Source organism: Vidua macroura, chromosome 10 (assembly GCF_024509145.1).
Source record: "Vidua macroura isolate BioBank_ID:100142 chromosome 10, ASM2450914v1, whole genome shotgun sequence".
In the NCBI taxonomy this organism is placed as follows: domain Eukaryota; kingdom Metazoa; phylum Chordata; class Aves; order Passeriformes; family Viduidae; genus Vidua; species Vidua macroura.
The window spans coordinates 15,194,926-15,483,283 of record NC_071580.1 but is presented as its reverse complement, the minus strand read 5'-3'; the positions used below and the strand labels follow the sequence as shown (position 1 = coordinate 15,483,283).

The 288,358-nt window shown below is 38.0% G+C and overlaps 4 protein-coding genes and 3 long non-coding RNA genes across 21 annotated transcripts in view; 4 read left to right on the top strand and 3 right to left on the bottom strand.

Annotated features, from left to right (window-relative positions):
• DNER (delta/notch like EGF repeat containing) overlaps positions 1 to 106,708 on the bottom strand; it is a 114,165-nt gene extending 7,457 nt beyond the window's left edge. Inside the window, exons 1-11 of the mRNA XM_053986760.1 lie at positions 106,363 to 106,708; positions 59,976 to 60,272; positions 49,228 to 49,322; positions 46,664 to 46,830; positions 32,716 to 32,861; positions 26,930 to 27,083; positions 24,149 to 24,262; positions 15,452 to 15,676; positions 7,952 to 8,074; positions 5,632 to 5,745; positions 4,448 to 4,579 (exon numbers count right to left, since the gene is read on the bottom strand). Of these exons, the coding sequence (XP_053842735.1) occupies positions 4,448 to 4,579; positions 5,632 to 5,745; positions 7,952 to 8,074; positions 15,452 to 15,676; positions 24,149 to 24,262; positions 26,930 to 27,083; positions 32,716 to 32,861; positions 46,664 to 46,830; positions 49,228 to 49,322; positions 59,976 to 60,272; positions 106,363 to 106,605 (1,810 nt within the window). The 5' untranslated portion in view covers positions 106,606 to 106,708. The remainder of the gene's footprint in view (positions 1 to 4,447; positions 4,580 to 5,631; positions 5,746 to 7,951; positions 8,075 to 15,451; positions 15,677 to 24,148; positions 24,263 to 26,929; positions 27,084 to 32,715; positions 32,862 to 46,663; positions 46,831 to 49,227; positions 49,323 to 59,975; positions 60,273 to 106,362) is intronic.
• A 15,715-nt stretch (positions 106,709 to 122,423) lies between these two features.
• TRIP12 (thyroid hormone receptor interactor 12) lies at positions 122,424 to 202,506 on the bottom strand. 14 transcript variants are annotated; one of them, XM_053986516.1, is made up of 43 exons: positions 193,255 to 193,473; positions 174,951 to 175,097; positions 166,427 to 166,552; positions 164,800 to 165,461; positions 164,662 to 164,721; positions 155,779 to 155,884; positions 154,356 to 154,492; positions 153,358 to 153,441; positions 151,919 to 152,014; positions 150,795 to 150,943; positions 150,447 to 150,482; positions 150,267 to 150,362; positions 149,759 to 149,851; positions 149,458 to 149,619; positions 147,813 to 147,881; positions 147,534 to 147,699; positions 146,721 to 146,838; positions 146,424 to 146,580; positions 145,963 to 146,116; positions 145,200 to 145,428; positions 144,371 to 144,489; positions 143,562 to 143,769; positions 142,486 to 142,586; positions 142,191 to 142,365; positions 141,673 to 141,814; positions 140,642 to 140,833; positions 139,829 to 139,980; positions 137,862 to 138,034; positions 137,350 to 137,423; positions 137,037 to 137,236; positions 136,107 to 136,234; positions 135,664 to 135,815; positions 135,069 to 135,211; positions 133,704 to 133,860; positions 132,654 to 132,752; positions 132,008 to 132,122; positions 131,544 to 131,698; positions 130,803 to 130,967; positions 129,462 to 129,626; positions 126,037 to 126,150; positions 125,168 to 125,262; positions 124,858 to 124,961; positions 122,424 to 123,812 (listed from the first exon to the last, which is right to left on the bottom strand). In XM_053986516.1, exons 2-43 carry the CDS (start codon positions 175,046 to 175,048, stop codon positions 123,616 to 123,618), a joined length of 6,123 nt encoding a protein of 2,040 aa, XP_053842491.1. In that variant the 5' UTR covers positions 175,049 to 175,097; positions 193,255 to 193,473; the 3' UTR covers positions 122,424 to 123,615. The 14 variants fall into 14 exon arrangements, with proteins under 14 accessions (XP_053842491.1, XP_053842487.1, XP_053842485.1 ...); XM_053986512.1 differs by lacking the exon at positions 193,255 to 193,473 and adding exons at positions 183,608 to 183,740; positions 186,638 to 186,792 and having other exon boundaries at positions 164,662 to 165,461; XM_053986510.1 differs by lacking the exon at positions 193,255 to 193,473 and adding an exon at positions 202,423 to 202,506 and having other exon boundaries at positions 164,662 to 165,461.
• A 120-nt stretch (positions 202,507 to 202,626) lies between these two features.
• LOC128812240 (uncharacterized) lies at positions 202,627 to 213,557 on the top strand. The gene is made up of 5 exons (XR_008438660.1): positions 202,627 to 202,820; positions 204,497 to 204,545; positions 209,346 to 209,417; positions 211,662 to 211,709; positions 212,948 to 213,557. It is a non-coding gene; the product is annotated as an uncharacterized LOC128812240 (long non-coding RNA).
• Positions 213,558 to 219,686: 6,129 nt separating this feature from the next.
• Positions 219,687 to 228,201, top strand: FBXO36 (F-box protein 36). Its single transcript, XM_053986533.1, has 3 exons — positions 219,687 to 219,788; positions 223,222 to 223,377; positions 227,483 to 228,201. Exons 1-3 carry the CDS (start codon positions 219,687 to 219,689, stop codon positions 227,654 to 227,656), a joined length of 432 nt encoding a protein of 143 aa, XP_053842508.1. The 3' UTR covers positions 227,657 to 228,201.
• Positions 228,202 to 228,531: 330 nt separating this feature from the next.
• Positions 228,532 to 242,942, bottom strand: SLC16A14 (solute carrier family 16 member 14). Of its 2 annotated transcripts, none has more exons than XM_053986717.1 (6): positions 242,619 to 242,942; positions 238,247 to 238,477; positions 237,695 to 237,993; positions 236,763 to 236,906; positions 232,180 to 233,172; positions 228,532 to 230,636 (listed from the first exon to the last, which is right to left on the bottom strand). In XM_053986717.1, exons 3-6 carry the CDS (start codon positions 237,954 to 237,956, stop codon positions 230,488 to 230,490), a joined length of 1,548 nt encoding a protein of 515 aa, XP_053842692.1. In that variant the 5' UTR covers positions 237,957 to 237,993; positions 238,247 to 238,477; positions 242,619 to 242,942; the 3' UTR covers positions 228,532 to 230,487. The 2 variants fall into 2 exon arrangements, with proteins under 2 accessions (XP_053842692.1, XP_053842693.1); XM_053986718.1 differs by having other exon boundaries at positions 238,247 to 238,473.
• Positions 234,238 to 239,366, top strand: LOC128812367 (uncharacterized). Its single transcript, XR_008438694.1, has 3 exons — positions 234,238 to 234,599; positions 235,938 to 236,088; positions 239,285 to 239,366. It is a non-coding gene; the product is annotated as an uncharacterized LOC128812367 (long non-coding RNA).
• A 33,881-nt stretch (positions 242,943 to 276,823) lies between the features above and the next one.
• On the top strand, positions 276,824 to 283,163 carry LOC128812132 (uncharacterized). The gene is made up of 4 exons (XR_008438609.1): positions 276,824 to 276,996; positions 277,836 to 277,901; positions 278,653 to 278,798; positions 282,952 to 283,163. It is a non-coding gene; the product is annotated as an uncharacterized LOC128812132 (long non-coding RNA).
• The last annotated feature ends 5,195 nt before the right edge of the window (positions 283,164 to 288,358 follow it).

The window sequence follows — 288,358 nt, the reverse complement described above, 5'->3', positions numbered from 1 at the left end:
GGTTCATTTCTGGCAGCCTATGGTCTCATATTATTTCAAAACAGGAACAGAATTGAATCATCCTGACTACAGAAATGTAGCACTCTGCAAAAGTTATTTCTAGTAGGTGCCTGTTCCTTTTTCAAATGTACTTCTGCTTTGCACTGATTTAGAATCTCCCTTTACTCAAGCATAAACAATCTGGGAACAGGGCTTCCAAGCATATGCTTTGGGAGGTTAAGATATTCTCAGAAGCCACCTCTCAAGGATGCTGATGATGGCAGATAATTCAAGCACCTGAGTTGAAATCTCCAGTTTAGCAGCAGAGAATAAAATCTCGATCTACGGTAGAAATGCAGGCATTTTACAAGGACAGGAAAAACAACAAATCCATTTTAAGGGCAGGTGGTGAGAAAGCCCAAAGCTGTAACATGTGGGATTCAGCTGGGCAGAGTTTGGAGAAATGGCTGCTCTTTGTCACAAGAGTGAAAGTTGTCCTGGAGCACCTCCCAGCTTGGGGGTACTCAGACTTTGTACACAAATGTGAGCTGAGTTTAAGGACTGGCTGTTTGTTTCTCTTATCTTCTTCAGAGGTCAGTAAAGTTTTGATCAGCCTGAATCATTCAGTGATTTAATGTTTCTAAGGCACTGTTACTGCAGTTTGCCCAGTCAGGATATGAGTGGGAGAATACAGCTGTGCTCTGTGAAGTTTGGGATGGGCTTCTATTTCTGTTCTGCAGCACATTTGTCACACGCAGTGGTTTCTGTCAGGCTGTCAGACTAGGCTGAATTCAGATCTAATGTGTGCAGATATATGGCAAGACACTTCTGATTTAGATTCCATGTCTTCCATCTCTGGATGAAAAGATGAGAAATTTTTTTTCCCTTTTTCCTCACCGTATCAAAATATAAAGATTAACATCTTATATTCCAGAGATTAGAAATAGCATATGACAGCTTGAAATCACAGTATTTTCAGTTGTTATATTAAAGTTTATAAAATTAATTAAGAATAAGATTTCAATGCACACCACAGTCTGTACTAGAAATTCTTCATAATTTTAGTTTTCAAGTAACCACATGGTTTGGCATACCTCAGTAACTACTATTAATAATTACAAAAGTGGCAAAGGTAATGATATTAACAAATAGCCATCAGGCATTAGAGGATTCATATGAGAAATTTGTAAGCATTTTTACAGTGAATGCTCCATTAATTTTTTTAGGCAAATGCATTTCATTTTGAAAGGAAGAATATCCTCTTTATAATTAAGACAAATTTAGTCCTATTTCATTGGAATTAATAATACTGGTAAGGATCATAAGATGATATTAAAAAATATCACAATTCATCCAGGAAACATACATCTTGTCTAGTCTGTTATATATACAGCACTTGGAAATTAAAAAGAACAGTCTGACAAGAAGATAACCCTGAAATCCTGTTAAGGTAGTCACTTCAAGCAGCTAAACCAGCTGGTGAAAAGTGGGGAACTATAAATAGGGTGGTTCTACAAAAAAGATTAAGTACCAATAGCCTCCTTCATGGCCAGTAACAGAAAATCACCAAGGATAAAATGTGATCTATTTAGTCAAATGTCACCCAAACACCAGTTTCTTAATAAGCCTGGCTTTGTGTCTTTTTCTAGCATTCAGAGGGATGGTCCAATACAAAGTCAGTATTCAGTGTTTAAATTAAATTTCCATCACTTTATTACCATTATGTACAAACTGCTGAAAGAATATAATAAATACGGCAAAGAGAACTGGAAAGATGAACAGAAGCACCTTTACTAATAGACTGAAACTTTAGAGCTCAAAGAAATCCACTGCACCATTGTCTCAACTCCAGTGAGTTCAGAAGTGCTGCACCTGTTTATAAAAGAGCTGGATATGGACTATCTAGATATGATTAGAATTAAGTTCCCATCAGCTTATTAATTCAAAGCTCAGGGAAAGATAGTGAGTACAAAGATCTTCACATGGCTACACGGACCTGTAGAAGAAAAATCTGCAGATCAAAATACTTCTAAATTCTTTCTTAAAAGTGATTTCTTCAAAACTCAATCCCTCTTTGTTTGCATAATCCTTTACATACATGTTAAAATCCAAGTTCTTTAGGAAAGCTTCCCCAGCTTAGCACATAAGGCACTGCACTGGTTAGAGAGACTGCATGTCCATGGTTATCTGTTTTGGGGTAGCCTTATTTCTTATGGTGTCCCATAACAACACACACTCTTTGATGCTGCAGCAAAGTGACTTAAATAGCAAGGGAACATCAGATATTTGCAGAAATTAAGCTTACTGAAAAAAAAAGACTGGTAACTCTCAAATTTTAAACATATTTGTTCTTTAAAATGTATTTTTTGTGGCTGTAAGAAGATTTTTTTCCTGTTTTCATTCACAACCAGTCCAAACCAGAATTTTTTACACTGTATTTTTATATCTCCTCTATTATTGTTATTATTTTATGCATGCATTCTATTAGCTATGTGTTGGGTAAAAAACTCAGTAATTTCAACCTCTTCAGTTGAAAACAATTGCCATGAACAAGGCAAGGTTGAATATTTCTGGTGAAGAGTCAGCCTTGCAGTGTTACTAATGCCAGTTAACATTCAAGTAATTTCCTGCTTTCTGTCATAGCAGTCAAGATAAAAGAACTTGCATCCCCTCTAATAGGGGAAAGAAGAAATAAGTGAGTAGCTGGACAGTAGGAGAGGCTCCTTCCACCCTCTCTTCTGCTTCTCTCCTTTTCCCATATGTTTACATGCACTTCACTGTGTATCTGTGGTGCAAACAGCCAAACTCTGAGTGACTACAGCATGACAGCCAGAGCACTCCAGAACATGCACCACTGAATTCCTGTAGCACATCTGCAGCTCAGAAAGCATGCAAGCCTTTGTATCCCTTTGTCATTCCATAACATAACAGAAATATAATTGTTACTTCATCAAGGGACTCCAGGAAATGCATTGCCAGGATGATTGTTGCTTTCTCCAAGAAATAAACCCATCTGTCTGTCAGCCAACTACTTATTAGTGAAGGCAGGCAGAATTATACTGCCTTGCTGATCAACTCGGACATGCATGTTGCAGGTGTCACCAACATCAGCCTTGTCAGGAAAAGTTCATCTGAGCATATTTTAGCATAAGCAATATGGCACACAGACAGCACACAGTGTTGTGCTCCCAATGTCTGCTGGCTCTGAACCACCCAGGGAAGTGTGTGAGCCATTCCAAGAGATAACAAAAAAGGCAGGGCTGTCACCATCTCTGAGCTAGCTGGTAATGGTCTTCTGCAGTCTTTGCTTACACCAGAAAGCTCTGAAACCAGATGTACTGGATTAAAGTAAGGACTAACATCAAAAACATCAAGAGTAGAATCAATTTGAAAAAAAAGCAGTTGATATGTTTAAGTAAAGTTTTAGTAAAAGAGAGTAAAAAATAGAAGGTTCACATGTTTCTTGTGTAAATGAGATACAGAAAACATTTGTTAATCCATCCTTTGTTTTTGTTTCATTAATCTATCACCTATCTCTGCAATCTTAACTGTGCTAACAAACCTGTGTGTGTATCTGTATAATGACTCCAAGGGATCTGTGACCACAGTACCCGAGCATTCAAGCAGTTAAATACACAGCTGAATTCTCTAGCAAAGACAACATCTCTAGCTCAAGAACAAAACATCAGGGAAATACAAAGCAGGTATGTGAGCAGTAGAACTAATGAAGCCTCATTTCCATTTTAACTCTTCCACAGTTGGGCTTCATACTTTCTGCCTCTCCTGGACTCTCCACTGTTTCATAAGGAAGCCCTTACAGTGAAGCTTCTCTCTAAAATGAGAAACAAGATCACACAGAAGCTGTTCCTCCCAGTGGAACCACTCTTAAGTCTTACTTAATACTTTGGAAATATTTGGTCTTGGAGCCCTTCTTCTTTGTAACAAATTTGGTGGAAATTAGTCTAAGATTGGAAAAGTTATTCCTGAAAAAGTTGTTAAATGCCTGCAGACACAAATTGCAGCACAATTACACAGAACCAGTTTCCTTAGGTAAGCAAGTTCCAAGTTGTTTTGCTGAAACATCACTAGAGCTGCAGGTGCTCAGAAGTCAATACAAGCCTCTTAGGACCGCGCTTATACTGCTATGGAACACACTTGACCCAAAGTGTGCAGGGAGGCTATGAAGCATGAGCACAATTAAAATGCAAACTATGTGCCCAGCTCTGAGACCACATCCCTGACAATCTAGTCTGACATATCTCAAAGTAGAGTGCCCAGAAACAGAAGTTTTTAACTTTCACGACCACTTTTGAAACACTGTGGCCAAAAATAAAATGAATTTACCATGATTTTGTTCATTTGCATATGACTCAGAGTATTTGTGCAGATAGGTATTTAGAGATAAAGAAAAAATTCCTTTAATATAACTTACAACTTTTAGAAATGTTTAGAGAACTACAAAACTTACGTATTTCACAGTTTGCACCAACCCATCCATGAGGACAATGGCAGGTGTAACCACCAGGTTGATCTATGCAAGTTCCAGCATGGTGACATGGGTTGCTGTCACAGTCATTTAAATCAATTTCACATTCTTCACCTTACATAGGAAAAAAAACCAAAACAAAAACAAGATTATGTATCACAAGTGCCTGATGTAGCAAGTACATCCTCAGTCATTTAACTTCCCTCTTGCTGCAAAACACATTATAGTGCAATACATTTTATTCTCAGAACATCAAAAGTATTCCAAGAAGGAAGTATTATCCTTCTTCAACCAGGTGAAAATAAAGCCTGAGGACTAAGGGACTTGACTAACCTCACACAGACTCTGTCTCATTTCTCTAAAAGTAATTTCCATCCCAAGAAAATGTGGTATAACAGATAATCATGGATATTCTGATATACTATACATTAACGTAGATAATCGGTTCCTGAGAAACTGACACGGTACAATGGAAAGCTAATTCTTTTCCAAAGAATGTCCTTTAATTAGAAGACAACAAAAAGCACAAATTTGATCTATAAACCAGCTGTGAATGGGTTTACCTATTACTCTCACATTGGATATTACCTTACATGACCAACAGAACATCAAATTGTAAATTATCTTGACATCAGATATTTGGATTATGCCAATCACATCGGTCTAAGTACAAGGCCAAAAGATTAAATTAATTTCTTACCAGTACTCTGAAAGTGTAAATTGATTCATAACAAGTACTTTAGGGCTTTTAGCAATTGCATATTAAGATAATGGAATAAGCTGTTTCTTGAGCACACAGTAACTAAGGTCACTGTTAAAACATTTTTCAGTTTCAGCAGTGTCCAATTAGTATATTGGGTTACCTGGAAATCTTCAAAATACTAGTTTTAAAATGCAGTCTAGTCTCAAGTAGCAAGGTCATAAGCCATGCTAAATAGCAGTTAGCTTTGTGAAGTCACTTTAGTAACAGGCTTTTTTTGCTACAAAGTTCAAAGCAGATGTAAGTAATATCAAAAGTTTTTCATTCTCACTAGCCTGCTCAGAATACAGCAAAGCCCAAATTAATTTCTTCCTTGAAGAGACACAGTCTTACTTGGTATTTGTCTTCCTCTAGACACAGTGAACAATGACAACGAGATGTTCTGTGAAATGCACAAATCACTTGCCTGCATATCCAGGTGCACAAATGCATGTAGCATTTAGACCTTCACTGTCACAAGTGCCGCCGTTCTGGCAGTTGATGTTAACACAAGGATCTTTGTATAATTCACAGTGCCTTCCTGGAAAGGAAAAACCAGTAATTGCCATTGATATGACTGATACTGGCAGCATGGAATCAGTACATGTGATAACTTGACTTCACCTGGATGAGTGTGCAGACTCCAAACCTGTCCTTCTGGGCTAATGATGTCATAACACTAAAGCCATGTGGTTTACGCTGGCTAAACTTTTTACATACGTGCCTCCTCAGGCTGTGGGCTAGGAGAAGCAGGGCAATTTCTGCTTAGAAGAACTATTGGATGTCCATGAAAAATCACATAATGAAGCATAAACAGATCAGTTATCTAAAATTCTTCAGTAATATGTCAACAATAATTTTCTTGACTAAGAATTTTATGTAATAACTTATTTAATAACATACATAAGCATTCTAATGCCTCTCATTACCTGTTGCTGGAAATGAAGATTATTACTAATGTAATAAAAAAAAATTTATTCAAATATATAGTTAAAAATATATAACTGGATGGCTCTACTTCATGCCACTACCTTCACTCTTTCACGCCCAGTGTAGGCCTTGTGAATCCAGCAGGTTTGCCTTGCAGAAGACAGTGCATGCTGCACCTGGCATATAAAACATGTAACACAGCATATTCCCACCTAGGGACTGGGAGAGAGACTCTAATGCCACTGCTACACATGTTATTTTCTTGGGGTCTACTGTGCAGATAAAACTTCTTTTTTAATATAAATTTTATATTTATGCACACACACACACTCACTACAGACCTGCAAAATCATTTTGCTGACATTTGCAGTGTTAGCAGCAAGGAGTCAGAGCACTCTACTTGAGCATCCTGTGAGTGAGAAGCAGCTGAGGCAGCAGCCCACAGGTACCTGCTGGCACAAGCTCCAGCCCTGAGAACTCTTGTCCATCTGCCAGCCCAGAGGTGTGGAGGCACAAGGGGCTCTGCAGATGGGCAGGTCTGGGGTGGTAGTGCCAAGACTGAGGCATCTGATGGCCCACATGGAGCTGGGTACCTCGGGTCTATTCATTGGTGCCACTGAACTCCTCAAGTACTGCAATGATGGGAGCTCAGTGATCAGCAAAAGCTGCTTCCAGGACCAGGTGCCCTGCTTTCCTTTACAGCACGAGGTGCTGTGCACACAGTGCTTCCAGCTCCACCAACAGGCCGGGTGAGAAGATGAACATTATGGTGAACATTTTGGTTAAGTGCTGCTTAAACTGTCAAGAAAAGCTGAGGGTCATTTCCTCACCAGGCCTCTAAAATGATGAATTCTGTATCTATAGTCAAAAAGCAGTGCAATCACCAGTGTGAAACACATTTTTAGCCTCAAGCAGCTGTTAAGTGAGCGTTACTTTATCAGCACAGATAAGGATTGATACGCTTATTGAGAAAATGCTGGAGCAATGTTCCCTAAAACATAGTCATTCTGTGTAGAATATTTATTTATTTATAATCCTAATGGCACATAAAATTACATTCAAAGTCTTCTCACGATTCAACACAGAATACACTAAAAAAGTATCACTTTAGCCTTCCCCACAAGGACTTGTCACAGACCACTGATATGTGTTAATTTGTTTACAGCTGAAATCTGCTGTGAGAGAAAAGATTTTGTATAGCCAAACAAACACTATTCTCATCTATTTTATAAATTACTTTAAAAATGCCAAAGAGTGATTCCATTTGAACGCAGATCTAAGAATAGCTGCAGTTAACATGGAAAAGCAGTCACAGACCTACTACTCTCTCTGGGCTTTACAGTCTTCTAAATGAACAATCAAGATAAAACTTTTATTTCTACTCCTTTGTGCTAATCTATTTCAAATACTAATCTTTTATTATTATATTTTTAGCTCAGTTCACTGGAGAAAATAAAAAATAATTTGAAAGCTCTCTGTGTAAAGGCTCCAAAAACAACTGATGAAAAAGTCTATTTAACAGTTATGGATTTTTTAAAATCTCATCACTTTCTAACGTATCATAAAAACAGAAAAAAACACACCTGAGATTAACAGAGAAAATCCATTTGTGCCCAGACCAGGATATGTATTATTCACAGAGGAGCTAAATCTTAACTATTAATTTGAACAAAGATTAAGGGATCAGGATCAATACTGAAGTTTGTCTCTGTTAATTTTATGTGAGGGATATATTTCTGCTCAGGACTCGGTATCTCTCTTTTTGTAACAGAACCTACCATTAAAAATGCAGAGAACAATTGCAAACCCCAGCCTACCTTCATATTCAGCGAGGCACACACACTCGTAGCTGTTGACGAGGTCTCTGCAGGTGGCTCCGTTCTGGCAGGGTGCAGAGAGGCATTCATTATATTCCTCCTCACAGTAAAGGCCGTGGTAACCTAAATCACATGAAGAGGAAACACAAATAGTTATAACAATTAGGCAACTCTAGACCATGGGCAGATGCTTGCTAATTTAAATATACTGTGCAAACTGATATATGTTAAGACATTAATTTTAAAGGTATCTGTTCCCCAGGTGAAAATTACTAAGAAAATATTGGAAGCACAGTATTCTGAGAGAATTCCCAGCTCCTCAATAAACCACAATGAGGTGTAAGGATGAAGGCTGGTGGCAGAGGCCAGAAGCAGCAATGTGAATAGCCACACTCTGTTAAATAAATACAGGAATATCGACTATCTCCCAGCTCCTTTGGATCCTTGCATCAAAGCCACTGTTCATCAAAGAAGTGATAATTGTATAACAGTAGTTAGAATGATTACATGTTTTTTAGCATTAATGCTGTACAATGTCAAAGCACTGTAGAAGCATTAAGGTACTTTAATCTTTACAGTATTTCCAAGCCATAGGCAGGTATTATGGGCTGATTAGGTAAACATAGAAAGCAGAAGCAGAGAAAAGCTACACCGCCTGTTAACAGCCACTGAGCCTTTTGTATTATGAGATAAGAAAGAAGGAGTTAATCCACTTGAAAACAGCACCTTTTTCATTACTTAGTGTGCCACACAATCATTAGTCCTATCAGTAGTTGAAATTACAGATTGAGTGTTGTCTATGATATAATACTATGCACTGGAACAGTGTTCATGTGCTTATAAAAGCTTGATTTCCTCATTACATTAAAAAAAAATTAGATGAATGAATGTACAATGAATAAATATGCAATGGACATGAATACAGGTACCAGGAAAAAGGCCTAAAATACAAAGTGTAGATTCTGCAGTGTGATTTTAATTCTTAAAGTAATCTCTAGTAGCAAAACTCACAGATATGAAAGAAGGGTACCTTTCATGAACAAAGAACCAAAGACAGGGGCACAGTCTCAGTTTAATAAGTCGCAATCAATCTATATTCAGTATCCTGTTCTAAATATTCCCCAAAACTCTCATAGAATAATAGAAAATAGGACAAATGCTGCCTTCAGACAACATTTGCATTCACCCTCTCCTTCCCTATTATGGATAATTCAAAACAAAATTTTTTGAAGATACAACTGTTAGTACTACTCAAGATATATAGACAATACCATGCATTATGATTCTCAGAAAAATTGTCCTTTCATAGGAAATAGTTGGACTAGTAAGGTATTAAGAAACATTTCAGAACCATTTTCTCCAAAGCTGTCAGCCAGGCAATAGAGAATTAATTATGCTAAATGTTATGGGTTTTCTTGCTAGCCTACAATGAAGTTTATCTAGCTTAAGAGTATATGAAATATCCTTATGTAGTGAGATCTGCAGCCAACATAAAAACCACCAAAATCAGATGGGAGAATCAGAACGAAAAACAGATGGGAATTCCCAGTGTTTAACACCGATGTAATTAGATATTCTCAGGAAAAATATTTTCCACTTCTCACCTTTCCAAGAGAACGAAGGGGATTTGTGACTAAATAGCTGTCTGGTTTCCAAAATCAATATGAACTATGGTATCACCTCCTCAGGCCTGCAGCCAGCCATGCACACAGCCAGAGAAAGATGTTTTCTCTCTCCACGAGAGGGCAGGTCTCACCCACACACAATTTCACCCTCACCGCCCTCACCCTGGGGCCAGCCGCTTCCTTCTGCTGGAACTGCTGGGATGGAGAACGCTCCGCTGTGGGACCACCTGAGGGAAAGGCATGCTTCTCCTCAGGGAGACAAGAGGTACCTTGTCATTCTTAATGAGCACTTCTCCTTGTATTACTGCTTTTAAATTATACTGATATATAAACCCTGTAGTACACTGAATTCACAGATATATCTTCAAAAACACGACATAAATAATTTTTACATTTGTTGAAGAATTTAGATTGAAACAGGAGCATTTTTCATAAATAACTTCAGAGTAATGGATTCTAGTGTAGTTGCTTCCTCTCCTAGTAGTGTTACAATTCTGCTGCTTTTATGTTCTCAGCCAATGCCAAATGCAGCTCTTTGCATCTTTTGTGCCATGTAATGTTTCTGTGGATTAACAACACTTCTCCAGTTACTGTGTCCTGAACAGGATTAAAAAAAAAAAAAAAAAAAAAAAAAAAAAAACAAAAAAAAACCACAAGAGGCACTGCAGCTTCAAAAAAGGGCAACTTTTCCAGGCCACATGAAATTGGGAAAAGTCTCTAGTAATAAAATCTTCCTGAAATCAAGCAGCACCTGAAAATGAAAGTTCAATTCTGATGTGCTCTCTTCAGAGGCTGAGGAACGGACAGGGAACCTAAAAAATTCCTAAAATAGAGATGTCCCTATGTAACCCCTTTTCCCTCTCTGTGACCATCCCACTGCTACAGCCCACTGCCACTGGTCTTTACAAAAGCAGAAACAGATCTGCTGCCATTCTCTTCATCCCCAAATTCTTTTTCCTCTTTCTTAAGCAACTGGAAGGGTGCCTTAAAGAGAGCAGGTTATTTTCCCGACAGAAATAAAATCTCATAACTAACTTATCATAAAAATAGCAGAAAAAACTACACCTGAGAAGAACAGAGAAAATCCATTTGTGCCCAAGCATGGCCTTCAGTTACATGCTGAACTGCACTGTCTTTGCACATGGCTGTTAGAAACTGCAGAAGGAGAAAATAGGAAAGGGAGCGCACAATCTGTGTCACACGGGCTGATGAGGAGAACACATGGGGTTTGTCAAAGCCTTCAGGAGCAAAAGATACAGCAGAGTAATCTGTCAAGAATATCTGCACTATCAGGTTAACAAAAGAAAGAGGCAAAAGCTTACTCTCCTTTTAGAAATCAATAAAGAAAAAAGCTGAAATCTTTTTAGCCTTTTTAGACACTAACCCCTCAATAGTGACTCCCTGGGCTTATCCATATTTAACATTTCACCCAATCAAGGCAGCAGAACATAAATCCCAACTTTATGGGAAGGCCTAATGGGGTACAATGCAAACCAGCTCTATATTGCAGGGAACAGCATCAGTTCATACATATGGCTGCTCACTGACAGAGAGTTGCATGCTATATAGCCAGGAAATAAATGTGTTCAGTTAAAGTCTGAGCTTATACAGCAATTAAATAAGAGAAAGAGAGAAGAATGCTCCAGATGGCAGGAAGGTAGGAAGCCATGTTCACCAGCCATGGTCAGATTGCTGTAAGGAAGGTTGTCGTAATGTAGAAGTGGAAGAAACAGAAACAATGATAAGCTCACAGACAGTCAGGAACTGGAATTAACCTGAAATCACTTCTTCCAGAGCTCACATATCCTGCCTCAGTTACAAAATGTGAGAAGGGAAAAGAGAGAAAAAAGAAAAATTGCAACTGCTGCAGACAAATGCTGCACTGGCCTCTGCAAAGGCACTGAAATAAACTTATGCTCCTAGAATTATCTATTAAGCTGCATGAGCAGTAAAATCAAGGGAACATACTCCATGGTACTACTTCTAAAGTTGCAGCCACTTTTTATACCCTGTGGCACTTTTTCTGAAACTCTTCTTTTTTTTTTTCCCCCAAATGTTCTATATATGCCATCATATATATTTATATAGAGGGCAGGTGTTAATGTCTGTACATGTGCTGTGCAGTTTCAAAATCTATGTCTTTAAAAAACCCAAATCCAAAACTTTGCTGCTATATTAAGCCATGCAATTTCTAGCTACATTTCTCCACTTTGGACCAGAAAAAACTAAAAATACTATATTAAATATTTGCATTTGAAATTTATAATGGTAGCTGTATTAAAACAATTGCATATAGAGTAAAAAGGTTTATCAGGAAGAAGAAGCTGGTTTGGGACCCAAGGACTAAATAAACATTCTATACACAGACACAAAGGGGTCCCACTAGTTTCACCAACCAGACTTTAGATGAGAAAGCCAGCAAATGAACACAATAACTTTTATTATAATTAGTTCTTTAATATGAGGTAAGAAGTAAAACATGACACAAACTCTGAATCTAATGTCCAAACATTAAGTATTTCTTTGTTACCTGTAAAGGCCAAGGTGATAAGTGTTAATAATTAGGGTGTGTAAGCATGTAAATAAAGACTTAAGGTAAGGTTTCATATGCAATTGAAAAATCACACACAGAGTACAAAGTAGGTATGGTTGCATAGGCTTGGGAGTTCCACAGAGCCCCTCAGCAGACATTTGAAGTATGTTCAACTTGGAAATAACCTGCACACTTTTCCTTCCACTCTGAAAAAAGGAAATATTAGACTGCTTTCCAAGTTAGCTTATGCAATTAGCTTTCCTCTACAAGCTATTAGATGAAAGCCCACAATGAAAGTCAACACACACAAAAAAAAGTTAGTAGCAAATGTCTGGTTGTTCATGTTCTGCAAATTGTGCAGCTATGCAAGTATAATCACTATCATTTATCATTCTTCAAATCTGTACATTGGCCAGAGAAACAAGGAAGCCAAACTGCCTACCAAGCAAGGAGACTTGCACAGACCTTGGACTAATTGGAACAATTTTAAATTCCTCTCTTGTTTAATTTTTGAGGCAGAAGCAACACAGATGAAAATCCAAAATCCAACTAACACTGTAAAACAGTGCTTAAAGGAAGGACAGAATTCAGGTCATACATATAAGCAAAACTCTTAGGCACTTTGTTTCTGTATTAGAAAATTATATCCTCTGTCAAATACTTAAAAAAGACTATAGCATCCTAGAGCTGAACACAAAATTTAAGTGACAGATTCCCAACTTCATTAAACTGTTTTTCAGATATGTCAGATAATCAATATAGAAGAGAATTCTAAAGTGTCATTTAACAATCTTTCCATTAAAATACCTAAAAAAAAAAATAATGTGTAGGAATTCAGGGATATGTCTGAAAGCCTCCTGTACAAAGAAGCAATGGTCTAGGAGCAGGCATACTGATGCTGAGAGCCTGCAAGTCAGAAAGCCTCAAGGTCACAAGGCAGAGACCATTTCTTTCCTGGTAATATCTTTATTATTAACCCTTGATAATGCTTCTAAACTGTACACTAATTTTATTCACTTTACAAGTAATGTAACAGATACTGTCAAGGTCTGTTCAGGCAAAAAACTAAATAGAATCCAGCTTCTTAATATCCCAGAGACATAACTACATTACTCACCCCCTATAGCAAACTGCTTTTCGACAGATATACCAAAAATGTGTTAGGCTATGATTTATACTCATTACTTTAGTTTGGGGTTTTTTAGGAATTGCAACATAGGAATCCTCAAGTTTAATTGCTCTGACCTGCCTTACACTCAATATTTACCCAAACCAAGGGCAAAGTGTATGTCACAGTGCCTCCTACATGCTGATCTACACAGAAGTTGACTGTCATTTATCTATAATCCTTTTAACTCATGGGGAAAATATCTGAAAATAATTGATTCAAATTCTGCTGCTATGACTTAATAAAAGCCCATAATGGTACACTCATAACAATGAAAAGGCATAAAAGGAGGAAACATTCTGTCTACCCCTATCTTGATGCCACTTAGGTGCAGTTCTTAAATGACCTGAAATAAGTTACCCAAGTTTTTAAACTATTGACAGATTAATAACAAGCTCACTTTATTTGGCTTCTAGTTCCACCTCTATGTGAAGCAAGTAATGTTATTTGTAAAAGTAAAGTTTACAGCAGCCTACAAAATGTTTGGAAAAAATAAATAGGTTTTTTTAATGTCATATATGGAGCAACACAAAAGAATTTAACTAAATAAATGCCACATTTAGTCCTGGATGCAACCTCTAAGGCTTCTCAACTCTAACTTTTAAAAGCATAAATATTGTTCAAATAAAAACAAGTTTCCACAACATGAGAGGTCTAAGACTACTTTTAAGTCCTGAGAGAGACAGAATAATTTTAAAAAAACCAAATATGGAATTCTAATCAGGTTTAGGTGATAAAGTTCTGAAAAAAGCTTTTATTCGACCAGGAATATTTGACTAGCTTTTCTTTGTTTGAACTACAGGCAAAAACATGCTGAAGATGATTAAAACTTCCCTGAGTTTCTTGGAAAGATAAATGTCTAGTTTTTCCTACTATTAATGACAAGTGCTGTCAACAAATGCATTATAAGGTAACATTAGTGTGGTATTGTCTGCATTTCACTTTCATATTTTTCTCCTTTATAAAAGAGTATGCAATTTAACTATAAATCTGTCAACTCCAACAACAAATTTCCATAGCTTCTGGTAATTTGCGAGTACCCCCCAAAAAATTTCTGATGGCCCCTTTTATGTCTCTAAACAGCAGATAAATTCTGACACCACCTAAAAATGCTGAATAAGTCTATTTCATTACAAAATCCCCATATTCACAAATATGCACAAATAGATTGGTGGGATACATGCACATCCTGAAAAGGGAGATGGAAGAGATGAAGAATTATGACTGGTTTCTCACAAAACAAGGAAAAGCAGCAGAGAGAAGGTATTCCTCTGAAATGAGTGTAGAACAATGTGAATGCCACAGCAGAGCTACTAACTATCAAATGCCTCTCCTTAGTTTACTCCTTGTACACTGGAAATTTGTTTTGTCCTTAATTTCTTCAGTTTTCAAGTTTATAGCTTCAAAGGAACAGACAAAAAAAAAGGTGCCATTCAAGTGAAAATAAAGATTGGTGCTCACTCTGTAAGTGCTTAAGAAGTGGTGGATGTGTAGCACTGATTATCAGACATTTTAACTGTGACTTCACCTACTAATTATCATTGCTAAAATGGAAAAAGGGAGCTATAAGTACCCCAATAGCCTGTTATATTGGTGCAAGGATAAAAAAAATCTGGAGCTAAATCAGCTGCTACACAGATCCCATGAATGTCAGGCTGTGCTGTCAAACAGTTCCCAGCTGAGTCTCCTCACTCAACTCACCTGAGCAGCCCTGCTGGATCTTCTCTAGAGAGACAATTTATGTAAACATGGATGGCAGAACTAAACCTTTTGGAATAACCAGTATTTTTCCTTCTCTACCTTTGTTCAGCCACCTTGTCTGTTTTTCCCTAATGATCAGTGTCACATTTTCCATTCTCTCTACTAAATTTTGTAATTCCAACAGTGCTGATGTCTTGCCTTAGAAAGATTTATCCTGTAGACTACAGTTTTGTAATACAGCTGTAAAGTTCACTCAAACCATATGGATCTCAGTGGGTATTTCAATGCTCACTCTGCAATTTTTGGTTTTTCTATTGCAATGTGTAGATTCCTACCATTGCTCTAAACAGATAGAACATCTGCTCAATCTGTTTTATAGACTGAGAAAAAAAGGAAGTAATTTTAAGCTATATATGGAACCCACATATAAAAATATTAGAAGATTTACAGAGGATGTAACTGTTGGTACAAACCAGGGATACAGAGGCATCTGTAGCTGGTTCCAACACTGCGACAAATGCCGTGTGCACACGGATTCAGAGCACAGAAATCTATCAGCTGAGCACACGTAGGTCCTGTAAATCCAGGACTACAGCTGCAGGAGAAGGCAAGTCTGTCTGCATAGCAGGTTCCATTGTTCTGGCAGGGAGATGATGCACAAGGGTCTATCTTGTCCTCACAAGTGGTTCCTAAAAAGCCTAAAAGAAATAAAAGGGTTTGATAAGTAAGCATCCTGATATGCATACAATTTTAAGAACTAAAGCACATTAAAAGTAAGCCATTGACAGATCTATATTCCTTTTTTTTTAATTCTATGAATATTATAAAAATACAGACTTCTTACACAATAAACTCTAATTTTGCCTATTAACATTCTCTGAAAAGAGATGCTTCAGCTAATATCATACTATAAATGATTAAGGCAGTGAATTGCAAAAATATTTGCTGAAACTGACGGTGCTTATCTGCTTTCTGAGTGAATCTGGCTTGAAAAGCAGAAGAGATTTTCTAAAGATTAGGATCTGGCTAGACTAGGAAAAAAGAAAAAAATCCCAAACCGACCTATTTTTCCTCTGTTAATGGGTATGTAAAATGTAACAACCTCTTAAACATAACATGGGTTTATTGAGTTTCAATAATTTAAATATCTTTTACAAGAACAAACTTCTCATTAGCAGGAGAGACAATGATTTATTGAAGCAACACCATGCCAAAAACAGACATAAGGAAAAGGATATTCTTCCAAGGGAACTTTTAATCAGATATAGGGAAGAATTATGTTTTAATAAATTACAGTAACTACAGCTTGTACCTATACATACACATACATCATGTATATAGTAACACAATGCATGGTTATTGTATCCTAAAGCAAGTCAGAAAAGCATATTCAAATTCTAGAACCCTTCCAAATAAAAGAACTGTCCTTTCCATTCAGTTATATATATATTTTTTAATAAGTATTTGGTCCTTTTGTACAGACCATCACTTTTCAGGCTTAAAATTCCCTGGAATATCTTACATTGTAAAAAAGCTGTTAATATTACAGTAGAATAATAAACAAAGGTGAGTAACCTACACAGAGCATACTACAGAGATCTACTCACAGAGTTAACAAAACTTACATAAATGGAACTAAGAAAAGATGGGGAGGTCACAATTGCTCTGTGAGTGCCAGAGTTTCTGGATTTTTTTGGTCACAACTGGCAGTAGGATTTTAGGGGCATCTTCAAAACATTAGGTGCTGGACAAATGACTTTCAATGCTGCTTCTCCCTTAGATATCAATAAGTCTTATATCAGAATTACGGAATGAAAAACATGGAAAAAATAATCTAATTTACCGAAAAAAAAAAAAAAAAAAAAAAAAAAAAAATCTAGAAAGATGGAAAGAAAAGACATAACCTACAGATTGGACTTTTAAGGTTTGTCATACAAACTCTGCAACAGACCAGGAGAGAAAATCAGGTCTGGCAGGACACAGATGAAGAACAGGCAAGAGCCTTCTGTCCTCCCCATTTTGCTATCCCATGGCTTCAATTGCTTCATGGGCTTTGTCAGGACCACCTGCTCACCAATGCTGAACACAGAGAGCCTAAAAATACACACTGTGGAATCCTATACTAGAGATCCCTCCTGTAGATGATAACTAACCATCAGAAACTGCAAAGAACAGAAACCCCAAGAGGAAGGATGTAATTCCAGCAACAGTTCACTAGCGAAGTAACAAAGCCTGTATTGTTGTAATAAAATCTTGGTCAGATTTAAAAAAATCTTCAAGGACTTTTAACTATTACCAGGAGGAGGTCAGCCAGTGAGTCCAGTGAAATCTCTCAAGCAACTCTGAAACCAGATTAAAAAGGTTTAAGGAGATCTGAGGTCACACAATGACACTAATACAACCTTTGCAGTAATCTTCCCTCCAAAGAGGAGGTTACTGGCAGATGGCTAATGTTCCAAGTGACAAAGCACTTCAAGAACATATGCAGGTTTAAAATACACCAAAACATGTTGCCCTTGTGCTATCTTTGACTGCACTGTGAAATACGTTTAGGTGATTCTGGAAGTTCAAATCTCAAGCATGAGTCAAATATCTGAAAATACTCAAAGCAGAAAATATGGAAATCTATTATCCTGGCATTTCATTCTGTTTAAATCCATACCAGTCCAATTGTTGGAAGCAAATAATGCAAGTAATAACTACAAAAATCAAATTCAGAGGTGCATTGACTGAAAATAGAATCAAATTCCAGACCAAAAAAAAAAAAAAAATCATCACTGTTTATCAGCAGAAAAGTATCCCCTGAACTGCTCTTCAACCAGCTAACATGGACACAACCCTGCATGTAGGTCATTGCTGGCATAAAAGGGACATGACTGAAATGCAAAGTCTAGTGGTAATTTGAAAGAACTGAATACAAAATTTACCAAGGAATAACACAGAAGGTAAAGGGGAAAGGCAGTAATAGAAGATATTTATACTGGTAAAACCCACAGTACAATGTCTGTGCTTACATGGATAGTAATTTGGCTAGCTGTCAAGAAGTATAATAGTCTTCAGTTAGGTGATATGCTTTGTAAATTGCTACAGACCTCCAGGGATGTGATAGAAACTAGATCAGAAATATTATTTCAGAAACAGAAAAGCTACAAATAAAAGCCAAATTTCTCATCACAGTGGGATTTTAATTATTTGGCTACTGAAAGCAAAAGAGCCATGTGCAAGTCAAGGAAGTCAAGCATTTTCTGAAGACACCGCAGAACTGCCTTTTATACAGCTTGTAGAACAACTGACTTGTCTGAATGTTACATTAGACTCAATTCCAAGAATTACAAGTATGTGAAAAATTAGGTCTGTGAATTGTGAGGGCTCAGGATTACAAAACTTTTAACTTTGAAATGCAGGGATAAGCACTAAAAGAAATACAAGCAATTTATTATTTTCCCTATAGAAATTTGTCATGTGAGGAAATAAATGGTATTTCATCAGAATTCTGTAAAGAGAAAAAAGTTATTAATCAGAAGGATCAAGGGATCATTAAAACACTGTAAGACTTTGATTGAAATTCACTCTAGCTAAGTCTTTCTGGATAAAGATGAATAGAGGCTAAACCCATTCAAGCATTAAGGAGAAGTCTATTAACAATAAGAGCAATTTGGGAAGGTGCCAGGTAAAAACATTAGATTAGTGGAAAGTACCAGAAACTAAACAGCCATAAAAATTTTTAATGAACAACAGAATGTTCTTCAGGTAAATTAAACTCTCTTATGGTAATATAAAAAATTCTGCATTCTGATCACCAGTAACCTTGGGAAATCTTCCATATACAACAGCTGTGTGACCCAGTTTCCTGTGATCACGATTGTAAATGGCTTTATTCTATGTAAACCTGAAGAAGTTAGAATGACATCTGCAAGATGTACTAGAGAAAAAGGCTTTTACATGAACAATGAAGCAGAGAAAATAGTGAAAACCTTGAAACTTAAACTATTCTAAGTCTCGGTAAATAATTTCTGTTCTCCCAATCAATTAAGATTCATGGTGACAATGTGCATTTTCTAGCTGCTATTGCAAATCAACACATATGAATCACAACTTAGCATCTTCTATAGCTGTCAAACTCTATTTTCTAAACCCCAGAAGCCATTATAAGAGCATTCATAAATTTATTGCTTTCTAGTATTTTCAGAAACGCCTGCAGATATTTCAGGACACTTTTGTTCAATGTGTTGCCAGCAGTAGTTACCTGCAGCTACTCAAATCAAACTGTCAAAAGTAAAATCAAATCAATGCAAAATGTGAATTTAATGTAATCTATATATATTCAACTCTTTATCATAGCATTGTTTTCGCTCTTCTTTTATTCTAGAGGATGACTGATATCCATTATTGCTGATGACCATTTTTCAAAAATTTAACAAGCCAAATTAAAATATTTCTGCCCCTTCTGTCCAAGCTGGTGACCTCCACATAAAGCATGTAGGAACAGCCCAAGAAGCCAAGCCAGTTTGATGGGGTTGGCCAGCAGAATGCAAGCTATTTTTATCAAAAATTAATGTTTTCCTGAAACACTGAAGGCAGTTAATCTGTACTTATCATCAGGACATCAAATTTCCATGGAACAGAACTTCAGAAACATCTTGCAACAGAAGTTTATTTCTTTATTATAACTGATATGCACTTTGCTCATTACTGTATGGCTTTGTTCTAAACCATAGTCCACTACTAAATCATTTTAATATTATTATATGAGCAAAATTCACAAAGGCTGAAGTACCTTCAAGTACTTCAAGTACCAAGTCTTTCATTCTATCTAATTTTACAAAATTTCTGTCTGGAAGGAACACATTTCCTCACCACACAATCAGGCAATTTCCATACAGTTGAGGTTTTTTTAATTTTAACTTTCAATAAAGATTTCTGTGAATTTGATAACTACATAAATAAGGATCACTAGCTTCAACATCTCTAAAATTTATATTAATTTATTTAATAATATGTGTTCATTAATTTAATGTAATGACATTTATTTATACCAACCAGGGTTTTTTACAACCAGGGTTTCTAATTATTACTTGTATATTTAGTTCCACTTCAGGGTATTTTGGAAATACACATAACTTCTCAGAAGCTTAAAGAAAATGGAGGAACCAAATTTGTAAATTGATGATCAGTACCCCAAGCAGTTTAAATAAAATCTATTAATGTTACTGTCAATACAATAGTCTGTTATACACTACAATAAGTGGAAGACAATGAGAGGAGATATTTAAGAGTTATCAGGATGGAATGATTCTGAACATAAATTTCAAATTCAGGTTGGCATGTTAACTACGTGTAGTTAACAATATCTAGAAGTTCCTTTGCATGAACATTTGAAAATAATATTTACTAAATGTATATTTATTGACATAAAATTAATAAAACTATCAAAGATCCCTATCTGATTGTAAGCAAATACAAGATCCAAACATTATTCTGAAAGTCAAAATTTTAAACAAGTTCTTTGGTCTTCAGTATTGCTTAAGCTTCTTCACTACAAATTCAAATATAAAATCCAATTTTCTTTTTACAGGAGATTCAACAACTTCATATAAGAGTTTATTTTCTGACTTATTTTGGATATTAAAACCTACAATACATCCCACAGAAAATGGAATCTGTAAGCATAATGAAATTTTCTTTACTAAAGGACTCTCAAGACAGTAAAATTGTCTAAAGAGTCATCATGAATTGCTCACATCTGAGATAAGCTGCTTTTTCAGGGCCTCAGATCTGACCTTCTGTCAGTTATCATGTACTTTTTCATGAACTACAGATCTCGTTTGTAAAAGAAAGGTACAAGCTCAACATCATTCTTCATTGTTTCCATCAATTCCTTTATCTGCCATCTTTTCCTTGTGTGATAGCTGCCACATTTTCTTATCCTTTTCCAAGCCACATTATATCTGCAGACTGTAGTTCCTGCACAAACATAAGCTCCTTGGTTACCTTTCCCCACTGTGCTGAATCAGCACTACAGAAAGAAAAGCCTTTTCTCACAAGCAATTACTATAAAGCAGAGCAGAATAGCAACAGAGCAAGAGACCTCACTTAAATTAGAAAATTGGGGGTTGGCAGGCAAATTTGCAAGTTACTGCATCTGCAATTTTCAATTAACTACTCTGTTGTATTTACAAAAATTACTGAATCTCTTCAGAGATTAAAATCCAAACAGAAGCTCCCAAATTACGCCTCTGTGGAAGGGTAACACCTCAAAACATGTAAGAATGATCAAGGGACAGTCATTAGTAAACTTAGACAATACGTTTTGTTAAATCGACTCTTTCTTTCCTTCTACAAGGTATCTGAATTCTCCAGCTCATTGACATTAGACCTTCCAGAACAAAATGAAGAAGCAACACGAGGGAGTCAGGGAGAAGGTTTGGGATTGCTCTTGAGTTATCACAGGCTGGCACAAGAAGAGTAACCATGAAGATGTCATTTGTTCCTACAAACCTAAGAATGATTTTTGTATGACCAAGGAACTAATATAAAATGACTCTAAGAGAAATAATCCTGGCCAGTCCAGAAAGTAATTTCCAAAACATTCTATCCCCTCCAAAGGCTTTTTCTACACTGGAAACAATGCAGGTCAATTTACAACTCCTGATTTTAACAGGAGTTGTAAGTGTATTTCTGAAAAGCCTTTTTTCTTTTGTTGCCCCAGTGCTTTTGAAAACATTTATACCATGTGAGCATGTCAGACATACAAATGAATAACCAGAGTAACAGCTTTTCCCCCAATTCCATCTTTGCTGTCCTCAGAAATACGGAAATAATGCTGGAGACTAGAAGTGGTAACTGCACAGAAAGTTTCAGAAAGATGACTCAAAAAGCATGTTTGCCTATCAACAAACCACAGGAGCAGAAAGGTTCTTCTTGAAGTCACTAAGAAGCTGGTTTGATTTTTTTCTTTCCTCTAGGAGGTCCAAAAATCACATTGTATCTTTAAGGGAAGTCCAGAAACCATAGAAAACCTCAAGACTCCAAGCAGAAAAGGGGCACAAGCTTGTAACACATAACAAAACAGAAGCACCAACAAAAAGATCAGAATACTGAGAAGATGATACCAATGTGCCCAGAAGGAAAAAGAGCAATGTATACAGCCTAAACACTGTGATAGTACAGTAACAGTGCCAAAATTAAATTTAAAGCAGAGCACAAAACAGAAACAATTGGAAACTTATCAAATACAAATATGGATCAACGGAAAAGAAAGGAGCAGAAGATAAATATTCAGGGAAGAAAGCAGGCAACAAGATTGCGGAATCAAATATCTCAACACAGAGATATCCAAACACGAGCAACCAGAGAAGAGGCACCACCAGTGACTTGGGCATCGTGCCCCAAGGAAGCTGCTGCCGGCGGGAATTCCACAGCAGCGGCACAGCAGGAAGCTCTGTCAGGCTCCTCGGGAAGAGCGCTCTGGAGCGAGGTGGAGGGCAGGCTTCTCTCTCCTGCACCCCGCACGGGGGCGCAGCGCGGGCCCTGCCACGGCCAGCAGCTGCCTCCGCAGGGGCAGCGCCGCTGCTGGCGCCAGGGCCAGGCCGAGCCGGCAGCCGGGCCCGCTGCCCTCACGGCAGCCCCGGCCCGGAGAGCGGCCACAGCCCCGCACAGCGCCCGCGGCACGGCGGCCTCGGCAGGGCACTGAGAGCTGCTGCCGGCAGCGCGGCACGGCCACACAGCCACGGCCACGGCGGCCGGCACCGCCACACAGCCACGGCCACGGCGCCCAGCACCGCCACAGCCACGGCGGCCGGCACCACCACACAGCCACAGCCACGGCGGCCGGCACCGCCACACAGCCACGGCCACAGCCACGGCTGCCGGCACCGCCACACAGCCACGGCCACGGCGCCCGGCACGGCCCTACAGGGCCCTCAGCCCAGCAGAGACCCTGCCCCGTGGGCAGCAGGAGAGAAGCTGAGCTGTGATCAGCATATTCATTAACAGGCCATTAGGAGCGAGCAATTAATAAGCCGCACACGGAAATACATGTGGCAGACATAAACCAACCAAAAATCCCAGTAGCAGCTCTCCCCAGCATTATTGGAAAGATCATTTCCTGCGTTGCTTCCTTAAAGATTCTTGAACAGATTTCTTTGGGAAATCACAAGTAAATTATAGACGAAGTCTAGCATCTCATATTTTTCTCCTGAATTTCACTACTATTTATAAAGGAAACAATTTCCAAAAATTTTTCACATGCAGGATCTGCATGGCTGTCAGTATGTCAGTCTGTATTTCAACACAGCAGTTAAATGTTAAAGCATAGCACTCTAGAAAAGCAAGGAATCAGCCTGAAGAAACTACAAATAATCTTCATTATTAAGCTCATAGGTATTACCAGAGCAGTTACCAAAGACTCGCGCCCTTAGAGCAAGCATTAAAGTACTGGCAGAACAAAACCAACATCCACAGATCAAGGAAGGACAGAAGTATAATTAGTTCAAAGTTCCAATCTTAATTACAAATAATGAATAGGAGGTTTCATAATTGAAAACTTCCACTCATGATAATTTTTTCATGTGCAATTTAGGGATCTGTCGTTGCAGTCAGCACAGTGTTACGAAAGCACGCTCTGGCATTGGGGTGTCCTTGTTTCACATTTACAAGGTTTACCAGTGAGAATCAGTGAGAAGCTTTCATGACAAGAAAGGAATATGTCCAAATGGAAAGGAGAATTAATTAAAAAATTTGGAGGATTGAAATAATTCCTTTAGTTATTACTTTTACACACAGTTTAGCCAACTAGCCCATGTGCAGAAAAGTGCAAATACTGCAAGGGAGACATCTTTTTCTCATAATTTAGTGGACAACATAAAAATCAGATCACACCCTGAGTCTCCTCAAATTCACCTTTATCATCAGTGCTGGAGCCTGATTTCTACTGTAGAATTAAAAAACATTTCTGCACCACATATACACTGAAACACTAAATTCCTACAACACTTCGTATACTGTTGCTGATTATCCCAAGATTCCTCATCTCGTTTTCTGCTTACAATTACAAGCTAAGGCACAATTTAAAAAAATTTAAATACACATATCTACACGTCAATATAACTGAAAATTTAGAGGAAAACCAGCACTTTGTATGAGGTACTAGAAAGGTGTTTGCTGGTTACCTTCTGGGCACTGACAGCTGAATCCATTGAGGTGGGATGAGCAGGTCCCTCCATTCTGGCATGGCTGCTGGATGCAATGATCAATCTCTGACTGGCACAGCTCTCCAGTGTAACCTACAAAACAGCTCACAATATTCAGCAGCTGTAGCAAAAACAAGGGTTTACCACTAAAAATACTGTTTGGCCATCCAAACAATACCATTACTTTTCTTGAATCAAATTAACCAGTATAAGCAACAGAATCCAGGACAGACTCTCATTTCTTACAAAATGAGATTTCTAATTAAAACATATACTTCACAGGAGAAGCATACAAAACCAGCAGAATTCTAGAGACTACATCTGTTGTATCTTACCAACAGCAATATTCTGACATCACAAGTGAATTGGCAATAGATACTGGGTCCTCACTGGTACTCATATAACCAAAAAAATAAAGCCATTTTGGTATGGTTTTCAAATGCAACTTGAATCCCAAGTCAATAATCTTTATCAAGGCTTTAAACAGAACTTAACACTACGAATTATTTGTGCATATGCTGAATGACTGTCATTTGCTCCCACTTCTGGGCTTCAAGAAGAGTGTTTATTTTAAGTGGGAGCTGTGAAGAACTGCTCAGCACAGTTGCAAACTCTTCCAAATAAGCTTCTATAAGTTCACGAGCTACAGATTGTGTGTACTGTACTATTTGACCATAAGTTTGCTTTGTTCCATATGTCTGATGTCTGTAACACATCCTCAAAAAATGAACAAACTTAAAGTACAATCTAAATTATTCTACACTCCATACCTAAATTTCATAACAGATACCACACATTCCCCTTTTCTAATTCTTAATTACTTCTAAGAAAATATCTTGGATGCATGATTGAAGAAAAAACTACTTGCTACACCCAGGGACATCTTATTTTTTTAAAAGAAACCGTACAAAAATTATTAATAACTTCCATAATGAGCATATTTAACCAAATGGCTGGTGTTAAAGGCTAGTAAGCTATGACCAGATAAGCACTGCTATGATCAGAAAGACCCCAAGGTGAGACAGAGGACATACATGGATAGGATTTAGCTGATGCAGGGGAGAAAGGGGAGAAAGAAGGGGACTCCCCCCAAAATTAATCAACTTGGGGGGGGGGGAAACACCCATGGTTTTATTCAATAATTATTTTTAATGCAATCAAAATTGGTATGTTTTTTGTGCACAGTAAGACCCATACCTGTTTAAATTTATGATGTCACCATAAAATAGCTGTCAACACAGATTATTAGAGTTGCTACAGCACTACTACAGAAAAACATCTATATAAGACTTTCTGTGTACCTTCCACTTTTATATGCTATAGAGAGCTAAATTATAAAACTATACTCTGCAATGCAAAACCTGGAAAAAGAAACTGCTGTTTATTGTAAAATTATTCTATTGAATCACCTAAACTGGAGGAAAAAAATGTGGTCTCATGTGGCAGGTCCTCTTGACTGGGTAGAAGCACTTGGAGGGAGAGATCTCAGCTTCACTCTGGAAAGCTAGTGATTTTCTGGAATTCTAACTGGTCTCAAATTCACATAAATTTTACAAGAGCAACAATGAAGTATTATACAAGACTGCATCCACTGACTTCTTTCATCTATAGACTTCACAGCTTTATTAGTTTACACATTCAGTTGATTATTTTTATAGATTGTAACACAGTATTGAATGTGCTTAAGTCATTTAAACATCCTTCCATCTTTGAACTGTTATCAAGTTTGTGAAAGTTCAAAATTATCCTGGAATTCAACATGTATCCAAAAGAATGTGGCATGAAGGCTGAAATGATTATGCTGCTCTGAATCTCGGTACAAGAACTGGTCTTCCTGCAATTGTCATTACAGCTTGCAGGGAAACTCATTGGAGACAATTATCTTCTGACACATTTATAAACATAAATATGTCCTATCTTATTACCACCTCTAGTGCACGTTTTATTCATCTGAAAGAGAATATGATTCAGGAATAGCATCCCAAATATGTTGCAGGGACTAGAAATGCAGAGAACGGGGGGAAAAAGCAGTTTTTTGGTGAGATACACGCTAAGAATCGTTACACCTCTACATTTTGTGCTGATATTTAACTTCGCAACATTTCCTTCTATCAGAATTTGGGAAACATGATCATGTTCACATATAAATGTTTCTGAAACTTGCATATGGAGACATATAGGATAATTAAAGTCTTACCTACAGTTTTCTTTAATATTTTTCATATGGAATTAATATTTTTAGAAATTCAAAGTTAAATTACAACAGATCGTTTTCCAGACTGTTTTTTAGTGTGTGGACACAAATTTTGGTGGATACAATAACTATGGGTAGAAACAAAAACCACTGAACTTAACAATGATTGAAGCATTTGAATGACATTAGACATTTGATATTAAAAAAATTAAGAAGAATTATTAGAAAAATAACAAAAAAGCTAAACCTTAGCTTATGTGTGGTGGTCACAGAACACTTCTGAAAAAAAAAAAAACCTGATGAAGAAAAAGCTGATATAAACTAAATTTTGCTCCTGTATTTTTAGTAGGTGAAGTTCCACTAGTTATGATTAATTCCATCACAGGGTTACAGTTCAGACATGTACTTTCAATGGCATTTTTCACCAGTGAAGAACCTTCCACTGCCCTTATGCTGTTGCATTTTCTGTCTGTTCTGGTATCAGAAGTTGCACAGTTCACTACTCTGCAAAAAGAGATGCACCAAATGTCAAACAAAGCTGCATTATTTAAGAGTTCAAAACCTACCAGGCAGGCAGCTGCAGGTGAAATTGTTCCTGTCATGTTTCTGTGCTACATCAGTGCAGGTTGCATTGTTCTGGCAAGGTTGGCTCTGACAGGCATCAAATTCTTCACACAGGGAACCCTTATATGCATCTTCACACTCACAAAAAAATGTTGCCTAAAAACAAAGAGGATATGTACTTCACAATAAATTTTCAAAGATGATGTTTTCATTTAATATACTTTTAAACAAAGATGGTTTGGTTTTCCTGTTCATACCAACAGTAGTTGCCATAAATACATCAACTGAACAAAGTACAAAGTTATTCCTTGAAATACTAAACCTGCACCAATTCTTCAGCTCAAATTTTTAATGATGTTGGGTCATTTCATCTAGACAAGGAGTCTGGGATCATATCCATAATATCTAAATCATTATACATTTTTCTTCCATTCCAGAAATTAGATTTATAGGCTGAAGTAACTGTCAGAATCAATAATGTGCAGATTTATGGCAACCAAATCCTACTACAGATATGCACTCTTTACATGACAGGCACCCAGAGTGGTACTTCAGCAGTAACACTCCCTTTCAATGCTGTTAAAATATGTCTTCTTCTGAGTGTATTCATTACCTTTTCCAGACTCTGCTGCTTAATAAAAATCAAGACCTCTACACCTCTTAAAGGTTTAAGGTACCTACAGGAGGCATGATATGGCACATTTTTGTTGGTAATAAAATAATTCAAATCAGATTTAAAAACTCTTTATGTGACTAAGATTGTCAAGGAAGTCTCCAAGAAAAGAAGCAAGGAAAGTTCTCTCCTCTGTGGTATGCATTTAGATGACATCTGAATCTTTGTTCATCAAACACTAGATGGCAACATCACTCACTCTCGTCTATTCCAAAGCCAGACCTTTGGTGCTGGAACGCAGCTGTCCCATGCACAAACATTGGAATGCAAAGTGCAGAACCTGCATGGAACTAGAAACAAAGAGATGGAGGCTTCTATTTTTGCTTGGTTTAGCTTCATATGAATAAGTAGTTGTGACCTAAGTAGAAAATAATCGTCTTCACCTAAATAAAAAACTTCACTCAGTAAATTCCAGATTTCACTCTTCCTTACAAATATCACACTGGCAGAGTTGCACAAGAATAAATATGATACATCTTCAAAACTCAAAACCATGACTATGTTATTTATCAGGAATACCAGAAGCTCTTCTTAAGTGTACAGTCTATACATGTTCTGGAATTTACCCCAGCCTCTTCAAAAAACAGCTCTGAGTATCTCACACATCACCAATGACCAATTTCCAAACAAGGCTGTAGTTCAACAGAAAGGAAAGACAGGCAAGAAAGAGAGAGTCAAAGTTACTATACTCACATAACACAGTAACTATCTTTAAAGTTTTATCCAAGAGTTTGATATAGGGATCAATTTACCACAGAGAGTGCTTAACAAAATGGGGTTTGAAAGCTGCAAAATAAAAGCATTTTAACACTTCAATCTGAAATATCTAATGACAGGTAACAGTTCTGAGATTCTGCCAAGTTATTCTGTGGAGAAGATTAGGGTATCATCACTTACCCCAAATGATACTTCATTTTTTTTTTCTGAATAGGTAACATGTACTAGTATATTTGAACAAAAGTGAGTCAAGAAGCAGCTCCACACTGCCAATATGCTAGAGTTAATGTCAGTAAGAACTCCAAAATGATCTACCATCAATCAAGAGCTCATTTGTATATTTTACTTGATTAAGTGCAAATATATAGTATGATTTTGGATGGCAATAAAATACATTTTAAAAATAATTTGCTATTATCCAGCCTGTACCATATTATAAATACAGCTGGAATATAGTACTTTTTTGCTATTCTAGTTAGGAGAGTAGTAAATCTTTTTTTTTTTACAATAGCAAAGAAGTTAAGATGACCAGAACAAAACTAATGTCTACTCTCTCTTACTGAGAAAGACTTTCAGTATTTAGTACAACTCAGTGTGAGTTACTATAATATTTGAGAAAAATGTTGCATGACAATTACATACTTCAGAGCATACTGTACTTAGGAAAATAAGTCCATCTGCAGGACAGCATACCTTCAGGTATACAGGAGGGGTTTTATAATCTGCCTTTTTACAGATTATTATCAAATGGATCTATCCCAAAGCTTCCAGCCCACACAGAAGACATGGAAAGCATTGCTATTCAATTCAATATATTATTTCTCTGTGCAGGCAGAGGCCAGATATTTTTGTGTAAATCTCATGTGTTTTAAATCTAGCAATGAAAATTCATATTTACACAGTCAGCCCATCAATATTTTTTATGGAAGAGCCAAAGTTATGGAACAGAGCGATCTGTGAGAGAAACAACCTCTTATGTCAGCAAAATTGTGGCACTCACAATCAATGGATGGTCCAAGTTCACTTCAAAATCTTACATGAACTCGGAAATTCACACGAGACACATCTTTCCCCTTTGGGTCAACATCAAAACTTTTCTCCTCCATTAACTGCTAACTGTTAACTCATCCTGGTGTAAAGGAGAGTAGATGAATGTGAGAGTGGTATTTACATTGTGATGATGCCAAGACCAGTGCTATACTTCTGACACATTCCTTTCCCTTGTGGACAAGAGGTAAGCATGGCAGCAAAAAAAACAGGTAAAAGCTCATACAAAGGAAGGAAAAGGCATCACTTGAGCTCAGCATCACCTCGCTGCACAGAACTTTGGTCAAAGTGATGAATTTTATCTTCCATTCAAAAGCAACAATAATTGAAAACAAAATTTTGCATTAGAACTTTGCTTTTTATAACCATACTCTATAAAGGCATCTGAGTAGAAATCAAGTTATAGACCAGCAAGGAACTGGCCAAGAATCCCAGGTTAGACCAGAATTCATTTTTTTATAGTTATATGCACTCTATACATAACAGTACCCTCCTGTGCTTATATCACTGCAGATTGTTAACTACATTTAAATTTCCCAATAAGCAGATGCGTTCCTACATTCTTTTACATTCTACTAAATTTGAAATAAAACTATGAAGTACATAAAAGCCCAAAGACAACCATTAATCTTCTTGGCACTGGAAGCAATGACTACAGCCAGCAGAGCTCTGAGCTTGCTCATGGCATTGGGCCTTTTATGCATTCTTCTAAGAAGTTGCTTTGCATCCTGCAAGACTAGATTGTGCAAAACCAACCAGAATGAATTATGGATAAAAACAAACAGCAAATCGCAAAGGGCGCATTTTAAATTTTTGAAAAATTAAAGTTTATGAGAAGTGTGTTGTGGGAAACAGACACAATGGTTGTCATGTCAAGCATGCAATTTTGGCAGCCGCTGGCTCCATCATTAGGGAAATCATCAAGATACTTTAGAGCACATCTCACATAATTTCAATTAAACAATTGCAGAAACATTCTACTTAATGAAATATGTCCCTCTATTTTTATGTTACGTTTGTTTCCTATCTGAAGTTCTCTGATGCACCTAATAGACTAAAGAACAAGAAAAGCTCACAGATTTAGAAACACAGGACAGACAAAAAGACAACATGGCATTTTGATACCCCTGGAGTAGGAAGCTGGATATAAATTAACTTATTTTGGTCACTGTATTTCATGTTCTAGCAAGCTACCCCAGCCCAGCAGGCACCTGACACTGGTTTGATGGCATTTGAGAGGATGACTGGGAGCATTCCTCATTTATTCAAGTTCTAGAAAACTCAGGAGCAGTTTGAGACAGCAAAAATAGAAGCAATTGCATTTCTGAAGTTAAAATTTTATTTGAAGATAGATAAATATGTTCATTGGACATATTAATATATTTACATATTTTTATATATATTTTATATTTAGACATATTGAGAATCCTGCTAATTCTTGATCTCTGACTGCCATTAATTGCTAGATATTCTTCAGAAGTGGATTTTGACATGGTTTGTGTGTCCCACAGCTTCAGCCACAGGGTTTTGGTCAACTACAGCCTAGTGCATGTTATACCAAAAACACTGCCTTAATAAATTTTCCAGCTATTAGGTTCAGAGAAGGAATAGGGGAAAGATATGAACAATCTTAATTTTTTCCATTCACTTGCCAGGGAAAACAGCAGCCTGCATGTGCACAAGGCAAGGCTCTCTCATCACTCACAGTTCTGATTTTAACATACAAAGCCTTCCAATGTCAAGATTACAGGTAGGAACATACAGATACTGGTTTATCTTTTTTTTTTTTTTGAGTTAAATAATTGCTTCTCTTTCTTGCTGTGAAGCTAATCTGTCTGTCTTTTTTAAAGAAAATTTTACTTATCTTATAAGATTAATAACAGGTGGAAAATTATTAGAGGCCATATATGCTTTTCCCTTAATACAGAAAAGGATTAATTCTTCTGCATAGATAGAGGAAACAGCTTATTTTTATTTTGGAACATCACATACAACAAGAGAAAGAAATTAGAGTCATAAAATTGGACAAAACATGAAAATATATGTATTCGGCAATCTATCAAAAGATGTAACTCTCAAATTGACAACTGTTAAGCATAGTAAACTTGAACATATTATTTATGTAAGTCAAATTCAAAATACTGAATTTATAAAATAAAAATGATAAATACAGTAAAGCACAAAAACTAAACTGGACTATGAAATAGAACGCTGTATCTGAATAATTTATTTGGATACCAGCCAGCTAGTATAGTAAAGCAGCATTAATTTCTAAATTCATGTTGCAATAATTATGTTCACACATTACCTCAAGCATTTTACAAATTCATTTTTGAGAAATAAAACAGATAATTATTCCAGATGTTAGTACTGCCACGTATGTATAGATTACTGTGGCAATTTAATTATTGTTGTTACAATTCAAAACACCATTTTCTATCAAACATGCTTACTGAGAATTTAAATCAGAAAATGGTAGCAGATGAACTACAAGTGAATTCACTCAATATGCCAAATTTTTTCTGCTCACAGCAGGCTCACAGCTGTTAATATTTACTCAACAGTTACTACTGCTTTTATCTCCCAAATGAATAATAATGAAACCAAAGATTAACTGTGCATATTTGTGCTGTAAATTACTTTTAATCCATGAAATAAAAAATAATGTGTATAGAAGGTAACAGAGTATACAATATCTAAATCACAAAAGCCCAGTCTGGTTTTGTAAAAGCAGAATACAGGCTGCAAATTAGACAGATTTGGTTTTTATTTTCTTATGTTGCTAGATCACACAAAATCCCCAATGTCCAGTGGAATTGCCATCGTAATCCCTCAATGCAGTGTTATGTAAAGGACAAAGCTGTATAGGAAATTCCAGTCAGGTAATTCCATTGCACTGGTCAGTCTAGTCTGAGTAAGCAATTATTAAGATGTGGAGAGAATAGCACTAGATAAAGCTGACCTAAAACGTATGACAAGGTTGAGAACTTAACAAATCTGAGCACACTGGGCTGGAGATTGGAGATCCCAAGTGCCCACGCTGTGGTCTTACCTTAGAGAAACTTCCTTCTACAGTGACTGTAAGATGCAGTACAAATTCCCTTACATCTGATTTGAACCACTGTTTTTATTGCCAGGGCAGATGTGAATCTTTGCATCTTGTTTCTGTTCTCTTACTTCAAGTGCTTGATTTTCAGGAATAGCAGATATATATTGTTACCTAGTGACACCCGTGAGCTTTTGACACCTGTTACACAGCTGCAAGGTATAAACACCAAGGACAATTTGCCCTGTGTTTCAGTTATCATGGAATTGCCACATTACAGGAATGTCTTGGTAAGTTGACCTTACCTCATCTGGCTTGGTGATGCACTTCCCTTTCCCTGAACATGGGAAGTTGTCTGAATGGCTTCCCACAGGCATGCAGGTACTCACTTTCACCACCACAGTCAAGCGCAGAGCCACAATGCACTTGGTAACTGAATCATTCAAAAAACCTTAAAAAAAAAAAAAAGGAAACTATTCTTGTTATATGACAAAATAGGCTGATACTGTTTATGCTCTGCAGCTAGACAAACAAATAAAACTGATTTGAAATAAACTGCCAACTAAGAACAAAATTGCTCATACTTAATACACACCTCTCTGAATGCAAGGCATGTAAATACAAATTAAAATACAGTTCGGAGACAAACCTCATTGTTTTGAGGTCAAACAGGATGGTCAAACAGATCTACTTCCAGAGCTCAAACCTACATTTTTTAGGTTTCAAAATCAAATGCTTTTACCTGCTACTTTCTGAAAAGTTAAAAAATATATTTCTTTAATTTCTTTAATGACAAGGAACATGCAAATAAAATTTTGTGGAGAAATATGTTTACATGAATTCATAAAAGTTACTTTCAGAGCTAAAAAGCACCTAGATTTCTTACAATGGTAAAAGATGGAGAATCCCTTTGGTTCTTTTTTCTATTAAGTTTACAAGAATATACATACACCCCTTAACAGCATTTCTTTGTGTATTTGCAATACAAGTATTATTGGTTGTCTGGTCTGATGTCTCTATAAGCTAATATGGCAGGTAAAGATGAACTTAACATGGAAATAGGAACACTGGACAAGGAACAGGATGATTCATGAATCTCTGGCTAGCACCTGCAATTGCATGGAAGGAAAAAAATTGTGGTTGGTAGCTATTAAAACACACTGGAGCATAACATCACTATCACACATATTCCTAACAGATTTATCTGAAAAATAAAAGAAGGACAACAGGAAAGTTAAAACAGGGCACACAGTCCATGATATATGGAAAAAAATCAGAGCTCATGTCAAAATACACAGCCCCTGCTCCTGCACTTGTGCTTGAACTGCCTTGTTCCAGCACATTGAATTAGACTCCTGGACCACAGCCCTTCCATGTGTGGCATCAATTAATTGTTTTGTTTGGGGAGAATAAATGTGCACTGACACAAAAACGTGGGTTTGGTATAGTGTACATACTGTATGCAGAATTTATGCATAAAAAGCCACCAAAGATCCTTCCATAGACTGTCAAACCATTGACTTCACTATTCTCCATGTAGGTAGATTCCAAAGGGTCTAAGACTGTAGTACCAGAATGGAATGTTGCAGGCACAGAACCATTCTATGATTCCCCTTTTCTTTAGAAAATATAAAGAGAATTTAATTAAAAATTGATGGGTTTTTTTAAAACAAAAATCCTTAATTTTAAAAAGAACAGCACTAAATAGATGCAGAGTATGACATAGAATATTTTTTCTTAGATTTTCCACTTCAAATTGCAAAATCCATTTACAGCCTAAACCTCTAAGGAGCTTCAAATATGCAGTTCAGCTTCTTGCATTATAGACTGGAGATAGCATAACATTTAGTCAAGAGGAAAAAAAATGTAAAACAAAAATATTTTTAATGAACAGGAACAAACAAAAGTTTCATGAAACAGAACTTCAAGTAAATTCTCTTTCAGAACAGCTGCTAAGCATTACTTACATTTTGCATATGAAAGTGTCAAGCATGACTAATTCTACAAATTCCACATAAAATCACGTGGAAGACTTGCATTCTTTGTTTTTCATTTTTAGATTTCACTTTTTAAAATGCTGCATTCCTTCAGCTATTAGTTGTCTATGATCCCTAAACCCTTTCTTCAAACAGGAAAATCTTATGTCCTACATAGACATCATTGGCTTGACTACAGCCTCTACAAGTTAGCTGAATGTTCTAAAGGATCAGATTAAAAAAAAAAACAAACACATGTATTGGGTATAGTTCCAAATGCCTAATGGTCTGTTTTGGCTAGTGAAGATTATTGTAATCTGATGACCTCTTCAAAGCAAGCCAATTTATTCTGGCCTCAATACATACCCCATTTTTACCCATCTGTTCAAAGATGCAGCCAGAATTTTTTCTTTAACAATTGAATGCGATTGTCACTGGCAGTCATGCAATTATATGTGAATGCTTGGAAGAATGTGGTATTTAGAAAATGTCTTTGGGTTCACATTTCCTTGTCTGAAGCAGATTGTTACATATTCTTCAGGACAGTTCCCTAAAGAAATATTAAATCAACCTTCTTTGTACTTTGAATCTTGTTACTATTTTGGTACCAAAAGCCCTCAGGCAAACCACTGAAAAAATCATTATTCTCTCTGGAATGCCACACATTTTCCTGCAATTTCTAATTATCTCACCTAATTTGTAAATATGAGAAACATAGGTATTTATTTTCACTTTATAGAAATTGCATATAATGTTCTGAGATCTCTAGGTTTTAAGGCTAAAAGAAGCTTGTCTAACCATCTAAATATAACACCCTGCTTAACTCAGGTCATAGCACTTCAATTAATTCTTTCCCCAATTCCCATAACAGCAACCAAACTAGAGTGAGTTTTAAGTTCTATTTTTAACTTCTAGATGGGAGAATAATTTTGGAACCATATTTACAGTTTCTTTCATCTCAGGTCTGGAGAAAAATATTACAGCAGTTGATACCAAAAGGTAATTTTGTTCAGTTCAACCTTGCTGGTTTTCTAAAGCCAGTTAGAACATAATGGCATCAAAGCATTTTTAGTTGCCAAATTCAGGGTTGAGTTATTTACAGTAATATTACGGAAACAATTCTCAAGCCTAATAAATCATAATGTGATGTGAGTAGTCATTTAGATTGCAGAGGAGGCATTTTCAAGCTTTTTGCACACACATTTGATAGTCTGGAAAATGCCTGCACAATTTCCTTGGCAGAAAGCGTGGTAAAATACACTACAGCTCCTTCCACCCTGTCACTTCCACACACATATGTCAAGGAGCACAAGGTATGGGTGCTCCTATTTCACTCACATCAAGAAAGTTAAGAATGAAAAATAAGGGACAAAGTCAAACTAAAAGATGACAGGTGCCATCATTATGTCCAGATGCTTTCAGAAGATCGTATCATGCCATTCAGATTACCAGTACTCAAACATTAATTGAATGTATGCTTTCTAGACTACACAAATTATTTGCTTCCCCCACAAGCCCCATTCCTGAGCAAAACCTTTCTTCTAAGCACAACAGTCTGAGGTCAGCGAACAGATCCACAGTGGGCAGTCAAAATAGGGAAGACTGAAGCTAACACACCACCAAGAAGGTTATCATCTTGCATAGAATGTTAGCAAAAGGCAAAACACTTCACTAGAAATCATTCACTAACTCTTGGTATGCACCCCACATGCTCTGGCACACACCAACGTCTTTTGCATTTGGCTCAAATGTATCTTCTCTGTATTCTACACAGTGAATACATGCATTCCAAAGATATCCACCTCTGGCTGAAACAGTAGATTATCCTTTTAGTTCTAGTTCACAGAAGAGTAGATCTCTGAGTTCACCTAAAGGTTTCTTGGATGAGTGAGAATGACTGCCAAGGCAGGATTGGGCACTCACAACAAAGTAACCGTCCTCAAGTTTTCAACTTATTTTTAGCCTGGTTTCCCAAGGAAATGAGACAGCAGTGGGATGTCTATCAGTTTCCATCTGTTCTCTTTTTCTCTCTCAACACTTTCCCACACCAAAAGCTTTTGGGGTCAGTAGCCAACTTCAACATTTTGCAGAGCAGTGAAGTTCTCAAAGACACTAAATACCTACAGCTCCCTTACACAGCAAGCAGCCCTTGCACCAAGGGCATTGCTAAGTCAAGTTGGCAGGAAAACTAAAAAGGGCCCCAGAATAAGGTGATGTAGATTCTCCATGCCATTCCCCATGTACAGTACAGTCAGCTATTCATTATTTGGAAAATAATATATGGGATATAGTTAAATGGAAGAAAAACAGATCATAACAGTCCTTGAGGATCAGAGCAGCAGTACTTGGTGTGCCTGCACCATATTTTCAGTTCTAGTCATGCAGTAACATAATGAAGCTGTGATACTTCCAGATCAGATTGCAGCTTCTAGAAAAAACACTGCTGTTATCAGAGCATAATGAGCATCCTTTATAAACCTTACTGATCCAGGATAGAAGCTACATAAGTATATCTGATAGTTCATCTACAGATGATGGAAAGTCATAGAATTAACCTAAAGTATAAAAGAATCCAGAGGAATTTCTGTTTGACCACATCTCTCCCACCACAAAAGAAAATGCTACCCAGCAAGCTAAACAAGAGTGGTCAATATGTTGAACCTCTTTTTTTTTTACGGCAATTTAACTTTGCAGACATAAGAATACTTGAAAAAAAGGAAGCCAGGAAAGAAAGAGAACTATATTTTCATTACAGTACCCACCAGAAAAAAAGAAAAAAGAAAAGAAGAATGAATTCTAGTTCTTCCTCCTAAAATGTTTGATATCCAAATTTTATCTAAGGACTATTTCATGTCCATGTATCTTGTGATATAGCTAACATTCAATACCATGAAAATTACTATGAAAACTGAGATCTATACTAATCACCACCATGCTTCAGTGCCTTTTTGGATTTAAGCATGAAGTGGGAAATTTAACTATATGAACCAATTTCCCTCTGTTATGGCACTGTGTATCACAATCTCAAATAGTTTTCCATCTAGCAAATCTAAACAAGCTCAATCCTTCTCTTGTTCATACAAGTCATGTTCAACTAATTTTAGAGACTTAACAAATGAAAAAGCATGACAAGATGTTCTCATGATGCACTCAATTCTGAAAATTTACCTTCACATGTTAAAGTAGTAGAGGCCTGCTTTTGATTTACAAATGGACAAACACTTACCCCCCTTTCCATGACACTAATACTCAGGGTCATTAAGGCCTACCCATCTCCTCAGGACCCTGACACCAATACTGTTCTACAGAATATGAAAAAAATGGTCAGGAATCCTTTCCTAGTTTGCCTCAGGATGATTATCATACATAAGAAAACCACAAGTGAGAAACAGGTAATCAATGCCATTTGTAATCTTTGATGCAGTACATCAGTGCCATCAGCACCGTACAGAACATCTGAGATCACTCTCTAACGATGCTGCTAGGCAACATAGCATCTGGGGATACAAAAATACAGCTGCAATAGCAAAATTGCTATTTTGTCCACAAATAGCACTATTTATAGGTGGCACAACTCTCCCAAATTCTATATAGATCAGCGTGCTTACTGTGCTTTATTCACAGAAGCCTTGGTCAGATACTGCTTTTGAAAGTATATATAGATTCTAATGAGAATCAGTTCAAGAACTGTTTCAAATATTTTATTTTTCACAAGCTTACGTGAAAGAGCAATATAAGGAATTTTTCCTGGGAGGTGACTGAAAACCTTCTCATCACTTTGTCTTCTCCAAATTGCATTCATAGTCACAGTCAGTTTTAGATGGATATGCTTTCTTCCTTTGCTACTAACAATGGAAACAGCCTTGGCTCCTACAATCAAAAATACTTCTCAGGCATAACCACTACAAGGTAAGAGTGCTGCTGTTCAGGTTACATCCTCAGTAACAATCCTACAGTTCTACCAGAGGCAGATTGACAATCATAGTGTTACACTGGTGTAACAGAAAGCAAAATTTGGGTGTCAGAAAATTATTACTAAAACTTTGGGAAGAAACAGCACACAACTTGCCTTTCAAGCTGGAGCTCAGTTTTGCAGGACTGGTAGTAAAAATATATTTATGAACTGAGCGAAACAGTTGAATTCATTTAGCATAGCAAAGTCCCATGTTCCACTACATTTCCTCTATAACAAATGTCAATTTCTGAATTTCACTGTTACTTAAACAATCATCCACCTTAATAACTTGACTGGACCAAGCCCCATGACAGAATTAAGAAACAGTCAGCTTGCAGAAGTACACTTACTCTTACAAAGCCATTTGCATTCAGCTTATTAAGGAGCTGTGGCAGTAGATGTGTGCCCTTCTCCCACAGCTTCAAGGACTCTGCTTATGGTCCAAAGTAATGGTGAAAGCGCAGCAAAGGGCAACAAGACTATTCTTCTGAAAGATTTCCTGCATCACAATTTCCCAATATATCTTTATTTGTCAGCATATAAGCCAAGTTGCCAAGCTGGCACAGAACTATTTTGGGTCCAAATGTAGACCACTAGAACCTCTGATTCCACACTTCTCAAAAGTAGTTAACTGTGGTTGAATACAAGTGGCGCAGCTGGGACTGCACTACGGGGAGCTGCAGAAGATGGGATGGCAAGGTTAGCTAGGATATATCTGTAGTGACTGGTTCAACTGAGAGGCTCTATTAGTGGCTACCCTACTTTTAAATACACATTACAGTATGTTACACTACTAGCTGAAGATCTCAATGCATTTTACAAACATTATTAAAATGTGTCTCACACTGGTACACTGCACAATATACCAGTTATGCACTGGCATCCGTATTCCATGGATCGGGTTAAGCCGTCTGTCCAAGATCTTATCATGCAAACAACAGTGTGATCAACTTAAAATAAATATCTTGATCTTGATTGTGATTTGGTCACAGAAGTCATATTTGAAGGAAGAAGAATCTTGAAATTAAAGAAACAAAAGGTATTTCACCAAACATTACAAATCTGAGTAGATGAACCTCCAAAAGACAGACTAGAAAAGTAATTTCTCATTGTTACTTGCTAGAAATAGCAGAGAATATAAATTAATTTTGAATCATTTACTGAATAAAGATTATTCTAAAGACTAAAAATTAATTAAATGCTGGCTTAAAACATAATACAATCTATGAAAATAGTAACTAGTCTGATGTTTACATCTGCTTGTATGAGGTGAGGTACATGCAACTCCATCATAAAGGACAGGATATTTAGTTTATCATACTTATAAAGAAAAGTATAGGCCTTTCTTACATAGGCCAACAGCATTCTTCAGAATAGTGTGGATTTCAGCTGAATGCTGAAAGGCCATCTTTTAAAAGAAATTATTGAAATTAACACTTCACTACACTTTTCTTGCAGTTCACACTTTGCTGCTGCTGCTCTTGCTTACCAAAAGGCCATTTTCTGCAAGGTTAGCTCTTGCGCCCAGAACCCCAGGGAAATGTTCTGTTGAACACAATGCTCAAATCTGCAGACAATAGGGCCTCTCCAAGCAAATTACACACTCAAAATTGAGAACCCCACTAACTGGAGCAGTTGTCACCAACTCCCCCAGCGAGGCTGCCTTGCACAAAAAGCAGAACAGTCACGCACACGGACAGGGTTCTGCACATCACCACGGCATGTGCAGGGCATGGAGATTTAATTAGGTCCAGAGTGAAAGAGGGTTACGTCAAATGACTGCAGTATGCCATAGACTGGGAGCTCACACAGATGCTCAGCTGAGACATGGCAACTTTTTAAAGCTAGAGTAACTTGATTATGTGGCTTTCAGTGAATTCAAATCACACATCTCCTATTATGAAATAAAAATTGTCCTATTTAATTTTTGGTTAAGTGAAAACAATTTCAAGATACAGTAAACTGCTTTCTTTAGACAGAAATGTGTGCATGTTTCAGAGGCCTGTAACAACAAAAAATACAACATCTCAAAGCCCCAGCTACAATTTGCCTCCTAATCTGAAATCCTATTGCCAGACAAAAAGTTAGAAAAGACCAACTTGTTTCAAAATATCTATCTTATTTTTATTTCACATAGTATTTTTATACTGTTTCATTTTGCCTATTCAATATAGCTGCACAAGTATTGGTGGTGACTACTCCTTAAAGCACGATAAGGTCTTGCAGGGAAACTCATTGAATAATCAAGGAACAACAGAAGAGTAAATAACTACTCAGAGCAGAGTTAGAAAAGAAAATACTTTGTTGCATTTGAAAGGCAGGACAGCATTTTGGATTGGAAAATATTATCCTTCCTGACATAGAACCATATGGCTCCCACATTTATTAAAAAGCAGCAGATATCTTGTGCTTCAAAAGCCAAGCATTAATTTTCCTTTTTAAGCCAAACATCAGAAAGTTTTGTGGAATTCAAGCAAGCTGCCTTAGAGGTGTTGGCATTTGAATGGCATCAGTACTTTTCATCTCACCACAAAGATGCTAGAGCACCTATTTTCAAGTGAGTCTGTACAGCTACCAATTTTATTTAAGGAAATATTTTTTAAATACTTGATAATTATAGTTTAAAGCAGCTAATTATATTGTATTTATCTAAAAGGCTGGGCATCTTGGAGAAAACCAGATGACATGCCAAGCAACATTAACTGACAAGTCTACATCAGTTTCTGTTTGCTGTGATGAAAATAAGCATTATAATTTAAAGGTTGTGCTGGAAGATTTATTTTCTGTTCAGATAAAGATATTAAATCATATTAAATGTTAAACTTTCTACCTTATTATCTGCAAGTTCTTATCTGAGAAATAGCAATTTTGCTTACAAATATCTTCCTTTGAATTTATAAGCAGACAATAAGCTAAAAAGCTAATGTAGCAATATCTCATGAAAGCTGCTTTTTAAGCAGCATCTTTACTTTTAAGCAGCACCATGGAAGTGCTAAATAAAGCACAAAGTCTAAAAGCAAGTAGTTTCAAGCTATCGACAAGCATTTTTTTACAATTATATACAAATTTTCTATCATATTACCCATGGGGAAATTGAGGCAAAATACTAATGCCCAGCTGTTTGTTTTACTATTTTTCTGAAGGAGCTCCCATAATTACTGCTTCAGCTCTGGGCACACTGAGGCAGAAAACAAATTTTTCCAAAATTTTATCATGAAAGCTGATAAGAGGATCTTTTTTCAACAGAAATAATATCCTAACAGCCATGATGAAAACCTCAAAGCATAATTTCATTTTTTAATGTTGTTAGGAGAAAGGAAATAGGTTGCATGCACACAAAGTTGGCAGTGCCAGCTCCACCTTCTACTTTATGTCCAAAACCTCCAAACAAACACTTCTTAAAGCTAAGTAATAATCATATAATATGCAGTTTTGTATTGGTATGAAAAGGAAAATGGCATGAAGCTGTGTCAGGGGAGATTTAGGTCGGATATTAGGAAGAGATTTATTATCCAGAGGGTGTTTGGGCACAGAACAGGCTCCCCAGGGCAGTGGTCACAGCACCAAGGCTGACAGAGTTCAAGAAGTGTTTGGACAACGCTCTCAGGCCCAGGGTGGGATTCTTCAGGTGTCTTGTGCAGGACCAGGAGTTGGATGATCCTGATGGACTGGATGATCCCTTCCAACTCATCATATTCTATGATTCCATGAATTATTACTCCATCTCCAAATTCATTAAAAAGAAGCTATGGCTGTTTTGTGTCCTAGCTGTTAACTGGACTGTTAAATATGATCTGCTATCTGTACAGCCACACAGGTGTATATATACCAGTTTTCCATGCAGACTGGAAATTGTGTGAAATTAGACCTGCCTGACTGCAAGTCTGCCAGCCACAGGTGTACCTTTGGATACACCTGAAGCACAGAATTGTTGCCTTAGTAAACAGGTATATTAATTTAGCAGCAGGGTAAATTAACTGACTCATGCAGAAGCAGATGGTGTACAACCACTGTAAAACTTCTAAAATGTGAGCCTTTAAAAGAAAAGAAATATTTTAATGCTTTTATTCTACATTGGATTTGTTTTTTTCAGTATTTTAACAGCAACCTGTGTTCTCAAAATTAATGTTCAAGTTCTCAGTCAGAACGTGATAGCATGCTTGGGTAACAGAGATGCATGAAACAAATTATAAAGGATTTTTGTGGAAGATGACATACAAGCTGAGAATGTCCTTCAGAGGCCTTTTTTATTTTTTAAAGAAAAATGTTAATGCATCATTTTTCTCAAGACAGCTATTATTTAATCAGTTCTGTAAATCTTCTGCATTTGCAACAATCTAGTATAGAAAAATATATACACGTTCCAAAATCCAGTATATTATTCCCTGAAAGAGAGAACTGCACAATGCTGGGTACTTTAGATTTCCCCCAAAACACATAACAAGCAGTACTTTCAACTCACCCTGGAGAGCATTAGCTGTAACCTATTAGCATTCATGAGAACTTCTGAAAGGCTCCTCCACCAACTGACGGTGCATCAGGGAACTCTTATCTCACTTTTTCAGACTTGTAAAAAGTATTTCATATGATTTCAATTTTTCAAGATATATTGCAATGAAGAATAGGTGTGTGACTCTAACAATGTAAAGTTTTGCAGTTAACTCCTTTTCAAATGTTCTAGTAGCATTACTGCTAGCATGAATATATGAAGATGCAGAAATAAAAAAAATACTGATGAGACATTTTATAAATATCATAAATCATTTAAGTAGGAATCAGTCATTAACTTCAAAGAACATTGGGACAAAGAGCACGAATCTGTAAATCTAATTAATGGAAAGCCTGCCTTATACTTCAATAATGTTTTTAATGTTGAACCCTTAATTTCCATCTCTTATTTAAAGACTCTATTAAATCCCTCCTGTTTCTCTTTTTCACTATCTCTTTGGCCAATCTTGATGCCTACCCACAGCACTCCACAGAACAGATAATAAAAACATTTCCTGTTCAGAAATGCCCTTGATTAAACACCTTTTTTTAAAATCTTGGTTTCTAAAGAAACATTGTTGCTGCAAACTGTGAGCAGAGAGGAACAGCTCACCTGGCTTGTCCTACAGCCCAACCACCTCGTGGCCATGTCTATCTAGCAGTCACCTGGCACTGAAAGCCACCAGCACCTCAGCATGGGCCATGTGCTTCATCCTACTCCTCATCCACACAACTCACTTTCTCACTTCAAAGCCTGAACCATACTGGGGTTTCCTCCCCACTGGCTAATAAATACACTCTCTAATAAAACATAACAAATTGTTTTAGGAGACTGGCACATGCATAGTAGCAAATCTTACAGAGAAACTCTTTAAAAATCCTCTGAGCAAAACATGGAAGGAACGTGTTACAGAATGCCCAGGCCAGTCTTCTGCTGGCCACAGGCAGGTCAATGCTGTCATTAAACCCCATAATCCTGCTGCATAATCCCAGCACCGTCACTCTGTCCCTGCACTGCAAGAGACTGTTTGCAGATGCAGCAGCCATTTCATAAACCCCATTAGAGAACAGAGTGCTCTTTCTGGGTGAGTTGTGCTATGCTCTCCCCTTCATTCTCACACAGTGCAGGTACTGTCTCTGGGGTGAACAGCGCTGTGCTGACAGGGTCTATTTTTAGATCTCAAAAACAGCATTCTTCCCAACCTCTAGACACTGTGCCCCAAACCACATGATCAGCAAATCAGCACATTACTGCTGACTTCTGAGTCTTTTCACTCTTGTATAAACAACTTTAAACTTGTGTCACCACAAGGTAACACAAAACAAATATTATTTCCCTAAATGTTTTATCTTTGACATAAATAACTTATTCAGAAAGAGTTGCAAGAGGCAATTAAAGTATCTTGCTGAGTAACAAAACTTGGAAGGAACAGAGTGAGAAATGACTCAAAAAGGATGTAGCTCAAAAAGACACACACAAAAAAGTCAAATCAAAAAAACCCACTCATATCTTCCTCATTTTTCTTTCACAGTTCTAATCAGAAATTTTTTACAAGATTAAAAAAAAGCCTTTGTACAAAATTCACCAATTAAGAGAAGAAACCTTGAAAATCACACTTGAATAACAGAAAAAGAGTGGGGGAAGGAGGAGGAAATTATATGAAGTAAATGTATCAACTGACGTGGTCCACAGCTTTACTGTGTGACCCTGCTTACAGAAACCTACAGCATCTTGTGGCCTCCTCATATCATTCTAGCTTAAATAACATCATCAAAAGCACTGGCAACATTATTGTTTTTTAATATAAAATCACCCACTTTAACTTACTGTGCCTTAGAATAAGCTTTTCACGTCTATCAAGAAACATGGAAATTTGTCTATAAGAAAAACTTTATTCAAGTGACTTATTGAAAGCTAAATTATTAAAAACTTGCAAGGTACATCAAATTGACAGACCTCTTCCATGCATCTGGATCAAATCTGAAGTAAGGATCAAATTATTTTTCTATAAGCCTTGGCAGAATTATGGATTTCAGCTGAGTGAAGATAAAATTCATTTTCACACCAAATAACTGAGCTACTTTTTAAGTTTTACACCCAAGACCTACACTTCATTGGACAAAAACAGATGATGGGAAGTAAGCAGAATATTTCCATACAACTGAGAAGGAAATTCAGAGGCTCTTTCTTAAACTGAAAAATTCATGCCTTAGTTTCAACAGCTGGATTTTCAGCAGCTGGAAAATTTTACGAAGAATTTCACTATCAGGAAAGTAAAAAGAAAAACCAAAGAAAGTATTGAAAACCACATGGAGGTGAAGCAAGAGGTCTCAGAATACTTGTACTGCATGAAATAAGCCATTTTTGTGAATTCAACCTCCTGTTATATTCATCTAGGAAAAGGTACATTTTCACCTCATGTTACCCAGCACACAGTAAAAAATTCAAAGTAAGAATCCCAGAGACAGAAATTCAGCTATAGAAACGAGTAGGACAAGACAAACTATGAAAGAGTAACACAATACATCTTCTAGTTATCTAAATCAATAACCTATGCTGTATGGCTTGTACAGTCAAGTGGAGCTCTCATAGAGCAACTTGGGCCCTCTGCTCAGGAGATCAGACCAGGCTGTGCCTTCAGGCATTTTCACCACTGCATAAAAGCTACCAATTATCCTGTCTCCAGGATACTTTTATCATACATTAACTACCAAAAAGCCAATGCAAAAATTTATTCCAGAGACATGAGAGAATGCAAAACAAGATTAAAAGGAAAAAAAAAAGCCTAAAACTAAGTATCTTAGAAGGAATAATAATATTAAAAGAAAGTGGAAAATTATTTGAAGGAAATAAACATCACTAAAGGAAACCATTGATGATAAGAATTAAATTATTCTACTAACAGCCTTTGAACAGTATCTTTGGAAAGTGATAACTGAAAACGGAGGGAACAAGGTACTACTTCTGTATTTGGGGATTTTCTGTATTAGCTACACACTTGGAATTTTTCCCAGTGTTTCTATATCAGAATGCTTTTAATTTTACATTTGTTAGCATGGTAGGTTTTCAAATAACAATTGTGGCAACTTATAATTCCTTTAAAAATATACAGCATTTCAAGCAGATAACAATAAGTGCTTTTATTACAATGATTTTGGTTTCATGTCATTGGTATAATAAAACATCTGCCCAGAAATCTCAATTTAATTAAGTCTATTGTGTCTATGCAAAAATGTAGTTTTAAATCTGTTATTTCCCATACCCCTAAAAATAATATATCAGGCTATTTTCATTATACTCCTTCCACAAAGATGCTTAACATTTAATTGCCGAGTGAAACAAATAGTATCTAAGGTTCCATATTCACAGAGACAACACTAGAAGATAAAAAGTAGTGCAATTAAGCACTGTTAAAATATAATAGCAAATCTGATCTTGTAATGTATTTTTTCAATTTTCCTGTCTACAGGTTTAAGCTTCTTCACAAAGCATCCCATGACACAATCCCTGACAAAGAAACATCTCAAGCATTCAATTATATACTGCAGCATTTGCCAAAAGCTTATTAAAACAGAACATATAAAATAACTTGCATCATCTCAAGGCATCACACAAAAATGACCATGTGGATTTTAAAGTGAATGGTGCCAACTCTGTAAGAATTTACAGTAGCTCTTGTCTGGTTTGAATGAACCAATGTCTAAAACATGGTCCCAATTTCCCATTAGGATCTTTCAGCACTTAAAGGAATTAGTCCTTTGTTCCCCTAAATGCTGAGGAAACCATCAGCTGTCACCTAGAGGTGATGGACAGAAAGTCAGCATGTTACTCACCAATAAAGTAGTTGTTTCCCAATGCAAGCATTTCTTCAGAAAGCACAAGTCCACCCAGTGCCTGGAGAAGAGTGACACTTCTGCCATCAATAAGTGAACACTGTTTAAATCCAGTGCTTGTGACCTTCCATAGCAGGATGAGAGAAGCAGTAGCATCTTGCCTTATTCTAAGAAAAGAAATTATGAGAGTATTTACACTGAGGGAAGTCAGTGTAATTAAGAAGCACATCACTGTAGAACTGAACCTTAATAAAGATGAGAAACTTAAATTTAGCAAGTATGGAATTAGGAAAAATCCTGAATGTCTTTAGTATGTCCACAAAACTTAAAAATGCTTCTGTTGTAAGATTTGCATAATAGTTTATGTAATAGCAGATTAAATCATATAGATTCCCAATTTCTGATACTTGAAGGCCACCATCTTAATACCCAAGAAGTGTTTTAGATAAATACCACATAATAGTAAACTATATCCTTATTAAAGGATCCTTATTCAGTCTTTGTATTTATGCCTTTTTGAGTATTATCTCCATCCTACAGTGCTATCATTTCCTGCAGCTAAAGTACATCCAGGCCTGTTGTTTACTGAAGAACATTCAATGTTCGCTCAATACCGAAAGACAGATCCTGGTAGAAATCCTCATTTGTCTGACACACCAGATCGAAGATTCAGGACAGTTTCTTCTTGTAAATGAGTCATGTAATGCTCCCAAGGTCACTGAGCCCATGGTGCCTTCCTGAATATTGACAGATTGGATATAAAGTCTACTACTGCATCCACTCTGTCGTTTCCATTAGGGAGCTACATTACGCCAGCCTTTGTACTCGCAGGGCTCTTTTTTTCCTCTCACCTCCATAATGAAACAATAAAAGTTTGTCATTTTCCTGGTAAGGTCCCAAGAATTTGCATTAATTTCCTATGAAGGAATCCAAAATGAGTTTGAACAATCCTCCAGAAATATAAACACAACTGCATCCAACTGCTAAAACTGATAATTCTCTCCTGCTGAAAACAGACCTCAAAATACCTAGAGATGAAGCTCTGTTCCACAATATCCTATACTGAATTTGTTTCAATCCTGCTAAAAACAAAGGCCTGGTCACTTCTTATTTGACTTCAAAACAAGAAAAGGAAAGTTTTGTAATCATGTATGACAGACGTTGAAAAAATCTTGCAACTAGGTGTCATAAGAAGCAAATTTTTTACAGTATTTGCACCCTCTTTAAGAACAACCCCAATTGCTATTCCAAAAGCTGAATGTCTCACTTTTAGAACAGGATAGCAACTGGTTTTACAGTTTAGGTCTCATATGACAATCAAAACAAAATCAACTTATTAAACTGAAATTATTTTCCTTTCACAGATAGCCATTGAATCAGGTAAGTTACTTGGGCCTTTAAGACAGTAAATGAAATAAAAATCAATCTTGACTCACACTAATCTACTCAGGTATAAGACTCTACTAAATATATACAATGTAAAAATGATCAAAAACTGACTGTGTACTCTTCAACCTCCTTTAAAAGGGGGTTTCTCCATCAAGGCTCTTTAACAGAACTTCAGAATCCACAAATGCCAGCTTTTTCCTGATTCCAAGAAAAGCCACTTGTTTGCTTTCAGATTCCAGGCAGCCAGGGCATCCACACTCCCAGATCTCTTCCTGACTTAGGCTTAAGGCTCATGAATGAGCACAATTCAAAGCCCGTGGGAAGGGCAGGACAGCCCCCACGTTTAACAGTTACTGCTCCAAACTGTCTGCAGCTTGTCTGCTTGCATCACTTTGTTTTTTCCTGTGAGCATGGCCTTTTTTAACAGAAACATGGGATTCTGAAAGATAAGATGACAGTATGAGAAAAGTAGACTATTTAGGGAAAATTTAAGTCTAAAATTGCAGCAAAGCTGTGAGCCAGAGAACTACGTTGGCAGATTTATTTTTTAAATAAACTTTCCAATAAGAAAGTGCCTCATCCCAGCTGACAGAATCAGATCTTTCTAGGAAGTCAGGTTTTGTTAATTAAATGTAACAAAACAAGTATTTTATCCAGAAAGCATGATTTTGAAAAGTGAACAGAATAAATTCAAATTTTTTGAGAAGCGTGTTTTTTAGGACATACACAAAGATTTAACAGCTGATGGTGACACCCAAAGCAATAACCCAGAAATCAAATACAAATGCACAATATACATGCACCCATGCAGTCAACAATAACACTTTCTATCAGCAAGTTCATCTTGAAATTAAAGGGGGAAAAAGTGCTCACTGCACAAAGTCATATCTTCTCCAAACTGACATCTTCAACATATCTGCCCTAATTTCTAACACATTATGATGGCCCAGAGACAGCTTACATGCTTACATCTTCTAAAACATTAAATATGTGGGAGAAATTATGCTAAGAAAAGAGCTATCATGGCTCTGCTACATACTTGACATCTGTCTGAATTCTCTCAATCTTTTAGTCATTTGACAAACTTGCCTATCTGAAAATCTGTTGTCTAAAATATCCAGTCAAATGAAAATAAAAGTGCTTTTGCATTTCATCACATTTAAGACTATTCTCACTTTATTGATGTATTCTGTGGAACTTCAAAGGAGATAAGCCGGCCTCCAGCAGAAGTGTTGGAACTGGCATTTCCACAAGCCACATCTGGGGTTATCTGAAAATAAAAATAACTTTACTTAACAATAAACCATAAAATCTGACCAAAGAAAACAGAAAAGATTTTTTTTTTTTAAAACAAATGACACTAGTAGTCCAGCAGTCTTCTTCTAAAAATCCTCAGGAACATTCACAGAAACCTTTATGCTGCCAACAAAGGTGCTGAAAATTCACATAACCATCTTTTCAGGGTTTTGTTTTAACAAAAAGCTCCTGCAGAAAAGGCATCTTCCTTTAAAAGTGAACATATTTAGAAAAATATGAATAGTTTTCTGGTCCTTTAGAATAATAAACAATGCTCTAACATTTGCTACATCCAAGAAAGAGTGCATCATTAATCTATGCAATACTGAAGGATTTATAGTAACGAATACAGACATTACCTTTCAACTATATTGAAATATAGGGTTTTTTCCAAACAGAGGTCTCCTTTAAAAAACACTCTCCACTTGCCCATTACTATTCTTTCCAAGTAAAAATTGCTTGGACAAACAGCAGTTTCAGATGGAAAAAAAATGATGATCACAGTGAGAGCAAAAGGACGCATTTGCCAAATCCAGCGATGCCTACTAAGCATAAAATCAGTTACTACATTAACTTGATCCAGACACCATACAAGGTGTCATGCAACACAGGAACCACAGAGACTCCTTAATTATTCAGATCTTCAGTAGTAGTAATTTCCTAAAGACAGGCTGAAATTTATTAGTGCTTCCAAGGGTACATTTATTTCAAATAAGTAATACTTTGTGGCATAATTGAGTCTATCACTTGATATCATCAGAAGTTTTAAATAACTTTTCATGTATCTTCATCAACTTGGCTATGAAATACCACACTGGAAAAAAAACAGCAAACCAGTTTAATCTTCAAATTTCTAGGCACTTTGCAATGCTATTCTTTCAGCCACAGAGAATGTTTGCAAAATTTTTATATCAGCCTTAATACTGAAAATACAAAAATGCAACCTGACACACTTCCGTGAATTAATCTTACATCAAAGCCAAAGCCAGAATAAAATCTGTGAATTTAAATACAATTCAAATTCACATTTTAAGTATTACATGAATGTAATGAAACACATGTAAATACATGAACAACAGAAGTCCAGAATATGATGCAATTAATAATTTTTAGGACACTCAGAGTTTATCTTGACTCAGGCAAGACAACTACTCAGTATTCACATTTCCCAAGTGAATAATTTCCCAGTGTCTAGATTATTCAATTCATTGTTGAATTTCCTGAAGTATATAATATGAATACGCATAGTTCATGAAAATAAAACAAGAAGCAATTTTATTGTATTTGTTGAAATGAATTTTGCAAAATGATAATATATCCAGTACAATTTTTAAATCTCAGAAGTCAAAGTGTGCACCTAATGGTCAATGTAGAATGCATCCAAAACTAGTTTGGCTAATACTCTTCCTTTTATATTTGCCAACATTTAAACTTTTTTCTTTGAGAATCTGCATGCCTACTGGAACAAAGGGAAAAAAGAAATAAGTACCTCTATTCTCTCCTATACTACATCTAAAATACACTTGTTTTTATAGTATTTCTACAGCTTTACAGATTCATACATCTATTACCTTAAAAGATAGTGGGGAAATTGTAATTTAAGCATTTAATTTACCTTACTGTTTAATAGTAGAAGATTTAAAGTAAAAGGTATTGATGTCTTTACAACTAGAATAAAAATAAAAGAATCATAGAAGCAAGAGCTGAACGAAGTGGCTACAGAACAAGACCTGAGAGATTCAACCTTCATAAAATGGAAAAAAAACCCAATGAAACAAAAAAATACTTTGGTCTGATGCAAACACATCAGAATTTAGGATTACTCAGCAGGAAAAACACACATAGGAAATATTTCAAAGATAATTAGAAGAGTGAAGGCAAAATGCATGATTTTGACTCTTTTTATTAAGAGATCTGTAATATTTGATGTGTTTCTCTAGGAACTCTATGGCAAATTGGCCTTGACTTCCTGCTCTAAGAATCAGGTAAAATAACCATCTAAACCAGTAGGATGCTAAACCCAGATTTTATGACAACTGAAATTTGAAATTTTTTATATATTAACAACACTGATACTTGGATCAGACAAAAACCATAGGAAGAAGCAGTAACTCTCATATGGAAAAAAATGGTCTCAGCAGTGTCCTATTTCAGCCAAGTTCTGTGGAGACAAAATTGACAGCTTTGACACCTGAATTAAGAAACAAATTGCAGGTTTTTCACAGCTGTGAGAATTTTTTATAAAGATTTTTAAGTGTGTCTCTTTCATGTCTTAACAGAGCATTCTGCAAAACTGTACTACTGAAGAATGAGGGCAAAGACAACCAGTATATTACAACAATAAAGGAAACTTGGAAAATGAAAACAATTCGTAATTTTCACTCTCAAAAACAAACAAACAAAAAAAAGGCTGCTAGAATTGGTAGGAGATATTTAAAACTGAAGTCACTGGGAAATATATTTTAATGATTTTCAGAGGACAAAATAAAGATCATTCCTAGTGTAAAGTAAAAAATACAAATAGAGTAGGTATCTGTCATTTAAAGACAATCAAAAGAAAACATAACATAACTGCAATGACATCCAACACTTCTCCTGAAGCATTTTTTAGTACAGAAACGTCAGAACAGCAAGAGGTTCTTGGGGAAAAGACTTACAAACATTTACACAAATGATGCAGCTACTTTAAAAATAGTCACCAAAGAAAATAAAACCTTCAGGCACCCTCCAGAGTGTAAAGTATATTTATGAGCTGATACAAAGATAAGCTCCTGTGTCAGAGAATACATCCAACACTGTTCTTCAATACCTTATTTAGAGTTTAAAATTATTAAATATCAAATTGTTGACAGTAAATACAGAATTCCTCTTTACATAAATGTTCCATAAGTTTGCATCTAAATTGTGTTATATTTTTCTTAAAAGATAACATAATATACAAAAACTATATTTCCGCTTCAAATGCTTTTAGACTTTACATAGGTAAAAGAGCAGCATCATTGGAGAAAGCAAGAGGGAAATCTTGAGAGCTCTTATTCCTACAATCTCCACCTGGGCCTTAACAAGCCAGCAGTGATTTTGTTAGATTTCCTTACCAGGCCATGGCAGTGGTATAGAAGAGATTGTAAAGAAAATCAAGGCTGGTGCCTAAGAGAGAAACAGACTGTTCTTCCATATTACAACTTTTCTGAAGAAATTAAATAGCATGAGTTAGGCAGATATTCTCCTGCCTAACAAAACCAGAATAATGAGATAGACACTTAATTCAACAAGTGCTGAAATACATACATAAATCCCAAGGCAATATTTTTACATGAGTGAGTGCCTTTATTACTTTCCTAAGTGTACTAGACTTTAATTCAATAAGGCTGAGAAGAGGCGCATACAGACTAAGTCTACATTTATGTAGTCTCTCAGTGCTGAAATTAGTTCTCTGAAGATAGCTATTGTATATGAAATTTCATAGTAGATTTCTTGAAAAGTTGAGCAGACATTTGTAATTCTACAAGGTCTTATCAACACGGGCAGACTAATCCTGACAGTGCAAAATCCAGCCATTCTGCTGCCACGATACAGTGCATTTCTTTTGTATCTCAACCCCAAGTTCATAGAATGGCAGAAGGCTTTTACTTCTTGCAAAATTTCCTCAAATTTAAAAGTGGTTTGTAAGTAGGATGGCCAAATTCATATGCATCTTAGAAACTCCTCACTACCCTTTCAACACGGTATTAATATTTCTGAAAACCAACAGATAGTTCCAATCAGTGGAGGAGGCTGCCCAGGTATCTTGTGGACTTTCCATCCTCTGAGTTATTTAAGTCTCAGCTGAATAAAGTCCTGAGCACCGTGCTCTAGCTGACCCTGCTTGGAGCTAGGGTTTGGACTGGAAAAAGTCCAGAGGTGCCTTGAACCTCACCTACACTGTGATGCTGTCAGTGAAAATTCACCCCATAAGCCAATTGCCTATTAAGTCTTTCCTGTTAATTGCCAGTGACAATTCAGTGACACCACAGCTTTCACTAAACCCCACCCCAGCATACAGTGAAAGTGCTTCTTTTGAAAATATCCCCAAATTTACCACAAATTATTTGTGCATTTGTGTGCACATTCTGGCACACACAGATACCCGTGACTCAGGTACTTTGCTCCTGTTCTGAGAATGTTCTCTCTGGTCAACCTCTTGTTTTTTCATCTCAAAAAGCTGTTTTTACCTCCTAGTGAGGCAACAGACAACTCTGCACAGTCTTGCAGCCAGAGCAAGGTGGGGCAAATTAGTCTGGAATTAAACAGAATATATGAATGCACACATAATTCTTGAACTAAATAAAAAGGATGGATACAAACTCATCCTACAGCAAAGATCAGTGCTTAAAAGTGAAAAAAAAACCCAAAATTTTAAACGTATTTGAAAAGACATTATGATATGGAAGGAGTGAAAAACGAGTTTTTTGAGAAAAGCAAGGCTGTGTTCTGGGGTGGAACCCTATGAAAACTGGCATGGTCATTAAGAAAGAAAACCTTTCAGTTCTTCAGTAGGACAGAAACTGTCATGACAGTTGCAGTATGATGAATGGTCTTGTAAATGCTAGTTCTTTCAGATTTTCTTCCAAGGGATTTCATATTAAATTTCAGTTCAATAAAGCAAGTTTCATAAAATGCAATTTTGGCTTTTCTGAACATATAACTACTTTTCTATCAGAATAGGGCCTGCAGGACCCTGTAAGTGTGGCAAGAGGTATCCTTTATTTTCTAAGAAATATAACATGTTTGGCGGTCTTCCTTATGCAAGGAAAAATAATATATGGAAGAAATAAAACAGGTTATATCCTAATTAGATTCTAACAGGTTAGATCCTAACTATAGACCTTGAACAGCTGTCGGCAAATAAAAAGTGAAAAGAGAAGTAGCAAAATAAAAGACAACAGAATAGAACCATAAAAGAGAGATCTAGTACTGTCTACTTATTGTCAGGATGTCAAGCAACAAAGCAGGATCATTTCTAGCACAGAAATTGAACTCAGAACAAAATTCTAACAGAAAAAAAAGCAGTTCCAGTACCCTTGCCCTATAGCACAGAAAAGCTACTGCTTCTGACAAATCTAGTGTCATTTAGCTTAACCTCCACATCACTGCACTGCACAATTTCAGATGGGACAATGCTTGAAAGAAAACCAGAAGAGAAAGAAAATCAAGGTTTACTTCTAATATATCTCACCAGTGGGAGAGAAAAGCAAAAGTGTTTAGAGTAGGAGTAGTGCCTCTCTGAGGAACACCAGGGGGAGACTGACAGACTGCATCCAAAAACAGCATCAGATGAAGAAGGCTTACCAGTTATCACAGCACTAAAACCTTGTGTAAGGGAGGCTGCACATCCACCCAACAAATTCTGTTGCTGGCAGTCTGTTTCTTTGCTCATCTGACCAAGAGCCACTTTGTAGAGTCAGCAACCACAGTACCAGGAGGATCTAGCACATTCCAGTGCACAGCAATCCTCTAGATAACATTATTAAAACTTTGGTTTTCTGTCACAGACTATCAGTGCCGTCACACCAAGATGCATCAGCAGGCACAGGAGGCTCTCTTACACAATGACAGATTACCTAGATGATCATATTAGCAAGCTGCCTTCTCGTCTCAAGCCATCCACCAATTCACTGTCAGCTTCGTAAAATCTGACATTCAGTCTGTACTGGTTTTGGCTGGGGTGGAGTTAATTTTCTTCACAATTGCTTGCATGGTGCTATGTTTTGGACTTTTGATGAACACAGGGTTGATAACAGGGATATTTTAATTATCACTAAAGTGTTCACACAGCATCAAGGCCTTTTCTCTTTCTTAGAGTGCCCTACCAGCAGGTAGGCTGGGGGTGCTGAGGGAGCACAGTGGGACAGCTGATCCCAGCTGACCAAAGGGATATCCCACACCACAGGAGGCCATGCTCAGCAATAAAACTGGGAGTGGGGGTTGGAAGTTGGCCAGAGCTGCTGTTGCTCAAGACTGGCTGGGCATCAGTTACTTGGTGGTGAGTAACTAGGACTTTTTGCATTACTTGTTTTGTTTGGGTTTTCTATTTCTCCTTTTCAGAATTATTGAACTGCCTTAATCTCCCCATGAGTTTTCCCACTTTTACCCTTCCATTTCTCTCCCCCATCTCACTTGATGGGGCAGTGAGCAAGTGGCTGTGTAGGCTTAGCTGCCGATCCTCTGCTTAGATCACAGCACAGTCATTTAATAAAGATTACTTCCATGAAGAATTAATAGTCATTTATTATTCCAGAGTATGTGGAACTGTTCTGAAAAGAAAGATAAACAGTATGTAAACAAGTTCATTGAGCAAAAATTCCACATAGTCAAATCTTGGCATGCAGTGTATGAGCTCAGGTCACTGGAGGATAAGCTGAGACATAAACTTCATCCTAAGACTGTCAAGTCAGCTATAGATATTTCTACACTGAAATACTGAAAGGCAGTAAACACATCAGGTTTTGGGGCTTTTTTCTCTTTTTCCCCCTCATACTCTCTAGGACTTTAAAACAGGATGATTCCTGAAGGAGTACTTAAATGAATCCAGACACTTTTCAAAAACAGCTCTGGATAACCAGAAATCCTGAGCCCACTCACCAAAATAGCTTCAGAAGAGAAGACCTTCAATATCTTGATGTAATTGTACTCACTAGAATTTCTGTCTTAAAGAGCTTTGATTTTAGGAAGCCTACTATTTATGACTATCTATTAAACATGATTTAGTAATGGAACATAATAAACTGAGTTTTGTATGAACTTCATATAAGTTTTGTTTAAGCATATTGAGCTTTTAGAGACATTTAGGGTTTTATTTAGAAAATAAATATAATGAAGAGTAGCACCCATCCAGAGATGCTTACATCAAGTTGTCTATGAAAAATGATCTTTATATATAAACAAAAAGTCCCGTAAACTAACATTGTAGAGGAGAGAGTTAGTGAAGTCACAGATTTATCCTAGAAGAAAGCTAATATTATTCTACCAAAATCTGTGCTTCCTTTATTCTCCTTATGTGTTTGTAGAGTATCTTTTTCTCAGAGCAAAAGAAAAATTATAGAAATTTCAAAAACAAATCTTACACACAGTTAGAAGATCTGTTCTAAGTCAAACCAAAATTACACACATTCCAGCAATTAAAAGCAATAATAAGAGGGAACGTCAAGAAAATAGGGTAAGAAAAGGACAAGCATATATATTCCAACCTTCACCCATTTCCACATGAAAGTTTTTCCTAAGATGTCATTTTTAAGGATCAAGTTTCTATTCTGTATTTAGCAATATCAAATGGATCTCTCCTCTGCTTTTGTTCAGATTTTGCTCCTCCTTCTGCACCCATACCATACTTTGACCACAAAAATGTACAAACATTTAGCAACACATAAAAGTAGTCAAGACTGAAAGGTTCCTGTTTGAAGAACATACTCAAATAATAATTCTGCCATTGCTGCAGAGCAAGAACACTCTCAGGATTTTACACCTGATTCAGCCACACTCTTAAAGGCTTGCAATTTACTGACTAAGGACACACATAAAACAAATGCTGTCCCCACTGCAAGAGGAATTAGAAGTTTATTGTAGCCTCTAATCATTAGTTCCAAACCCTTGAATCTAAGCACAAAATTGCAATATAAATAGAAGGTTAGACTAGGACTCACATGCTCAGCATTCTAATTCCTGGCTGCGCACCTGGCAAATCACTTCACTGCTCTGTGCTTCAACATCTCAGTCTGTAAAATGGGAATAATACAGCTGATTTCCTTTGAAAAGAATTTCAGGTCTATTATGAAAAGCTGTATATAAGAGTATGGTGCTGATAGTCTTACGGTTGATTTTGTACACTGAAACCTTTATTAAATACATTAATTGAGCAGGATTAATGAGATGGTTTCTTTTTTCCTCCATTACTGGCTAATAAATATCTCTTATACACTTTAACAAAAAAGATGATTGAACTGGGGAAATGTGGATTGTCAGTTGGATCTCTCTTACAAGAGGAACCACTTGCCCCAAGTAGAAAAAGGAATTATCTTTCAATGGATGAGCACAAAGATAAATTCATATAATACTGAAGAAAATCAACTGAGAGAAAAAATTCTTGCTTATGATCTATGGTTTTAGTCCTTAATCTGCACATCAAGAAAAGGTTAATTTCTTATATGAAGACCACTCAGAAATTAAACTGCATCCAAAGACATCTGTATGTTACCTACAGGCACAGACACTACTGAGACAGTTGATTCCAGCAAAGAGTGCTATCCCTGGTGTCCAAGGAATACAGAAATCATGTCCAACTGTAAGCACACATCATGCCTCTCCTAGACAGTTTACTTCTCTCAGGTGTTCATTCTTTGAGATCCCAAAATTTCGCAGAAAAGCTTTCATGGAAACTTCATCCTTGCAAGATAGTGAGAGCTTTCACTTGGAAAGAGTCTGGCAAAATTTCTCTCTGAGACAAAAGGGTCTGAACAACATTAATTCACTTCCAGTATCAGTATGGAATAATTTGGAAAATAGACTGTCTTGGAAGATTTATAAAAAAAAACCAACAACATAATATCATTTCTAAATTTGTTGTCCTCTGAAACTCAAAAATCAAAACAGAACATTTTTTGAAATACAAAACCTACAGCTACTCTTCCTTTTAAGAGAGTGAAGATGGATCAAGTTTTGTGAAGTTCTTACAGCTATGAGGAAAGGTAGTGTTTTTGTTATTAACACATTTGACTTTTGAAACCTCCAGCAAGGAGGCTTTGGAACACAGACCTTCAGGCAAATAACTCTCCTCAGTTAATATAGATCAATGTCTTGAATCAGGAACTGAAATCTCCTTGTTTCAGATAATCATCTCTCTCGCTGTGACTTCCAAAGAACAAGCTAGAAGGTCATTACGGCACATTGGAGAGCTTGTCAAAAATACAAGACTCATCACAGTATATTAAAACATACCAACACAAGCAATTCTCTAATAGGATAGCAAGTATTTTCTATGCTAGTGTTAGTGATGCAATAGCAATTGATGACATATCTGTATTTCTTAGGTAACAGAACACATGCAGAAGGGTGAATTTCAGCTATTGAAACACTCACTTGTGAATTATCTGCTTTACTGAAATTCTTACTGAATCTACCTAAAACACAAACCAGGCAGAAATGTTCCTTATACAACACCAGACCACAAATTGAGGAAGACACACCAGGGAAATCTGGTACAGGGAAGAGCATGCCCTTAATTGATCAGGACATATGGACCACCCATGCAGAGATGAGACTGAATTTAAACTAAGTAATAAGAGCAGATCATTGTTTGTTTCTGCTTCAGTGCTTTCTCCAAACTCCATCCTTGGTGCCCGACATATGTTCTACTGTAAAATAGATATGGGAGATGGAATTCCAGGAACTAAAGCTTTATGCTCCAGACATTGCCCAGCAGCACTCCCACTGAATGGAACACAGCCCAGTAAATACCTATACCTCAGCTAAAATCAGAGCCCTAACACACCAAACATATATTTTACATGGTCTGATTCTACTTACAGAAAATTGGTTAAATGAATTTTACAGTGGAAACATCAACAAATTTGTTTGGGCCAGCAAAGAGTGATGAAAAATACACTTGTTCCATGATTAAACTCCTTCCTGCTCACTTTCTCATTCTGCAGTATATTAAAACACCTCAGGAGAATCAAACTCATTGAAACATTTCAAAAAAAGATACAACTGATATTTTACCTATTTATTCATGAACAAACTGAAATAATAAATATATTACAAGGCCTTTCTCAAAAAGAAAACGATGCCACAAAAATTCTAATTCTTCGCCTACAGAAATTAAAGTAATTTTTCAGCAACTAGTTTCATTATTCCTAGCACTTCATACTAAGCTGATCATTACTTTAACAATAACTTGGTTAAGTTTGACAGGTTTTTTTTAATTTTTGCAGATACTTGAGTCCATGCAAAACATTTAAGCATTACAAATAGGGCAGAGTACAATACAGTGGAAAGCAAAGATCATATTTCTTAAGGATCATACGTTGTGTGCTTTCCAGCTGTAGTTTTACCAGATATTGTTACGTTTTGACAGAGATTTGTTTGTGGGAGTTACAAGAAATGCTTAAAATTTAAACATTTCAAAGTTTCCACCACTGTCATTGCATCCCTAGAGCTGTGCCCTGTGTAATGTATTAACTACCACTTTTAATCCTCAAGTAACTATGTTGTCTTAATAATGCAGAAACATGTTGCAAAATGCAATTATAACAGCAAATACCAAAAAATATATTAAAGGTATTGCTTTAACTTTTAGCATTTCCTAAGTTTATTTGATGTTTGGAGAGATGGTGTCACACAATTGACTGGAAGAATCAATATTATCCCATTTCAAAGAAGTATCTAATATAACACACTAGCCAACTTAAGTCCATTACTCATAACATGGATCAAATGGGGTTTTGTTTTAATTTTATCAGCCTATTAACTCAGGGCAGAGATCATATCTTCAGTCTTCTCATGAGGACATCATGAAACCATGCAGAAATGACAACCTGAAAATAACACTTTACAGGTTTTTTTGTCAGTGAATTTTCACTTTGAATAGTCTCACCTCTATTTCATCCCATTTGAGATCCACAGCTCTCTGTCCTGCCTTTGGCTGCCACGTAGGTAACGTCACAGTGGCTCTGGAGCGGGGCAGAGCGATGTCAGGCTCCAGGGTGGACGAGGCCGGGCTGCTGTGCCGGGGTGAGGTGGCCTCTGTCCCTTGGGAGGCTGCAAGGCTCCGGGGTGAGTGTTCACAGTTTGTTCCCTCAAAGCCTTCACTGCAGAGACAGAGGTAGCCATCCCCGCTGGTGCTGCAGTTACCATGGAGACAGGGGTTGCTGGCACAAGGATCTGAAACAAACTGGAAAAAAAATATCATATAGGTCAATTACTGATTATAAAGGATTTATTTCTGGTTTTAAAAATACCATAAAACAGAATTCTTTCCCCCTACTGTATTCATCTTCTGAACATATCTATGAACCAAACTCATCTTTGGTGTATCTTCAAGGAGGTAAATTCAAAGAATTAAAGAATACAAATTAATCTATATTAACTACTTTCCTCAGACCATTTATGCTAATTCACTGTTGCCACATTCAAGCAAAGAGATAAACAGGAAAAAGGAATGTGACCATCATTCATTATCAGAAATTTTCAAATATAGACTTAAAAGAGTGACCTATTCTGGGAAAACATCAGATATGCTGGAATTTAAGGGAGTAACAGAAATAGGAAAGGGCACAGCACTTGTACAGATCAGCAGGTTACAAAGCATCTGTGTGGTCAGAGTGAAGCACATCACACAATCCTATTTGTGGACACAACTTCCTTTGTAAAAGAACTGGGTCTTTTACCTACACTTCATTTTGTGGACAGCAGTTTCAGAGTCCAATTCATTTGGGAGCTGAAAGCATTCTAACAGGAATTAGAAAGCAGAGGCAAAACTGTGCCTGTTTTTAAAACAGCATTTGTAATAGCATGGACAAGACTAAGCTCAGTGCTGTAGGAAAAATGCTGTCCAAGGCTTGTATGCCTTTAATTTCTATCTTGAATTTACCGAGAGCTATTTTGTAGTTTCTTATGTAATCACTGACTTTCAGGTTAAAGGTCTTCCCTTTTCTCTGTTGAATTTTACATTCATAATGCATTTATAGACATGAAGATATACATCTACAAACTCTTCAAGTTTCATCTCCTGGAAAAATTAGCTGTACTTGCCCTGTTTCCTTAGGAAGGACAAGCCCTTCCCTCCAGACACATGTTTGTTTTTGCACCTGGGACTCCAAAGTTTAGCACTGCCTTTTGCAAAAGCATCAATACTTTTGCTTGTCCTGGAAACAGCTTCCAAGATAATACTGAAGAAATGCTTGCCTTAATGAGAGCTAAATCACACTGCTGGCTCGCTGTCATCGACCAAGACCATCAGGCAGCTCCCTTCACTTGTCTTCACATCAAAGGGAAAACACGTCACTGGAATCAGACATTTCCTCATCTTTAAATGCAAATTTCACCCAAGTGCTCCAGTCCTAAAGGTTACTCCATTCTTTCCTGTTCAATATTCCTTCTCTTCTCTGCATAAGCAATGCTTCGTATTACATTTCTCAGTAAAGCAGCACAGTTATTTATTATTAAATATTTGTTATAATTACCTCAAGAAGTACATAAATCTTAAATATCATTAACAAAAAACAAGTATTGGGTCTACACTGGGAATTTTACCTTCCCAGTAATCCAAAGGTCTGGTGTCAGGGACACCAAATCCTAATATAAAATCTTCTTATATAAAACTATATATAAAACTATATATAAAACTATAAAACTTTATATAAAACTTATATAAAACTATATATAAAACTATAAAATTATTATTGACCTCAGCTGGAATTCTTTCTTTGGCTCAAATTTCTGTATACCCCAGACTCTGTAACATTTTTGGATAGAAAACAGAGGAAAGATTATCAGGGAAGTTAATTTTGGAGACAGTCAATGATGAATGTCAGATTTTGTCCTGACTGATGTAGAAGGCTTAGAGGCCATAGAGGACAGTCCAAAATACATGGTCTATTAATTTATCTCGTGGTTTGGTCACAGTTCAGAGTGTTATTTACTTTGCTTGGGAACACATCTCATACATATAAGATGATACATTAGACATCAGGGTCAAGCTCTGACTCTTCTTCATTTTTGACACTCAACTGTATGGCAAGTTTTTATATATATCCTTGACATATCAAGGAAGTATGGGGTTTTATGTTCAGAAGGCCTTATCTCCTTAAAGTCTCTTTCCCCTGCAAATCAAAAGAATACCTAAGTTCTCTAAGAACAATTTCTACATCTCTTCTCCCCAAAATAATATTTAAGTGACAGAAAAGAACAATTTTCAGGAAGGAACTAGTTCTGTTCTATGGTTTGTCAGTTACATTTTAAGCTTGCTCCACTGCCAAGTGCCAGAGATATTAATAGAAATTTTCTTTTCCTTTAAGAGTACTGAAGATAAAATGTGTTGACATGTGAACAAAGCCCAGTTCAAAAATTGCTTGCAACAGTTTTTTTCATATTCTAGTTTCTTGGACTAGATCTGAGTTTCAAAGAACTGCAGATTCCCTATTGTTGGATAAGCTCTTTACTCATGCTTTCACAATAAATCCAAATTCACAATAACCCTATTTTGTGTTAGTAATTCAACTGTTCTTGTCACATGTAAAATGTTATGGTTAGTATCTGCAAGCCTAGTAACAAGAAAGAAAAAATAATGTTTTCAGTCACAAAGGGAACTTCCCCCATTATTGAATGTAGTCGTTCACTTTACAAGCACAATAATAAAAAGTGTGTGATCCATTCCATTTGATGCAAACTGATTTGAGCTTGTTTGACTGGAAGCAGATGTGTTTAATTAATTATTAAGTCCTGCTCAGTGCTGCCCCTGCCATGCACTGAAGAACACCTTGTGCTTTAGGAACAACCCCTACCCTTTCAGACATAGTGGAAGTGAAAATAATTAAAACGGTTTAGATTAGATGAAGAATAAAAAAAAATAATAGATGTTGAACTTCAGCCACAGAACTTCCTCAAAACTTAGTCTTATGAAGCACTTCACAGGATTTTATAATTTTTCTCATTCCTCAGTTACTAACAATTCAAAAGCTCATTTATCTTCCAATATGCCTATCAAAACAAATAAATTGTGCATAGGTTTTCTGTTGAACTGAAGAGTCCATTTTAATTATCAGATAAAAAGAAATAAGCAAATAAAATTGATTAATTTGTGTTGGTTGTGATGCTTCTGTGGTTTCTCTGGTCCTCACCAAGGTGGCAGCAATGGTTAGCCAAGTGATCTGAGAAACATTTTGACAGCAAACAGCATGGCTACATCAGAATTAAAGCTAGCAAAATTTCAAGGCTTATTCTTCCACCAACTATTGAAGCTGACAAAAAAAAAAATCTTAAACCAAAACAAAAGAAAAAACGAAAACACCTTGGTCTCAGAACTAAGAGCTGAACCCAAGTATACTGCAAGTACACAATTACAAACTCAATTTTTAGCCACTCCTCGTGCAGTTCACTATCTTCAGAGACTTTCACAGAGAAAAGGTAGCAAGTAACACAAATCCATATAGCCCATGAATAAATACTAAATCAGTATGACCACCACTAAAAAATCCAGGGTTGTTTTAGGTATAGAATTTCCATATGCACTATTAAGAAAGCATATTTTGTATTTCGGCCTCTTGTTTTCATGCCCATTTTTTCATTTAATAGTTTGTCTGTTTTTATAATACATCCCTTGACTAAATAGGCACAGCCATCCATTGCAGCTGACAGAGCCAAGCTAAAAAGCATAAAATGTATTTGCATGCAATTACTATTCCATATGCCTGGACAATTGTAATCCCTGAAACATTTTTCCAATAGAATCCTAAGACAGATGCATACCAAGGTGCCCTTCATTTCATAGTTAATTTTCCAAAGGCAGACTGAATATGGTATAACAAACTGGGCTTGTTTAAGAATCACACTCACAAACATGGCTCATTTGCCAGCCAGTCCAATTGTTTCCTAAGGTTTCAATTCAAGATAAAACACTGCAGGATGTAAATCTGCAAGATCTTTCTGCCAGTACTACTTGTGATGACACCAATTTGTCAGTTTATGCTCATTCACCTTCTCTTCAAAGTGGTTCTACTTGTTCCACCTGGAGACAGTCCAGGTAGATCCTCCAAAGACTTTAAAAAATAGAATGGTAAGTCTAAAGCCAAAACTACAGATGAGCTCCTAAACACTGTGCCAAACCTGTGTTCCACCTGCAACTCTCCTCTTAGATGTGTTAGTACAAAACTAACTTTTGGGTCAGTTTTTATTGCTGTTGCCTACAGCCACAGACAATATTACACCAGTTTGCAACTTCAGTAAAATATGTAAAAAAAAAAACCAAACAATAAATCCAGTCCTCAAAAATTCAGCAGATTGTTTAAATTCATTCTACATACTGAATGTTAACCTGTTAACAAAGCCAAGCTGCCACAATCATGTCAAAGGCTGATACTTTGCATATGCATCCAGAAGCACCCTCTACCTCTGAAACAGCCTGTAGATATTAAAAACCAACATAGCCCAAAGTTTTAAACTTTCCCTGAGATAGATGGCTCCCTGAGATAGTTTTTCCAGTTACAGGGTAAATTGCTGTGGTTCTCAAATATGTAGAGTTACTCAAGTGGCTGGGACTTAGGTAGTTTCTTCATGTGTTCTGGTAAAAAGATCTTAGGAGAAATTTAAATCGGTAAAACTGGTTTTGCACCTACATTGCTGAAGAAATTCCCCAATACAAAAGCAAACAACTTCTCTCCCAGATGAGATCATGGAAAGATCCACCATATTTGCACACCAATTTCAATATTTGTATGGTACACTAAAAGTTATCAACTTCTGAATACTTTAGAAAGAAAATAATTAAAACCTGCAGTCTAAGGCATTATCTCCTTTTAATAAAGTAGCATCGAAAAATATTTTTCCTTTAAAGCACATCTGAAATATGATCTATTTTTGCATATGCATCAGTTTATGAAAAAGAGATGGAAACAGATTTAAATCTTTTACACAGCAATGACAATAAAGATTATCTAAAAACATAATCTCTTTGAAAAAAAATTGTTTAATTATGTTCAAACTATTATTAAAATTTATTCTAATTCAATCCTTCACACAGTGAAGCTGTAAATTCCATTCCATCTCACATTAAATATTAGTGCTAAATATGAAATGAAAAGCAAGAAAAAAAAAAGATGAATTTGATTTTTAAAAAAACCCAGACGTTCCAAATAGTATCCAAAGGAAAAGCATTGAGATGAATATATCAAATAAATGCATTTTCTTCCATTTTGAGAAAAGACTGCCTTGAGACTCAGTAGGACTCAAGCAACATATCTGGGATCAATTTCTGGCTCTCCCAGAGATCCTGTGTGAGCAGCCAGACTCCATCTCTGCCTCTTTCCAACTGTAAAATGGGGATTACACTTCCTTTCTCACACTGCCAGTACTGGCTGGTTAGAAAGCAATTTTTTTTCAGGATGGGAACCACAGAGACAGTGGTAATAGGAACTCTCAAGCAGCACTGAAATACAAATAAATACAACCAACAAATACATCCCTGTAGAGCAAGGCTAAATATGTAACCTGCAGCTATTCAGGTTTGTTCCTTAGTCTTTCTTTTTTGCTTCTTTCTGTAACCATTCTGGTTTCTTCTGAACACTTCTTTGCTCCAAGGGACAGAAGTGTTTACAGAATTATTCAGCAAACTTTTAAGGTCAAGAAAAAATCCTAAGTAATATTAACTTTCCTAATTAACCCCTAATAGACAAGAAAACAGTCTTAATAATGCATCGTTAGACACTATTCTTCTTCAAAACTACATTTGCTTCAAAACAGATGCACTGAAGAATAATGCATTCATTTTCCAACTGTGACCGAACACAACAGAAATAAAAGTGGCTGAAACACCCTGATTAGGAGAGTCAGGATGAATGAGAGCTTTTTGTCACATGAGGATGTAAAAATAGAACACGATCAGCACCACGATCACACAGGTACTGTCACCTTAAATGCTCCCAAAAAGCTGCCTGCAATGTCCTTTGTGTGAGAATTTAAGGATGCTCTTCAGAAGTAATTCCTCTGCCACATGCACCAGGACACAGTGACACACTGCCTGACGGGGTGTGGTGGCCACAGTGATCAGAGCCAGTGTGTACAGGAATTGCAATGTCACAGTCTGGCAGAAGGGAGGACATGTCATCATGGTGCTGTTCATACTGTGAGCTGCCCATGGGCAATGAGCTACACCTGCCTGAGACCTGAGTATCAGGGATTTAACAGAATCAACAACAACAAAGTCATAAAAAGTGCTCTACACAGAGGTCCTGGAAGCCAGAGCAATCAGGGCTTTCTTTCCCATCCCTCAAAAAAGTGTAAGCAGTGCAAGACATTTCTCTATTACATAAAACAAGAATTTGGTAGCTACAAGACAAAACTGAGATTAATCAAGATTTAGAAGGCTAAGGTCAAGAACTGTATCATACTGAAAATAGAATATAAGCAACTTCTTTTTAGAAGTAAACACTCTTTTCCTTTAGCAATCCAACCCTATGCCAAACCCATGAGGAAAGCTATCAATAAATCTAATAAAGTGTAACCTTTATCAGATAATTCAGAATATTATTCTTTGAAACATCATTAACAATGAGAACTTTGGATTTCTTCCAAGCTGCAATTCTCATTCCATGAGTTTTGAATATTCAGAGTAATGAAACTGCCAGCAAATGTAATAAATGGATATAAAACTTTTTTTTTTTTTTTTTTACTTCAGTGAAGCAGAAAAAAATTGCCTAAAGAAATTGTCTGTTTAATTGCAAACCAAAGCATGGCTGCCCAAATCTATTTGAAAAACCAGCAAACATAACACAGCAGAATTTGAACAGTGTGATAGATTTTCAAAACAGAGCTCCAGAAATGGCTGATTTACCCTTGTGTAATAAGTTACCAGACACCAGCTGCTTTGCTCTACCTATCCTCAGGCACATTCTTACCTCAAGGTATCCTGAAATAACTGCAAAGTAAATTGAGATCACTTTCCCTTTCCCTCAACAAAAGGAAAATAAAAACTGAAAACTGTCAGATTTCAGCACATACATAAACAATTATTGAGAAGCACCTTACTTTTTTTCTGTTTTTCTGATCAGATTATTTTCAATCCCTTTTTTTTAAATATATATTTGCCTTTCTCCTGCTCTCTCCAGCTCTCTCGTTGTTACAGCAGACAAGGATTCAAAGCCTTCCTTTCTGGATTAGGAACCTGACACTTTTCTGGTCAAAAGTGATTTTTAATTTTAAGACAGGGCTGGAGGCATCTTTATCTCATAACAAAGTACCTGCCCACACATAAAGAGCAATGTCCAAGGAGTTTCAAATCAACATCCACTCCCTCATCCCTGAAGAACTTACCATTTTACAGCAAAAAGTAACTGGATTAAATATTTGGGCTGGAGATAGTAACCCCAGACTTCTCTGCTCCTACTTGCTAAACACCATCACTCACTCATGTTGGCACTCACTGCCATTGTCACCGTCCATCTCTGTGAAAGAATTTTCAACTACAACATTGTATCTCACATTTCATGACAGCCTGGGTGAACTCAGTTACTTCACAGCACTTAGTTAAGGTATGAAAACAGCAGCATATGCTTGAATTTTGAGAATAAGCCAGTCTGCAGACCCATAAAATAGGTCTTTATTTTCAGTGATGAGAGGCAGTGCTTCTTTTAACCTCATCTGAAATAGCAGATTTGCCCAGTCAGTAGAACATCCTTTCTGGGGTTATTTTTTAAAAAACAAATTTATCTTGAGATCCAAAAGATCTTCTAAAATTTTATTCAAATAAAATGGATTTTTTTTCCCATGCCATCCAGTAACAATTGCTCAGGGTTTTGTCTTGCTAGTCTATGCCAGCACAATTCTTTTCATGCTACTTTGATCACTTTATTTTAATTTCAGCTACTCAATCACTCTGAGACCTTCTGGTTATATACACAGACTTTTCTTCAGTGCAGAGGAATGTGCTTCCTGATAGAACAATTCAAGAATCTCTGGGTCTAGGGAAATAAAAATTTGGTGCATAGTCTCCCTCTCTGGGACAGCTGTATGCAATCTGAGATCTCCTGAAGCAAGTTGCAGGGAGCCTGTCATCATAAATAGAGGAATTGCCTCTCAGAGTGTTCACTGTCACATCAGAGATGTCAAAAGGAAACTTGCTTCTTATATGTTCTTACTGGTGTCTCCAAGATGCCATGCATACTCACTGTTCACCATGATGAAAGACACGTGGCAGAAATGGTAAAGTGAGTCAAGGTTCAGCCCAGCAACAAACTCATCATCTATCATTTTAAATCTGCCCTAAAGATCCCAGCTTTTACCAAATGCAATATTAATGAACAGTTCCTGAAAGAAAGGACAGGGCACAAAGAGCTGAAAGGGCACAAATGTAGGGGCCCTGCCCCTATAGGGCATAAATCATTATAGGTCTGCTTCTGTCCAAGTCTCTCTTTCAGTTTGTCTAAACACTGGAATCCATGAAATCAGACACAATGCTGTTCAGCCCATTTTCCTAGCACCGGAGAAAGCAGGGCTGTGACCCAAATAAGCTCTTCTATGAATTTAGATCTGTCATCAAACTACATTGTGTGCACGCTGTCATTTTGCTGTCCACTAGAAACTCGAGAAACAAGAGTGGGTTTTAAACAATGCCATTCTACAACTTCTGTCACTTAAACTTCTCTTCTGATGGTTTACCCTCATGAATTAGTCTGTATCCAGACAAGTTGAAACCTGTGTCACAGATCATTCCCCAAATCCATTATTACTCTTTGAATGACTTCAAATCTACTCTTTTAGCTAGTAATACCAATACTAATTTATCCTTTCATGATTTGATGCTATGAATTAGACTTTTAATTTTCTGATGCAATACTTCATAGAATCTAAAAAATCTTAAGGGTAATAAGTAAATATAGATCTTCTATCTCATTAAAATTTGGTGATTTTATTATGTGCCTTATCTTGTGATATTTAACAAACACATTGCTCTTCTTCAAATCACTTATGGTTTTGAGACTTCTATCACAACTGTGTTTGAGAAAGAGGTGAACAAGCAAAGTCTGAGATATTTAGAAGCTGTTTCATACACCTTGTTTTCATTCAGTATCCCTTTAGGATGTGGAAAGAGAGTACCAGACATGTGGGTATATCTGGGATTTAAATACTGGTATTGCAATATTCTTCAGCTCTTTTCTGCAGCCCTTCCATCACAGTAATCAAAACATTAAAAGCAACTTTTAGACCAATTCTCATTTGTTTTGACACTAGACATCATTTCCTATCTATATGACCCATGACTCTCTGCTCACTCTGTTCAAGGCCCAAATTGTCCTGGCTGGTTTGGACACAGCCCCTCTGAGGTTCTGCATGTCCCCATTCCCCTGAACAATACCTGACAGCAATGACCCACGGGAACTGTGAGGGCAAGGACCTCCAGCTCTGATCACAACCATGCTGGGAAGCTTTGTATGGAACACAAAGGCAACAGCAGCAGAATTGTGTTTCCTGCAGATCACTCCAGCAGCCTTTCATCAGTTAGAGTCCTACATGTATGCTTACATTATTAAAAGTTTTCTGTGTATTTTTTTTCAAGTTTCCATTAACTCCTATAACAAAACATTCATTTCTGGTGGCAAACATCAGGGCTTTTGAAAAGCACTCTCCTGTATCTATTTATGATATAATAGTGTCTGAGATATAATGATATAATAAGAGTGTCTGAGAGCACTCCAAAGACAACGAGAAGTGTTTATTGATATTATTTTCCCCCAGATTATCAGTTTTTTTGGGGCTGAAGCACTTACCTCCTTTTGAAACAGCTACAAGAATTCAAGTGAGTATTTCCTGGCACTGTAAAAGAATTCTAGGTTACTTCTGGGGTTATCACCCAGCATATTGCCTCCACGTCATGCATTAGCGAGGCAGTTGAACACTGTCACTCAGAATGCTTAGCTCTGACACAAGTGTTAGTCACAATATTAAAAATGCCACTTCTTCTGCTGTAACTGTACTGAAAGATGGTGATTCAGGAAACATTTGAAGAAACAGCTAAACACCAAGTCTACAAATAGCAAAACAGTCAAGCACCTTTTGCACAATATCTCTGTCACTGGGGGCCCAACACAGAATTAATTTTGTCCATTCCATGTATTTACCTTACAGAATGAGGTGGCATCTTTCGACAAATGCCAAGCTTTGTATAAATTATTGAAAATTACACACACACATCGTGCATCAGCATTTTGTCCTTGACCTTTAGCAAACATATTTATGCTACAACAAACTTCTTTTAAAAGATAGGAAAAATAGAAACAAAAAAGTAACAATTTTAAACCATTCCTATGGGCATGCCTTGCAGGAAGTTTCTGATAATGGACAAAAAATGGCTCATTAAATCCCTGTTGTACCATATCCTACACATCATCTTCTGTCAGGTTACATGATATTTTAAGGCACTACACCACTGCCTTTCCCTCTGAGGATAGAAAGTGCGATGGAGTAGATTCTTAATGCTGTTATTTGCAGAATGGAAGAACACAACATAACCTCATTGAGGTATAAAGTTTGTCATTAGTCCTTGTTTTTTCACTGTTAGTTGACTCAAAAATTGTTTTATGTAAGTAGTTAAAAGGGTAACAAAAGTATGGAGAACAAGAAGAAAATAAAAAAGTTATATTCTCGTTTGTCTTGCTTCTTTATGGACATGAGACAAACCATGTCTTGATTAGGTATTAAACCTGGCAAACCTCTTCTCATGGACTTACCTTTTGCATTACAAAAATTATTTTTTAATTAAAGACCTAATAAAAATATTTCTCTGAGAAATAAGAGTGGGTTTTCTAAACAAAAAGTTCTTTTATCGAGTAATTTGTTGTTTAATGTAGAAAGGAGCCAACTCTGAAATACATTAGGAAATAAATACTGGCAGAGAGTCTCGAGCAAAAGCAAAAAAAGCTAAGAGAAGTTGACCAGGACAGACATAAACTTATTTTGCCAATACAAGAGAAAGAAGTATTAATTAATCAGAAAGTCTAATCACAGAATTAGCTTGATTTTCTAATATTTTAAGATGATGAATCATGGGTTCAACATTGTTTTCTCAACGAGGTACTAAGTTACAGACAAAATAAAGGGAGAGATATGGCTAGTGCTACAGCGTTTTGCCCCCAAAAATAGATATGCATTGCAAGGACAAAAGAACACAAGTATTTTACACATGAATATGCAAACATTTAAAAAATAAGTCAGCTATACTTGCTAGATTTGCTTTAAGCTGAAATCTTCCCCTACAGATGCATTCTTGAAGCATTCAGCTGCAAAATACTTAGAAAACTAAAGCACTACTTTCTGAAATGATATCCTAAGGAGAAAAAGATGTAAAAAATTAAATTCTGAAGTGTTAAAGACAATAATGTTATTTATGCATATATATCATATATCATATTTCCATTATTGCTTTTATTTACTAAGTAAATATATAGAAGGAATACAACAATCCATCTATTGCAGGGCACAGCAGAAAGAATTTTTAGAATTACTGAGACCTACATTTCGGAACAGAAACATTCGGAAAATAATGTAGTCCTATTTCTCTGTTCTTCAGGAAAAATTGGGCTGCTGATCACCTTTGAAAAAGAAAACATTCTTGTGAAATTCTTCATCACAATACTACTGCTTCTTGATAAAATTTTCTCTAAGTTCTCTGTAAATGCTAAAATATAACAAAATTGAAGTGCCATCACAGGAAATCTACTGCAATCACACCCTCGGAGGCTGGTCTTGATGATCAAACATATGTTGGAACTGAGCTTCTAATGAGCTACAGACATTTATGCATAGTTGCAACCTTTAGTAAAAAGGTATAAGTTGCAAATTCAGAATAAGATTCAGAATTAGAGAATCAATAAATATCCTAGAAAATACCATTACCCGGCCTAACAAGTATTAGGAATTAAGATGACAACAACTCTTGATACATTCTGGGAGCTCTGATGGATATTCACAAAAAGACTGAACTTCTTACAAACTCTGGGTTTCTGTAACATTTTATTTGCTCACTCCAGTTTTACTCTTGTCTCTCTAGGTTCAAATCCTTAAGGACCCTTTCACAGGCACTCCCAACATGTCTTTAATCTCCTGTTTGAAGGACACCACCATCCAAATATCTGTGCACTTGTTTCAGGAGAAACCCTCTCATAGTGGGTCCCTTCCAACTCAGAATAGTCTGTCATGTGTCCTCAAAGGGGATTTCACTGGGGACTACATTAGCTCATCACTTACCTCTGACAGTGAAGTCAACCAACATTCAGACACCGAGATTTCAGACATGCACCCACTTTACTGGGTGGAAAGGAAAGTAAAGGAGTACAGTGGGTGGAAAATCAACAGTAGGTGAACAAAGCCCTTTTCCATTGTGCAAGCTACGCTAGGATACTAGGATTACAAGTCAGTCCAAAAGCTTTCTTACATTTGGGCTTGCAAAATCCACTCTCCTCTCCAAAAATCACAAAAAAAAGCACCCGTCTTTACAACCTTAGAGTCTGCTTTGCTAGTTTACCAAATCCATACAGCTTTCCCTCCCTGTTCAAATGATCTGTTGCTGAATTACAAGCTCACGTGGAAGGATCAATATCGCTTAGCAGTAAACAATTCATTATCCCAAAATTCCTGTGTTTGATTCAAAGAAATCCCAGCCAATTTTTGATAAACCATCTTCATATGCACCCTCTATTAATACCTCCTTGAATTCCACAGCCAAATACACACTGGAAGAAAAAAGGAAAAAAAAAAAAAAAAGAGAGACAGAAGCACAACACATTTGTGGTCAAAAAAGAAAAAAAACCTCTACAATCTGATACATATTAAATCCTCATTGCCACCACTCATGTTGCAGTTGAGAAGGCCATGATACACAGAGTATCATCACACAACTTCAGAAAGCTTCAACCCATACAGAGGAACACCATATCACTTCAGAAGGCTTCAAGAGTCATCCCTGCTTGTTCTTTAGCTCAGCCTTTTATCCCCTCATGTTCATGCAGTGCCCCTGTGTGCCCTCTGCTCCCTTTGGTGGTTGCTCAGTGCCCTGGGCACTCCATGGCTCATTGCTGTCAGTGCTGCTCACTGCTTCTCACAGCTGTGCCCATGGGGATGAGGCTCCCACAGCCCCACTCCCAGTCACCACAAACTGTGCCTACACCTCATGCTCCTAACCCCTCAGAGAAATAAGTCCAGATTTGTGAAACACTACTGAAATTACATTTGAAGCCTAAAGGGTGGAGAGATACTGTACATAAAAAGTGACTTCTATTTTTCTACCAAATCACTGGTTTCCGGTGACAGCAGAAAGAAAGAAGAGTAAATGAAACATTAAATTCCCATTTAAATCAGATAAACAGACAAAAATTTTGCTCATTAGGGCTTTCAGCAAGACTGAATTATATTTCACTATCTGCTTTTGCCATATCAAGTGGAACAAAGGGATAGACCTCTGGAAAGCCTAACACAACACATGTAGTAAAATGGACTGTTTCAGTCCCAGTGTCAACTTCTGCATGAATAATTAGCTGAAAAACATGCATTTAAAACATAGGTATAGACAAAATATAAACAAATTATAAACAAAATTATATCCAAAAGCTCTCCTTTTGCCAGTTGCTTCATTCTATTCATTTTAAGTTCACAAAACATCTTACCAGGAATTAACTATTGCCATGACAATTTTACTGGAATTTAGTGACTAAGTACATTCAGGTTAAATGTCAGTCCAGTTCGGGCAGTTACACTCTAGCCCTCAATAGATTCAGTGAGTAAAGTGAAGTCTGGGATCTACTTGGTCTTGTGAATTAGTATTGAATTTGGAAACAGATTGAAAGGTAAGATCAAAGCATGTGGCTCATGCACAAGCTTTGCGACATTGCTTTGCCAATATACTTCCAGCTTGGTTTGTCACACTTCTGTTACTTTTTTATTATCCATTACTCAAACAGATTGCATACTTGATGAAGACATTCAGGAATCATTTCTTGCACACAAAAATGTCAGGTAAGAATAAAATAATGAGCAATTTCACTTTAATTTATGATCTCAAATAGAACTTGAATCTCAATAAAAAGCAAAGGAACAACCTCAATTATTACTTTCTTGCATTGCGATTTTACTCTTGTGTGGAACACGGTCAATGTTATTTATGTCTGAAATGCAACTAAAAAAAATTGGCTACACTAACTGAACAACCAACCACAGAAACCCTTCCCTCATAAGCCAGTAGATTGGCAGCAAGTAGTGCTGTAGGTGTGCCCGTAACTCCTTGCTGTGGTACCTAGCACATAAAAAATAAAGCCATTTTCCACCACAAACACATAGAGATCTGCCAGATAAATATTTGGAAACTGAAAGGCTGGTATTACAAGCAGATTGAAGTATGGCACCATCCCATCCTAAATTTCTTTAGGGTATGTTCCTTCTGCTCACTCTGATTGCAAAGACAGAAAAATAAAAGCAAAGCAAAGCAATGCTGTTTTTAGATGACAAACCATCTGGTAAAATGCCTACAATAATTACTCTGTTTCCTTTACAATAACTTTCCATATGTTGGTAACTAGTCATATTTTCTTGTCCCACTATATAATCAGCTTGGATCTAAAAATGCACTCTAGAGTCCTGAAATAGGACTTACAGTCACAATTTAGGATATACCTTACTGCAACTGTACTTATTCTTTAAGTAGAAAATTATGCCTGTAATTTAATATGGTTCTTCACCACCAATCCTTATTAGATTTCAAATTGCAATGATCTTGCAAAACAAAGCATTATCATACACTTTTTCGTCTCTCTCTTTTTTTTTTTCAGATAAAAGTTTGCATATCTATTTCACCTATTTACCTGCTCTGCTTATTATAGAAATATTGAAATATTTCCAAAAATAAAACTATCTTTTTATCTCCATCCCAGTAGACACATACTGTATCTTCATCAGCCTGTGGCCAAGATTTACTACACAAGACAAGCAAATGCATTGACCATTTTTTACACTCATCTTATCTAACCCCTTTTCTGCTATCAGAGAATACTTCAACCATTTCTTCTTGTAATTTTGTTTCCCATAAAGAGCTCTTACCAAAAAATGCATGTGACTCCATATTACATGTGACTACCCCACAACTATGCAATTTTTCCTTTGAATTTCCAAAAGATAAAAGGATTAGCTTGTCAGCATTTTCCAACTATATCAAGCTCACCCAGCAAAACGTGTCAGTTCTATGAACAAATTCCACCCAACTAGTGTAAAATATTTTTATATGGAAGGAAAACTGAACTTAAGTTGCTAGTTCAGAACTATAAAAAACAATCAGGCCCTGAGACAGAGCAAGCTACTTAGTGACAAAGCAAGTAGTAAGATACTGAGTGGCATAACAAGACAGCAGAGTTTATATTCTATAAGAAATACTGACACCCTACAACTGAAGCAATGCATGACACCTACATTGTTAATATTCAAGTACTTGCATAGCTAGATGACAGAAATTCTCTGATTTAGCATCAAGCCTTTCTCCATAATTGTCAAAATATGACAAGTTACACCCCACAGCAGCCAGCAGTACAGAAATGACCTAACAATGCAAACAACACCCCTGAGGCTGAGGAAAGAAATACTGGTAAAAATATATCTCACATTCTTTAAATGCTGTCTCCCAAATTTTCTATGAAAAAGTCAAAACACCTGGTAAATCATAGGAGTATAAAACGTATGTTTGCACACTCCTTAATACTACAGATTCTCTGATCTCTGCAGCAAAAAACTGAACCAAACAGGACATCGACCTTAATTTTTCTTACAATCAATATTTACCCACAGGCTAAAAGCCAAGCACCAGATAGTGTGCATTGGCATCATGAAATTGCATTAGGGATGGAAGGGTTGGGAGTAAATAAACTGAAAGACAACAACTAAGGTTGTTGTTAAAAAATATTTGAGAGGAAAGGCAAAATTTGAAAGAAGCCGTTAAAATATAAATTATTTCATAAATACTAAACAGATATGAACAGCCTAGTTAAAACCAAAAATATGTTCCATAGATCACTTAGATCATTGTGTATTACTGTCATTTGCCTTAAAAAATGTGGTTTCAAAGATGCATCAGAAATTTTCCTGGTTTTGCTATTTCTTACAGCAATGATAACTTCCAAAATCATAACACAGTACATAGCAAGCTGGAAGGTAGGGGGTGGTGCTAGAGAAAAATACCCTATGTAAGATTCATGGGGCAGTAGCCCATCTACCTTTATGTAATACAAAATAAAATTTCTTCTCTTTGGCATTCAAAAAAGATCCCTTGATCTTTTTTGATCCATCAACCTGAGATTGTTAGAAATGGGCCACATTTCTGTGATTTAATGTTAGTCCATCCTATAAAGGCTATCGTAGTCTTACCATGGAAATCTGCTTAACTGTTTTAGAAATGTGGCTTTATCTTTATGCAAGAGAAGGGAAAAAAACCCAAAAAATCACACACATGTGAAATATGCTCTCTCTGCTAGTCCAGCAACAAGAGTGATTGAGACTTATCTTCAGGATGAGATATTGCTATCTTACAGCTGACCTTTTACTCATGAGCTCCATCCATTGTTCCCTTTCTTACCTTGTTGCATTCACCCTCCTTTCCCACATTGATAAACTGGGAGAATGTCACATTTCACTGCTGTGCCTGTTGAACCAAGCAGGAATTTACTCCTTTCAGAATCCTCTTAGATCTACAGAACACATTACCATGTGTCTTGGCAATTAGGGAATGTGTGACTCTCAAGCAAAGGTTTCTGAAACTCATTCCTGAGTTTCTTGAGTTTACAAATTTTCATTTCAGACTGTGTCCACTGCAGGTCACACCTTTGGTCCTATTTTAGCCAAAGACAGGAACTCCCCACTCTCCCCACTCCTCTATCACTCAAAGCTAAGTTCTTAAAGTATATCTTTATGGAAATATGTCCCTTTCTGAACTCTTGCTATAACTGCACAAATGCATATCAACAAACTCTGGTTGTGTATAACAATATTTAGGCACAATTTTAATTTGCTTCTTGAAATGTAAAGCTTACATTTATCAATTTTCTTTTCAAGAAAATGCAGCCTAACTTCTCTAAGAATTTTACATAGATTAGATGGAACAATAGTAAATTCCACACCAGTTAAGAGAACTTGACACATAAAGCAAAAAACTAAAAAGTACACCTCTTTGTCTATATCTGTCCCAGAAAGCATTTCAGTTCAAAATACTTTCAAATTTTTATTTTTTTAACTCCGAGTCCTTGAGTCTTGCAAGATACAGAAAATTATGGAAGACTTTTTATATTCACTTCTTTATAAACAGAAGTGGATTTACATTTTCTTTCACTAATTTGAAGATACAGTAACATTTTGAGGATAAGCCAGAAGTCATACACAAATGTTGTAGGTTACAACACATTCTTAAATTACAGGTTAAAAACAAAGTAAAGTAAAGTAATGTAAAATCTTGATAGTGGGCCCTGCATCCAAACTTTACATCCAAAACCTGATATTCAGTGGCACACAAACCCATTGTTTCCTTTGTGGAAATCTTGCACTTTCTTCAGATCAGTTTGTTTTCAGTGAATGAAGACAAACATTTAATTGTGACTTTCACTAACACAAGCACACACATCAGAATTCACCTCTTAATGTTGGTGCATCAGATACTCATAATTACACCAGACTAAGTTTGTGGACCATGTTCAAAATATTTTTTTGTATTCATATAATGCTAAATCATTGTTTAATCCAAGCCTGTTTTGGCCTTTTAGTGCTACCATCAATACTTATTTTACTAATGACCTGCTGAATTTTTTTTGGATCCTCTGCTCTGTGGATCATCATAATTTTGCAATCTCTCAAAGATCAAAGAAAATTCTACAAATTGATGATAGTGTTAATCCACTTACTAGGCAAAATCCCCTTGATTCTACAGAGATCTTTTCATACACTCCAGGATATCCTTGGCTGCTAAATACTACATCTCTAACCAAAAAGAAGATGCTTAAAATGAGGGAGAGAAGGAGAGAACCTTTCCAATATTCAGTCTTTTGCACAGTGATTTTACCTGCAAAAATGTAAAATATTCACTAACACTTGTTCTACCTGGACTCCACAGAAAAACCTGGCATGCACAGGGAGCCTCTGCATTTTAAAGTGTCTGAATTCATGAGCATCACAAAATGTCTTCCACCCAGAAAGGAAAGGCCATAAAGTATAATGTCTTAAATCCTAACCAAGGCTTTGCTAATCGAACTTCTGGATTAAAAGTTTTACCCAATTAGCTCCCTATTAAAAGATATGGTTACTGAATTTTCACATTTCCTTTCCAATTGCTTCCTCTTATCTGATTTCTGTCCTTGGGCCCTTGTGATGACCTATATAAAATGGCAAAGCCTCATTATCAGAATTCTGCAGCACCCAGTACTGAGTGAATTGATGAACTGAAACCACAGCTGGAGCAAGAGACTGTAGATGTAAAGTCAGGCAGGAAGGTGTTCCTTTGAAATAAGACAGAAATGGGCTGTTCTCACCAGGGCTTTGAAAACAGGTAAAAATGTGAAGTTCTATTATATAAAAATAGGATGATTTAGGGGGGGAAAAATCTCGACTTAATACTTTTATCCTCCTGATCTCTTTTTGCCCATCCAGGCAGTCATTCAGGAGCACTGTCCCTCACTGATTTCATGTGCTTACAAAGGAAGAAAAAAACAAATGTAACGTCTGCTGACATTGTGAGTACAGAAGGGGACATTTCATATACCCCATATAAATATTAGTGAGTAAGTCTAGTCATGGAAAAGCCATGGAATTCCTAGAACTCTAGAAAGCACTTATACAGACATCATCCAAAAAATAGCTCATGAGTTATCTTAGATTACCACTTCACCTGATCTCTAATAAGTGGGGCCAGCATTGTTCAGCAGAACAAGCAGAGCACACCACAGAACACTTTGAGTCTCTGAGAGCACATAAAAATTGCTGTGAGCATTCCTTTCTTACTAACTGAAAGCAAAGGGGGAAGACAATAGTTCCGTCATCCCACCTAATTCTCTTGAAATCTGGAGTACTCTTGGGACCTGCATTGTGCATGAACTACTTTCTCAGATGCATCAAACATGCTGATCTTCAAGTGTTTTCAATGCCAAAACCATCCAATCTTGCTGCCTACATTTTCTCTCTATCGTGACTGAACTTCAATATGAGGAGCTCTATTGTCAACCACCCCAAAGATGACTTTCCTCCATGTGTGAAGGAAACTTCTGATGAAACCTCTCCTAACTCTTTCTGTTCTGATTTAAAAATTCTTTTTTTTTTTTAGCTATAAGAGGTTTGTTCATTATGTTTAGAATTGGGTATTGCTGTTTCAAATTTCATGAACTCCCAGTACTGGGAATTCTAATGCATCTCCACGGCTTTGACAGCAGCAAACGATTTGTCAGAATTTTTTAGATTACCTCCAGTATTTAAGTGTCTATGAACATGAGTATCTGTATTTTTACATGAATGTATCTTGGCTACACCTGACAATAAAATCTCCAGTTATATGCACTTCTGTTCAGAAGCCATCACAAAGTTCACCCATGTCAAAACATTTGGGGTTTTCAGTAAATAAAGTAAAATAGCAAGATTTTTGTCATCTAACATTGATTTAGATAGAACTCTTAGACCTGTCTATAATCTATGCTGAAGTGTCATAGCTGGGGTTAAAAGAAAAAAAAAAAATTACTTTAAGGATATTTTAACGTGTTCACTGTTTCAGAGCAGAACAGTACTGACAGCAAGAACATAAAAACATCAAACTTCAGCCAAAACAGGCACAACGTGGATTTTGCTTCATAGCCTTTTGCCATATAATACAAATGTCATCTGCATGTGTTCTGTCATAAGACATTGAAAACCAAGCTCTTGTGCCTCAAAAAGATATCAGATTAATTTAGTCAGCTTTATTTTATATTTTTCCACATACAAGCTGTTTTGCTTATTAAGTGGGACTACAAAAACATAATTCAGTTTAAATTGCATGTGTCATATGGAAGCAAAGGTTTCATAATATGTTCTATAGTTAATTTTGCTATAGAAAATATCAGACAAATTCTTGTAGAGATGGCTGCTGCTTGTAACTGACAGGTATAAAACATTGGGCCAGAAAAATGACCTTTCACAACTTGCATTTTAATACAATAACTTAATTTTTTTCTCTCTGTGACCAAGAAGTAATTTTTCCCTAATAATGTTCTAAGAAGTATGAAAACTCTCAAAAAATTTGGACTACAACAATTTCAAAGTTCCTTTGTACAAAAACAGGCTTAATAAGACAGTGGTCTTTCTGCATCTCACATTGAAATTTATAATTGCCATAAATATTTTGAAAAACCCTACTAGAATCCACTTTGTCAGCATCTTAGATTGGAGCAATTAATCTCAGCTAACTCATTCATTTGATCCAAAAATCTGTTTATTTCTTACTTTTGCTCCAATCACTGCCAAAGCACCCTTCATAACTCTAGTAAGTTAAAATAAATAAAAAGAAAAAAACACATGGGAAAAAGGGTTTTCCTTGTTCCTTCAAACAAGTGCATTTATACACTTTTGAAAGTATTTATAAGGCATAGTACACATATTTTATAAATAAATGTAGTTACAGCTGCAACCCTCCTGCACCTGTATAATCCTCAGAAATATATTCCTTCTGAAAGAAAGATATTTATAAGTATATTTATATGCCAATGCCTCCAAATACATCATCAGACATAAAAGTATAATACTCAAGTGTAATGCAGAAAGAACTTTTTCAGGACTGAAGCATGGACTACCAACTTCACCCTTTTTTATTTTTTTAATTGAAAATGTAATTCCTGGCATTATACCTTTTAGGTATGTGCTCCCATTCCACTGATTTAACTGAAGTACATTTTCCTAACAAGGCTGTTGCATCCTTAGAAGACATTCAAACATATTTTTGTATTTTCAAGACATAAACAACTCATTTCCATCTTGCCTTATAAAATTATATTGAGCACCATGCTGTATCTTACTATAAACAGGAACTACTTATTATAAATACATATAAGAAATGAACATTCCTAAAACTTAATGAGCAAAACTGTGATCTGCATGTTGCGGTTCATTAGGTTCTCATACGAAAAGCAAAAAACACCACAGCTCAAAATTAAAAACTGTGGTTTTATATTAGTTTTTTAGAGCTCCTCATCTTTTAGCTGCAGTGGGAAATGGATATGAGAAGACAGATACTGTAAGTTCAGTTCATTACTATCAGCTCTGCATTATTTCCCAACCTTCCTGATATATGAAGATTGATTGCTACTCTGTGCCTTTAGATGTATGTGGATTGGAATAAACAGTTTATTTTCTTTATCCCATTTCAGAAATTTTAGTATTTTTCTTTATTTTCTCCCATTTCCTTCCATTCATGGCACATTTTGGAGATCTCTTTTCTCAACGTACTCTCACGTAGCACTGGAACAGAAATCATTAGCAATCTTGATTGAACTCTGTCACGGCTCCAAAGCGGCACAGGTATGTTTCACATGGGGAGAGCAGTGCTGCACTTCCCAGAAAAGACCTACATTAGCTCCAGAACAGCGGCCAAAACAAAAATGCCATCATGATCCAAGAATGGGGATCATTTTCACCACAGATGCGTGTAAGCAAGAGGAGATAAAAGCACTCAAGTTAAAAAACCCTCACAAACTACAGCTGACCTCTTCATCAAGCAGCTTATTTTCAGTACCATATGAAAGCTCAGGCTATTTATCGAACTTTTAAGCAAAAACAAAATATAAGATTACCAGTTAACAATACAATCTCTTGGATAAGAACAAAATTATCGTGTTCTGGGAGTTTTTTTATTTTTAAAATCTATCTTATTGCAGTAGAACAAAGTCCGCCTTGTCATATTTCAAGGCTGTGTAATTTAGTTTTTTATGTCATGTCAAGTAAGACTTTAGGTATCTCTCAATTTCCTAAACTCACCAAAGCAGTCACACCTCTACATTTTGTAAAAGCAAAGAAAGAAAAAGTATGGGCATTTTTAAATAAAAGAGGGATTTTAACTGACGTCTTTCATCAAATACTATCATGAGGTTTCACTTGAGGATGCACACTGGAGGAAACAATGATTTGAATATGTAAATAATGGAAGAGGATGCCCATTCACAGCAAAGTGCTCTGCACTTTGTAAAACATGTATTAGTCAAAATTGGATAATAATGCCAGGAATTACATTTATATGAAATCTTCTATAACTAGAAAATTATGTTTATACAGCAACCATGAACTACTGATACAGGGTTAGCAGAATGTAGGCAATTCCCATGGAATTTGGTTACTGAAGTCATACCAAGTTAACTGAAATTGGTTTTGTTAAACTAATACATTCTTTGTGCAGGGACTATTCTATAATAGGTTTTCAAATAGCTATTTCAGCTTAAATTGGGTCTGTGAAGTTGTGCTGTTCTCATTTTATGAGAATTTCATATAATCCTGCTAAAGAGAACTCTTGCTTCAAACTCCTACACTTTCATTGCTGCAGGCAGACATGGAGAGGGTAGATAGGGCAGGAGGATTATTTGACTGGAGACAGGCAGCTTTCCCATTTACTTCCAAAGACAGCTACAAATATTTCTTGTTCATGTCTTATTAATCAAGTCTTTAGCACTACTTTTTCTGCACTGTCATGACAAACCAACCATGGAGCAAACACTGCTAGGTCTCCATGTCCCACCATCCATTTTCTTTTGTGACAAATTGGAAACTCTTTCATATAGGAATCATTTCTTCCCTCTGTGTTATGCAAGTACGGCAGGATTCTCATTCACTGGTAATTGTATAGATACTACAAACATACATGAACTATTATACACAGAATTACAAGAAAATTATGGTCTTGGTTGATTACCACGGCTGCAAGGTCAGAATCTTATATGGGAGGTTATTGCAGGCAGCTCAAATGACCCAAACTTGACAGGCTATGCAAATCCAGCCCTTCCCAAGCTAAATCAATGTGAACAGCTCTCAACAGGATCTTAAGAGCTCTAGAGTGTGTTTTACGCTGTCTGCCTGAAACTATCTGACCCAGGAAGAATACACCTCACTGATCATTGTCATCTGGAAGGGAATCTACATCCAAGGAGAACAGGCTTGTAACTCAGAAGTTCTATCTGAAGGTAGCTTAGGAAAAAACACATTTTTCTTTTCAGCTATCATATCTGAGAATAGCTGCCATGAGAGTGCCTAAATGCAAGAGCTTTGTATGTTACATTACATCCTTAAAGACTGCTAAAAATTTAACTAGCTGGAATCCAAAACATGTGACCCTAAATTGAGAAGCTGTTAAATAAAACATGTAGGAACACACTCAAAGCCTTCATTTGGAATTCTATTGTGGTTATTTTATATTTGGAGCTTGAGTGTCTCAAGAATTACCTCAGGTAACCCATAAAAAAAATCTACCCGTGGGGGGAGGAGTCAGTGGCTCTAGGAGGAAAAATACAACTAAATCCTCTTTTCAAACCTGCAGCCTACATGAAATGTAGAAGTAAACAAGGAGTTTGAGGCACATTTTGTCACAGCCAACAGTTTACCTAATTAAGTTGGGGGTTCATTGTCATTTAGCATTGTTTCACTGCTAAGTGGATATCCAGAATAAACAGCCAGCTGTCAGAACACGACAAAGATTAATATTAATGCAGGTTGGGGAAAAAAAGTCCAAAAGCTTTGCTGTCACATTAAGTTCTTACGTATAAAAACATATTCCTCCTTTTTTTGGGCTGAAAATCCACAAAATAATCCCTCATTTTACTACTTTTTAACTAATATGTGGTAACCACCACACCTCTAGCCACATTAGGCAAGGATGGTGAATTTTGGGGGGTGGGGGGGAGGGGGGTGTTTCCCACTATTAGATCATTCAGTTAATTGATCCTGATATATGAACCCATACACGTAGGAGAAATCAAATCCTGATAGTCCGATAGAAGGGGTAACTGAAGACACACTTTTCCTGATAGAATCTGCATGCTCCACGAGCAAGAACAAAGCAACATTGCATTTAACAGCCTCTGCTCATGAGCTTACCAGCTTCAGAAGCTTCTCATTAACTTTTCTCCTGTGAAAGAACTTCGTTTTTCAGAAAGTACACTGACAAGGTGCTTCTCTATACAATTTTAAAACACAATGTGCATACACCTGGAACAATAAAAATTACTGGTTATGACAGCACATTACAAGATTTTGGAAAACAATTTCTTCTAAAGGTTTTTCTAATAATTTCTGGAAACTTCTTCAGCCCTATCCCATATAATCTTCTACAATATCAATAGTGTGTTGGACTGTTATTGAAACATTCCACATTTTAGACAGGGCAATGCTGATTAGACTAATTTCTTCAATTAAATTTTCACCAGCCCAATATTAGTATATTATTTATAAGCTGTTTGCCGGTTTGCAAGGTTTATCCATTAAACCAAGTAAGTATTTTTATTGACATTTGTTTGAATTGAGGACAACCTTTAATATTCAACCCCACAAAAGGCTGCAGTAAAAGACAGTAACGAAACTGTTTGACTTTAAAAGTTGTTTTAGCAGTTGTGGAACTGTGAGCAAAAAGCAATAATAACAAAATAAAAAATCATTGAGTAAAAAGTGGGGTTACTTTCTTTTTGGAAGAATATGCCTTACAGAATAAAGTTGGAGAAATTTCACTTCATGTCTATTTGTTTTCACTCTCTGTCAAATACAGATCTTCTAACAAACAAAGCAAGTTTGAAGGTAGCTTTTTTGTTTATTAAAATTAGTTTCCCATCCATAAATTTCTCCTAGAAATAAAAAGACTCAACACTAAACATTCTAAAAAACTATAAAAATTGTGTTATATATTTTTCTTACAAATTCTCCAATAGACCTAAAGGTGAATTCTCCCATCAGTGTAAACCCATGCATCATCTATATGGTCAAATCAAAGAACAAGAAATTAATCTAAATTTTTTTATTTGCAAGCTGATGATAAAACTATTTCTCTTTTCACTATATCATACAATTTTGTTTATCTAACTGTTGCTATTTTATGCAAAGCAAATGTTCATTGTTTTCTTAAGAGTATGAAAAAAAGTATGGCATTGAAATTCTCCATATTTCAATGTGAAACAATATTCACATCTAAAAGGCAGTATTTTTATTAGTACAAAGGTTTCGTTCAATAATAAGTTCTCAAGCAGATTATGATGAAAAAGTAAGGATTTTTTTGTTTGGTTGTGGGGACTTTTCTTTTTAGTACAAAATCATTAAGGGCATCCACTTACATTTTACTGAACCAAGTACAGACTAGTCCCGACTGTCAGACCTATGGATCCAATTTCTCCATAATGCCAGACTTCCCCATTTCTATTCAAATTACAAGCCATAATTGAGAATTCATTATGTATTGAATCTTCTGTGCAGGACAATTTACTTTTTAATGAAACCAAAACTAAACAACATAGTAGAAAATGTTCCCTAGTTACAAACATGCCTTCATTAAACCTCCTTTTTTAATTAAAAATATGATGTCTAATGTAAATTGTAAGATCTAAAACCCCAAGTAAATACTTTGATAAAAAGTTATTAATACTACCTCATTAACTTCTGTGCTTGTCAAACATGTCTATTAAAGAATGTTAAAATTTAATCTGATGTCTACCTATTAAAAAGCAGAAAGCAAAGAGAGAAATGAAAGAACAAAATATTATAACTAAAAGCCTGGAGCAATCAAGGCAGTGATAGTGATAGCAAATTTTACCACCTCGAGAACACTGAGATGTGTTATACAAAAAGCAGAGTCAGATACATCTGGGAACAGAAGACAGGAGTAATTAGAGTTATTAGAAATACTATTTCTTTAACGCTAAGCAAGGAATGTTTCTGTATAACATGAAGCAAGATTGAGAAGTATTATCAAAGGGGATAAGCAAACCCATAAATAAACAGACTAATGAGGAATTGCCACCAAACACCATCTTTGATATGGAAGAAAAAAATCTCAAAAATCATTCAAAATAGGCGAAATTAGAAGTGACATTATACTGTGCTACCCCATTGGCACAAAAGAAAAGAGGCATCAAAATAAAAGAACACATTTCAGAATTAGAAAAACCTTGACACTAGGTTTCAAAGTCAGAAAATTTGCTTTCTTGTAATTCAGGAAAAAAGAAATCCTGTTTCTTGTTTTTAGCATAATCCTGTTCCAAATAGATGTAAATCCTTTAGATTTAATTTCTTATTTATAAATCTCTCTCGCATGAAATGCAATGGAATAGGAATGGTGTCACTGCATATGCTACTGGCAATATCAGTTATTATTTTTTTGCCTTCCAATACTCTATAATTTGAAGCACACAAGTCATTAAGCACTGCAGCTTTCAGGCCAAAAACTTTTGCTTACAACTGTCACAAAACTTAAAAGGAGTTCATATTTTTAGAAGTGCCTAGGAATACATGCTTAGTTTATTACATCAAAGGACCAGTTCACTGACATCCTTGCAACTGGACAAGACTAAGCATTCATGAAAGAAGTGCAAGCTAGAAAGCTTATTTATAATGGACGCTGTAATTTGAAATGGTTGATGGTTTTGAAGAGAAGCTATCACTATTCCCTGAAATTGTGCAATCCAGCAAAACAACTCACCCTTACTGGCAGCACAGAATTCAGATAATGTGACAAGGAATATTGTCAAGGAAGCTGGACAGCATTCCAGCCCAAAGCAAAAATCTTGCATTTCATCTGATAAAAGTAAACATGAATATAAAGTCACAAATATTTTTTACTCATTTTGAACACAGATGCAGAGACATGTGCAAGCTATGTTGCAGAAATTAATCAATTATCTGAGTTCTAGCTAACAATGTAATTTCTTAAACTAAAATTTCTTCCTCATCTAACCTGAGTGCTACCATCCACTGCAGTAACACAGTAAGCAAAGCAAGCCTTTTCTCTAAGTGAACTTTCATCCTTCTTTCTCCTTTCTCATTCCCCCTCCCTTTCTTTACAGCAAGAGATCATCATGTAAATAGAAAATTGAAATAAACTATCTCTTCACAGCATCAAACATATGCCAAAAATTTCTACCATTGTTAAAATCAGCAGATTGAAAATTAAATGGTTAAATATTTTAAATCCCAATGATTTACCCATTTGTAACAGGAAAATAATATCTTACTTTCTTCCCTGCATGCAAAATTATCAGAATGACCTACTGTTAATGTTTTTACAATTAGAGATACTTGGCAAAATACACTTGTTTCCTCCTACTCAGAAACAACTTAGAAAACCTCCAGGCCTGACTCTGTATTTCCTAATTTTATAAACCTTTCTCTGTTTAATTTTAACATAAGAGGTGGCAATAAATTTACTTTACTGACTGTGCACATCTCAAACAGCTACAAGATACAAACAAGGAGGTGAGGATTCTGCAGGAGTAAGAAAGAAAGAATGCAGATGGCATTGCAGTGACAATTTGTGCTACAGATGGAAGCATTTCCCAGACTGAAGGCTTTTGTCAGTCACTGAATTGTGCCCCTGAGTGCGGGGTTTTTGTCCCGCAGCTCCCCCAGCACAGCAGCTGAACATCAGCAGGTCAGGGACAGGGACAGCCCTGATGTCACCAAACACCTGGCCCTGCCTGGGCTGGAGGAGAGCTCGGCTGGGAACCCACCTGGGCACCTGCCCTAGGCCCTGGGAATCACATCCCACCCCTGGTGGGGCAGCTAAAGGGCCACAGCTGGGAAGAGCTGGATGCCGAGACCTCGGGCAGGACAGATGCTCCGTGCAGCAGCAAGGGCCACAGCCTGGCTCTGCTTTGAATAAAGGCGTGCCTGCAAAAAGCGACGGCAGCCGTTCAAGATTGGTCTTTAGCAACATTAGAACCTTAGGCTCTAAGAGACAGTCTGTGTGTCTTCTGCAAAACCCTCTGCAGAAAGAATTGTTCCACACTATTAAGTCTTTCAATTCTCTATTATTAGATACTGCTATTTTAAGTTCTTCTCCAGGTCTTACAAGAAAACTGTATAAACTGACTTCACACTGACAGCATTTAATTGCTTTGCATGTGCATTGTTTAATGCATGAATGATTCAAGCAATTAAGAGCCAGAGGTGCTGCTTAGTTTCCATCCTTTTAGAACCCAGGAAATTCTAGTGAAATAAAGCAATGATTCTCAACTGGACTCATGCAGTCTGAAACCATTCAGTGTGCCTTCTGAAAAAAGAAAACATGTAAAACATGTCTATGATCCTAGGGTTTAACAGGTATCACTTTTATACTTTTGGACTATCAATATGGCATTAATTTTCAAGCATATTTTAAAACAGCAAGAACAATTACTTTGTGGATGTCTATAGAACCAGAGCATTTATAAGTAATTCTTTCAAATGATGGATTACAACTGAGAAACTTTATTTCATTCTTTTAAAAATCAACTAAGCATTCAACCATTCAGTTAAGACAGCACCAATAATTTCCCCAAAGAATCTTAGATGAGAATATATAGTGTCCATTTATGTGTCTAGTGAAGAAGCATTTCTCTTGAGAAATCAAATTGGGTTTTTCACTTTTTATCATTATATGGTTCTATTTCCAACAACTAAAAAAATACTTTTACTTTCAGAATTGCACGTACATTCAAAATGCAGTTGAATTTTGAATGATGTAAAACATCATGCTTTTTACAGGAATAAGATAGTTCTGAATTTCTAAGAAACAGAGTTGAATTATGGTTCACGATAAACAGAACAATGCTTATCATTCAGTGCTTTTCACTGTATTGCAACAACAATTTTATTATATAAATTATATATAATATGAAAAATATTAATTTTAGAAGCCAGATAAACAGAAGTACTTGTAACTAATTAGTTACCCAAATTCAGAATGAAACAGGATCTTTTTATGTTAATTCTAAGAAGACAAAGACCTTGAATTAGGACATACTTTAGCACAATCTCATGGACACTTAACGTTACTGAAATTGAGGGTAATTTTGCTATATAAATACCTAAAAGACTCTCAGGGCACCAGCCTCCAAACTGGTATCATTGAACACTTTTACTCGTCTTACCAGCTGGTCTGAACTGACATGAAAGAGGAAACAGGTCCTGTTAAAGGACCTGACAGTGACTGGTGTATAAATCAAAACACATCAATTGCAAAAACTCTAGTTTTCAAAACCCTGATTTTAAAAATGTGCTGAATTGGATTTTTAACTTTGAGATTTCATATCCTTTCTTAAATAAGAGATGACATCCAGATGACATTCTGATAACTATTGGAATATTTTTTTTTACTACAGCTATTACATCAAGTTCAAAACATTTTATTACGAATGCCAACCCATTATGCAAATTTCTTTGTCTAAATAGTTACATCTTTCATATACATATTCAGGTTCCTAAATTTCACATATTTTGTTTAAAAGTTATGAGGCATTTCTCATTGTCAGATGCTGGGATAAACTTCGTGAATCTATACGAGAGCTCCTTTTTTTAGATTAACAATCTGATTTTTTCCTTCAGCAACCCAGACACCTGAATTTAAATTGCAGAGGAATGGACATATGAGCAAGATCTACCTTTTCCACAGACACTGTGTCTCTGATGTATCAACCATGAAGCTGTTAGAGACAACACGCACCAAGCCTGGCTTCTTTCAGATAATGCACACTTATCTGTGAGGATATTCTCCTGGAGAAGGCTCATTCTCTGCATTAGACCAAGTTACAGAAGTCTGTGTTGGCACACGATCCAGAGTGGCAAGGAGAAACAGCCATTATTATTACAAATAATAAATAGAATTTCTTACTTCCAAGAAATGCCATTTATTATTTGTAAATAAATAATTATTTATATATATATTATTTGTAAAAGAAAAAAAATCTTTACTTCAACCAAGTCCAGAAAAGGCAATTGGCTGACGATCAAATATTGATTTGCAATTTGTAGGCAAACAGCTGGGAGAAAGCTGGATGTGCATCAGCATTTATAGAGAGCTGACCTGGCAGCCAAGGAAAAATGAGCAGAAAAAGATTTCTGCATCTGTAGGTTACTGTAATTAGTAAAGAGCATTCTGTGAAACTTCCTAAGACACAAAATCAGAACTGGCTCATTTTGTTCATATAAACAATAGAATTTCATGTGGTCAATTTGATGACTACATTCAGCTTTCAGTTGTTAGCAGATTTTTTAGGGTAGGAAATAAGCAGACTACAGATGGGGAAAACATTGGAGCTGGCTCAGCAGGGTTAATTCTGGCATGATGCTGCATTACCAGTCAGCTGCAGTGCCTCAGCACCACACTCCAGGGACCAGGGTAATTGTGCATGGAGCTGGCAGGGAGTCAGGAGCTTTGTTAGCTCCTGATCAGCATTAACCATTCTAAATAAAGCTCAGCTCTACGCAGACAAATGTAGGTGACTCTGCATGATCCTCATCAGTACCCTGGAGCTTTCTTCCATGTGGAGTATGCTATTTCCCCAATAACAGATAATGGAAAGTGACTACTAGCAGGAGAAAGGTTTTATCCAAAGCTGTTCCACTCCAGTTTCAGCCCTTCTGTACAAAATTCCCAAAAACTTACAAGGAAAGGAGGAAGTTAGAAGAAAGCAGACTTTAGCATTATCTCAGGTGCCCAAACAAAACCTGCAATAAAGTGAAAAATAGAATTTGCATTTGGTGTGCTTATTACTACAGAGTGAAAATGTTTCATCATAACGAGAAGAGTTTTAACCATTACTGAGAATTCCATAAGGTTACAGTCCACACAAAGGACCATTTTCAGGGATTCAGAACCACTCTACAGAAATTAAGACAAACTAAACAAACAATTCACCAGAATAACATCCTATGACAAGGTAAACTGGTAAAAGTAAAAATAAGACGGGGACAAAATGAAGGCCTAAATACAAAGATATACCAAATTAAGACCTTGGCACAACTAAACATAGCATCAAAATCCACCAAATTGCTGGACAATTTACTAAACCACTTCTAGAGTAACTGTGCTAGGGACAATAAGAAAAGTAAATTAATATCAGCAGGTAAAAATCTACAGTACCTTTCAGCTCTGAAGAAGACCTCTATAAACTGTAAAAGGTCACCATATTGTTAAATTGGACAAGAAAGTTCGCCATTTTTGGAATGAAAAATACAGAGTCCATTTTGTAGTCTGAAGGTCTATATTTTTCTTATAAGATTAAGAGATTTCTAAAGTGAAATGTGAGCATATCTTATTCCAACATTATAGACATAAAGAAACTTTTGATGTTGAAGAAAATTGTGAGAAAATTTCTAGGGGCAGATTATAAATCAAGCCTTGCAATACCAAGTTTCCAAATCTTTACATTAAAAAGCAACAATGTAACAGATCAGGCAGGAGACAAGGAAGAACAAGTAGGGTGAGTACAGGATTTTTTTCTTACATCTATTAATTATTTGTAGCCAGAACTATTTTGTCTGAACTGACCTATAATGTGGTCTTGCAGATATTAATCACTATTGCAGTCTATTGATCCAATCCACAATCAGCTGAGTGCAATGGAAACAGTCTCTAATTAGGAATTTAAATATGCCTGCAAAACAGATTCTTCTTTCTTTCTTCATTCATCTCATCTTGAATCATATAAAATATTTTATCTTCACAGAGAATCCAACATAGAACTCACCCTACAGCAATACACAATGAAAACATTAAAAAAAATTTTAAAAAGCACAAAACCCAAGGGCACCTAGAACAAACTGTGCTTACCACATCTATACAGCATAGCAAATGATTCAAGGTTTCAGAGCAAGGCCTCTCAGCAGCACTGCTCTATTCAAGCCATTTCAGAGTACCTGGAGAAATGAGCTTCTTGAAGATTGTCAGCAGCACCACAATCCACTGTGAAAAAATTAAACCACACCATTGGGTATAACTGCTAAGCTGAAATGCATCATTGTAGATAATTATTTTAAATTTTGTTAGAAAGAAGTTATTGTTACACAGCTTCATAATAGATTATTCTAAATCTATTCCAAAACCCATACAAAAATGAAATCTCGGATTTTACTTACACTATCAATCTGCATGAGTAATCAGAAGTGTAGAAAAATAAGAAAGTTGCTATCTGGTCTAGTTAGTTGAAACAAAACAAGAAGATGAATTGCAGCACTAGTAAGAGTTCTTTTGTCATCTGATTTTCCAGATAGCATTTTTAATTTTATAGTAAAATCTTGAAAACAAATTTGTTCAAAATGATGCCTCTGTGCTTCATAGGATTTTCAAGCACAATTCCCATTCTCAGCTAGCTTGGCGGTAGGAGCCACCTACTTGCTACAGAAGCACCTTTCCAGAATAAACAGGCACAGTAAAGCAATTGTGAAATTGTAATTACAACTGGAAAAACTAATTGAAGGACTTAGTCCCTCAGAAATTCACTCTTATCTATAAAACCAAAAATTATCAGCAGTGAAGAATTACAAAGACAGATTCCCAACATATTTTACAAAAGGGAATTTTAGAGAAACTTCTTTTCTAGAAGAATCCTCTCACTCAATCTGGAATAAGAAAACATCCAATCCACTCACACTTCCAAGCTGATGTAGATGACTATGCAATATGACTTCAGCAAAAAGGCACATGACCTCCACATTAGTTATTGGCCAAAGCAGAAATGAGAGCTAAAAAGGCTAAAGGCCTAAATATATTCTGAAATAACAATATTACTTAACAGTCAAAAGTGAAACTCATGGTTAAGATAGTCAAAACCAAGGAAATCTACTAAATTTGTCAAGCATTGAACAAGTTTCACTGAATTTTTCAGAACTAAAATGTAGGCAATATTTCTAGCTGGTAAGTCACTGCTGAGGTTATTGCTGCTGTGCAAAAAATACTTTACCTATAAGTCCATAATTTGCCTAACAAGAGTAAGTGAAAACTAACTGAATTACTCTAGTTAGTTCTCTAGCATTCACTGCAGAAATGCAAATCATATTTGCTACCAAAAAAAAAAAAAAAAAAGGAAAGGAGAATAAATATGATTATTATATTTGGAAATCCATTAGCAATGAAAACTGACTATTTTTTCTCCAAATTATCTACTTCTTGTATATCCCAATTCATACTTTAATGCCAAAAATCAGTTCTTAATATTTCTATTCATGTGAAATCCTATGGCAGATGTCTAACTATGTCTGCTTCTGTATTAAAGAACTATGCTGACCCTAGAAGAAGCAAAATTCAAAAATCCATACAGATGGCTAAAAATAATGTGGTTTGCTGTATCCATATGAACAATGGTATATAACATTATAATAGGACCAGAGAAATTCATAATCTTTTCATACCTGTGAGAGTGCTAAGGATACCTGGAACACTATGCAGCATCATTAATGCATTTATTCAGACCTGGAGTACAGGGAGATGCTAAAGGAAAGGCCAACAGTCAAATTCTCTCATTTATTATGTGAATTCACCTAGCTGAGACACAGAAAATTCAAACCAACTATCCTTTTAGTTATACCTAAAGAACTGTCAGTACTGAAAGGAAAATCCCACAATGCCATTGAAATGCGTGTCAAGCAAGAAAAGAAGCTATCAGACTTTTTCAGCATCTAAATCCTCTTTGTCTAAGAAGAAAATGAAAACTATTTTTGGTAGCTAATTTTATTTATGCAACTCACACTTAAAAGACAACACCAGAAGCTACAGAAATTACATTCCTGCAACTGCAGTGAACAGATGCCTAAGCATCAAACAAACTGGGAATCGAACAGATGTTATTCTGATAAAGGTAGAGGAAAATCAGAAAAACTTACCTAGAGAATATTTCAAATAGATTGCCTTCTAATGGCCGTTTGAAGTATATATTTACTCATCTAGCTAGTATCCTCAAAAGTATTCCACACCCTGTGAAAGTCAAAGGCAAGGGCAGCTTTGTGCTTCAGGAGCAGCACTGCTGTGGGAGTGGATGTCAGAACAGAGCCCAGTTCTCCCTTTCCAAACCAGCCAATGCAGCAATGCAAACCTCCCTTGCTCAGAGCATATTTTGTACATGAAATCAAAGCTTCTATAACTGTCAAACTCCAGAGCACAGACACAAGTGCTTTGTCATTAAGCCTGACTGTATTGATTTCCTCAGTCTACGATGAATATCTATGGCACATATTTTATTGTATTATTTTATTGTATATCTTTTATACAAGCTTAAAAGTCATTCATAAAGTTTAACTTTTGTCCTTTTTTTTCCCCCCAATGCTTCTGCTATTTCATGTCTTAACTAAAGAAATGCAAACACATAATATTGTACTCCACACTCATCTTCATCCCACTTACTCCATGAGGCTTAAAGGGACTATGAATGGCTTATTATTCTACTCATCCATAATTGCAGTAGAATGACTGCAAATTAGTTTCTGCGCTGGAACATCCCTACATACACTTTGGCTCCCTCTGGGTTGACATGATTGTCTTTAGAAAGAAAGCAAATTCTTCTGAAATGAGGGATACAAGTTTCATCAGCTCAGCTTGATCAGCAATCAACCTTACACCTTTACAATTCCCTTGAAAAACAGAAAACCTCATCTCTGTTATTTTAAAAAGACTGAGAAAAATAAACTGTGCAGATCAACAACTGGTATTCAACAGTTTTAGAGTTATCTCCAAAATTAGATTAGGTAATGGCAAGGTTAACATCTAAATCAATACAACATTAAATACTCAGGAACTTTTCTCTCCAGGCACCACAAGTGATAGAAACTTCTAGCTGAACATAGGGGTTATCAGAAAATGACAATTCATTGATTAAAATGAGTTTTGTGCTGGCACCTCTGATCAGAGGAGGCCAAATCACAGCTGTGTTTCTGACAGACACTTTACCTCCCTTCTGGAGCACTAATGTTCTGCTCCAAGATCAGGGAATGCTGCCCCTTGAAGCCCTCAGCTGCAGCCCTACTCTCAAAGTCAGAGAAGAGGATTTCAAAGCCATAAGACTGCCAGGGTAATTTGACGTTCTCAAGACTTCACAGAACTTCAGCTTCACAGAACTGTCCTGCTCACTGCCAAGAAGCCTGGAAGAGCCTCTGCCAGCCAGCAGCTCTCATAGCTCAATAGCTGCTGGCAGAAAAAGCCCCACCTCCAAGTGGAGTGAACTTCCATACCATAGGCAAGGAGCTTAGAAAGTCTGAGAATACAGAATACAGCTGGATGCAAATGTATCTTGGAAAAGAAAAATGTCCTCAGAACTAGAAATCTGAAGTTGGAAGATGCTGCAGTACTCATTACAAAGTGAAAAGCACATGCATCATGCAAAAATAAGTAAGATGCTACATTTGCGTTTGCTGTGTGTCACATACTAAGGTTTGTTAGCACAGCTGTTATTCCAGAGTATCCTTCAACTGATTAGTATGATGATTTACATTAAGTCTCATGCAAACATAAAATATGGTTAAATCACTCACAAGTATGTTATATTAACAGAAAAGCCTCCATGTTCCTAAATCAAAACCAGCAAAGTTTGGACCATACTCTGGTTTGCTACACACTGCTACAGCAGGACTTGATAATCAGAGAGCAAACTAACTGATAGATCTATCCTGCTATTCTTAAGCAGGCCTTTGTGAAAAGGTAGAATCACTGTAACTAATGATCCATCCTTTCTCACTCATCTGCAGAAAAGAAAATGATGAAATTTGATGATTGCAGGGGAAGACGTTCAACTGGGGAGAAAGGTGTTTTGGAATCAAGTGGCACAGCTGACCTTGCTCCTGCATTCTTTCACCTTAGAGAATTTCTTTGGTACATTCCAAGAAAGCAAAGCTCAAATGGTTACTGAAATAACAATGTCTAAACCTACATTTAATGTTTTCATAGACAAAAAAAATTACTATGAGTTTACATCAGCTTTAAGTGATATCACAGTCAAGTCCCAGTCAGCCTTCTAAAGATGTTCCACATTTTTAGAATCCTCTGTACAAGCCAGGTCCCCACACATCCTCAGAAAGATTATCAAGAATTTCTATAACATCAACTCAGTACCTTTCCATTACTTTTAAAAGGCAATAGTTAGACAAATTTTAACATTAGAGTCTATTACAGTCATGTAAATTAAGTCAATTTGTCCTTCCTTCAATTAAACACGTTAATTTCCCAGGGGACTCAACACAATTTTCTTCAGTTGTCACATATGCCATCATCACACAGTACACTGTAGCCTTAAAAATAATTAATCAAGTATCTGCTCTTACAGACCCTGCCCATGTCAGCAAACCTCATGTAACCCAACTCCCTGAAATTCAAAGACATTCTCAAATGAGAAAGTATCTCAGATCCCCACGTACAAGAACACAACCTTGGTGTTCCATAGTCACCATAAATGCCAGAAACCAGACAGCAGAATTAGAAATCTCAACACAAAATGCATTTAGCTCATAAACTGTTATTAGTTTATTTTACATAGCCTTCTTCCTTCTGTTTAACGTTCAGTTTGTCTGAAAACGGTTAAATTTGCCTGAAAATTAGATTACAATAGAAGTACAAGTATCTAGTCAATCGCAAGTTATTAACAGACTGCTAGGTGTGTAAGAAACCTAAAAAATTTGTTTTGGTTAGCCATAAGAGAAATTTGTTCACTAATTTGATTTTGATAAAGGTATTTAACAATTTTCTTAATTTCTTCAGCAGAAGAAAGCATACATCACCTTCAAAGCAAAAATAAAATTTGCATTAATTTTTACAGATTTGCTGAATTGAATGCACAAATCATCAAGGCTGAAGAAGAAACTGAAGAATTGTCATTGGGGTTCTTGATGATAGTTATTGTCCTTATGGACAAACACAACCAATATATATTCCAAAGGGAGATCACAGCAACATACCAAGTCTGGAAAATTACAAAAAATTGTCCATTTATATTCCTTAGCCACATAATTTGATTAATAGCTGATGCCCAAAAGAATTTAAGTATCTCACTGATACTTTTTAAGGGATTGTCCTTAGGGATTTTTAAAGGATTGTCCTTGTCACAAGATTACCTTCAGACTATTCCTGTTTGTCTCTATAAAAGTAAACAAGTAGTCCATCCCACATTATTCAAATCTTTACTCTCTATGCCCAGTTGGTAGTAGATTGGTACTTTCTACTACCAATCTTTCTCAGGGTGCTCTCTATTTCTGCCTTCTCTATCTAGTTAAAAAAGTTACCTCAACGTGATTTCAGGGAACGAAGCACTATTTGTTCATAGAAGGGAACAACATTCTGTTCTCTTGTGACATTATCTGCACATCTTTAAATTGCATGTTGAACACTCAGGCTCAATGAAGATTCTACCACATACACCCACCAAAACTTATGGATATTCCTCCCAAAGAATCAGAGTTTATTTGTTTATTCAGAACAGGCATGGTTGAGTGAAGTTATTCCTCCTCTTGTCCACTTGTCGTCAACAAGCTTCAGCTTTGTTAGATCCAGCACAAAGGACACGATAAGGGCTACCTGGGCTGAAAGAGAGGCTTGTTGGAAAGAAAAGGAACCCTATCTTGTTACTTTCTTTACAGCTATTGTTCCTACAGCTACCACAAAGTCTTCTCAAACTGACAATACAGCTGCTGTTGCAACTAATACGTGAGGTACAACAAAGTTCTCAAAATCATTAACATTCAGTGACCTTATCTCAGTAAAACATCCCTACTTTCACTGTCAATTGGAATTCCGTTCTTACCTTATTCAAGAGCACCTTGTTCACAAACTCCTTTGCTACAGAAGTCTTTGAAATACTGGTCATTGATATATTGCCCTGTTTCCAGTGGGAAAGAACATTATGAAACTAAATTAATCTGTAAACTGCTAGACTGAATATTTGCCAGATATAAAAATAGTCCAAGTGGTTGATTTTTTTTTCTTTAATAAGAAGGCTTTTTTCATTAGAATTTAAATATATCCTGATAGGATCACTGATGTGTAATTCAGAATCTGGCATTTCAATACTATGCTTCCTCATAAAGTACTTCTCACTCAGCAGTCTTAGAGCCTTTATATTTATTCACAAATTAACCTTTTGAAAACCCAGGATTAACTGAATTTACAGAGGAGAAATGGAAGTAAGAAGGTTCTATGAGTTTTTGCCCAGTGTGACTCAGCAAGGCAGTGAGAATTGCAAGCACCAAATCCTGATATCCCCATTCCTAGTCACTATGTATCAATTCCAGACCTTTCTATAGAACTTACAGCTACTTTTTCAGGGTTTACGCCAGAATGTAATACTAAAAATACATTATAACTGTCACAGCCTATATTATTGTAAAGCAAACCAAGGTCATTATTCAAGCAAACTTGAAAAATAATATAGGGCAGTGATATGTATTGCTGAACTCAAACAGGCTCCATATGCAGCATGCAAATCAGCTTTTGAGTGCCTGAGTGCTTCTTTGTAAGAGATTACACTCAGCCAATTGAAAAATTAAAGAGTTTTCTGACCAAGCAAGCACTACTTTCTCAATGTTTATTTTGATGTGCCTTTCTCTTGTTACAAAATTGTTGGAAAATTACAAATTAATCACAGTTTAAAATATTTTTTCTAGTAATAAAATTACAATTTCTGTTTTGTGAATTCATATTGACAAATGAAAACTGTTGCTCCAGAGAATATTTATTTTGGAGTTTACTTTATTCCAGTAACACATACATTGGAAAAACTATACGGAATCAAAATGCTGAATAAATCTACTTTTTTCCTTAAAAACCAACCCAAGACTCTTAATAAACAGTGCTCTACAGTGTCAAATGTATCTAATAAACTGCTTTTACCTTCAGCTTTTGACTTAAATGCCACTAAGAAATTTTAATGCAATTAGCCCTACTTTTAATGCAATCAGCTGAAAATGTGTTTTCAGCTGATGTGGGTGCACTGTAAATTTGGATCCTTTCATTTGGGGATCACCATACCACTAGGCAGGTTGCTAAGCTCAGCTCATCACATCAACCAAAAGTATTAAAAAAATTAATATAATCGAAGCCTTCCCTCTAGTGCAGTTGTCAAGAGAACAGGTAACCTCTCAGCATACATAAAAATGGAATTCAGCATTGCACAAAACCTTTTTTTAGATTAACCAAAAACAACAGGAATATCATTAACTGACTTACTCAGTTCAGAAAGGGCATTGCAAAAAGAAAAATATTCACTATATTCACACAGAGGGAAGAGTGGAATAACTCATTTTTAGAGGGAAAAAATACAACAAGGAAATGCAATTACATTGAAAGACTGAAAATGAAAACTAGCAAAATTATTTTTTTCCACCCAATTAAGCTCTGGGATTAAGTGGAACACAAATGTAACACAAAATATAATGGGGGTTTGATATTTAACAAAAACAGAGTGAGCTGTGAGAGCACCAAAAGCAACTGCAAAACCAAAAACCAACCAACCTATGTTTGTAGTCAAATGGACATTGTTTTCAGCAGACCCATATCTGCCTGTTAAATCAGAATTTTAATTTTAATTAATCATCTTCTAAGATTTCTAGACTCAAGATCCCATGATCAAGCGAGATCCTGCTAAATGCCACTTCTGAAATTACTGACATTACTGCTGAACCAAGGCATTCAACTCCATTTCCACTGGGAACCTGCTCCACTAAAGATGAGTTCCAGAGCTACACAATATACACATGACAACATCAAGTTACATTATTTCAAAGGAAAGTAAAACAATGATGGTTTTTAAGCAGATATGATTGCAAACTGATTCTCTTAGATCAAAGAGCATACACTGCAATAAAATACAACATATGAAAAGATGAAGCATCTTAGCATAGCATATCTTCTACTATTATTCAGTTACTTTACACCTGATCCAGCTTTTTGCAATCTTTAATCATAAAAAATTATTGTATTGAAAGCAACACATGAAACTTTCATTTATATTATGGAATTTTTCAGAACTAAATAGTTTGCACTACATGTAATGAACTGACTAGCCTTTAAAATGAACTATTTTTAACTAATTTAAAGAGAGCCTTTTGAGATATTGGGAAAGACAATACAAAGATTCCAAAGGTCAGTGTGTAGATGATACCTAAACAAAAACCCCTCATATAACTGAGACAGTCTGGGTTATTACATCATTCCAGTTTTATTCTACAGACATTTACAATAAATTTGTTTAGATCCCATGGCAAAAATCACAGCACAATTTTTTATTGACTGCTTAGGAGACTGCTGAGTAGTCTCTTACATATTTTCACATTATATGCTTCAAGGCAAGACGCTAATTTTAAAAGCTTACATTTCTAACTGGAAATACATTTCTACTACACTTAGAGAAACCAGATGTTCTAACAGCTAAAATAAATTGGGTGGAGAAACTAGTTTTCACATTTATTTATTCTGTGCTATTTGAAATGACACATTGCCACACTGGAGAACTTCACCAGCTCCACTGCAACCCTGGAGATCAGAGTTCACGAGGTGCTTGAACAACACTGCACTTGTAGACCACAAGAACTCACTACAAGAACTCACAGAAAACAAATTACACCCATAAGTTCCATGTGACACAAAATTGTAAACTGAAAAAAAAACTCAACAATAACAGTGGAATGTGAATATAGTCATTTGTGACTACAGGAGATGTAAACTAAGTGTCCTGGAATTCATTTTTCAGATATATAACAGTAACGTTGCCATCTTAGGAGTCCTGCCTGCATGGCAGGAAGTTTGTCAGCATGCAGGTACAGTTTAAACTTGGTGCAAAACAGACAGATATAACAACAGGAAAATAATTCAGATTTCCAGCAAAGGAGAGGCAGGAACAGGACAAGACTAATAGGCAAATGCAAAATCTAATGGGAGAAAAAAAGATACAGGGGTGTGTATATACAGAATGGTTTAGACTGGAAGGAACCTGAGGGAGTTCTCTGCTCCAAGCCCTGCTCAGGTCACAGTGCTTGGGGTTTTGGCCACTTAAGCCCAGAATCTCCAAGGATGAAGGTCCTACAACTGCTCTAAAAGCCTATTCCAGTGTTTGATCCAATTATTGCAATAATTTTTTTCCTTAAATTTCTGGGACTTCCCCTACTATAACATGTGTGCCCCCTCTCCTTTCACTGATTACATCTGGGAAAAATCTCACTCCTGTTCTCCATGATCACCCATTAGGCGGTTGAGAAGGGCACTTCAATCCCCCTTTGTTGCCTCCAAGTAAAACTGAGGTCCCACAGCCTCTTTCACACACAATATATTCATCAGTGCAAATATTTAAATGCTGCACCCTATGTGTACTGCAAGAGTGAGCAGAGCTAGTCAGCAGGAAACAACATGGCATCTCAAAACTCAGGCTAAAGGACCTCCAAATAAAAGAAGAAAATTTGAGGGCATCTGCTAACTCTACATGTTACTGTTATTAAAGGTAAAAGAGCAAATACAGTGGTCAAGTCACAAAACATTTGAATCACAATAACCACATAATCTAAGTATATACCCTTCATTAATGAGTACAGAATGGGGAAAATAGCATTTTAAATATATTAGAGAATTCATTACTAATTTAAGGACTAGAGACCATTCAGAAGGGATGTCAGCGCTTAATAGAAAACAGGATCATGTGAGGAATTAATCAGGATACTGACACCAAGGTGATTTAGCAGTTAGATTAAAGGATGTCCTTTTACACAGCACTGTCCAGTGCAACCTGAAATAACCTGGCCAATGAAATTCACACTGCTCACACAAGTATTAGACCAGTGAGCCAAGAAACAACAATCCTTCTTCCTGCAGCAATTTGCTAAGTCTGGATTTCTGCATTCAGCATTAAACACATTACTAGAAATTTATTGAGACAAAAAAAAATCAAAGAAGAAAGAAGCAAAAACCCAACACAAGATAAAAATACAAAAGCAGGGGTCAAAGGACATAAAATCCTGAAATCCCTGCACTAAAGTCTCCAAACATTCAAATACTATGATCAAAGACATGAATAAATTCATCTGGCATTCAAATGTACAAAACAAAAGGGAGGGAATGAAGAAGAACAATCAGGCAGAAATTCAGGAGGGAAATAAAAAATAACTTCAAAAATTCAAAAAATAATTAGAAGAACAAAATTTAAAATGTAATCTATTGTCCAGTTTTTATAGTATCAGTTCCTTCCTTGACTTTTTTAAACTCAGGCTACATCCTTCTAGAATTCCATTTTAAATAAAATGTCCACAATTATGTCTAAAAAATATTTTCTCTTCTAGGTGTGGAAATACAACCAGTAAACACATCAAATCATCCTCAAGACCAAAGAGAACTCTTTGCTACTAAAAGAGTAACTTGAACACTATCTCAAAAATGCACTGCACCAGTGGCTACCACGTCACACTCAGAAGTGGAACAGTCACTCATCACTAATCAGACTGGATAGAAGAGAACTGCTGCAAAGTCAGAGTGCTGCTTCAGTATGCTTGGACACTATTTGTTTTCTACTTTTCATTACTGACAATCTATAAAATAACGAAAAATACATTAAAAAGCAGCAAAGTAAAAAAACAAGAGAAAATTATCAATCAATAGAGAAAGAAAAAAATTCAAATAAAAAAACAAGCAAGACAAGCAACTAAAACAAAGCATGTATGACAGTATTTTAAAATACATTAATAATTTAATATTTCTTAATGTGATAGCCTTTTAATGAAATTAGCACTAGCATGGGATCAAATAAACATCATGCAATTCAATGCAATTAGCTAAGTTCCAATTCTGTATTTTTAAGCAAATTACAAAGTTGATCATGAAGGTTTTTCATTTCCTAACTACTTTATGCCTTATGTCTCTGAAATTATTTCATGAGGTACTAACACAAATTAATTTTTACATAGAACTTTCCAGGTCAAGAAAAACTATTTTATTGGATTCTATATACCATTAAACATAACAGAGTAGTGATTACCTTAGTCATTTAAAAATAAATATTGTTTTTAAAAGTAAAACACAAAAAATTAGGGATTATAAAGTTAATGGAACTTTAGTATCTGTTCATTTCAGTTTATTTCATCAAATTCTTTCAGTGTAAACCTGAGAAATGGCCAATTTCAAAGTCCCACAGAAAAAAAGGCAGTTGAATTCACTATAATTTTTGTACAATTTCCTTGGGAATGTGATTTCTTTGCTCAGACCAAAGTTTAAGATACTTCAACACAGTAATTCTATTTCTCCCTTACAGACTAGAAGTATTGTAAAGAGAAGTGAGAAAAAAATCAGAACCATGAAAAGAAATGGAGGTAAATTAGAGCAATGTCCCACAAAGGGGGAGCAGACAATCCATAACAAAAACAAAAAACAAAAAAAAAAAACAAAAAAAAAAAAAAAAAAAAAAAAAAAACCAAAAAAAAAAGGCTGAAGTTTGCAAAGCAAAGTATATTCAACCCATAAATAATGTGAGATATATACAAATGCATAATTCATGGGATGGATGTACTAGAAGGACCTGTAATTTCTGTTGTTAAATAAATAATGAGTTACTAAAGCAATTATAACATGAAATCATGGAATTGGCTTGCCCCAGTAAAATATATCACTTGGTGATAGGAAAGCTCTGGACCTTTAGAAGTACCTTATGTGCACTTGATGTCAGTTTTATTCTTTTCCCATGCCAGCACCAGCATCCACAGGTGCATCAAAACCAGTTACAGTAAAATCTTCAGGGGTAAAATTGATGTGCAGTCTCCAGGCTTGAGTTTGACTCTCAGCAATCTTTCTGCATTATCAACTTCACCGTGCCCAGCTGACTCACAGGCACATTGAGAACATTTTGTCTTCATTCTAAAATCTTGACACATCTGAGCAGAATCATTGAAATGTTGCCTTCACTACAAGAAGCAACATGAAAGTAATTCTATCTTTTTAGGGAAGCTGGAGTTCCCAAAGAACTCAAAGAACTCCAGCTCCACCATAAATTCCAAAAATCCAAACATACTTTCCGTGATCTGAGTATTTAAAGACAGTAATTCCTATTCTTTCTTCCTTTCCTGGCATTTCCCTCAATGAGTCCAACTGTTCAGTAACAACTGCAGCATTAAGACAAAAACCTGTATCTAGATATATTCCAGTGATACCCTGATTTAGCCAATAGTTTTCTCATAACCTGTAATGGTACATGAAAAAAATACTTACAGTTATTTTTAAATCACTACGGTTATTTGCTGTCACAGAATTAGAAAACATGACCTTTCTTTGTGGAAGTTTAAGCTATTGGGGCATTTGTTAAGCTCTGAGGTATCTGAATGACAGAGCAACAGAAAAAGTAATGCATTTGTACAACATTTATTTATTGCCTATTTTGATAAAATGAGCAAAACCTCAAAGATGGACATACTGTGTCTATTTTACACCTTTAAAAAATCCTGCCTGGTGTCCAGTTAAAGTTACATTTCAAAACCATATTAACTTTCCAGAACTACTTGGTATCCACACTTAAACTGCTGATGTGATAGCTAGAAGTGGCACTCATTTCTGTATCAGTATTCCTTGCAGGGGTCATTGCTCACTGTTTTATAAAGAGAAAGGAAATGTATAACACCATAAGCCTCCTGTTATTAGTTAATAGAATGCATAACTGCTATGAAAACATTGCCTATGTCTTTTATTAGAAAAACAATTAAACCCAGATCCCCAGGCACAACACTTCAGAGGAGGTGTGATGGCAGCAAGTATTACATTTTACTAGGTCTTCAAAAGGGTCATTAATCTTTCAGTCATCGATCTCAGACACTTAAGTCTAACAGCAATGTGCAGAAGCAAACACACAGCGCTCTCTTTCTCTCTTTGTAGAGATAGAAACATAGTAAACTCCTAAGACAAGATCTAATATAGCCAAAGAGAAATCTATTTAATCCGCTTTCATCTCTCCGATTTTACAGAATCTCATTAGTGTAAATATTTTCACTTCCATTGTTACACTGAACCAGCTGAGGCATTTCAAGGGAAGCAGAAAACTCTGCATAGCGCTCCGACTTTACAATGACTCTTACACTCGACTACACATTAAGTCTTCAGTAAACGTATTATCCCTTTCATCTATTCAGCAGTATAGTTCAGACACTACACAACAAAGGAACGAGAAAATAAAGACTAAAAGGCTGACTGAAATTACTTGAAGTCATTTGCTTCTATGTCAAATGCACTTACAAGCAAGAGCACTGACAAAGCAATGGTTGTCCATCAACAGAGCCTTTCGTACACCACTGTCACAGAAAGTACCCCAGCATATACACATGCAGGAAACAAACCTCTGTGTACCTGCACCTGCTTTTCCTTATCTGGAGATAGACAAAACTGAGTGTTTGTGAATTTCTAATCATGATAACAAAGATCCTTAATACTAGAGACAAAAGGAAAAAAAAAAAAAAAAGAAAATACTATTTCATGTTACAGTAATTAAATTCAAATATTATATTACATCAGGTCCCTATATGACCAAGCACATTAGAGAGATATTGCTGACTGCTTCTCTGTATTTTAGATCATTATCCTTACTTTGAGCGTTCCGATCTTTCAGAATTTAAGATCAATTCAAAAGGCACCCGAAACGTGGGAGCGAGCACTCCCAGCCTATGAAAATAACCGCTGGAGACAAGATTTAAGGACTAGCATTCAGTGCAATAGAGCATCCGCTTCCAAGGACCATTCTTTTCACCTTCCAGTAAGTCAGTGTTAAATAACCTGCGAGGTCTGGGCGGCGGTGGGGGCTGAAGTACTGACACTAACCTGGCAGGCACCGCCGAGCTCAGCCCCATCCTCCCTCCCCCGACCGAGCCCGGAGCCCCAAGCCGCTCCGTCTGACGCCCGGGGTCGCGGCTCCCGGCTCGGGAGCCAGCCCGCGGCGCGGCTCGCAGCCCGCAGGGCCGGCAGCCCCTCGGGAAGCCCGGGAAGCGCCGGGGCCACCGCAGCCCCGGCTGCCCGCGGCGGCCGGGAACGGAGCCGGCGGGGGGAGCGGCCGAGCGGGGCGGGGAGGACGCGACACCGCCCGCCAGGGACCGGGACCGGGACCGGCCGGGGCGGCAGGGCCGGCGCAGGGCAGCGGGAAGGGCGGGATGCGGAGCGGGGCAGGGCGGGCAGAGCCGCCCGCGGACGGGGCAGGGGTGAGGTGGGAGCGGGGGGAGAACATTCGCTGTGTCCCCGCAGAGCGCGGGGACACCCAAGGGCAGGGACAGGCACAAGGACGCGCGGCGGGCGGGCGGCGCTGAGGCGCGCCCCTTACCTGGCAAGAGTCGCCGGTGACCCCCGGGGGGCAGGTGCAGCTGTAGCCGACCGGGGGCTGGGGCAGGATCAGCTGGAGGCGGCGGGGCGGCGGCAGCGGCGAGCAGGTGCCGTTGTTGCGGCAGGGCTGGCTGAGGCAGGGGTCCCGGCCGGGGGGCGCGGCGCTGGCCGGCGCGGGAAGGCAGGCGCGGCGCTCGGCCAGGGCGAGCAGCAGCAGCAGCAGGAGCGGGGCGGCTCGGGGCATGGCGACGGGGCGTGCGGGTGCGGGCGCCGCTCCGCTCCTGGCGGCGGCAGGGAGGGAAGGAAGGAGGGATGGAGGGATGGAGGCAGCGGCCGTCCTGCTGCTCCCGGCCCGCGTTCCCCGGGCAACGGGCGGGCGGGGCCGGGCCGGGGCGGAGCCGCTGCCGCGCCGCCGCGTGACCGCCAGGGGGCGCCGCCCGCCCGCAGCGCGCGGGCCCGGCGGGACGGGCTGAGGGGCGGTGAGGGCGCGGCGGGGCCGGGACAGCGGGGCCGGGACCGAGACTGGGCCTGGGTCTGCAGCGACCCGCCGGGCCAGGCTGAGCCCGGGCGGAGCGGCCGGGACTGCGCGCCAGCCCCATCCCCCCCGGGCGGGGCGGCGGCGGCCGGGCTGTGCCGAGCTGCCGGGGCACGGGGAACGGCGCTGCGCCCCGGCCGGATGGCGTCAAACGGGAGCAGCGCGTTCCTGAGCTGCCCGAGCGGCATTCGGGGCTGCCGGGCCTCCCGCCCGCGCGGCCGGTGCGAGGGACGGTGCAGAGGAGCCCGGCGGGACTGAGCGCTGCCCTGCCTTAGGCAGGCAGCCGGGAAGGGACACTCCTGCCTAAGATCAGCTCACCGTTTGCTGCTTGTTTACTGTTTCACAAGTAAAATTCACTGATGATTACTTTAAAGTTCTGTTGAGACCGAAGCAGGGTCAGATGAAAAGCATAAGCTCTAATCCCATCATTTCTCATACTGCAAAGAACTTGTATGTTTTCTCAAGTGAGGTTAGCTACGGCTGATTTTTAAAAATCGATTTTTATTTTACCAGTCTTCTGGGGATTTTTCTACTGCTTCTTACTAGAAGTAAGGTACGAGATCTGTAAATCAGCTAATAGAGAGCAGAAAGATAACCCCTGTTCTTTGGCCTTCTATTCATTTGCTTCTGCAAAAGTGAAGTATTCGAATTTCTCATAACTAATGACTTCTCACATCCGTACCACAGGGTACAGGAGGATTCCTGGCTACAATTTTCATTAAGTTTCACACTTCGTGTATGGCCAAAAGCTCTATCACGATCAGAAATAAGTGGTGACCCTAATTGAACTGAAAATTTGTCAGGGTCTCAAGCAGCTTGACCACGATATTCTGTCCCCACATCCTGTCTCTGCTCCTCCTTATCCCCCCCAGCCCAGTTCCTCAGGAGCTGGCTGTGCTCCTCCATCCCCCCAGCCCAGTTCCTCAGGAGCTGGCTGTGCTCCTCCATCCCCCCAGCCCAATTCCTCAGGAGCTGGCTGTGCTCCTCCATCCCCCCAGCCCAATTCCTCAGGAGCTGGCTGTGCTCCTCCATCCCCCCAGCCCAATTCCTCAGGAGCTGGCTGTGCTCCTCCATCCCCCCAGCCCAATTCCTCAGGAGCTGGCTGTGCTCCTCCATCCCCCCAGCCCAATTCCTCAGGAGCTGGCTGTGCTCCTCCATCCCCCAGCCCCGTTCCCCTCCTCGCAGCGCGTTCGGTGCCGCTCCGGCTCCCTCTGCTGCCTCCGCGCCTGCTGCGGCCCGGGCGCTGCAGTGACCGCTCCGCTCGAACCGACTCCATTTACATTTGACAGGATTTGTTCTTGATAAGTCCACAGAGGCTGCTAGTTGTCTCCCTGTTATCTTCCAAGTGCTCTGAAATAACTTGTATATATACCAGGTTGCTCTGGGATTTGCTGTTAAAGCAGCACGGTTGTAATTCTCTCTGTCCTCCTTCTCAATAAGGTTTGTCCTTTTGCAGTCTCATAGGACTTCACCTTTCTACACAGGCTGTCAAAGATACTTGTTAATAACAAGCTTTGGCCAGTCCTCTAAAAGTTGTACAGAACTGATAATCAAAACCAGACAATGTGAAAAAAATGTTCTCCTCTCGAACCTGACCCATCTTTCTGCTCTAGCTCTGCTCCTGGCTCATGCTAATTGTGTTGAGCCGCTGACTGATGTTCCCTAACAAAGAGGATGGCTGAACAGTTACGTAGTGACCCTGTTTTCCAGTTTTTCCTGTACCCCCAAAGCATTCGATAATTTGGTCTATATCTGAGGGTTTTTAGAGTAAGACATTTTAGATAACCATTGGAAAATATGGTTTCAGGACTGATAGCTACACTAGACAATGAATTCTGTTGGTGGAGTAGCCTGGTATTTGCAAAAAATAACAACTTTAAAAATAAGCTGGTCAACCAATGCAGCCGGCCAAGCAGGACGTAACAGTGCTCTGAGTCAGATTGTGCATACCTTCATCACAGTTTTCTTAGCTATTCACAAATATATAAACAATGTTTACATTATTTTCATATGGAAATATTTAACCTTGCAACAGAAGATATTATGCTTACCTAATTAGTCATTTTTTGAAATGCTATTTCTTTTTATGCATATTAATGTTCCAATGTGCATAGTTTCAATAATTTTATAGTCATGTTTCCATAAACAAATTGCTAATCTTAGTATTCAATAAGGATTCAAACTGTCTCCCTCATTTACACTTGCTAAGATTTGAATTGTATTACCAGCCTAACAGCTTATTAGTGTGGCTTAGATAAGCTACATTGCAGCTTAACTATTTATTTTGATGGAGAAGTACTCATCCTCTAGTGGCTTGAAGGAGATTTTGCAGAGATTTTTTTATCTGTTCTGATTAAATATTTAGTAACAAAAAAAAAAACCCTCTCTTATTTGCTAAAAGAAAGCCTCATGCTTTAAATATCTCCCATGACAACAATGGTCTATTTTCTAAATATTGATTAATTCCTTTAAAACTAATAATTATTTCTTGCATTTTTCTTTACTAGCATAGGAGTTAATTTATGTAAGAAAGTTACTGTGTTGAGCCTTTTCTGAACAGTGTCTGGACTGTGATTCTTTTGTTGTTTGTTTTGGGTCAAGCTGAAATTGACAAACTAACATTTTCATCATGCCTCCCTCAGCTTGTGCCTGCTTTACAGCATCTCAGGAGTTTCAGTCCAATTTGCACAAGGACTGAGAACTTAATGTCACTTGGGAAATTTCAGAAGGGCCCCACTCATGCAACTGAAGTCAAATTTCAAAAAAATGCCCATTATCCTCCCAGTCCCATTCTGAATAGCAGGCAAAATTAAAGCTACATCCCCTTGAAAATAATTGCTGGAATCACAGAAATTATTACTGTTTAACATTGTGTTTCATAACCTTTAAGTGCATTTATTTAAAATGTTTGCTGTGTGTTTTTAACTTTCTTTTTCCAACCACTCAGAGTTTACTTGAATAGAAACTATTCATTTTTATATGACCCACACTTCGACTTTTCAAAATATTGGAGTACAAATTTAAACACATAAGTAGCCCACAGAATTCAGTAATACTCACCTTGGAAGGAACGTGCTTAGGTGTTTCACATTGGAACTTATTTTGTCTCCCCTTCCTGGGTTTGTGAGGGCAGTTTTTAACCACAGGAGAAAGATAGTTTAAGGATCTGAACAGAAACAGAATTTTTAAAAGTACATTATTTACTGCTGTAGTTGGGTGAGCAGGAAATACTGCTTTATTTCTCTGTGCACCTGAATAATTGCTATTTTTCTTCTCTCCTGGCAGACTGGCACACACCTTGCTCCCTGACAATGTGTGGGGATTTATCTGCTTTTCTACCCAGCTCTTGCATTTATATTTATTTTAACTTGTTCCCCTTTATTAAGCTGTTTGAAAATTGCATGTTTTCTTCTTCTTGTTTGCTAACTTTGCAGTAAGAAGCGGTGATAATCCTCCTGATCTGTGTGCCATTGTGTGTGTTGTTATTTAATGTCTGCTGGGCAGGGGAGCTACGGTACAAGTAGGGAGGTGTTGACACAAGGAATGTCAAGAGCTGCCAGCCCAGGTGGAGAAACATTCTTCATTGTGGGAATCATCAATTCTTGGGAGTCATAAATTCTGCTTTAAGACGAAATCCGTAGAGCAGAAGTTAAACTCTTCTATTAGGGAGCACAGAGCCACCGTGCTGTGAAAATTCATGACGTGTGTTTTATCAGTGGCAGGCAGTTGAGGAGTGGCAGCATTTCCCACATCTTCACCTGTCTGCTTGGTTCACAGCAACTTTTATCAGCCTGTGTGGGTTTTATTTATTTTTAGAACAATGAGATAAAATATACACAGTAGAGATATTTCACAAACAGAACAACTCTCGGATATCTAAGAAAGCTCTTTCTCTAAAGGTTAACAGAGATTTTCTCAATGGCTGGTGCACCTTTCACCAAAAAGCTGTACACATCCTTTGAACACAGGCACTCTTCAGCCAAGATGTGTTTTTTATACTCTCATAGTGTTTTTTATCACCATTTTGTGTGACACCACAGCAAATATTACTGTACATCATAAAATGAAAAATTTGTCATATGAAAAAACTGATCTGGACCTGCCTCTAAGCAAACTGCATCGGGTAGAATTCTGCATATTTATACCAGGCTTGAATTCACTTGTTTGAAAAGTCTCTCACAAAACGTATGTTGCAACTAACACAGGTACAGCGTAAGGTCTTTAAATCCTATGATGTAGATACAACAAAGTAATTAAGAATGTATAGGGTTTGCCATTTACAGTCTTCTGCTCCATTCTTAAGCTGTGACATAGACTTTCAAATAATGATCTGATGTAACTACAGCTTCAGTAGAGATAAAGAAGATGATTCATAAGGTATCATTCATACAGACAGTAAATTTTAGTTAAAGAAACAGAGTAAAGTTCAAAGCACAGGATCAGAATTAATTAATGTCAGAATTACCTTAAATCTTCATCCTAGAATTTATAGAGATGTTTCAGTAATTCAAGTGTTGTGTTTAATATGGCAGCAATCAGAAGAAGTATTTGACTGTAAGAACTTCAAGGAAGCAAGATAGCTGAAGAAGAGCTGTATTTATATCCAGCAATTAAATGAATTTTTATTTCTATGAATTTCAAGGTGTGCATGGCAGAGGATGTAAAATCTGTGTTCTGGTTGACTGGAAACCTTACACATTAGAAGCTATAAAAAGGAAAAAGAAAAATAAATGCCAATAGACACTTGACCCTACCTCTTTGTTCCCCCCTCAAAAAAAAAACAAAACCAAAAAAACCCATAAGATAATTTACTGACAGGTTTTAGGGCTTAATGCTTCTTTTGTCATTCTTCCTGAGCAGTAAACAAAAAGGTAATGCTTTAGTTTGGTTGGTAGACACAAAAGAACTGTACCTGAGATTCTCAAGGGGCAGCCAGCAGTAAAAAATACCCCAAATAAAGAACTGTTTTTATTGCATTAATTTCAGCACAAAATTTCCCAGAAAATACAAAATGGAATTTATATGTTGCAATTTTTTCTTTCACGCAATTATTCTTTCAAACCTTTTTCAGGTATTCATTTGAAGTTTTTCAATTTATTATTGCTCCGTAATATCAACCTCACTAGAGGTGAAACTCACAATAAAATATCACTTTTTTGTTACCTGTTCTTTTACATTACTTTATAATTAGTAGACTATGGCTCAGTCTGGGCTTGTCTTTTCAGTTTCATTTTCTCCTTTAGCATTTATTTCAAAAAGAGATCACAGAATCACAATATGGTTTGGGTGGGAAGGGACCTTAAAGATCATTCAGTCCCAACCCCTGCCATGGGCAAGGATACCTTTCACTAGACCAGAGCTCCATCCAGCCTGGCCTTGAACACTTCTGGGGATGGGACAGGCACAGCTTCTCTGCATAACCTGTTTCTATGCCTCCATCACCACCATCACAGAGAAGAATTTCTGCTAGCATCTAATGTAAACCTACTCTCTCTCAGTTTGAATCCATTGCCCCTTGTCCTGTCCGTACATGTCCTTGTCAAAAATCCCTCTTCACCTTTTTCTGGGCTCCCTTCAGGTACTGGAATGCCACAATTAGGTCACACCAAAGCTTTCTCTTCTCAGGCTGAGCAAAGCAATTTCTCTCAGCCTTTCCTTGTAACAGAAGTTGGGGACCTCCTCTGGTCTTGCTCCATCAGGTCCCTGTCCTTCCTGTGCTGGGAGCCCAGAGCTGGATGCAGCGCTCCAGGTGGGTCTCAGCAGAGCAGAGCAGAGGGGCAGAACCCCCTCCCTGCCCTGCTGCCCACGGGGCTCTGGGTGCAGCCCAGGACACGTTTGTCTCTCTGGGCTGTGAGTGCTCATGGCTGGGTCAAGTCCAGCCTCTCACCCACCAGCACCCCCTGAGTCGTCCTCAGCAGGGCTGCTCTCAATCCCTTCATCCCTCAGCCTGGACTGATAGCAGGATTTGCCCTGACCCAGGTGCAGCACCTGGCACTTGCTCTTATTAAGTGGTGTATGCACCTATTTTAATAGATGTGGAGCCACAAAATACCTTGACTCCTTTAAAGGCTGGATGTTCAGGGCCCCAGTTAATTGAGTGCTGATCATGACTCACCACCTCCTCACCCCTCTCTTGAGGTGAGGAAGTGGTTTATCCCCATTTTACAGCTCAAGCTTCAGATCCTAAACAATTTAAAGACTTAACCAACAAGCTGGATTCTTGCCTAACAGCTATAGAGAGGCTGTGGTAAGTACAAAACTCATCCTGAAGCTCTGAACTACTGGTTTACACGATGCTGAACCTTGCTAGAGAAAACAACCAGGCCCTAATTTCTGTAAAAACTAAGAATAAATATTATATGTTTATGGGAAAACAATGAAGCCACTATAACTTCATTGTCACGAAAAAGAGGGCCACTGTGCATGCCATGGTCTTAACATCAACCCAAATTTAGGGAAAAGTAGACTCAACAGATGCAAGGTATCAGTGGTGTTTGCAGAGGCAGTGGATGTGTGCTGGCATTCCACACAGGCCACAGTCAGAGTTAATGACAGCCTGTTAGAAACGCTATCCACTGTTTCTTAAAACCTTTTCAAAACAAAATGGTAATGTTGTAAGACAGTTCTGGGCCATTTTCATGAGGCCTCCCACATAGAGAAACTCTCATTTATTTTATATTCAGACTATAAATATGCATAAATTACAGTATCCAGTCTTTATTTGAAGACATCAAGTGATGAAGACTGAGGTATATTTTTCTCAGGAATCATAATTTTAATCTGAATTATTATAGTTTTCAGTCACTAGATCTAATTTTACTTTTTTTTCCTCACAGATTAAGGAGCTACATGCTCACAGAATAATTAACACAGCACTTTTACTTTGTAGGTGATTCTACATTAAGATTAAGCCATTTTAACATGCTTTTAGATGAGCTGAACGTTTTGTGGTCACTCTTTTATTAAGACTAATGTGCTATAGCTGACATGGACATATCATGGCAGTTTTGAATCTTCACCATTTCTCCCTGTGTGGCCACTGCACATGCAGTTGCTTCTTGCAGTTATCTCCCACTAATAGTTACTGGTTTCTGAGGAAACAGGTTGAATGTTTAGCTTATGTGGGCCTGTAAAGCTTTTATAGGGAATAGGCCAAAAATTACATGGGCTCTTCCTTATACTGTAAAAATCTTCAGAAAGAAATGCCAGAGTGTGGAACACAAAATATAAAGATTCTTAATCTGTGCCTTAGTACTAAAATCATTCAGTCTTTCACATTATCAGACAGAAGGCAATGGAGTATTTTTTAAACATCAAATCAAAAACCTTAGAGAGTGACTTTAATATTCCAACCTGTTTTTTTTTTTCAGGCTGGCAGATACTACATAACACCCTAATGGGTAGAATGACTTCCTTTTTAGTTCTGGGTTAATAAATTGTATATGAATATTTTATGTTTCTGAAATTACTACAAAATTATAGAAGTCTACAATACTAAAACCAATAAATAGCTCACTTTCATTCTATGGCTATACCCCATTTTTGTATTAATACAGCAGTGACAACTATTAATCCCATCCCACTGTCTACTATAAAAACAGAGCAACAGCACATTATTTTTTCTTAATACCTTCTTGCTTAGTTTATAAGTGGCTATAAAGTTGATGCTCTTAAACAGCTTAGCAAGTCAATAATCAAATGCAGAATCATTCATCTACATTCCATATTCAGCTTTACCACTTTTTGGTTTTTTTTTATTTAAAGTGTTTGTGTGTCTGTTAACCTCAAAGCATATGCTCACAGGATTCTCTGCAGCAGAGGTACACAGATTGAAGTCCCTATTTTTGCTTAAGTAATGAGAAATCTAAGTCATAAAAACTTGGTGTGCTATCTCAAAGATACATATCAGGTTCTGTCAACATCTAGCACATCTGGTGTGTGCAAGAGTTACAGGTGAGCTCTATCAGGCAATTCTGCATTGGGTGGAGCTCTAGAAATGAGGCTTTGGCTTTTGGGAGGACAGCTGGTTGGTTTTGCTGAAGACAGTGTCAGGATCATTGTAAAATTGCTCCTTTCCTCAGCAATAATCAATTCTGAAAAAAAAAGTACACGTATAAAAACCGAAGCAACTGAGTTACTGATATTTGCAAGTTTACTGAAGAGCAAGATATTAAGAACTTATTCTTATTACAAAAAAAAAAAAAAAGCATATTGCAGAAATAGTCTGTGCCATCCATTTATCAGCTTCAGCTCCATGCAGAGGTGCTGTAGCTCAGTCTTTCTGGAAAACAGCAAGAAAAGCAGCAGCACGGCACATCCCCACGCTGTGTGCAGCCTGTCAGCAAATGGAGAGTACCTAATCCCTGAGCCTCTGCAGGGGAAACACAGGCACTTAAAGCTCCAACAAATGAAAAACGAGGCAAGCTCTGTGGAAGAGTGCTTAACCTGAACTTTTCAGTAAATTGCATAAATGGCCCTGGCCAAGTAAGAAGATTACATTGAACTGAGATTAATTTTACTATAAAAATTGAATGAGAGGTGCAGATTCATCCTTTGGAAAGCTGATTTGCTGATATGGTGTAATACAAAGAAAATATAGCCTCAATTTCTTAATACCTTCTAAAACCTTATGATGATAGCATGAAGTATAAAAGACATTATTATATATTATTCTAATCTTCACATTAATTCAGGTGTGAAAGAGATGCATTTTCACAAATAGGTAGACCTCCTAAAACAAATAACAGGAAAAGCCATATCATCTTTGATAAGTGCTTATATTGACAACTAACTAACTGGAATTGCCTAATTCCATTTGAGAATTATTTAAACTCTAAAATGATTGTGATTAAATTTAATATTTTAATTTATTTTCTCACATAAGATTAAAAAGTAAATTTCTAGCAGCTGTTAATTTTTTGCTGCCATTTCCAGATTGGGTCACAGTTCTGAAACACTCTTCTCATAAGCATGTTCTACTCGATGCTGTGCATGGAAAGGACAAGAAGACCTCTCCACTTTTTCTTACCATTAAAGCACAGGAGGAGGCAAAGTCAGGCACTAGAGAAAAACAACCCATCATGAAGGGCATAATGAGATAATATCAACCATCACAACAAGCCACAAACATCCACAGCAATTGTAATTTATCATGATAATTTCTGGGACAAATATTATGAAAAAGAAGCTTTTTAAAGACTTTTTAATTGCCTGAGGCAGCCATGAGAATACATTCAAATGCAAGGTAAAGAACAGGAGAGGGAACAACAGTTCCTTCTCGGAGTACTGGAAGACAAGAACTTTATATTTAATGTGGTGGAGGAAAGGGAGCTAAGAAATATACATGGAGAAAAGAGATGATTAACACAGGCAAAGCTGCAGTCTGTGTATCTGTCCCCTGAATGGGAATAAGCATTGTTGTCTTTAGTGCCAAAAAAAAAAAAAATCAAAAAAAGAAAAACAAAAATGCCAGTTACATAATGGATCCAATACAAGCACTGAATTATGTACACGGTTAGGAGAGGACCTGCACAAAGCTTCAGTGCATTCAGATCCACTGTGGATGCAAGAATATGGTTTTGAAGCCAGGGTGACAGGGAGGATGGGTGTATCTAAAAAAAACCGAAAAGTAAATCTCTTGGAAGAATGATTAAAAGCCTTATTTTGTACTTAACAGATATGAAACATCTGGACATCAGTGCTATTACATCAGGATTGCAATTTGGTCAGAAATATTCTGCTTCAGCACAGAAGGATAAAACCTTTAAGTTATTAGTATGAAGGAAGCAGCTGAATGTGTTTTAGTGCAAGACTACTGAAAAATAAACTATGAGAGAAGAAAAAGAGGAAAGCAAGAGTGGGGACAGTAATTGTAACATATAATATATGCAGCAAAAATAACAAGGACATGAGAAGACAAAAGTGACATATAGCTGTACAATATACAGCTGGTATTGCACAGCCTCTGGCCCTGTTCTAACAACACTTCCACAATTCAGGAGCCATAAAGCTTTGACTGCCTACCTAACGCAACTTGTACATCACTTCTGCTCTTACTTTTGGAAGAGGTGTGTAAGAGATCAGTGCTGCTAGGTCAGAGCAGAGGCTGCTGAGCTACAGGGTCACCTTTGGTAGGGCACAAAGCACTGTGTTCTTCCTGTGATGTGCTGTCTGTACAGCTTTAACTCCCATCTCTGCTTTTTCACTGTTGTTCTTCAGACATGTTTTTCTATGAAACTTCATTAACAAAGATTGCTTTGTGGATCCATAAATGCCTCTCACCAAATAGCTGGTACGCAAAATGAAATCTTACTTGATTTGAACTGACTGGTAGGTTCTCGATATATCTGTTTCTGTTTATCCTGTCATAGACAAGCAGGACCTATACCAATTCAAAATCAGGTCTCCTGTTGAATTCTGCCAACAGCTTTCAACAATATCAAATGTTACTGACAGCTGGAATGTACAAGGGTCTCAACACTGGGCATAGGATCCTAAACAGCATCTTACTCTGTTCCTTTGCCCACACATTTCTTAGGATCAAAGCTTAATTAATCTGGTTAATTTTAGTTAATCTGCATAGTGAGCTTTTGGTAGAAAATGTATTTTGCAGGTCTGTATCACTAAACTTTTGCACTAGCAGAGTAAAGCAGAGGTGAGTGATATAACATGGCCATAAATGTCTTGAGCATCTCCATGGATATCGAGAGCACAGCTGGTCACTCACCTATCAGTACTCATTTTTCAAACTCCACATACAGGACAGAAGTAGAACTTTTTCCTATCTTGTCCATTTCACATTCTTATCTTCCCATTTTCAGGATGCTATTTTTTGCTAATACCTGTGAAAAACTGCTCTTTCTAGAAAATCATCTATATGCAATTACAGCATCTCTCCGTAAGTGCTGTCAAATCACGTTAACTACTTACTCCAGAAAAAATTGGAAATGACCAGGTGCTTGCTGGGGCAGAGATGAATATGGAGTCATAACAGTTTCTCATCACAGATAAGTGTTAATTCATTCAATATTAAAAACAGAAGACAAAGCCAGAAAAAGTTTTGATAATTTAAACCATTTTGAAAAGTAGAAGTAATTAAGGCCTGTAATTTTCAGCCAGGAATGCTCTGATGTGGAGATTACCCATAATCTGCAGCTGAAACTAAGACCCTTGTGTTTTCCACTTATTTTATCAGAAAATTTAGAAAACCTCTATGCATATAAATACCTCCCATTGAATTTATTTAAATTGATGGGACTGACATAGCACAAACAGTGCAAGGGTAAGATGCATATCAATTTAGTTTGATGCTGTCATACAGCTCTGACTTTAAATTCTAAAGAGAGCTCATTTTAGAATTGTGGTATGTTTTAGTAAAACAAACACATATCCAGTTGGGTCTTAAAAAACCCACAGGGACTGCAAAAATCTCTCCTCTAGGAATAGGAAGCAAAGGCTATAATCCCTTCCCTTGATTCACCAGCTGTGCTCCCATCACTGCAGCGTGTGATGCTGCTGCCTTCCCTGGCTGCCAGGGCACAAAGCTGACCGGGGCTCAGCCTTCCCAGAAACTGCTCTCTAGCCAGTTTCTCCCTTTCCCTCCCACTTCTGGTCAGCAGAAGCGCCAGTACTGCTGGCCATAGACTTGGATATTACCACTCTTAGAACCCAGTGTTACTAAAGATAGAATAATTTTGCTGCTTGATTAAGTTTTAAAATTACTCTTCCCCTTTCAAATAGCATTTATAGTTTTAGTGCCCCAGAACAAGAGCTGGTCCTTTATCAAGAAATATCAAAACTCTGGGAAACCTTTCTGAATGGTTAGTAACATCAGTACTTCCAGTAAATTAAGCATGCCAAGCTACAAAGTGAAGGCATAAAGATTTTTTTTTTTTTTCTGAGAAGCATAGCACAGACTATGGGAAACATTGTGGGGGCAAAAGTAATCAGCTAGCAATTTTTCACTGTTTAGCCAATGTCTCGATAGTTTTGATACATTGAGGCAATAATCTGTAAAAAGGGCTGGAAGATGAGGCTGGGAAATAAAATGCCACCTCTTAGATTGGCTATTTCTGGATCAGTGCTTGCATCACCCTGCCTGCCAAAGAGACTTCGGCGTGTAAGAAGCCCCAAGAACAGCCGAGCTGCAGTCAGACCAGGCCTATATTTAGCCTAGAACACCTTGGATAGCAGCTAAAGGAAGAGTAAAATATTTGGGAAATAGCTGCTGAGATGGGAAAACTGTAGTACATCTATTTCCAGAGCAAGAACCTGCCTTGGCTTTCAGTGTGGAAGCTTACATTTTTCAAAGGGAAACTCCAACTTCCAGAAGAGGAGGGCAGGGTGGTTGCTATCCCACATTCTCCCCCAGGCTTACCTACTTCTGTCTTTTATGGGGGGTTAGCAATCATAATCCTAAAGTGAGGGGTGGGAGGGGAAACAGGACAGAGGCAGACAACCAAACGCACAGTACAGGTGCTGCTGCTTTACCCCAACATACTGCTTCCAGCTTGAACTGCTCAGTGTTCTCCCTATGGGGAAATATCACAGCACTGGGGAATTCCTCCCCTCTTTGTGAAAGGTGGGTGGGAGAGGAGCTTTCATATCAGCTGTTTAGGGTAGGTTGGGTTTTTGAGTTTGTGCCTTTCTGTAGCATTTTGCTCTCCTCTTTTTTCCTCTTTGAATCAGCTTTCCAGAAGCTGCTGCCAAACTAGATCCAGAGATATCAGGAACTTCAATCTAGTGCCTTGAAAATACTGGATGTGTCTAAACTGTTTTCCCTCCGCTAAGTTCTGCTTACAGCCTGAGATGTCACTAGTCCCCAGATACACACAAAAAACGAAGAGACCCAGGATATGTTCCTCACTCTGCCCCCAAAGCAGCTTCATACCTGATCAGTACAGGCATATTCCAGTACCAGGAGACAAGAACATGGTATTCCTCTAGAGGCATCAGTCAATCCTTCAGCCATTTGCTGTCAGTCACAGGCAGCAGAGGATGGAATGTTCCCCATCTGCTGTACCAACAGGCACCAAGGTTCTGATCAAGCACTGCCTGTGCAGCTTGTGCTGCTGCACTGGGCTGGGGTGACCACTCCTTTTCTTGGGGCAACCACCTACACTCACCTGAGAAAAGCTCCTAAAACACAACATAGTGGGAGAGATATCGTATGCTGGGAACACAGGGTGTGAAGTTCCTGCAGAATCACAGGAAGAGGTCACATAGCACAGATGCTTTCCAGTTCAAGCAATCAAGAGACCAGCAAAAAAAAGTCGGAGAAGGACAGGGCAAGCCCTGAAAAGGCTCACCTATCAGATTATACCTCCCCTTCAAATTTCAGCATTTCCAGAATCCATTTCAGCAAGGCTTTTCATTTTTCTCCATTCTGCCAACAGATTTAGCTATAGCAAAGTTTTGGCTTGGGGGAGGCACATTCATATTGAAACCATGGCATTCTCTCATGTCAGGCAGGCCCTTATTTCCTGCCTCTGCAGGGTACAGGCTGCTCAGAGCATGGAAACTGGCACTATTCATGTGAAGACAGGGGGACCGAGGACCAGAAACTCCACAGATGACAGACCTACCTCCAACAGGGGCCAGAAGAGAGGGCACAAGTGTTACAGGCATCTGGAATTTCACCAGTCCCTGCCCTTAGGCACCCACCTTCTCATCAGAGGAGAGCTCAGTAAGGGAAAGGAGATAGAAGAAAATAAAACACATGGTTGAGGGGAAAGGAGAAAGAATCTGGACAATTCAATTATGCAAGCAGTCTGCATATGGAAATTTGAGTATCTGATTAAGTTTGGCGGTGAGCATGGGGGACTTCACACATGACTGGAATTCATTCTTGTGCACCTTCCTAGAGAACATGAAGAAGCACCATAACTAATTCATGTCAGATGGGATGCTAAAGTGTTCCCCAAACAAGAGATTTTGGTAAAAAGCCAACATCTAACAACACAACAACAAAATATTGCACAAGTTCAGTAGGAGCTATCAGTGCCTGTATGGCCCTTTCATCCATTAATTATTTTTTTGCCGCTCTTGTTAACACAAGACACGAAACTGATCCAAAACAGTAACTGGTGGTGTTACCTAAAAACAGTTGAACTTAGCAAGCTAAAAAAAGCATCCATTTTAAAAGACTTCTGATTGCACCTTTTATTATACCTTATAAAGGTATACAAAGCAGTGCAGTACTACAATTACTACATACGTGGGTTGATTTTAGTAAGCTTTTCCCTTAATCCAAAGTTCCTCTGGAAAAGAAGAAATCCTTAAGATCTTGTACCACCCCTCCACTTATTCTGAACTACTCTTAGATATATATATTTGTTTGCAGAACAGTACTGCAGTCATGCAAAATGTGATTTTTTTAGTTTATTCTTGTGATTTACTATCTTTACCTTTTAAGCCAGACTGCTCTTCTAATATGCTAAAAGCTGCCCTTGGTAGGAAAAAAGAAGTGTCACCCAAAAGGGTTTCATTCACTTTTTCAGGCAAACTAAAACTTTAGTCTGCACTCAAAATGACAGCCAGAACACATCACCACAGGTACTTGTTTTTTCCTTCCTTTTTAAACAGGCACCAACTTATTTTCCCACTGAAACAGTTATACAAACAGTTACACTATCAAATCTCAAAGCTCCTCAAAATTTCCAAGTAATTGAAAGCCAGATTCTAGAGGGAGACAACATAGGTAAAAAAAGTATCAATACACATGATATTTTAATACAAAATATTAGCTTTTTTCTTTTTTTTTTTTACACAAGTCAGTTTTTTTAAAATATAGAACCTTAAAAAAAATGAACAAATTGCTATCCACACGCTATAAACACTTGTTTGTGCTCAGTTTGATCAAGTTATCAGAACAGTTTAAACACCAGTCCATAGTTTAAACACTGCTTTGAAGTTGGATGCAAACTATGCCGCACTGCGCGCTACCATTATTGTATGTACAGGGTGAAGCGCCTTCGGTCGGGTTTAATACGGTAATAAAAACTGTTCAGTTATCAGGTTCTTTGTGCAAGGATTTCACATTCTACTCATGCTCATGACAGGTCTGTATTACATTTCAGTGGCACTGGTCTGAGCAAGCACAGGTAATTCTGTGAATGTTCACCAGAAGAATGTCCATTACATGTTCTGGAAGTACAAGTTCTTCAGCTGGATAAAAGAAAACTTGTTAGTTTAGGGGCCTGATTAGCCAAAATTTAACAATTTCTAAGCACTGAAAGGAATTTTGATTTCTCAAAGTTGAATAAAAGTAATTAACTATCACATTTTCATGAAGATTACCTATGTAGCAGGTACATCTCAGGAATATTTGTAATTGCCCGTTTTTTTTGAACGCATAGAAAGGAAAAAATTTCTCTCAAAGTTGGAGGTCTTAAAAGGTCTTGTTTTAGTAGTAAATCATCCACAAGTTGCAGGTTGTTAGCCAAGTAGATTTAGGATGATTTACTTGCATTACAGTAATTTACACAATTGAGCTTTAGGCATACAGTACAAAACTATGAACAAAAAGGTGAAGCAAACTTTTTTATTTATATTCAGGTAAAAACATTAACCTGATGAAGTAAATTATTGCAGATTTGAGAAATCAGCACATAAAACAGTTGGACAGAGCATTGTTTACAGGTGCTTTATCTGTGTCAAAAGACAAAGGCTGAACTGCTTGTTCCAAGCTAGCACTGGGGGGAAAGAAAAAAAGAAAAAAAAAAAGGAGAAAAAACTACAAAATTAGCCAGGAACTTAGATCAAGAACAGGAAAACTGTTTACTCAAACAGGGAATGAAACGACTAATTTGTCTTTTAAAAAACTTTACATCAATTCGAAATGCTCTGGGCCTTACCACAATACATACTGGCCAGCCCAAGCTGTTGGACTTCAACTACATGAAAGAAATAATTCTTCCTTGCCTCCAGTACGAGGCTTTTGCTGCCTGAATCACTGTGTAAACAGCTCTGGAGCACTCTGGTAACGACTGTCGCCATTATATCCTACCACTACAGTAAAACTATGCTATAAGAAAGGTTCTACCTAGTTACAAAGGCTGAATTATATTGACAATATATATTTGATTTCAGTAAAATTTAAATTATCTTAATCAGAGAAAGAGGCATGGAGCAATTAAATGCCCATGCTAACCAAAACATAACAATTGTTGAATGTTGCACACAAAAAGAACCAAGTGAATTGCACATCAGACAATACATGAGGATGGGTAAAATTAGAGGCAGGTGAGGGTACACAGAACTAGTCTACTAAACTAGATTTGTCAAATACATGGTGTATTTTAATTTCTGTACTTATGTACAAAAGTTGTCTTTGGAGGAAAAACTTCAGACTTAGCTAGATGGATACACACAGCCCAGTATTAAACTGCACAGCGACATTTATTGTTCCAGCCTGGAAAAACATCCCTTTTTAAATTTCACACAGCAAAGCAAGTTAAAAACTTCACTCATCAAATAAATGATAATTTAAACAAGAACTTGCTAAAGAAACCTTGTCACAACAACTTTTAGGGCCTGATCACTTTAAGTCCATAGGGGCTTTTAATGAATATCAACCAAGTGTCTTTGCTTATAATCTGCAAGCCGTTTTTCTACAACAAGAAGGCGTAACACGTTTCCTTGACTCAGGTGATATATTTAGAAAAGAATCATGAGTTTCTCTTTTGCTGTAACAGGCAGACATTGCATTTTTCATTGTGATCAGGAAAGATGGAATGACTGCTGCCCTTCTCTTGCAGCTATCAAGAGTTTTTCACGCATTATCTCAATAGTTGAATAGTCCGGCAATTTGAGATAGTTCACACAAGTCATTACTGAGGGTAAGAAATCATCGGGATTCTCTGTGGACTCAAACGTCTTCCGTACAATCGTCAAGGGAGGATTCAAACTTCGAAAACCTAGTAATGAGAAAAGACACTCAGAATAAGGCTGCTCCTCCTGAACACCCACAGCTGACTGCAGACATGCCCAGTGACAGAAGCACACATCACACAACTGACTTCCTGGACACCTTCAGAAATTCAGAATACGGCTTTATAAAGCTGCACAACAAGCTAAAAATACCTAGAATCCTGCCTGCAGATTCGTCTTACAAGATGAATTTAAAATAAAAGAAAAAGCTGCATAATCTCTTTTTAATTGTCTTCTGTATGTGTAAAAATTCTATTCCAACCAATATTTTTAAGTTTGGCTTCATGCACATTTTTTAACAGGAATCATCTATGACTCTAGTACCTGATTATTCTTACTTCAGCTTACTAACACTCAATTGTGTCTGCATCATGTCTCCACAGAAGAGCTCCCAAAATATACTTAGAAAAAAGAATAATCAAGTCTTTCCCCCAAATCCCAAAGAATGTAAATATTGGAACAGATGCATGAATTCTGTTTTGACCTGCAAAGCACTCAGCTGAGAATACAGTAAAATGTGTATTATACAATAGTCCCTAGCAAAGACAGCAAATTTCTCTGTTTACTGCACTGCCTCTTACCTAAATGCTGAAATTCAAAAGGGGGAGAAATTAAATAAGATTAATAGTATCCTAAGTGTTGTTTCCTTTCTAGAAAGGAGACTATTGTTTTCAGGTTACAGTGCATCATACTGTTGCTATAACTTCATGCACCTCTAGCCAAAAAATATAGTATTAGGAGCTTTCTGTTTTATTTAAAGTTTGAACTCTCTTTTGCCCTGACAGATTTTCTGGCAACAATTTAAACCTGGAAAGTCAACTGTAGGAAGTGTCGTGAGATTAACACAAAGGTTATGAGAATTATACCTGATGTCTGCCCAGCCACTTCTGAAATTAGAAATGAGAAACCTGTATGAACCTCTCAAATACCTAAGTAAAGGAATTTCTTCCTATACTGAAGTAAACATCTTATTCAGAAATACATCAATAACAGTGATTTCATGCACAGCAACATGCAATAAGGAAAACCTACCTCCTACAGGCAGTCTGGGGCTGCCTGTCACAAACTGAAGAAACAGTCTTTGCTGCTCACTATCAAAACTACTGAGAATTTCAAAGAGATACTTCACTGCTCGACTGAGGAGGGAAAAAAACCAAGAGAGTATTATTTTATTTATAGTTAAAATAATTGCGTAAGATTCATATTCAGCACAGTACGAATATTTTCAAATACATATCATATAATTCCTGTAGCTTGAATAACAATGTATGAAGATTATTTCAAGGAAGTATTTTCTACTGTTTTGGTTTTTGTTTGTTTAACAAGACCAACATGGTGTTACCTGTCATGCGTATAACCGTGATCAGGCCTGCAACATTCCATTAAAGTCTTTGCATCCCAAGTGTCTGTCTTGCTGCCACACAAGAGCTGCTCCAACTGTAAAATTAAACAACAAGGAGTAAATGCTCCTCTTTGCCTTGCAAAGCATCAGGAACACAGGAGGTACCACAAAGGCTTGGCTAACACATTGTTCCAAAATGTGCTTTAATGTTTGTCCTGTTTGTCCTTAAAGTCAGAATTTATAAAGGTAAACAAACCTCTCAAAGTACAGTCTTCAAACAGACTCCCTCAAAGAAGAGTAAAACATTATCTCTTCTTGTCCAAAGAACCGTATTTGTGACTCAATTCAGTCCACTTAGAGTGTTGAGAATTTCAGAAGGAAATTGATATGGTGGTGGTGAGAATAAAGCAAGATCAACTATCCTTATTCTTTACACCTTCATCTGAATCTGTTCTTACTGTCTGAAGCTTTGCTAAAGAGCTGACTACTTGTTTTATTGTTCTAGTAGAAGATCCAGGTAGTGTACACAGCTATCTACAGCTATTTAGAGGTACTGCAATACAGGGAAGTAGGGTACCCATACTCCATAGAGAAATTAAGTATGATACATAAATTAAAGCACTTCTCAGAAAAGCTGGATACACACAATTTAAAGAAAATGGAGCTGTTCATAATAAAAGCATTAAATAAGTGACTACTGAACAGAGAAATTTTAAGAGTTAAGTGTGGAATTTCAGGGACACTCAGTTTTACTAACTTGCATCAGAAATGCAATGTCAGACTGTCACAAATGCCCTGCACCCAGGTTAAGACTGCCCACACATGCAGATAAAGGTTATAAAAGCAGCAGCAAAAACACTTTCACCAACCTCCTCAGGATAGAAGTACTGAAGATGACTAAGGGGGAACACTGACTCAAATCCATCTCTGAAGGAGTCGAACTGTCTGGCAACACCTTCATTTAGTGCCCAGAATATAACCAACTGCAGGGAAAGAAAAAAAACAAAAATGAAAAAAGCAATCTGTACAAAGGAAGCATGCAGCGATCACTACTGTACAAAGAAGTACAACTGCAGAAGCTACACTCCAGCAGCCCAGCCATATGCTCACTGGAGTTACCACAGGGTGCACATTGATTCATGGAGCTGCTCTACAGCATTGCCTCATTCTGCCTTAATTCATAATTTACATTACCCTTAACATGAACTTTTGCAGAATTTAAACAACTTATTTGCCTTTGTTTTTAACAAAACAAACAGAACTCAGAATAGCTGGTTAAACAGAAATCTTGAGAAGCCTTACCTAGGTGTTCTCTCTCTACACCTCTTAAAATGCAGCACCTGAAGCAGAAATCCATAGGGCATCATTTGGCAATATTATCTTAATTTCCCCCATGGAAATATATGGGTCCCTATTCTAACATTAAGTTTAAAAAGATAATCTCTAGCCTGTTTGATATATTAAATGGCTTAATATTATAAGAATACATAGAAACAAAAGCAGTAACTTCATTTCAAGTTACTGGAATATGGTTAAGACTCATAATGCAAAAGACAGTAAGACACTAATCTAGGCCTTTTGAGCATAATTTTTCTGTTTTGTTTTGGTTTTATATCTGTAGTTACCCTCTCAACATTAAAGTAACTTCCAAATTGGACAGCACATATTGAAACTACAATCAGTGGCGGGGAGGAAGAGCATATGACACAAACGAGACCAGAGTTCTCTTAAATAAATCTCCTGCAGCCAGTATTTCTCCACTAAATTAAGGTATTTTACATAGCAGATTGCAGGCCAAGTTCAGATTCTTTGTCAGTCAGTGCTATTGCTGCTTATACTTGCCCTGGATATCTTCAACCCTAGCAGGAAACAAGGGCTGGTTGTAAAAGATGTGCTGTCAACACAGAACAACTAGTTTAAAATGTGTTAAAAGCTCTGGCCTGTGGTGCTGATTAAAGTCATCTATGGGTGCATCTGAACAGGAGTAAAAAGTTCATAGATCCTGATGGAGTCCTGAAGCAAGTATGTCACCCTGTCCCAATAACTGAAGAGTTACTGGTTCAGAAAGCTCTCAAGATATAAAAGCTCATTAGGATCTGCTGGTAAGTTTTCCAATAGAAGAGTCAGGCATTGCATTTCATGTGAGATACACTGCACTACTTCCACAAACCAGTTTCAATACTGAACAGGAAGGTAGCAAACCAGCAGACAAAAAACTCTTCTACAACACAGAATAGTCTATGGCTATTCTAACAGCAGAGCTGCTTACCTACAATTGTGATTAGTTTTTATGAAAGCTGAAAGAGCATGTGGCATAATTAAGCTGCACTGCATTCTTGCAGATTCAAAGAGAAGATCAAATTGCTAGACAAAAATCTACACTACTGAAACTTTTTGCTCACAAATTTAGAACAAGCAAGGTGGCCTCTTTATAATACAGGGGAGAAGAAGAATAAAAAAAGAGAATGAAGTCTTTCACTATACTGGTAATTGAAGCAGCTCTATTTTCTGATAAAGGCAGCTCCTGTGGGAACTGCCCTTGGGGGGGAAAACAGGGAGGAGGAGGGAAGAGTGACATGATGGCAGGAGAGGCATGAAAAGCAACACTGGGATATTCCAGCTTTATAAACTATTTTTCATGTTAATCCTCACACAAGATTTTAATGAAAATGACATGTTCAAGAGCAGGGCAGCTGATACACAGGATGCTCTACAGGCCAGCTGATCAATTAAATATATTGTTTCTAAAATGCAATTCATCATACTTGTGATGGAGAGAAACTAATTTTCCCTTTTAAGTATTTTCTATTTCTTTCACATCAAGTCTGTAAAGCTATAAAGACGAAGACAGGAAAAACTACACAGAGATCCTTTAAGAAAATAGAAGTTCCAGAAGTTTTTAGTAGGAGGAAAGAAAGTTTTCTGTTGTAATCTCCTTTTCCTTTACAAAGACAGAAGCCTGCAGCAGGACAACTACAGGATATCTGAGCCATCTGTAAGCCTTTCTCAGTGTATCATATCTGATACAGTTACTTAGGGAAGAAAAAAAAAAAATTACTGCAAACTAGGGAAATCAGACTGGAATGCTTGACTGCAACATTACTCAGTAAATGAAGAATGCAAATTCTGTTTCTAATAAACTGTGCAAGTTTGTATTGCTACTCTGATAGGTCTGCAAAGAGCTGTAAATTCTGTTTAATTCTGTAAGTGATTCTTGACTAGCAGAATTTGCTTTTAACAAACACATGAGAAGTGGATAGGTAACAGTTTGGAACTAGAAGGTAAATAAAAACTGCTCAATATTCACTTGTAAGGATTACAAAACAACTCTGCAAAATTTGTCAGCTGATAGGAATTTACATGACCCTTATTAAATTGTTTCTACCAAAACATCAGATGTGTTTCTTATCAGTGCTTCAAAACTTAACAGTCCTCAGAGTGAAACTGGCAGTACCCTAACCTGTCAGGAAATGCATTATTTAGTAACTGGAATACAGTGATCCTCCTTCTCCCATCCCACTCACAACTTCATGTGATAATATTGCATTCTTCCTGTCTTTCCTCATTTCTTTTCCAGGCTGTTTTTAACCACTTCTCTTTATCACTTCCTTCAACAGAAACAGCTTCCTGCCTTTGTTCAGCAATATCAACCTTTTGTTTTTCTATGTCCCTTTTGCCATAGGAATGGATCAATACACATGTGTACTGTCAATTTATTCTAGCAATATTTTGTTATCTTTTCCTTATTTATTCTTTTTAGCATTTTTTCACATGTGTGTGGGGTTCTTTGGTTGACTGGTTCAGTTCTCCTTGGGATTTTTATTGGTTTGGTTTTGGCTTTTTGGGCAAAAAACTACTAATGCTTTGACTCACAACTGCTGATGTTTTTGTAAGACTGAGCCCAAAAAAATTACACTACTATTACAGCAGTTCAAAGGCCACTGGGATGCTAGATGCTAGATCACTATTGCTAAATGATTTACTACATCACTATTCCTAAAAAATTCATTATCATAACCAATTAAAATGAATCCACTTAAAATACTTCTCCAAAAAGCCAAACTTCTGATGACTTCTTTACATATAAACCAGACTTCTTGTACTACACAATTTTCAAGTCAAGTGCAATTAGATTCTAACAGTTTTACTGTAGTAATAAACTAGTATAGAAGTCATAAGTAGGAAAATTACTGTCATGCCTAGTTTATGAGAATGAACTGAAATATATATGGAAACAGACTACCTGGGAGCAAGGAAAAAAGAGAATTTTAGTCATAGGTTTGCTTTTACATACTCTGAGATACTCCTCTAAATTGTGGATAGTGACTGGTGTATCTTTTCCCCCTTTCTTCAGTTCTATATTGGGAAACCCAGGAAGTGTGAAGTCCAGCCCTAGATCTTCCACTGAGCAGCCATTCATAGTCAGAGCCTCCAATGCATACTGTAGACTTTCTTTGGTCTAAAAAATTGGAAGTGAAAACAAATAAGAACAATTAATTTAAATAAACTTATCCAGAAGTTATGACTTCTAAAGCAGCTTTGACATTTCTGTAATAGCATGACCATTAAAACTGTTGCAGCTCTCCTGGCTTTCCTTCTGGAGCTTTCATACATAACAGTAAACCAAGAGAAAGCAAATAAACAAGCTTAATGGATAAACTGGAAAGATCACAGGAGTGCACTTTTTTCCAGTAGTTTTGGAATTAACATGCCAGAAGACAAACTACCTAGAAAATACTACAGCAAGAAAACAAAATGTGAAATATGCTATGGCTCAGAGCCTGTTTTTTCCATAGAACAGTTAATGGCATTTATATTTGGCATGCATACTGACATTTTTCAGCTTTCATCCACCAGGTTTCAGGTTTTTCAAATTCTTGGGAAATTAAAAGCCATGACCAAGGAGAAAGAGACAGACAATGAGGTAAAAGATAAACAAAGAGATAAACAAACTTGCAATACTTTCACTAGTAACAAACCAGATAGGTGTATTAAGAGTATAAATTAGGTTATTACTTCCTGCCATCTATTAACATTGGATGCTAGAAAAACCATGTGTGCCAAAGACCTTTTACCACTAGTGCCAGAGTGAACTGTGGTATTTTCAGCTTAGAGTAGATATCCTTGAAAAATTAATGTATGTCTGAAAGAAACTGTATGCTCATACATGATGACAGATCACCTCAGTTCTGCATACAGCTCTTCAGTGAAAAAAGAATTCCTACATAAAAGGCACTTCTATGAAATATGAAATTTTGATTAAACCAACCAGTAAAAAAGCCAAACTTTTGACTGTTCAAGAAGCAAGGATAGATTTTTTCCCACCGATATTTAAGTTGGTTAGTCTATTTAAAGTGAATCAAAAGAAAAGTTAGGCAAACATCTGGCAGTTTTAGACTGTTGAATCACAAAGAAGAATGCCATAATGAATTTCTCACGCTAGACTTTACAAAAAGACTGTTTTATAATTATTAGTCATTGATCTAATAACATTAAAACTACTCTGTGTGAGAACAAAGTAATTATCACTATTACAATTAGTTTCAAGCCCTATGATATGTTCTGAATTACTGCTATTTCACAAAATCCAAACGTGTAAAGATGCACTCTTCCATTCTTAGGGTTATTTTCCCACCTGAGTTTTATCCTGTTCAAGTCTTTTCTTTTGTCTTACAATATCTTCAAGGTGATATATTGATTTGGCTACTACTGGATCAATACTGAACAAGTCATGCGATGTCAAGGAAGTTTCCTGTCGTAGCATCCACTTATAAAAAGGAAGTCCAAGAGGAAGGTCCACCTGGGAAGCAAAGCAGCGAACTGTTTAGTACAGAATATACAAAATAGTAAAATATACAAAAGTATATTTTTTACTACTTCATCTCTTCACCATCTACAATACTATCTTCAGAGCTCTGGCACACACCAAAACACCATGTCCTAGTGGTTTTGCCTCAGAAATTTACAGTCAAGAAAACCCAAGTGACTGCCTAGTGCATATATATTAAAGCAATGAGCAACTGGAGTAACAATGAGCTGAAAACATTCTTGAAAGACTGGAAAGAACTTCAACATGTACTACCCTTTTCCCCCCACAAAAGTTCAGCTGCATGCTTGTCCTCCTCCCTGCCCTGCCTCAGACAGCTCTTATTTCTTGAGCTGAAAGTAATACCATTTAACTCTTAATACTTTTATCCCTCAGAACTAGTATACACTAATACACTCATATATAGTGTATATATATAGTATATATATATATATACTATATATATAGTGTATATATTAGTATACACTAATAACTAGTATACTACTAATACACTCAGAAGTAGTATTTTTATGTAACCCCTTCAGAATAGATTTCCTATTTCATTCTCACCAGTCTGAAGTCCATGATTGCCTTGGCCATTAGTTTTCCCAGAAAGCGGAACTTCATTTTAACTTTTGCAATGTGAGCTGGCTTGGCTGTTCTACCAAAAGGAAGTGCAAAAAGGCCTTGAAGGTTATGAATGTACTTGGTACCTTCCTGGCTTCCTGTTGAGGAAGAGAGAAGGAGAAGAGTTCAGTATTTACTCTGCTAGTTTTTTTCAATATGCAAGTGGCATTCAGATAAGGTTAACCTAAGCTTCTTATTAAAATTAAAAAAAAAAAAAACAAAACCAAAAACAACCAAAACAAACACACAAAAAAACCCCAACAAAACCCACAAAGATCCACACTCTATCATCAATCATCAACCACATTATCTGACCACAAACCGAGGTGCTCTTTACATAACTGAAGTCAACTTAGAATCAATTCAATATTAATCAATATTTATAGATTAGGTAGTAGAGCAATTACCTTTTGGATTGGCTAAAGTCACTTCTTCTCCCCTCCAAAGGCCTAAGTCTGCTCTCTGTAGTTCCTGAGATACAAGTGCATAGAACTCTAGTGTAGGGCCTAGGCCTGTGCCAACCTACAGGGGATGGAGGGTGAGAGGAGAGGAGCAGGAATGAGAAAGATAAGTCCATTAGGTCAGTCTGAATATAAAAATCTGTACTTAGTCTGAGAAATACTATACATTATTTGCTATAAAAAAGACTGCATGGCAAAAATCATCTAGGGAACCTAACTACAGGAACATTCACAACATGACAGGCAACCTGGAAAGACCACATACTAGAGGAAGTAACAGTGGAGTGGAAGTATTAACCACCTAATGTTCATATTATAGAGGAAAGACACACAGCTGTTTGCTTAAGAGTTAGAAAAAAATGAGCTCTGTTGACTACAATTGATTATGAATTTAGATCAGAAAGAGCTTCTCCTAGCAATTAAAAATCACAACCAATTATCCTAGATTAGGGATAATTAAAGGATAAAATTCTTTAGCACCAGCAACATGAAAGACAAAGGGTCTGACCAAGCCATTTTAGGAAAGCTGTAGCTATTTTATAATAATCATCAGTAAAAAGGGGTTAAATTAGACTGCAGTGATATTACTTACTTCGTTCTCATACTGGATTTCCAACATGGCTCTTGAACTGCCTAGATCCTGCATCACAGATTCTGCTTGTTTCAAAAGCTCATCTCTGTTCACAGTGCGCTACACAGTAGAGAAGTTTCATGTAGTGAAATTATGGCTTTAAGTTCCAGCTCCCAAGGCAGTTACAACAGGTAAAAATCAGTTATGCACATTTTTCCACCCCACGCCAATAGTTCCACAGTTTGGTTCAACAATCTGTAAGCTTATGCTTTGATAAAGTAATTCTTGCTTCTATATGAGAACTGTTTAGAATCAATGTGTTCAATATAAAATGAAAAAACAGTGCCTTATATTTACATCAGTATAACTAATAGGTACTATTCTTGCCAAGAATATGGCAATAGGACTATGATACAAAGTATTGTCATGTGACATTAAATACCTCAAACTAATATGCAGAGAAGAAAATAAAGATGCTGAAACCCAAACAAAAACCCCAACAGCACTGGGATCCCTACATGTGGGCAGCTATATTCTTTTTGAACTTGATTTTTCCCACAGGTATTCAAGATCATATAGCATATATAGCAGATATTATTTTAAGATAATGTATGTCCAAATTCAAGACAGACATCCAAGACTCCCTCAAATTTAACACAGTCAAAGCTCACTTTTATTATGTTGTGACAGGTGATTTGCCTTCCCCAAATACAAGGACAGTATTTTTGTTTATTAAGGGTCTAAATCTTGTTACTTGAATTCTGCTGAGAATCACGCAAAACAGGGGTCTACAAGCCAGGATGGGGAAATATCACTAATGCTGTCTAAAACTGTTCACTGCTGGAGTTTAGTTTCAGGAATTATGTCAGGGTGCCCCCTCCTGCCCTCATGCGGCCGGCACAGAGAAGACATTCTGCCTTCTGCTGGGGGACTGCAGGAACAAACCCACCTCCCCTTCTCTGTACACCAAAACATCAAGTTCTACAAATGAGCCTTGCTCACAATGATATTCTTAAAGACAATATAAAAATAAATAGATCCTTCATTCCATTTTAAACAAGGTGTACTTACTTTTTTCCTGTCCAGCCGTGGTGCCACTCTGCTATCCTGAGAATCCGACTGATTGATTTCTGGATTAGTATCCAGTAGCCTTTGCATGGCTCGATCACGATCAAAGGCCGTTACATAAAACAGCATTTGGCGTGTATCAAACGGAAAGAAAAACGGGCTGTGAAGAACATTAGATTAGTCAGCTGTGTTCCAAGCGGCATCTCGGACTAGCATTTGGTTTAAAACACAACAGAAATGTTTTATTACACTCTGTGGTGAAAGCAGCCTCCAAAGCACACTTTAGTTTTAGTTAAAATGCTTAGGAGCAGGAGTTTTGAGAAATGCAATATATGAAGGAGAAAAATTCCAGAAACTTTTGACTCCTTTTGAAAAGTAACTCAAAATACTTGAATGCCTTAGCTGTACAAAGTTTACATCAGAAAATAAAATTCCTTGTTCACCACTGTTCTACAATTAGTAAATCCAATAGATCAAAGATTTAAGACCAAGCTCCCATATTTGGCAGCAGAAAGACATGAGAGCCTGCCTAGAGCAGCACCACTGTTCTACCTTCCACCATTTGCAAAAAATATCTTAAATAATCTGTGAAAAATTACCAGAGAATTTATCACTTCCACTATTCTCAAAGGCACGTGTATGTTAACAGTGTGGTGCTCCATTGATATTAAGTGGAAAAGCAGTCTTACTGAACAAATAATGTTAGATGTTTAAGAATATACATTTGTGCTCATCATCTTATCTGGAACATTTATGAAGCAAGTTAGAGATCTTATTTTTTAAATGAAAAGCCAAAGAGTTTCTCTGAGTATGTATTTCCACAGTCATCAACAATATTGCTGCAATTAACACGCTTGAGAAAGCCAAGATTGTCAACTCTAATTTCTCATTCTTTCAAGTGCAAGAACTTTATGGCTTGTACTCTGTATCAAGATACTACAAAGTACTATGTATATAGCTTCATAAAAATTATTTAGATTCTTTTATCAGTATTGTTTATAAACTTATCTTCCTATGTATCATACTGAATGTGCCAAGATAAATACAGTGATAGCATAAGAATGTTATTAAGCAGTTTAACAGGAGAAAAAATATCACCTGAAAAATCAAAATTTCAGTGGAAAACCTTCAGATTGCTCACCAAGTCCTGTAAGAAATGGTCCAAACTCTGCACATATTCTACCTCTCAGAATGTGATTTAAACAATGCAATGTATGTGTAAACATCCATGCCACTATGTAACTTGGCAATACTTTTGTGACTACATTTTGCACTCTCAGGAGTCCTGTAAGGATGATGCACTGTGCTGCCCAGCCAACATTCCTACTTAACTGGAATTAGACACACTACACAGTAAATCACTCATACCATGTTTTTCCAAGTTCTGTCAGCCAAGTCGGGATGTTTCCTGTCATAATGACCAAAGGATCCTGAAGCTGCCTGTTTGCTTTTGCCGTCAGTTTACTGTTGATAAACTCCGAGGTTGGAATTATCTCCTTGCAGACTGCATTCTGTGTTAAATAAAAGCAATGCATTTCTAGTTAGAGAAATGCTGAAAGAAATAGCAAGTCTGTTAAAAAAGATTTATGCTTCTAATTTGCTTATCATAGAAAGTAAAAAAACTTCCACTGCCATTTTGTTAATCCAGAGTCTCAGACATTAAAGGACTGAGTAGATGTTTACTACTATTTGCCTTTTCAGAAATAATGTTGGTCTTCAAAATTAAGGAAGGACAAAGCATGGATATTGTGTTCAACACAGTATAAAGAAAATATGACTCAATATAAGAATTCACAGCCTTCATCTTCTGAGAAGTTAGACAAACATGTGGGGAAGATGGCAGTATTTGCATATTCTGTCTTCTTTGAGGGGCAGTGGAGAGAGGAGAAAGGTTATTTGAAATGTTACATATGGTTCTGACCTAAACCAAGTATCAAAGTGATTTAAAAAGTGCTCTACTCACATCATACAAGTAATACCAGTATCGACTGATAGCGTGTAAAACTCTCAAAAGAAGAATAACATCTAATGAGGGGTCTTCAAATGTTATATTTTCAGGTGGAGTAGATATGAGGTAAATTTCCAGAGGATTTAACACCGAAGGGCATACACCATCTAGCAGGGAAAAGACAACATCTTAGCAAAACAATTCAATTACAAGTTTTCCCAAGATTTAATTATTAGGAGCCTAGGCAGTATTGGTCATGGCATTCACTTAACTACAACAGTTCAGTTAAACAATTCAATAAATATCTTACTTTTAGTTTTAATATACAACTAAAAATATATGCTTACTATTTTTATACTATGCCTGCTTTAAAAGAAATACTGTAGTGGCAGTAAACATTGTTAAAGTTCTGAAAGGACTGAGAGGAAATTTAACATATAGCAAGGCACCACACTCACCATGCCACAATTCATCATGTTTTTTAGAATTTCTAGGGGAGGTTTTTGTGGGAGCAGTTTGTGCTCTTCCTCTTTTACCCCCAACACAGTCCTTATTACCATCTTCATCCTCTCGCACAGGTTTGTACCTAAAAAGCAAACCAAATTTAAAAATATGTTTTGAAATGTTAACTTACAGGCAAACAAAAACACTTTTAAAGGTGTTAGTTCTCAGGTTTCCAGAACTTTATTTGAATGACAGTTAAAAGCAGAAAGACAAGAAAACTGCACTGGGATATGATCCAGCCTCTGAACCAAAGTATTTCACAGGGGAGAAAAAACATGGACCCTTGGGCTCCATGAACTGGAAGGAGAGAAGGTGAATGTATAAACAAAACCCCAAAGTGATTGAGGTTAGAGTTAGGGTTAGGTTAGGTTTTAGCATTTTTTGGTTGCTATTTTATGTGGTTTTATTTCTTTGATTTTTTCTTTAGCATATTTAAATGTTCAAAAGAAAGAGATTGCTGAACATTAAGATGTTCAGCATAGTCATGTGTCAATGCTTCTTGCAAAGTATGGCCACAGAATACATTCACTTTCACAGCAATCAACTGGGAAAATCAGTTTGAAGTCAACCATTAGTTGTATACTGCACATCTCTACTGTTTGTGGTTAGTTATCTAACACTAAGAACGGTTCCTCCCCATCTAGCAGATGTCATTTAAAATTCCCCATTTCTTGTTCACCAGCTTTACTCAGGAGGTCAAAAGAACATCAGGAGCTAGCAGTGAATTCTTCCTAAGTTTTAAATAACTCAAGCACATCAGGAAATTCAAAGCTACACATTTTTCAAAGGGATAAAAAAGAAGACAGACAGGTATATTCCAAATTTCTTATGTATTTATTTAGTAAACTGGAGAAGTTATTCCTGTATTTCTTGAGGCATCTTACCAAATGGTGTGCGTTTTTGTCCAAATCCCAGCTCTTCCCAGTGGGTTGCTTTCATCATCTGTAGACTCCCTCTCTTCCTCAGCTTGTAAGCTGTACTGCCTGACTGCTTGGTACACAGTCATATTGTATGGCAGCAAGTGATCTCCAATGTAAAACTGCAATCTATGTCTCACATTCCCTGAATTTAAGAATTGAGCAGCCTGAATATAAAAAAAAAAAAAAACAACCATACAAGTTAGGAAACTTATGGGATAGCTTTTCTTTAAGGCCCTCTCCACACTACCCTCCCCGTACTTCCAGAAGAAAAGCTTACCAAAGATTCATCTATTTCCTCATCTGACCCATCATCATCACTATCTTCATCATCTTCTCTAACTCTTCCATAACCTGAGGCAAGAGAGAAGACATCCTCATTTGCTTTTTTTCATTAAAAGGTAACAATGCTTTGGTACTCTGTTATAACTCCTAAAACTTTTAAAACAGTTCCAAAATGTATCCGTTAAAAACAGTAAGATTCAGAACTGCTAGAACAAATTTCAGTATCAACACCTGGCATCAAAACTGCCAAGCTACAGCCCGTGTGACAGTAAAGCAGTAATACTCCTGTTAGTATTTTGACTGAACTGTTTACCAAAGGAAACAGTTTGTCCCAGAAAAGGAAGATTCACTACAGCTTTAATCTCCTCCCTTGTGAGCAAGGTATCTTCATAGGTACCCCTCCATTCATCTTCAGCATAGTCCTCATAGGTTTTTACAGACTCTACACTGACAGCAGGAACTATTCCAAAAAAAGAAAATGCAAGTGACTGTGTAATAAATAAATACCTCTAACTACAAGGTATCTTTCAATGGCTTGTACCAAAGCCAGAGGATCAATCTTCACAGGTCCACCTTTCCACTGTTTCACATTAGCACAGTCTGGATGTCTTTGCAGTTGGCATTTTAATTGATGTGTATTGAAGAATTTTAAAGCTTGGGATCCTCTGTTAAGAGAAAAACTCAAAATAATTTGTGAAAAAAGTTGCTACACAAAGAATCTAATAACCATAATCACATTAAAAATGCAGTAAAATAGGCTTATACATGCATTTACAATTTTACTTCTTCAGAATATTATTTGTCACACTATTTCTCTAAAAATAAGCTAATATGGTCTGGATAAAAAGTTTTCTTCTACAAGGGCACCAGAATCCAAGTTGAACAAAATCTGGAAGTTACATGAATTGAGAGAAAGCCCAGCCTGAGGTCTGATTACGATATGGCCTATACTGACCATCTTTGAAATGTGAAGTAGTTCAGTGGTCAGCTGATGGCACAGGAGATTTAGAGCTGTGCTTATGTGCAGTGCAACAAGGACAGAAACGGGCATGGAAAATGCAAGTATTCATTTAAACGGATTTTTTTCAATAAGGACCCAAAGAGAAAACCTGAAAGCTCCTCTGTTTTTTTCTTGCCAAGAACAGTCTTTATATACATTCCACCTCAAACTATCAATACTCAAGCTAGCTGATTTTATACAACAAGCCTCTTATCTTGGGCTGCTTCTATTTCCAGGTGCTAGTAAAAGACTACCAAAACTTAATGCTTCAAAATCCTCATTGACATAATCCACAGTAAAACTTGCAGTCAAACAATGCTACAAGCACTCTGGCTTCTTGTGTTTCATTCTCTATCAAAAAGAATAGCAGGATTTTGCTTCTATGATTAGCAGCTTTTTAATTTTGGTAGTTATCCCAGTTTTTACAAAAATTATATACATAAGGAAGCATTCTGAGATTACAGAGCACATACTATTTGCAAGAGTCAGTACAGAGACACTAATTTCTTCTAATAAGAAGAATACTGCATTAATTCCCACTGATTTTAAGCTGCACAAAATACGAATACTGAATTTTAATGTTAGTTAGATTAATGCTACAGTGTGATGCTCCAATACAACAAATTAAATGGATGTTGTGTCACCATTAATGAAAAAAAAAACCTATCCACACTACCTTACTACCTGAGACACAGAAGACCCTTGGCATTTCTAACTTTAAAGAAGAGTTTTCAAGAATTCATTTTCGATGTTCCTCCTCTCATGCTGAGCTTTTAGCCAGCACCAAAAAATACTTTCAAAACTTATGTGCAACTGTACTGAAACAAATTCACTGTTATATAATAAATAAAAACCTATGTTGATGTACTGAAGTATAGAAAAGAAACTGTAGAAACAGGTCTTTACTCATTCAGATTTGTTACTTAAAACACAACTACCAAGCTGGATTCCAAATTTATTCTGTATCTGTATCTTTATTCTGTATTAAATTTATTCTGTATCAAATTTATTCTGTATCTGTATTCTTTATTCTGTATCAGGGTAGGCCTACAGCTATTTTAAACTCTATTGACAGCCAAGACTTAATCCACTATCATCCTAGAGAACAGGACCTATATGAATAATGAAGTTAAGCACTGTAATACACTCTGCATTTTAATTACTCTGCTAAAAAACATCAGTGTCCAAGCAACAGGTTGTTTCTTTCCAGTGTCTGTTACGTGGGGACAAGGAAGACATTTGGATTTTTAAAGGGTAAATTTAGAGATTGCATTTAAAGTTTATCTATCACCCCAACTTAAGTGAGACAAGTTTCAAGATGTTAAGCAAGCATTTAGTAAAATATTCCATCTTCCATTGACTAAAAAAACCCAACTGTGTCATTGCTTTTGTTTTTAACAGGGTCAGAAGTTTCCATTACCTCCTCTTGCAATTGTACGTCTATTTGTACTTGTACCTGAGCATTAATCCTTACCTGCTCCCTGTTCCATTTCCACTAGGAAAGTCATGCACTTTAACAGGAAACTGTTCCATCTGACTGAGGCAGTTGTTCATTTTATGGACTAATGCCAACAAAGGTGCATTTTCTAATGGCTCTAATCTTCCAAGGGGCTCTTCTCCAGGAAGCTGAAATACAGTCCAGTCTTTAGTTACCTGCTTGAATTAAAACATCCTAAACAATTTATACTGTAAATTAAAAATCCCTGCTCTCACTGAAAATAGCAGCAGTATCAGGATGAGCAAATTACACAAGTTTATGAAAGACCTGTTTCAAAGAACACACTCTTCTCTCCTGGTTTCAACTGAATAGCCCAACAGATTTTAAGCATTCATCCTTAACCATGAAAAACAAGCTTTTTGGAAGTTTTGTTATCTGCTTTCCTCTCTTCCACTTCAAATTTCTTCCTTTAAAAATGGAACACTAGTTTCTTGCAGTATTTAGTCCTAAGTGATACTATTACTATCCAAATTCTTTCCATATCAGCTTCTTAAAAGACAAACAACTTTAAGTTGTTCAAGACTCAGACAATTGGCCATTTTGGCATTTTTTCCACTGCTGTGTGGAACTTTCTGTAATTACAGGTTGCTCAAAAAAGTTCATGACCTACAAAGACACTGAACAATGTGCAAGTTGCAATGTTATACAACTTAGACATAAACAAAACATTCTTTCTGTATTCCACCTTTAAGATAAGGTCAACACAGAACCTCTCTAGTAGTTTTTTGAGAAAGAAAATTTGAGAGAAAGACAACTAAGAATGCCAAAAAAATAAACAAGGAAACTTACTGGAGAAGAAAAAAATACATGAAGAAATCTTTTCAATCTGATATCCCTGCTAACAGCATCTTTTTCACTTTTAGATGTCAAATAGAGCAGCAGTTGTTTAACAAACCCACTATGCTGGATTTCAAATGAGGAGACGTCAGATTCCGAGACAATGCTACGGATTTCTACAAGGCACTCTGTTCCACCATCCACCTGAAAAATATGAAGAGTGTTTTACTATCCACATTACAGGCTTAAGAAATGCTAGCTTTCTTTCTACTGCATAGAACAGTAAAGAGTGGAGGCAAAAAAGGAAAGTCTGGAATGTATAGTAACTCAATACAAGCAGCAACGCAGGGCAAATAATCTGTGGATAAGCATGTCTCTGTTCAAGGGGAGACCTTACTGGCAGCATCTACATTTTCTCTACTTTGAGAGAAATACAAGGTCCCATTTCCATCTTATGCAAGGTAAAGATAAGCTCCAGGCAGGGGTGCTTTCTGTTTGGAAAAAAAAAGCCACTAACAAAACCCTAACAATTCAGACTGCTGTATGTTTTACGTGACATCTGTATGGGAAAGAGGAGGTGGGAAAGGCTCATATTTTAACAACAGCTCAGATCGAAGCACAGAACACAGTTCAGCTCTTGTGCTTGTTTAGAAGTTACATGTTTGGACCACCTATCAAGGACCACAACTGTCTGAAAAGCAAGGCTGAAGTTCTTGACATGCTACCACATTTACCCCAATCTGTATTTCTTCTATCATTTTAACAAAATGCTGCTTCCATCTCCTTCTCCTCCCAGTCTCAAAGTTCTTACTACAAACGGTATTGTTCTTTAAGAATAAAGTTGATCCCTGACACTTAACTGTGGAACTTTTGAATGTGAAATGCTATGCAAATGACACGTTGCTAGGACTGGTCTTTTATCATAAGTAGTGTGTGTCAGAGCGTACACACTCATTCTAAAAAATTACTCCAAGTCATAATGACTCATAAGTCAAAGCAACAAATGACTGCCCCCCACTCTAAGTAAGTTTGCCACTTCTAACCTGGAGGTTGAGTTGTTCAGTTGCAGTGCAAAGTCTCTGTAATACATTTAGTGCAGGATTGCTTCCATCCATGTTTTCAGAACTAAAGTAATGTTCTACAAATTTATGGGCTTGCTCCTTAATCCAGCCCTTAATTTTTTCTCTGTAAAGAAGCACACAAAAGGCATTTAGCCACACTTAGCATCTGCATACATCAATGTTACAAGTAAATACAGCCTGAGTATTATTTTCTCCATGTTAAACAGCAGTCACAGAAAACCCTTTGCTTTTACTCCAACACCATCAAGTACTTTTCTCTACAGATCACTTCTTGCATTGTTTTTCTCAGGTCTCCAATTTTTCCCCACCATGCAACTTTAAACTATTCAGATGTTATTTTCTCTACCTTAATTTCTTGATTCTTTTCCCAGAATTTTTTTAACTGTGGTTTAGTTCCAACTTGTTTGTAGCTGCTACCTAATCACCTGATCATAGTCAACATCATGTTACAAGTACTGTGATTTTTTTTGTGTGTGTACCTGTTATTGGAAATGGTATCCTTGGAAGCAGCCCGTGCAAGACCACTTACTCCTGCTGTTCGTGCTGGTTCAATATTATTACTGTTGGACTGTGTGCTTAATCTTCCCCATGTTTTAGGATTTAAACTTGCCAAGAAAGATGATTTAGGAGACTGCGTAGTTGTAGGGCTTTTAGCTGGAGGAAGTAAAGACAAAGTTTAAGAGAATCGAGAGGTTTATCACAGCTAGCTCTTTCTGCAGTTTATAAGCTTACTTTAAAAGGAGATAAAAATATTATATGTTCAGAATTATTTACCTTGATTGTCTACTTTGTCATCATCTCTTGGAGGGGAGTATTTTGGTCTCCTTGGCCCTCGTTTTGGCAGTCTTTTTCTCTTTAAAACATCACTCAGTCGTCTGTCCAAATTTCAAAATAAAGTTACTTATTTCCACCCACAAATACATACCCCTCCTCATGCACACACCCCTCCTCAGTTTAAGATACATCTGCCAACTGCTTCCTTGAGAATTAAAGAACAGGTTCCATCCCATAAGAAGAATATTCACTAACTCCATCCAGAAAGAAAGGGTTTTGCTGGCTGTTATCTTTCTAGTATGAGCAGTCAAATACAGCCACAAGTGACACTAAACAGAGGTTTCGCATGATTTTCATGCTTTAATTTGTGTAACCATTTGTTCGTCCATTTATTTGAATATATTTAAAATGAAAAAAAAACTCCACAAATATGTACTAAATAAACACCAACCAACATTGGATATTTGACATGCCTCCCCTGCAAAAGCAGAGAAAACACTTCAACAATTTGTGGCATTTCTACTCATCAATCACTACACTTCACCAAGTTCACAGATTTCAATTCTTGTTTAAAGTGACAAATATGTGACCTTTAAAATAAGAGCAAACTAGTAATTTATTCCTACACTGTATTTTAATTCTACAAGTGTTCAAAATCATTGCCTTCCAACAAAACTTAAGGATAATTTATTTATCATTCTCCAGCAGAAAGGAACCATGCCCCATAGCTCTGAAAGAATCACTGTCCTCAACAGTTAGATGAAACTACAAGCTGTTGCTCTTGACAGTCTCCCAAAACAGAAAATTATTTCATATAATTATGATCTATCAGGTCACTGCTTTTTTCCTCTTTTAAACATTTAATATAAAATGAATCAAAACTACCCATTGAAAAATTCAACACCACTCCAATTTAGTTCTTTAAAGGAAAATACAACAGCGAAATGCAGATGATAATGTGGGCAGCCCTTATCACCCTAGACATTTTTGTTTAAAAATACAATAAGAAAAACCCAAAGCCCCACAAGAAACCACCAAAGCCAGAACGCAGATTACTCTTCAGGAAGGGCACTTACCCTTGTGGGCTCAGATCCAAGGAATCCTCCCGGCTGTGCTGCAAGCTGGGAGAGCCCAAATCTGCAGCTGCGTTGCTGGCAGCAGTGGCTGTCCCAGTACTTATGGTTGTAGTGGTTCCCAGCGTCCCCGATCCATTAGTGCATACTTTTGGGGGGCTTGTTAGCAAAGCCTCAGACTCTGCCAAGTTTTTCACTTGGTGCATCACCCCTTTGAGAAAGAAGAGATCTTTGTTTGGTGGGTTGGTCTGGGGTAGGGGGAGAGGAGGGGGTGGTAGAGATGTGGTGGCAGGAGCAAGGGTGTTCGAAAATGTAGAAGTGAGTGTTACCTGAATCTCTGCTTTGACTATGGCAGTATTTGCTCACCCCACCCATCAATACTAAGCTTTAAAAGCAGTTCAATCTTTTTTTCAAAAGGTTAGTCTACATAGTTTAAAAATAAAACATTAGGGCAGTATGAACAGTAGCTAAAGAAACCCCAAGTGCAAAGACTACTACAAAGACTTCCTGCCAAAGATTCATCCATTTTCTCCACTAAAACTTCCCATGTAATTTCAGTGAGCCATCTTCAGCCTAAGTGAGTACACTAGTATCTAGTAAACCTGTACAAGCTTGCTTCAGATTCTGTAAACACAAACTTGTTTCCTCCAGAGTCTGGGCCAGCTCCTCCCTAGTAGTATTAGCGACATCTTGCAGAGGTCTGCATTTATTATTCAAGAACAATATTCAATTTTTACGGCTTGGGGAAAGTGGACACACATTTTTAAAATACTACATTAAGAGGTGAGGAGAAAAAAGGAACCATGATTTACCTTCTCTTCTGAAGTAAACACTAAAAATGTCAGGTAACTTTTGCATTAAAATCTCTGCCATCTGCAGGGCTCCAACTACTATCTTAAGGTCTTGACTCGACAGCATGGAGGCAATATGACTAAAACAGATAATTTATTAGAATTAGCTTTGCGGTTTTTTGGCTGAGTTTTTCTTTTTAAATCAAGTCAGTTCATCTTGCATACACAGCACTGGAGACTGAAAGCAAACACATTTCATAGTGCTTTTATAAAAGCTATCAATAAAAGGACTGAAACAGTTCTCTTCCTACCTGTATCACTTCTACCAAGTTTTAACACGGCATAAAGAAGAGAGTCTTTTATAAACACAGCGTTCTGGAACTCGATACTGTCTCTGCAAAACTATTTGGTTTATTTTCCAGCTGCATCCTCAGATCCCCAACTTTATGTGCAATGTGTAGGAGAGGTTTCATGAATAAAACTTACCAGTTGAATGCTATTAGTGTCTGTTACTGTTCACATTGTATTACCTCAAAAATTATCTTGCCCTCAGAATTTCATAGGCAAGTTTTAGAAATCAAAAAACCAATAAAGGGTAATATTTGACACTCTTAGTACACACAGCCAGAGGCCAACATAAGTTTCTAGTAAGAATGTCTAGCATTGGCAACTACTGCAAAATCTACGATGCAAAAAAAAAATTCCTGCAGAGCTGGCAGCCTCTTTTTGGAAAATAAGTAAGACTTTTAAAGTATCATTTTCTCCTGAAAAAGATTATTCAAAAAAAGTAATCACATGTTTGAGCTGTAAGCTCAAAATTAGTTCCATTTGCAGCAGTTAAAGAACCCACCTTGAAACAGCATGATTTTTCAGCACATCCTTCAGAAGTTCAGCGTCAGCAAAATAAATTATCCTAAGAATTGCTCTAAGGCACTTGTGTCTAACAGCAGGTCCAGCTGAAGAACTATATACTTCATAAAGAACACCAAACAGTGTTTTGATAAAGGATTTTGCCAGTTCTGGGTCCTCTTTCATTAACTGTGCTCGAGCATCATCCTTCTTCAATTCCGAATGTCCACCTGCGAGAAAGTGCACAACGAATCACTGGACAGACCTTGGCATCTCTGCTCTGATTATTACTTTCTGTTGTTAAAACTAATTCAATTCAGCTCTCAAATTGAGAAGATAAAATTCAAGAACCGGAAGTCAAAGTGAGTAAGAAGGTACAAAACCTCCTTTTTCAAGGAGTTTAATCTTTTTTTCTTTGGTTTTCTTATGTATTTCTGTATAACAGTAAGAAGCCCTCACAGAGTCTTCCTTAAATAAAAGAGATGTACGAATAGAACTGTTTCAGAAATCCCAAGCCAGGAACACCTCCAGCTCCCTCCTAGTTCAATACATTTTCAGGTCCCAGGAGGAGTTTACATGTTAAAAAGCACACATGTCAACAGTACGAGTTTTGTTATGAAATTTTCTTCATTCATGTACATCAGAATAGTTTCATGTTCCACAGAAGATGTAAGAAATTTATTAGGTAAGAAATAAATGGCTGCACAACCCAGCATATATTAGCCACAGCTAGAGAGCCCAGGTGTTTCCTGAGCTGTACTTACTAGTGTTTGTACTGGCTAAAGGATTTGGTTTTCGCTGAATGGCACGAGCTGTTCCAGTATCCTCATTTATTTGCTGCATAGAGTTAAAATCAATAGTATAGACACGCCCAAGCGTAGACAGGCTTATCTCATCCTCACCAACCTGATGAGCTGCCTAAAATCAAGGAAGAATTTAAAGTTAAGAAATACCTAATAAACAGAAAACTATATGGAAGGTGAGGAGAGGGGTAACACAGTAGGAAAAACAGTGACAGAAATTCAATAAGAACAGCAAATAAGTGATTTGGTATGGCTGAACACCAAAATAGTACAATATTACAGCAAGATGTTTGAAGAAACTTGTGTTTCTTACTTAGAAAGATCAAGAGTGGTATTTTTAAAGACAGAGAAAGCACTCAATTCCCTATACAACCGCACGCAGATTTGAAAAGCATCACCACACAAATGTGTGGAATTACTACCTCTATTATTCGACTATCAATCCTGTTATATGGATGCCAGAGACCCCTGTCATCTCGCCATTGCCATATTGCACCATCTGTATTTTGTGCATTTCCTTTCTTTAGCATAGTATCAACAGCAAAGATTCCCTCTTTTGGCAGGCAAGGCATCAGTTCACTGTAAAGAACATTAAAACAGTATTTTACTAGACGTATACAATCAAGTCCATCTAAACTGAAAACTGTTTGCCTTATCTTAATGAAGTTAAGGATTTTAACTTAACAACCACACCCAAAACCTAGGACTGCAAGACTTACCATATAAGAGAAGTTAGTTCATAAAGTTCTTGAGGACTTCGTGGAACAAGGTCAATTTGTTCTTGACAACTCCCATTTGAGGCTCCACAAAGGAGGAAGTGAAGTGTTTCTGCAATATCTATAAAAAATTATTATTGATGAGACTGCCTGTATCAGATACGGATTCCATTTTCTGTTGGACACTACACAGAAGAGATAGTTACTGCCCAAAGCAAACAGAGAGTGGACTATAAGAAAAAGTGTTTCTTTGAACACAAAGAAATGTGTTTGTTCTCAGGTCTGGGGTTTGTGGCTTTTTTGGGTTTGTGGTTTTTTCCTTTAAAAGACCACTAGGGAAGAAATACCACTCAATATACAAGACACAGAAGAAAACAGGGAAAGATACAGGGCAGTTGAAGGGGTCAGTCAAAATTTGTGAGATGGAACAAAGAAAACAAGTGACAACGAAGACATCTCTACAACACTTACTTTATTGTTTTTCCCTAGAGAAAGTACTTAAAAGCACATCACATGGGAACAACTAAGAAAATTATTCAGCTTGTCTTGGAATGAGAATAGTTTGTGCAGCCAATACAGACTCAAAATTAAGTGAGCACTGCAATGACAACAGCTAGAACTAGGAAAAAGGATAAGAACTCCTCTGGATAAAAGCTTTCAACAAGTTTAACTCAATTTTTTATCCCAGAGGGAACAAAGTGAGAGAGAAAAATTGAAAGAACAGAATATTTATATAATCAAGTGCATAGAGGTCCATACTGACTGTAAGCATTAACATGAACAGGCCCCCAAGAACATGGAAGAGTAAGAACTCACTTTGCTTCATAAGCTGGACCGCAAGTGTGGGGCAGTTGGAGCACATCAGGGAGAACATGCGCACCACCATGATGAACATTCCTGAGCTCAGGATAGGAGGTGTCACGACCAAGAGCTGCTGGATATTTGTTAACAAGTCCTTGGAAGCAACCTGCTGCAGCAAGTTCTTCAAGGAGGGAACAACAAAATGGGAAACATTAGTCCTTGAAAGGTGAGCCCTCAAGAGAAACAGGGTGGGTGGAGAAGAAAGCAGAAATGCACCCCCATCCACACTCTTACCTCTTCATGCTGGAAGTTGTCCACTAGCCGTGCAAAGCACAGACAAGTGCTTTCAACAGACTTTTTGTCCTGTTATAAGAAAGCTTTGTTAAAATTGAAATATTTTAAGTTGCATTAGAACATGATGTCACTTTGAGCATTCATAAAATTTCTCCAAAAGGCCCAGTCAAATCACATTTTACAGAACATTACAGCTCTGACTTTTAAACTCACTGACAGCCTAAACTGACCTCCTGACACAGCTGTGCTTCCTACATATTCCCTGGGAATGCACCCCCCACTTGCAACATAAATACCTTTAGGGACCTTTAGAGATTAATAAATTGATCTCTAATAGTCTTTCTGGATTCTGCAAGGAAGAAACAATAGGGAAAAGCTGAAGTAACAGGAGTTATAGGTAATAAGTAGGAGTGAAGGCTACTGTTCTACAGACTACATGAAGCCTGATTTTGGTATTATGCAGCACAGACAACACAGCAAATTCAAAGACACAAGTAAAGATTGCCCTAAAAATAGATCTAGTTAAAAGTTCAATGAAATGCTCAAAAAAGATCACCTGAACATAAAACACTAAACTATAAGGATAGCTGAGCACTGGAAGAGGTTAGCCTGAGGGATTAAGTCTCCCTCCTTGGAGATACTTAAAAACAGAAAAAAAGTCATCTGGATATGCTCCTGGGCAATCTGCTCTAGCTCAACTTGCAAGGAACTAGGACTAGGTAACAGAGCTCTCTTCCAACCTCAACTATTCTGTTAAGAGCTAACTCAAGATTCTTTTCCAGAAAATTTCCACTTCAAAATTTCTTACTTTGGTGAGTTGTAGCTTCTCTTCAAAGATCAGGATCAGTACTTGTCCCTACTACTGGTGAGAATGGTGCTTCCTGTTTCTAGAGTACAAGCTAAAGCTGTCATTTGGCTTCTTAGAAGCTGCCTCAAAGATTCAAGCAGTCTTTCAGCAAGATGATGTAGGCAAAATTAAGAACAGCACAAGAATACACAAAACCATTACCTGGAAGCTTCCAATTAGTTGCATTTGTTAACAAATAAAATATTTCTCCTTTTTCATCTTTTTAACAGGGATCTGCCAACCAAGCTGATCACCAAAAATCTCTTTTGGTGCATCAGTTATTTTAAGTGCTCATTTATAAACACAGCAGCACTGCAGGATATGTAGCCCTTAGGAGCCCCTTGATTTCAGATTCATCACTTACAACTATTGTACAAAAGCAGGAACTTTTTAAAAATGCCATAAAGCACAAAAAACCCACAAAAATTGAAACAGAGGGTGTTCTGATTTAAAGTGGAAGAGAACCTTGCAACCCATCTGTTAAGAAAAAATAAAACCACTAATGCTACTGGACTTCCCCTGACTGATGTCCTTGTTCTTATAAGGACTATAAAACCATTACTCATGCTTTGAGTTAAAGTACCTTATTTGTCTTGTTTTATAAAATGTGACATTTACAGAACCACCGAAGATCCGTATGTACATTGGTATATCACAACCTGACAGTACAGAAGCTTGAAGTCAATCATCACCTTGCAAAGGCAAATAATGCACAGCAAAGAACCAGGTATCTGGAGACATCTCTAAACTGCTTTCAAATCAAAATCAAAATGTTCCATTTTTGTAACAACTTCTTACCTGATGGGTTAATCTTTGTGTTAGCAGTGGCAAAGAGTCTGCCACAAAGTGAAACTCATCAGGTGTTATACTCTGGCAGCAGTTGGCAGCAATAGCTAGTGCATTCCTTTGTGCATTTATACTGAAGAATTCCAGATACAGCAAACAGTCTGCCAACCCACCCTATAACAAAACAAACAAAATTTTTCACTCTCAGTACTGCTGAAGTCGAAGAAAGTTGTTTTCTTATTTCATCTTCACAGAAGATCACCAAGATGTAGAGCTGGCAGAGGCAAACCTGCCTTTTTTTGGTTTTACTTACTGCCTGCAGAATGGCTTTACTGTGCCTGCGTGACAACATCTCCAGGGCTGTAAGCGCCTGCTCTGCCACATCAATGCACTGGATAACTTGCAGCTACAAGAAAACAAAAAGCTTGTATATCAACTTCTAAACTGATTTTCAAAAATAATCACCTTGATTAACACTCAGACATACAGCCTCTACTAAGACACATATGCTAATGAAGCCAGTTCTGACCAAGCCTGACAGTTCAGGACAGCCATGGAGCTACTCCAAGGGACAACAGCTCATTTATTTACACATTTTGTATGTTTGCAACACCAATCAAAGAAAAAGTTCTCAGTGAAAGAGAGCGCTTTTCAGTAAGGGTGGGAGCAAAGATTAAGTCTGGCTTTAGAAGCTCCTCATGCACTTTATATTATCTTGTAAACCATGAAAAGAAACCACTATCTTAGTGGCACTTCCTAATGTTAAAACAAACTATATAATCCCCTCATGCTGTTTTATCACTGTTTTAATTTCATTTTACCTTTTCCAAGAAGACGGGAATTGCATCTACCACTACAGCAGATGACCTGGGAAGTGCTTCCATCATGTATGTTAAGGCCCGACATGCATGATTCATCTATTAAATACACAGATATTTGATTTTAAGTTCTGGTAACAATTTAGTATTTCAAAACCTCCTTAAATATTACAAACTACTTACAATGTCAAAGTTGTGCTCCATCTGCAGCAGTGTTATCTGTTTAAAAAAAAGAAAGTATTGTTTGTTTAGAAAAATGTATCTAGATATCATCATAAAAAGGGTACAAATCACTACTGTAGCTTTTGACTCAGGATTTTGAATGTTAGTAAGAATTCCAAAATAATCACTTCCTATTCTTAAGCTATTAAAAAATTAATAGGACTATCAAAATTTAGCAAAACATCCTCTCAAAACCAAGATAGATATGCACACACAAAGGCGACAACATAAACAGTGATGATTTAATATAATCAAAACATTGATTGAAACATTATATCCTCCAACAGAAATCTGAGATTAAATCTTTACCAAAGCTGGTACAACACTCTTGACTGGAAATCCTCCTAATGTTTCTTCATTTCCCATAACCAACAGCTGGCACATCTCAATCACTGCCTGTAGTTGCTGACTTTCATCAGTGGCTTGGAGACCTTGTAAAAGCTGTTGAGCTTTAGAACCTAGATATCCAGAAAAAAAATTTAGGAAAAAAGGTATTAGAAAGTGTTCAAGGGATGTTATGCTATACTTCTGCCAGAGTGGAAGACCAGAGATAGTTTCCTCTGTATTTGTAGTTTCATTTCCTTTCCCTGTCATAAAAAGGGGGAATAGGGAAGGGAGACAAAAATCTCACTCTTGGCTGCCTTTCCAGTGCAGACTGGTCAGCACAGGGAGTCCGCCACACTGCTCAGCACAGCCATCTTGCCAACCTACAGCAGGTGCCAGAACCCAAACCATCCCACCTTTGTGCAGCAAAGGACATTGCAACATCCCCCAGTTAATACAGCACATGGAGCACCCATGAGACCCCATCCTCTTCTTGGCATGCAGTGTAACAGGCTGCCTCTGGCTCTCCTGGGAAGCCAGACTTGGACTGGAAGGTGCACATCTCATCCAGCTGCATAGCGCAGACCTGGTGCAACAAGTCTAAGGACCCACGTTCTCACTGACACCATGTCTGAAGGAAATCCATTCTGTCCGAAACCTAAGACACTTTTGAAACTAAAACCAATGTAACTTAGAACTGACATGTATTAATTGTTTTAAAGCTAGCTTAAGCATTTGTTTAAAGCTAGCAAAAAACCCAAGGGGGTTGGAGAGGTCTTGTGTTAAGCAGCCCATCATGCAAAAGAAAAAGATAAGGAAGGGGTGAAAAGGCAAGAACCCTCCCTTCCCCACCTAGAAGGGAACATTAAGATGCCCCAAAACAGAAAAGCAAAGAAATATGGCTAAGGCAAATTCTTCTTCCTTAAAGGAAGACAAGCAAATTAAAATTGTTGACAAGTGGTCTAGAACTATCATGACATACAAGTCTCCAACGTGTACAATACTATAATAAACTATGACGCTAATACAAATATTAGATTTACTATTGGCTGAATTCTACTAGTCTGGAAGTGGAAAGAATTAAGTCAAATTAGACAAACTTTGCTTACTAGCTCCACTTCCAATTGTCCTGTGGAAGAGCTGCGACATCCGAGGACCAAGAGGGCCAAACAGGTGAGGAGGAAGACCCCTAGCCTCTAATAGAGCTAAAAGCAAACAGAGGATAACAGCCATTGTCAAAGCTTCTACGTATATTTTTAAAAGCTTAAATTCCGTGATGTTATCATTTAAGACTACTAGAATGTTGATACTTTAAGAGTTATTTAGATGATTGCAGCTACCTCGATTTTGAAAAAACACCAAAAAGATGACCTTAAAGGAACAAATAACAAATTTTTGTTTGTGTCCGAGCAATAAGGTCCTTTATGAAGTCACCCGCTGAGTTTGCATAGCTGTGTGTAATCTCTGTTAAACTGTTTTAAGCCTAGAGCCAGAGCAGCAGATACATCAGGCTGTCATTTCAAATCTGAATTCAAACTACACAGGATAGTTAAGCTTATCTTCATATTTTAAGGACCTGCAGGCACTCCTACAGTGAAAAAAATGGCACTTAAAAACAGGTTCAACAGCTTTATTTGCTGATGAGCAAGAGAGGGAACAACTCTGGTAAGTATTAGTGGGTTTCTTTTTTGATTGATTTTTCAACACTTTACAGTACTGTTACTTAAGCTAAACTAAGTGGGTGATTCTGGTTTTTATTGTAGCAACCATGACTATTGCTGATCAATAAAATAGTAATTAATAGTGAAAACCAATTTAGCCCAATATTTATAATGCATACCTATACTTACTGAGAACTATAAGCAAGTGAACTGATACTGACAGCACTCCCACATTAAATATCCAGTTTAACAAAAACCTGTCATTTGCAAGGGAGATCATGATCTCAGGACCCCCTGCAACGTAGCAGCAAAATCATTAGACCAGTTGCAGGACATGCATACTGAGTTTATACCTGTCATACTCTCTGGTTTTGAGAGACCAAGGCTCCTTTAGCCCAAGCACAAAAGCAAGCATTTTAAGAACATTCAGACTTTTTTGGTCAAAGCTTACAGCAACATGGGTATCAATGACAAGCACAAAAAAAAAAAAAAGTTATCCAGAAGCAGGCAGAATATAGTAGGCCTAACCTACTCTCTAAACTTAAAACATGCTTGCAAAGAGTATTTTCATATTTGAGCTTACACACTTCATAGGACTAAGTTCTCAGTTCTCTCCCCCCCCACCTCCTCCTAGAAAATCATCAGTAGTAGGGTATTACATGCCATTAAATGAATAAAGACACTATCCCACCCCCCCTCCAGATATCCTTGCATCTTTTGTGAATTAAGGCTTGTAAATCCCTACTTCAGAATTACTGTGAACAAACACATTCACAGACAATGAAACAAAATACAGCCTTCCCACTTAAACGTCATACAGAATTTGTGTAGGTATGATTATTTATAGGCTAACAACCAAAAAGGTAAATTAGTGAAAACTTTTATACCTTGTAGTCTTCCCATCTCAGAATCATCTGACTCACTTTCTCCAGAAGTTGTCATACCTACAGCTCCAGCAACAGAACTAGAAGCTAAAGGAACAATAAAAGATTAATACAAATTAGTGTCTTTAAAGCCACAAAACTCACATCTAAAAAAGCTCTGCCATCAAAAGCACACTCTGCATTTAGTGCTGCCACCAGCAAACTCCTGTAAAACTTCCAATTTAAAACAGAGGAGTTTAGAGGACTAGTACTTTCCAAAAGCTGAAAAGAATGGCTTTATCAACACAAGATAATGAAAAAAAAAATACAGCTAAGTCCGTAAAATTAAATTTCAGACATATTCCCCTGTATTCTTAATAAATGTATACTTTTCTTAATGGAGTATTATGCTATACTTAGTTTCCATTACTACTTTCTGTACTAATGTAGCCACCTCTAAGCATAGAATGTTTAATATTTTCTATCATTCAGTATAATCACTGCCATAATTCCTTTGAACTCACTAATTAGGACCAAATGACAAAATTATCATCTAACAGAACTGTGCAAATAACAGCATTCAACTGGTCACAAATTTCTCCAGTAACACATGCTTGCAATTTCAACAGAAAATCCGTAGAGTATTTGAGTAGTTTCAACAGAGCTTTTACAGGTAATGCATGCCTTCCGTATTCCGAACAGCTTGATGTCTTTTCAGTTGATGATATTTATGTAGCATCAGCTGAAGTTACTTTTTTTAAAAGTAGCAGAAGCTTAAAAGCTAACATCTGGATTACTGGATATAGTCTGGATACTACAAAAAAGCATAACAAACACGTACCAGATAGCCAAAAAAATCATACGCTAATATAAGTATCCCTCTCACTGAAAAACCATCCAGCATTATTTTACCACCTTAAACAATTTCTCTTCAGAACTTAATCTATTTGACTATTTTTAAATGCAAAGAATTTTATACTAGCAACTATGCCAAAAATTCTTCAGCTGCAGTTCCTTCTTACCTGCAGCTCCCTGGGGAGGCTCATCTGTCCGTGCAGCTGAAGAGTTAACTCCATCCTGGTTGTTGTCAGGATCAGCCATCTTCTCCTGTCGGCGGGCTTCAGCTGCTCCTCTTTTGCCCAGGCCAGAGCCTCGCCGACTAAAGGTTCAAAAAGCAAAGTTTCAGACCTTGTGAACTAAGGTAAGAGATTTATTAATGTAAGTCTACTAAAGACTACATAATGTTTATGTACATAACTGCCACAACACTGCACAAACGAGCAATTTGTGAAAGAATCAATCTTCATAAAATTATCCAACCTTTCTGTACACTCCCTGCCCCACACCATGGCAGTGATTTGTTTACACTAAGGCATTACAGACAAGTCCTTACATTAAACATTTCAAGACCAGGCAGTCTACTAAAATATAACAGCAAAAATGAGCAAGCTTTAAGTGACTGTTAGTTATAAATCATATACACATTTGAGAAAGCTGATGATTGAGTAATCATCTTTAGAGGAAGCTCTGAACTACTGAAAGCAAGAAGAGGACTCTGACGTTCAACTTGGTTTTCAGAGTCAGAACAAGTTTGAAAGGATGAGCCTATTTAGATTTGCAGTTTTAAACACTACAGCCTTCATCACTACAAATACACTTGCCTTCAGAGTAAACAGTCAAATTCAAATACGCACTTGACAATAAAATCAAGATTTCAGAAGTGGTTTTTTAATAGTGTGGAAGAGGGAAAAAAGGATGTGCTAGAAGTACTAAACAGTCTAGGCATAAGAACAAAAATAAAGCTTGTTAAGGCTTCTTATATTTAGTCCCACAATATATGCAACTACAAAAGTTTATTGCATCACAAGATACTAATGTACTCTCCCCTCCCATTTAATCTACCAGCTGTTTAAAATTACTAATTCAGGACTACTTCTCCTCCTACTTCTACTACTAAGAAGTACATTAAGTACTTAGATGCAGTTCAGACGAAACTGCTGACAACCTGAGTCAGCTTAACAGTGCACCCCATTAAAACTGAATCCTGTATGGTACCATGAAGTCTTATTTTTCAAAACAATTATCTCTTTCACTATTCATGACAGGCAATAGTTCAGCACTACTGTCTGTGTTAAGTAAGTAGTTCAGCTGTTTCAGTAGTTCATACTGTCTGTGCTCTTAAAACACCTTTCTAAGGACAGGATTACTTAAGTTTGTGATACTGGCTTTGGTTGTTTCTCTTCCTCCACCTCCACAGCTGAGGGACTTACTGGAAGTCTGATGGTGACAAATTCTATCGCTATCCGTAACACCGGTGTACAGAGTAATCCAGCAGGCCTGAAAAGCTACAGCTACTTTTACAACAGCCAAGGCCAATGCTCATGCATGGAAATGACATGAATACCAACTCACTGTAGTAATCAAGTTTCATTTCTCAAGTCTTACCTGGTGCTAGCACAGGAGCCCGTGGTCTTTTGCCGTGTGCTCCGCCGTAAACTGGGGAGCTCAGCAGGTGGTGATTCACTGCGCTTCTTTGTAGATTTTCTTAGACCTATGCAATATGTAAAGAATTGAGAGTAAATCAGTCTTTAAATACACAACAATTCTACAAAGACATTGAACTTTTGTGTACAGGAAACCTCTGTGTAGAACAGCTTCTACATAACACAGTAAGTCCACATCAATATTAGTCAGCTTATATTGAACTGCTGTATCAGTAGAAGAAAGGTTCAGACATTTACTTTTATTCATTGACTTAAGTAATGCTCAACTCCAAGATTTTAGGCACCTTTTACTAAACTATATACTAAAGTTATCGATCACCTTTCTCATGCTAAACAGGTATCACATGATGGGATACAAGTGTATTATTTCTAAGTTCCAACAATTAAAAGAAGATGTTTTAGTCTTAAACAGAAAAAAGTAGTGGTTTCAATCTCAAATTTTAGTCAGTTCTATTCAAACTAATATGGCTTTAAAATAACTGTCTTCAAGTACTCTCAGTGTTGAGATCTATCCCATATACAGATAGATGTATATATCCCATTTGTGTTCCTATTTCAACTACAGCCCTTCAGCCCCTCTTACTGTCGTAAGGCCATCCTTGATGTAAGTAAGCACATCCTCATGGCTTTGGAAAAGGAGTTCCAGTGTTTAATTTACAAGCAATTTCACTGTTGAAAACTGATCCACTTGGTAACAATTTGCTCTAGGTGACAAAGCCATTGTTCTGGTAACATCCCACCACAGAACCAAGTTAAACACACAAAAGCCCCATACAATATGACATTCTCAGATGAGTCTCAGCAGGCTTAGTATCAGGTTGAAATATCCCATGGCAGCTTTCAAAGCACAAAACTGATAATTTAGGGTAAAAATAAAAAATTTTTATCAGGCCAGTTTGACATTGCAGTGACCCCATCCACACACCTCCACAATAAATAAATATAATAGAAGAGAACATCGTAACATTGAATTCAGACATATTATTACTACAACAGATGTAAACAATTTTGAAAAGTAAGTTAGATCACTGCTCCCTCTTCTGGCAACAAAGCAGAAATAAAACATACTTAAACATGCAATGCATTTGAGTTCAGAAGTTATCAGACTAGCTCCTATTTCCTTAATCCTAAAACATTCCAGGAATGCAGAGTTGTGGTACTGAGGGATGGAATGATAACCATGCAGCCTCTGACTGGATATTTAACAGAAAAGGAAAAGTGTACAAAACTACTACTGATCTGGCCAATAGTGTGTCCCTTCAAGCACCACAGCATATTTGACCCAGAAACACAATGCTGTGTGCATTGTGCACACAGCAGATGAAGGTTAACCTGATATTCATATATTTACCACACACTTGGTTTAAACTCAAGAAATTTGGCAACCTTAAGAAAACAACAATGTTCTGTATTTAAAAGCCACCAAGCACTGAACTGAAGCAGGCCAGCCACTTGAATTTCCACGTGGTCTGCACGTATAGAACACATGTAACGTTTTTTGAATATTCAAAAAGTAGCGGCATTTTTACTACATATGCTTTGAAACCAAAACTGTAAGTTGAAGTTACCACTACACAAGCACTCAAACCTTCCTTACATATAGTACATGTAATACTGGTGGGGAGGAGAATGGGACAGGTGTGACAGGAGAAAACATTTCATAAGGTAGAGATACAAGACAAAACTCATTTGAAATGGTTGCAGCAGGATCCCACGCCATAGCTACACTTCTCAAGTACTCAGAAGTACGACACATCAACATCCTCTCAGAGCTGGTTGTATTTTACACTAGAAAATGCATTCTTCAACTGGCTCTAGGTATAGCACTGTACTACTCCACAGGTAAAATATGTGTTTGCCCCATTGAGTTCAGAGATACACTTTCTCATACAGAACACGTATGGAAAGCTAGGTTACTCAGTACCTGTAACTATGGTGAAATTCTAGGTGAAATGCACTTTTGTTTTACATTAGAAGAATAAAATAATGACCTTGATACAGTGGAGTTCACTGGGGAAAAAAGGCACATTTTCATCCTTTATGTCAGCACACCATTTACTACTTCAAATCTGTGGGTAGTCATTTTCAAGTAGTCAAGCCTAAATTAGGTAACTTCATATTAGCTTAGTAACAGGCTATTGATGAGACACCACACATCCACTCTAAGTGAAGGTTGACTTAGCTTATATCAAAACAGGATTTCTGCTAAGGGGAAGAGTTTCACAAACCAGCAGAGCCAGCTTAACAGCTTACTGTTGTTTAAAAGTATGGCCCATCCATCTCTTGTTTTCCACAAATCAATCCCAAGATCTATAAAGTACACATCTGACACAATTTCTTGTTTTAGTATTCTGCCAGTTTGGTGAGCTGAGCTTGCTTAAGGGTCAAACACCATCAAGCAATACAGCAAAGATGTAATAAAATGGGTTGTCCTTTTCCGTAGTGGCATTAAATTAGCTGAACCATCTCTTTAAGCTGAACTACTTCAGAGAGTTGTAGAGAATGTACAGTTAGCCAGTTACTGCTTGGTGGGTGAGCTGCAGAATACATCACACCTTGAGCATCCAGAAACACCGAGCACATATTCTCACGCTGCTCAAGAATGTTCTACTTTCTATGTTTTCTTTCTATGTTTTTCTTTTCCCAAGTCTCTGCTTTTCTGGCTCTGAGGATCTACCAGGGTACAACTGAGCTTCCACCACCCCCTATTTATTTTAAAGGCTAGAAGAGAAAGTGAAGAAAGTCTCACAGCATGTTCCCTTCCTGCTGTTCAATACCACTCTGCCCTTAAGAAGTCTTCGTGATCAACTTTAAGTCAATCTTACCATCTGCATCTTCCACAAATCCTTCGAGTCTTCCCAATACCATAACTTCAGAACCGCTGATCTCTTCAGACTGAGCCCTCTTCCTTTCACTCACGCTGTCATTAAAATTTGGGATAGCCAGCAAAACCTCCAAACTGAAGGTTAATCCTGTGCCTTTAAGAGTTGCAAGAGGCTGAAAGTGGCAAGTATTCACCAGTAAACAGAGCACAACCAGTGTTCAGGAAAATGAAATTAAAGATGCCCTGTGTATGCCTGATGGAGGAAAGCACCACTCACGCTGTCACAGACAGACACCAAGGGCTCTCAGAGGAATTGGTTTGATGCTCATTTCCAAAAGCTGTTTACTCAGCACTATTTCTGTAATACATAGAGCAATTGTCACAGACTCACAGAAAGGTTGGGGCTGAAGCGACCTTCAGACATCATCCAATCCCACTGCTACAGCGGGTTCACTGGTCATGTCCAGACATGTTTTGAATATCTCCAGAAAAGCAGACTCCATTGTCTCTCTGGGCAGCCTGTTCTACTACTCTGCCACCCTCAAAGAGGTTTTTCCTCTTATTCAGTGGAACTTTCCGTATTCAGCTTGTCCTCTGCTGTTCTTCCTGGTGCTGGGCACCACTAAAAAGAGAGTCTGGCCCCAATTTCTTGACAACCACCCCTAAAGTATTTGCATGCACTAGTAAGTCATCTTTTCTCCAGGCTAAATAGGCACAGGTATCTCAGCCTTTCCTCAAAAGAAATGGTTCAGTCCCATTATTACCTTCATAGCCCTCCACTGGACCTTTGCAGTAGTTCCTTGTCTTCCATGAACTGGGGAGACCAGAACTGGATACACCACTCCAGGTGAGGCCTCACCAAGGCAGAGGAGAGAAGCAGGATCAAGTTCATTGATCTGTTAGAAGTGCTCTTCCTAATGCATCCCAGAATTTTGTTTGCCTTCTTAGCCAAAAGAGCTCACTGCTGGCTCATGCACTACCTGTTCTCCAGCAGGGTGCCCAGGTCCTTCTCCCCAGAGCTGCTTTTCAGGTCAGCTCCTGAAAAGCAGGAGCTGACTCCTGCTCCAGGAGATGTGTGACCCTGCACTTGCCTTTGAACTTTAGGTTCCTCTCCACCCAACTCTGCAGCTTCTCCAGGTTTAGCTGAATGGCAGCACAGCCTCTGGTGTATCAGCCACACCTCTCACTTTTGTAACATCAGACTTGCTGAGGGTGCACTCTGTCCCCTTATCCAGGTCATTGATGAACCGGTAGAACAGGACTGAACCCAATATTGACTCACTGCCAGCTACAGGCCTCCAACTGGACACTGCATTGCTGATCACAACCTCTGAACTCTGCCATTCAGTCAGTTCTCAACCCAGTCCACTGTCATTCACCTCACTCACACTTCCTGAGCTACAAGGATGCTACAGGAGAGAGAGTTGAAAGCTTTGCTGAAGTCAAGACAGACAACATTCACTGTTCTCCCTTCATCTACTCAGTCAGCCATTCCATCACAGCAGACTATCAGTCTAGTTAAGCATTATTTCCCCTCAGTGAATCCATGTTGACTACTGATAACCTTTTACTTCACATGCTTAGAGATGACAATGCAGGATGAGCTCTATCATCATCCTTCCAGGGAGGGAGGTGAGGCTGACCAGACTATAGTTCCCTGGGTCCTCTTCCTTGCCCTTTCTGAAGTGACACTGGCTTTCCTCAGGCATCTCTGCTGTTCTCCATGACCTTTCAAAGATGATGGAGAATGGCTTAGAAGTAACATCTGCCAGCTCCTCCAACATATGTAGGTGCATCCCTAGATGCACCTATAGATTTGTGGGTGACAAGTTTACCTAAAAGATCTCTAATCCAAACCCCTCAAAGAAAATCAGGTTTAAGCATCTTATGTTCAGCAACTGCAAGAACTTCAGAAGTAAACTTCAGAATTAAAGCAGAAACACAGCCTTCCTTATGGCAGACACATATTACTTATGCCCTGACATCATCCTATTTTGCATGCCAAGCACTCATGTTTATGAGTCAGAAGGAAAACACATTCAAACAGGCTAAACCTGAAATAGCACAGCCTAACAAATCAAACTAAAAAAATCTTAACTTCACATTTAAGTGTGTTTACTTGTCAGCATTTTTTAAGGAAGATTTTGTTGTGCAAAAGAAAAGTTCTGAATGCAGCTGTACTGCAATCACTTATTAAGTCTGAATGTATTACCCAAGTCAAAACAAAGTTAGACAAACTTTCAGAGCTCATAACCTAGAAAGCCCTTCATCTGCAGTTCAGAAAGACAATCAGGAGTGATTTACTTGTTAGGACTGGAATTTTAGTCTTCAGATGGGCTCCTGTGTGAGGCTGTTCTTCTCACTAGTTGAGATTGGGTAAAAAAAGCTGTAGCAGGGGAAGGCAAGACAGCCTCCTGTCCTTGTAGTATTCCACTGTTGCCCGCCCTCAGTACCAACCCAGGCATCCCCCAGCTCTTATTAAAGCCCCACACAGCCTGTCACCACAATTAAAGTATCTCCAAGGTAGCCATCTTACTGCCTCAATCCCAAGGCTGTAACTACCATCACCCAAGCCAGCACTGTACCCAGAATCCCAAATAAACTAATTCAGAGCTATTTTCTGACTCTTTTCTCTCTCACCTCTGCCAAATCCCTCAAAGCCAGGAGTTATGTACCATTCACACTCCATCTTTATGTTCATATGGCTTTTCAGTGCATACACCAATGACCTCCCTAACCCCCCAGATTTCCAAGTATTAGGTAGAGACTTCCCAGGCAGGGACAGCTATTTTAAGTCACCCTCGCTCTTAGCACTGTCCCAGCCACTGCTACCAGCATCTTCCTACTTAGGGGCCACAAGACAATACAGGAAGGACAGCAAAGATTTCCCCAGTAATGGAAACATAACTGAGCTTGATTTTATATTGTTACATAATTGGTAACATGACCCAATTTGCAACGTTTAAAAAGCCCCTCCAACAGATATGGCCTGAAAGGGATGTGAAAATAGTCAGGTCACGAGAACAAAATGAGAAAGCTGCTTTCTTCCTCTCTTCCCCCTTTCCCCCATGAAGAAATGTTCAACTACTTAAATGGATGTGAAGAACTTTAGTGTAGCCTGTTTTTATTCCAACATATTCTTCAGTTGTTATTCAGTGATGTCACTGCTCTTTTATGGAGACTGCTGTGTAGAGCTTAACACTCTGAAGTCACCTGGGCTGGATTTAACACCTATTTAGCTATCCAGGAGGAATGGACAAGAAACCTCAGGGTATTCTCCTCATTCTCCTTCAGTATGTGAAAAACTTCTGCAAAGATGGCAACCATGTTTCTCTTCATTCTTCTCTTCAGTAGAGTAAGTCAGATCAGCTGCTCTTATTTTTCATTCAAAGATCACAACCCCTACAACGATTCTTGTACTCCTTGAACTGCATCATCTCCAGAAGGGAACAGCATTGCATTTATATGGACATGACTTACCAGATGGGGCTTTGAGAACCTGGCGTAGTGGAAGGTGGCCCTGCCTGTGGCAGGGGGTTTGGAATTTAAGATCCCTTTCAACCAAACCGTTCTATGATTTCATGTCAGCCTGAATAATCCTCCCTCTCCTCCCACTTATTTTCCTAGAGCTACTTCCACCTATAATTTTCCTGACATTATTGCAAGTTGTTATGTTTGCTTTTTTATCTCTCACTAATTCTATAAGGCCTATTTCAGACTTCTCCTAACATGTTTCATAATGTATACACCTATAAAAGCCTACCAAGTTTAAGCTTTTAGCTTCTACACAGAATTACTAAGACTTCTAAGGATTTGTTCCCAGGTAGAAGGGCGTACACTTCAATTTCATCTAGATCACTCTCTGCCTTCCTGCTTTAGAAAGGGCCACAGTGTTAGTATTTGTATTGAGACACCACTTTCTTCTGCTCCCTTATCCTCTAAGGTTACTCATCTGCTACAGAAAACAAATTTGAACTTACCCATCCTTTCTCAAAAACCTATCCTAGTGGTTTATTTTCTTCATATTTTCATGACACTTCTCAGCATTATGTAAAATGTGTATTTTGTTAAAATACTTCAAATTTTTCAAATAGTTTGAAAGTGTATGTCACACAAGCTTTCTCTTTTTTTAAAAGACTAAGCTAATAGTAATTATTGATTCCAAGATCACTTCAACCTGTTGTCAGAGAGCACTATTTGAAAGGCTGACACTGTTTGAAAATATCATAGTTTAACACTTCTGCTGTAGGTTGTGCTCTTACAGTGATATCTGGTGATCAGTGATATTTACCGGAGTATGTTTTGCTGCAATCTATGGTAAAGAGGCATTAAACATTTTAGACTTCCTAATATCACCTGTTAGTACTTTTCCCCTCCCTCAAATTGAAATGTCATCTACAGAAAATAACTTGGTTCTCCATCACATGAAGAAACATCTCTCACCATGCTTGGTACCCCTTAGCAGTGACATTTTATACACACACACACCACCAACTTGGTTTTATCACATATTGGAGCATCTTCTAGCAAAAAACCTTTAGCGCTTCTACAACCTGAAAGTTAAGTCATAGTTTCTTTCTCAGTTCAGTCTTTGCAGTAACAGTTTAGGCTCACATTCTCAATGCTGTTTTTCAAGGTACTCAAGATATACACACATAGCCCTTTATATTGTGCTATTCCACCCTTCCCCTTCTCACTCCTTCAAGAAGTTTTGTAACTTATCACATGAATTACTCTCTGCTTTCATCTTCTTGTTCACTTGTTGGAGGTAAATTCCTTCTCCTTCCTGTTGCCTTTCTTTGTTGCCTGTAGCCTGACTTATCTCAGAACTTGCTGGTCATTCCCATCGGTCCCTGACTTCTGCTCACTTCCCTCTCCTTCCACTCCATGCAAATTCAGAGTTTTGATTCTGGAATTCATCACCTGGTAGCCCTGAATCACAGAGCAGATAGAAAAAAAGAATTGCTGTAAAGCAAATAACTCCTCTCTCCTTTCCAAATGCCATTCTCCATCTGTTAGGTTAGGTCATTCCAGAATCAATACTCCAGCCATGCCAATTAGCCAAAACATGCCTGTTAAATTTAATTGACCTATGCTGATTAGACAGAAAGACAGCCAGTTGCTTTTGATTATTTCACCTATTTCCAGCATTAGTATTAGCTATGGATTTGTCCCAGTTCGGACAAGCTACTTGTGATCATGCCTAAGTAAAGGAACAACAGTAAGCAAGCTTAGGAATCCAACCTCTTACATCAAGTTTTAGAGAATGCATGCAGTAGATAAATCATTCAGTACACAAAGGCAGTAAAACACATTTAAAAAAAAAATGTTCAAGACAATGGAGCTACAAGCATATCTGCATACTAGCAAGCAGGTGCTCTGCTTGGAAACAGTCTACATTTCCTAGGGACCATGTTCACAAACAGTAGCTGCTATTCAAACTCAGCACCAGAAAGAAGCCATACTTTGTAAGAACAAATTAGAAGACAAAGTGACTAATATCCCCAGACTATGTACACCAAGTTTACAAGACTACAGTTCTTAAATATCAGATTCTCACAACAAGGAAGAATCAGGAAAGTTAAGTCTCAAAGAAGATACCACATATGATCTATTTGTTTTCCAGCATTTATCATTCCCACTTCAGAACAGAAGAGTTAAGAAAACGAGGGGGACTAAAAATCTGACAAAAGGAATATAATCAAGAGTGTTTTATAATATATATGCCCCCATCACAACATCCAATTATTTTGTATTTTATTTTTAAAATAGATGTGTTAAGACACAGAAGCAACTCAAATTTACAGAACACTGACTGAACTTAAATCATCTGCTTTAGCTGTAAATAATTTCAGTCACAGCTTTACTTAACTCAGCAGAACATACTAAAAGTTAATTTTTCTAGGAAGATCACATGCAGCTTGAAAAAACAGAAGTATTTGTTTAGAAGACTTGATTTTAAAACATATGTTTTTATTCTTCCAGAAAAGAACTACTTACTTGCTAGCTTAGCCTGTAGTCCTGAAGGTCCAGGTTTTGATGTCTCTGACTTGGAAGAGCCTGGTAGAGACAGTTTTGTTTTAGGGAGACTGACTTTTGGGCTGAATCGAGCAGCCCAGTCAAACTTTGAAGAGCCACCTGTTTTACTTGGTTCTTTGTCCCTGCTACTCCTTCTTGGACTGGGGCTGGATGCAGAACGGGAACGTCTAGCCTTACTCTGGTCCTTTCCCTGTTTCACTCTGGCACCCTGAGGAACAGTAGAAGAAGCAGAGGCAACAGCAGAAGAGGAGGAGGAGGTGGAAGCTGAAGAAGAAGAATCAGTGATGGTGCTACACCCAGCTTTGGCTGAGGTCACCGATTTTGAAGCCAGCTTGGAGACTTTTGCTGACTTTTCTTCAGTGCCAGTTGATTCAACTGATGACCCACTCTCTATACAAGACAGATTCTCTGTCCTTTTCCTTTTCTGACTTCGGGAGCTACCAGCAGCTCCACCCTTTCTGGTGTGAGCCTTGCTTGTTGATGGCAATTGTGTAGACTTGGGCTGCTCTTGGTCTGAGTGTCTTCTCTTAGATTTAGTATGTGGCTTGTTAGTTTCTGAGGAAGTCTCAGTGTGTTGAAGTGCTTTGGGTTTTTTAGCAGAGCTAGGAGAATTGGTCCTCCTGTAATCTGGACTAGCACTGCGTTTAACTCCTCGAGAATTGTCTTTCTTAGGCACTTGCCCCGTTTTTTGCTTTTCTGAAGTATTGACTCTCTCGGGATCTTCTTGTTGTGGTATTAAAACAGCAGATGAACTACAGCCTCTGTAGAAGTAAGCAGGAACAGCATTAGAGTTGAACTCAAGAAGCCTCACAGTTTGTAAGAATTTTGCATGATAAATGTCATCACAGTTTAATAATAAAGGATACTGCATGTAGGAAACACTGTTCAGTTTACACTGAAGCAAACAAACAAAAACCCCCACATGCTTGGATGCGAATAGTCATATTGCACATATTTGCTAGCATAAAATCTAAGTAGATTGCAAAATAAAAGCACAATACACCACTTTTTTTAAAAAGGAAATTTAACTTGAATATATTTTGCTTTTTTATATATATGTCAAACTGATTAAAACCAAACCAAAAAAAAAAAAAAAAATCAAGCCATGAAGCGATTAACTGAATGTTTGAGAATATACGTTCCACAAGAGAGTAAGGAGTGTTCAGTAATGCATAACTAGTCATAACTGGATTCTAGTTCAAGAAAGGCTCTTAAAGGATAGTTTCTCATCAATCTTTAAATTGATGTAGTGAATCACATACAAAACTGCCAAAACTCTTCTATGTAATAGAAAACTGTTCCAGTGTGTATACAGCAGAAGCATACAAAGAGCAGACAAGCAATACCAAGATTACCCTGAACACAAGCCTACTTTAGATTACTGCACATTTCAATTCATATTGGACACTGCTCTAAACTCCTTGGGCAATCTTCCCCCAGCATGAAGCAGAAGAAGGGGAGAAAGACCTTGCAAGTATTCCAGGACTAGTTATGCAGAAATCATTTCCTCCCCATCACTGATGGAATGCTCTTAGTTGGTGAATTAGAAAAAGAAAAAAACAAACAGAATTGGAAACACTGAAATACATCCAGTGAATGCAATACCTAGATTAGTTAAATATCCATTAGTCATACACTTTATTAGAACTCTGTGTAACTCAATAATTATACAAGTTGTTCAAGTGCAGATAACACTGGTTAACATATGAATATGAAGCACAGTTACCTTTTAGAAAAGTGTCCCTTGGACTGCTCAGAAGTAGTATTAGACTGCACTTTGGGTGTCTTTGAAATAGATTTTCTACTCTCAGGAGGGCTATGTGCCTTATGCTTTGCCTGCCCTAAATGTGACCTGTCAGCAGAAAGTCAAAACAGAAAGCTATCAGGATTCCAAGATACAGATACAGACCTGTAGGTGGAATATTGTTTATTTTTGGAGCATTTACACATATTAATTTACAGCTACCAATTTTTCCATTTCAGCTCCTAATATTAAACCAGCATTTCAAAAGAACCACTCAATGCAGTTACAAATCACTAGCAGTGTAACTGTTTTGCAAAGAACACAATTATTTAGTCATTTTAAATGAATAAAACATCTTCTTACATCTGAGTTTTGCAGATAAGTTCAGATCTTTCTAGTGTGCAAGATTACTGAATTATTCACTTAATCATTAACCTAGCAGAGTAAAGCACAAGAGTAGAGCATCTGTCAAATATCTCGTCTCAAAAATAGATAAATACACATCTACATCCAGATTCCAGGCATTAAGTCTTTACACCGTTATGATTATTTACATCTTTACTCTTCAGTTAGGGGAAAAAAAAAACCAAAAAACAAAATCAAGTGCTCAGAATAGGAATGCAGCCAGTTCCACTTGGTAGGAAAGCTCAACCATACCAGTTATTTTCTGTCTGCAAGATCTACCAGTTCAAAGGATTGAGAGCTGTTTGGTAACATCTGAAGTAAGAGGAATGAAGAAATGCACACCACCAATGAAGGCAGTCAAATGAGACAGGAAACTTGTGATGTCAGAGACCGGAACGAGTTTCACATAGATAAGCTCTAACAGGTCTTCTAAGCAGCTTTCAGCTGCATGAAAAAATGGTTTACTGTATGAGTTCGACTGAAGGACAAAGATAATACTATACCCAATGGATAAAATTTAAGACTTAAGTTACATCTTCATATATTCCACATTTACTTTGAAACCCACTCAGAATTACTATCTGCAAGACTCAAAAGAGAATGTTCATCAACATTTAAAACAGGACAGTATAAATAATTTCTAAGGCAAGAGACATCTCACTTGCACTTCCCTGGATAAAATGCAGTTTTTGACTCAGCTGGCACCAGGAAAACCATACTGCACATATCCTACCTATACAGAAGTCCCAAGAACCACTAACCTTTGAAAAATCTCAAACTAGTCTAGTATTAATGCTGAAAGAAGCAATGTTTCAAAGTTAAAGAACTGCTGATTACATGGTCATATGCTATTAACCCAGGCCTAGACAGCTTTTGAGTTGAGCTCTGCAAACATCCACGAAGGATGGGGAAGAATGTATACTTCCAATATAAGTATCCTGCTCCAACCCATGACCCCAAACAGCACAAAGTTTAGCCCAATAGACTAAGTGGAAGTGGTAAGAGGTCCACAAGCTTTAAAATGAACTTTTTTCAAATGAAATGCCAGAAGTCTAGTAGTAAAGGCAGAGCTAACTATATTACTGACCAGAGAGCTTCCCCATCCTCTTCAAGATTTCAACACAAACTTGAATCTCAGTAGAACACAAGTATCAAGTTTAACCATCTAGATGATAACCAAATGCTAATTCACTTAGAGTCAAAACAGTAAAACTTCAATAATATGACTGTTTTTTCTTGATAATTTTCTTCCTTCTGCTTCTTCTGACTTATCCTCATTCAGGCAGTCACTCAGATGAATGCACACAGCACATATTCAACATTTTCTGTGCCCTAAGAGCGTGATAGTCTGAAAAGATTAAATTAACAGCATCTTCTCCAGACTCCAGTAATTAATTTTTATTTATCATACTATAAGAACTACTGTTTACTATCAAAAGCAAGTGAAATAAAACTGTTAGATCTTGAGGTTACAATAGCAAACTCCATCAAGGTAAACTTGGGAATGTTTCACCTAATCTTGAGTATTTGGATTTTCCTTTTCCCAACAAAAGATTAAGGCGTGACATTTAATTTTCCCCATGAAATGTTTTTATTATGGGAGTAACAGACATTATTACATAATTTGCACTTGGCAGGAATCTCGAGTTTTATGTAAGCTAAACTGATCAGGGTTCATTTATTCTGAAGTACATTTTATGAGATTACTTTCCTGTAAAGATTTTTGCTTTGCTTTAGATTTCACAAAACACAATAACTGAAGAGCTTTTCAACTAAAATACTGCTAAAACAATAGATGCAAAACATGAACTGAAGAGTTTCCACTTGTTTCTGGTTCCTCCTCTATCACATTTAAACCCTTCTGATTCTTACAAGTTTTACAAATATACACTTTCCTACCAATGTCCAATTTGTGTGGACCATTAAAGCTACAGCCATACCCTAGGGATCATGAATACATGCAGAGTATTAGCATTTGCTTTGCTTTCTTTATCCATCAAGCTATCCGTATAAACAGCCTTCTTAGCAGAAAGATTATGTCACAAATGGGGAGTCACAACTGAGATTTTTTTTATTTTATTTTAAAACACCTACTGTGCTCTCACTTCTCACCGTGAGTTTAATCATTCACCTTGCATGAATTACAAAGAGAAAGCCCACAATACAATAGCAACTGTGCATGCAGTAGCATGTCAGTCACCAGGACCATGACATGAACTCTCCTCTCAGGTTTATAGAAACACTGAGAATTTGATTACAGGATTAAGGTAAAAACTTTAACCATACATCAACAAGTAGCATTGTCCTAATTTATATTTAAGTTGTGACAGCTTACTTAAGGTCTCCTTAAAAATGTTAACTCATATACAAGGGTAGTTAGAATAGTCTGTAAAGCTCAGGATAAGCAATGCTTGCAGAGCATTCAAGAGCTATAAAAGATATATGCACAGCTGGAAGGCTGATTTTAAAGGCTGTATGCTACATGTACTTTTGTCTATAATCCAAGGCTTTTCACTTGTAACTTACAAGTTCTTCCATCAATGTATCATTCATTAAGAACCGTCATTCCAGCAAGAAGTGTTTTGAGAGACTAAGTTCCTCATTAATGACAAAGTATCTTGAGCTAAGTATTTATGAGCTTTCATTCATCCATTTCCACTCTCAGGGACACCTCCAGAAAGACTGAGCTCCTGCTGCACCTTCAAGCTGTGTTTTGTAGGGTTTTTTTTGTTTTCTTTCCCTCCCCAGTTTCATAAACAACTCCAATGCTTCATTCAACTGGGCAAAGCTGTCTGCTGATGCAGATTTTAGATCACAGGCAGACGCTCAAGTCTAGAGTAACACAAATATACAGAAGTTGACAAGCTAACCACCATATAGCTTGCTGTGTTATATAAACAATATGGTGGAAAATGCCAGCTCTGAGCAAAGCCATAATGAAGAACCAATTAGAACCTGTTCTCAGAGAGTTACTCTGTGCATATTTAAAAAAACCTTTTGAAGTTAGTGAATAAACAAAGTGTTTAATCTAAGTCATGTCCCTCAGCAGCTGAAAAGTTTTCAGCTGAAAAGCTGAAACTTTTTTTGCTTCCAAACAAAGTCTGCAAAAACTATTCTTTTATTTATGTCAAAAATGAGATTAAGAAAAAGGCAATAGCACAGATGAAAAAAACTGGAAAAACATCTACTTTCTCTCCTCAGAAATACTCCAAATATCATCCCCACCAACTCAAACATCATACTTAGTTTACAGGTCTCATAAGTTCTTACCAGTTAACATATCACAAAGACTGGTCCAAAACCAAATCCTGTTTAGAACAAAAACAATGTAACTGACAAAAGCACTCTTTCTACTTATATCAAAGTCCTACACACAGCCAACAAGGATCTCATTGATCATTAAGCCTTCAATTCCAAATACACAAGAACACATATGTGTTTTATTCCAAAACATTAAACTTTGCTTATGAAGTATCCTACTTTCATATAGAACTACATGTCAAAGTGATATGCTACTTAAATACTACTACTCCTAAAGATTACTTAAGACTAATAATATGCAAAAAGATAACTACCACTATCATTTAATGCCACTAATAAATTTTTTTGCAGCACTGGTAAAGAAAGTTCCAGTACATGGGACCACTTCCATTACTCTATGCCAATACAGTGAAACATTGCTAACAACTGAAAGGAACAATCAACTGCTCCATGTCCAGAAATGATCTTATTGTGTGCCTCACAATACCACTTCCAAATTGCTCCCATTCAAAGTAAATCCTATGGCATCACTGGGAACTAAGCCAGGAGGGCACAATTCTTCAACACACATGGTAACAATGTCAATATACAGTTAAGAAAATGACAAGTAAGTACCTTCCACCCCCTCCCCTCCTACTATATGAAAAGAAAGCTTCATTAACACATCTGCTTCAGTTTACTGCTGCAAAGGGAAACTTTTATCATCATTACTGCTTCCTTAAAAACCTGCAAAGAGTCACTCTTCACTGAGGAGTGCTCCAAGAGACAGTTCAGACAGGGTTCATGCTGTACCATTTTGAAGGTGCAATCATAGCAGTAATTCTAAATTTGGAGGTAAACACTAAATACTTTTCAAAGTGGTAGTAAAACCAGTAAGAACTATAATACCCACAAGAGCTAAAATTCATCCAAACCACAGTTATTGCAACATGACTACTGACAACAGAAAGTGAAGAATCACATTAGTCCAACTTCACTAATGCCAATTTGCTTACATGCATACATGGGGAGGGAATGACAACACCACCAGCTCATATACCCCTTTTCAAATACAGACCCCTTTCTTCTTTTAGAGAAAAGCACACATCACTGTTACAGCACAAATTGCAAATAAACAGCATCTGTATTTCTACCCTTCCATGAGCCTAGTATTATTGCTTGTACCTTTAAACAATGCACCTCAAAATCAAACTCTAAAAGCTCCTATCAAGTTACTATACTGAACATGAATTGCTGGTAAAACTCCAGCAGAAAACCATTACAGGCATCCCCTGTTCATTGTGACTCAAGTATTGACGTTATGGGGACATCAAACAAGCCCAGTCTAGAGAAAAATGGGTTTGCATTGTTTCTTCCAGATTAAGCCAGTCTTTCAATACTCAATGTAATAGGAGAGAGATTCTGCATTTAGAACAGACCAGAGAGAAGTTTGGAATTTCCAAGGTCTTCATACAAGTGAACAGTAGCAGCTCAGCAAGTTAAACTGGCAGAGTTTTAACAAAAGAGTTTTAAGCTGTAGAAGTGTCAAAGATTACAGAAAGACATACATTAGCACTTCAGCTTGGCAGCACTATAATTCTCCTGACTCTCTCTTTTTTAACACCTAAATCAACTAAAGTCTCTTGCATTCACTCCAGCTAGAGCATAAAAGAGATCAAGGCAACTCTAATGCTATTACAAGGCCATCTGGCCATACCACACACTTACCTTGGATTATTAGCCTTCACACCCAAGTCTGAAATTATAAGTGACAAACTGCATAAACTCTCCAAGCTTTTGTCACTTAATCTGTATTTTGGAAATGCACACTCCTCAGCCACAAAAAAGCTTTAAGAAAAAAGCTGTTGCATTTCCAGCATTGAGAAAGCTATTTATACAAAGCAGAAATGCAATCAAGTACACAAGTTCAGACAGTATCGAAACCTGTCCTTGCTCGAAGGGTTATGATTGCATATCTATGACCAAAGCGAAGTAACCTCCAACACTTCAGAAGGTGTGGCCCTTTAGTCTGCTTACAAACTTTGTGGCTAATTTTAGGCATGAAGCAATAATCCTCTACAGTCACATTACTGTCTGATTCCATGTTTTTAATAGGGAAGGGGGGAGTTGGGAGTTTTCAATCTTTGCATATTGGTTTGTTGTTTATTGGGGGAGGGTAAGAAATAGGTGGATCTAATAAAGTGGCTGAATAAAATCTCACACTGTCTGCACAACAACATCAATAAGTAGTATGGATCAACAGAAGAAATTCTATAAAGGGAGACAGTTGCCATTAAGGATCAGTGTCCACCATCTCTGCATTTCAATGATTTCTACTTCAGAGCATACCATATTATAACCACAAGTGACCAACATACACAAACTGCTCTCCTACAACACTACTTTCAGCTCAGTTTCATCCAAAAAGATTCCAGTTCAAGTGCTCCAAGACCATTCCACATTAGCCAAAACACAGCAGGTAAGGATGCCTGACTGGCTTCAAAAGACCATTCTCAGCTCCAACTAAAATACTAACACAGATAAATCTTAAGTTCAGTTATTTGCACAGTGTAAGCATATTACTCAAACTAGTCTTTCCACAGTTTGTTTATTCTATTTTAACCGGTTTTACAGCTGAAACTGAAGAGTTTCATTTTGCTAATGACAAATTCAAGAAGACTGAAAATAAATTGTCTCAGGCATCCCAAAAAACCCCATAATGTAAGAAAAGGTGTATTGTTTTTTGCTCAGTGTTTGTTTGGGCTTTTGCTGGCTCTTTTAATATAGCAGCAAAAGCAGTGTATCACTGAAGTACAGCAAGGCATCACAAGACACATCAAGTTGTGGACTCTAGACCCTCCTGTGTACTGCTCAGCAGCAGAACTGAAACACACTATACCACTGCATGCTAGATACATGGAAGGGTGAGTCCTGGGAGGTTTGTGTCTAAAGGCAGGCACCAGCTAAAAACTTATCTGAGAGCCTGTCATCAACAAATTTTTTAAGGACCTGACAGATCTGTCTTACATTGGTCCTTGTACAATAGCCATTTCTGCCCAGCACCTTATTAAAAATGAGATGCTGGTGACAGTAAAAGATGACAAACTCATTTTAAATTTTATACTAACCACCATGTTTTAACCAGGCCTTTTTATAGGCTTTGCCAGCTCAAAATGCTTGCTCAGAAATGCAAAGGCAGGGGAGGTCCTGTTCTAAAGAGACCCAGATTCAAAGAGGACTGTAAGCTTCTCCCATCCTGCTTACTTTAGCTGGGACCTCTCATTCTGATAAAGGTCTAACACAGTTTAAAAGTGCAATACACTCTTGCTCATGGAAGTCTGGCACAGGTTTGGTGAGGGGTGGAAGAGGTCCAGTCATTTCAGACAAGTGAATCTTCAATCAATGTATGTATGACAGCATAACAGATCACAGTACACCAAAACGATGGATGAGTGACTTCCTTAAAAGAAAACAGTGCTACCCTTAAAATGCTTCAGTTTGTCTGACTCACTCACTGTGGAGCTTCCCCCTGGCATTCTACTGTAAAATCTGAACTACCAGTAGATATCTGAAGAAGAATCCCCCATCTCATCTCCAAATAACTTGCCTCCAATCCATTATTCTAGGGAGAGCTTTATTCACTCCAAGTGAAGTTCCATGTAAAAGGAAAGAGTTAGTAGGGCAATAACATCCACTGAGATGCAGAGACAACACAGAATGGGCAGAAGGAAATGAAGGGCTTACTATGCCTCTGTTAAAAGAGCTATTCTCTGAAACCAATTCTAGCTTACAAAATAATCAGCTACATAAGGTAGCAACTTCCCTTTCCTTATGCCACATTATTTGAGGGGAGAAGCCTTGTGATTATCATCTGCTTTTCCACTTGTACAGTAGACTAGTTTAGAGAAAGTGAAGGCACATTTTTCAGATTGAATTCTTCCCAAAGTTCCTTAGAAGTTGGCCATTCTTCTTCTTCACCCATTCAACAGTTGTTCAACTTGTTCTCAGTTAGACTTGATACTAGTAAGAAATATACGTCATCTTCATTAAACTTTATAGCCCAGTTCCTTCACAGTAAAAAGCTTTTGTGCCCCTGACCTGTAATATTTTAACACTCATCCCAAAAAAAAAAGAAAATCAAGCCCAAGGTACACATATTCAACAACTGCACCAGTAATATATCTGAGGGAGTAAAATAGACAGATCTGCCTCCCATCACACTATAACCTTTCTTCATCAGACTGATCTTTTAACAAAGTTAAAAACACATATCCATACAGGATTCACTCACAGCAGTAACAGTACAGTCATCCATGAAACAGTTTTAAGGATCTTCTTTGTTCTGCACTGCAGAGGCAACCACTTACAGAGCAAATACAATATACAATCTGGTCCACTTGCTCACTGTATCAGGCACATTAAATGATGGCAAAACTTTTTTTTCTTGAATTATTCAACTTCTGCACAGGATTTATATGCAGTGCAAAGGTAACAGAGTACCAGTTAGTCTTGTCAGAGGAATATTTTCCCAGATTCCCAGTAACAGACTCTCCCTGTCATCCCCCTCCGGTATTTTTAATATCAGGGAAGACAGGGAAAGAATTTGTTACTACCTGTGATTTATGCAAAACAGCTTTCCCCCCCCCTATAGCTAGCTCTACTACTGCTATTCTAGCTGAACATGTATGATGGTGAGTTATCCATGGGCTTATCCCATGCAGTAACAGTACATGTAATATTTCAGAGGCAAAAAGATTTTATGGAAGTTTCAGTGCTTGGATTGCAAGGTGGAAAACATTATTCTCTAAATCACATGCATTTCAGTGTTATACATTTGAACACTCAGAGATGGCAGTCATACCTTCCTCCTACTGCGTCGTCTTGTGGCTGGGCCCCGGCAGTGTTCCTCTGTGAACGTCGCAGTGACCCCCCTGGATTGTTATTAGGCCGGTTGGACATTGGCACCTCTCTCCTGAAGGGACATACCCTTTCTAGACACTATCATTCACTGAAAGACAAAGGAGGAAGAGCCATAAGATACATGGCATGAAGACTCACCGCCACACCTCCAGAGACAAATGTAAACTTTTACTGTTTAAGCAAAAACTGAAGACAAAAGCTTTCAAACAATTTTTAGTTCAAAGACACATGGACAAGGTTCTTCTCAAGACATTTAGAACCTTAATACAGAGCAACCAGGTTTTGGTATATATAGCATACAGATGATCTACTGAACTAAATGGCTTTTACAGATCCCTTCCAACCCAAACTACAAACACCTCTATGATTTTGTGATGACACACTTCCTTTCTAGCAGGCTTCTCTAATTATAAGGAGACAGGACAAATGCAATTTAGGAGAATCTGTGTTTACCAACATAAAGGAAAAACTCAGTGCTTGATAGACAGCAACAGCACTCAAGTATTTTAACTTTCACTGTAGGAGATTACAAAGCCCATTTCAGGAATAAGAAGCAGTATTCACAACATAACTACAGTGTTTTCCAAACAGCTTCTTTCTCTAGTCTGATTTATGCAACTTTCATTTGCATAAAGCAAGATATACAGTCATTCAAGAAAAAAAATCTAGCTTTATAATCAGGAAGTTCTGTTCATGAGAGCTAAATTAAAGGGAAAAGGTATTTGAGACAAAAGGATTAATGAGTGCATACAATTGTTTTTTAAAAATTATCTATGATGGCTTTGTATTACTACTTCTGGTATTGCTTTGTGACTGCGAGAGGTCTACATATATTAGTTTGGTAGTTATTTATTAAAGACTACCATAACCCCCAGCCACAGTCCTCTGAAAGAGACATATTTCAAAAATAAGCCTCGGTTAATTCCTCAGTGAAGAGAGGTGACTTCTGTATCCTGTGCTAAATTGGTATTTCCATGTAGAGCATAGCAACAGGACCACAACTAGCAAATCCAGTTTCACTGTTTCTAATTTTGTGGAATCTGGTAAAAAAAAGGTACTTGCAGGTGAAAAAAAGAAGCTGTGAGAAGGAAAGTAACCCAAGTTTAAGAACTCAGTAGTTTATATACTGATTTGGTATACCGATTTGGTATCCAGAGCACAGTAAGTAAGGAGTCTGTCATGAAAAAACTTAAAACACTGTAGCTTCAGATTCAAATGTCTCCAATGAAATAATTTTCAAGATCCAGCATTGTCAGTAAAAACAGTGAACAGGTGATTGTCTATTCTTCTGAAAAGGGCTCATAGAAGTGAACAAAAGTGATAGGAAGGGAAGGGGGGGACAAAGAAAGAATCCTAAATGATGCAGTTTTACTGTAGGCCATAAGAAACCCAGCCTATAAACTCACATTATGCAAGCCATTATGATGCTACAAGGAACACACATATCATCCATACACCTGTGCAGCACAGGAAATTATTGATCAGGATTCTGCTAGCTCAGATTTGGTCTTGTTACACTGCAATAATACAACCTAATATTGAAATGTCACACTTAGCATGCCAGAAATACTTTAAAAATATTTCCAGGAATTGAATAATACAAGTTAGGCAGAAGAGCTGCTCTCCATCCTAATCCCCACATCACAGGAGCCAAAAGCATCTTTTTAAAGTTTTTCATGTTCTTTCTACTAAGAAGTCCAACATAGCAGCAAACAGCAAACATAAAGTAGAATTAATTAATGAATCACTTTTACCTTCATTTATTTTGGTTGGGGTTTATTTTTACCTTATGCTTAGGAATTTGAAAGAATGCAAGTAAACCATAAAATACACAATCCCACAAAATACAGTTGTTTGATGAACCTCTTAGATAGAAGTCCTGATGACTAAGTTGAGAAAGCTATAAACATTGCTACTCAAAAGGCAACCATTCCCTCTTCACAATTGTTTCCTCTTATTCAAACTCCTTAATCAAAGCCAATATTCCCACTAACAGAAAGTTTTAAAGCTTTTCAATAACATGTAACACCATCAATCTACAACTTCTTATACTTTAGAGCACAAAAAGATTTACAACAAAACAGAAAAAGCTTGCAACTCCTGGAAATCATGCCAGCTTGCTGGTGTAGCCAGACCAGTCGAGGAGATCATGAGTTGTAGCATTCTCTTCAGAACACCAATGCAAGAAACATTAGCATTAACCAGGCTGAAAGCTGAGCAAGGGCTCAGCACCTAGGGAGTGCAGCTGAAATCAGTCACAGGCACTGCCAAATGTTTCTGTGCATTCTCTTTTTATTTCCTTGTATTCAAACAACAAATTAAAAAAAAAAAAACAACTCTGCTATCAAAAATGAGGCACATTTTTTGCATTTTCTAAAAGGAGGGAGTAGTGTCCCCTTCTGCACGAAGTTCAGCTGGCACTGAAACAGTACTAATGTCCAACTTCCAGTCATACTACAAAGATGGTTGCCACAGAACTATTGTCTCACCTTGTACTGATTAAAATGTGCATTCCAGCAGGTTTCACTCTGCAAGAAGCAGTGCTCATCTAGACCTCTGCTACGTTAGCCACGCACTTTCCCACCTAGGGCCAGAACACGGGCTTCTCCACACACCACCACAAGAGTCAGCTGAAGAAAACATCACACAGGCAATCCTGGCCCTTCCTAGAGAAACTTTAGTTTAACACTGATCTGCCTGAGTGTGCTGGTTTTGTCTCTGACAAAGCTGAATTTACTCTGAAGCGGCTGGTACATGGCTGCGTTTTGGATTTCTGCTGAACGCAGCATTGATAACAAGAGCACAGTGTTGATAATACACATGTTTTTGTTATTGGTGAAAAGTGCTTAGACAGAACCAAGGCTTTTTCTGCTTTTTGTACTGTCAGTCATACTGGTGAGGAGGCTTGAGGTGCATGGGAGGCTGGGACAAGACCCAGCGAGGTGACCCAAACTGACCAAAGAGATATTCCAGACTACATGACTTCATGCTCAGTATACCAACTGGGATATTGATAGGAGGAGGAAGGGGAGGACATTTAAAGTAATGGTGTGGGTGTGTCCCTCCTGGAGAAAGCTGAACACCTGCCTAACAATGGGAAGCAGTCAATTCTTTGTCTTGCTTTGCTTGTATTCATGGCTTTTGCTTTTCCAATTAGACTGTCTTTACTTCAACCCACAAGTTTTCCAGTTTTAACCCTTCCAGTTCCCTTTCCCATCCCACTGGTAGGGGAGTGAGCAAGCAGCTGCCCAGTGCTTGGTTGCTGGCTAGGATTAAACCATGACACAGGGTTTAGCCAGACATTTTAAGTAGTCTGTGCTTAGATGTTATGTAGCACAATGTGTTGTCATACATACGGTATTTTCAGCTGTGTAGAAGAATGAAATGACAACCGTTTTATCTTGTAAGGCATCTGTCAAGATGATGTCCAGAGTTATCTTCTATATTGATACCTCTCAACTGCATTTCTTACTGTGTACTTGTTGCCGTATGACTCCCAGTTTGCTTTTAAATATAATGCAGCTTCGTGATTCAGCTGTGATCTTTAACATTGAAATGCTAACTTAAGTCTCACTGCAAGCCACACAATACCATGTGCCCAGTTAGTCCAGCCATGAAGAAGACATTTTCACAACTGTGCCTTTCACGTGCTAAAACAAGAGCCCAGAGGTTCCTAAATCTCAGCTGTTCTCATTCATACTTGTCCATCTATCTATGAGCTCACTCCAAGCACTTAGCTGCTTCTTTCCCAATGTCAGACACCTATATTAAAAAAAAAAACACGTGCAACTTGGTAGAGACCAGCCGAATGCATCAGTGCAGTCCTGCCAGATTTTAAGACAGTTTCCTCAACTACACTGATTCTTCCTCACACCCACAATAACAAAATGCTACAACCCTTCATCAGACCTCCATGCTCCCACAACAGACAATGCTATTTTGGAATTTTTAAGCTCAGGTCCCCTTCTAGCATAAAGTTATCAGCACACAAGCTTTTTTAGTTAATGTTTCATAACTCCATATTCCTAGTTATGATGATGCCAAAGCATGGGCCTGCAGAGGCTCTCATCATAAGCAGATTCTTTAGAATGAGGATGAATTCCAAAGGCCAGCATTTCACATAAACCCACAACCAACCTTTTGAAGCCGTGTAACAACACTGCTATCTAGTGCTTATTATGCTGCATAGTATTTTTGAGTTTTAGCAAACACTATTTGATTACTATTTAAAGTCATCTTTGTTATTGTACAGGAAAGCAACTAGAATTAATCTACATTAGTCTGTAGACCTAACATACCCATTGCAAACACTATAGCTAATGTATGGTCAACATACAGCTTGGAGAGATTGTACAGTAACACAAGACAAAAAACACCTGTTACCTTGCAGTGAAACCTTTACCTTTCTTCTTGTGGAAAAGCCAACAGGAGACAACTAACATGCTTCCATGTTTTTAAAGCAAACTGCAAAAACAGAACTACACAATGAGCCTGTATCAGCCTTTGTTTAGCACCCAAATCATTCCCTGAAGGATACTAGGAGCTAATGTAGCTACCCTGACATAGACTACTGAGAGAAAAAGACAATAAATAAACTGAAGAACTCCAACACGCTCTAGGGCCACTATAGGGTAACACAGCAAATCAGTACCAATACCTATAAAAAAATTAACTGAGCTCTTCCACAAGTGCCTTCTTAATCTACTTGCATGAGCTCCTAAACTTGTTTGGGGTGTTTGTTCGGTTTGGATTTGTTCTGTTGTTTTTGGGTGGTGGTTTTCTTTTGGTCTTGGGTTTGAAGTTCCTTGCAAGAATCTAGGTTATCCAAGAGTTTTTTTTCAGACTTTTGCACTCCCCTGAATATTTCAGGATATGCCTAGCACCTCTGCCTATATTGCTCCATTATAATACTTGTTACCTGACTGGAGCTGAACTAAGTACACTGGTCAGCATCCTTCCTCTCTCATAGTTTAGCCCAAAAAAACCTGGTGCCTTACTTAACGCTGCTGCAGCAATCCAGCTCCTCAAAATTGTACAGACTTACTGCCCTGAAGTCAGTATTAGGCAAAAGGGGGGGGGGGAAGAAGGAAAAGACAGGAGGATGTTTATATACCTTGCAAGTTCAGAACATTTTCTTCCAGCAAGTTGCACATCTTGCCAGCCAGAACCCAGAATTCAGTGTACATTTCAGAAAATATTAAACTTCAGATTTGTATTCCTTTACTTCAATGATTCATTCATTTACATGATCAACTGTTTCTCTGATAAATCTTGTCACTTAAGATAGAAACAACACTCTAAATATAAGCATTTAAGAGCTCAGACTTCAATTGTGACTAAACTGAAGAAACTACTGCCTATAGTTTAGTAACTGCTGAATTGTTTCAGATTTACATCATTTTCAACTGATCTCAGCTGCACCTCATTTTTGCTCACTGTTCACAAGATTCTCCTCATCTACCCGCAGACACACACCTCTTTACTTGCCTTACAAGCAAGCACTTGCAAGTACTCAATTACTACTTCTACTTCAATAGCTGACTTAAATTAAGATGACTTTTTAGTCCAGGCAGTTGCTTTAAACTCAGTCTTCTGCAGCTGATTTTGACACAATATTCTCCCTTCCTATACTCTCCAAATTCAAGAGTTATCCACTCATCATTGGTCCTTTTCCACTGAGGTCCTCACCTTAAACAGATTCTAAAGCTCCACACAGGCTGAAGTTTGTATTTTCAGTTCAGCAGCCTCTTATCCCTTCTGGTTGTAGAAGTAGCTCATGGAAGAATTTTCAGGAGTGGATACAATAACAAACTGCAAACTTCCTAGAAAAGTTTTCTGCAACATGTCCTAAACCCTCATCATCCTCCCTTCCTCCAGACAGAAAACTTCTGTACACAAACAAGGGGAAAATACGTTCTCCCAAGAGCTGCAAGGCACTGTCAGGCACAGTCAGGTGTATACATTTCATCTGCATTCATGCAAACCCCAGGTTATTCAGCTGCATGAAACCACTGAACCTTAAGAAAATAACAAAACTTTCAACATAGGAAGACCAAGCTAACAATTTCCTTATCTGTTCCCAATTCTACCTTCTCCCCATGAATAAGCTGTCTTCATGATTCCGATGCCAGAGTGCACTAAGGCTTCCCTGCTGTACTGCATTTAATGATGTAGAACTCACTCATGGTGATTTTATCAGAATAACTTCCTTTGATACAAAAACCACACAAAATCATACTGGATCACATATTAGGCTGAACTGTATTCTTTTTGTATTTTCCTTCTCCAGGGCTAGAGAAGAACTAGAGAACTACACACACTGAACTGCATACGAAGACTCTAGAGCAAATTCAGTACATACATAAAAATCTCCAGGATAAACAAGACTCTACAGCCTAATTGACGTAACATTACCTCACTGCTAAGAAGACAGACAAGCAGGTATCAAGGAAGCTTCTTCTGGAAATAAGCATGTACAGTTGTAGGGAAATAGATTTCTACAACTCTGGCACAGGATTTCTGCAGATTTATATAGCTGCCTCACTTTTGTCACTTCTCTAGGAAGACATTAATAAGGAATCGATGAGAAGACAAGCAGAGTTTAACAGCATTCAGAGGCAAACTCCTCTTCAAACCAGATGCCTTTTTGATGCAGAGTTCAACTAAGTAAAAGAGTTAAGTCAGAATTATTAAAAAAAGCCTTGGCTGGAATGAATCTCTTGAGATGGTATGGTCCAACCATCTGACCAACTAGACAGCTCTCATTCTGAGAGGTGACAATTGCTAACCACGTTGACAAAATACAACGTGAGTCCTGAGCAAGACGTGAATCACAAGAGCTACCCTGAACAAAGGGGAAAAGGAAACAAAAAAAATCACAAATTGAGGTATCAAAGAATCACCATACATAAAAGCATGCAAAGAAGACACTAATAGAATATCAGAAACTTTAAAAATTCATACCATAGATGTCATTTCAAGTAACCTGAGACTTCAGATCTGTGTAAGACATACACATACCCAAGGACACGCTCTCCATCCCTTCCAAGTACAAGTGCTCTGAGAGAAGAGTTAACTACAGCCCAGCTCCTCACTGCCATCACACAGAGCTCAGAAAACCCTCCCTCCCCTTTGGTTCCTCAAAACCACAATCCAGTAACCTGGACTAACACAAAGAAGTAAGAAAAATGGGCATGTAAGCTACAAACCTCAAAGGAGTCCAGTCTCTGAAGATATTATAGATTAGGACCAGCTCATATGCCCATTTTTACTGAATAACTTAGGGCAATATGTAAGCTCTTAGCCATAGAATAATTTTCCAAGTTGCCAACAAAAAAAGAGAAAAACTTCAGTAAAATATTCTTCCTAGATTCATTTACAGTGGAATAATTCTTTTAAATTCAGCTTCCCTGGAATCACTGGAGTGATTTCAACATAAAGAAAAAAACTAAAATAAAATCAGTCAAGGAACAGGAGTTATTCCCTGTTCCACTGACTTTACAACAAACAGCCATCAGAAAATTAAGGCAAACTTCAGGTCTTGCTGCATTAGGAAGTCAGCTTTCCCTTTCCCAGACCTTCAAGAGGTCAGCCCTTGCCTACCCTTCTAGCCAAGGGAGTGGCAAGTGCTGAAGGCCACCTTGACAAAACAGCAAAATGAGTGGCTAAGAGCCTGAGAGGATGTAACCACTACATAGTTTTCCAGACTGCATTTATAAATATGTGTCTAATGACATAGACAACTGTGAAGACAAAGTCTCTGTACGAAAGGGGAAGGAAAAAGAGCAAAAAAGTCTGTATTTGTGATCTCTTACTGCTAACAGTAAGACTCTTACTGCTAAATACTCATTATCTGCAACCAGAAGTTTACAAGTTCCCACAGGCAGTAAGAACACTGAAAACACCTCTGAAAAGATGCATAGCACTACTTGCTAGAGGAATGCCCAGGCTGTCAAGCACTATGTGATCCAAAAGGTCATCCATGCCATGACTCCAAGCAAGCAAGGCAGCTCATTTACCTACTGACTTCTGGCTACTGTCCTCCTGCAAGGACTGGAAGATATGAGAAGTTAAGAAAAGGTTAAGAAAAGATCTAAATACATGTATCACATATTTCAGTGTTGATAAAAACAGTTTTGTGACAATGATTGAGTTGCAGAAGCTGAATAGTCTCCCCTGCTTCAAGCAGCTCAATTGAATTTGAAGTCATGAGTGCAGAGACCTTTCACTGAACCTGGTACAGGAAAAGAAAACTAAAGACTTCTTCAGGGACCTGTAAGAAAAGTAAAAACTTGTTCCATTAAGATTACAGAGAACTGACAACCATCATTCCTTTAGAAATAAAACAATGGATTGGCCTTTATGCCACAGCCTGAACATCAGTAAGTCCTTCTGGGCTGTGGAAAAGTCAAATTGAAATAGCAAATGGGGCACTACTCAAAATTACCGAGAAGTATAGGTACCACTGGCAGTCAACAACACAACCAACTTGTCAGCTGAAGACCCAAGAGAAACCTATGGATGAAGGGGAGGGCCACAAATTAGCTAAAAAAACTTTAAGCACCTGCAGAAGTTAGACAGCAGAACATTCTCACTCACCTGAATAGTTTAAAGGAACAAGAACACTAAAGCTTGTACAGGATACAAGCGCAAGCTCAGGAATATTAGGTCTGGCTGTACAACTGGTGTTCCCAGCTCATGGTACACAGGAATCCTGAGCTTCATTTCATTACTGAAGAAAAAAAAAAATCACTGTATTTGTGCACAGAGAACACAAAATCAGGTCTAATTCTTAACTGAACTCTTGCAAGGTGGTTAAGAGGGCTACCTAACATTAAGACAGTAAACACCTTCACTCCTATAGTCCTTTTTTCCCCCTCTGAAAAAACAGAATCTGCAGTCTGAGGAGAAAAATTAAGGAAGCTGCATGGAACAAATAAAATGGTCTCTTGAGGGCATCCCTCTTCAGTTCTGCCACATCACTGCTTTCTATCTCCTATGTCCATCAAGGACTGAAATATTACAATTTGTGTCAGTCTTTGGACTGCACTTTGGTTCCCAAAACAACATACACATCATCCAAAGGAGAAACTAGGAAAAATAGAAAGCATTTCATGTTTTTTTCTCTTGCTTCTCTGTAGTTTTACATTATGTATTGAAAGTGCTGTCAATAGCTACTATTCCTTTTGGTTTTGAGTGCACGAGTAATAGAGTTAACTATAAAAATAATCTCCTGGAACATTTACTCACTACTTCATTCAAAGAATTTGCCCTTGTAAAAAAATTAAAATATTAAAGTTATTCTTCTCCAAATAAACTAAATTTGATACTTTTCCATGTCACCATTCATAACTTGTCCAAACTAGTTCAGTGTAAGTTTTCCTCTACTGTATGATTTGACTTGAATTTATTAACAAAGGAAGGGAATGCTCTCACTGCGGCAGAGAGCCAAGACTCAAAGCTTCAAGAAAATATTTTCATGTTTACAACACCTGTAGTTTCTCTAAATTAAGTGTTCTGTATTATTTTGGCTTTTTAACCAGCTAAACATTAAGTTCTGTTGCATAATTCCATCAACTCTGCAGCAGTTAATTTTTTTTTTCCTACAGAGATATAAAGATTATCAAAAGTATAAGAATCCAGTCAATCTATATCAAGAAATAGTCTGATCTGGATAGCTGCAAGCTAACCAGAGACAGCTCAGCTTCAGAAGCCGCCCAGAGGTATTTAAGCCATGTCAGTAACACAAAAGATTTGTTAGACCACACAGAGAACAGGCACACACAAACATTGCAAATTTGCTGCAAAGTACTGAATCACATTTCCTATCTTTATTGATAGATCTTTTTTCCTTTTAGCACAGCAATAGGAAACAAAGGAAAAGTGAGGAACAAATATGTCCAAAGTTTTCATCTTTGTACACTTGTGTCACAGAGCAAAGTTCTTCTGCCAAATCAGTCCTACAAGAAGAACTTGACTTCACCTCTACAGGACCTTTAAAACTGTTACATACTGACAAATTCTACAATATGAGAGCCTCAGGATGCAATTCCGCTACCAGGTGTTAACAGAAGCATAGTTTCAACTGTAGTAACAATGAAAATAATAGTTCTTTTCCTTTTTAAAAATCAAACAAAAGCAGCTCTCCCTAACAGAAAAGAACACATCTTCCAACAGCCAAATTCTGACCAAAACCATGCTGTTTGTACATGAAGTGAACTGATATGAATTCTTCGTTTCTTGCAGACTTTTAATTAAAAATCATAAACAACAAGTAAAATCTTACATGATCTTCGATTTCAGACTCTCTAGAAACCCTTATTTAGTTGTCACTATCAGAACAGTGGTTTAAGCTTTCACAGCATAACAAAAAACATTAAAAAACAAAACAAACACAAAACCACATTGTCTGGCAAGAATGAAGACGACTCTACTCAGAAGACAGAATTTACTTGAATGAGGAGCTTTATCTTCTGTGAGACAACACGAATCAAAGCACAGAATCCTTCATGAAGTACAGGTCAGTGACACCACCAGAAAAGAAGGCAAGCTAAAAGCAGGTGGTCAAGCTAAGACCAAGTGGCGAAGTTCAGAAAAGAGGCATTTATTACCAGAGGAAAAGAAAGAAAAAAAATAGCTGAGTGATTTATACAAATTTCAATTTAGCAGCTTATTTCAGTACTTTCTTGCAAGTGAACCAAGAAGTACTCAAAACCATCACCACCAATGCTTAATGCCCAGCTGCCTTTGAGCTGCATAGCTCACATTTACTTACAACACTGAGTCTGAATGCAGAACCTACGACTCAAACACCAAGCCTCTTCCTTATTCTAATGCCATAGACCAGATGGTGCCTTATTTGCAGTTTGCCATTCACCTGCATCTGGCACACACAGCCCTTAAACAAAACCAAGCACAACAGCACAAGACAAATACTGATATAGTGCACGGCCATGTCCTACCTGCAGAGCCTGTTAGACAATACGTGCCCCAAATTGCAGCATGGAAGGTTTTCTGAGACCTGCCAAATTCCTAATCAACTTCTGCCAAGCTGTCTTAAATTACTGAGAGACCTAATGAGCTCAGTTACTAGTAAAACATGGTTTGGTCACACAAAGTTTAAATTAACACAAAATAATCTCTGCAATCTCCTAGACAATTAGAAGGGTACAGGCAAAAACAAAAACAACCCCCTCCCAAAAAAAAACCTAAAAAAATAAAAAAATTTAAAAAAAAAAATTAAAAAAAAAACCCAAAAAACACAACAACAAAAAGCCAAGAACTTTAATCAGCCACTACACTGAAGAAATTCAGAGACTAGATGTCACAGAAATTACTGCTGGAAAAAGAAACACAAAAGCCAGTTGACTTGTAGATGTGGATTAGAAAAGTGCCAGAGATGAGCTCAAGACCACAGGTCTAAGGGTATTATAAAAACAAGGTAAAGAAGTAGAAGACTGGATCTTCATTTTGATAATACCCTGCATCAGCTTTAAACCAGTTTACAAAACTGCTCAGTAATAGCAGCATGCCTTAAAGAGGAAAACTACAAAGCTAAAAACAAAAATTTCAAAAAATAAATTATGCTTCCAAGGCCAGATAGAAGGCACTCATCTGTTTTCTACTCACCTAGAGCGGGTCCTCAGATTTTTGCATCTTCAAAATATAATTTAGACAAGTTTGGGACAAATCAGGAGGATTTCAGGAGTTTTCGTGTTGTTTTTCTAATCACTGATATCTAGCACTGATTCAGACTAATGCCTGTTGAGGCTTCTTTCCCATACTGGCTCCTTGTTCTCCTGAACAGAGACTTCATCCAAATGCTACACAGAAAAGGTAATAGGCCTAATGCATAGCAAGAGCCCTACGCCACATGACACAATCTGGGAAATGGTTTAATTGCAGTCATTGAGGAAGAAATCCAATTAAAACAGGTTAAGTTTCCGGCTTCCTCAGCACTAGATCTGCATATGGATCTTTTGCTATCACAAGAACACTGTAAAAACAAAGAATTAAAACACATTTAAGTTTTCTCAACTGGGCAGTGCTTAAACCAGCAGCATCTTAGAATTATGTGCCAGAGACATATTCTCTCAACCACAAAAAAATTTATACATTTACATTATATCTTAGAGTGATGTAATTAGGAGCAAGCTCCAATACACATACCAAATTACTGACACAGGCACAATTAAAGACATTTACCTGGTATGAAATCATGAACCAAATTGCCTACCAAATATCTGTATAAACAGAAGTTCTGGGTAAAGCTGAGCAAAACGAAGCCACAACCCAAGAAACACCTGTTAAACACTAAGGATTACACTGTCTTTAAACTGATCCTATGAATTGTAAGATCATGACTTTACAGTGCTCAGAGCTATTCTTTCATGCCTAAATACAGGGAACAATATACAGTATAGGTCCCACAATTGTATTTAAGGAAGGTTCAAACTTTTACAGTCATGGAAAAAGTTGTCAGAAGACACAGTTTTATGAATGAATTAAATAACTTTATGGCATGCTTTTTTGACAAGTGTCTACACCACTCTGCACATTTACACCTTCTCAGCACTTCACAAGTAAATCAAGAGAATGTTGTGGGAACAAGGTGCTGTGCTTGATGCTGACTAAATATTAGAGCTCTCTGAAGTGCTTTTTAGCAAGATGCTAGATTTAGTCTTAGTTTTAAGCTAAACAAGAACTCGGCATCACCGAATACACACCAAGAAAGTCTGCTACAAATTCCTCTCCTCCTTCCCTTATGTGCAAGTACCACTAGGACATTTTTCTGCTTTACCTCACCAATGATTTTTACTTCATCTTTCCCAGGCTACCCACACACTTTCCTTGAACAAGAACAACTGTAACTATGCCCATATGTTACAGCTCACAAGACTAACAAGTTAACACTAATGAGGTGTTTTTCCTAGGGTCCTAGCATGGCCAGGTTTGTCAAAGTCTGAATTTCTTGTCAATAGTCAATCACATCAGGGCTGGAAGAAAGGCTCCTTACTTTCTGACAACAAAATGTTCCAATAGGTACTGCCCAAATCTGTTCAAGGCTTTTTGTTACCTTCCAGCTAAACTGCTGCTCTCTGATGAATACAGAACACATAACAGAAGAACACAATCTCTTCACCACCCTGAGACACTCATAAAAGAACAAGCAGAGCTGTTTTCTATAGCTTGATCAAAATGATTATTTAAGAAGATATTACAATAGCTGGTTTGATAAGCCTTTGCTCTTGCAATTTGCTCTGTGACCCAATCAGAATACTCAAAGAGTTGTCTCCTATGCTGGTGACCTTTCATCCAACACTAATGATTAACTATGCTTTATGAGCAAACCTACAACCTACTGCCCTGCAAAACAACACAATACTTTTGGCCTTGTCTAGGACCAAAAAAGAATACGGTGGAGAGGAAAGAGAGGAAAGGAAGACAGTGTTTCTCCTAAGTGCTTTGTGTATACATCAATTTAGATGTATATGATGTAAGCTAAGCAATGCATCCATCTTGCTACACTCCTAAAACACATTTTTGCAAACATGAAAATAATACCATACTGGTAATATGACACTGAACTGGAAGCAAAGTTCACTCAACTCCCATGCAAGATCTCTTGTCTTTCTGGTCTGGGGCTTTTTTTTTTTCTTTTAAGAATACCCATGAGACACTCCAGAACTACTCCACATCATCCTATTTACTCTCATCCTCTTATAAGCCATTTAATAAAATGCACTAGTAAGGAAGACAAAAGGATATTTAACTGGAGAGAGCAGCTTCATCATGGTGCAAGATAAAATAACTCTTTACAACACTTTAGTAAAAAACATACAGGGAATGGAGTGGCTTCAGGGAAAGCTAAAAGAATATGAAGTAGACAGGTTTGTAAAGAAAGACAGAAAATATCTGGAAGTGAGCCAGTTTCTTCCTTCTCCCGTGCACAGAAGAAGAACGAGCCCAGTTTCTTCCCTTCCCTCTGCACAGTATCCTACATACCACAGGTAAAATGTACATATTTCCTAAAGGCTACAGCCTCTCTTCTCTTCAATCTGTTTTGCAAACCAAAGACAGTTGGGAGCATGCACATCCTCATCCCCCATATGATTAATGAGCAAAAAAGCATTCTAGTAATCCCAGTATCTAACACCTCAATTTCCCAATGTCATGTCTTGGAAATACATCTTTTCTCCCATCAACTACTGGGATGAAGTACTAAGGAGAGCACCTCAACCCCTATTAGATACCAAAGATGCCAAATTATTGCACTGACTTTAGGTCTTTATTCTATGCTATTCAAAATTTATCTGTACATTTACTTTATATTTAAAGGCTCCCTTGACAGACCAGTTTTGGGACACAGACATCATGTACTGTTATTTGAAAACAGCCTGATCTGTCCAACACAAACCTTTTCCACATAATCGAAAGCTGATGAAAACACAGCTCTCCAAACATGCAGTTATCTGTGAAAAACTAATTGAAACTATTTCCTATTAAATGTCTATTTTGGTAGAAAGTGGAGGATATAAAGCATCTAACACAGAATTTCCAAAACAGAATCCTATAGTTGTTTTTTTCTTACATCAAGGGCAGAATATGCCACTAACATATTACTAACATGGTACTGTTTATTATATTAAACAGTTGCATGATAAGAGCCTGAAAGTGTCAGAAGTACTTTTTCATTTTCAAGGAAAACATTTCAGATGTGGCATCACAGTCTGTGTTTTATAATGGATACTTTTTAGATTAAAATGACAGCATAAATATTCAGTACATATTCAAGTATGACAGACGTTCTGAGCCAAACACCTACTTGTTTTTTTGGGTTTTTTTGTAACTCCATTAATTCTAAACTTAGTGGTGATTACACTTCCTTATACTCTTCATACAATATTTAACTCACTACTGAAGTTACAGCACAGACTAAGGAAAGAAAACAAACAGGCCAGACTTGAGGGCATTAGAGCTGTGAGTCTGCACTATGCAGCTGCTCAGCTGAGCTCCATTATATCTCTCAAAGAATACCAAGTACTGATGGAAGCTAAAAATCCCAACTGCATTTCTTGAGAGACATCCTAGTAAATATAGTCACCTAGATAAAATAGGAAGGCAAATTAGTTGCTCTAATCCAAAGCTACATGAAAGTCTTGGGTAGTTTCTACCTCTACCATATACATAAACAGAAGGTAGTTTATAACTATTACATGTTTTTATCCAAAGTTACACACACCTCAGAGGGTATGGGGATAGAGTACAATCATAAGCTTCACTATTATGCCAGTGCCAACCATTTTCATGTTAAAATTTAGCACATGAAACTTAGGCAGTTGGTCAAAAATATAAATTGCATCTGTAAAAGTTGACCTAGACAATTTAAAACCTGACATTTTGATCCATCACCAACTGTCACAAGTTAAACTTTTCAAATTCTGATGAGGCAACTTGAAATTACATCAGCTTCTCCTCCACTCTCCTAGCACAAACACTACTCCAGTCTATTCAAGTACAAAGAACAAAACAGTTTAAATGATAGCCAGTCACAAATTTGTATTTTCAAGTTATTCCCACTTCAAAGCTGGACCACCAACCTTCCCAACAATAGAGCAAACACACCCCAGAGTAAATGCATTTCTAGTTTGTTGTCATAACCTGGAACACTATTAAGTAGTAACAAACTACCCTGCTTTTGGATGCATCTAAGCTAAACTTAGACATTTAAATCACTATATTCTGCCATAGGTTGAGCTGCTGCTTCTAGCTGCCACAGGTTGAGCTGCTGCTTCTAACTGCCACAGGTCTGGGCTTGCACTAGTCACATCCTGCATTTGATGTTGTCAACAGAAAGCCCAACTCCTTCTGAAGTAGGCTTTTTAACCAGGTAGATCATATACACAAAGCAAGGATAAGGGTTCACAAGCCCTGACTCAGCTACATCTCACAGGGCTAGGTGAAAATTTGAGGAAATACAGTAGCTTGCATCTCCTCTACTTGTCACACTCAGTAATCTCTGAGCACCATTCCTCAATCCATAGGCACAAAACTCTGAGTTCTTTAATTCCTTGACTCAGTCGTTCAAAGCTTAGGCATGGCAGGTTAACATCTTTAGAATGCCTGGTATATGACAGGTATATGGCAGGTTAACATCTTTAGAATGCCTGAGAACTATCTCTCCTTGTATAGCTGTAACATTTATGACAACAAAGCTAGAATCAGTGGTATGAAAACTGAACACTTGTACATTCTTTTGCACTTCACTTTTTCTCCTCCTTAAATGGGCCTTTAGCTGACAACTAGGTATTTTACACAGAAATCAGGTATTTAAAGTCCTCCAGCCTAAAGTGGTACAAAAAATACAGTAAGGAAGAACTGTCTCTTTGCTTTAAAAAACAAAATTACTATTTAAAGACATACCCTTAGTGCTGACTGTATTTCCAGGAATAGGCCTTCTCCTTTCCTGAGAGACAAAGTCTATTTTTTTCAAATACTTTTCACAGGACAGTCTACCTTCCTTCCATGTGTCAGTAGTGCCATGACATTGTATTTGTTTACCCTATGAACTTATGTAGATAGACATTCTCACTGAACCAAAGTTTCAAAGTTTAGCAAAATGTACTTTCTGATGAGGACTACAGCTTCCACCCAGTGGGCTTCAAAGCTGCATTACAGCAAACACACTCAAGAAAGAATATTCTACCATTCAAACATAGCTGGACTTAAAACATTCACAAAAACTCTGAATGCGCAGTCAAAGGCCCAAGGTTTTGAAAAATAACTGGAAAATAGTGCCTCTGTAAGCTGTGGGTGCTTAAACACTTTTAACACTTGAATGCAGGCAATAATGTTCAACTTGTAATGGCATTAGTTCTTGAAATCATACTTCAGTAATGACAGGACATCAACAGACTCCAGAAGTAAAAGATTTTGGTTTTTGACAGCAGAACTCTGGGCACTTGTTACTGTTTCCTGGCTCACAGAACAGAGGTCATTCACATTTTATTTCTGTTTTGTTAAACCCAAGACTGTTTAAATTGCTGTTAAGTAGCATCCAAACAGATTGCATCATTGCAAAAATTTAACAGAAAGTATTTATAATGATGGAAGACTATTACCCATAGAAGAAAACTATGAACTAAGATGAAAGCTTTTATTACAGCCTTGCTTATTTCCAAATAACTACACAGGTGATATGGTTATCTAAACACAGAGCTGATCCCTTAAAACTCCCCTTTTTCCAAAATGATCAAAATCTGCAAGTCCCCTTTTCTCTCCTCTCCCAAAATAGTAAGGATATATCAAAATATGGAACAGTAAATTATTCTGAAGAGACACTTGCAATGCTATGAAGTACAATATTACCACTCAATATGGAGTTGCTGTACTTCAGTACTGAACCCAAAAAGCATTTTCTGTAAGCCAAACCCTGTCAGCATGTTCCAGTTCCTCCCAGAGTGATGCTGGAGGGGAATGGGAGAGGAGGTGTGGAAGAGGAACCAATGCTTTGGTGTATGCACCATTATCAAGTAACTTAGAATTCTCAGTGCTTTTGCAAAAACAGTGTTTATCTGAAATACTCTACCCTATCACAGTGGGCCTTTGTCAAGAGACATGAATTCCCACTGAAAACCAGAAGGGTGATCTTAAAGTTAACTAATAAAACCTGTATTGCTTAGCCTGGCAACAAGGTTGTAAATACTTTCAGTAAGTGCTAAGATCAAAACATCAACAGAAGAAAATAAAGAGTGGATAGTATTGATACAGTTAGCAGGCAACAGTTAAAGAGAATCTTTCAGGCTGGAAATTAGATGATCCTAAATTTTGAGACATGACATGCTGAAAGAATATCCCAGGAGGACTGAAGAATTAAAAATGCAAGTATGAGGTTTATTACTAAGCCTACTCCCAGAGAGAGTCTTCATTGTCCTTACAGAAAACTAACAAGTTCTGTTGTCCTACTATGCCCACCAGAGAGAGGAGATGCTCATGATGCTCAGGTACAAAATCTCTTTCAAGGCTCAGTTCCTACAAAAAACTAGTACCCTCTTTGGATCTTTTGGCTAAGGAAGTAACTAGAACATCATTCTTGCTATTGTTCTTACTTATCTTGCTATGCATTCTTACACCCCTTTCTCAGAAGGTGTAAGAAGTCAGAGAAGACAGTGCAAAGAAGCCAACACTTCTAATATCTAAAATTTGAGAAGCTTTTACTACTGTCCTTCTTGTCCCATGGTACCTACCACTGAAGCTCTGTTATGACTGAAGAGAGAAAACTTGTCCCCACACCTTCTCCTGGGGAAGAGGAGGGAGGCAGAAGACAGCCCTACATAAAGCAAGTCATTGCAGTAAGCAGCAAGTTCTAGGATTTAAAAATAAAAAACCACAAACCATATACCACACTTTTGGATAGGGTTAGTCTGTGCAGAGGTTGTTTATCCAGCTTGATCCTTCTATTGCTGTGTCACTCTGTGCCCATATGTTCATGTTTGATATCTGCCACATGGGGGGGGGGGGGGGGGGGGGGGAAGGAAGGAGGGGCGGAAACTTGCCAAAGTTAATATATTCCAAAAACCAAACCAGTTATTCCATTTGTGGAAAGAGTTCCATGTCAAACTACCAGACAAAAAACATAAGAGTCCTATGAAAGTGCAACAGAGAAAGTTTTGTAACCGAGTTGCTAACATTCAACTCAACTGATGTTTCAGAGTGGGTTACACAACAGAGAAAGTCAAAATCTAATTGAACGCTGCTGTTAGATCAATTAGCACTATCACCTGCTGTCTGGTTTTGATTTGCCATCTTACTGAGCTGACTTTCCAAGCAGCCTGACATCATCTTGGTGAAGGAAAACAGTATTGCAAATCTGTGAGACTAAGGAAGAAACCATTTCTTAGCTGAAGGGGAACAGCTTTTAAATTAAGACACACTATACAACTTGGTAATGCAGAGCAATCTACATGGCTTACTTCCAATAAAAGTTTTTAAGATGCTCCAACACCACTAAAATAGGATAAAAATTATTTCAATTAAAATTAATTAATTAAAATAATAGTATAGATGAGTCCTAATAGTTTCCAGTAATTGCAAAGTAGATGTGAAACCAACAAACAGATGCCACAAACAGAAGCAACACCAGTTTAGCACAGGCAGACGGCTGAGAACAGGTCGAGGGAGTTGAGTGTTCCTGATAGCACTACAGGTACTACCAACAAGAATCACAGTTTGCATTCAAGTGTGAGATCTCAATCTGATATAAGCCCAAGATTTCATCTGAATAAAATAAATTAATGAAGAAGTTTTGAAAAACAGATGATACAACTGTTTATCCATTGCCTTGTTATTTAATAGGAAACTATTTTATTTAAATTACAATAGTTTTAACAGCTTTTGGCTAAGTCTGTGACAGAGGAAAAGCTTACAGGGAATATACTCCAGGCAACCTCTGGAAGCCATAAAGCATAGCAACAAGTATGGTCACTGCATTGTATTTTGAAAGTGACAGATCGAGATTACTTGGCCTGTCACTTCAGTGGAGTCTCATAGGCAACTTTGTATTTAGTTTAAGTGTATTCCCAAAAATTAACTCATCACTACATTCCTATTTACCCCCAGTTTTTAATTATAAAGTTCTCAGGTTCTAGCTTACTTGAGTTCCTCTCCATAAAGCACAATAAAGTTGGAATTTTCAGTGCACATTCTGTTCCAACTCTGGTTTGAGTTGGATAATACATCAAGAACCTCTAAACTATTAAAAAAAACAACCCCAGTATGTCCATAGTGCTCAAATATGTCAACATTAACAGAAGGCATTAAAGTGGTACCATTCCTTCACATCATAAATTTCACAAAATTCATCTTTCCTCTTCACAGCTAATCTGAAGAGAGCTCACTTTCTACCCACTCAATGAAGCATTTAAATGTGCAGACTGAGGTGTGCAATGGCATTTCCCTTAACATGCTTGTTCCAATTCCAGTTACAAAGTGCTGGTTAAAGTTCTGAGGGGCTGTCAAGAGTCAAGTATCCAGCATGCCTATGTTCATTTGCAAGTCTACAAATATACAGCAGAACTATACCAACTTAAGAGATGCCATAGGAAATACGTGTTTGTCAAATTTCCTCTATCTTACTTTTGGCAAAGGAATGTATCTGTTCTTCTGCCAAGCTTCCTGTAACTGAGTAAGAGAGTGAAACTAACTTCTTTAATCCACAGACTTATAGTATAATTCAAGTCTTAATTTTTATTACCAGTCTTTTATTGTAGACTATTATCTGCTAAATACAACAGGCAGAATATTACCAGAGTAAGATATGGCAGCATCCACTGTCATCATATAAACTTGAAAAACACTGTAGAATAGACTGCAGCAGATCTTTAAAGTACAAGCCGTAACACTTGAAATTATGGCTTGAAGTTTGCTGAAGTTATGCGGCTTCCATCCCTTTCTTTAAATGAGATTTAGCTGAAATTGTGTCATCTCCAGCTGTTTAACTTAAAGATCTCATGTGTACCTACCTGGCTATGTACCTGCTTCTCAGGTGCTGTTCACTCAGGCTTACTGACACAGCTTATGACTGTCTGCTGTCCTTGTTCAGCTGAGCTATTTCTTACCTTCCCCTCACCTCTGTACAATGGGTAAGTTCATCAAGCCATCACACCTGAAACAACTGCAAAGCTCAATATAAGTGAAATTACAGTTTGCAGTCAGTAAGTTGATTATAAATAAAAAGTAGCCCCAAAATAAAGAGGAAGAAAACACTCTCTAAGGAAGACAGAGTTCCAAGTTTAAATTCAGCATACAGTCTATTAATATGCACCCTCAGTTACTTCCTTCATTTGTCCTCTTTAAATGCACAGCCACATCTCACCTGTGATCAGAAGATTCAGTTACACTGCACACACCTTCCAGGACAGGACACTCCCTACACTGAATAAGCAAATTACATAAGGGATTTGACATTAGAAGACACAGAACATTATTAACTTGGATAAGATGCCATCCTCTAGCCCTGTCATTAACCACATCTTACAATATTACCTTGTCCAAAAACACACATCTACCACATATTCCACAAAGGCATATATAATGCAAAGAGAGCTTCTCCTCACTAACTGCAGGAGTTTAAGTAAGCAACTAATCATTATACAAGTATCAAGGACATGTAATTCAAGTCCCTTAATGAGTGGGTGGGATGCAGGTGTGTGTTTTTCCTTTTCTTTAGGGCTGGAGGGAAGGGGGAGGAGGGCAGGCATGGGGGATATCAGAGTCCACCCTGACTAGTGTTACTATGCATTGTTTCCATCTTTCCCTTTTTGGTGCCTCAACTCATTTATGGTGCTCCTGATCCCAAAAACCTCAATGTTTTCAACACAGAAGATACTATACAAAATTGTATTTTTGATTTCCACACTTATTTACCTGTACTTTTGAATCTAAGTGGTCTTGGACTAGAGCAGAGCTACAGAACAGACTTCAAGCATATAAAAGCCCACGTACAGAGAGATCATTTCTCCTACCCAGAGCTGGCAAGACAAACTATCAAGAGCTCAAAGTAAGGCAAGACAGATGTGGAGAAAAATGAGGGAGAACAGAACAGCATACATGCTTTCTAAAAGCAAACATAGCTAAATCTACACCTAGTTACCTTGGGGCATGAGTTTGTCACAGACCTAGTTTTCGTAAGTTTTACTATTAAACGCTACACCTGAAAATCAAGGTAAAAAATTAGTTACTGCTCTGCATTAATAAACATTGGTATTAACCATGCTTCAAACAGCCAACTACAAAACCAAAAAAGGTGCACACTGCCAGTATTATGTCTAATGCCCATCTCAGGGCTTGACAGCCTCCTGAAAGTTTAACGCTTTTGTTCCCAAAAAAAACCCATACATACACAAGAGAACAAAGAACATGCTTGTATTCTTTTATTTCCGGCTTTATAAAAGTCTAGGAACTATGTGCCCTTCTTTACACTATGCTTAGTTATTTGGACTTCATGCAACAGAACACAAGTTGTCAGCAACAAGTTGCTGTGAAAGCAGAACAAATGTGAAATATACCTTGCCTTTCAGAGCCTAAAAAACCCCATCTTATTCAAAAAGGGACCTCAGCTTCCAATTTGAAACACCAAATTGCTCCCTACAACTCAAGGTTCACATTCCAGAAGATGACTCAGACTCTTTCATACCTTTCATGACGATCAGAACTCTGCAGTTAGGCATGTGCACTTTTTGTGGACACTATCAAAACAAATCATACGGAAAACACTTGAGAAAATGAGATTTTCCCCTCCAGTCCATGAGCCAGCATAGTATTACTGCACACTGATAGAATCATTCCAGTTTCTTCTCCGAGCATACCATTGTATGTTTGTAAGGTTTGGCAGTTTTTCTCCTTTCTTATCATGTCAGAAAAGGGACCTCTTTTCATCAGGCTGTAATCAATGAAAAACTATTCAAGGGTATAAGAAGTCAACTGTGAGAAGGGCCAAGTAACTTCCTGAGGTTTCCAAACTTTCCAAATAGGCTTAATGTATGAATCCTTACAAGAGAGACTTTTGACTTTTCTGGAGCAACCGAAGGTAACCATGGCTTGAACATCATTGCTAGTATTTCTCATGCATCTTCAATATTTAAGTCCAATATTAAACCATCATGATTAACTTTTTTGATAATACACCTAAGTTTTCAGTTTCTCCTGTACGAAAACAATATTTCCATTTTTCCTTACAGAGTTGACCATCTACTGCTTTCAGGGCAGTTTGCTGCCATATTTGTACCAAGTACCTTCATGAGTCAACTTTGACTGGCAGCAGTCAGTACCTCGCAAGACAAGCATCATCATAGACAAGGAGAGTAAACTGATTGGTTCTGTGCACTTGAACCCTGGCTGCCAGACAGAATTGAAGGAGAATATGCATATTTACACAGTTGGACTCTACCAACTTGATGGCAGGATTAGGAGAACAATTGCTTCTCAAACTGAACTTCGTACTAAAGCAACCATTGCTGGTATCTGAAAGCAGGCAGGAGAAGCCAGTTGACTTAGCCCTGTCCTCCACAGACATTGTACATTTGATAGGTAGCTAAAATTTCTTTATTTACAGAAGATAACTTTAAAACATGAATTCAGCAACTGTTTTGTTAAAAAAAAAATGATCCTGAGACAAGTGGCTACATACAAGCATTTTTTTCATTATTGCTCACCACTTAGAACTCTGAAAATAGTTTTGCTCCTTGAGAATTGCTTTATTTCATATAAATTGAAAAAAAATACATGAAGGAAAAAAGTTAATATGACTTTGTTTTGCAGTTACCAACCTCATGTCCTAAGTTAAAAACTGAGCTATGGAAACCCTCAGCAAGAAGTTGCTTCACATACTCCCATAAATGTGCTGTGATACTATGTAGTGATTAAAATATTAAGAGCACATTCAAAATATTACTTCTTCAGAAAACTAAGCATACTCACCCAAAGCTAATATGTTACTCTATCAAAAAAAAAAAAAAATCCAATGTGCTACTACCTTCAGAGTCAGTACTGAATGGGGCAGTGACACCTTGATGAAAAGAGCATAACAGAGTCAACAAAGTGCTTTATAGGGAGTGTTACTAATTTGACAGGTGATGAACAGGACACTGATCATCCAACAGGCCAACGGGAGATCCCAGAAAGATTCTGGGTTAAGTTTTTGGCAATGCCACAGTTCACCATGTTGTATTTCAGTATTTGATTATACTTTGTCACAAAAATTTAGCCCGAGTGTGACAAAAGACAGATCCATGATCCAAAGTGTTCCACATGATGCTTACCAACTAGTTTGTTAGAAAATAGCATGGCCTGTAAATACAAGATTAACACAGCTGAGATTCATTTAGCTGCAAATTAGGTACCAACATGTACTTTACTCACTAACTTTCCTAACTTCTTCTTCATCACTTAGAAATGAAAGGAGTTTAGTCAGGTTATGCTTCTGGACTGCTGCAGAGTAACTGGACGTGTCAGTGATGTAAGGATCCACATGGAAATTGATCATGTCTCCACTGATGGCATTAAAGACAAATGCATTTTATTTTTGCTACGCTGCTGCAGAAGGAATAGTGCTATTGTCACCTACAGCTTTAGACTTCAAATTTAGGAATGATTTTATAAGAACAAGTTTTCATTACAGTTTTTTTCTGTAATATTTACACTCTGGATTTGAGGACAGTCAAAGTACAATACAAAAAGGAAAACTAAAAAAAAAAAAAAAAAAAAAACCACAAAAACTTGTGCATGATTCCTGATTAGGAATGACTGCTTTGATTATTCATTTACTGGGAAGATGCAGAATATTTCCCCTAATGGTCACTTTGACCTGAAAAACTTTTGCAAGACATCAAAAGACTCCATTTTCATAAGCTCTTACTCAACAGGTTGGCACTCCTACTGAAGTAGATCTGCTATATTAATAAGCAGTAATGTCACACTGTGGATGACCTACAATCTTTCTACTAACAGCTAAGACATGTTTAGGTTCCTACCTATGCAACCATCTGGAGACTGAAGACTTAAAAGTTGTTAAATCAAGTTTACTAGTCATTTTTCTCAGAAAGAGACCCTAAGAAAGGAAAAAAAAAACCTGGTCACCTGTATTTCTAACACAACAATAAGATACACTAAACAATAAAATTTAAAAACATCTTTGCATTTAAGATCAAAAGAACAGAGCTGCTCACAATCAGCTGCATTTTACAAATAGAGAAACTGTTACAAGTTAAAAACATGTATATTGCCAAAAAACTTTAACCATTATTTTCAGAATTTATTCACCAGACCACTGTTTTTAAATGTCTTAGCTCAAATACAACATATTTTGTTAAAATATCAGCTGCAAAAACTGAAATACTAGTATTTTCGTAATATACATTTAACTCCTATAGATATTTATTAAGTAGACTACCAGAAAATAGAAAGCTACAGTTAACTTTCATCGTGCTTTCATGCCCATTATGTAGATTTTTACATACATAAAATACAACTTGTTTAAAAACTTTTAGCTTAACGAAAATCTTAATAAATCTCAGAAACCTCAGACATCAAATACCAAAAAAATATTTTTTTTTTAATTTAAAATTAAAAAAACCCAAACCAAAACCCCAACCCTGTACAATTAGAACTCTAGTTTTGAGAGTGGAAGAAGGAGAACTGAAAAGAAGAGACTACACCAGAGATAAACAGAAATAATCACAGGAATGCTTGCTAGTTTTTAAAGTCTTACAAAAGTATATCCACAGTGTCAGTTCCCACAAGAAAATCTTGAAAAATTAATTTAAGTGCTCAGAATTCCTCTTCTTTCTCATATGATAGATGTACTTCAAATTTATCAGATGGTAACTATTCAACTACTCTTTATGGCAGCCTTTAAAACACCAGGAAACTCAAAATTCGTAATACATGCAACACGAACTGTGGAAGTTAGTCTAAGTTTTGTATTACAGTGTTAGAAGCTCTGAATCATTATTATTTCTGCTGAACAAGGCAGGAAGAAAAAAAAAAAAAAACCTGATCTGTCTTTTTAGGGGGGAAAAAAGGATTTAAAATAAAAATTATTACTGGATTGCTACACATAATAAAAACTCTCCCAAAACAAACTACACACACTCTGAAAGCGTTCTTAAGTTCCATGCCAGACTTACAGAATAAATTTAGGCCAGTACCAAGCACTCATTTCTTCCCCGTGTGTAAATGCGACACAATCAGGCCTCACATGCAGGCCTCTCTCTCCAACACAGGCAGGACCTTTGTTCGATACGTCGATGTTTTCCCCCCAAAGCCCTTGACATAACTTTCCATTCTTTCCCCTATTATTTTCCGGTTCCCCGTCTAGACTTTGGGACTCCCGAGCCGTGCAAACCCCCGCCTGCCGGAGAGCCCGTGCACTCGGAAGGGGGAAGGGGGAACAATAAAAAAGTTGGACACAGGAAGACAGGCCTGCAGGTCTGGCGAGAGCCCCGGCCTCGGTTCCTTCCCTTCCCCGGATCACCGGGGCAGCGGCCGGGAGCCCCAGCGCCACCAGCCCCCTCCAACTTGTCCCACGACCCAGCCCCCCGGGAAAAGGGAAGGAGGAAGAGCCAGGCAGGAAAGGCAGAACCCAGCGTTTGATCAGCCTCCAAGTACGACGCATTATGCAAGCAAACGCAAAGACCAGGCAACTTGCTTCTTGACTGAAAACAAGAAAAACATCAGCTCGAAAACATTTAGCTGCGAAAATAATCCCTTTCGTGGGCAGCCAGCTTTGTGACTCCGACCCCACGGGCGCCTCCGTTTTCTGCCCACCTTCTTCCTCCCCCCAAAAAAGCTTGTGAAATATGGACGTCGGCCGATTGTTTAGCATTTTTACCGAGCTGGGCAGGAGGGAAAGAAAAAGAAATTGCTGTTTTTTTCCTTTAAGATATTCCCTAGTTTCTTTAGAGGGGGGGAAAAATAAAAGAGGGGGTGGGAAAGAAGGGACCACTAAGGAAAAGGGGGCCAAGCGGAGTGGGGGAGGGAAGACATGGAAGGGCATCGAAATCGGCACGGCAGTGTCAACACTGACACTGCCCTTTTGTATCAGCAGCCACATCGGGCCCGCCAAGGGGCGGCCGCGCTGCCGCCCCCCGCCCCACCAGGCGGCCCGGGAAAGGCCAGGTGGCCCCCGGCACCCCTGCCCGGGGTAGGGGGGGCGAGGGATGCCCCTGCAGTGGGCTCGGGGACCGCCTGGCCATTTTGTCAGCTCCGTTTCCACCCCTTCCCTCCACGGCGAGGGCCCCATTCCACCCCTCCGGGCCGCCCCACACACTCACCAGCGCGGCGTCGCGTCGTTCCCGGCTCCCTTTCGCCCCCCCACCCCCATCTGCAACAATGCTCCGGGATGGCGCCGCTCCCCTCCCCCTGCCCCGGGCCGCCAGGAAGGGCAGCTCGGCTAATGCCAGGATGACACAACAGGCCCGGCCCGGAGTCGCCGAGGGGCCCGGCGAGCGCCCCGTCGCCCCGCGCCCGCCTCCCCGGCGCCCCCCGACCGAGCGGAGGGGCCCCGGGTACCTAGTTTGTCCCGGTGCGGCCTCCGCAGACGCTCCGTGCCTCCCTCCTCCCGGCAGCAGCCGCCTCGCTTCCCTTCAATTATCAGCTGAAGCCGCAGCACCGAGCGACGCCTCGTCCGCCGCCTCCGCCGCCGAACCCCTTCCAGCGGCGCGAGGGGGAGGCCGCGGGACTACTTTCTCCTGGCGCCGGGGCCCCGCCGGGGCCCGCGCGCGCCCCGGGCCGGCGGGCGGCCCCTGCCCCGGCCACCGCCCCCCGCGCAGCCCCCGCCGCGGCCCGGAGCGCGGCCCGCTCGCTGCGCTCGGCGGAGCCGCTGGCGGCGGTCGGTATCCCTCCGCCGGGGTCGTCACCTCGGGTCCGCGGGAATGTCCCCCCTCGGGGCGGCCAGGGGGCGGCCGGGCCGCGGGTCGCTGGTGGTACCGGCGGCGGGGGTCAGACCCTGCCCGGCACCGCGGGGCCGCCGCGGCTGCTCCTTTAAGAGGGGGCCGGGCTAGCGGTGACCCCGCGCGATGTCCGCCCCTTCCTGGTTGCCATGGAGACCGCCCGCCAGCGTCCCAAAATGGCGATGGCGAAGCCGCGCGGGGCCGCCGCTCTCTCCGCCGCCCGGGAAGGAAGGAAGGCAGAGCGGCAGGCTGAGGCGGCAGCGGTTTTAGCGAGGGCTTGTCCTTGGGGAAGGAGCCCCTCCGTGCCGGAGCAGGACGAGGGGCCCCGTTAACGCTGCCAGGAAGCGACCCGGGAGGCGCCACCAGTAAGTGCCGCTGGTCTGGCCTCCTGAGGGCTGGGAACGCCCGGCTGCGTGAGGGCTGGCTACCAAAAAGCGTATTTCCAGGCATGGGCCAAAGTGTGTCTAGACGGGGAGCCTCAGTGGGAGATTCCTTCCACCTGGGCTTTCCCGAGCCTGCGGGATGGGGCTCTCGGTGAGGAGCCACAGGAAAGGAGGAAAGAGAAATGTGCGTTAGAAGCCTTGCGAAGTAGTATATACACATCCTGATTTTGTGCCTTTAAAAGACATAAGTTTACTCTCAGAAATGCCTCACAAATAAATGTGGTGCGACATTTAACGCAAATAAACGACAAATCCTTAAGTATTCCTTCTAAAGATAAATTTAGCTGCACTTTCAGGGTAATCAGACTTAAGGCAGAGGGGTAAGCAATAATCTAACATGTCATTCCAAGAACATGAAATTAACATCTGGGAATAGGAAGGCTGTATATATTTTCCACATTGTACCTGGAGATGTTAGAAGTCCTGCCTTTCACCAGTGTAGATAACTGTTTTTTCAAACAGGAAAATAAGCAATGATAAATATCTTGAGAGTTTTTTGAACTTTTGTTTTAAAATATCCTGCAGAATGTGCGATACTAGTATTTTTCAGAGTAATCTAACAGAATCATCAATGAGAAATGTTGGACAATAAACAAATGAAATTTAACAAATCTGATTGTGAGTTTATAAGATTATGAAATAAAAATACAAATAAAATATAATCTTTGTTTCATTTTGAGACATTTTTTACTTAAGTTTTTATTTGTTAGAGAGAAAACCACAAATGTTTGTCTCAAGCTGGACATAATGATTTAGAAAATGTAAAGTTTCACAAACTTTTCTGAGAAAGTTTTTTAAATGTCTTACCAGAACAAAAAAAAAAAAAAAACAAAAAAAACCCACAATATATTTTTTAACTAGGAGGAAATTTTCAGGTTTTTTTTCATAAAGAAAAGCAAAATAATGAACATAGGTTCTTTCAGAGAAGAACTGCTGCAAAATAACTGGGAAATACATGTTTTTGAGTAGCTGAAGTCTTGTAGTGGTCCTGTCCCACTGACCCCATAGGAATCCTACCAGTGCTCTGCTTATCTGTGGAATGTGACTGAGTGTTGTGGGGTCTTTGCTATTCATTTTTGCACTTGGATAATAAAAATAAGATGATTCTTGTCATTATTCCTGTCTTCAGGTTTTTAGTTCTCATATCTGTTTCCTGTCACACACTTGAGGTATCTATTCTTGGGTTTGTTTTCAGCTGCCCAAATATATCCTGAAAATGAAGCAAAACCAGTTAACATAAACCATGCAAAAAAAGCTTCATAACTGTCAGTGTAAGTAAGTTCAAATTGTTCTGCAAATGCTCATTGTACCAAGCATTACCAGGAAGCTGGTGTCATTGAAAAAATAACTGGTTTGGACTGTTTGAAAAATTCAGCTTTGATTTTATGGCAATAAGATCATTTGAGTATTGTGCAGTGAATGTATGTATTTGAATATATCACTATATTTTCTGAAGTGAATGCATCTGATTCCAGGAAAACTATCCAAATCACTCAGATTTTAATTCCTTACTCTCAAAACACCTTCACATAAGTAGTGTCTCCAGATTTAACTTCTGTACATGTAAAACTGCTGGATGCTTGTTAACCTTTCTACAGGCTATGGAATCTCCTGCAAAGAGACCTGTGTCAAAAATAGCAGTTGAAGGTATGTGCATCACTGATGTTCCAAGTTGTGTCTCATGTAAAATATATTTAGCCATCCTGGGTTAGCATGGAGGAGGCCTCGTTGTTGGCTCATGTTCCCAGTGTGCTATTTTGCAGTTTCCTAATAAATAACAGTCTTTGCCTGAAAGGCCTCACAGTCTGAGCCTCCAATCTAGCACAGGGCTACATGAATGCTGAAACCAGCTACTTTGAATAGCCCTGTTCTTGGAAGTGAGTGGTTTCAGAACTGTCTGTTGTTATTTTCTTTAAAGCAAAAAGAGAGTTTGTGGCTGCATAGTGGATTTGTATGAAAGCTCCCATAATTCTGTCCAGTGTTGCCTTTCTTTGAACAGTCTACTTGGGCTTTACATGAGCAGTAAATTCAGCTCCTCCAGGATGAAGTTATCAATTCACTGGGCATGTCTTCTAAAGCTCCAAGGCTTGTGGACCTGTGGTCATGGCCAGGATTTCCAGGTATCAGCTGACTATAAAGTCAAAGTGTCACAGAACCAGAAATCCTGTACAAATACAGACGATCTTAAGAATGTGTTAGGGCAAAAAACTTAGTTGCATAAATGAGCATTCACAGAATACAATTCACCCAGCTGGACTGTGTGGAAGAAGAGATCTTCTGAGCCATCAGCGAAAATAATTTTTTTCAAGTAGCTATTTTAAGTCAGCAATCATAATTTTACAGATACACAGAAACTATTCCACATATTTCCCCTGTGTGGGCATCTGCCAGTTCCACTGCAGAAATATAAGACTGAAAGAGACAACTTCAGGTCATGCAGTCCCAATGCCTGCTGTTTCATCCAGCTACATAATAGATCTTCATAGCATAAATGGGATTTGATGTGTTTCAAAAAGAAGCTTTTCTTCTTCTGCTACTTCACACAGAACAACTGCTCCAGATCATAATTTCTCTGATGGTTAGAAGTGCAGTTATGCAGATTAATTTACATTTATTTTGTGTAGGTAACAATGCTGTATATATGTGTGTATATATATGAGATATATTGTATATATTTAATGAATACACACTCTGGATAGGGCTTGTTTTGTTTTATCAGTCTCCACTTCTGAAACAGAGACTCTGCTTCTTGGTCACTCTCATTTTCTCATTGCACTAATTCCCATTAATACTTTTGTTCTTAATAATAATAAGCCTGATAAGTACCATTTGCAAAAGCATTGTTACTTCCCCATGTCTTCGAAAAAACCTGGGTGATTTAAATTTTAGGTTTGTATTTAACTTTCTACACCAAAATCACATTAATGACTCTTGATCATCCTTCGATTAGTTATTATTCCAATGTCTTTCTCCTCTGTCAACTTTCAATTTTAACCTTTTGGTTTATGGCCGAAATTATTTCCAGATTAATGACTTTGCCATTTGTACTATTCAAAATTTTTTTTTATTTGTTTCCTTTTTTCCTCTCCAGGGCTGCTCTGAGTTGTTATGAAGGAGAAGTTGGTGTACATGTCAGAATAAACATAATAAATAAAAAATCATTCTTGGCCATAAAATGTGTTCTAGGAATCCCGCTAGTATTCATGGGAATGGTGAATAGTTTTTGTTTTGTTTGAGTGCATGTACTATTACATAGAATGAGAATCTTTTTGTTCAAGACTGACACGAGGGATGGCAACTTGTTTCATGTATACCTTTTACTGTACATGTTTTTCAATCTTGAAATGCCAAATTAATATTTGATATATCCATTAAAATTTGGCAAGGTTTATCACAAAAAACAATAGATGTTATCTGTTTGTACAAGGCAAGTGATAAATCCTATGGCTTCCAACATTAAATGTAAGATGGCTTGAGAGAGCCACCCAAATAACCTTTCAAAATAACATTTCTTATAAATTGTCTAACAGATGATAAGTACAGGTTTTGAGAAGTGCACGAGAGGAATCCAGATGGTGGGGTAGTGTAGGAAAGATCAGTCACTCATTTTGGTCAAACAAGGAATACAGACACACATCCCCCACCCTCAAAAAAAAAAAAGTCTGGTGCTTAATGTGCTTATAGGGCAGGCTGATAACTGGAATGATGAGGCTGGTAACAAAAGAAATGTAATGGGAAAATGATCCGCTCAACATGTAATTAATACTAGCATCTGTCACCATTTAATGAATGCTACACTAATCAGAAGATTTTGTCACGTTAGTAAAACGTTCAGCTACTTACCCACAAAAGCCTGGCTTGGTACATTCATAAGGCTGCCGTGGTTCTGTGCAATATTCCACACATGATCTGCTCGTGTAACAGCCAGGACTCTGTCAAATATGCAACTGCAGAATTGTATGTTTGGCCAGAGATCAGCAACTGGGTTCTCTCAAAGATATACACAGGACATGTAGATGAACAAACAGTGTGAGTAACTGGGCAAACAGTTCTCATGAATGTTCTTGTTCTTTACCCCTCATTGCTCCTATTGTTTAGTGTTCGCCTCTATGTCTTCAATCACTTTCTGATTAAATCAATACATTCTCAGCACAGCACATTATTTTGGATACTGAGTACTATAGTATTTGCTTTAAAAATCCTATAATTATAAAAATACAAGTTTTTTTCTGGCTTTTTTAGTTGTAAGCAAAAATTCTGAACCTATAGCACTTAAATATTTAATAACTTTTTTTAAAAAAATCCTTTTCCAATAAACAACCCAATTCTCTAACTGATCTTTTTAAGTCCTATACTACAAAAACCCAAACAATCAAAAAATCACCACCACCAACATAACCCAAACAAAAATTAAACAAAACAAAACACCCCAACAACTTATAATTTTCAATAACATTTCCATTTTAGGAGACATTAATAAATTTTTTTTTAGTGGTGGACTGGCTGATTTTCAGTTGTGAGAACCTTCATTATTTATTAAACCTCCAAGGATAGCTCCTCCATTTGGAAAAAAGATATTATACAGTTAACTGTTATATCTTGGGCTTGTTTTCAAGTCTTTATGATGACATTTGATATGTAACCTGTTTGATTGACAGCAGATGCCATTCGAAGTGCTTAAGACAGATGGATGGGGGGGAAATTAACAGATGTTCTAATAGTAATTCAGCTGAAATTAATTTCATGTTACACAAAACAATTTTTGGAAAGATAAGTCTTATTTTAAGTAAATATCTGTGGGAGATGAACCTTTTTCAACATTCTACTATTTGATTTGCATTTGAAACCCGAGGGATGCCATATCAGTTACTACCTAGCTGGATTCTATCCAAGTCTCTTCTTTGACTTTTCAAACAGAGATTTGTGTTCTAAGCAAACAAAAAGAGCACAGAAATTTCTCAAGAGGGAGTTAAAAAAAATATATTTTTATTATGAGCTATTTGTATGGAAGACTTCAACTGCATAAAATAGGGACTTCTTGTTGTCATAAAGTAGAAATATTTCAATAATAGTTTGTTGAGACCAGGAGACAGCAGCCATGTTGTCCCACCTCAGGAAATTCTCTGCTATTCTCTGCTGAAAAGGTGTATTTCCAAAAGAATCGAACATTTTCATGGTAATGCTAACACACAGCATTAAGCAGTTATTATCAGGAGAATGTTCATTAAGCCTAACATACATAGAGAAATCGCCTTTGCTTTTTCTGCTGTCTCTAAATCAGACATCAAAGTAAACTGTAGAGCTGCTTGGAGAAAATGGAGACAGTTTCTCTGTGGAAATAATGCTGCACTGGAAAAACATGAATATTGTTGTCAGGTGTCAGTCCAAAGCTAAAATAAGTTAGTTTAGCAGTGTTATGACACGTTATGGTTTGGATGCCTGATGGTATCTCTCACTTCTTCTATGATGTGCCACCTCTGGGTGTGTACAGTTGCTAGATCTTATCCATATGGTTTTGGGGAAGATTTGGGAATTCTTTGGTCATGCTGCAATATTGAAAATGTAATACAGCTCAAGAACTGACATAGGAAAATTTGGGCTTTTAACAACTGAAATGCAATTTGTGATGTGTTGCACTGGCAATGCTGGAATTTCAGGGCTTTCATTATTAGTGAAGCAAGATTTCTCTACAGAAGGCATTACATACAGCAATGTAAGTGGTAGGTTTTTACCTTCCCAGAAGGCTCAGTTCTCTTTTTTGGAGGGTTGTTGTTTTGGATTTTTTTCCTTACAAACATAACCAAATGCTTAACCCTGTGAAACATTCATTTATTGATTTGAAATGAGATATATATCTTATATGGAATGATTATTACTTGTGAAGTTGAGTTCTTAGTGAGCCTATGATAATGCAGTGCTGTTGTGTGGGCTTATAAAATCCTTTTTCAGTAGTGGTTGAGCTGTTATTTGAAGATACATTGGAATATTCTCGTATCAGTTTCAACTGAGGTATGTTAAAGATGATAAAGTAATCTTAGTTAATTTGCTATTAATCTGGTTTTACTGTATCACTGGTAGCCTAGAGATATATTTTTTACTTTTGTCTCAGCTGGGTTTTGTCTACTTATAACTAGTCTTTAATATACTGACAGCAGGATCTCACAGAATTGCAATGTTTAAGCTCCAATTTTAAATATTATGCATGGTTTTAATATTTGTGGCTTTCTTTAAAATTATTGTACTTGATCTAGTCCTGCCTCACAAGGATGATTTTCAGTTCATGAAGGTGTAATAGTTTCTCAAGGTATGCAATCACAACTACTTTCTGCTTAATAATGTAAACATTTCTTGATGTAACCAAGTTATGTTCGCATGTTCCTTATTGCTAGTGCTTGTCCTTTAGATACAAAGAAAGATTTAGTTATATTTATTACTTGCCTTACTTAGGTAGGAAATCCTTATCAATCTTCTTCTGTCTTGGGATACCTCAGGAGTAATTCTGCTTTCATGTTACCCAAGGTAAGTTTGTGTTCTTGCCTGTTTTGTTTTCCTTTTTCCTGCTTCAAGTTAGAAAAACAATTACTGCTTTTTTTGTCGCTTTATTAACCAACAGCTGTTTACATTATTTCATTTTCCATATACACAGTAGCATTCATGATGAACTGTCAGATATGTTTACTTGATGAGGCATACCATATATTTATACTTTTTTCATTTATCAAATATAATTAAATGCACTCAGCAAAGTGTTCAAGGGAAAGAAGAAGGCAAGAAGTGTAGAAGGCAAAGCTAGAAAAGGTTCAGAATTTTTATCTCAATGTGAGATAGGCTATGAAAGGTCTTATCTAAAGATGCACCAGTGGAACCTAGAAATAATTTTTAAACAAAGTTGCTGGTCTAAACTGCTCTGTGGATTTTTATTCTAAAGATTTGCTTGATTTTGATTTGGTATAAACTAAATCAGTTTGTGTTAAACTGAAATAAGCCTAAATAAAACCAAAGTAAAAGTGCCTGCAGCTTTTGGATGGACTTCACAAAATTGGATTAAAATTGTGCATTGGGTACGACCAGTGTAAATGTCATTTGTTGGCTGAAGCCTGAATTACACAAATAACCTGGAGAAGGGTGGGAACTAGAAGAATGAACACTAGTGCACAATAAAATGATAGAAATTTTTTGTTGAAAAACTCAAAATAATACTGTAGAAGGAGAAGTCTAGGAGAGTGTCTGAAGCCAGAGTTCTAAATAACATAATAGGATGATAGTGAACAATAGAGTGAAAGGAATGACAGCAGATGGGGATTGCAAGCAAGAGAAGCTGTGTGGCTGGAAAGCATCAAAAAAGCAAGCAGATACTTGTGACAGAAAATGCAATGTATGTTTTAATGCATGTGCATATCAAATTATCATGACAAATGATAACGATATTTCAGCTTTTGCTAAGTTGGTGCTACATTTGAGTTGTACAGTTCTTTCCTCCTATGCAGTTTATAATGAGACTGAAGCCTAAAGGTAATCAGTGTTAAGTTTCATATAAAATGAGTAATTAAAATTGGACTAGAAAAATCCTAGTGTTTGAAGAAACAGGAAAAAAAATCAACCAGCAGGTAGCACATGCTACCTGTAGTACTGGGCTGATAACTGATGGAGAGAGAGGGCACACTTGTTAACACAGCTTTTTCTAAAAACTGGAGATGTGCGTAGGAGCCAAGTATATGAGAATGCCTGCGCCATGTGATAGATTTCTTTAGTGTTCCTGTCTTCTGATTTGAGGTGGAATTAAAGCTGTAAATAGACAGCAAGGGAACTTTGAAAAACACACTGATAGTGTTAGTCTGTTCTTAAAAAATGTGTTGAGATTTTAGGGACCAGTGCAATAATGTTCCTAAAAATTTAGAGTAGGAGATGTCGGTGCTGCAAGTGAGTTGCCCACGTACGAATACAGGAAAACAGTTTTCAGCAGATATTAGATTAAACTGGTGGCAGATATATGCAAATCAGGAAGATAAGAAGTATCCAAGAAGGGAGCAGTGGGATGATTTAACTAAGACTTCATCTGTAATAAAAAGGATTGCCAGTTATATGTACAGACTCTGCTAAAAGAGGTGCAGATTCCCTAAAAATTCCTTTGCACTGTAACACTGCTGTACTTCAGGACATTTTATACAGATAGCAAAAGTCTGACTGCTCTGTTATGTTGATTGGAGGTTTTTTACTCTAATAAAGAGGAAACAAACTCAAACACACACACAAAAAATAATAATTCAAAGCATTGACTTGATCTGAAATTTTAAGAGGGAGACCTTGAAACTGAATTAAGGAGGACAAAACTAAAGGAAATGGTTTTAAATTAAACCTGTCAGTGTCTTATCCATCTAGAAAGGAATGTTATGTATTGCACTTAGCTTGCATGCCTTGTTCTGTTAAGTAGTGGAATAATCTCTTTGTGGCGGTCTGATCTAGGTCTGCCTGTTTAATCACATTAATAAATGGCAAGAATCATGCTCATAAGTGAAGACTCTGATCCTCTAGAGTAATATTTTATTCCCTCTGATAGTTTTGCTTTCCCTTCAGCACATCTCTTCCCTTCTGCATTGTTTCTCGCTCTTGTATTGTTTCTCTGATCTGTGTGCACAAGTCCGTACAAAGGTGGACCTTAGCTTCCAAAGCACCTATGCTGTAAGCAGCTGTGATAAACAGCTTTACCTACTTTTCTTTTTCTTACTTTCTTCACTCTTTATTTATTTTCTCTCCCACCCACAGGCTCTGGGAAAACCGAGGAAGAAAGATACTAAAATAGGAATAAACCAGGTATGAAACTGAGAGAAAGGGAAGAGTCCATGGCAAGATGACAAATTTTGTGCTCAAATATAAGTACTGCATTCCCCAAAGGAAAAGACAATTATTATTTCCAAGCTTTTTATTATATCTTCCTCCTGTATTTAAAAAAAAACGTTTTTCAGATGCTCTAAGTGGGAGCCTTCGGTAGTCATGCATACACACACGCAAAGCTAATCCCTTGGTTTAAGTGGGTTGATGTTTCCAAGTATGAGTGAAGTGAGGGAAAAATTATCAACTTCATAGTTGCTACATGTGAAATTTTGGAATTGAGACATTTCTCTTCTCTTAATGCACTTGAAATTTTTGTTAAAAGCACCACACAAAAGAGTTTGCCTTGCCACCAGGAAGTTATATTTTCTCCATGTGTCATTATCTCTGAACTCTGCTAAGTCACTGTTATATTTTTGTTTGCTAACTAAAGCAAACTAAAGCTTGTTTTAGCTTTCCTTGCTATTAAAACTTCTTTTTCTCCAAAACCAAAGCAGACATAGGAAAGGGAAGTATGTGGGTTTTCATGATGACTAATGTGGTCCTGAGAAGAGTCTGTACAAACTTTCAAGTACACACTGTTATCCAGAATTTCAACTCAATGATGTGTATGGGTATTTCTTGTAGAACAGTTACTTTAGCACAGCTGGGTATTAGCTTTTACACTTTAGACTCTGTGGCATCCATGAAGTGGACATACCTTAGACTGAGAAATGGACTATGTCTAGTAAATGCCAAATAAACCTACTTGTTCTTCTTGTGAGTGCACATCAGAAAGAAACTTTTATCTTGTAAAGATGTAATCCTATCAGTGTAGAAAAAATAGTAATGTATATAATAATTTCTTATATTATCACAAATGTAAATGTTGAGGTTTTATATCAGTAGTTAAATGAAGCAGGTACCTTGTAAGCCCTACCTTAAATTTGAGAAGAAATTCAATTAATTCCCAAAAGAACAGCAAGCATCACAGACGTAACAGGCAGCAGCTAGTGCCTGTCTGATTTCATATTGTTCATATTGTTGAAATGTGGAATGGCACAAGTGCATCACTTTAGTTTAATTTCAGTTTGTGGACTCTCGCACTATTGCACCCAGATGTGTTTCATTTTCTGTGTTTACTCCTAAAAAGTTGTCCTTCAAAGACTTCTGAGAACCCTAAATAAATTAGGACTTCATTAACTGCAACCTCTGATAGTCCATTTTACTTTCTTTTTCAGGTCAAAGCCTGCCAGTAATTTTGAGCTACATAGCAGCACAGTCCTGAAACTAGTATAGTCCCTTCTTCCAGGCTGCATTTGATAAATGTTCACATTGTTGCATATTAACCAAATCAGAACCCTCAAAATAATCTGCTTTGGCCAGTCATATATTTTCATTACCAAGAGCCTAACTGGTTTTGGAGGCAGGAAGGAAAAAAGGAGACTTAACAGATTCTTCAGTTCCACACGATCTGCATTCTTGCTTTTAAGTTAATCACAATATGCCATTGTAGCCTTGCATGAAACAATTGCCTGTGTGTGTTATCATTCCACAGGAGCTTATCCCACAGGGATCAAAATAGCATTGGCTTGAGCTGGGTCAGTGTCCATGCCTAAGGATGGCCTCACTCCAGCTCTTTGTAAAGTTATGAAGCATTTCATTTTAGTTATTTTGCAAATACCTGTCCATTGACAGTGCTAGCTGCTTTCATAGTTTAGACATGGTTGCCTCTTCTTGGTGAAAATTGAGTAAAATTTTAAGGTACCTGTTTTGCATTTTTTAAAGTGACCTAGAAGCCTCAGCTTCATTCACTTGGAGAATGACCATAGCTTTGTCTAAACCTAAAGATTTCTGTTGTCCAACTCAAAATTTCTTTTATTTCTTATGCAGTCAAAGCTGCAGTGTGGATGTAAATGCAACTGTGTGAAAAACTTCACTATAAAGTAAAAAAAAAACCCTCTACTATGGTATCAGCTTCTCAATTAGATGCAACTATATTAGAGTAGGACTAAAAAAATTATGGTGAGAGGTGCCTTTTCATAAGTAAATATTTTAGAAATATCTAATTTATACCTATCTCCTTAAAGATATTTCAGTAATGCTGATATTTATTCCACTTTTATTTTGTAAAGATTTAAATGAGGGTGAAATGGGCAACTTCTTAAACAAAATACATGGAAGTCAATTGTTTTAAAACCAATAGATTCATTTGAAATTGTAGTAAAAATGCAACAATATTGTGCAAGAGAAAAGAAGATAAAATTATAAGATGAGTGACGGAAGCATTTGAATGCTCTAATTTTGAAATCAAGATTTTATGGTCTTCAATCTACAAAACCCAACCAAAAGCACAGGTGTTTTTTTTTAAAAAAATACGATGGAGAACTAATAAAATATGTGATAAAATTATCTGGGTGAAGGGATTTAAGACTAACTGAGAATGTGACATTTTCTCTGTAGAAGACACAATGGCTCCTTCACTGTACAGTGGAATGAGAACTTGGAGTGTAGTAACAAATCCAAGGCTAAAAACAAAGACTGGGGATTTAGGCCATTCACCTGGGACAAAGGCAAATGTTTGAATCTAGATCTCCTGAATCTCAACAACGTTATTTTCTAGATTCTGTAGTCACCTTCCTTCTCCAATGAATGTTCAACTATTTAAAGGAGAATAATTTAAGGGAAAAGTTAACTTCCATATAGCCTGTAATCAGAGAAACTGTATTTTGAGTTACTAGTTTTAAGCAAAGCAAAAAGCTGAATCTGAAGAAGTTTGAAATCCTAATAATGTGTACTGGGGAAGGAGAAAGTTTCTCATATTTGCCTTTGTACAGGGTTTCACAATTCACGCTGTCTCAGCTTCCCCCAGAGGTTTCTTATTATACAGTATGAGTGTGACATGTGAGACTTGTCTTTACTTCTGTAGCTTCCGAATGAGATTAAAGGAAGAGTGAGACCTACATCCTTAAAAGGTGGCTCACCATACGACCAATTTCAAATATTATTTTCTCATACAATGTAAAGAGTTCTGTGCTTCTGGTAATCTACAGTTCAGATTAATTGTGACAATAGATACTCCCTAAATAGTTTATTTTTTGCTAACTTTCACTTAAATATTAGTTGTTTTCTTTGTTAAAAAAATGCAATGACTTTTTACTTGAAACCTTGTTTGGTTGCTGCTGTTTAGATTTGGATTTGCTCATTCTTTCCTCTTCTCTCTTTTTTAATGAAGAAAATGCCTATGGAATAAGCAGTGTGGTAGTGAATTCCTTTACCACTTGCACCTCCAAATAACACTGAGAATGGAATGCATCCATGGTAACCAGGATGCACTCATAACACTTTCCATTCTTCATCTTTTAATCTATGCAAATAGTATAGTATTATAAAATCTATGCAATATTTTTATTTGAAATAACCACATGCTAACAAATTACCAAGGTAACTGCAATTTGTCCTGGGTATTTGTACATAAAGCAGTTTTTTAATGGAGGGGTGCTATTGAAAGTTTGTTCTACTGTAAATCAAAGAATAATGTTTCAAAAAATCCCAGTGATCCCCATTACTTGAATATTTTACTTTTCCTGTGCCTCTGTGTGTTGGCCTGATCTTTCCATTTTGGCAGAGTTTTATGACAGTGTGTTCCTGCTACAGCGGTTAAGAGGAGGCATTGTTATGGAAGTATGTATTTCTGTAGTTTTTTTTAAATTCCTATAAAAATGCCTTGGAATTTATAAATCAATAACTTGGAATTGTACAACAATACTGCAAGAAAGTACATTTTTATACCCATATTAAAACATCTGCTGTAATGGACAAGTGTATTTAATTTACAGAGTATTGGCTTATATTCCATTTTAAAGTTTGTTAGATTCTGTACAGATAAAAACCTTTTTCAAGAGTCTAAACACACATATGCCCACTCTAGTGTTTGGAATAAATATGTCCTTGGGCACTCACATATATTTAAACTTACATTACAGATAAATTCACTCATATACACAAAATAATAAACAAAAACTATATAGAATATTTACTGTGAAGAGTTTGTCTTGCTTACAGCAGTGCAGATTTTGAGTATTTTCTATCTGTATACACTTTGTTTTGTTGCACTGTATATCCCAGATTGAAAAGTATCAATTAATGTATTTTATTACAGGTCCCAACACATTGTAATCTCTGGTGCAACACAGCTCTGCTTTTTAAAGAATCAGACTTATAAAATTGTGCATAGTTAATTTTCTGTATAGACTTATAGATTTAATCTGTAGAACATTGTTAGGTATGCAAGTTCAAAAGTTTAAAAGCAACAGTTATTACTCAGTTTTGGTAAGTGGTTCTGGGTAGCTATTTTGTTTTTCAGTTACACTTGGCATTTTCATGCTGAGAAATGGGTTTGTTGGTTTGTTTGTTTGTTTGTTTTTTAAAGAAATATCACTTCCAACAGTAACAGGAAAAGGCCAGGAGAAAGCCTATTAACCATGTTTCTTTTCTTCTTTAACAATGGGGTTTTTCTCATATATACTGTATTCTTGTGGACCATGTTGAAGGATATGCAAGATGAGGAACATGTTAGAGATGTCTTTTCTTTCTCTCCTGGTGTATCAGTTTTGTTTTGACCTTATTCTCACCTCATGTTTTCCACAAATAAGAATGGAAGTAGCCTTGTTTGTTGCTTCTCCCTACACTGCTAGCGATAAAAAGAGCTTTAGGAAGTATAGTAGAGCATTCACTGTCCTATTATCCCTGTGCTGGGCTGCAAACATTCGAGTTCTAAAGCTTTCCCAGGTAGTAACATCATCTATGAAATGGGCTTTATAATCCCTTTTGCATTGAATCCTCATTACCACTCGGGTATGAAATGGTGCTATTTTAACATGGTAGTCTGTATTGTGCATGTGCATCACAGAAATGTTAATTCCACTGTATCAAAGGTTTCAATGGTATTATTTATTTCCATATATGTAATTCTAGAATGCAGTTTGGATGAATATGGGCTTTTTTGCCTTCAAAGATGCAACTGTTTCACTGCAAAGGACTAGAGACTGTGTATTGTAAAATGAAATGAACTTATGTAACTGAGTAAGACTTTTTCCTTTTGTTCACACAATAAGGTTGTTTTGTAGAGTACTGCAGATATCTGAGTGTTAATCAAAGCTATTTTATATGTATGCAATCAAATATATGATATGCAATCAAATATATGATTTAGTCATTATGATTACCCCATATAGTGATATATTAGCCACAATAACCATCAAAATGATAATTTTTACCTGGCTATATTTGACATTCAGATAAAGATGTTAAGCATGCATTCAAACTCATTTACTGCTGCTGTATAATCAACAGGATAAAAGAAAAACTTGAAAAATACGGACATAATTGGTGTAGGTCTGCCTTAGCAGATCATCTGGAATCTAAGCTTTAATATGAAAATTAGTGATTAAACTGAATACAACTCATTGGGAGCTACAAATACTTAATTAATTCAACTTTAAAACCTACATTGTAGCAGTGAAATACTGGAGAGATCTAAAGTTAAATTTGATGCTGAGAGATGCATACCATTGTTGTCAGAACTAAGATTTTTTAAAGTAACTCTGTTTTTCAGTCAGTATATGGAAGTATTGACAGTTAACTCAAGGCTTGCTTTTTATTTTCCTTTTTGACATGCCAGTAGAAAAAATAAAGATCTATGGAGTATGGTTTTATATATACACATGTATGTGAATGTGTTTATAAATGTTTACCTCACTAATATTCTCATTTGTCAGTTTTATCACTCATGGCAGGAACCCACCTATAGAAATGACAGTGTAAATTCCTGACTTTTCTCAATTAAATGGAAGGAAATAAACCAGATTAATATCAGTAACACTGAAATAGATGGGGTTTTATAACCTTGTCTGTAACAGCAAGTGAATTTTACTTGTGGCTTGGAGCATGCTCTTTATGAGTAGCTTGTGTGAATGATGATGACTTTCCTCTCGTGTAGGCCCAGCTGTGACAGCAACAAAAAGAAAGTCAATATTAAAAGGCAACACACTGTTCGAGCACATATGTAATGTTTTAAGACAACTCTGGGAAAATTACTGGTAGTTAGGACCACTTATACTCCATCATTTCATAGCTATCTAGTTTACTATTAACGTTAATTTTTTGTCTCAGTTTTATGCTTTGTAATGCAGATTTTCTTTTCATTTTCTGTCTCTGAAAATGTGAGTTGAACGTGTACTTCTGGAGATTTTTTGCTAGAGTTTTCAGACAGTCTTAAGTGCTGAGCTTTGAACTGTCCTATTAGTTTTAATTTTTACAAAATGTTAAAATCCCCGTTTAACTTCTAAGCCACCACTTTTGAACACCTGAGCAGTTGGATGGGTATTTCTACTTAACCACATAATTTAACGCCTGGTACATTGTGATTCAATGAATAAATGAGAAACAAAACCAGAATCTTTATAATCTTCCCTGTTGAAATATCTTGTGTATGAAGTGTGTTTTAATTTCTATGAACAATTTGCATGCAGAGGTTGTTAAAACATTTTACACTTGTTGTTAGGTGCATTATGGGATATTTATTGTCCCTTGAAGCCACTGGTAATGTAATTGTGGTCTGATCTTTTAGGAAAACTTTCTTTTGGGAATGTAGTAATATTTACACAACCCCAACCCTGAATCTGGTAATATATTTTTCTCATGGTACTTGATATTAATTTCATCTGCCTTTTTTCTTTTTTTTACTTTCAGAGTTGTAGGTAATTTTCAGGTGGTGGAAAATTTCCCTTAAGAATGAATTTCATTTAAGACCTAGAGAAATGATAGCATCCCAGGAGGATAATAATAATTACGTATGTTGGGTGGCATATAATGGAATAATCTAGCAATATTGATCTACAATAAATTTCATGAAAGATGGGATTGCTTTGGCTAACATACTTTTTCCTATGAATTAATTAATATAAATTAATGTATGAATAATGGAAAAAAACAAAAAGATGTGACAGTAAACCTAAATATATGATAAAGCCCAGCAACACTGATAGTTTCATTATAAGACAATGACAGAGATTTTAGCAACAAATATAGGCCAGAAAGCAACGTTCTTATGGCTGATAACTCATAATGCTCTGTGCCAGCACATTTGTTTCTATGGCCATGTTGTGAGCCACCAAGATTTGAATTCCAAATCTAATTTGACACAATCAGCTGCTAATACAACAGGTGATTGGGACTATACAAGTGCAAAATTACTTCAGGAGCAGACAGCCAGGAAAAGAAAGGCAGTGGGGACACCATTAAATTAACCTCAGAGATAGACTGGCCACTGAGAACATCTGAAACAATGATGCATTTTCCCAAAGTTCCATGGAACTGTGTGTCTCAGGTAGTTATTGCTCTGCATCTTCTTATAATTTTGGTTCCCAGTAATGGATTAACTTAAGGGGGTGGTCATGTCACAAGATACAGTTGATCATGGTTCACAGAGAAAACAGTCTTCTGAAAATACTAAGCCAAAGACATTTTAATTCAGCAGCTGCTGGGAATAGGTGAGGTGAGCTATGGCCTAGTCTGGAAATGGAGAACTTCATAACTGCACCTGCAGTCTCTTTTGCAGCCTAATATCAGCCTTGGGTTGGTGAGATCTTGTTTTTTTAAAAATAAACTGGTTTTCTATTCTGATTTGGTACAGACATTAAAAAATTGTTTACAGATGTGACTTCATAATTATCCTGGTTTTATTATGAATTTGAAAAGTGTCATTTTGAAATGAAGTTTTGTTTTTCTCATCAACAACTTTAGTAGACATGACCTTACTGAATCATCATCTTATTGAATCATCATCTTATTTGAGTAAGTTCACCAGGAAGGTGCTGGAGTCACTTTCTCTGGAAGTGTTCAAGAGGTGTCTCCAAGTGACACTTGGAGAATGATTTAGGGATGATTATGGTAGTGCTGGGCTGATGGTTGGACTGCATGATCTTGAAGGTCTCATCCAGCCTTGGTGATTCTGTGATTATTTACACCAAGGTGGAGGAGATCTGCTTTCCCAAGAAGTATATGAATTTTGGGAAAGAGGTAGGGGATAGGGGGGAGGCTACAACTATTTATCTCTTTTCAAGAATAAATTGGAGTGTATCTTCACCCAGAGTCTCAGATAAGACAAACACATTCTCTATGCTTTGCTTATTAAAATCTAACACTTCCTACAGCACAATTGAGAGATTCTTAGCCCTGTTGAGTTCATGTGCCCTGCACTTCTATGTTTAGGTTTGTGTTTGTTACATTTGTGTTTCTGACTCCCTGTTACAACTTTTGCAATGGATCAGTTTCAGGTGAACTTGATAGAAATAATAATACCACCTTAGGCTGTTGGGTAGGGCTGCAAGCAAGCCCTGTTAGTGTACCAGGGATGGAAAGGCTGCACATTCTGAGCTCAAGGGGCTGGATATGTATACACAAGCCATGGAAAAAGTTTCAATCAGCACTCACAGTCCATGACAAAACCAATCTTTAATTCCAGTTATTACTGCTTGTTTTGACTAGGAGGGGAATGAATAGTCCTGAACCAACAGAAAATGGACTGCCTGTTGAACTTGGCTCAGGCTCAGACAGTCTTTACATATGCTGGGGTTTTGCAGATGTTCCTAATTGCTCCATTTGTTGAAGCAAAAAAGTTGTACCACATTTTAATTCATGGCAAAATTGTTCATAATTTTTTATAAATTTGACCTTTCAAAGAAGTAGTCTTCTATACTCTTTTTGTTGACCTCTTTTTTTTATTTACCTTATAAAAGTAGATTTGAGATGTGAATATATGCTGGTGAGAAGGATCCTAGCTTTTTGGTTTTTACTCATTGCTTGTAGTGTAAGGTTTTCCTGCAGCATTTGATATTAATTTGATGTCACAATGAAACATCTGTTTTACATTATGTAGGTGCAATGATTTAGATAATTAAATTATTGTTAGCAAGCAGTTTTCTGCTGTTATTCTGTGGTTTTAGTAGGTTACAAATAATTCGGTAGGTTATAAATAAGAGCTGCCTGCCTTTTCCTGGAAAATCTTATTGGCGGTTCAGAGGTTTCTTTTCCTGTAGGAAGTATTGAAAGCCACAGTTGCCATTCTTTTCTAAGATGTAGTAATTTCTTTCTCCTTCTGAAAGTATCTCTAAAATTGGGGGGTTCTCCTCTATTTTTTATTGAACTTGTAATATAAAATAAGGGTGTTTTCTTTTCAGAAAAATGCTAACATAAATAGAAGTATTATAAGTATAAATTGCTATGTTTGTGAGTTGTATTGTCATACTGATATTATTTCTGTCCATAGTTCTTGCTGTTCCACACAATCAGATGTTTTTACACCTCCTCACCTCCTGTTAAGAGCTTTGCTGCTCCTAAGTATTCACACACTATTATTTTTCTATTAATTCTTCACAGATATATATATATACACATATATATATATATATAGACTGGAAGAATATATTCTGGGATAATATTATAGCTATCCATACTGATTTATTTGAGAGTTCAAATAAACACTTCTCACCAGATCCATGGTTTGCTGCTAAATATTTGGTACACTCCTGCCACTAAAATGTTTTCCTGTTATGTTTTGGTATTTCCTGTCATTATCTCCTGATTTTAATTCCTGTGATTTTATCTCTTTTCATGTGATTGGAATTTTAGAGAACTTTTTTTTTTATAAGATGCCCGAACTATTAACATTACCATTTTACTAAATTTATAGGAACTACCATACAGCTATAAACATCCATGTTTGTTTTAAGATGTTTTCTGTTCTTTTTGGGCAGTGAAATAATGTACCATTACATTTCTCTTCATAATTTCATGAAGCCAAGAGGATAGAGTAAGGTTTTGTATTTGGTTTTGCAATGATGGAAAATTAATTGATGGTAGTGTCGAGCAAAAGAAGAGAGGTCTACTTATATTTCTGGATGAGTGGACAATTAGTACAAGTCATCAAATATTCTCCAGCACTTTCAGAATGAAAATGTCATAGAAAATATAAAATTAAATTGATTTTCACAGTTAGTTCATTGTTAACTTCACATACATTAATAAAAAAAATTAAATACTAAATATATTTTAGAATAGCCAAACCAGATCACACTATTATTTCTAGAAATAAATAATTTCTAATAAAGAAAAAGTCAAATATTTGTGTGGTAGCCTGCTTGATCATTCAACATTAAAAAGATGTGCAGTGAAAATATTTATCTTCATCATTCCCAGGATGCGAAGATTTGAAGCATTCTTTCGTATCGGCTTGAATTAGATCAGCCCGACCATTTTTAGTTGACTGTGGAGATCATTTTGTACTTGCATAAGAAATTTGAGGGAAATTACCAACTATATAGAACTGAGATGCTTGGAACACAAAAAAGCAAAGGAGAACTGACAGCAAACTGATTCTGCAGTGTGATACAGCATGGAAAAGAGAGCTGCAGAACACTGGGCCACCTACCCAAAGACATGAAGGAAGATAAGGTGATAGCTTCCTCCGATATGGTTACCTCAGGAATATTTGGGGCAGGGAGAAGAAGAAAAAAAACTTAACAGTAAAATTATGTCATTTTCAAAGCTCTTTCAAATGTATTCACATAATATTGAGTTTTGTAATTAATTTTAAAAAATACTTTGGAAGGAGAACTGCTGCATCAGAGTAGGCCTGTAGTCAGTATAATTTCAACTTCCATGAAAAACAAGGAAAAAAACAATCCTGTACAAATCTGGATGCCTGCATTCATTTTGTTAGAAAACAACATGGAGCTTGAAAATGTACCATTGATTATTCATTAATAGTGTAGCAAATTGAATTCAGGATTCTATTTTGTAGTGAACCAGTAATTTTATTACAGAAATTTGATAAAATAGATAAGTGATCTGAAGAAAACAGTGGTAAACTCAAAAGGCCAGGTTCCAAGTTGGACACAGAAGCAGAAATAATTGGCGGACTGTGGGATGGGCAGTTGCTTACTAGGTAGGAGGCTTACATGAGGACAATTTGGTGTGGTACTGGATCACAAAGGAATGAGTCAAAAAATGCCACATCCCTGTAGAAGGAAACTGCCTACAATTTCATGTTGGTTTAACTGTACCTATATAAGATAAGAAGCAGAGCTACAGGGACTTGTGATGTCAGAGCCATCATTATTTTCCCCAAAGGATATGACTGAAGTACTTTTTTCAGTTGTTTTACAACCTCCCTCTAAGTAAATAGCACAGTCTTTACATAAAAATCTATATGTATGTGGAAAAATGGATCCAAAAATGAATCTGAATATTCATGTTAAATAATATTTTCTCTAGGAAAACATAGGGAAAAAAAGATTACTTTTTGTTGGATTGTTTTTGGTTTTGTTTTTTTTTTTTTTCTTTAAAGATGTACTGGCATAATTTGAGATTACTGGAAGAAATTTCAGGCTTTTACAAATCTGTTGTCTCTTGTATTTGGTTTCATTTTTTTTCCCAGTTCAGATTGCTGTAGTGTTTGGTGCCAGAGTTCTGGAACGTCCTCAATCTGTGCCAAGGTAACTATGACTTCCTGAAACAGCTTCCTGTCCCATTGCTCCTGTACATCATTTCCTTTCTGGAGCTTGAAGATATTGCCAGACTTTCTCAAGTTTCACACAGATTTGAAACAGTAAAAATTTAAAACCCAAAAAATTAAAATTGAAATTGTTATCTTTGCTGAGCAGCCCGCTGTCTTTGATTCATAGTTTAACATAATCATCAATCTGTCTGCTTTACTTAAGACAACAAGTAAATAAGGATTGTCATTTTTTTTTTTGAGACAGTAAATGAATCAAACTGAATGGCTGCAGTAAAAAACAGATCTTAGAAAGGCTGTGTTTATCCTGCAAGTTTTTGTTTTATAATAAACACAGTGATCCAGGTAATTCCATTGCAACCCTTGGCTGGGTGTTGCACACTGCTTCCAGGATTAAGTATTGGAAATGTGAAACCTTTCCTCTGTGTTATGATTTGTATTATTTAGTGTCTAGGAACTTCACCCACAAACTGGGATCCCCTTATACTGAAGTCATCACCAAACAAAAATTCCTTACATTTTATGTCTTTGACAAAAGACATGAGCACAAGAAAAGAGCTTTTTTTCAATATTTTTTTAGACTTTGCAGCAAGGAACAGTTAGAAATACAGGAGGAGAAAGAGGTGACTTTTGCTTTCTTGCTAGGAAGCTCTTCCCAGCCCTCAGGAAATTATGGGAAATAGTATGTACATGTTGAATTTAAAGAGTGAATAACAGAAGTTGCCATTATTGGACAACTGGAGCTGAGGGTGCCGAATGAGGGGTAAGGGATTGGAAAGATAGCCTGGAAGCTGCAGGATAACGTGGGGGCAATCTGTTGGTGCAAAAGAGAGAAGATGTATTGGAAAAGCCTTTGGGAGGTCAACTGTTCCAGATTCCTGGTCTGTGCAGGGTCAGGAAATTGGGAAGGAAAACTAAGAAATTCAGAGCTATCATGTAGGAAGCTTATTTTTCTGGGTCTGAAATCCTCAAAATTGTATTTTCTATCCCTGTCAGAGCCTGACAAAAGGCTGCTGCAATAATTCAGGTAGGAGAGAAAAATATTTTAGCTTATGGAAAATAGGAAGAGAAATGTTTTAAAGAGAAAAATAGCTTTATTCTTATCCCCAAGGGTGCTGTAGAGGCTTAAAATGAAGCCTATCAGTTTCTGGGTGGAGCAATTAATGTGAACATAAGCGACAGTGAGACCTTATGAGGAATTTAAAAACAGGTTTAGTTCTCTTGATTCTGCTGTGACAACTAGATATGCTCTGAAAGACTTCAGAGAGGCAGATTAAACTTGCAGTATGGAGAGTGGGACATGTCTGGTGCAGAGTACATCCCAATCAGAATGAGATTGCTCACAGGATTTGTATTATTTTGAGGCTATGTGGGACAAGATTTCAAGAAAAGTTCTGTGTCAGACTGGCAGTTCCAGAGGACGTGGCTGTGCTGCTGTTCCTGTTGTGTGGCTACCAAAGCATTACAGATGCTTTAGTGAGAGTGAGTGTAAGTGAGCACAAGAAAAAGGGGCCAGGGCAAAGAAAGCACAGGGGGAAATTGAGAGACAGGAAAATAGAGCGTGTCATTAATTTAGAGATGAAGGCAGATGGGAGTAGATAAGCTTGCTAAAGTTCTGGGCTGTATTTCACTTTGAAGATAAATAAATTGGTATTGTGACTGGGGAACAACTGAATGGAGAATAAGGGAGTAAAAATAACTAAAGGAGAGGAAGAGAATGGATTGAAGACAGACCAGGAAATAATTTGTCAGTATATTTGTAATTCATCTGTCATTTGAAGAGTGTGAGTGGAGTAGGATAAGGTATTATGGAAAGCAGCAAACTTTTCATTAGTTTAACACAAAGCCTTGGATATTCTGGAATTTAAAGAAATCCTAGAAAGAATTAAGTTGCATAATAATAAAAATATTATTTTGGCATAATGCAGTAATTTATCAGAACACGTAAAGCCATGCTCCCTTTCTCTCAATTCAGGAGTATATTTAGGGAATTTAAAATTTGCCCACATAATATGAGTTTTTATTTCCAGACCAATTTATGCATTCGCTGGAATGCTGCTCTCTGTGGGAGTGGCATATTTAGATTTCTGAACAGAGGAAATGGAGCAGTCTCTCCACTCAGGACTGGAAAGTGGAGTGTGGGAGCTCTGTGTGTCCATTCCATGCAGTGCATCCTTGTAGCTCTCTGTATTGTTACCCCAAGCGTGGCATTTCTCTGACTGGAGTTCTGAGCATAAATCCTGCTCTCCAGGAGATCCAGACGCTTTCAGTGTGCATTTCAGAGGATTTTAGACAGTTCACTAGGTGCTATTCTTACGTCCTGTAGCAGAAGTCCTAACGCGGACACCACCGTGTGAGCACCGTGCGTGTTTTCCCCACGCTGCTGTTCTGTGCGCTGTCCCGCGCCAGTCCCGCGCGGATCCGTGTCCGATGTTTCGGACCAGCCCTTCCTCAAGTTCCGGGCGCTGCGGGGCGGTTCGGCCGCCAGAGGGCGCTCCGGGGCAGGACCGCTGCCACCGCGCCTGGGGACAGCCACGGGAATGGCTGGGACAACCCAGAGCCGGGAATGGCTGGGACAATTCCCAACTGGGAATGGCTGGGGTAACCCAGAGCCCGGGAATGGCTGGGACAATTCCCAACTGGGAATGGCTGGGGTAACCCAGAGCCCGGGAATGGCTGGGACAACCCAGAGCCGGGAATGGCTGGGACAACCCAGAGCCCGGGAATGGCTGGGACAACCCAGAGCCGGGAATGGCTGGGACAATTCCCAACTGGGAATGGCTGGGACAACCCAGAGCGCGGGAATGGCTGGGACAACCCAGATCCAGGGAATGGCTGGGGTAACCCAGAGCCCGGGAATGGCTGGGACAACCCAGATCCAGGGAATGGCTGGGGTAACCCAGAGCCCGGGAATGGCTGGGGTAACAGAGCCCGGGAATGGCTGGGATAATCCAGAGCCCGGGAATGGCTGGGATAATCCAGAGCCACGGGAATGGCCAGGATAATCAGTTTTACTTTTCTTCCTGTATTTTTTTATGGAGCACTGTGTTTGGAAATAAAAATATGCAATAGTAAAAACCAGCCTATATTGTTTTTAACTTCATGGTGTCCTTATTTCATGGGCAAAGCAGATTGGCGAGAGCAGAGAATAAGCAGAAATGTAAAGATAACTTTTAAAAGGCTCATACATTTTCATTTCAGCATTTATACACATTTTTTCCTTGATAATCTCTGCTTTTGCTCTGCTAGAATGTGCTAGGATGTTGTGTATGCCTGCATAAGAACAACCAGGACCACACGTACTCTGATACAGCTTTGCTGCAGGCAGTGAGTCAAGCAGTTCCAGTTATATCTGAAGTGTGTAACACAAGTTACACCAGGATTTTTGCTTTTCTGTTTCTGCTACCACTTGCACTGGAGTCATTGAGTACAGCTGCACTTAGGCTCCTGCAACTGCACGTGTAGAAAAGTGGAACATTTGTGGGAAAAATTAATGTTTCTGTGCTCTTGTATAATTTACAATGAGTAGATAATATATGACACAGGGTATCTTCCTAAATTTTTTTTGTGATGGTTCTGTCACCTAACAATTTACGTCTTTTTTTTTTTTTCTTCCTTATATTATTTCCACCTGATTCTGTTTATGGAGTCATTCTGAAAGCAGGAATCATCTCCTGAGAAACAGGCTTAATCCTTACAGTACATCTGAAAGTTTTCAAAAATTGCATTTCTGTCCAAACCCCAAGGCCTCTTTTACTTACCTTGAAAAGATTTGTATTTCTGCTGTGATTTCTACATCCTGACAGGTTTTTTGGCATCAGCTTACACAGCTTGGTTGATTTCAGAGCAGCTGTAGGAATTACACACCAGGAAAGTATGCGGCATTACAGCTGATTTTTTTTTTTTTTTTCCTTTTTCCTACAGTGGCAGAAAGGCCTTGGATATTATACCAGAAATAGCTTGTCAGATTTTTCACAGAAAAACATGTGATATCTTGCACTGGAAACCCTGGGCAAAACTTCTGCTCTCCTGTGAGTGTTACCTATCACTGCATCTTTCAAAATGCGTGGGCAGCTTGCACTGCAAGTGACCTTCATTCAAGGCCTCTGTGCTGTCTAAACACATTTTATGGAGTAGAATAATCAGCAGTGAGTAAGCCAAATGATGACTTTAAGCCTCTGCTTTCTCTTACAAGTAGCTATGTGACAGTAATGTGCTCTGGGAAGCTCTTGTGGAGAGCTTGTGTGACACAGCCACACCTGAAATGGAAGAGCCCCCACAGGATGTGGGCTGGGAACCTTCACACACACAAATGTCTGCCACAGCTCCAAAGGAGGTAGAAGCACCGTGCTCAGAACAAGAAACTAACTGAATAAAGGTTCATGTTCCATTGAAGCAATTGTTATAAGGCATAGCTGTTTATTGGGTCAGACACGTGGATTTTTCTTCTTTATTATGGAAAACAGACTTTTTAAGGATTGAGAGGAAAACCAAAATATGTCTCACCGGGAGCAACATGTAAATATTACAATGTTTACTAGGATGGGTATCCTGAAATTGTGTTTTAATAGCATCATTGCAGTTACTGCAATAGAACAGGTTGTGGCTACTTTGTATTTCTTTCTTCTGATTTCTCTGGTTTGTATCTATGCTACAGGTACACCATGGCTTATAGCAGACACTGTGGCATTGTCATTTATAGAGGCTGATTAATACATCATTTACAATTTACTAGATTTAGGACCCAAGTATTAAACCAGTGATTTTAGTGTTTGGATATAATAGTTTCATATTTGAAGAGTGTAAAGAGTTTAAAATTTTTTAACATGCCAAGCACTAAATTTGAATTTTAGAAGTTGATTAAAAACTATGAATACAGGGTTCTTGTATAATTCTGGTTGTTTATAAAACAGTACTTTAATACATAAATATTCACTGATTTTTTTGTTCTAGAACTATATATCAATATGCTGGAAATATAGGGATTTTTTTGTTCTAGAACTATATATCAATATGCTGGAAACATTCAGTGATTGTTGATCTTTAGGTGTAAGAAGTGCTTCCATATATCTTCTTTCCTCTTTGTGATTATTTCTTTTTAGGATGATGACAAATACAGATTTTATTATGTGGATAAAATACTATACTAACTTAATAAATGAACAGAAAGTATATTTTTGGGTAATGTAAGTTTATTCCCAACATATGGCCCTGTAAGAACCTCTAAAGAAAGATCTATTGCAGATATCACAAGTGAACAACGAATTTTTTATTACTGTAATATGCAAATAACATTGCTTTTGACAAAAGACAAAGTGAAGATCTATGTATGAAGGATACATATCATTCAAAAAAAAAAAGGCAAATGAAGGAAATCATCACTACAATATATATTTCACCAATAAAAGATAGCTCAGTTCAAATGAGCCATCAGCAGCATTCCCACCAAGAAGACATTTAACCTGTAACAAAGAACTGATCTGAACATTTACGTGCACATTTGCTCCAATAACAAAAGCTGATTTTAGGAAGTTACTGACTGTGTGTTCACGCCGTGTGTCGCAGTTCAGTGCCACCTCAGTTGTCTTATGTGAATTTTAAAGGCCATACATAACTACCCCATATGATTGCACTGATGTAAATCTTAAAGGGTTTCTTAAGGTTATATTTTTTTTAACTTGGCTCATTTAAGTGATCTTTAAGGAATACTTTAAAGTATGTTCCTGCCAACAGTTGTAGAAGTGCAACACTAAGAAGTTGGTGAATTGCAATATAGAACAATACACATTCAGAACTTTTTGTTACCCAACCTTGCAGCTATAAAGAAGATAAGGATATTGATATTGTTGCATACTGAACTGTTTCCTAATAATTCTTCAATATAATTGAATAGTTTCAATTGCTTTTTAAGGAATTCCAGCAGCACGTAGAAATAGTAAACTAAGAACCTGATTTGTCATGCAAAGAACTGTCATAAAGCTAAGAGGATGAAAACTTATAGTGGTTCTTATTTGACAGGAAAATTAACATCAGACTCACCTCTCAAAGCTGAAAAAAATATGCCCTCAACCACAATACATCACCTTCTGCACTGGTTACCAGACCCTTAATGTTAAGAAAATTTATTTGAATATTTTAAATGCTCTTTAGCTATTCCATGCTCTGCAGTATCTAATTTTCTAGCGAATACATTTCTCAAACATGATGAATCTTAGTCAGTTCATGGTGTACATTACAAGCAGCAACACGACTGTTCATATGTAACAGAGTTTGTGAACAATTAAATTAAATTATAACAAAATTTAGTGTGCTGTAGTAGAGTTCATTCCCATGGAAAGAGGCAGTGGCAATTATTCAATTCGACAATAACTCTAATTAGGTAAAGGGGCAAAAGAACTCAGACTGTTTCTGGAAACATTTTACAGTCACAATGATATTTTCCATATGTTTCCTGTTTCTGCATTTATGGGTTTTTTACTTCAGGTGCATTAAGCGTCACAGCATTTCAAATGCAGCCTCTGTATTGAAGATGGCTACTTTAGATGCGGTTGATACTTTAAAAAAATAAAAATCATTGAAGTAGAATCACAGAACATACTGGGTTGGGAGGGACCTATTGACTCCAAGTGAATAATTTCAGAAATATATGAGAACTTTTCTTCAGATTTGCATCACAGAAATAGTAATTTTAGTGTGCTGAATTAATGGAATTATTATAGTAGCATCTCAACAGTACTTGACTAGCCAGGCAAAAAATACAATCATTTTCTAATACCCAGTAACTAATCTTTTATCAGATTGAATACATAGTAAAAAGGACTTTTATAAATCATTCATGTCTTGACCAAATTCTCCCATAGGACTAGTGTAAATCAGAGTAACTGCACTGCAGTCAGTGGATTTTCACCAATGGTTAATGATGAAATATTAAAAGAGAAGAAAAGGTAAGTGTTCTTAGCATTGTTCTAATATTGAAATACTAGCAATGTGCTTTTAATCACTGTATTTGGTAGTTCTAAAGTAAAATATCTTAACTAATTTTAAAAGCACATTTCCAATAATTTATAAGCCTTATGGAGCACATTTGCTTTTCACTTAAGTGCAGCTAAATGTGGTTGGTTCTATAAGAAAAACATTTTCATACCGTCACACAAGAGAAACACAAAAACAAAAAAGTTCTGTAAAAAACTTCTGGAATCTGTTCTATACTTGTGCTTCTTCTGTAGATTTTTCTCTTGACTGTTTCTTTTGAATACAAGGTTGTATAAGTAAAAAAATTATTCCCACCATGTATAGCAATCCAGCTATGTAAAAAGAAAAATCGTATTTTCGTGTGATGTCATAGATCCAACCTGGAAAATAAGGACAGAATATGTTTGTTACAAAGTTTGCCAAAAAAGTATGTTTCCTGAGAAAATACAAAAAATACTTCACATTTCTTTCACGACATTTCTGTCAAATCCACAGATGCTTTGTGGAAAAACAGTATTTTTTCAAACAAGATATCACAGTTTGATTTTAAAATCAACACCTTAAATCCCAAACCAATTAGTTCCTCCTCCCTATCACTGCCTCTGGAAAATGCCCAGTACTGGGTATTACAAATGCTGTGCCTTGTGCAAGCAAACACATTCCCCATAGCTGTCTCCAAGCCTCACATACCAATAGAAGACTGTTCAAGAGATACAATCTCAATACTGCAATGACTCTCATTCCAGCCTCAATTCCTTTGCAAAAGCATATTAAAGTTACTTCTTCATTAAAGTTACTTATTCATTACTTCAGGAAGGTTTGAGAACCCAAATGAACAAAACTCCCTCACTCCATGCTGGCTGCATTGGGATGTACCCACAAGATCAGAAGCTCTCTTTACATCAGCTACTTGCATCCAATTTGCTTCCTAACCGAAGACCAAATACAGAGACAGGTTTAGCACAGACTGGGAGGTGCTGAGGAAACGTGGCAGAGTAAAACACTGCTGCTTTCAAGGGGCACTGAGTGAGCTTTCTTCTCACTCATGTTGCTCACCCAGTGGTGGGGAGAGAAGGGGCTCTTGCTTTCCTGGGCTGCTCGTGCTGCTGCTGGCTTCCCTTTAGCATGGAGCTGCCCCTGGCTGACTAAGGCCATGACTCCCAAGATTTCTCACAGCTTTCTTCTCAGCAGCACCTCTGTAAAAGAGAGCTGGAGTCTGATATAGTACTGACAATCAGTACCTGTATCTCTTCTGTACTCCCCCACCTCTTTCTATGAGGATATTTATAATGCATGTCTGTTTAAACCAAAGTAACTCTAAGGATAACAGACATACACTTCTCCCTTCTGCTGGGGATGGCAGTAGAGGTTATGAGCACTGTAGTCCCCAAAGTGGGTGCTTCTGGCTGAAGGAAGGCAAAGCAAAGTTAGTTAAATGAACACATCAGTTGGCAGTTTGGAGTGGGGACACCCAAACACACAGCACAGTCCTTGGGGTAATGCTGTGGTACAAACAGCTGCCTACCCTGAGAACTAATTACCATTTCTTCATGCGGGTAAAGGAATGAGGATGTATAGTGCATATAGTATACAAAACATAAAAAAATAGGTTATACCTTTCTCATTAAAAAAAAAAAAAAGTGCATGATAACTATTTTAAGGAAACATACAATTGTAAGGATAGGTTGTAATAGATTTGGGGTTATGTCCAAGAACTGTAATTTGCAATGTGAGGGAAGTGAGCTGGAACCCAGCAGATGTGACCTGTAAATCTGTACACTGTAAAGCTCGATGTTATGTCCATTCTGGAGCAGCTGTGATTTTGTTAACTACACATGCTCATAGCATAAGAAAGTTTAATAATATAGAGAGTCACACAGTCATTACACAAATATCAGTTGGTTAGCAATTTGAACTTTTTACCTGCAAAGGGTGGTCCAAACAAAGCAGATATTCCATTGGCACAAATGATGATGCCATAGGCATTTGCAAGGTGTTTAGTTCCAACTAAATCTTCAGTCACAACGGGCATTAGAGAAAAATAGCCACTAGAAAATCCTATTAGAGCACAAACCACAGCCAGGCCAATGTATGTCTGCATTAGTGGCAAAGTAAGAATGCAGGTGACCAGGGTAAAATTAGCCATGAGGAAGACATTCCATGTGCTGATACACGGGAGATCAGAGATGATTCCAAGGATCACTTTACCAAAAATATGAACAATGGCTATAATGGATGTCAAAGGAAATACATTGTCCTGCCTAGATAAGTTGTACTGCTTGACTATTTCTGGAAGGTGAATAAAGGGAATGACAAAGCTGCTATAGGCAAACAAAGCCCAAATGATAAAGGCCACGAATACTCTATTGGTAAACAGTGATGCAGCTCCAAAGTAGCTGGAGTACCAGAGTGCAAAGCCCTTCCTGACTGTAACTGTCAGCTGGCTCACTGTCTTAAAGAGGCGCAGTCCAGACATGCTCCTTCCACTTCCAGATTTACCTCCAATTTCTATGTGCTGCACACTGCCAAGCACTTCTTCATTTGCTGCCTCTTCTTTTTTCTCTGGCTCTTCACCAAGGACTCCATTAGATTTTATAGTCTCTGTGGAGTGGGACAGAGCTTTTGCCCGATTTTCTTCACTATCATTTCTCACCACATATTTTTCACGGAGGTCTTTGGGAGAGAGTGGTCTCATAAGTGCCCCGCAGACACAAAGGTTCAAGGAGATGGCCCCCTGGATGAACATGGCATTCCTCCACCCAAATTCAGTGCAGAGGTACTTCAGTAAGGCAGTCATTAGGAAAGCTCCAAACCCCGTCCCCGTGGTACTGAGCCCTTGTGCAAGTGCTCTTCTGTTCTGAAAATACTGCCCTACCATGACCACTGCAGGCAAATAAACCATGCCACTTCCAATGCCTATAAAAAAAAATTAAATAAATCTGAACTTGTTGCCAACAATGTAAAAAGCAGTGAAAAAAAGCAGTTTTATTCCTAACTTTCGTGTAAGCATAGTAGTAAAACCAATAATAAATACTCAATTCTGATGTTAGCTTTCATTTCTGTCTTGTAGTGTTTTCCAAAATCTGCAATACTCATTCCAGCAATACTGATATTTATTGCTGAAAAAACTAAACACACCGAATATAAAACCTTTATCTCAGGTCAGCATGACAACACTGGAAAGTTACAAATGTCCCACAACCAATCAGTGACAGTTACTATGGGGACAAACATAGACACAGCCTATTTTGAAATATCTGCAATTATAATACCCACATCTGATGGTATCAGTGACCAGAACTGCTTAGTGAGCACATCTTGTTGCTTTCACCTAACTTCCACAACAATGAAGATTCACACTGAGTCCCTGTCCTTGTTCAGTAACTGGTGGAGCCACAGTGACCATGACGTGTATTTGAGGAGGCAGCACGTGGGGTTAGTGCACTGGTGGGACCTCAGGTGGCTTCCAGGTTGGCTCTCTTTGGGCAGTCCGGGGAGGGCCACACAGTAGCTGCTCAGTCTTACCAGGCAGATCTCTAATTCTACTGAAAACCCCTCGCCTGTAGTTAAAAACCAGGCTGGGTATTCATGGCATATACTTCAAGCAGAAAGCAATGAGTTGTGCAAACACATCATTAGAGGTAACAGTTCACCATTTTTTCTCACAGCAAATTCTTCATATAGGGATTTGGATTGGAACAGGTGTATGCAGGAAATGCTTCCCAACTCAGTGTGATTGTAATTCAGAAGTGTTTTGTGACATAGAAGTTTTCCTAAATAGGTGCTAACATAGCTGCATGCAGCTACAGCATGACCCAGCTGCATCTAGGCCAGAGAAAGCCATGATTCCAGAAAAGCGTGAGAAAAGCCCTTCAACATCACAGCAGTGACCCTGGCCAGAGCTGACTCATTTTGCTTGTTAGAAGTATTTCTTTCTTTCCTAGGCAAATACACAAATGGGCTCTTACTTTTGGGCTTTTATTTTGCACCAGTGTCCCTCTCCACACCCAAGCACAGACTCGGGGAGGCCTCTCTGCCCCCCAGGAGAGCCCCTGCTCCTGGGGCTGCTGCCGGCTGCCGTGAGGAAGCAGCCCCAGGTGCTGCCGAGGGGAGCCCTGAGGGGAGCGGCCCTCGGGAACGTGCTGAGGGTGGCTGCGGAGGGAGAGATGAGGTTGGGATCGGAGAGATGAACTGAAGGCAGCAGCCACGAGCAGGCCCACAGGCACAGCGTGGAGGCCCAGAGGTGGCCAGCAAGAGGTGGCCACCACAAGGGAAAAGCAGCTTTCCAGGAGCAGCCATGAGAACACAGAGACTTCCCTGGGTGGGCCGGGACTCAGGGGATGGTGAGCGAGGGGATGGGAATGAGCGGGCAGGACTGAGGGTCAGTGAGGAGATCGTGAGGCAGGGGACAGTGAGCAGAGGTCTCATGGAGCTGGAAGGAACCTCTCAGGTACCTCTACACTGTTTTTCTGGACAGAATTACTCCTGCAACATCTCACTTCTCCATCTCACATAAAAGTTTGTCTCTGATTTTTTTTTCCCCAAAAATATGGTTTTCACCCCTTTTTTAATTCTCTATTTAAACTCCATCATTTGTTGTTTTGTGTGTGTTCTTTCTGAAAAGCAGCAGGGGCTGAAGGAGAACTGTGTAGATTCCTGCCTGCCTGATTATATTCAATATTTATGAAAACAGAAATTCTGAAAAAGGCAAGATCCTCTCTGTGATCATTGTTCTTTCTGCAGGAATTTACAACATTTCTGAAATCTATGGTATGGTGGTATAAAGCGTCATCAGAGTGATCTTTGCTAAGCTCAGTATCTCTCCATCCAAAAAGCTAGATAAAAGTTTATGTATAGAAATTCTGTAGATTTCTATGAAATTCTATGAAAGGACAGTTTAAGAGAATGCAGAGTACTGAAACTACTACTACTATTGCAAACAGTCCCTTTTTTCCATAATGTTGCTCTCTGGCAAATGTAACATAGACAGTGCTTCATTTGCAAACATAACTGTTATCTGTGAGGTGAGTAACATTTCAAAGCCCCTTGAACTGTTCAGTGTTGCTCAGATAGTAATTAAAGCCCAAATTTTGCATTTCTTACATGGATAACTTTCACCTTTTTGTTTCATATCTATTAACAGTTTCAGAAATGAGCAGCAAACAAAATGGAGTAATGCTTTAAGTACTTAATACTGGGTTCCTCTGCACAACTTACTTAATGTAACTGAACTTCTTCACAAGAAACATTGCTAGAAACTGAGCTAGGCACTAAGGATCTGTTGGTTTTGAAGGAAGATGCCTAAGCTCACATCTTTTTGTATTTTGATTGGGCTGTTGCACGTGTCAAAAAGTTTTCTAGATATATAATTTCATTAAAATGACAAAACATTACTTCAGTCATTTTGATTTTAAAAATAATAGTGATATTAGTTGCTCTAAGTGGTTGTTGATACCATATGAATAACCATTATTAGAAACTGCATATGAAATACAGCCCCATGCATTATCCTAAGTGAGGCTGGGATAGAGTTAATTTGCTTCCTAGCAGCTTCATCTGGTGCTGTGTTTTGGACTTTTGACCCAATCCCTGCTGCTAACACAGGCATGGTTTAGCTGTTGTTGGACAGTGCTTACACAGCATCAAGGCCTTTTCTCTTTCTCACCCACTGTGAATGGCAGAGCACCAGAAGCTGGAAGGGGATGCAGTGGGACAGAGGACCCCAGCTGACTGAAGGGATATCCCATACCACGAGATGTTGTACTCTGCCATAAAACTGGAGGAAGGGAGGAGGAAGGAAGGATGCTTGGAGCTGTGGCAGTGTCTTTCCAGGTAATAGTTACACATGACCAAGCCCTGCTTTACTGGAAACAGCAGAATGCCTGCCTGCCCATGGGAAGTAGTGAATTAATTCCTTATCTTTGTTTTGCTTGTGCATTCAGCTTTTCCTTTATCTACCCAACTCTCTTTATCTTATTTTTACCTTTCTGATTCTCTCCCCATCCCACTGTGGGAGAGTGAGCGAGCAGCTGTGTACAGCTTAGCTGCCTACTACTAGCTGTAACACACTTCACTCTTTAAAATGGGTCTTGAAACAGTGCTGAATTATCATAATCCAGTATTTCATTAATGTGGAGCAACTTCTGGAGAAAACATTTGTTATTCTTTCCTGTGACATGGAGAGGAGTTAGCTAGATATGAAATTCATCTTTTAAGTTTTACTTGTCAGAATTTGAGTTACAGTAACTCCCCTAATCAAAAATGTTCTCTAATGTATTAATTTGGGTGAAACTGATAGAAGTACATGGCAAATTTAAACAACAACAGAAGTCACTGGGCCCAATCCACTGTGTAAATAAGATTCCTAAAAAGGTAACAGGCTGTAAAAAGTGTGAAAGCAAGCTGGAATAACTTTACAGTCTACCTTCCCTATTTACTCACTCAAATAAGCTTCAAAGGAATCAAAAATAATTGAAAGAACCTTCAAACATTAGTGCAGCTCTCACCAGCTGTCACTCCAAAGGTGAGGAAGAGGTAGTGCACATTTGAGGCATAGGCACTCAGTATCCAACCCAGGGCATTCAGTATCCCTCCAATTATGGCTGTCGTGCGGCACCCACACATGCTGATGAATAAACCAATAAAAGGACCTGTTAAAAAACATGAAAGAAATTATAAACTATTTATTTAATTCTTTATGCTCTAATAATTTTTCACCTTAAGTTTCTTAATGATTTAAATAAAATGTTAAAACATTGCAATTCAGTTTATTTTTAATATTACTTCTTAAAATCATGGAAAGATAAATACAACCAACTGATTAAATACTTAGCAAATACCTGCAAGACCTACAATCAAAGCTGCCCCATGAAGAAGGGACAGTTTAAAGAGAGAAATAAGCTGAAACACTTGTTCCCAATGTTGATGCTGAGTGCAAGACTTTTTCAGAAGTAACCAGAAGTCAAGCATTTTATCTTGTTTGCAGTAGAATAATTTAGGCAGATATAAACATAACTTTTTCAGTCTTCATTTAGGGAGTCATATGTCTGTACATATATACACAAACATTTCCTCCAGATACTATTTTATGTTGATCCAACTACAAATAAAAAAATACATTTTCATTCAGCTGCCAAACTGAAATATAAACTGAAACTGTGTGAATTCAACATTTTCTCCTCACAGACAGAGCACGGGGAGGACTCCAAGTTTCACAGATCATGTTTCCTTAATTCTAGTCAGACCTCGAAGTCACAGGCTTCCTTTCCTTCTCATGCAGTCTTCTGGGCTGTCTTCCCTGTTATTCCTTTCTCCATCTACATTGTAAAATTTGTCCTGGTGACTTTAAAAGGTCAGCTTGGGACAACCATAAGAAAATACTTCATGGATGAATGGCAAGAATATATATAGTTTTAAAATATGTGATGCTGGCACATACCTACAATAAGCGTGATTCCCATGCTGAGGGAGCTAACCCATGCTGTTAAGCCACGACTTTGATTAAACTCTTCAAGCCATTCCATGTTGAGTATTCCAAGGGCCATTTGGGAACCCATTATGAGAATGTGCACAAGGAAAGAGGAAAGTACGATCATCCAAGCCCATCCTCCATCGATGTTTGGATTAGGCTTAATTGGCTTATTTCCAACTTTTGAGTCATCTCCAAAATCATATCCAATATCCTCTCGACTAGCATACATTTTCTCCACAGTATTCTGAAGCAAATGCAGTAAACACCTAAAAATACATACAAAATAATCAGATTTTGTGGTTTGGTGATGGTGAATGCCATAAATCACTATCATATTTCACCACCGTAGTTAGTGCAGTTGTGTGAATACTGTGACTTCATTGTTCAAATGTAAAATGCTTAGAAAATTGTCCAATTAATTTATTTCTTTGTGTAACTTGTTACCATGGCTGTCTATGCAGGAGTATTTACAGGCTGACGGTAGGCTGCATTATTTCCATTATTATATATTTTACTTACTTTTAGGTGGCTGAGAGCCCTCACTCTTCATGGGTTGACTGTGGTCACAAAAAAGATTGGTCCCTCTCTGTATATTACTTCTCTGTGTCACCTTCTGCTGTCCCAGTAAGATGATGTGCCTTTGTGTTCAAGCTCATAAAGCTTGGAGTAAAGAAGTGAAGTCCTGAAGCAGCGGGTAGATGAAGTTACCACATCTTTTCAGAGGAAACCAGTTTGGGGATGTATTTCTTCCTTAGCAGTGGAAGAACAAGAATGAAGACAGCAAAAGATAAGGAATTCAGATTCTTAATTTTCAAAATGTTTTGCTTACATAAATCATAACGAGGCAATTGTTACAGCTTCTCTGGAAAGCTTTTTAATAGAGTCAACATGACAACAGTTTGTTATTATGTGTTCAGTTTCCATAGTATTAATCCTTATAATCCTACTAAAAATAAAGAATTCTTCCAAATTAATGTCAATGCCTATCAGAATCAAAGTGAGTGACAGTTACATGCACATAGGATCAGGTCACACTAAATTAATTTGATTACTTTGATTTATTCTATTGTTACTCTAAGTGAAGATTGCAACACAAGGTGAAAATAATTTCAAAACCACTTTTAATTGATTAACAGTCAAGGTGCATAATCCAGTCTTCCCTCCATCTGATTTCTGCTGCAACAGATTCAAATCTTACCCAACTGTGGAGCACCACATAGGTTTCCATGGAGACTAGAAATGCAATGACATGAATTACCAGAGATGGTAATTTTTTGTCTTCTTTTCTTCTCCAGAGAAATAAAAAGAAACATTGGCTTCACGACAGTGCAAAGGGAAAGAAGTTATCAAAAATTGTTTCTAAAAGCTCCTTATATCTCCTGTAAGCTCTCAGAATGTGTGCCTCTGGGCTGGCTCCTCACTGCTGCAAACAGGCAATGAACAGACAAACCCAGATTCTGTACCAACTCAAAATTTGTCTTTAAATACGTGAGTACATTTTGCTTCTCAAGTTACTACCTTTCCAAACTGTTCTACTTTTCTTTTTCTTATTGCTAGATAAACACACAGAGAAGGCCCTGGGGCATTCCACTGTAATCCATAGCTGCAGTCAGAGCTGGCCAGCCCCAGACACCAGTGAACACCTGTTGATACGTGCAGCCCCTCCAACCTGGCTGCCGCCTAAGTTCCCTTTCTGCTCAAGTGCCACCTGACCCTTCCTGGCAGTGCAGGTAACTATGTGTAACTAAGGGCAGCTTGAGTGTGTAGGTTCTTCTGAGAGCACACTGATCTGCCTCATAAGTGAGCTGCAGCTAAAATATGTTGCGCTCCTGGTAGCAAGATTTTCACAGATGGATGTTCTACAGTGACTAAGTTGTCATTAGCCCTAACTTGGCCATGGGAGGTATGGGTGACACAGTGAGGAAGAACAAGAACTGTGCACATTTAACACTTGCTGCATAGACAGATAATCTGGGATCAATTGATGAGTTGCCAGTGGAAATAGATACTGAAATGCCTTCCAGGCTGTTCCTTTCCAAACTGGGAAACAGAGAATGGGGATAGTGCTTAGAGGTGCTTCTAGAGGTCCTGCAGGGTGTTTGAGGAAGGACGAGCAGCAGGGGAACAAGTCAGAGCCATGCAGTGGTACAGACTGGTTTTTCTGACCATAAAAGGACAGCCTGGTCACAATTACTAAATTATATTATTAATTAAATTAAAGAGGACAGCCTTAGTCATAATTATACCTCACCCTTCCTCTGCAAAGATAGATCTTAAATATGACATCTCAAACCTTTCCTAATAATATCCTTGGAGCCAGATCCTCTGTTGCTGTAGGTTACAGGACTACTTACAGAGGATTCAGCCCACTCACAAGGCAGAGAGAGACTAGGTGCAAAAAGGTGATAACCACAGTGAATAATCATGTTAATGGAAAATAATGAGAAGAGGCAGAATGAAGAAAAATCACAAGCTGTTGCACATGCTCTGCATAAGATTAATGAAAATGTATGAGAGATATTACAGTGCATCTCAGATAATGGAATACAAAATTATGTAACTGAAGATTCAGAGTCAAGATTAAATGTAAAGCCTCACCTTTCTCTCTTATACTTTTGACTGGTTTTGTGCACACCTGAATCCTGATACCGGATACAAAAAATTTCTTCTTTGGACAGGAAATAGGCACATCTTTTACATATATTAAATTATTTGAAGAAAAATAATTGATATTGAGCTGCAAAATTATGACACTCCTCTTTGCAGTCTTGCTGACAGAACTGGCTTAGATTGAGTAGATGCAAGTTAATGTCATGCTTGTATCAACCCCCACAAATCTTCAGAGAATGCATATATTTTCCATTTGAACTGAATTCTTGCTTATTATTATTTTTGTGCTATTAACTTTTCACTACGGTGACAAGTTCAGAATAAATACACTCAAAAGCAGAGGAGGTCATCTCCAATAACTGCACAAACTCTCAGTCTCTGGATAAAGCAAGGATTGGATGCCTGGATCCCCCCCCACCCCAGGACAGTCTGATCATCCCATGGCCTGTTGCACCCAGGAGAAAGGCACATACCTGCCTTCAACCTTCTTCCCACACAGCACTGCCAAGAACAGGCTCATGAAAGGCAGAGGAGCCAAACAAACTCTTTGCAATTGTGAAATCCTAGAGAAACTGTAGTGAAAATGACAACAGCTGAAGAAGCCAGCCAGTTTCCCCAACAAGCAAGACAGGGAAGACCCACTCAGAGTAACAGTTTTGGAATACAGATGCTCAAGAAGAATTTCATTTAAAGGCAGGGGAATCTGGATTCTTATTTGGTCACCTGTAAAAGAATGAGATGATTTTTTTTTCCCCAGAAAAGCTTTTTAGACTATATGCACACAAAGTATGCAGAGCTCTTAGAAAAATGGCCCAAGCATTAGTGCCTGCAAAGATGCTGAGCTTTTTTGAAAACCTGACTCATGAGCTATTTTAGGGACAAATGCAGGTGTTGTAATAAGACCAAAGTTAGCAGCAAAACACCCAAGTTCCATGTACCATCAGTGGAGCTATGGCTCTCTAGCTTGTAGTTCAACTAGATCACTGAAAAACATCTGCTCTTGCTATAAAAAGTCCAGATGCTGAATAATTTACATATATTTGGTCAGCTACCTCCAGCATTTGGCTGCCTCAGTGTTAAAAATTATAGAATAAAATTGTACTTTAAAGAAACTTCCAGTGGATAACTCATAAGTGCATTATAAGTAGTAATGAGGTTTACTTTGTAATATTCCCAGTAAATTGCCACATGTAATTATTTGGTTGCTGAAGACATACAGAGGAAACATTGCTAAAAACATGGTTTATTTTGGTTGCCATATGTTTCACCAGTCTGACTTCACCTTGCTAACATGTCGAGCACTTCAGCTGTCAGCAACTTCACAGGGACACCGGCCACCTCTGCCAGTCAGAGCCCCAGTGCATAAAAATGCATGCCCAGAAAGGAACATAAAATCAGGGAAATTAAATGCTTAAAAGGCCAAACTAATTGCCAGGGTCACAAGTTCGCATAAAGTCGGCGGCAGTTCCGTTTCCAGACCGGGGGTGCTGCCCTGCTGCCCCTCCCTGAGGGATGTTTCCCAAGCCCTGTTCAGGCGGCCTCCCCGGAGACCCCTCGGTGCTGCTGTGCCCCGGTGTGACCCACGCGTGGTGCCCCGTCCCCGGGCACAGCAGAATTGGCTTACATAGTGGACAGTTTTCTCCCCTTGGTCCCAAGGGCGTGGGCAGCTTGCATCAGGCGTGCACCTCTATTTTGTACAGGCTTACAGCCTGTTTCGGGAGCAGCCCGAAGGCAGGGGATGTACTTTTTTCTCCCAAGAGAACAGCTTTGGGAGCTTCGCACGCGACACGTTCCCAGCACTCCAGTTCGGTTCACCTATGCGAAGCACAGCTAGGGCGGGGACGGCCGCCACCGCCCGGGCCGCGGGGCTGTCACAGGGACAGCTTAGCAGCGGCGGTCGCGCAGCCCGGGGCCGGGGCGGGGGCGCGGGCTCGGCCCGGGGGCTGCGGCGGGGCCGGGCGGCGGGGGCGGCGTTCTGGAGGCGGCGCGGCCGCGGCACCGCCCGCCCGCCCGCCGAGCACAAAGGATGACCGCGAGTTACCCCGCTGCGGCAGCCGCGCTCCTGGTCCGCCGCACCTCCGAGGGGCCGCCGCCCCCGGCCCCGGGAGCCCCGCGCCAGGACAGCCTGGGACAGCACAGCCCCGCACAGCCCAGTCCCGCACAGCCCAGCCCAGCCCAGCCCAGCGCGCCTCTGCCGCAGGCGGCGTGGCCGCTCCGCGTTCCTCTCCCGCTCCGGTACCGCTGCCGTGCGGTGGCTCCCGGCTCCTCCCGAGGTACTCACCGCGTCGAGCTCCGCCAACGCCGCCGTCCCTGAGCGAGTCCCGAGCACCGAGTCCCGCTGTCAGCCCAACCCGCAGCGCTACTCCGCGCCCCGGGACCCCGGGGACTGCTGCGGGCTCCGGTGTCCACCTGCGCTCGGCTCCGCTCAGCGCCCGCGCCGGCTCAGCCTCGCCCCTGCTCACCACCCTGGGGCTTATTTTCCATAAGAGTGTGGCACCGGTCTGGGGCCTCCTGCTCCCCAGGCAGCTCGTCCTCTGCACCGCCTTGTCTCCATTCTCTGCAATTTCAAATCTCCACGCTCTTTCATTCCTGCGATACCGGCTAATTCTGGTTTGGCGGAGCAGATATGCAATCCTCTCACATGCACACTCTTGTGGCTGAACGAAGTTTATTGCTGTACAGGTTATGGCCGGAAATTTACATCCCAGAGAGCTGGAGGATATGATCCAAAAAAATCAGCCAGTATCGAGATTTTAACGGCCGTTGAATGTGTTTATTTCAGGGTGGCTGGTTGAATTTATGTATCCAAACCACCCTGGCAATGCAGCTTGGGAAGTTTCACTATATGGTACCTTATTTGCACTATAAATAAGTTTCAAAAATATTCCACTCTTGGGAGAAGAGCTGCAAAAATACATTACTTTTTCAGACCAGTATCTGCTCCTCAGTTGGATCTTTCTAAGTAACCTGACTAATGAGGTTTACATTCTGCAATTTGTTGCTCTATTTGCAGTGAATATACCCAGGCTAAGGTGACTATAGGCCACCACACATAGCTTTCATTCTCAGAGATTCTTGATGTCTTAGCAGTGCGCTGAGTAGTAGAAATGAAGGCTGTTCAAGAAGACATAAGAAATATCTTGAGAGAAGACAAAATGAGGAAAGGCCAACAGGAGTGTTTTGTGTTACACATATTGCCTACGTGCAAAACATGGCACAGAATCTGTTAGAGAAAAATAGTCAGAAGAGGGTTAAAAATATTCACTTGAGGCTTTTAAAATATTTTTTCTGCATTTTTGCTTGACTCTTTCCTCCATAAATGCAAGTCTGATCTGTTTTTTTCCATTAAAAATGTGCTGATCCATTATGGATCTAATTTATCAATTATATGGAATATGAAACACTTCTATCTGGGTTGAGTTCAAGTGTGTGGCAGACTATGAACTATTGCTAGGGCTTCAATCTTTACATAAAACATACACTACTTTGCATTGTAGTTTTCAAAAAGAAATCCTTTGCAGAATAAATAACTAGATTAGTGTCAGAGACTTGTGATTAGGTTTATTTATGTCTTGTTCATAAACAAAACTTTATTTCCATTTTTAAAGACTGTGATAGTGCATTGCACATGTGTCATTCTACAGTACACATGTTCCCTGATGATTTCATCTTTTACAACAGTGTATCCCAGAATTTAATTTATAACTCGGTATTAGCTTTTTGACTGGAGTCTAGTTCTTTAAAAGGCTTAATGCTAGAGGCTTGGCACTTGAAATTTGCTGCTTATCAACTAGTGTTATTACTCAAGTTTGAGACACATACTCTTGGATTTATGAATTATCTAACATGCTAACTTCCTTTATTAAGTCTGCCACAGAAACAGATTTGACCCAGCGCCTCCAGTACCTGAGTGCCACCTATGTGCCTAAATCCTTGTGCCAACAGAGATTTGATCTGATAGGGAATTCACTCAGCAGCAGTGTCATACTGCTTCAGCAGTTTTGGTTCATATACCACAGTGGTTCTGGGCTATTGTTTTGGATTTATGTTGTCCCTTGGGAAGATAAGTATGTGAATTGTAACTACTAAACTGTGCAGGTCTAACAGCAAGAGTAGATGTTCAGTAAGGAAAAAAGTCAGTTTTGTAAGAATGGAGAGGACAATCCTATGGTATCAGAAAAAGTCTGCTGTTTTCAGCTAAGAAAAATAAGGTGCCTGATCCAGTAAAATAAGAGGTAAACAAAGTGTGACAGACTCTGGTGCCTTAGAAATCTTAACTGTGTAAAATGCTTGGATGGCAAGCAGAGTAACCCCAACTGAAAAGGAAGGATGTTTTACTAGTCCCTTAAACATAAAGGTAAATAGATGTCATAATATAACTTAGAGGGAAAGAGGAATGGAGGGAGAGAGGGAGGAAGGAAGAAATAGGAAGAACTGATAACTCAATTTCCTTTACTGTCTGGGGGTCACTGGGCAGCATAGTCCTAGAAGTGGTGGTTGGAAGGAATCTCTGGGATCCACCCTGTCCAGCCTTCCACTTGAAGTAGGACTGTGACCTGTGGTATTGCAGGTGAGTCATGGCCTTGCTTTTGCTTAAGCTGCCCTTGAAAGCCTTCAAGGATAGAGACTGGCCAGCCTTTCTGGGCAGTATGTTCCTGTGTAGCACCAGCCATGCACAATCACATGCATCCTGTCACAACTCCAAGGACTCAGCTTGTGACTTTTCCTTCTGGTTTTGCCATTTGCTACTACTGAGAAGAGTCCAGCTCAATAATCTTTGCCACTCCCCTTTGAGTAGTTTCAGGTTGTTGTCAGATATCCCTTTATTTTCCTCTCTGCCAGGCAAACCAAGCCAAATTTATTCTAAATCTCTTCACAAGTTGTATGCTGTAGGCCATTTACCATCTCATCAGCCCTCTGCATGTCCCTCTCCTGTTTCTTTACATCCTTCTTGAACTGGGGAACCCCAAACTGGACACATTATCCCAGGTGTGGACTCACTATCACTAAATAAGGAGGGATAATAATCTCCATTCATCTGCTGTCTGTGCTCCCTTCCTAATGTAGCTCAGACAGTGGTTCACTTTATTCACAACAAAAACACCCTGTTGGCTCATGTTCAGCTTAGTGTCCACTGTGACCCCACATGTTCTTCAGCTGCTGCTCTGGCAGCTTGCACTGGTGCCTGGCACTATTTGACCGCATGTGTTCCCTTTGCACTCCTCGTTACACTTTGTAAGGTTTCTCTTGCCTCCATTTTTAAGTTTCCCAAAGGCCTCTCAACTGGATCTCCACTGTTTGATTTGGAAATCACCCCTTCTAAGTTAGTATTATCTGAAAATCTGCTACAGGTGCATTCTAAATAATTATTCAAGCTAAAATCAATGTAATGAACAATTCTGGCACCAGTATCGACCCCTGAGTGTTCTGCTTGTACTGGTCACCAGCTAAACATCCCATTGATTCCTATTCTTCAAGCCCAGGATTCCGTACAGTTTTAACCCATCTCGCAGTTCATTCATTCAGACCATACTCTTCATCTTCAACCACTTGCTTAATCCCCGTTGCTCAAAAGGGTAGCTGTGCTGTAGATCTCACAGACCATTCAGCCCTCTGGCAATGTGCACTGATAAAGATATAAAGTGCTATTTATCTTCCCAGCACTTTTCCTCTACTATTGCTGTAGTACTGATCACTCCTCCCTAAAGCTCTCATTAAGCTGCCACCCTGCTTCCCATGAAGTCATAGTGCTGTAGTGACTGATGAGGAAGGAAAGGTTTGAAATAGGAGTTTGGTTGCTGCAGCACCAAGATACAGAACAGAAAAAAAATCCTTCTCCCAGTTTTGTTGAACCACTGAACTTTTAACCAGTACAAAGTATCACCAAATGACCTGGCCAATTCTTCATTACACAGGTTACTGTTAAAAGAAAGATAATTTATGGTATTTATAGATTTTTGCCTCCTCTTTCTTCCATGAGCCTCTTTGGGTGACTGAAGAATTCTGTATATTTGTAAGGGCATGTTACATTGGTTCTGGGTAAAACAGCAAAAAGGAAAGAAACTTAATATTATCATTTGGCATAGAGACTGCACAGTAGTACAGCTATCTTACAACACCCTAAAAGCTTTTGCCCTCTATTTTGGTAACTTCAGACTCCCAAACAGAAATAATGCATATTTTCTTCTTTTCCCACTGCCTGTCTGCAGGGAATCCTTAGTATCTTTGGTGGATTCAACCACAAAATAACATTATCAAACAATACTCTGAGCAAGTATGAACATCTTCAGCAATTCCCCTGCCTACTCCCATGATAGCTGCAGAGTCTTACTCAAATGGGAAAGAATGAACTAATTTGCTATCTTCAAGTTCACCCAATACTGAGGATAGGCCATGGGAATGGAATTCAAAAGTAGAGGAAAAAGCAACATTTTTATCATTGCTGGCATGGAGATCGCCTTTTGGAGGATAACTACTTGTCTTTTCTCTCTTCTCTCTCCAAGAGCTGATGAATTACAGCAACTACAGATACAGAAGGTGCTGTTCAACTTCCTTAGATCCTTTAGGAGGACAGTGCAGAATCATAGAATGGTTTGTGTTGCAAGGGACCTTAGGGATCATGTAGTTTCAAACCCCCTCCTGTGGTTAGGAACACCATCCACTAGACCGAGTTGCTCAAAGCCCCATCCAGCCTGGTTATGAGCACTTCCAGTGATGATGCAGCCACAGCCTATCTGGCAACCTCTGTCAGTGCCTCACCACCCTCAGGGAAGAATTTCTTTACACCATTTAATCTAAGGCTACCCTCTTTCAATTAAATTGTGTAAAAAACACTCTGTGTATGCGGTGAGAAATGTGAAAGTTTCCTGGACTGTATTAAAACAACCAAAGAATGTTTCTCAGCAGCTGGGGATGCTGCAGTGGTTAACAGTCCTGCCTCAGAGTGGAGAGGCTATTTTATCAGTGACTTCTCAAGATTCACATTAGAGGTTCTCCCAGCAAAATTGAGTATTGCCTCACATGAGAGGTTCATCCTGCCACAAGAAGCGCAGCAAGAATGAAAGGAGAAAGTGAGCAGGAACAGGATAGTGAGTTGCAGAAGACCTCTAAAGAGCTGGCAGGGTACATTGTATGGGTAGGAGTATGTATGGTGGCTGCTGCTTCTGAACTGAACTGCTGCCACCCACACACTTTTAAGTTCTTCAGTGGCAGCAGCAACAGCAAACCTACATTTCCATGTTATAGAAAAAGATGTCCACAGGACAATGTGTGTTCTGCAACTCATTATAGTTATTTCCCTAATTCAGAAAGTCACAGCACAGGAGGAATGACACTTGCTCACAAAACAAAAGAGGTGATAAAACAGTCCCTTTATGTGGTATTATTTAACTTCAGCTTTCTACGTTAGCAATCAAAGTTGTATATTGAGAAGGAAGATAAACTATTTTATCAGGAAAAATCCTATGAGTCCTAGGTGCAATTGTAACAGTAACATGTTTTTGCACATGGTGATATCTCGCTTGTCTGGTTTAAAACGTGTGAGCTTAAGGGTGTGGTTGCAGCTGGCTGAACATCTGAAGTACCGCGTGAGGACAGAGAACTTGGGGCCTCCAACATGACTCACACTGGCACTGCAGTCACTTCCTCTGGGTCAGACTTGGGCATGTAAGAGATCTCAGAGCATGCAGTGCATGACTTGCTTGTGGGTTGCACCTGTTGCAAATATACCAAATTAACTGCAAATTCCTGTAAGGTCAAATTAGCACTGAACTAGTTAATATAAATTCAATGATTTATTTCAGTGGTACCAAGGCTATGTCTGATTTTATGGCACTCAAATCACAGTATTAATCTGTGTGCAGTAGCTTTCTAAATTTTTGCTCTTGAAATGTTTTACTGCAATGGGTATTAAGTACATGTGTCTAGTGCAAACCAATAAATTTGGGTTTGCTGCAGATTACGCACAAAGTTTAGAATATATACCTAACTTTGTTCTGTAGTTTTCTTCATGCTTATCTTGACAGACATTTTGGTCAAAATAATCTTCCTATCTCTTAAACATTTTAAAAACATAATACAAAGCAGCATTTGTTTTTGTAAACATTGAGTTTTTCTGAGATTAATTTCAACTGTGTGATTTTCCTTTCTGTTTCCATTTTTATTTGCTGTAGCACCACTGCCATAGTATTACATTCTTTATAAACAGTTTGTGAAATATCAAAACTTTTATGAAATCCTAACACAACATTTTAATAACTTGATTTGGGTAAAATCCCAAAGCAACGTATTTTCAGAAAAGGTATTTTTTAAACAGCAGAACAGCAATGGTGTTACAATTCATGAGAACAGAGCAGGGAAACATACACTGAAAGAGTATGAGCAGAAAGAGACACATACACTGTCCTGCACTGAACTGAGAGCTGTAAATGTTTCAGCCAAGTTACAGCAGGTGACTTCCTCAGCTCACAACTAAATTGCAGTGTGCTATTAGTGGCTCATATCTCATAAGGTCATCTGCAGCAGTACCTGAACCAAGGATTTTCACATTGTGTGAAGCTGCCAGGGTGTGCTCAGTGTTCTGCTGCTGTCGTGCTCTCCACAGCTGCACATGCTGTTTTGGAGAGCTGGAGTGTGACTGATCTCCATTAGGCCAAAAAGCCCCAGAGATCCTGCAACAGAGATCTCTGTGACAGCTCAGCCAGAACTGTTTGTACACAAGCTGCCATTATATGTCTAAGATAGAGCCATTCCTTCCTTCTCAGTAAGTGTTCCAGTATCATTTGCTTGTTTCACTGGGTTTTTTTCAATCTCTCCATAGCGCTCATACTGTCAATAACTACAGTTTTTCCCTAAACAGAGATAGAGAAAAGGAATGTATTATTAAACTGCCTCCAGTTCCTTAGAAAACTGAAATAAATATATACAGGACTGCAGAATAGAAATATATTTAATGGGATTTTTTATTTGTGAGCATTTTATAAACTTCAGAATTAAATTCAAAACATTGTATTAAGGCCTGGTTTGTGCTTCCTTGTTATGTTTTTGATGCTTTTGAACCATGAACAGAGGGCTTCCTTTGAAATCTATATAAGCACAAACCGAACAGTTGTTGCCTTGTGCTTAGTTTGTCCATGTCACAGTATATAAAGAAATATTTATAACTTTTCAAGGTCACTTAAACTTCCAGTGCTAGATTATTGCTTTGACAATTGACATATTAACCACTCCCAGCCTTTCTTCTTTACTCTTTCTGCAGTGGGTTTTAAATGAAAGTAGCATTTCAGCTTTTGATTATGTGCCATCCATGGCTGTCCTTTTGGTACTGGGCATCCTGTGCCCACTGTCCAAATGAACTTACAAATGTATCAGAAACTTGTCCTGCTCAGTACTCTGAGCTAAACCAAGTGTCTCGTGTTTCTGTGGGCTGGGGCAGCTCCCACACGTTCTGTGGGCACACAGACACCAGCTCTTGTTTTCTTACCCTACCACAAACTGCAAACCAGCAGGACGACAAGTCCAGAGGACTGAAAGTGACAGATACTTGTGTGGATATCATGGACTGGATCATCAGGTTATTTAGGTGAAATGGAAACATCAGCACTCTGAACAGTTGCTGTCAAATTGTCTCTGGGGAGGTGAGACTTCTCTGAGCTTCTGAGATAGAGGGTGACCTGTTGGGTGGAAGAAATCATGCTCTGATTTCTAAGGAAGCAGTGAAAACGATGCACTACCTGCAGGAATATTCCACATCCAATACAGAATGGAAAGTACAATATAGGTAATTTTGTTTTGTTATCAAATTAGTAACTACTATAATTTCTGTTACTTTTGCTATTTATTTCAGATGTTTTAATAACTATGTTAACATCAATGTCTAAAGAAATCAACCTGGTGTAGTATTGATTCCAGAAAGTAACCTAGCAGCAATGAAATTTTAGATTTCAGGTATTCAGTATTTTAGGAGTTACTTCGTATTTGATAATATTATGAACTAAATTGCTCGGGTTTTTTTCTCCCCAAAACTTGACATCATTGCTTTAAATGGTGCAGAATGAAAGTGTTTGCAGAATCTGCCCAGCAACAAGAGCTGCTCTCTCTCCCTCTAGCGGAGGATAATAAAATAATTATCTTTCCGTTTTTCCATATGTAAGACATCAAATAATGCTGTCAGAACTTGAAAGCTTTTCTGAACAAAAATATACAATAATTTGTATTTAATGTATAACATAAATATTATATGAATAGCATTTTAATATATGTTTTCATGTTAATACTTTTCTGCAAGTGCACAGTTTTTAAAATTATTATATTGATTGTAAAATATTTATGTGTCTAAATATTTAAATATTATCTACACACTTTTTAAAACAACAATAAAGCAGTAAAGATTATAAATAGCTCAATCTCAGAAGTACAATACAGTATGCTTATGTTGAACAGGAGCAGCTTGCTTATTGGTATTTGCCAGATCGATCCTCAGTTTAAAAAACATGTACCTAAATTATAAACTTTTTATTTTAATCCAAAAGTTTTCAGCATTTGTGGTGGTTACCTTAAAAGAAGAAGGAGAGTGCCACATTACTTGGATGTGATGTGTATCTTCTTTTTCATAATTAGATGCTACAATCTACTGCTATGTTTCAGTCTCCTAATAAACAAATTTTTAAAGAACAGCATAAACATCTTCCAAGTATTTAATACTCATTGCAACTACAAACTTCTTATGCAAGTAAAGATTTATAGGACTAAATCCATAATTAGGATGCTAGTAAATACTTCTTATGTATTACTGATTAAATAAGATAAGCCTCTAATTATTCTACTTCTAGTTTCCAAAGTATACCAAGACCATTGTTTCTTGGCTAGATTCCTGTTGCTATTTTCAGGGGAAAGTTTGATTTCTAATTCTGATGCTGAGCTTCTTTTTAGCATATTTTTCTATTTTATGTTTTTGTTATCTCACTTTCTCTATTAGTACTTTTCTTTCCCTTCATTGTTGCCATATAGAACTTCACACAGGTAGGTGGGGGAGCTGTCAGCTCAAGGGAATCTGAAAGACGATGCACATATAGGTGACTTCAGAGTCTTCATCTTTCAGGGAGAGGTGCTTTCCCACCTGCAAGTCACTGTCTGGCACTGTGTGTCACTGGGAGCATTCCAGTTCCATTTCATTTGAGTTTGTATTTGTTGCTCCTACCAAGTCACGAAGGGGTAAAAAGCTACTTGAGAAGAAGTGTTGGATGACAGTTCTGTCTGGTTTGCCACTATCTCACTCAAATATCAGCAGAAAGTAGATCTCATAGAAAAGAGGGAGAGCTTTTATTTTCTTGTATGGGGGAGTGACTCCAAGACTTGTGGTGTAATGAGTCACTCGAGTTGTAACTGCTTGAAGTAGCACAGAGAGAGGGGGATGGAACGGTGTGCAGAGAGATGACACAGGAGAGATGGCAGAGATGTCAATATGGACTCGTATCCATAGCCATAATTCTCCTCCAGCATGAGAGGAGCTACAGGTATGTATGGGACCTCTTGCGCTTTTGTGGCTGCTGCAGCAGCTCTGCACTTCGTTCAGATAGAAATGGGCTGATGAAAATGCATTCCAGAATCTGGAATCTGACAAACTATTACCAGCTCAGTTTGTGTTGTTTTAGGGAGAGTGACCGAGAACAAAAAGCAGAGGAGCAAAGTGTGAAAGGGACATTTGTTCAGTCATTGTTTTATTATCAAATGGAGAAAGAGAAGTAAGAGATTGCTGGACAGGATAACATCGTAGTGTCCTCCCACACGTAGTGTCCTCCCACACAGCAGCCTGTAGATGTGGTTTTCCCAAATGCTTATTGCTTTCCTTTCAGTGTAATAAGAATGCAATAAGCATTGTTATTTGAGGGAGAGCGAGGGTGTGGGCTCGCAGGCGTTCATTCGAGCCAGCTGTTCACTTCGCCCCAGTTTCAAAATGGACTCGAGCTCCAGTGGCTGGTGGTGCCAGTGGCCCAGGCAGGTTTTGGAGGTGCTGGTCCTGCTGTTGCAGGGGCTGCAATACAAAAAAACAAACAAGTAAATGTTCTTTAATACAAATCAGCTGGTCATCTGCAGACTTGCTTTAATAGAGAATGCAAATATTATTTTACTACAATTTTATTATATGTTAAGGAAGGAGATTATTGTTAACCTCTACAAACATAATTTTAGAAGCACTTCTTGTTTGTAATCTGAAATGTTAACGTGCTCCTGACACTGGGATGATGATGATTTCTGACAAACAGGTGCACTGTCTTTTAGGTTAAATATTGCAGACGCTCTTCTCAAGGTTTTATTCAAAAATAGAAAGTTTATTCAGCTTATACTATTACTGTCCTGACTTTTCTGCCACTCTGTATGTTTTGACGTATTAACAGAAATTTAATGTGGCTCTGATGAGGAGCAATAATTAGTTTTAATACGGCTTCCTGCAAGGGGCTGTCCCTAAAAATAATGATGTTCCAGCGCCTCCGGCAGCCCCTTCCCAGCCTTCGCAGCCACGCCGGTGAGGCCGGTGCTCGCCGCGGGGCCGGCGGGGGCGCCATGGCGGGCCCGCCACGCCAGGGGGCGCCGCGGCGCAGCGGCCGCGCCGCCTCAGGAGAGGCTGCTCCGGGAGGCGCCCGGGCCGTGAGGGAGCTGCGGCCGGGCCGTGAGGGAGCTGCGGCCGGGCCGCTCGGCCGCAGTTCGGGCCGGCCAGGAGCAGCAGCTCCGCGGGGTGCGCCAGGTGCTGATGGGATGGGACACCCCGGGCGGGCGTTCCTGGCGGTGCCGGGCGGGAATGACGCCGGGAGCACCAGCGCAGTGGCAGCGGGTCACGCTGGGGTCAGACACCTTATGGGTTCTGAATGTTTAACTATTTGGCAAGTAGACATTGAGGTTTTTTAATATTTATTTTATGTACTTTAACTAAGATCCATCTGAAAATATTGCTACTTCAGATGTAGCAAATTAGATTAAAATATTTTTAAATCTTTTATTAATTTCACGCTATTGCCAATTTATTGAAGTCTTGATGGGCTATTTAAGTAAGCCCACTATAAGGGGGGCTTATTGTTCAACACATAATTTGTCTATATCCTTGAAATTCTATAAAACTCTGCTGCACTAAATAGCAGCTGTTAGTGCTTTCTGAGTATCTTTAATATGCAAGATTCATAGTACTTTGCAAATCATTAAAACATGACATTGTTTCACAAACAATGCCACGTTCGTCACAGAGGAGCCAAGAAACACTGGGAGCAGACTGCTGAGAAGACAGGAAATAATGAGCTCGTCCTCTGACCCCATTTTGATGCCTCTTTGACCCAAAAAGCAAGTAGTGCTTGATAGGCAGGCAAGGCTGATAATCTGGGCCTCTAAGGAGGTTATAAATTGCATGCAGGAAACCTTAGTATCTCTGTTTTCACATCAGGCTCAGAAAGCTATCCATGGTTTTGATACTTATTGAAATACACCTGACATCTGTTAGAAAGGAGGGATCCTAGCTGTCAGCTGCTCTATTCTGAGACTAGAGAATACTGTGCAGCAAGTACATACAAAGTCTGACCTCTGTGTCAAATTACCCTGGTCTTTCTCCCTGCAGTTCTTCTGGAGAGGTGGGGAAGCTTCTGGGTCTCACCGCTGACCTTATCCTCACCTTTTAAGAAAAAATGTTGTGGACGAACTAGGAACACTACTAAATTATGAAGTCTTCATTTTCTGGAGTTACAACAGCCTTACAGACCCAAATCTAATCTTACTCTGCCAATAGCCAACTGCAAACCCCGATTACTTTTTGCAGGGTTAGCATCAAGGCCCTTGGCCTGATTCTGCCAGAGTTCCAGGCAGTTTTAGATAACTGCTCTCACAATATCATTTGTCAGACCAAGGTTTTGGCTTACACAAGATCAGAGGGAAAAACACTTACAAATACATTGCCAAGTCGTGGTTCCAATGGGAGAGCGCAGGGAAATAAAACTGTTACTAAATCTTTCAAATTTTACATTATTTTAAGTAATTTCACCCTCTGTGTTCTTCACAAATTACTAAATTTATAAACAGAAGGAAAAAACGTTGTACCCATTAGTGAAAAATGGTTTTTGAAATACTTTAATTATAGTAAGTAATTAAATAAATTGGAAAGAAGCCTGTATTCTGTAAATGTGTACACTGACCATGAAAAGTGCCAGTGTGTATATAAATTCTCATGAAAGAGAGAGGTTTCAGTATTGCCCATTGCCCAGGACCAAGGTCATACCAAGTTAACACAGGACACTGATCCTGTGGGTTTAGACAAGTATGTGCTGAGGCAGTGGGCAGGACTTTCCACAGCATAGTGCATTTGGGACGTGCAGTAATTTGGGACATCTGGGCCAAAACCATACAGGGCATTTTTCTAGGCCTTTTTTTCATACGTTTAGAGAGTTAGATTTGCATTTAAAGTTGGTACCTATTTCAAGTTTCTTGGGTTTTAATATGTTAGAGGTCTTATGTCCATCTGCTTTGTTCTTTCTCAACTTCTGGCCTCTTTCAGATGTTTCAAATTTGACACCTAAGCATTGAGATGCTAATGACTTCTGATGCGGTGTGTTGTATTGTTAAACGCATCTTGATTTGTGTGTTTCTCATGTAGTTAATAATTTTGCTTACAGGTAGCTGCAGTGGCCTGCAGCTGCTTCCCTGAAATCTGTGGGAGTCTTTTAGCTTTGACGCCAGCATGAGCTGGCTCTAACCTAGAGGCCATGCAGCTGGCTTTTACCATACTTAACTGGGTATGAAATCATTGTATTAGTCAGAACAATGAGGAGGCAGCAGCAAAGCTGAAATTGAAGCTTCAAGGATCTGACTCATTCCGTTTCTGGCGCAAAGAGGTGCAAATTGCACTTCCTACCAAACCCCAATTACAGCACACCCCAAATGGGCTGTGCTGTGAAAAGCCCTGCTCACTGCCTCAGCACAGAGCCATCAACTAATTTGCTGTTGGCAGCTGCTGTTTGTAGGATGTTAGCTGAAAGATATCTGTGTGTTGCTGCAACTCTCCTTACCAGATCTGCAGTCTTAGCTCACTGTCACCCAGAGAGCCTGGCCTGTTGTAATGGTACCCTGAGAATCTTCAGTTGGACAATAACATGACAGAGCAGGGCCCCCATCCTCTCCGCAGTCATAAGCAGCATATTGTCTGCTTGTTTTATTTCCCTCAGAACTAGCAATAGTATAGCTTCTTAGATGTGTTCTATCTATGAGTTCTATGGAACCAGAATAATTTTATTATCCCTAGCTCATAAAATTATATATATAAAAAAAAAAAAAAGCCCAAAGCGTGCAAGCCCACTGTGCTCTTGCTGAAAGCATGTTGCAGCCCCTTTTAAGTCACAATCCCTGTCCAAGAAGTATCAACAAAATGCAGCAGGTTGTAGCTATGTCAGTCTGATTCAGCAGGTACTTGTGCATGGAGGCAGCCACAGGTACACTCAGTATGAAGAACCAGCCAAAGGAAACTCTGCCTGCTGATTTCTGTTGGTTGGAGCAAAGGAGGAGCTTTCAAGGACAAGTCAGGGAAGATGGGAGACATGTTTTTCCCAGTGCCATTATACAAAATGTACTGGTGCAGGTATCCCTGGTTGCTGCTGTTTTCTACCCAGGATACCAGCTTGCAGTAGTTCATAGTTGCATAGTTCATGCCTTAAGAAAAACATCAGAAGACCTTACTTTTTTTCCTATTCTACCTGAGTGGAAGAAGGATTTTTATAATGCTTTCAGAGAGGAATGCTAGAAAACATGTTGAGAACCTAAAGAATATTGACAGTGATAAAATATCATCCCCAATAACAACAACAACAACAAAAAGACAATGATTGTATATGTTCCCTTGTCTGTGAATCAGAGCAGCTAAATTGTGCACCGAATGTCTTCGGCTATTAACAGGTATTCTCTTTACCACAGCTAATTGATTAGGAGAATTACATTCTAAGTAAGGGGAGCTGAGATTTGTTACTTCTTCTGTAAAATTTTAGGCCACAGTAAATCTATGGTTGCTGTGAGTTTATTGTATTTATTACAATATTTATATCTCTTGCTATTACTTTTTGAGTTTTTGATGGCATAAAAAACTCTAAATGCCTCTAGAAGGACTCACATTCTAAGTAGGTAATGACATTGTAGACATTTTGATTTCCAAGTAACTTCTCTATTTTTGCTTCTCTTTAATTTCTCTTGCTTCTTCTTTTACAATGAATAATGTTTTAGCAACACAGAGAAGGAAACATGCAAGAAGTACTCCAGTTTGAACAGAGACAAAATACAAGGTAAGTTAAATTTCTTTGAAGATACAGTCAAGTTGCATTATATTCCTTTAATTATAAGGGGTTGATAGGCATGAGTGTACTGCTGAAATTGATGTTTTATCTGTTTTTAAAACTTGTCTTTTCCAAATAAAAGTCTGAGTATTCCCTACATGAAACTCTTATCAGTAAAGGGATGAATTTGAGACTACAGTTTGTGTTAACACTCAAAGAATAAAACTATACCCAGTAGCTAAACATGAGAAGAGTGGGGATACACCAGATTATTCTTCTCAGTAATAAGAAAAACTATTTATGGAAAGTGTACTTTATATTTAAACTCTGCAAGATATATTTGAATATTATTCTTGATATTATTCAGTGAGTCTGCACCCTAAGATTTGAGTCATATATTGCCTTTAAATATTGCCTCAGTAGGTTCCAACTTGTAAAATTGTCCTACTTCTGAATTATTTTTACTGCATCATTCTCATCCTTTAAGTTCCCCATGTTCCTATACTCTTTTTGTATTGTGAAATTTCTCCAAATGATATTTCTTAAATTTGGGAGTAGATTATTGGTACAAAATCAAAATGCTTTTGAATATGTCCTATTTTCTTAACATTTCACTATAGCGAACAACATTCTTTGTCATGAGTCTGAATAAAACTGCAACAGACTAGAAAGCATTCAGTATCAATTCCCACACTTCCACCTTAAACCAGTCTTGTCCAATTGAACCCAGCAGTACCCTTTGGCTTCAGTGGAAGAGAGCTCATGATTTTAGCTAGAATTACACATAATTTTCTGTCATCATGTGGATATTTTTTTCAGAATAAATTCAGTCAGCTTTCTGGTATTACAGACAGTTTAGAAATACCTTATCTGAACATCAGTCTGACCATGCCTTCCTAGCATCTCACACTGTAATCCACATTTTTCCTTGTTTGAAATCTCTCTCATATCAGGATTACAGTTAGAAGCAGGCCAGAATCAGGCTGCTCATGCAGTGATATTTGGGATGAAATTCAGTTTCCTAAATGGAGGTTTCCAGTGCCTTTTAAAACGCCCTGAGTTACCTAAGACATCCATACGGGGCTGCTGGATGTGATGGGGCTGTAAGAATAAGGAGACACATAATTGAGCACAAAGGGGTTGAAGCGTGTGACACCGTGGAGCTGCCGTGTTTTAGGCTCTGCCAGCAAACAGTGTGGAGTCAGTACTGTCACAGCTCCCACCTGCTGAAGGGGGAGCTGCTTCTCATGTCACACAGCAGCAGCCCTGGCTGCAGGATGGGCCAGCCAGGCTCCTGAGACAGGGACACTTCAGGACACAGCCTAAGCACCTCTGAACACGAGGTCCTGGATGCCAGATGGAACTGCCCCTCTTGAGCAGGGGGAGTTTACTTCTGCTGGGCATGTATTCTTTTTGATTTACATTACCAGGCCACTTCAGCCACGAAATATTTAAGTATTAAAAATAATTTTGTTTCAGCAGAGACAAAATACTGCTTTCAGATTATTAAATATTTCTAGATGTATTTAGTCAAAATTAGTTTGGAGTCAATGAATAGAGGATGTCAATAATAGAAGATAATATAAGACACATTAGAGTGGCAATCTGATTTTGATTTCCTTTAAACGTCTCCTAATATATTTATCAATATATTATCATTGTAATGTCCATGAGCAGTGCCTGAAATAATACAACTGATATACTGTGGGTTTATTATTTTGTGTAAATGCTAAAATGAAAGATTTTTTTCTTCCATGTAGTCTAAATAAGAACTCCAAATTAAGTCTGTGGTGCTTTTAAAATGAATCTTTAGCTCCATGTAGAAACATTGCTGATGTACAAACAGGCTTCAATTCCTATCAAACTCAGTGTTAACATTCTTTAAGCTTTTGTAATATTGGAGAATCTGCAAGATGAAGACTTCCATATGTTGTGGATAAAAACTTGAGTGAACAGGCCTTATGACTCTGTTACAAGAACTGTAAAATTCATAAATTGAAATTTTACCACATGTCTTGCAGACTGATCTTAATCAGCATACAGATCTAAACTGCAGAGAAGACCCTTTAACCACTGTTATTTTTTGCCCATACATAGGAAACAACCAACTGATAGATGAATGACTAAGCAAAGCTTTCCTTATTTATGCACATATAAAATTGACTTTCTAGAGCCCCTGACAACTACAGGACTCAGTGGTTTAATTCTACAATGTCTATTCTGAGAATTCTAACGAAAACAATAGCAGTTTTCTGCTTAGTTAATGCATCCTTTCAGTGAGTTCATCATTCTGCACAATAAATGGAAGACTGAGTGCCTACCATGCACATACATATATATATATATATATATATATATATATATATATATATATAAAAGTGGCTGAAGTAGCTAAATGTGCCATATGCTAAACAGATTACAGTAGGAGACCAGAAGGCTGATTCATGACAATGCAGTGCACTTTAAAAATAGCTCCAGACACCAGTATTGACACTGCTGAACTGCAGCTCAGTGACTGCACTGTACAAACAGAAGCTGGCCTGTGTGGAGCAGTTTGAAGCTTTGGAGCTGTAGCTCTGAAGTGATGTGTTAGTGCTAACAAGTTGACAGGAAGTGATGATTCAGGCCCTTGGAGGGAAGCTGCAGTCACTGGCCCCTTTTGTTTAAACAAAATAAAAATAATAGTATTTCTCTTTTTATGTAAAGCTTGTACACATGCAATACCTGTCTCTGACACTTTCATCAAAATAAGCTTCATATACTCTGTTATTTTTCCACAGACTTTTTACAGCCCATGTAGCAATTTTAAATGCTGATTTCTTCTCCATGTGCCCAAAGGCCACACATGTCTATTGAGACTCTATGTCACCTTCTTCAGCCATGCAGAGTCAGTAAGAGATACAGACTCTCCCCCATCCACATGCTGTTTGTATTCAGAAGTATTCTGGAAGAAGATGACTGTAGGTGAACTATGGAAAATCTGCTCTAGGGTTTTGTTAAGACAAATTAAGAAATTTTATGTAGTATATGCGTTGTGGCTTGCTGTTACCCAACTGCCCAGCACAGGCTGGTCTTTGGTGTATTAAAAATGAGGTCACCGGGCTCTCCAAAGCAGCCTGGAAACTTTGTCAGGAGGAATCCTATGGCTAACAGCTGAGTGACAGCTGGCCATGAGCAAACTGAAAGCTTTCACCAAGGCTGTTACATGACTTTTGAAAAAAGGACTTATGCTCTGAAATTACCCAACTGCTTTGGAGGTGCTTAAACTGTAGTATTTGTGTACACAAGTACTTTCTTAATTGATGGTCACACAGACAAGCATGAGACTCTGTAGATTATTTACAGCACCCTCCTTGCCTCTGAAATATCTTTGGGTTTGGGGATTTTTTTGGGGTGCTTGTCTCTGTTCTCAAGTATTACATTTAGTCTTCTCAGTAATGTGTACTTTAGTTAAATGCAGGGAGCATCTAAAGATGCCTGAAAGTCACATAAAAAAATTAAAAGTTACCTCAAGTAAACCCAGCATTTAAGATTGCATTTAAAAGATTCTGCATTTATATAAAAATAAGAAAATGTTAGATGTTGGGGAGACATTGAAATATCAGAAATGCAAGTTTCTGAAACAGCTAAACTGCAATGGAGAACTGATACAATAGAATAGTTCCAAAGATTTTGTGCAAATAGATTTTTTTTATATGTGGATTTTTTAAAATTTGCTAGTGACAACTGGCAAAGTCAATTTGTCTTTAAATAAAAAAACATATCCTGCTGACTAAAATTTTACCTCAAATACTGTTCAGAACTGACATCTGTTTGGATATTTGAAAGCAAACATTCAGCACAGATAATGTCATACTAAGTGGAGATAGATACAATCAGGAGTATACCTTGTTTTTCTAGTAAATGTAATACTTGTGAAAGGGCTGAGTGAGCAGCTTAATCTCTTCATTTGTTCGTTCTTGCTTTGCCCCATGAAGTAGTATGAAATGAATTGAGAACTGGTTAAATGGCAGATGTCAGACAGTCGTAATCAGTGGCACAGGGTCTAGCTGGAGGCCTGGCACTAGTGGTGTCCCCCAGGGTTCGATGCAGGACCCAGTATTGTTTAACTTATCGACAGTATTGTTTAGTTATTCATCAGTGACTTGGCTAGATGGTTCCTCAGCAAGTTCACTGATGACACAAAGCTGTGAGGAATGGCCAGAGTGTTGTGCAGCCATTCAGAAGAACCTTGACAGGCTGGAGATGAAGAGGCAGGCAGAGGACCATCTGATGTTCAACAAGGGCAAATGCAGGATCCTGCACCTTGGGAAGAATAACCCCTGGCGCCAAGACAGGAGGGAGCCAGCCTGCTGGAAAGTGGCTCTGCATAGAAGGACTTCAGGTCCTGGTGGACAACAAACTGTCCATGAGCCAGCAGTGAGCCCTTATGGCCAAGATGACAATGAGATTCTGGGGTGCACTAGGAAGAGCATTTCTAGCAAGTCAAAGGAAGTGATCCTGCCGCTTGACTCAGCCCTGGTGAGGCACATCTGGAGTGCTGTGTCCAGTTCTGGGCTCCTCAGCACAAGAGAGATGTGGAGCTCCTGGAGCAGGTCCAGCAGAGGCTGCAAAGATGATGAAGGGACTGGAGCATCTCTCTTCTGAGCAAGGCTGAGGGAGCTGGGCCTGCTCAGCCTCAAGAAGAGATGACTCAGAGGGGACCTCACTCATGTACACAAGTCTCTGCGGGAAGGGCTCAGAGGAAGGACCAGGCTCTGCTCAGTGGTGCTGAGCAATAGCACAAGAGGCAACGGGCAGAAACTGATACCCAGGAAGTTCCATGTGAACACGGGGAAGAACTTTACTGTGCACGAGACCATGCACTGAAATAGAATGCCCAGAGAGGGTGTGGAGTCTCCCTCACTGGAGATATTCTAGAACCATCCAGATGCAATTCTGTGCCATATGCTCTGGGATGAACCAGCTAGAGCAGGGAGGTGGGACCAGATGGCCTGTTGTGGTGCCTTCCAACTGTATCCATTTCAAGACTCTGTGAATCAATTTAACTATCAAAATGCTTTGCAAACAATCCTTATTATAAGGATACTTTTCACTTCCTTACTCTCAATATTTACCTGCCCACTAAATGGCCATCAAAAGGAGAAAGTTAAAGACATGCTTTAGAGGTTCTAGTATGATATTCTTTCAGCCATGAAAGAATATATTACATGTTACTGTAAAATCAGCTACCTGAGTGCTTGTCTTACTGTAAATATCTGCTAATCATGCTTATGGTTGTGGGAAGAAATAGCATCAAGCTATGTGTACAAATTATGATACCTTTGGGTTTTTCTTTTTTTTTTACAGGACCTGGGAGCTGCCTTTAAGCATCATGAACATGTTTAGTAATTCATCTGAGGGAAAATGCTTAGTATCAGTGCATATAGAAAATGTACTAAAAACCATTCCTTTAAACAGATGATTCCATTGTTATTGTTTCACTTAGGTTGCTAATACCAGAGGTAGTTTGAGAATGCTTTCAAATGAAGAAATAAGTGCAGTATTTTCTCCTGTGCCATCACCTGCTCTGTTGTTCCCTCCTCTGTAACCTTGGTGCAATCTGTTAAAGAGTCCAAGTACTTAATGTGACAACTCCACAAGTTGTAATATGGACAATGTTTGGAGTACAAGGAGCGAGTGGCAGAAGGCCTCTTATTTTGATGGCACTTCACCAGTATCTTGCTGCATATGCTGATCTCCGCAGTATTTACCACCGGTGAGCTCAGTGAATCATCATTTGTGTTTGGATTATAACAAAGCTTAAAGCTATTTGCCTATTACTTACAGAAGGCAGAAAAGAAACACCTCAAGGTATACTCAAAACAGAACCTCATGGCCAACTCTGCCTGGAGCTACTTTTGTCAGAGCAGCTGGAATTGTTTTAATTGTAGTTCATATAAACGTAGTTCATCATTGTAATTGACTACTGCCTTTTCTGCAGAGGAGAAAAACATGACGGCAATTCAAATATCTAAAATAAAAAACCAAGAAAAACTATCATTATTCATGGACTGCAATTGAGTTTGCACCTTCTGCTACTTCTTATAATAGCTGTTGGAAGACACCGTGAAAGCACTATTTTACAGCCCTTCTTACTTTGTTATTTGCACTATGTTTTAACCCTGTGGTTTATGGTCAGTGAAACAAAGAGCTGCAAACCAAGCTATTCACGAGGCGAAGACTTGGTGCAATTACTCACCACATGGCAAACAGTAATGACACAGCAGCTATTTAGTTTGCTGAGTTAGGTGAGTGATCTTACATGTAAAATTCTAACTTTCCACTTTCTAAGAAATTATGATCATCAGGACTGTAAAAAGAAGAAAGTCTTGGATACTCCTGCACAAGGTGTTCTTATGACACGGACTGGAACTTAAGGGAAGTCGAACTGCTTCACTCCTTTAACGATTTTCATATTCTTGTTATTATGACCCTACTACTATGAAGCTGGCTATGAAACAAGATCAAGCAGAAGACAGAGTACAACTTGGCATGTGAGAATACTGAAGGTTTGCCAAATGAAATCTAAACCAGGATTTATTTTAAAATAAATGAAAACTTACTTTCACTGGCAGTGAAAATTATGATTACAAAGAATACGATGGAATCTATCTGAAGGTAACTATTATTAGATAGGCAAGTAACAGCAGTAACGTAACTTCCACTTAACAGTCTTTCCAAATGGAAAATCAACTTGCAGAATCAAGTTTCAGAATAGTTTTTAATATCTGAAAAGATGTACACTATTCTTTCTTTACTCATTACATTTAGACCAATGAAGTTTTATTACTGTTTTAGTGAACTACCTTTTTTGGTGAATTCGTCCCTTTTACTGTTGAATTCTGAAATACATCAAAAAGTAGAAACACAAAATTTTTTTGTTTATGTATTTAAAACAATGGGTTCTTGATCTAACAATGTCGATACATTGTTCTTGGAGGACCACTAAAATTGCTATACTTGAGGAAAGGACATACATATTTACACCTCTGGCTTCCTTACATTCACTATATGCTCTGGAAAGTCTAGAGGTTGCCTTTTGAAGTAAGGTAAAGCTAATTAAATCCTTGGGGATTTATTTTGAAAGAGGCTACGTAGACATAGAAATCTGAAAAACTAGAATAATTTTTAATTGAAAATTTTTCCAGCATTGTCAACTCCAAGAGATCATGAATGCACACATATGTACGAAATGCACACATAAGTACGTACACCAGAAAAGGAACTGTCAGCTTTTAAATTATTGTAAAACTGAAGGAAAGCAAATCTGGAGTTCGCTTGCCTTTTAATGTTTAACTTTACAGGATACGTTTGCTTTTAGCTTTGATATAGATCTGTGTTATTTAAAAATAAATGCTAATACACTTCCTACTAATAGGATCCCCAAATCCTATCCCATAATGCTGTGATGAGGAAAAAAATTACATTGTACTTCAGGGTAAATTTCAGTAACTGCTGCATTACTGTACCATTCACTACATATTGACATGCACAACTTGTGACATTTAAATTTGAAAGTAGTGGCCTTGTGTACACGGTCTTACTTCTGCAGGTCTGACAAGCAGATGAAAAAGTAAAAACCTGCTTATTTAGCAGTGAGTTCAGATGAGCCAATGAGATCCCTCTTTGTAACCTGAAGTACAAAAAAAAAAAAAAAAAAAAAGAGGAAGTATGAGCCCAACCACTTGCCAATTTCTTCTGTGGTCAGGCAGCAGATAAGCTGTTTTCAGATTGGGTTTTTTTTTTTAGCTTATTACCATTTTCATAAGTACAGCACAGTTTGCACAGATACTGAAAACTAAAGCCAGCGGATAATGAGTTCCACTTTGGAATGAGCCCTGAATTTTTGGTATGATGGAGGAAAGCGTTTCCTGCGTCGCAGTATAGCAGAGAGAATGGTGTGCAGATAAGGACTTGGGAAACAGAAGCAGCCTGAGCTGTGTGTGTGCGCTGAGCCCGGCTGCTGCCCGGAGCCGCCCAGCCCTGGCTCTGCCGCCCTGCGCAGCCACCGCGGGGCTGGGGGCTGGGCTGCTCGGCCGGGCCTTCCGCCCGCTCCGGGGCCGCCTTGCTCGAGCGCTTGTTTAAACCAAGATCTCAGTGAAGAAAACGTCACAGGATGTCAAAAACAACACAGGATGTCTGGTATGTACAGTCACAACTCCTGAATAGAAATGCACACACTTCAACATCACTATGTAAAAATATGAAAACAAACTATATAATATCATAGCTCCATATTAGCAATGGAACCTAAAAATAACTCCAGACAAATACTGGAAAATAAAACAACTTGGAATTATTAATATTTTTTTCACCATAAGTAATTTGAAATTTTGCTCCTTCTCTTATTTTACTCTGTTATTCCCAGGGTTGAATCAGAGCAGGAGAGATTAGAAGAGTCCTGCTACAGGGAGGTGGGGGAAAATCCAAACTGACAGGTGAAAAAAAAGTGCTGTCTGTGTGAAGACGGGAGTAACATGGCCTGTTCTGAGTATCACTTAACTGCATTGCAAGTACAGGACCAGATTAGAATAACCGCAAACTGAAACCTGCATAGTGGTGGAAACAGTCATCTCTACAGAATTCTGGTAACACAAGTTGAGTGATCAATGGGGTCTCTCTTCTGAGTGTCTCGTTCACAAGCACTTGTCCTGGCAAAAAGCCCTGGATATCAGGAAGCAGTTCACGGTTTTTCCTTTCTATGGTTTCTTTGGGGTTATAGCCCCAGGAGCAGATGGTCTTAAGTTTAGTCACTAATGCAGATTGATGGTGGCTGTTATAACAATAGTAATTTCGGTATCTTTTAAAGGCAGAGTTTGCAGCTGACTTAAAATTCCAATTGATAAACCTTTAGATAATACCAGATTTTATGCAGTTTAATCATAGTAAGATGATTGTAGACCAAAAGCTAAGGCAACCACAGACTTTCTCAAACAAGTATGCTCAGCATGTTATATTTAACAAGACACTAAACATTCCAGAATCATCAAATCCTTTTCTCCAATACAGCTCTTCCTTATAAAAGTAAGAGGTAATGCCAGTAGAATCTTTGTCAGGTAGGCATAACATAATGAGGGATGTAGCTGATTACTGACTTTCTCCTTATCCCTTATGACAGCTCTAAAAAGCTCTCTTAAGCTACTTTTGCTCTGCAAATTGTAAAATGACATTGGTCCATTTTATAGTGGCAGAGAATGTCAAAAAGCAGCAGCAGCCAACCTGCTCACCCACAGTGAGTAACCACAGGCTGAAAATGGCTGAGAACTGCATGCTGTGTAGAAAAGACACACAGAAACTAATTGTCCTTGTGGTGATCCTTCTCCCTTCAGTGGATTATGACTGGTATTGCTTGTTGATTTGTATATTCTCCACTGTTAATGGAGAGGATAGCTTCTGATGATTTATACAGAGGATTTCAGAGTGGTGGCTGCTGTTGGTGGCTGCATTTCAGAGAATGTAGACAGAAACACCTTGGAGTTTATCTTCAAGGTTGCCTTCTCTGGTGGTACGTCCTCCCCCACTCCTTGGGCTGCACTGTCATCTCAGAAACACCCATTAAGCCTCGGCCTTGATGAACTGCACCTGGACTAAGCTCCTCTTGAGCTTATCAGAAACTCTGTCAGCTCCTGTTTTTCAAAGAATTGCCTTGGAAAATTACTTTTCAAGACTGAATAACAACTTGAATGGAACAACATTTTTATTATCAAACTTTCAAAGAAAGTCACTGACCCTAATTGTGGCCAGGATGGAAAATTACTATGACTAAAGCCAACTCTTCTGCAGTCCTATAAACAAGTGTCCTAAGTGAGACCCTTTGAGCTGTCCTGGACCACAGCAGGCTGTGTCCAGCCTCTCCCCTGGAGGGGGATATGCTTGGAGCAGGTGAACTCTCAAGGTGGCTATACTTGGAGTACCTCTGCCAAACACTGCCAGTGTACCAGTCATCTGTGACATCTTCACGACAGATGTTCTGCAGTCCTGCAAAGCTTTTCAACACCTTCCAGGAAGGTCTCTCAGGCCATGTGGTTCTGCCCACAAGTAAAGATAGGTTGGGATATTTTACACATGTGGGTTGAAAGCAGTGATTTGGCCTAAATAGAGATTACACAGCAGTTTAATAGGGCAGCAGATAAATACTTTTCCACAGGAGCTGACATCTGCCAGCAGTAACTGCAATCATGTGATTAGTTTTCCAAATTTTAAATTTTTTTCAGGAGAAAGCATGCTTTTACATGTATCTTTACCTTTTAGTGTTCCTACTCTGAAGTAAAGCTGGCATCAAGTATCATGAATATTCTCTCTCAGTGTCTTCAACTCAAAAGGTGATAGGTTTAGGTGATGCATTCTGTTTTCTGTATTTGCAAGCACAGTGAGTGGTCAGGTCTCTGACAGTGAAGCACTGTGCTTTTCAGTGCATTTTTCATTGATAACGAAAATCCTGGAAATCAAGTTATGCCCTTGCTTATATCTGCTCAGCCTGGCTGCCTAGACCTAGAGCCCAGGACCATACTGACTTCATGGAATTTGCAGTGATGTAACAGTTTGAAATTCAGCTTGAGAAAAAAATGAAATACATTCTCCACTGAGTAAAGAGAAGTTGGACTTCCAACTCCTCTTTATTATTACTTTCCAAAACAGATTCCCTCACAGTTAGATGTTTCCAACAAAACTGTTTTGCACATTGCTGGAAAAAGATTTTGTGATCGTGTTCTTTTTGTATTGTTCTATTTTGTCAGTGTGGTTCAGAACACAAAGGCTATTGTTTAAAAAAAACCATGAATGTTAATTTGCATTCCATTGCTGGCTTATTACACAGAGTGTAGAAAGAAAAAACAAGCTCTGATTTAAAAAAAAAAAAAAAAAAAAAAAGGATATTGTTTCCTTTCCCCTTTCTTCATCCTTGTGACTGGTTCTCCTTTATTTTAATGTTTCTAGCCCAGACTATGTTCTTAGAGATACTGACTGTCTTCTAGTACTTTTAGGCAAATATAAGTATATCCACAACTGTGTCTATAGAATACAATATTTCAGCTGGGAAGGACCCACAACAACCATCTAGTCCAGCTGCATATAGATCATCAAGTAGAGCTATATACATTTAAAAATTAATTCTATAATGATGTTTGTGAGCAGTGACACTTGCAATACATTTGCTCTTATATTAGAAGGTAATCGCAATCTGAAAATTCATATCTGTACTATTCCAGAAGACTCTGTAGTTTTACAGGTGGCAGAGACCCCACTTAGACCACACTGCCACATCTACCACTGTCTATTGATTCTCAGCCCTGAGCCACACGTTCCAGCCGATGCCACAGCACCAGTTCTGGTGTTCACACAGCAGTGTGGGGAAATAACCTTACCAAGAGGATTGGTTTCCTCTGACTCCACATGCAGCCTCACAAGCACTAAGCTAGAATGAGGAGGGTGGGAGGAACAGGACACAAGGAAGAGGAACAAGTAGAACTGTCTGGACTCTGATTGACACTAATAAGCCTTTACTGGCCTCCCTCACAGCCCTACCCATGGGCCCAGAGGCTCTGTTTACATTCAATACCTATTTCTACCACAGCCATAGCTGTGCCTGTTGATCTGGGCACTGTGGACTGTTCTGGCCTCAGACCTATGGACTGACCTCCCAGCCTGACCTTGGCTCTCCCCTCTCACTGTTGTCCTGACTGGGGTACAAGGCTGTACCACTCCTGGCTTGACCTGCCCTGGCATCACAGACCTGCCTGTCAGTCACAGAGTTCTATCTGACCCAGACTGACTTCTCAGCCTGACCTTGGACCTGCCTCATTGTCATGAACTTGCTTGATGACCTGTTTTGACCCTGGCTACCAGCCCTAGTTTGTCCTGTCCCTTACTTCAGGACAGGTGGAGGGTGTCTGGTGAGCCACCTGCTCTGCTTGCTGCCATCTATCTCCCTGTCCCTAGGGAGCAGCCAGCCTTCATAAGGACCAGGCACTGGGAGCAGTGTGATCTCTGCCTGGCTCCTACCAGTTTAAACAAATTATGAGGCTGTGTTAAGAGGTGGCAGGTACAGAAGGTGGTGCCAGTTCTTCCAGGAGCTGCTTCCCAAAAGAGGCAGTCACGCCACTTTCCCAGGCACAGGTATTTGTTCCTACCTCTTTTCCCTGGGCCAGCACAAGTGTTTGCACAGCAAGGCAGTGAACCAGAACAAAAAAAGTGATGCAGTTGGTTCTTGAAGGAATGGATTTAACGCCTTACCTGGATCAAGAACAAACACCTCATGTTGAGAAGAATGACACAGATTCAGCCTCAAGTGTTTGTGGAAACTTGGAAGATCACCAAAAATAGGGATTTTACTGTGATTCCACCAGGTCTGGGATCCCAGGAATTTGTGTGATTGGCCTAGGCTGAAGTGAGCAGTTATGTATCTTCCTTTCTGTCACTACTCAAATTAGCTCAGGTATTAAGGTGCTGCTGCAATTATATCCTGCAACTGACAATGTAGATGGATGTGTGGTTGTTTAGACCTTTCTTATATAAGTAAACAAAGCAACAAAAATACTCATCTCGACCCAAAGGCCCTGGTCTCAGGGTTTACTTTCAGTTCATATTGAACATGGAGAGGGTCAAAACAGAAGTGTTCTCTGCCTGACTCTGCCTGTTCAGTTGTGTGAGGTTGAGCCCCTTTAGTCCTGATTGGCTGTTTTGGGCTCTTCTACTGCTCATCATTTTGACTGTTCTTTCCAAGTGTCAACTTCTGTCAGAATCAGCATGGAAGTAATGTCATGACTGGTATATCTGAACCAGCAGTGTTCAGAAGATGTTAATTTATGGAATCCTCAAGGCCCTAAGTGAAATCTCCTGGATAAAGCTCCCACCATTGACCATACTGCTGGCAGGGAAGCTTGTGGTTTGCTGGAAATGGAGACTAAGCTGGTACTCCAGTTGATTTGCTTATTTCTGTACTGTTCAGCTCCCATGTTGCACTAACTTAATTTTTATGAAATGAGGAAGAAGGGAAACCTTTCATATAAAGTGATAGAACCAGAACTGCCCAGCAAATAAAAGGCATATTTAGCATAAGCAGGTAAGGAATCTTTAAGAAGATTAATGAAAAGAGAAAATGGTAATCACCAATAATTTCTTCAGTATGTTGTAGAGGAAAATACCTTTCATTAATTACTAGTTACTCCCTGTTGGATATTCATAAGAGAACATTTGCTTTCTTCTGCTATTAACAATGGCAAGTATGTTAACGACTTAATTAAACTAATTTTTTGGGGACTAACAAGACACATTTGCATAAAAGTTGTGATATTCTAGAAACTGATAATGTTTCAAAATGTATCAAATATCATGGAAATTAGGAATCATTGAAAAGGCAGTCTAAAAGTAGAAAACCAAGCAGGCACATGAAACAAACTACCAGTGTTAAATAAATAGCAAATGGTGAATAGTACAAAGGGTGGAAGAAAGGCAAAGGATTCTTTTTGTCTGAAATAGAGTCTCTGATGCTTGGCAAAGATGCAACTTTGTTGTAGCTCTTACTGTGAGATACATTAAATCAGATTAGCGAGTGACAGATAAAGTGTTTTCCAGGACATTCAATAAGAAGAGGAAGCCAAAACAGCTTTTAAATGTTTGGTTGGTTTTTTGGGGTTTTGTTTTTGTTTTTTTTGGTTTTGTTTTTTTGTTTTTTTTTTTGTTTGTTTTTTTTTTTTTTTTTTTTTTTTTTTAAAGAAACTGGATACAGTCATGCTGTCCTCTTCTTTGAAGTCATAAGTGATGTGAATAACACAGATGACTGCTTCAGGCCTCATGACCATTATTCAAAATATTCTCCTACTTTTAGATGTGTATCTGACTAAACCAATATAACCAGTAAGAAATTCTTGGTGCTCATGAATGATCTTGCAAAGGTCCAGTGAGAGTTTCAAAGTAAATGAACAAGTGAAAGAAATTTACCTGCTGTACGTCCACAGCAACACTTCTCCCTTGCTGGTGAGCACTTCCTCAGAGCATCATGGTTTTGGGAGTGCTTTATAATGTTTGTATTTGACATCCCATTTGGATTAGTCTGTCAATAATTCTTGGTTGGGATAACCCCCTTGTGCACGTGGTGCTGGGTTCTATTCCTGAGTGAGTCACTTAACCTCTCTGTCTTTTTCTCTTTCCATCCATAAAATTAGCATAATAATGCTAATTCATCACAGGCTATAGTTAGGCTCAATTAATGTTTGTAATGATCTCTGTGATTGTTGGATAAAACATGCTGTAAAAGTGTATTATTATTGTTAATAGAGCCTTTTGTACTTCAGCACTCTAACAAAGCACTACCATTGCTCACCAGCTCCTAAAATTTCATTGAAACTCTGAAGGATTTAATGGGATACAGCTTTCTGTTAGTGTGTCCATTTATCTTCCTGGCTTATTCAAACCATCACAACAGTTTCAGTTCTGCAAATGGAAGACCTGTGGAATTTGTGCAAAGAGAAATTATGTAATTTATTTTGTAAGTGATCTAGGACTGAAAGCTCTTTAAACAGGCCCTCATTTACAATGACCTCAGTTCTAGCTGAACTAGTTCAGACTGTAAAGAGCTGTGATTTGTAGAACAACTTTTTTAAAAATGAGGTACCTGTCTGGTCAGGACAATAAATAGTCATAGCTGTGGAAATGATGGCAGTAGAAGAGAGTGGGAGTAGACAAATCTCACTCTGCTGTTGGAGGAAATGATCTGAGGTTCATCGTTAATGCTCTTGGGTCTTGGTTACACATACCGGGTTAAAAGTTGGAAGACAAATGCTTAGAACTCCCCTCCCATTTGTCAGGAGCAGAGGAAGAAATGAAGGAACAAGCTTCACAACTTAACTAATTAGGAGAAATGGTTTGAGATCTGCTGGCCTCAAAGAGCAGCCCACATTTAGCAGCATATTGGACAGCTAAGCTTGAGCACGTGAGCCTGAAATGGATTTGTTGGTTGCATTGGTTCTACATTTGTAAGATTATTTGGAGCTGTGAGGCAGTCATCTCTACACGTGGGTTTTAAGTAGTGAGATTACTCTGTTCTGTTATGTGACATTTTATTTTACCAAATGCTAAACAGCTTTTGTGGGACTTCAAGTATTTTCTCTTCTGCTGACATACGTCAGCTTCCTACCCCTGCTTGTTCCAGTACTTGCATTATTCACAAGTGATTTCTTACTATTTTTAATAATGAGAAATGTGTGTTATTCTCATCTTGTTTGTTCTTTAAAATAGGTAGACAGTCCCTACTAAAGCTTTATGGAAAAATAAAACTAACAATAATTGAGATCATATTCATAGACTGGTTCTTCTGAAAGTCTTATGTTCCAGAAGTATCTTTAATCATGTGTTTATCAAAGAAATTTTTTTGATGATTGGAAAATATAAAATGGCTGAATAGATTTTATGTTGGCTACTTTGAGAAACTTCCTTTTTTTCCAACCTATTTTTTCCAACCTAATTTTTATTGCCCTTCTTGTCTCTACTGTCTAGTATTACCAAGCATGATTCAGATAAATTACTGTAATCTCTCTGCAGGATTTTATGTGACTCAATGAAGACTCTTTCCATATCAAATCTTTGAGTCTGTTACTCTCTTAAAGAAAAGTCTGCTCCTTGAAACTGGAAGAAATAGGTGATGTGAACATGGTTGAGCTGATCAACACAAGCAAGTTGTGCTGTTTTCTACAAAAAAAAAATAAAAGTGGCAAGGACATAGTAAATTTGATAAAAATACAATACCTACATTCACTAATCACGTGAATTAGCCAGGAGTGAGAAGAGACAGAAATTTGAAACCTTTGTCATAGTGTCTGGCAGCAGTTTAGCAAGTAGGGCTTTAGGAGATAGAATTAGATGGAGAGACCATGCTCATTGGTAATTAAAGCACTATTCAGAGAAAAGCCAAGACAAAGCCACTTGTTATTGCTAATTACTGTGAGTGTCTCACTATACAGAAATACAACCTATAAAGGTGAGTGCAAATATCTGTAAAGGTATCATTTTCTTGAGATTCCATGGATGGTTCTACAGTGTTTTAAGACATTCTCTTTGCCATTTGTTTACAGTGAGTCTCAGGTGATCTATCCTTAAAAATTTTATGGTTTATAGAATACTAGACTGTAAGTGGCTCTTAGAAGTGTTTCACAAAAAAACATTCAGCATCTCAGTGTATCTTAATATATGACTTGTCTGGGATCTTTCAGTGTAGGAAAGCCTATGCTTTTTCCTAATGTATATTCATAACACATTGATACAATGGAGTATCTGAATACATTTCATAATATTCAGATACTTGCTATTTTTCTAGATTGTCAGTACTTGCCTTTTATAAAAGGAATTGCCTTTAAATGCTGCTCTTTTAATTCAGCTGAAAAGTCCTATCTAACAGGAACAGCAAGAGTCTAAACTTGCATCTTAGATCACTTAGCTATTATTTTTGATGGCCTGTTCATATGAGTGTGACAATTAAAAGTGAAACTGTGTAAATCAGTCATAGGAATAACAAAGAACAACTGTTTTCTGTCCCAGCAAATAATGGAAGACTTCTTAGACATACGAAGCCACACAGAAGGAATTGTGGGAATGTCTGGGAAAACTGTCAGCACTCCACTGAGTTAGTCTGTATCCTTGGGGCAATTTAAACTAGATTTGTACACAAAAGGAAGTCCAGGGCATGCTGGCCTGATCAGGCATAAATGTGCTTTACTTTGGCTCTGGCAAGGCAAACTCTGGAGGTTCTACCATCAGTCCTTTTTTTTCCTCCCCCTGCCTTGTTTTCTACATCCCAACAAGAACTAGTGGAGGTTTCAGTACTGAAGAAGGCAGCTTCTTCATGGAGGATGTAGCAGTAGGAGTTTGGATGGAAGGCAACTGAGCAGCAGGTTAATTACTAGGCTCAGTGTCTGGGTATATGGATGCTTTCCTGAGTGTAACTGTTAGGTCAGAGAATTTTAGTTCATGATAAAGGGTGTGGGTTTTTTGTTCTCCAGAATAACTCTGAATTTCAAACTGAGTGCTCATCAATAATGTGTTTTATGCAATGGCACTAGTGGAATGAAGAGACAAACATAATTAATGCAGCTAAATTCAGAGGCTGAAGGAGTCGTTCCAAGAGCAGGTTTGCTGATAGGCTGTAGCCAGTTCTGGAATGCCCTTTTAGAAACACCCACCCTGGATTCCCAGCTGTGCTTCATGTCCCCTTGTCATTGCTTTGCAGGGATGGTATCACCAAACAGTTGACTACAGTTTCTTGAGGGTTGGAGCTGATTCTGCCCCTTGACTGCTGTATGCCGCTTGTTTATTTGACAAACAATTTTAAAAACAAAAGAAACAAAAGTACTAAGGTGGGAATGAACCCAAGTGTATGTGTGTTTGTTCATTCACTTATTAAACATGTTCACTACTATTAAGCAGAAGTCCCACATGCAGCATGTCTTCTGTATAGCTGGAGGCACAGTTTAGTCCCTTGGTCCAACTTGGGCCACTGTCAAAGAAAGACAGAAGCGAGCTTTACATGACAGACACATAAAATTAAAAGCGTTTGTCACTTTTTTTGCAAAGTCTCCTAGTCTTCCTCCAGATGTTTACAAGGTTAGTGCTTGTAGAGTTCCTGGACTATTAGACTGCCCTTAGTATTTCCTTCTTAGGAAGACAAGGTGTGGCAATACTTTGAGACAAAAATCAGTACCGTTTTAGGGACTTGAAGTGAGTCTTTCTTTCCACACTCTACCTCCTTTTGCCAAACGATTGATGTGGAGGACTAGGACATTTCCTCTAAAAAAAACATATACCATGAGGAGAATGCTCAATATAAAGTGATGCTGGAACTCTCCATTCCTCACCAGTTTTGATAAGCTATAGTATGTGAGGAGAGATAAGATGTTGTCACACTTGAGTAGTGAAAAATAAAGGAAGAGGAAGCGTGTTTACAAGTAGGATGCTTGAAAGTGAGAAAGGCTGCAACACAAATAGCCTATGAGATCCAGTGTGGATACTTGAAATAGGCTCACTTTAAGCTGATTGAATACAGAACGAACACAAGCTTATAGCATGAGCAGAGGTAGTCCTGACCCTGCAGACGCAGGGAATTTTGACGTAAGGATTCAAGTGAGACAGTGCCTTGGGACTGTAACAGTTCTGGCACAAATCATATTAGACTTAAATCCCAGTTGCTGACTGAGAAGTAACATATAGTATTAATATATGTCAACCTTGAAAAATTGGACTGAATTTGTGCAACATACAAGTGCAATTTTAAAAATTTATTTATTTACTATGACGTGTATTGTGCAATTATAGAAGGACTTAGAGACTGATTTCTGAGCTGAAATGATGTTGAGTCTGAAGCAAAATCATTGCAAATCTAAGCCTGCAAAACTATTACTAAGCACTGAAAATGGCCCATGAAAGCAAGAGATATGCATAAAGATTTGGATAAGCTCACTTCCCTGTTCAGTGTGGGATGTTTATTCCTCTGCTGTGTTCACTTCTAGCAGGTTTTTAATGTTTCCTAAATCACACAACCCAGATCACCTTGTTGTGTCTGTCCCAGAGCACTACTTATCTGGGTGAATGAGAATGCTGACTTCAAGAATGCAGGAACAGATGTATTTATTGTGAGACTCCACTGAAATCAGTCTTTTGCTGGAAATCATTGTCTTTAAATAAAACTACCACTTGCTTCTGAAATAATAATATCATACTTTAACAAACTGTTCCATATAGCCCAAATCTTCTGTTCTTGAAATCTATAGGAACTTTGTCATGGTTTTAAACTAACATGACAATATACATTTGACTAAGAGATGAGCATTAAAAACCCTCAAAATTTATACATATTTAACCTTCTTAAATTTCATATATGGTGGCATCTATATAATCATACAGCTCATACTTTAAAAACCTCAAAACAAACAAAAAATCTAAATAAAGGCTTGCTAAAATCCAAACTTATTTCGTAATCATGCATTGGAATAGCAGTTGTTTTTGCTGGTCTGATCTGCCTTTCTGTTGGCTGGATTCCCTTTCTGTGACAGATGTGCTATTTATGGAAGGGGATTCTGAATATTTTAAAGCACTGACTGTTAGGAACATCTCATTCCCAGCCTTTAAAATGAAAGAGAGCAAAATGCCAAATAATTTCCCAAAGAAAAACCTCCAAATTAAACAGATACCTATTTAATCATTAAAAAAAAAAAAAGGCAGAAAAAAGCAAAGTAAGATTGTCTATTTTTTGAAAAGAAGTGAATACATACGTACAGCAGCCTAGTTTTTGCTGTGCAACATTTTCTGATTTAATACAATACTTGGTATTAGTCTCCCCTTTTAAAAAGAGGTGCTTTTTTGGAGAAAAAAAAATCATCACATACACAGGTCCCTAGGGAAAGAATATGTATTTGAAAATTTGGCTGCTTTCTTCCTCAGCCATACCGGCAGGTCAAATGAAAGCTAGCGCTTCTCTGGACAAATCTGGCCTCACAAAGAGCTGTTTATTTCTGCAATTGCTCAGAAACCATCTAGATTTACTTATACATATGGTAAACAATGGTTACCCAAGGAAATCTTTCAGTGGAATATTTTTAGAGCTAACACATTAATCTTCACAGTTCTGTTCTTGTGCTGGATATCATCTTGCGGTATTTGCAGGTAGAGAGATAAAAAGCTGAGAGAAGTCACTGACATGGTGGGGGGGATTTTACTCTCTAAACAGGTATATTGTATGGTTTGTTTTACCTCACCTGATGGTTTAGCCTTCTGGGAAGGTAACTCAGGTTACAGTAAACTGCAGCATGGTTCTCTCATTCTCCTTCTGGAGACAGAGTGACAATGAAAATTTTGCTTATTAGGCATTTTTTTTTAAAAAGATCAGATTGGCAGTTTTTGATGCTTTTCTCTTTGCATATTTTCATTACACATGCAAAATATTTTGTTGTATTTTTAAGTTTTCCAGATGATAACCCTTTTTTGACATTTACAAAAATGTATTTCCCACAATTACTCTTGCAGTCTCTGCAGAGGGTGATACCAATTTAACGTATGCGGTTGAACAACATACGTGCTATTAATCTCAGAGGGTAATAGAAAGACATTAAGTAGGTGATGTGAAATTTTTAATTATCATTATTATTATTATTATTATAATCTTTGCAGCTATGGTTTTATATCTCAATTTTTTTTTTTCTTCAAGACGACAGCACTTTAGTATCTGCATTGACCTCCATGATGTCAGAATGTCATTGTGCAAACGTAGCTAAGAAAAGCTGCTGAGAAAAAAAAAAACAAAGGAGCTTTGCGTCTTCCAATAACATGAGATGTGCATATACAGTACGTAGCATTTTGGAATTTATACTGTGCTAGTGAATTGTTGCTTTCAGTTTGATTAGACAATCATTGTTTCGTTTTCCTTGCTTTGACAGTGAGTATGCTTGCACGCTGCTTAAGTCTTCTTAGTGTTATCTAGGTCAGTGTACTTAGGATAGCTTTTATGTTCTGTAAGTCTGACAGATACCATGCTTGACAGAGATCAGCAGCAAATTTTGTTTTATTTGTTATATCTGAGGATAGAAAAATATCTTAAAACGAATCAGAATTGTATACCACATAGCACCTACTGTTTCTGCATTGCAGATATATTTAGCTCTAACACTGCTTGTGGTTAACAGGGTGTAGCGTAGACACAGACAGCTGATCATGCAGTCAGACCCGGTGCTCGTGTGGTTTGTCAATACTGCTCAGGATTTTGATGGACTGTTAAAGAGAGAAAACAGAAAGGAGAGAAAAAGGAATGTTTTATTTGTCTGAACATTAGATCTTTAGCTATATTATTTTTGCTATCATTGGCTTTTAATTTTATTTTTTAATACTGGAACTTAAAAACTAAGAAAGCACAGCAAATGCATTCAGGATAAAATATGTGCGACGTGAAATCTTTCTGCATCAAGAGGATGTTGCTGTAGTGGATGCAGCGTTTCTCCAATAAGCAAGAAGACTGTTTTGTTTTCCTCGGCAGGCGACTCAGCCATTGCACAAACAGATTTTGATAAGAGTTTGAAATGCCTACTACTGTATCGTTGTAGAATTTGGAGTTTGCTAACAGTGTTAGTGACTGGAGCTCATCTTGCATCACCAGTTGATGACAATTTTCTTTGTTCCCTCCCACCCAGTTGAACCAAGACTCTGTAGCTGATACGCAATGTCACTTACAACATTAATCAGATACTGCATTTAAGGTGAGCTGTCCCCTGCCTCCTCCCTTACCAGAGCTGTGCTGCAGTATGTATCTTACTCCTGCAAGCCTAAAATGGCAGGCAGGATTAACGTTGCTTGTGCTGTGTGCATGCTGTGTATTGAATTCATTATACTGTGCCTAGTATCTCAAATGTGAGTATGTAAATGGTCTGTGTGCCATGTCATGCAGTAGTGAAGACTGGTTTGTGCTTCATTACAGGCTTAGATATTTGAGCATCACCTTAAGAATTCTTTTTTCATTTGCAATGTGGTGAGCTGTTAGCTTGTCATCACATTCAAACTACATTATTAGCCCTTGGAAAAGGAAAAAAAAAGCAAACTGTGCTTCCAGATGGTGTCACCCTTTTTCTTCTTGCATTTACTGTAGTTTAAATAATGTATATTGTATTGTTAATTAATGTGAATATCGAATTAAAGCACTTGAAACTTACATATTTATTATGCAGGTAGGAGGCACGTCAAATCTATTTTTAACTCTTACGCAGTCCCCGTTGTGCAATGGGCTTTGGTTGTCGAGTTTATATTTTCAGCTGTGATATCAATAGGTTGATTTTCAGTAAATGTGACAAGTGGCCTTTGCAGTGGTCAGCTTCAAGCTTTGAACCCTCTGAGAAGGAGAAAAAAAAAAAAAAAAAGCCAACCTTGTTTTGCAGTTTCGGAAAACCTTGGATGAGGACTTTTTTTTCCCACTCCTGCTTTCCCTGTTGATAAACTCAGTTCTCCTGCTCACAGTCTTTTCAAGCTGCTTCCCATCTGAATTTTGACAACTGCTGCTAAAAAATTATCAAGAAGACCACGAACAGAACTTATCTCCATCGCTTTACATAAAAATGGCTGGTGCATTGCCATGTTAACACTGCTCTAAGTGGTACATGCAGGTAGGTTGAGATTTGCATGTTTTACTGTTTTCTTGGTCAGTGTTGCAAGAACATGAAATGGGCTTTGGAATGTAGCTTTCAGTTTTAAAATATACTAAACTGTTAATGAAACAACCTATATTAAATTGTTGGCTTCACATGTTGGCATGGCAATTACTCTTATCTGGTTTTTTTAAATCTGTTGTGAAAGTGGAGCAATCATGTCTGTTAAAATAATCATATGTACAAAGGGCGTGGCAACGCTTATGCAACAAAAGAATTTTTGAAAACCTTATTGATTCCATTACATTTTAAAGCTGACTATAAGCATTACTAAACTTGCAGCTAAAAGGTAGAAATAAAAATTGAGGAAGATTAGAAAAAAGAAAAATATTTAAATTCTGTCATAAGCGGTTTTGTGTTTTGTGCGAAATATTAAATAAAGAATATTATACTTTAATGCTTATATTTTCAGTATTGGCTACAAACATAAAACTGCAGTATTTCTTGTTATTTAAAGGTAGGAGAACTTTAAAGAGAGAGATTGATATAGATGGCCCTGTCAGCTTAAACTGAGTATCAATTCACTGAAATGTGTTTTACTTCAAACACAAAAAAAATTATTAAATAAAAACTTAACAGCCTTAAGTATAAAAACTTGAATTTGAGCATAAAGAATAGCAATCATTATGAGTACTGTATTACTTACACCAACTCATAATATATTTCTTTCAGATTAATACTGGGCCAGAACCAGTTTCCTTGGCAACCAAATCCTTTAAAAAGGTTCAGTGGTAGAGATGTAGAAAGATGTTATTCTCTTTAGTAGCAATATCACAATGCAAATGGAAATGTCGCAGTTGTTTCCTCTTAGTTCTAACTGAGAATGGGATCTCACTTTGTGTTTCCATGCGGCTATCAGTTCTTAAATGATGCCATGTTTATAAAGCTGTACACACAAAAACCTGTTTTATTTCTGGTTTGCATTGGTTGTTCCCAGAAACGTACCCTGGTTTCTTTTTTAATTTAGTTCAGTTTTGCATATAGGTCAAGGTTTGTACTGTGTGTACTATGTAAAGTAATAGTTTTATTATCATCACAAGTATAAAAATATGACTGAAACATTTAGCAGCTGACAAATGTAGAGAATCAGAAGCTTTAAACCTTCTTTCAACTTTGCTGAATTCAGCCACAGTAATGCTAATAAACGTTTCTTTAAATAGTGGAGCCAGTCTGAAGTTCAGGTAAAGAACTGTGTTTAAGAATACTGCAAAAGAACTCCTGTCAGACCTTAAACAAGCCTTTAGAGAATAAGCTCACTTGTGGTCTGCGGTAATTTGCAGACCTTGTAGATTTTGCAAAATTTAAGTATTATAATTCTTTATTTCTCTTTTTAGCTAGTATTTTTTACCATGCCAGTAAAGTTAAAGCACAGGTAACTGCCTATACAGACCAGATGTTACCAAATGTCTCCACTGAGCTTATAACGTAGTGTATCTCCTCGTCGATGCCCTTTGTACGTGACTTGAGAAATTCTCACTACTGCAATGAGACTTTTGCAGCAGGGAAGCCATTTTCCTTTCATGTCCTTGACTTTAAAATGACTGAGTATATTCTGTGTGGAAGAAGACTCAGCACTGCAAGTGAACACAGAGGAGGTATTTAGAAGCACAGCCAATTATCAATAATAGCCTTGACAGTATGAGTAATATTAAACTAATTCTCATTTACTTCTAAATATACCAGTTCAGTGCATTCCAAATGAGCAGAGTATAACTGTTCAGGAATATGACTCATCATGTGTCATAATAGGCAAATCCTTAATGATGACAATAAAACCATTAGATTCATAATTATAAGAATAATTTAATGCACTCCAGTATTCCTCTGTTCCACCTAAAGAAACAGAACTGGAAATGTAACAGACAGCACCTCTCAAGTGACGTATTAAAGCCTGCATTTTTGTAATTTGATTTATCTCCAGTAGCTTGCTTCTGCTGATTATTTTCCTGTCTAAAATGTTAATATGGAGGGCACCATTAAATGTAGCAAGAAAGTAAATTTCTTTGTTTATTTCTTGTGTGGTTATTTTTAAAGGAAATGCTGAGCAAATGATATGTCTAATCTATTTATTGCCTCTGATACTTATCTTTAGAAAAGAGAGGCACTTAGCAATAAACTGTTTTTATTGTATCTTTGTGTTTAAACATACCCACTCAAGGCATTTTTAAAAAGTAGCTCCATTACATGAGCACGTTTCCCTATGGTTGTTTTAAATCCATTTGCAGATTTGCTCTTTGTTAAGGGGTGCAAGTCCTCTTGTAATAAATATGACTCAAGTGCTTTCATGAATCTGGAAAAACTCATTGGCAGCCACGAACAGTAATTTCTTCTAGCGAAAGAAACGGAGTTCTTTTTCAAGAGGAGTCCAGTAATTAGCAAGCTGTTTCCAGTTCTGACTGTTATACGTGGGTTGCTGTATGTATTTCAGTGGCACTTACATCCAGCTAATGCAGAGTGTCAGAATGTTGTAGACAGAGGTGCCATTAAAAAACCTTTTGTAAACTTCATCCATTTTATTCTTTTGCTAAGGGGGCTAACCAGGGCATGGAGGAGCAGGTGCAGTTTTTCCCACCTCCAGCACAGCCTGCAAATGCTATTGTCAGGGGGGCCTGTTAGGGTTTTCGGGTTTATTTTGTTGAGGGTTGGGGGAGGGGGTGTTTAGTTTTATCATAAAAGTCAAATTGTTGATACTGAACCACCCTTTTTATAAATGGAATTTGTTCCTTTATCCATGCAAATTCCATTTCTGCCTAACAGAAAATCTAAACAAAGCATGAGTAAAAATGAAATCAAACCAAAAAATTATTCACTTGGACACTGTCCTACTTGTTTTTCAATGGTCTTTCTAATCACGGTTACTTCTGCCTCTAAACTTCATTTTGATTTGAAAATGCAGATCTCTCAGTGGGAAACTACCTGTGTTCAGATAATATTTGTCAGACTATTAAACAGATTCTAGTAGTAATGAATAGGTACCAATTAACCCTTTTGAGGTATCTAGTGTCTGTTGTGCTTTATCACATAAATTGCTTCACTAAGTATTAAAAGGGCTTTATTATGCATAATATTGTATTTGAATTCCAGTATTATCAAATTTGGGAAATCTTTAGCTTTGGTACGATTTTTAACTGTTGGATTCCTCCAAACATGATGTTTAAGCTTCCCATTTATCATATTTTGGTCATTTATGAATATGCCTTTATTGGAATTTAAGGTAATAATAATGACCTACTACATTTTTTTTTCATTCTGGCCTTTGTTAAGGGCAGATGTGAGTTACAGATTTCTTATTCAAATTAACATATACTAAAAATGTACAAGGCTGAACCAACAACAACAACAAAAAAAAATTAGCTCACCTTCTTACCTTTTCAAGCCAAAGTAATGGATCCTGTATTTCCTGTACAATGGTATTGCTAAGAGCATATGGTGTATTTGCAAATGGAGGATGGAGCTATGTATTTTTAATTGCTGCTCCATACTTGCTGCTGTATGAATGCCTATCAGCTGAGTCATAAGGCCTTATCTGCATGATTTTGCAATTTCTCTATGGAACAATTTCATTTTTTCAGTATCTTTGAAACAAAACCCTGTTCCGCATAATTTTTATACTGTTACAGGAAAACCTTTTTAGTATGTTTGATACATAATAATAAAATCAGGATGTTTGACAGTGATGAATAATCATTTAACTAGAGAAATACAGGAAGTGTATTCCAGAGAACAAGAGCTGCCTAGAAATGTCATTAACACAAATACTGTGGTGATATCTGTGACAAGAGAGATCAAAAGAAAAGTGGTGGAAGAGAAAGAGGAGAAAGAAAATGTCTTTCAAAATAATTACTTTAAACTTGCAAACATCCTTACATTTCTGTCTAGAACATATCATTATGTCCAGTCTGCACCACACAGGATAAACCATAATGAAACAATGCAGCAGAAGTTTGGTTAATGCTACTGATTTATTGCTGGTGTGTTCTAAAATTCCCAGATGTAGATTTGGAGCCCTACAGCACCCCAGGGAAAAATTTTGATGAATTACGCAATGTATGTGGAAATTAGTACTCATCTAATAATTCAGTCATTAAATTTGGACTTTTTCCCTTTGCAGGCCGATACACTGTAGCCACACACTTCACAAAATTACTGAGATGGTTTTGCTGAAAATACCTGTCAATACCACTTTTAAAAGACTCTAACAGAAGAACAACCTGATTTTGGGTGGGTAAGTTTATGGGGTGATCTCACATAGAAATAGAGCTAAATTATTTAACACCATCACCACTGCATTACCTGGGTATATTTTCTGTTAATTTCTAATTTATTACAATAATTTAAGATTTGTTCTCACTATGGTACCACATTGCTCTATTCTCATGTCAATATTGTTGGATTTTTCCAGTTCCTACTGCATTTCTATTGCCATAGAGATTGGACAAAAAAAATCAGACAGAATAGTTTTTGAAACAAGTTGTTACAGCCTCCAGTGATCTGACAAACCAAACATATTGGTATGCACACAAACCTCCTGAGCATGCCAGAATGTTAGCTCTGAATCCCAGTCATGAGTGTTCATTACAAACCTGTGCCACACTGGGAAGGCAGAGGAACTCTCAGTGCCACTGCCTGTTTCTGACACTGTTGTGTTGGTTAAGCTGGGTACAGTTCATAGAATCTCTACCTTTATACATGACTTTAATCAGGGACAGTAAAAAGCCTCTTGATTCATGAGCTGGAAAGAGAAGTTTGTAGATTCAGGTGTAGTATTGTGATACAAAATCACTAAGGATATTTCAAAATAACAGTTCACATTTTGCACAGCTTGTTGAAATATTAGCACTTTCCTTTTTCCTTGTTGTGAATGTCCGTAGATTTAAGATATACTTGTATCAAATGAAAGAATCAGTGAAATTCTGATTAATTCATTAATTTTTAATGTGGTCCTTGGTACCAAAGGGTATAAGAAAGGGAGAAATCCCACTGATTTCAGAGGCACTATTTGCACAAATTTTGGTAGGAAATGCTTTGTTGCATCAGAGTCATTCTCACTGTGGAATCTCTAAATTTAAATAAGTAATTAAGGTCACCAGGCAGAATGTACGGTAAATAATCAAATTTTTTAAAAACCAAAAAAAACACAACCCCACAAGTCAAAAAGCCCTCTTCAATCCCTAGAATATCTCAAAATGTCTTCTGTAATTAAATTTACTTTTAATATGCAATGTTGTGTGACACAGAAAATGTAAGGGTTTTTCAGAGACAATAAAATTGGCATTGGTGGTTTAAACTAATCAGTGAAACATTACAATTCGATAAATTCAGGCTACCTGCATTTACAGAAGCAATGAGCTACAAAACCGAAGTTGTACCTATTTTAAGTAAATTATCATAGAACACTTGCTCAGTACATTTTAGACAGAATACTGGGCTATAACCTGTTTCCTTGACAACCACATAGGAATAAAAGGTACATTAGCAAAGCTGCAGATGTGTGTCAGTGAATGCTTATTAAGCAGCCCAATGCATTTACATACCATGTGCTCACAATAATGCATGCATCTTGAAAATCACCATATAAAAAGATTTCTGGGCATGGCCCAGTGTGATTTCCTAATACTCAAAGATTTTAACCAAAACCCCTCATGTTTTCAATGGAAATATCTCTTGTGAATTTTTATTATTGCACTTTCAGTTTGGCTTGCAATAGCTGGATAAAATTGGAATGGTAGGCTAGGTCTGCAAATGGAAACTTTCCTCTAGGATTCTGAATACTTACAGCACTGCTGTAAGTATGGATGGAAATCAGGGGTAATGCTGTCGTTCAGAAATGCTCAGGCACTCTCAATTGGAATCTTGCACCAGCATTCAGAAGCAAGCATGATCACATTGCTTTACACAGTGACAAACTAAAGCCACTAAGTTAGAATGAAGCTGGTGTTGCTTGTAGCACTCCGGTTATCCAACATAGCCAGGCAAAGAGGTATGACCCAAGTGTTGTCTTCTGCCAGACAAGAGGAGAAGGCAGGGGTCGAGAAACAGTTGTGGAAGTCAAAATGACAGCTGATCATTGACTTTTGGAATAATATCTGGATATAGCATTTAGGCAGCACTTACACTTTCCGTGCAAGTGTTCAGTCCCGGATTACAAAGAAGCTTAGATAAATAAGATCAGTTCTGAGAAATTTATCTACTGACCTCAGCAAGTTTATGTGCAAGTTATTTTTGGCCTTTCTTCCTAAAGTATTCATTTATATATAAAATGAAAAGTGTATCCAACCCTTTGGGTTACCCTAAATTATGTATTTTAAAGAAATAGGTCTAAAATCCTATTAATTAAAAAGATGGAGAAAGTGGGAATCTGCAAATTTTGGGTTTAAATTCAGTAGGTGTAACCAGAGAAGTTGCTTAGGTGACAAGTAGCCTCATTAAATTTGCCTTGAAATCAATGAAAATATTCCCATTTACTTTTTTGGAGTGCTTAGTAAGAGAGCAGACTTCATACATAACAATCAGATTTATGAAATTAAGATTATCCTGACAATGTTCAACATTCCCCTTACTCTCAATAGCCAAGTTGAGAATCAATACCAGAATCTAGTATTAATTTCAGATAGTTTAAACACTGCCACATGACTCTTTTCATGATCTTGAACCATAAACAATATGGATATGTACTAACACATGCTACTCTTAAGACTTCTAAGTGAATAAGAGTTTGGCAAATTATTATGGAGAGGCAAGCCAACTGCTGGGGTAGTAGTAGTAGTAGTAGTAGTAGTAGTAGTTGTTGTTGTTGTTGCTGTTGCTGTTGTCCCCCCCCTGAGCTGAGCTCAGATCTGAGCAGTTCACATTGGTGGCAGAGCAAGCAGCACAAACCAGAGCTGGAGCCGTCACAGTTTTCTTTGTACTGCCAGCACTGTCTGCTTTGCTACAGTCCTTCTCCACTGCATGAGCAGAGGCCCTGCTTCAGCCTTTAGTTTGGAAACATGCAGTAGGATGGAAAAGAATGAGTAGGGATTGGGCTGGGCCCCTTTGGTCAGCACAAAACAGAGCATAAGAATATTTAAGAGCGTATGAAGTTCTTGCGTGTCCACTAAGTTGTCATAATACTGGCCACACTGAAGTGATGACTGAGAGCAATAGCTATCACTTACTTGTATGTTGGTTTTGGTTTACCAAAACAACAGCAAAACCAAAAATATTTTGCAAAATTGTAAGGAATACTGGAGGCTAGTGGTGGTGAGTTAACAGCTTCAAGACCAGTTCTGGTTTCCAAAATGGGTGTGTCCAGCCAGCTGGCAGACCAACTGAATGAGGTGTTTGCAGGTGCAGATTGAGCTCTATTTCCAGTCAATCGTGATTTGCTACATCAGCTGTAGTAAAGGGCAAGAACAGAGGCACTGGCCTGGCCCCCACATACCTCACCCAGAAGAACAGCAGCCTCGAGCCTGCATTGTGGATTCTGGCTCCCATATTCCTCTGAAAATTGGAAAATGGAGGCTGAACTCAACTACTTTTATTTTACCTTTCTGATAACAGAACAGGCAACAAAATACCACATAGTAATTGTTCTGAATGAACAAAACCTAAATGTTTAGTTTGCTTCTTTTGTTTAAAGCTATTCAAATATATTAATCACTACATTTGACAAGAGTCATCAAGAGAAGAATGTCTGTTGTTGTCACTCTGCCTGTAAGCATACCTTCATGTTTGCAACTGATTTCTGTTTGCTAAGGACTGGTATGTCCTACAAGTGTAGGCAGCTAGAAAACGGCTTGCCAGCAGCACATAAAAAAAGAAAGACTTAAATGGAAAATAATAATAAGATTGTTCAGAGATAGCAAAATGTAAAGTCAGCTGATTCTTAGTAGCAGTACAACATAAGCTTTTGTATTTTGTGTAAGAGAAGAATTTGGATTTATGTTATTGTCGTTGCTTCATTTTCTTTTTTAGACTGGTGAAAAAAATGTAGTTACACCTTTAAAAATTGCTTGTATGTGTCCTGTTTAGTGTTAATGGGACTCTGGTTAGGCCGTGCCTAATTTTAAGAAGGCAGCATTTCTTTGAGAAAGACTTGGTTTGGTGCATGTGCACAGCTCACACAGTTTGAGAGCTGAGTGAGTTGTCCCAGGTTTCTCTCCTCTCCACCAGACTTGGAAGGGCAGAGGGCTGCTGCAGGTGCTGTAACTGGGCTCCTTCTCCCTCCCACTTGATGCGGAATAAGAGGGAAAGGGTTGCACATAACTTTTTCCCTTCCTCATGGACCACAAAGGGGAGCTGAAGTCATTCTGGGCTGCTGGGTCTTTGCTGTGCCCCACTCCTGAGTGAAGGGTTGGCCTGCCTGAGGGTACAGAGCAGCTGTGTTTCCTTCCCAGCAGCACCCCTGGCTGCTCTTACCTCAGCAGGGAGAGCAATGAAGATGACAGTCTATCCTAGCACTTTTCTCATGGATAGGCTGGTCTAGGCAGTGAGACAGAAACCAGTCAAATCCTGGCCAAACTCCTGTTGCTTATGAGGAATTTGCAAGACTGAGTAATGCTCTATATGTGGTTTTCTGCTGTTGCTTAAGAACTGAAACTGCTTGGCTAGAGAGGAGTATTGGCACATTTTTTTCATTAAATACTCTTACAGAAAGAATACCCTATGCCACGAGTTGCAGAAGTGAAATTATCAGACTTTAGCAAAGCATCCCAACACCACCATTTTAGTCACCTTGGAACTGTTTTATACATTTTAAAGAGATTTGCTGAAAATTTTCTCTAGATCCTGCAGATTTACCATATGAGAAATAATCCAATGCTAAACCACTTGGACTTCCTTCTAAAAGGAACACAGTGTTTGTGTGCTGTGATGCACAATAATTTATGTTTAATAGGAATTGGTACATATACTCTAGCAAGCTCAATTTCTAAAGTGCATCATTAGTGTTGGGGATTACACTCTGGAATCAGGGCTGCAGAGCAAATGGATCTTGTCCAGCTTCTCCCACATATCACTGTAGTGCATTTACAGGTCTGGCTGCAGCACCAGTGCATCCATTTTCTTTGCTTACAGTTGGTTTTACATGAAACATTAGAATGATTATGTAAAATCTTGGATGAGGTCAAGACAGTTTTAGAATTACTTTTTCTGAAGAATATTTTTAACACACAATGAGATGATGGGACTGTGAATTCCCAATAGCTCAAGTTGCCTTAAGAAAACACCCTTTAAAAAAAAGAGAGAGAAAACTTGATTCTTTTTTTCGTTCTCCATATCAATTATATTGTCTACAGATATTAAGACTACCAGAGCATCCAATGTTTAAGTACAAATAAATTATTGTCTCTAAGTTGGACGTATCAGCTATACAAATGATGGTTATGCATCTGATTTTCAAAACAATTTAAAAGAATCAATTTTCATTAAGATTTAGGAGGAATTAATAACCTAATCTTCCTTAAATTTGTTTCAAGATACTTGTTCAGTAAGGCATTTGTTTCCTTTAAGGGATTACAACAGGTTTAATTTAATCCATT

Coding starts and splice junctions, on each gene's coding strand:
- TRIP12 (XM_053986510.1), bottom strand. CDS start 175,048: ATGTCCAACCGGCCTAATAACAATCCAGGGGGGTCACTGCGACGTTCA. Junction 149,620..149,758: donor GTAAAGCCATTCTGCAGGCA/GTAAGTAAAACC, acceptor GTTTTGTTATAG/GGTGGGTTGGCAGACTGTTT. Junction 131,699..132,007: donor GACTTTAGCCAATCCAAAAG/GTAATTGCTCTA, acceptor CTTCCTCAACAG/GAAGCCAGGAAGGTACCAAG.
- FBXO36 (XM_053986533.1), top strand. CDS start 219,687: ATGATCTTGAAGGTCTCATCCAGCCTTGGTGATTCTGTGATTATTTAC. Junction 219,789..223,221: donor ATATGAATTTTGGGAAAGAG/GTAGGGGATAGG, acceptor AGATTGCTGTAG/TGTTTGGTGCCAGAGTTCTG. Junction 223,378..227,482: donor TTTCACACAGATTTGAAACA/GTAAAAATTTAA, acceptor TCTTACAAGTAG/CTATGTGACAGTAATGTGCT.
- SLC16A14 (XM_053986717.1), bottom strand. CDS start 237,956: ATGTATGCTAGTCGAGAGGATATTGGATATGATTTTGGAGATGACTCA. Junction 236,907..237,694: donor GGGAATCACGCTTATTGTAG/GTATGTGCCAGC, acceptor GTTTTTTAACAG/GTCCTTTTATTGGTTTATTC. Junction 233,173..236,762: donor CACCTTTGGAGTGACAGCTG/GTGAGAGCTGCA, acceptor TTTTTTTTATAG/GCATTGGAAGTGGCATGGTT.